The 288,358-nt window shown below is 42.9% G+C and overlaps 2 protein-coding genes and 1 pseudogene across 2 annotated transcripts; 2 read left to right on the top strand and 1 right to left on the bottom strand.

Annotated features, from left to right (window-relative positions):
* Positions 1–27,299: 27,299 nt before the first annotated feature.
* On the bottom strand, positions 27,300–160,420 carry VWC2 (von Willebrand factor C domain containing 2). The gene is made up of 3 exons (XM_061166288.1): positions 159,722–160,420; positions 134,684–134,813; positions 27,300–27,732 (listed from the first exon to the last, which is right to left on the bottom strand). The coding sequence occupies exons 1-3, from the start codon at positions 160,418–160,420 to the stop codon at positions 27,581–27,583; spliced, it is 981 nt and encodes a 326-aa protein (XP_061022271.1). The 3' UTR covers positions 27,300–27,580.
* LOC133072358 (uncharacterized) lies at positions 57,328–60,927 on the top strand (the record flags this gene model as incomplete). The annotated part of the gene is made up of 2 exons (XM_061165508.1): positions 57,328–59,930; positions 60,679–60,927. Coding segments are annotated over 2 exons (2,718 nt in total), but the record flags the coding sequence as incomplete, so codon positions are not given.
* Positions 160,421–271,465: 111,045 nt separating the features above from the next.
* Positions 271,466–282,181, top strand: LOC133072718 (EH domain-containing protein 1-like; annotated as a pseudogene).
* The last annotated feature ends 6,177 nt before the right edge of the window (positions 282,182–288,358 follow it).

The raw sequence follows: 288,358 nt of genomic DNA on the forward strand, positions 1-288,358 counted from the left end.
TTGGGGAACTAGGATCCCACATGCCAAAGAGCAACTAGCCCGCACCCAGCTGGACAGTCTCTGCTACATGCTGCAACTAAGACCCAATGCAGTCAAATAAAGAAATGCACGTCTTTAAAAAATAAATAATTCACCATTTGAACTTTTGTGGAGACAAAGAGGAACTAAGCAGCTCCTTCCTCAACAGCCTCTCTAAGGATGAGAATCCAGCAGCTCTTTCACTCCTTCACTGTTAAAGCGTCTGTGACAGGCACTGCTCCAGCCTCCTGACACTCGCTCACCCTGGATTGCTGTGTTCGAATATGAAAAATTACCACAAATTTAGACATTAATTACAGGGAAAATACATGAGTAAACCACAGAATCAGTAGCCTCTCAGTTTTCTAGGTACTGCTTTATTGTTTGTATCAGCTTTATATTGTCTTTGGAATGTTCCCTGTTTCTCTTCATCTTTCCTGAGACATGAACACATGTGAATGGCAAATGCACACAGGTTGGATCTGGGCACAAGTGTGCAGGTCACCAGACAGTTTACAGAGAGGCATTTACTGACCCTGAGGCCCTGCATGGCATTTTGAAAGGGCCACTTACTATATTAGCTTCTCATTTGTTCTCCCTATGGATACGTGTTACCCTGGAATTCTCACACAAATACAGAGGCAAGGGAAATGACATTTCTCTGGTTGCCTTAGTGGTGTTTCTTTAACAGGCCCTTTGGACTGTAATCGTCTTGTAATTGTTTTCCTATATTTTTGAGAGGTTTTTCAGGAAGCTTCTTTCGACCCTTAAGCAACATGTTTCTGCTGTTTTACTGTTTGGGTAGCTTATTGTTCTTCCAGCACATGCTTTCTGTAACTCGTAAAAGACCTATTAAGTCTCCATCTGTAAAAGCAGTGCAACCTCCTCAAGTTTCCAAATTTCTACATTGTGTAATATGATTAATTGGGATACATATTCTTTCCTTTGTACTCCCTGAATTGGGATTAGTTTCTTCTTCTTGTTTAATGGCTCAAAGGACTTGAATTCCCCATGCATCTTTGTAAGGAGTGATCAGGATCAGCCCCCGCACTGATCAGCTGGGAAGCAGCACAGGGGTGTCACGGTGGTGTGGGCAGTGGAGGGCAGAGAGACGGGGATCCAGGGTGAGTGGAGACAGGGGCAGGGTGATTAGAGCCAGTTACAGGTTTTCACGGCATGGAGGCTGGCCAGGAACAGGGCCACGCAAATGCCGGGGTGGAGCAAGGTCCGATTTAAACGTCCAGGCAGTGGGAACAGTTGGTAGAAACTGAAGCAGAGAATAAACTAGGAGAAGAAAGAGAAGTGTTCATTATTTCTGTTTCTTGGGTCCCATAGTGAAATGCTCTTCGCCCTGTTTGATCACATATCACATTTATTTTAGTTGCCTGTATGTCTATCTTTCACATTCAATGCCAGTCAATACCAGAGTATTCCTAGTTTCCTAGTCTTCTTCATAGCACATAGCTATGAGCTTAGTAAGTTTTCAATTACTTAATAGATTATTAATGTCCCGTCAATATAAATGACTTCCCTGGTGGCTCAGACAGTAAAGCATCTGCCTACAGTGTGGGAGACCTGGGTTCAGTCCCTGGGTCAGGAAGATCCCCTGGAGAAGGAAATAGCAACCCACTCCAGTACTCTTGCCTGGAAAATCCCATGGACAGAGGATCCTGGTAGGCTGCAGTCCATGGGGTCGCAAAGAGTCAAACATGATTGAGCAACTTCACTTCTCATAAATACCAGAGTATTCCTAGTTTCCTAGTCTTCTTCATAGAACATAGGTATGAGCTTAGTAAGTTTTCAGTTACTTAATAGATTATTAATGTCCCATCAATATAAATGCTTTAAAACTAAAATAAAAGTTGCCTCTATCATATTGACAGGTCATGGAATGTTGAGAGTTGTAAGCAGTTGACAATGTGTATGATAAAAACTATAATCCGTAAGATAGATTGTTGACATAAGGCAGTTTCAGTGTTTATTATTTTTGTTAGTATCAAAATAATATCTTGCATTTATATAATGACTTATTTTTATTGAAACTTTTCTTAAATTACATAATCTGATGTTTACATTAACCTGTGAAGTTATGGCAAATATGATTCCATTTTGTATTTTAGTTTTTAGATTTTTTTCTCATTATAGATGTGTAATATGTACTCATTTGGCAATATGTAATATTGGTCCAGTAATTTCACTTAAAGGACACTATCCAAAGGAAGCAGATTAGAGATCAGGTGAAATATTCCATCTAGGGTTACTAATAATAAAAATGGAATTAATATAAATTATCTACAAGAGCAAAATGGTTAAATAAATTGTTTCCATGTGGTAGCATGTTATGTAGTACTATATGAAGTTTAGAAATGGCGACACAAAGGTAGAGAACAAACATGAATACCAGGGGTTGTGGAGAGAGGGTGGGATGCACTGGGAGATGAGACTGAGATACACACACTGTTGATACTTGCGTAAGACAGGTAACTAATGAGGCCAACCGTACAGCGCAGGGAACTCTCCTCGGTGCTCTGTAGTGACCTACGTGGGAAGGAAATCTAGAAAAGAGGGGCTGTATGCGCACGCAGAACCGATTCCCTTTGCTGAAGGGCAGAAACTAACACAGCATTGTAAAACAATTATACTCCAATAATAGTTAAAGTAAAATAATAAAATTTTAGGTCTTAAAACACAAATGAACCAACATATTAAGAGTGACCATCCTTTGTGATAGATTCCTGTGTCAGGTATTTTTGATACCATCTGTTTTCCAGATTTTCTACAATGAAATGAATTACTTTGGAAAATCCTGGAAGCAGTAAACATGCTTTGACAAATGACAAAAGAGTAACCATTTGGGGAAGGCACTGTTGCTCATCTGTTCAGTGTCAACTCGCCCACCCTCTTCCCGGTGGAACACCAAGTTTGTTTACTCCAGAGAACTGTCCTTCTTAGGCAGTCAGCATGTGGCTTTTTTCTGACCTCTGTTTTGTTGAACCTGTGAGGTGGATGCCCTGAGGATGGAGCCCACGCTGAGGGCCCAGAGTGGAGACTCAGGAAGAGCTGGGCCTTGATGGTGATAATGAATCACGGCCCTTGTTTTGTCTGAATCCCAGCCTGTCCTGGACTCCCAGCTCTGTGAGATACAAAAGCTTCTTTAGTTAAAGCAAGTTAGGTTTTCTGCAACCAAAAGCATCCGAATTGGTAGAGTGTTCATTCATTATAGGAAATAGGTAAAACAGAGGAAATTAAAAGTAGGGGGAGAATACCACTTATTGTTTCATACCCCAGATGTCAGCAATGTTAACATGTGGGGAAATTTCCTACATTTGTGTGAATTCTTTATTCATGTTATATGTTTTATTCATGCATATGCAACCAGTATTTACCTTAATATATAATGTTTTCTATATAATTGTATTCACCTCATTAACATAATTTTGGGATTCCCTTGTAGCTCAGTCAGTAAGGAATCTGCCTGCAGTACAGGAGACCTGGCTTCAATTCCTGGGTCGGGAAGATCCCCTGGAGAAGGAAATGGCAACCCACTTCAGTATTCTTGCCTGGAGAATCCTGTGGACAGGGGATCCTGGCAGTCTGCACAGTCTATAGGGTTGCAAAGAGTTGGACACGACTTAGTGACTAAAGCACCAACATAATTTTAATGACTATTACATTTGATACATTTCAGCAAAATTAATATGGTGAAACATTTCTAGTTGTTGGACATTTCTGGTGCTTCCAGATTTTCACTGTTTTATATAGCATTATAGTTAACATCTTCTTTCTTAATACTTAGGTATTTTTAAGTCTTCTCTGTGCTGAGTACCCAGAAGTAGAATATTATAATCCTTAGGACCATTTGCCAGGTTTTTTTCCTCAAGAATTGTACCAATTTATAGTCCCACCAGTGATATATATCAGAGTACATATTTCACCACACCCTCTCTGAATTCATTTTTTAAATGGTTTATTTTGACAGATGGAAATAGTTTCCCATGTTTTTTCTTTCTTGGAGTACTGATGAGGTTGAGCAGCTTCTGATACATGTAATAGATAATATTTGGTAAGCTTGAAAAGTGAAAGTGAAAGTCCCTCAGTTGTGTCTGACTCTTTGTGACCCCATGGACTATACAGTCCATGGAATTCTCCCGGCCAGAATACTGGATTGGGTAGCCTTTCCCTTCTCCAGGGGATCTTCCCAACCCAGGGATCAAACCCATGTGTCCCGCATTGCAGGCAGATTCTTTACCAGCTGAGCCACAAGGGTAAGCTTGGTTAAGCTTGATTCCTAGCAGTTCCAAGGGTGTTTAGTTTCTAAGTGTTACCTACATACAGTACGTATCAGAAAATTGTATTGGCTGGCTTATAGCAAAAGTTTATCAGGGACATGAATCATTTGTGTCAGAATTACCCAGTGGGGACCCCTCCAGTTAGTTACGTCTTGTATAAGCCTCTCTCCTTGGATGTGGGTAGGACCTGTGACTTGATTTTAGACCATAGAAGGTGTCAAAGATGACAGTCACTTGCATAATTATATTACATGAGACTCTGTATTAGTGTCCTGGAGATCCTCCTGCTGGCACAGAAGGAGCTGCTGTGTCAAGAGGGGACCTATAAGAAGACCAACTGGTAAGGACCTGCAGGGGCTTGGAGAGCTGAGGGCAGCCCCTGCTGTCAGCTGGCAAGAAAGCAGTGCTTCAGTCCTTAGACTGCAAGGAATTGGATTCTGCCAGAAACTACATGAGCTTGGAAGAGGACACCCTCCTCTGCAAAGGCACCCAGCCCCACCAACCCCTGCCAACAGCTCTGTCCTGGGCAGAGGACCTCTCTAAACCATACCCCAGACTCCTCACCCTAGAAACAGGGATGAAAACAGGATTGTTTCCAGTCATGAAGCGTACAGTGATGTGTTACCCAACAATAGAGAGTATGTACCCAGTGCCCCCCTTCATGGGTCACAGCCTTGTGATGAAGGGGCTTGTGTAACTCCATGAAGCTATGAGCCATGTATGCAGGGCCACCCAAGATGGACAGGTCGTGGTAACAAGTTCTGACAAAACATGGTCCACTGGAGGAGGAAATGGCAACCCACTTCAGTATTCTTGCCTCAAGAACTCCATGAACAGTATGAAAAGACAAAAAGATACGATATGGAAGATGAGCCCCTTCAGTCTTAAGGTGTCCAAAGTGCTGTTGTGGAAAAACAGAGAACAATTACTAGTATCTCTAGAAAAATGAACCAGGTGGGTCAAAGCAGAAACGATGCTCAGTTGTGGACGTGTTGGGTGGTGGTGGAGAAGGTAAAGTCCAGTGCTATATAGAACAATATTGCATAGGAACCTGGAATTTTAAGTCCATGAATCAAGGCAAATTGGACATGGTCAAGCAGGAGATGGCAAGAGTGAACACTGACATCTTAGGAATCAGTGAACTAAAGTGGATGGGAATGGGTGAATATAATTCAGATGACCACTATATCTACTACTTTGTATATATATGGAGATACAGATATATAGATATTGATATATTAGATATAGATATATATTTATGTAATATATAATGTGGACATTTCACATGCTAGCAAGGTAATGGTCAAAATCCTTCTAGCTAGGCTTCAACAGCATGTGAACTGATAACTGAGTACACGCTGGGTTTAGAAAAGGCAGAGGAACCAGAGATCAAATTTCCACTGTCCATTGGGTCATAGAGAAAGCAAGGGAATTCCAGAAAAACATCTACTAATGCTTCATTGACTACACTGAAGCCTTTGTATGGGTCACAACGCAAACTGTGAAAAATTCTTAAAGAGTTGGGAATACCAGACCACCTTACCTGCCTTCCGAGAAACCTGTGTGCAGGTTAAGAAGCAGTAGTTAGAACTGGACATGGAACAGTTGTTGTGGTTCAGTTGCTTATTCATGTCCGACTCTTTGTGACCTGGTGGACTGCAGCACGCCAGGATTCCCTGTCCTTCACCATCTTCTGGAGCTTGCTCAAACTCATGTCCGTTGAGTTGGTGATGCCATCCAACCATCTTGTACTCTGCTATCCCCTTCTCCTCCTGCCTTCAATCTTTCCATGCATCATGGACTGGTTCAAAATTGGGAAAGGAGTACATCAAGGCTGTATATTGTCACCCTGCTTATTTAACTTATATGCAGAATGCATTATGAGAAATACTAGGCTGGATAAAGCACAAACTGCAGTCAAGGTTGCCGAGAGAAATGTCAGTAACCTCAGATATGCGGATGACACCACCCTAATGACAGAAAGCAAAGAGGAACTAAAGAGCCTCTTGATGAAAGTGAAAGAGGAGAGTGAAAAATCTGGCTTGAAAGTCAGTATTAAAAAAACTTAAGATCATGGCATCAAGTTCCATCACTTCATGGCAAATAGATGGGGAAACAATGCGACAGACTTTATTTTATTGGGCTCCAAAATCACTGCGGATGGTGACTGCAACCATGAAATCAAAAGATACTTGCTCCTGGGAAGAAAAGCTATGACAGCTTAGCGTATTAAAAAATAAAGACATTACTTTGCTGACAAAGGTCCATCTAGTCAAAGCAATGGTTTTTCCAGTAGTCAAATACAGATGTGAGAATTGGACCATAAATAAGGCTGAACACCAAATAACTGATGCTTTTGAATTGTGCTGGAGAGGCTCTTGTGAGTCCCCTGGACAGCTAGGAGATGAAACCAGTCAATACTAAAGGAAATCAACCCTGAATATTCATTGGAAATACTGGTGTTGAAGCTCCAATATTTTGGCCATCTGGTACAAAGAGCCAACCCGTTGTAAAAGACCCTGATACTGGGAAGGATTGAGGGCATGAGGAGAAGGGGGCAACGGAGGATGAGATGGTTAGATAGCATCACTGAGTCAATGGACCTGAGTTTGAGCAAACTCCAGGAAATAGTAAAGGGAAGCATGCCAAGGAAGCCTGGCATGCTTGGGGTCACAGAGAGTCTGACACAACTGGGCAACTGAACAGTGACAGCTGTGGGCAGCAGTCCCTTAGAAGAAGTGGAGGAGCCCTCACAGTCAACAGAAGAGTCTGAAGTGCAGTACTTGGGTGCAGTCTCAGAAACAACAATGATGTTGGTTCCTCTTCAAGGCAAACCATTCAACATCACTTTGATCAAATCTGTGCCCCAGCCACTGATGCTGAAGAAGCTGAAGTTAACCAGTTCTATGAAGACCTACAAGACCCTCTAGAACTAACACCAAAAAAAAAAAAAAAAAAAAGTGTCCTTTTCATCATAAGGGGTTGCGGTGCAAAAGAAGGCTGTCAGGTGACACCTGGAGTAGCAGGCAAGCTTGGCCTTTGAGCACAGGATGCGGCAGGGCAAAGGATAGCAGCTCCATCAGGAGAACACACTGCTCACGGCAAACACCCGCTTCCAGCAGCCCCAGGTGTGACTCTGCATGGACACCACCCGACGGTCAACGCCGAAATCAGAGCGATGACGCTCTTTGCAGTTGAAGATGGAAAAGCTGTGTACAATTGGCAAAAACAAGGCCAGAGCTCACTGAGGCTCAGATCATGAGCTCCTCATTGCACGATTCAGGCTTAAATTGAAGAAAGTAGGGAAAACCATGGGCTTCCCTGGTGGCTCAGCAGTAGATAATTCGCCTGCAATGCAGGAGTCACAGGAGATGCAGATTCAACCACTGGGTCTGGAAGAAGCCCTGGAGGACGGTGTGGCAACCCACTCCAGTATTCTTGCCTGGAGAATCCCTATGAACAGAGGAGCCTGGTGGGCTACAGTTCATAGGGTCACAAAAAGTCGGACATGACCGAAGCAACTTAGCACGCATGCACAGGAAAAGCCACCAGGCCATTCAGGTGTGACCTAAATCAAATCCCTTTTGATTATACAGTGGAAGTGACAGATAGACTCAAGGGATTAGATATGGTAGACGGGGTGCCGAAGAACTATGGATGAAGGTTCATAACATTGTACAGGAGGCAATGACCAAAACCATCCCAAAGAAAAAGAAATGCAAGAGCATAGTGGTTGTCTGAGGAGGCCTTACAAATAGTTGAGGAAAAAAGAGAAGTGAAAGGCAGGGGAGAAAGGGAAAGATATACCTAACTGAATGCAGAGTTATAGAGAACAGCAAGGAGAGAATAGAAGGTCTTCTGAAGTGAACAGTATAAAGACAGAAAAAAATAATACAGTGGGAAACACTAGAGATCTCTTCATGAAAATTGGAGAGATCAGTTTTCAACATTTCATGCAAAGATAGGCATAATACAGACAGAAACACTAAGGACCTATGAGAAGCAGATGAGATTAATAATAGGTGGCAGAAATACACAGAAGAACCATACAAAAATATGTGAATGACTCCAGTAACCACAATGGTGTGATCACTCACCTAGAGCCAGACATCCTGGAATGTGAAGGTAAGTGGGCCTTATAAAGAATTACTACAAACAAAGCTAGCTGGAATTCCAGCCGAGCTAGTTCAAATCCTAAAAGATGCTGCTGCTAAAGTGCTGCACTCAATATTCTAGCTAATTTGGAAAACTCAGCAGAGGCCACGGGACTGGAAAATTTCAGTTTTCATTCCAATTCTAAAGAAAGACAGTGTGGAAGAATGTTCAAACTACAGTTTTTCTCACTTCATGCGCTAGTCAGGTTATGCTCAAAATCCTTCAAGCTAGATTTCAGCAGTATGTGAACAGAGAACTTCCAGGTATACAATCTAGGTTTCAAAAAGGTAAAGGAACTAGAGATCCAATTTCTACGTTTGTTGGATCATGGGAAATGCAAGGAATTTCCAGAAAAACTTCTGCCTCATTGATTATGCTAAAGCTTTTGACTGTGTGAATCACAATAAACTGGAACATTTTTTAAGAATTTCTTTATTCTTTAAGATGTGGGTGTACCATACCACTTACCTGTCTCCTGAGAAATCTGTATTCAGGTCAAGAAACAATAGTTAGAATTGGACATGGAAAAGCTGAGTGGTTCAAAATTGGGGAAGGAGCAAGACAAGGCTATATAGTGTCACCTCTGCTTATTCAACTTATATGCAAATATATCATGCAAAATGCCAGGATGGATGAATCACAGGCTGGAATCAAGATTGCCAGGAGAAATATCAACCACCTCAGATACGCAGATGATACCACCCTAACGGCAGAAAGTGAAGAGGAATTAAAGAGCCTCTTGATGAGGGTGAAATAGAGTGAAAAAGCTGGCTTAAAACTCAACATTAAGAAACTGAGATCATGGGATTTCCTTGATGGTCCAGTGGCTAAAATGTCATGCTCCCAATGCAGGGGGCCTGGGGTTTGATCCCTAGTCAGGAAATGGATCCCACATGCTGCAAGGAAGACCAAAGATCCCGTGTGCAATAACTGAGACCCAACACAGCCAAATAAATAAATTAAAAAAAAATTAAGATCATGGCATAGGTTCCCATCACTTCATGCCAAACAGAAGGGGAAAAAGTGGAATCAGTGGAGACGGATTTTATTTTCTTGGTCTCCAAAATCACCGTGGGTGGTGACTGCAGACGTGAAATTAAAAGATGCTTGCTTCTTGGAAGGAAAGCTATGACAAACCTAGACAGCATTTTAAAAGCAGAGACCTCACTTTGTTGACAAAGAATATAGTCAAAGCTATGGTTTTTCCAGTAGTCATGTACGGATGTGAGAGTTGAACCATAAAGAAGGCTGAGCACCAAAGAATTGATGCTTTGAATTGTGCGGGAGAAGACTCTTGAGAGTCCCTTGGACAGCAAGGAGATCCAACCAGTCCATCCTAAAGGAAATCAGTCCTGAATATTCGTTGGAAGGGCTGATGCTGAAGCTGAAGCTCCAATACTTTGGCCACCTGATGCGAAGAGCCTGACTCATTGGAAAAGACCCTGATGCTGGGAAATATTGAAGGCAAAAGATGAAGAGGGTGGCAGAGGATGAGATGGTTGAATGGCATCACTGACTCAATGGACTTGAGTTTGAGCAACCTTAGGAGAATGTTGAGGATAGATGACCCTGGCTTTCTGCTGCAGGCCCATAGGGTTGCAGAGAGTCATATGTGACTTAGTGACTGAACACCAATGCGCATGGAGTAGACCTTCAGTGTGCAGCCAGAGTGGAGGGTCCACAAGCTGGTTGGGCTGAAAGTACTGTGGTGAGTGTCATCTCCAGAGAGCCTGGGTTCAGGATGTTAGTCAAGCAGCTGAGAAACACTCACAGTTTGCTTATTTGTCTAATTTACTGGACTCTGAACCCAGCGGTGGGTTGCCCTGAACGAAGCTGACAGCCTGGAATTATTTGGCATACTGAGTAAAGCATATGACAGCTAAGGGAGGCTGGAATCTTACGTGGACTTTTTATATATGCTTTCCATACTGACCCCCTTATTACTGGCTCCTGATCAGCCCAGAGGCCACTCCTTTCCAGGGCTTGGTGGAGTTCTTGGTGAAGAGAGTGCCGGCACCCTTGAGGCCTGTGTCCCTGCAGCCCTCTGTACAGGAACGGGAGTTGAGGTGGACGTCATGAATCACTGGAGGGTGATGGCACCCTGGAGAAGGGCTGTGCAGAGGCTGGAGGCAGGTGGTGTCAGGGCTGAAACAGCGATCAGAATGACTAGGTCCACAGGGATCTTGTTGTGTTGCTCATGACGCCCCCAGGACTGAAGGAGTTGGAGGGCAGTTCAATCTGTTGAATTCAAACTTGGGTTGGTTCATCAGCTCCAGGCCTGTTGAGAATCCTGACTTCTTAGCTAATCTCCAGAACTGAATCAGTTCACAGTCTGACAGATACCTTGGGGCAGAGGCAGTCACAGTGGCTCTTCAGAAATGACCACCATGCTGCCCAAGATTTATGCTGCACATTTTCCCAAACTTCCCAGAGAAACCCATGACCATTTGCTAAAATGGGTGCATAATAGAGAGTGAAAAATACTGAATATTTTGGAGGTTACTTGATTCTGGCTCTCAGCTGATGTTACTGCCAGGATCCACCACCACTCTGCTCAGTGTGGGGGCTAGTAAAGGAGTGTGGGATCAGTGGGTTGGATGGGCCCCCTGATCCACTGCGTGGCCTACTTTTCCGAGTTCCAGGATACATAGTTGAAATAGTAGCTGGATGAATTCCTCTTGTTGGTTCCATGAACAGTGGAGTTACAGAGACTGGAAAGGCCTGGTGGAGTCCCTAGAACTGTCCCCACCTATGAAAATAATAAATGAAAAGCAATGTTGCATTTCTGAGGGGTATAGGAGATTAATGCTGTTTTCAAAGATTAGAGGGTGAAGGATAGTGATTCCTTGCACATCATCATACACTTATCTCTCTGGCCTGCATAGAAGATGCTGCACCTTAGAGAATGACCATCCAATTCCATTAGGTGAGGTTCCAGTTGCAACTTCCTTTCCAGTCATTTGTTTACTAGAATAAATTGAAATAGGCTAGTATGTGGTCCACAGCTGCTGATCTGGCGAATGCTTTCTCCTTTGAAATCCACCAGAAGCAGTTTGCTTTCACCTGGCCAGCCAGGAATAACATTTTTACTGTCCTGCTGCAGGACATGCCAAGTTCCAAGTGCAGACAGCTGGCATTCCAGGGTGCACAGGTTGACCCACTACACAAAAGGCACCATGCTGGTTGCAGTGGTAAACAGGAATGATATTCTTCCACCATTTTGTAAGATACACATGTGTCAGAAAGTTGGATATATGCCCCACAGGAATTCAGGAGCCTGCCACCTTGGTGACACTTCGAGGGGACTTGTGATGTGGCATCTGTCGATCTCCCTCCATGGCTGTGGAAAAATTTCTTCATCTGGCTGCTTCCAGTAAGAAAGGGGAAACAAAGCCAAAGAAGGGTGTTCTCTTGGTTTTGGAGTCAGTATTTATTTCTACTAATGTGTTTCTCATGCTCATTTACTAAGTTACCCACAAAGCTGCCAGTTTTGAATGAGACTCAGAGCAATACATGGCTCCGTAGCCATTGCAGGCCCTGCACATGCTGCTCCCCATCCAGGCTGGTGTCCCGCGTGTGACCAGCCACGGGCGTGCTAGGCAGGTGTGCGTGGGAAGGGCTCGGGCAGCTCCCTCAGGCATGTGCTCCAACTCCCCTGGTTCCCACTCCTGCCCCCTCACCACACCTGCACCTGTGACCTCACAGGGATCCTCTGTGACATATTCACTGGGGAGAAAATGTTTTAGCCTGATTTGTAGAAGATTGTACACAATATGTTGGAAGCACCCAGAAGTAGACAGTTCCAAACCATACTCAAAGGTGTTCTCCTAAGAGTAGGGCAGGAAAATCTTCCCAAGAGATGGACTTTAAGCAGTGCCCTTCTGTTTCCACTTGGTCAGAAATGAGAGTTGATTAGACATCTGGATCTGCATAAATTTTGCGGTAAGCAAAAGTATAGTGGGACAGGATTGGAAATTTGGTGACAAGGAGGAAATGTGTGTGACGAGATCTCCTGAAGTAAACACACTGAAGGTGAAGTCAGCTGGGAGAGCCTGACTGTCTGATGACCGAGATGACAGCTCTGTGGTCAGTGGCTACCTCTCTTCCTCGCCAAGAACCGGGTTGCCATGGTGACAAAGATGCAGAGTCTGTCAAGACACAACCTGGCTGCAGTGTCTCCTGAGAGCCTTATCTTCCAACAAGAAGCCCCCATTATGGCAGCTTTTACCAGGGAGATGGCCAGCTGCCTGGGTAGCTGGTGCAGCAGTAGGGCACCAAGACCATCATGGAAGGGGCTGGACTTTGTTCATTCTGGAACAGGGTACAGGTTTGTGTTCCAGTATTTCTGCTAAAACCACTACCTGTGGGTTTGTGATGGTGGTTAGGTCACTAAGTCGTGTCTGACTCTTTGTAAGCCCATGGACTGTAGCCCTCCAGGCTGCTCTATCCATGGGATTCTCCAGACAAGAATACTGGAGTAGGTTGCCATGCCCTTCTCCAGGGGATCTTCCTGACCCGGGGATCAAATCCATGGTTCCTGCATTGCAGGAAGATACTTTACCGCTTACCAAATGCCACTGTTGCTGTGGTTATGTTCCCTGTAACACTGCTGCTGAGTTCATTTTATAGGAGGTAAATCCTGGCAATAGACTTGTGCTCTTACAATGTCCTGGCCATACCCTGTACCCTGTTCCCACGAAACATCCTTACTAACAGGATGGTAGGTTGGTCTGGTAAAGACTCTGCTGGTGCTGCCTGAATGGATCACTATTAGTGGTGGAGCTCAGGTAATGACTTCTTGGGTGTGATCTATGCTCTGAATCAGTGACCAATAGCAACTGGCCACATTCTCCTCGCTGACTTTCACCTACAGAATTATAGTGATTATTTGAAGAAGGGTAAAGTGGAAGGACTGTCCCTCCCTGTATGACAGTAGTATATAGTGTCACTTCTGTACTTAAGATTGTGCGTGTGTTGGGGGGTAGGAGATAGATGCAGCTTCTCACATTTACCCTGCAGATCTCCTGGCCAACCTGGCCTCTGCAGCTATGGACTCTGCTAGTTTAGAGGTATTATATAGTATTTGCCAAGGTAGGAACGCTTCTATTAATATTAAACGGTAACCTGGAACTTCCACCTCATGGTCTTGAATCAACATGTTAAAACAGAGGTGACTCACGTCAGAGGGATTGATTCTAATATTCAGAGGAGATTGGGTTTCCCGAGCACTCTGGACACAGAGAGGAAGGCCAGGGTTCTCCGTGGCATGTCCAGGCACCTTTGTGGCCTGTGGCAGAGTGGACTGGGGACCGCAGTGCCCAGGATAGATGGGGCATGTACCCTGGAAGAGTCCTTGAATAAGCAAGTGGGTAACATGTTCCAACCAGGTGACACGTGGCTTTCATCATTGGTAGCACAAGGACCCCGTGTGGACACATGGACAGAAGAGCCAGGACAGCTAGGTGGAACCACCTGTGCCCCCAGCGGCATGGAGTCCCACTTTCCTGAGCTCTTCTAGCTCATGTCAGCCTACCTCGAACAGAGACCAACACTGGTCCCCGGTACAGCCCTGCTCCTCAAGGACACAGCAGCTTGATAGCAAGTCACTGATTTATCTCCTTTCAGTGGGCCGTTCTTTGAAGAGCTGTTCAGCCATCATGTGTTCAGCCCTGCTTCTCAGGAGCCCTGACCTCTAGGCACAGAACCCTGCACAGAAGAGCAGCCAGCCAGGGGTGGGGCTGCTCCGGGGCCATTCCACAGAGCAGAAGGCGCAGAAGTGGACCCCACCGCCCAGCAGGGGAGCAGGGGTGCCGTCTGCTTCTTCAGGTGGAGGGCAGGTGGGCGGCCAGCACCCTCTAAGGCTGCTGAAACCAAGGATGGGATACACTTTTCTGAGGGTGTGCACCCAGGGTAGGTTAGGTATGGGCAAAAAGTCTCCTGCTGTTGGTCATCCTTTTCCCGTCCTCAGCCTTTCTTGGAGCACTTTTCTCTGTGCCTGTGGTGGGCCCGGATTCTAGGGGAGGCAGTAAGGAAACCAGGGAACTCTTTCCAGTGGTGCTCTTCAAATCCCGCTTAACTTAGGCGGCCTCCTGCTGCTTTGAAACTTCCAGAGTGGTCTTTTGCTTCTTTGTTATGTCCAGGGTTTTTAGTAATAAGAGGAAGACTCTAGGAGGAATGGAACTACTCTGTCTGGCAGAACCAGATGTCTCCTGAAGTATAATTTTATTATCTTAATATTTTGCAAGTCTCAAGTGACTGCCTCTTCCATTTCTGACATTATTTGTGCCTTGTCTTTCTTTTTGTCCATTAAATTTATAATTTTTACTATGACATCTCATTTGTCCTCTGGGATGTTTGGAATACTATTGGCAACATATGGAGACTTTTTACTTAGCTCTTCTTATTGATTTATAGTCTAATTGAACTGTTGTCAAGATTTACAATCTGGATTATGTCAGTTCTTTATGTGTTGAGACTTTTCTTTGTAGCTCAGCGTAAAGTCATTGTTTATAAATTTCCCCATGTACTAGTAAAAACAGTATGTATTATGGGAAGAATTATGTACATGTCCACCAGGTCAGCTTTGTTAATGAAGTTATTCAGGTTGGTAAATGTCTCTTTTATAAAAGAGTATTTTGTCTCCTATTCATTTTACCAGTTATATATAAAAATATTACTGTATAAACTATCATATGTATTTTTATCTAGACCTAATGTTTTTCTTTTACCATCTTATATCCTTATATTTTAAGAATGCAGTTGACATAAAGGTATTTTCAGTTAAATGAAAACTGAAAAAAATCACTAACAGTAGAAATTCACTAAAAGAGATACCAAAAAGTATTGCAGAAGAAATATGATTTGCAATGAAAGATGGAGTAAAAAACAGTAAAATAGCAAATACAGGGATATAGCTAAATGAATAATGAGTATCAGAAAAATAATAGTAAAGACAAGTTTAAAATGCATAGAATTAAAGTACATTAACTAACATTCATAAGGAAGAGGTAAATGGAGTTAAATCATACTATGACTTGGCATTGTCTGTAAAATGATAAAAGCATAAATAAATATTGCACCTTAATAAGGCATGTATGTATTCTGCAGTCTGGAGGGCACTGTTTCTGCATATGAAATCCTAAGGTAGCCGTTATTTTCCTTGAGCACACTGAAGATCCTCAAGTGCCTTCAGAATTCCATGGTTCCTTTTGATACCCAGAGAATTATATCTTCTGTTCACCTTCTTTTGTTGCTTTTGCCAGGAACATTTTTCTAAGTTAACTAATCTTCCAATTCAGGAATGTGACATTCTTAGCTTTAAATTGAAAATTTTTGTTTTTTATTTCTTTTTAAAGACGTCTTCCTCCAAGCTAACATGGAGGAAATTAGTGAAAATTTGCACTTAAGGTATTTACTGATGGTTAGGCCCTATTTCTAGTTATGCAGTTTGGTGAACATTGCATTTAATTTTAGAAGTGACAAAGTGAGAATGCCTTGTCATGACTGTCTGTTCTGTGGGGTAAGTTTCTATTATAGGTACTGCTTCAGTGTAATGTCCATCCTTTATTTAAATGAGTGAAAACCATAGTGTATATTTAAGTCTCAAGGATTATATTGAAATAACTCAACTCTTCTTGTTTAATATACTTTAAAAGCCTGAAATATTTCAAAAGTATCCTTTTAAATGTGACTCTGTGTGGAAATGCAAAACCCAGCTTAATAGTTCACTTAATAAATCTGCTCAACACACATACCCATGAAACAATGCATGCACATTGGACCTAATCATATAAATTCAGCTCCATACATAGTTAAAGTATTATAAAACATATTCCTGGCAGATATTATATATAAATGGGGTACAACTAAGTTATTGTCTGTTTTCAATTTAAATATTTTAGAGGCATAGAATGAGTCCTAAATTAAGACATCGCTGGGCTGTGCTCAGTCGCTTCAGCCGTGTCTGCCTCTTTGTGACCCCATGGACTGTAGCCCGCCAGGCTCCACCTTCCATGGTATTCTCCAGGCAAGAGTACTGGAGTGGGTTGCCATGTCCTTCTCCAGGGGATCTTCCCAACCCAGGGATCGAACCTGCATCTCTTGTGTCTCTTGCATTGCAGATAGATTCTTTACCCACTGAGCCACCTGGGAAATCCAAATTAAGACAATACTTTCACTTAATTAGAATCTTCAAAAAATTTTTATTATAAAATATTGACTCTCTCCACCTTTCCATTTTGGTTCCAGATCCAAATTAATAGTTTCCTTTACGTTTCCCCCATTATGTAGTCTTATCTGTCCTTCCAAGTACAGGCATGTTGTTTATTGTGCTAAAAATGCATATATATGTCACCTCAGTCTACAGGGAACTGTGTAATTCATAACTGTAGTGAGTACAATCCCTACAACAGTCTACTAAAAATGAAAACAGAGAGCTATGGTTTGATATTCACCTGGTACCTTATAAGGCATCACATATTTATAAATGATGCCCTTTACAATTATTTTTATTCATTTTCAAATATTGGTTCTATGGAATCAGTATCTGCAATTATATAAAAAATTAAATCGTAAGTAGTAAATAACACAAATGCACATGTATATATGCACGTTATGCTTATAGTTATGAGCAAATATATATAGACCTTATGAATTACATGGTCAAATTAGAATGGCAGAGTCCACTGTGTGGCATCTTTCTCAGTCTGCGCTGCACACTTTTTACTGCTTCCATCTCACTTTCTTTGATGTCAGACATGAAAGAAATGTCTGCCCAATGATGCATTGCTTCTCTTTTGTTTGTTTTGTTTTAATCTGATCCTGCTTGTATTTATACTTCAGATCTCAGTGAACTCAGAGCATAACTGTTCATCCATTTGTTTAGATGCATGCATGTATGGAAGAAAACTTCCAGCTGGAAAATATAGATAATTCTGAGGAATAAATTGGGGGAAATTATCTCACCCAAAGACTACTTTTTAGAATGTCTTTTTTATTTTTCTTAAGGGAAAATCATGCTTCTCAATATTTTAAAGTTTTCTAACACACTATTAAAAATCTGTGCTAGTCTAAATTTCCACCTTTTGGTTCCAAATCCAAATTAATAATTTCCTTTACATTTCCCTCATTATATAGCCTTATCTGTCCTTTAAAGTATAGGCATGTTGCTTCTTGTACTAAAAAAGCACATTATGTTTATTTCAAAGACATTTAATTTTTTATTTTTTCAATTGAAGTACATTTGATTTACAATGTTGTGTTAATTACCTCTGTGTATCAGTGATTCAGTTATACATATATATATATATATATACCTTCTTTTTTAATATTCATTTCCACTGCAATTTATCATGGGATATTGAATATAGTTCCCTGGAAGACACAGTAGGACCGTGCTGTTTACCATCCTGTCTGTAACAGTTTGCCTCTGCTGAGACTGAATGCCCAGTCCATCCTTCCCTCACTCTCTCCCCCTTGGTCAGAACCACCAGAACCACCAGTCTGTTCTTTATGTAAAGACGTTCAGTTTTTTTGCATACATAGGGGGCACATTTTGATTCTTTAGTGTTTCTGTTTGTAAGATCTGTACCTTTTATGATATTGATTCATTATAATTAATTCAAATGTATAAAAAGATAGGAAATAATATCCTTTATTGCACTGATGCCTATTTTTAAGTGGAAATTCTTCTAGAGAAAAATAGAGGGAGGGTGGCGGCCCCTGGACTGCCTCAGCCCGTCAAGACTGATGCCCAGAGGGACCTTCTCACCCCCTCAACCACCCTCACCACCGCTGCGATTGTTCCCATTGGGGACAGTCTTTGCCTTCGTTTTGAGACGTAACAAGTGCTTTGAAATCACGGGTTGAACTTTATGGAATGTGGGCACATTGGGCTTTTCCCAGATGCACAGTGGTAAAGAATCTGCCTGCTAATGCAGCAGATGCAGGACGTGGGTTTGATCTGTGTGTCGGGGAGATGCCCTGGAGGAGGCAATGGCAACGCTCTCTAGTGGGCAGATTACATGTATAATTGATTTATATTAGTTAAGTTAAGCTACAGTTTATAAGGATTAAATGAAAATAAAATGTGGGCGGAGTGTAACTCACCCAAGAAAACACTTAACACTGTTACTAGTTCCATACAATCTTAACCTCATAATTTGATCCCTACTATATATCAGGAAATTGCAAGGTTTTAAAATTTTAAGTTATAAATGGTGGTACTGATGCAAATTTATGACTTTAATGCAAAAGTTCAAAGTGGCATGTGATGCCAGAGCTGTCTTTACTGACCTAAGGCCTAGACAGTAAAGAATCTGCCTGCTATACAGGAGACCTGGGTTTGATTCCTGGATCAGGAAGATACCCTGGAGAAGGGAGTGGCAACCATTCCAGTATTCTTGCCTGGCAAATCCCATTGACAACAGAGGCTGGCGGGCTGCAGTCCATGGAATCACAAAGAGTCGGTGTCCTAAATAAGAGCTCCCTGGGCCAAAAGGTCAGGTATTTCTTGGTCTTCCAGGCCTAAACCATACTCAACATACAGGATACACTCAAAAAATATCTGTAATATGACTTCAGTGGTTAAGGAAGCTCAGTAGATGCTCCTCTGGGAAATTTGATGAAGGTGGAACCACCCATTCCAGCCCTGACTATGCCCCATGCAGAGAAATGGACCAGATGGATGTAGCCTCAGTCCTAACACTGAAATATAGACAAGTCATCTACCATTCCCTCACTGACACAGCAGAGTTGACAAAAGGAAGAAATCAGATGAAAGAATCTGAAATGTCTGTTGTTCTGCATGTCATAAAACAGGCACACAGTAAACAGCAGTTTGCTTCATTTAGTCTAAGGAAGATGAGTCATAGTATTTGGTCATGTTTTATACATTGCAATGCAAGGACCACACCTAAACAAGACACATAAAACACCACTGACGCTTGAACACTCTTTTAACCAGGGATGCTGATACAGTTTGGTTAGAAGTAAAACCATATGACAGACCTTTAGACTAGCGAGTCATGTTTTGTGAGGAAAAACATTTCAGTCTCACAACTGTCGAGATCACCGTAGCTGAATTAGGGGAATCTGTGGTGTTCAGTTCATTCCCTGTATGTTTGTGGGTTAGAGTAGAAGAGCAGTTTGGAAATTTCCCTCTAATTTCTAGTCTCTGCTATAAAAGCAAATGATAAGACTTCAAGTCTCTGGCTCTGGTATAAAGTAGAGTCTGGTTCCATCATTGAGCGGACTGAAACTTGAGTCAGTTTTTTAATTTCTGAGCCTACATTTACTTTTCTGCAAAAAAAAAAAAAAAAAAAAAAAAGATATGTTAACTACTGCCTGGGGAAACTGCATAATTCTTGTCTTACAATTTGTATTTCTTGATTGCCTAAATGGATTATTTCAGACTATGAAATAAACTACTCTGTTGTATATATAGTATGCTAATAATTTCATAACACATTACTGCATACTTTTCACTGTTTTTAATTGTAGGAAACTACATGCTTATGAAGAGAAAAAAATCCCTCAAATTACACAGAAAAATAGAGTTGTATTCTTTTGATAATATAAATATAATAAAGAAAATAGGAAAACAAATATGCTAAGAAAATATATTGAAGAACAGTTTGCCTGAAATTATTTCCAAGGTTTTTTAAAGTAAGAAAATAATTAAATGTTATATAAATTTGAGAAATGTTTATATTTTCTGAAAATTGAGTTAAAACTTAGGTGTAACTATTTACAATTTTTTTATTCATCAGACTATGTCAGTAATGTGCACAAATGACTGCCAGTATATCCTTTGATTATTTTTGATTCTGTGTCTAAATCATGTGGCAGCAACAGGCTTTATGTACTTATGTGAACCTAACAGGTAGGAATTAAATAAAATGTATTCCTTACACCAAAAAATGCCCATGTGCCAAGCAGTTAGACCACATTTTCATTTACATTTTCTGAATGTTAGTGAAACTTTGGTTGAGTACTCTCAGCTGGCATGCCTGTCCTGTGTCACTTAATGTTCATTGAGATTTATTACTTTTAAAATTAGGCATGTGGACTTAATTGCCACATTTCTATGTTAGGTTAGAATAGCAGGTTCTTTGCAAATTCAGATTGAAGTTTGACACTGGTGCAGGCAGATTCTTTACATACTGAGCCAATGGGGAAGCCTGAAATATAGACAACCATCAATTTTTAACACTTTTCCAACAGGCTATGGAAATCTGTATGCAGATCAGGAAGCAACATTTAGAACTGGACATGGAACAACAGACTGGCTTTAGATAGGGAAAGGAGTACGTCAAGGCTGTATATTGTCACCCTGCTTATTTAACTTACATGCAGAGTACATCATGAGAAATGCTGGACTGAATGAAGCACAAGCTGGAATCAAGATTCCTGGGAGAAAAATCAATAACCTCAGATGTGCAGATGACACCACCCTGATGGCAGAAAGTGAAAAACTAAAGAGCCTCTTGATGAAAGTGAAAGAGGAGGGTGAAAAGGTTGGCTTAAAGCTCAACCTTCAGAAAACTAAGATCATGGCATCTGGTCCCATCACCTCATGGGAAATAGATGGGGAAACAGTGACAGACTTTATTTCTGTGAGCTCCAAAATCACTGCAGATGGTGATTGCAGCCATGAAATTAAAAGATACTTGCTCCTTGTAAGAAAAGTTATGACCAACCTAAATAGCATATTAAAAAGCAGAGACATTATTTTGCCAACAAAGGTCCATCTAGTCAAAGCTATGGTTTTTCCAGTGGTCATGTATGGATGTGAGAGTTGGACTGTAAAGAAAGCTGAGCACTGAAGAATTGATGCTTTTGAACTGTGGTGTTGGAGAAGACTCTTGAGAGTCCCTTGGACTGCAAGGAGATCCAACCAGTCCATCCTAAATGAAATCAATCCTGAATATTCATTGGAAGGACTGATGCTGAAGCTGAAACTGCAATACTTTGGCCACCTGATGCGAAGAACTGACTTATTTGAAAAGACCCTGATGTTGGGAAAAATTAAAGGCAGGAAGAGAAGGGGACGACAGAGGATAAGATGGTTGGATGGCATCACCGACTCAATGGACATGAGTTTGAGTAAACTCCGGGAGTTGGCAATGGATGGGGAGGCCTGGCATGGTGCAGTCCATGGGGTTGCAAAGAGTCGGACATGACTGAGCAACTGAACTGAACTAAACAGAAACTTTTCTGTACTGATAACTCAGTTCATTGATTCATTAATTCATTAGATACCTATCGAGTTGTTTAATCATGTAAAAAATTCAAATGTGCAGGAGCACTCACAACTGTGTAAGAAGGTCTCAGATAAGAGCTTTACATTCCAAAAATAGGAAATAAGCAGTAAATAAATACCAAAACTATAGACATGCTTTATCATCAATGAGTACCAATGTGTCCTCAGTATAAGAAATTAATTATGTTCAGCCTCAGAAAGTTTACACCAAAATATTCTCTGGAGAAGGGAAAGACTACCTTCTCCAGTATTCTTGCCTGGAGAATTTCATGGTCATAAGAACCTGGTGGGTTAAAGTTCATAGGGTTACAAAGAGTTGGACACGACTGAGCGACTTTCACTTCAGTAAACTTCCCTGACTCAGAAATGGCCAATGAATGTCTTATGGCTGCTGAACATAAACTGTGCAACAGTAGGGATTGGGTAATAGCCTGAATCAAAGAGATTTTAAAGAATAGAGCAAAAATAAAATGAACCATAAGGCAAAGTATGATATGATTTTGAAATCATGCTAAAATACACTATTCACAATAGCCAAGACACAGAAGCAAACTAAATGTCCATTGACAGAGGAATGGATAAAGAAGATGTGGTACATATACAATGGAATATTACTCAGCATTATAAAACAAAATAATGCCACTTCCAGCAATATGGATACAACTAGAGATTATTGTGCTAAATGAAGTAAGAGAAAGACAAATATATGGTATCACTTATATGTGGAATCTAAAATGTTACACAGATGAACTTATCTATGAAACAGAAATAGACTCGCAGACATAGAGAACAGACTTGCGGTTGACGAGAGGGGGCGGGGTGGGGGAGGGATGGATAGGGAGTTTGAGGTTAGCAGATGCAGACTGTTACATAGAGAATGGACAGACAATGAAGCCCTACTGTATAGCACAGGGAACTGTGGTCAGTATCCTGTGATAAACCACAGTGGAATATAAAAAAGAATGACCATATGTGTACAGCTGAATCACTTGGCTGTACAGCGGGATTAACATGACATTGTACATCAACAGTAATTTAATTTTAAAAAGTTAATCATGCTAAAATAAGATACCAAATGAACACTATGGTGGGGTATAGAATAACCATATCATTTGGACTAAGGAGGGCTCCTCACAAGTAATGACCCTTAAGTTTCATCCTGAAAAGTGGCTCAACTCTTCCCAGCACTGAAAAGGCAGGGGTGGGAGGCTGAGACATACTCAGAGCACTGTCTGAGGCACCCGCGGCCCTAAGTGCTGTGAGCCAGTGGGTGGGTTGGAGTGTGGACCAGGACCTATTTGTGAAGATGCTAGTCTGCCATGCTGAGGAGTCTGGCAGTTCTGTGTACAATTGGGAGAATTCAGTCAAAATGGAAATCTATGTTTAGGAAAATAAAACAGACTGGGAGGTTGATTTGCAGTGAGGAGCATGCAACAGTGAGGAGTGGCAGCTGGAATGTGAAAGTATGAGCCATAAAAATGCACTTTTTTCTAGAATATGTGTATCGCTTGCTGTAAACCAGATTATGCAGGAAAGCTGACTGCATCAGCCATTAGAGTGCTGGTGGCGGGCATCTGTTAAGAACATTATGTCGCAAATTACACTGGCCAGAGGAGCCACGTGCTGTAATCAATGGTGCCACTAACGGGGAAAGTGGGAGAAGAACCTGCCTGCAACGCAGGAGACACAAGAGGTGCGAACTCCTGGGTCGGGAAGGTCTGGAGAAGGACATGGCAGCCCACTCCAGTATTCTTGCCTGGAGAGTTCCGTGGACAGAGGAGCCTGGTGGGCTACAGTCCGTAGGGTTGCAAAGAGTTGGATGCAACTGAAGTGAATGAGCATAACACTCATGGGGAGTGTTATGGGGACACCTGGGACTGTCCCGTCGCGTCAGTGGGCTGACATTCGGAAATAAAAAGCAGATGATCTCTTGCCTATTCAAGCAAATAGAGTTAGTTGTTAATATTTACCTAATTTGGCTTGTGTCTATGCTTTTGTTTTCACTGTTTCAATAATCTATAGTTAAAATAATTGATGTAGTTTTCAATAATGCTTGTTAGAAACTCTGTACTTTGCATGTTTCAACTAATGGACACATTACAAAATCCATTTCAATGCTTAAAAGCAAAACAAAATAATCAAAAACATCCGAATTCTCTGAAAAATTTTGGACTTTTTTAAAACAATATAGACATACAACACAACACTGGGGGAGTGAAGAGAAGTGTTTATTAAACATTCATGATGCCAAAAATTTTTAAATGTTGAGAATTTGTCCTTTAATAGGTTTTCCTGTACACCAGAGATGAAGGCATGGAAGGTATGAAAAGATTAAAAAGAAAATAATCAAATGCAAATAAGCATATAAACTCCTTGAAGACAAGCACATGCCCACCTCTCCATCTGAACTGCAGGCTTGGCACATCGCTAAGGGTACAGCTAATGTCTGTTGCGTGCAGTAGTGAAATAAGAGCTTTGGTAACTCCCCAGGGCCTTTGTGTAATGTACAAGTACTGATGGATCCATTCAACAAAGAAAGAGCCTATAACCGAAAGGATGACTCTAACTTGAAAATCTAAAATGTCAGGTTAGAAAGTTCCAGAATCACTCTACTGTTACACAAGTACCTTCGTGTTTTCAGATATGTAGTTTGAATAATTTTAAATGAATTAATTTAATACACTGGTAAGCATGAGTTCCTTTTTTTTCACTTGAATCAGTCATCCAACATATTTATTAGGTATTCATAGAGCAGACCTATTTGAATTTTAATAATTGTAGCTCTCCCACCACTTCTGTGGGCTTCCCAGGGGGCACAGGGGTAAAGAACCCACCTGCCGATGCAGGAGACACAAGAGACACGGGTTCCATCCCTGGGTCAGGAAGATCCCCTGGAGGAGTGTGCGGCAGCCCACTCCAGTATCCTTGCCTGGAGAATCCCATGGACAGAGGAGCCTGGAGGGCTACCATCCATGGGGTCACAGAGAGATGGACAGGACTGAAGCGACTTGGCATGCACCACTTCTGCTCTTGAATTTTGAGGCTCCTTCCTCAGTGCTATGTCAAAACCACCATATTTTGGAATCAGTAACTTTAACTCATTCTGTCCCCTCTTCATAATGCAGGTTTTGAGGTCATTACATTTATTGAATAGAGCAGTTTCATTGTTAGAAATCTCAGCAAAGTGTTCTATGGAGAAGAAAGGTGGAAACCAAATCTCCCCCTGATGTGTGGATGTGAAAGTCTAAATCAACACCATGAAATAAAGAACCCAAGAATCACGTTTCCCTTGGACCACAGTGCACGTAGTAACATTCTGTATTGAGTCTGTGCTGTGTTATTAATCCAGGTCCTGCCCTGTGTTTGGTGATATGTCATCCTTATGTGGAAAGAGGAGGGGGGTTAGTTTACTGAGATAACTGCCCCAGGACTCTGACTCTGAGAAGCACTCCTGGGACCAGGGTGGGTCACATGACTTTAGACAGTGTCCCGGGAGGAGATCAGGTTCACTCTCTCTGTGCAACCCAATAGCAGGTTACCTGAAGTTCTCACTGAGCTTACTGCCCCCTGGGGAGGGATGACATCACCAAGGGAAGCAGGGGGACTCTGGGCCCCCTGGGTGGAGTCTCTAGTGGGGAGCAGAGGGGCTTCCCATGTGCTGAGACAACCCTCCTGACCCACTTCCCAGGGGGCTGGGCCATTTGTTGGCAGAATCATACCTTTGTATAACCTTGTCCCATAAAATGTTTCCCTGGGATGATGGAGAGATGGCTGATGTCTAGTGGCCTTTAACACCAAAAATTAAATTTTGGAAAGCTGATCATACCTGAGATTGTCTAGGTGGCACTTCCCCTGAGGATTTTCATGGAAAGCAGTGTGCAGAGCCCATCAGGCCCAAGATAAAAACGAAATATAAGCATTTGTAAATTTCCAGAGGATTCAGTTAGCAGTGGCTTTGCACATGGGTCAATTTTTTAGTGATGACAAAAACATTAAATTTGCTTGACTATTACTCATACTTTAATGACTGAATGATTTCTTTGTATGGAATGAAGCCTCTTTGACTGCCTCTGCTGACCCCTAGCACAGCCCCCACCACAGCGCACAGTCATTTCTTATTACTGTTAGACCAGAGGCCGAAAGTCTGTGAAGGCAGGAGACCATGATTTATTCCTTTTTTGTGGTCACAATTAATTTGTACTTAATGGATGCTTAATTTAAATTTTGGAATAAATGTATGGGACAAAAAGCTTTAAAGATGTCAAAGAGTGACCATAATTCTGCCTTTTCTCCATAAACCTATTAATCTCTGACTACCTTTCTCATCAATGTGCCAAGTGTTGATGTGCTCGATAAGGGCAGAAGTATTCTCTAACACACACTGATCAGATCAGCGGGGACTGGCAGTGGCTTCTTTTAGCCACATGAAGAGAAGTGGAGTCAATTTGGAAGGACATGTAACTCCAGGAACATTGCACGTGACCGTCAGTGCTATTTCAGCATATTCAACAACTGCTTTCTCACTTGGCTCTTGCGGAGTCATGAACACAGGGCTCTCACTGAGGACTGGAAGGTGCCAATCGTGGAGGAGAAAGGATCAGTCCCAAGAGACCCACGAGTCCATGGACAGCTGGGTTGTCTGTACTGCATGTAGATGGAAGGCATAGACTTGTTCCGGGGCTCGGTTTCCCTTACTGCTCCTCCAAGAAACAAGAGTCCCCCTATTTGCTTTCTTCAGCATGAGGCGCCAATAATGCAAACTCTCCAGCCTATTCTGTTCCTCAGTTTATGGCATTATGTAAAGTCATGCTTAGAAGAAAAGTAAGTTACGTGAACGGACGTATTTGTGTGCATCTACCCATGGCCCACGGTGTGAGAGCTTTGAATGAACAGAAAAATGTTGTATTAGTTACCTTTGTACCTGCATCTCCCAAATGACTGAGCATGGAGATAATAAAAGCAGAAAGTTACAAGAAGGAAGTATTACAATTTGTGTGAATTAGACCAGATCCTTCCCCTGATGGCTCAGAGGTAAAGCCTCTGCCTGCAATTTGGGAGACCCGGATTTGATCTCTGGGGCAGGAAGATCCCCTGGAGAAGGTAATGGCAACCCACTCCAGTACTCTTGCCTGGAAAATTCCGTGGCTGCAATCCATGGGGTCACAGAGTCAGACACAACTGAGCGACTTCACTTTCACTTTCTAAGGATCAACACTACATACCTCTCTGTAATGAAACAGAATTTGGACAGGATCCCACCTGAAACCATCACAACATTGTTAATCAGCTATACTGAGTACAGTGTAAAATATACAGTGTAAAATATATACAGTGTAAAATAAAAAGTTAAATAATTTGGATAGGATCTTAGGAAAAACCCATCCTCTTATCTCATGATCCATTCATGGGTGCGCTATTCTCAAGATTCGAAGGAAAATCTGACCACAAATAACCTCGCATGATGGAATCAAGACTGAAAAAGAAACACAGGTACACAGCTCGGACAGTTGACAACACAGCATTTTTAATCTGTATCTATAGAAAACATGTATAGAAGCTCTCTAATAGAGGGATTATAGAAATACATTTCATATATAATAGTGGACTTCAGTGTACTTACTGTGAAAATAGCACATTTATTTAGAGACGGGTTTTTTTTTTTTTCCCTAAGTTCTTGTGGATGTTTTGAAATACGTCCAGTTCTTTCTTTTGCAGTCTTTGTGACCCAGAAAAGCAAAACGACCGACGGTTCCTCACGGTTCCTCGTGGAAACTGTCGCCCGTTCGGCCGGCGTTTCCGAGTGGCACAGCAGGCCCAGGCTGGGCAAGGCGTCTAGCAGACGCGAGGCGTGCAGGCCCTACATCTGGCGACATTCGTGTCGGGTGCACATGGCCTGGCGCTCGATCCTCCAGGTGCCCTCCTCGTAGGTGCAGTGACAGATGGTACACTCGTCCGTCTTCACCTCTCTGCCGGCAGGGATGACCGCCGTCTCCGCAAAGCAGTTCGGGCCTGCAAGGAAGAAAGAGGCTGTACTGGTGTATGACACGTGTGCACAAGTGCACCACAGGTTTAACTCGGGACTTGGCTCTCCCCCTCAGCTTGTATCCACTCTCTTTCAGGACGGACAGTAAAAAAGTTACCGTTTCAGCCTGGGAACTGCTCCCACTTTTTTCCTGAAATGCAAGCCATGTTGTTGAAAAGTTTTATGAGTGACAATCCTGTGATTTTCATCGATAGACTGTTCCGTTCTGGGGCCAAATCTGCAATCGCTTGATTGAATTAATTCCAAGTCATCAAAGAAAAACGTGATTAATTGGGACTTTCAGAGAACCAGGCTTTTTAGGAGAGAGCAGAAACAAGCAAATTGCTCAAAGCAAACTAAACTCAGTGTTACCGCCACACCTCTTAGAGCAGGTTTCAAAGGTCAGCGGATGGAACAGCGGCCTGGAGGACTCCAGAAATCCTGATTGCCCGTCCCACCCCCAGGACTTCTGACTCTCAGGTTTGGGCTGGGGCCATGGAACCCGCTTGGATAACAAGTCCCGGGTGATGCTGTTGCTGGTCTGGGGCCACATTTTGAGAAGCCCCAGCTTTGCCGGGACCGAGGGTCCATTGTCAGTAGCCTTTCTTGAGAACCAAGGACCCTTCAATTCTCAATCCACACCCCGTACCAGCTTCTCTACCAGCAGAGGTGCCACATGCATTTTACTCCATGTAAAATCCAGGACACAAAGAGATGGGTATTGGGGAGATTTCCAGTGTGAATTATTTCCAGTGGAGCAAATGGTTTCTATGTTACGGTTCACACCCCCAGCTCAGAGGGGAACAACTGTGCAGACTCCAGACCTTCTTAAATGAAGACTTGGGCCCTCACTGCAGCCTGAAGAGATGCCCTGACCCTGAATTTCAGGCCAGGCTCTCATGCTCATCCTCCCGTCCTTTGCTTCTAAAGTCTCTGACCATGTGCTCACACCAAAGCACATTCAATGACACTTTTCAAGTCATCAAAAAAACACTGCAAAATTAAAAAAGATAAACTACTCCACTAAACTCCAAGATAAAAACTGGCCTTTTTATAATTCTGGTCAGAATAATTCTAAGCAGAATAACTCATGCTTCAGTGGCTGCGGTCACTGTAGGACTCTGGATCTTTCTTTGTCAATGATTTGCAACCACTGCAGTCTTTATATTCAATTGTCCCAAATTCAGCTGGTGAGAGAGGCCAGAACATCAGGCTGCTCTGCTCCCATGTCCTTTGACTAACCCCATCAGCGGCTCTCAGCCTCCTCCATGTCTGCACCAACAACATGTTTCAGCTCACCTCAGCTCATCTGGAATCAGCCTCTTCTCTGAGGGGCCTGGAGTCCTTTGGTAGAAAGGAATATTGAGGATCCGAGACCTGATTATTGCAAGCGCCTGATATTACTGTGGTGACACAGCTCCCAGCCCCTCTCAGTGGGCCCAGGTGGGAAGGATCTCACACACACACACACACACACACATACAGGTTTTAAATTGTGAGTTTACATTGTTAGAATTCAAAATCCTTTCTTCTTAGATTTTATATACGTATATCTTTTCTCTTACAATGAAACACTTCAAATTTAACATATTTATTTGAGTGATTCCATTAACTCTTTGCTTAATTGTACTTAGATTTTAAATTATCTACCTTCTCTTGCACTGAGACTCTTGTTTATTAAAACCATAAACATGTTGGGACTTCCCTGGCAGTCCAGTGGTTAAGACTCCCCACTTCCACTGCAGGGGACGCCAGTTCAATCCCTGGTCAGGGAACTAAGATCTCACAAGCCGCATGGCCAAAATAATAATAATAATAATAATAATACACATTCATCTATCTCACAGTTACGTAAAAGTTTTAAAATGACACCATAAGTGTTATTCCTAGTAAACAAAAATTTTTTTTTATAGTTCTTACAGCCAATGTATTTTATTCAGAAGTTGCTCAGTCTTCGCTCTGTGTGGTCCCAGGGACAGTGATGTGTGGAGTGAGGTTCATCAGTTTCACTGTATCCTCCCTCCAATCCTCCTTCCTCCTCGGCCACCTGCCGCCCCGGCCACTGCAGTAACCACTTTTACTGGTTCTAATTTATCCCCTAGTGTAACTTGTTTTTTAAAAGAGTAAACAAATCATTCATCTTTCTTTCACAAAAGATAACATTCTCCTAACTACATATTTGGCTTTTTCACTTCTAATTTGTCTCAGGGGGGTCACTGCGTCTGTACACAGAGCTCATGTGAAGCAGCAGCCCCGTGTCCCCCACACACATGGTCAGTGGAGACTTGGAGACTGACCCCCCGCCCCGTCGAGTATAGAAAATGCTTCAATGTGGAGTGTGTTTGTTATCATTTGTTTCAAGCAAGGAAGAGATATGGTAAAGCCAGGCTCACAAGAAACTGCCGATAGCCTCCTAGTAAAATCTGTATTCATGAGGAAAAGCAAAATCCCACATAAATAACCAAGTGTTCAAAAAGGAAGATTAGGGGAATTCCCTGGCAGTCTAGTGGTTAAGAGCCAGCTCTTTCACTGCCGTGGGCCCGAGTTCAATCCCTGGTCAGGGAACTGAGATCCCGTAAGCGAAACGGCGAGGCCAAAAAGCAGTACTTGAAGCACATAATCTGAGAAGTGAGGTGTAGCAGCTCACACTGTCTCACATAGGAAAGTCTTTGCTTGGAAGCTTTCAAAATACTTAGATATAAAGTCATCTCCCTATTGTTGATTGATGAATAGTGAGAAGAAACCCAGATTTTCGGCCGCACTGAGACTCAACTCTGGATAAAATTCAGGGCAAAGGTGCTACAAGCATCTGGACCATCAGAGGTTTATCTCCCAGGCCTGCAATTAAAAAAGAGTAATTATTACATTTTGACCATTGTTTCATGTGGATTATGTCCTATAACCCCTTCCCAGCACCTTGCAGAACCATCCGTGTTGGTATGGGCACCACGAGGGGATGGTTTTGTCCAACACGGCAAGATTGACAGGAGGGGAGAGGGATTTGTGTTCCAACTTGGGGCATTCTGTTCAAAAGTCACTTAACTCTTGTCTCTGTGTGGTTGTATCAGTGACACAGAGTTAGGCTGTGTAAATGTTGACCCCTGAAGAATTTACAAAATAAACTGTATATAATATATATATATATATAATTTATATACATTATTTTATATATATATTTTATGGGCTTCCAAGGTGGCTCAGATAGATTATATAGTTATATAAATATACATTTATATAGAGAGATATACAGATAGATTTATAAATGTATATTTTTCTGTATATATCTCTATACATCTATATAAAATATATATGTTTATATATATATGTATGCATATATGGTGGCGCTTTAGTCACTAGCTCTTGTCCGACTCTTGCAACCCTTGTTCTGTACCTGGCCAGACTCCTCTGTCCATGGGATTTCCCCGGCAGGAACACTGGAGTGGGTTTCCATTTCCTTCTCCAGGGAACTTCCAGACCAGAAGTTGGCATCCAGGTCTCCTGCACTGCAGGTAGATTCTTTACTGACTGAGCTATGAGGGGAGTCCCATATATGTATAGATTGATAGATGTACTCACACATATACCAAAGGAACGGACAGGTACAATGGGTGTGTACACGTCTGTGTCATTTTATCACAGGTGTAGTTCTGTGTGACTGCCACCAGAACCAAGACAGAACTGTTTCATCAACTTAAACTCAGAGTCGGAAACCCAAGTTAGGTTTTCATCAAGCACAAGTTTCGTTTTCCTACCGGGCACTGATTCCCATGGAGGTCTCTGCTCCGCTGAGTTGTGACGTTGCATATCTGTCTCTGTATGTCTGCAATTTTAGGGGGATTCAGTTTGCTTTGTGATCTTACTTTTCTGATGGATCTAAAAAATATCACTGATGTTTCAGTTTGTTGAGCTTCTCATTTGTGTTTAGGAAGAAAAGGTGACTGGAAATCCTATAGATTGATTTTTGAGCCCACTTTGCATTCCTGGAAAAAACAATCCCACGTGGTCATAGCATAAAATTCATTTTGTATATTGTTGCATCTGACTTGCTAATATTTTGTTGAGAAATTGTGTTAGCACATATTTATTAAAGATACTGCTTTGTACTTTTTAAAAATATTGTTTGTGTTGAGTTTTGGTATCAGGATAATACTGACTTCATAGAATGAGATGGGATGTATTTCCTCTTCTTCTATTGATGGAAGGCATGATGGAAGTAATATTAATTCTTTAAATGTTTGGTATTTTTCTCCAGTGAAAACAGTAGGACCTGGCGTTTTGAGGGGAGTTTTAAAATTATGAATTCAATTTCTTTAATAGCTTTACACAGATTTAAAAAATCAGTTGCTCAAAAAAAAAAAAAAAAAAAAAATCAGTTGCTCAATAGTGTTGCTCTTTGCAACCCCATGGACTGTAGCCCGCCAGGCTCCCCTGTCCATGGAATTCTCCAGGCAAGAATACTGGAGTGGGTAGCCATTCCCTTCTCCAGGGGATCTTCCCGACCCAGAGATTGAATCTGGGTCTCCTGTGTTGCAGGCAGGTTCTTTACCGTCTGAGCCACCAGAGAATCACCCTTCATACAGATTATCTGTGTCATATTCAGTACATTGAGGGAGCTCATATTTTCCAAGGAGTTGGTTCATAACTTCTAAATTGTTAATGTGTGCAGAACTGTTGTTAGTGTTCCTTTATTATTCTTTTAATTTCTGTGAGAAACATCTCCTGTTTTATTCCTAATCTTAGTAATGTGCATCTTCTCTAATTTTTTTCCCTATGTCTTGCTAGGTGTTTATCAGTTTTATTGATCTTAGAAAACCAGCTTTTTATTTCATTAATTTTCAAAACTGATGTTCGGTTTTGCTATCTTTTTGTTCTTATCTTTACTGTGTTATTCTTTCTATTACTTTTAGTTAGTCTACTTTTCTTTTTCTAGTTTCTTGAGTTGGTGGCTTATATTATCAATTTGAGAATTTTCCTCTTTTCAAGTGTAAGTTTTACTTCCATAAATTTCCCTTTCAATTCTACTGTAGCTGTGGTCTCATAAGTTTTGATGTGTAGTTGTTGTCTTTTCATTTTCATGGAACACTTACTTTAATATTATAGACTTGTAGCCCGAGAACCACTAAGAGACTTGAGAAAAAATACCACATATGAGAATTTGATGAACTAAAATAGGAGTCACTGAAGAGAACTGTGACATACAAAAGCAGATTCTGGTCACCGCAGTTATTCAGTGTCAAATAAACCTTCATTAGAAAGCAGGGAATAGAGAAAAATAGTTTTTAATCTTGACCAACTAATCTAACTATGATATCTAACTTTCTTATTTATATGGTACTTTAGAAGAAATATGAAGCATGCAGAGTTTTATAAATATGGAAATGAGATACCATTAGTCCAAGTCACATGACTCATAACTAATTACTAATACATTAAATTCTGTTGATCTGGCCTGGCTAGTATTCAAGGACCCTCAGGCTAAAAATGGCTAATGTCAGAATGAACACATCATGTAATGTTTTCTTGCTGAAGAACAGTTGTGCAAGTAGGTAGCTGATGGGCACTGCTGATCTGAACTTTTCTGTGTCCTTCTGACTTCAGAGCAGGGAGGTCATGGTGGGGGGGCAGCTGTTGTTGACATCACCGGGACCCCGTTAATACAGGCACCCCTTCGCTGTGACTGACACACGGTGTCAGGCCCAGCGCAGGACTCGACGTGCCAGTGGAGCGCTGAAAGACAAGAAGGTCTCTCCCCCGTTATGGGCCCAAATCAGATCTCCCGAAAAGGAGTCCGTGTTGAGGCCCCAGCTCTGTCCTGGTTACCAGTGTGAGTAAAAAGGTGTGGCCGCCATATCATTACACAAAGGATGCTGCAGTCATCCAGCCATCACATTACAACCACCCAGACATGAGCCCTGAGGGCACCCAGCATGGAGACAGCAAGCCCACCATCTAGCCCTCATCCAGTGCTAACCCCCCAAGATGGACCCCGAGGAGACTCAGGCTGAGAAAGCCCAGGACACTGGCCCCAGGGAGCTCAGGTGTAGATCAAAGTAATGATTTCAGTGAGCCCAGACCCTGCATCTTCCCACAAACAGAAAAGTGCTGAATCCCTTAACTTGAGATGTCTGGTTTTCCTTAATTAACAGTAATCTTTTGATGTTCTGACCACCTTGTCTCTGTTGCAAAAATTCCTATATATTCTGGTTCCTCTCTTACCTCTTCTGAGCAGTCCCTCAGATTACCCTGAGAGGCTGATTCCTGGGCTTAAGTCTTCAGTTTTGTCCATGAAACAAAACATCATTCTCAACTTCTAGGTTGTTCCCCGCACCCCCCCCCCCCACCCCCAGTAAACACCAGTACAACCCAGCCCAAGATAGGTGCATTCACTGAACTAACAATAAACTAGGCTGAGACTCATGCATTTCAAACGCAGCCTGGAGGGCTGACACCTGTAATTAAGCGCTCCTCCTGGCTGCTCCTGTGTCTCCTGCAGAGCTGCCTGTCACATGCCCCCGCTCCCCATGCACCCCTTGCTGTCCCTGGTGGGGAGCTCCTGGGAGCCAGAGCCACGACCACCTTCGAGTTGCATCCCAGGGTCCAGCATGGCACCTACACAGAGCCAGAGCTCGGGACAGCTACACCTGAGTGACAGCTTTAGAATTAAGTAATGAATTGACGCAAGAAAAATAAAACTCCTGTGGCTATGTTGATGGCTAAGCTGCCAATGGTGTAGATTTTACAAGGAGTGGAGAGTCACGGGAAGACAGGATGTTAATGAAGAAGGGCCCAAATGGGTACCTGGGGGCACCTCCTCCTCCTCAGAGACTGAACACTGAGGAAGAGAAACCTGGGCAGCTGGCCTTGTGTATGTTTCAGGTGACCTTAGATATGTCAACTAAAACAACGGCACAGTCTAAAAGTTGCAATTATGTTTCATCTGGCACCGTTTTGAGGACTGTAGCCCGGGAAGCAGCCTCTGAGTGAACTCCAACGGTCTGTTCTGAAGAGGTAAAGGAGCAGCCAGGAGACATGGGAATTTTTGCTGAAAAAAAATATATAGTTGAACATCAAAAGATTGTGCTAATCACAAAATCCAAACATCACAAGTTAGTGATCTTAGCACTTTTATGTGTATGGGAAGATGCAAGAGTCTGGGCTCATTGAAAGCATCCCTTTGATGTGCATCTTCGCTATCTAGGGCCATCATCCTGGTTTGCTCCATCCTGAATCCACTCAGAGGGTACATGTCAGGGGTGGGGGGGGGGGGGGCAGCTACAGTGGCCGATGCCTTGGTGGCCCCAAATTTGTTGTTTACTGGAATGGCAGGTGACTATTTTTTTGTCCACAGATATGTTAATAGTATTTGGAAAAGGACTATTTCCTGGAGTTGCCATTTCTTCCATTCTTCATGATGCTACTGAGGCTTCTATTTTGAAGGTTAAACTTGATGATGTGCCATCGTATTGAACAAAGCTGGGCCTAACTACCAGAGTAAGATGATGAATCAATTAAACAGCCTGGCCACAGCACCTGTGTTTCCTCAAGTAGGTGAATGTTTGCACCTTGTGTGTGGGATCCGAGGGAAGCAGGAAGAGGCAGAGGATTCTGTCAGAATCTGGGACCTCAGCCAGTAGACTGGTCCTTGAAGGAGGAGCTCCCAGGACCTGGGGACCCAGAGCCATCACAGGAGAGGCAACCAGGAGGCGGCTGCAGGCTGGTGGCCTACATGGAACCTGAGGATGCTCACGGGCATCCTTTTGGGTCCTGCTTGCACCCCAAGAGTGGATAGTGAACCCCAGGAGCTCAAGGCCCCCTTGTCAGCTTTCCACAGTGACCACTAAAACTGTATTGGAAGAAATGGTGTAAATTGGAAATAAATGAAAACAATTAGCATAACCTCTAAATATTCTATCTGAAGTCAGTAAGCCTTAGAAGGCCTTTGGCAATGGCAAATGGGCACCCTGTGGTCATCACTCACATGTAGGATTCTGAACTAGGAGGGCCAGCTGGCATATTAGGTTATACCAGAAACTTTGCAGAGAAAGAGATGTTTTGCAAAAGAAAGTCAGATATGCAATCTGAATTCAAATCTCTTGATTTCTCTAAGTTTCAACTTTCCCATCTGTGTGTTGAGGGAGTCTGAACAAAAGATCTCCAGAATCTAATATTTGTAGTGTGAACATTCTTCACCTTAATTTTTCCACCTTTCAGTTAATACTCAGGCATCTCTTGTAAAAAAAAAAAAACAGAGAGTAAACAAATAAGAAATGGAATATTTCCTGTCATATCAGTAAACAAAGATGTCACAGTCACCAGAATTCCAGCCACCACAGACGGTGGCTGGTGCGCCCTGAGGAAACTCAGGGAGGAAGGGATGCCTGCCCTCTAGCCGCCATCAGACCGCAGCCACTCCCTATGGTGAGCCCTGAGGAAACAGTCTGTGGAAACACAGGACACTGGCCCCAGATAGCTGAGGTGCATACCAAAGGAATGATTTCAGTGAGCCCAGACTCTTGCATCCTCCCACACATAGAAAAATGCTAAATTCCTTTACTTGGGATATCTGATTTTCTTTAATTCACAATAATCTTTTGACGTTCACACTACCTGTCCTTTGCTGCAAAACTTCTATAAAACCTTGCTTCTCCCCTTGCCTCCTCAGAACAGTTCTCTCAGGCTCACTTGAGATGCTATCTCCCAGGCTTAAAGTCCTAAAAATTCTCACTGGATAGAACATAACTCAACTTTTAGGCTGTGTGTACTTTTTCAGTCAACACTATCCTACAGGGCTCCTTATCATCTTCTCCTTACTCATTTGGGAATGGTTAGTGTTGAATGAAAAAAAATGCACAACCTAAAAGTTGAGAATTATCTTGTATTTGGTGGACAACACTGAGGACGTCAGCCTAGGACACAGCCTGTCAGGTGACCGAGGCTCAGAAGAGGCAATGGGTGGTGGGGCAGGATATACAGGGGTTTTTGCAACAAGACCAGGGAGTTGGAACATCAAAAGATTACTGTTAATTAAAGAAAACTGGATATCCCTGGTTAAGGAATTCAGTGCTTTTCTACCAAGGGAAAGATGCAAGAGTCTGGGCTTGCTGAAATCATCCCTTTGATCTGCACCTCAGCTCTCTGGGGCTGGCGTCCTGTGCTCTCTCATCCTGAGTCCCCTCAGGATGCACCAAGGTCGGGGAGCAGCAGTGGCTGGGGGCTTGCCAGCAGGCAGGCAGCCTGTTTGTCTCCATCCCGAGTGCCCTCAGGCCTCACCTTCGGGGAGCTGGAATGTGATGATGGCTTGATGACTGCAGCATCCTTTGCTTGGCAGCGACATTTTTCATTCACACCATGACAGAGTGTATGAAAAACTCTCCCACTGAGATCAACTCTAAGGTTTGGATAAAATATACATGCATTTAAAAAAAATGGTTTGAAGATATCAGACAGCAAAGGACTTGGAGGTCTAGCCATCAGAGAAAAGGCGTGTTCACTGAACTGAACTCCACACTCACAGCCCCAGTGCTCAGGGTGTTTACAGGATCTGGAGCAGAGACGCATGTCTGCTGAAAACAGAGCTCAAGCCTTCTGACTGAGCTGGGAGATGGGAGTTAGCATTGGAGCTGCCAGGACAGCTGGGATCTGAGAGGGAGGCTGTATCTGAGAAGAGGGAATCACAAAAAAGTGAGGAATTTTCTTCCAGGCATTTACAGACTGCAGAGCTGCGATGTGCCAGGCAAGACAAGCAGAACCCAAGCAGAAAGCAGTGGCTGGGTGGCTGGAGCCTGTAGAGACCCACCAGGACTGCAGTGCTCAGGAGGGAGGGTGGAGGAGCCCTGACAAACAGCAGGGGTTTTCAACCAGGACTTCAGACAGGCTGTGCCCTAGGATGGGGCGGGGGAGGTGCCGGGAAAGACATGCCTGAACAAAGCCTCACACCCGTCCACAGCCAGATCACTGCGCCCTCCTGTATTCTGTCGGCCCAGAGGCTTCATGCGGAGCCTGCACAATGTCACTTTCACAGTATCTGTCATTTAATTAAAAATAGCCGGGTAAGCCAAGAAATAATCCCAAGCCAAGAGACACGCAAAATAGGAAATGAGACAGGTGACTATTACACAAGGGTGTTTTGAAGGCGGGGATTTTTGAGATCTGCCATCATTTTTAAGTAATAGATTAACGTGATCCAGAAAACAGAAGAAAAGTTGGAGAATTTCACTGAGAACTGACTATACTGAAAAAGTTGAAACTGCAAGTTCAGTTCAGTTCAGTTCAATCACTCAGTTGTGTCCAACCCTTTGCGACCCTATGAACCACAGCATGCCAGGCCTCCCTGTCCATCACCAACTCTCGGAGTCCACCCAAACCCATGTCCATTGAGTTGGTGATGCCATCCAACCATCTCATCCTCTGTCATCCCCTTCTCCTCCTGCCCCCAATCCCTCCCAGCATCAGGGTCTTTTCCAATGGATCAGCTCTTCGCATCAGGTGGCCAATGTATTGAAGTTTCAGCTTCAACATCAGTCATTCCAATGAACACCCAGGACTGATTTCCTTTAGGATGGACTGGCTGGATCTCCCTGCAGTCCAAGGGACTCTCAAGAGTCTTCTCCAACACCACAGTTCAAAAACATCAATTCTTCTGCTTTCTTTATAGTCTAAATCTCACATCCATACATGACCACTGGAAAAACCATAGCCTTGACTAGATAGACCTTTGTTGGCAAAGTAATGTCTTTGCTTTTTAATATGCTGTCTAGGTGCAATAACTGAATTCAGTAGAGGGTTTGCTAAAAAGATGAGGCAGAGCAGAAAAGTGTATCATTGACCTAGAAGCCTGGGCTCCCGGCAATACCTATGAAGTGAATGTGGTGAGATCAGAAATGTGAGGACAGCCCCCTGGGATGCACCAGCAGCCACAAAAGATACCTGTACTGTGAAGGCCTGGTCTTGCAGTTCCACATGCGGACGGCAGTAGAGTTGGCTGGTCCATGCAGCCCATCCATCCAGGCATGATGAGATTCTGAGCACCCCCAAGGTGGTTCCTGCATTGGGTGGACCCCCACCACCATCACCATATTGGGCTTCTCCAAAGGCCTGGAGGATCTCGATTTTGAATGGTAAGCTGTGCAATCAGTAATAATGTTATGAATTAGAAAAAAAAAATCTACACTCATAATGGTATAAAATGTATTGGAACCAGAGTTTTCCTCACCTTGTTTTACACATAAATTGATATCTGAAAAAGAACTGGATTTCGGAAACCATTGAGCAGCTAAGGAACAGCCACAGAACTAACCATGTGGATCAAGACTAAGTTATTATGAACAAGGAAGGAAAAGGAAACCAAGGGCTGTCTCTGTGTCACATGAGCCAGGATTCAGCCTAAGGAGGGAAAAGCTGAAAGCAGATCTAGTGATGGTCTGGAAGACATTTAGCAGGTGGCTCTCAGATACAAAACTAGAAGGAAAGAAGACCCGGGAAATAGAAGCACCATTTATTTACATGTTCACCACGGCCACCCTGGAGCTACAAACATGTGACTCTGGATGGAGCCGCAGACTTGGACACAGATGTGACCGACCATGTGGGCACAAAACCCAGGCTGTTCCGGTCAGAGAACAGTGCCATTAACATGACAGTTATTTGATAATTCTAGTCAGTTCTATGGAAAGACAGATCTTATGGCACACAGAACAGAACATTACGAGACATTTTTAGGAAACCCAGACATATTCCACTTCATTGAGAGTTTAATAAAAGTTACAGCTGTACAAAGCATTCTCCTATAACTTTAAATTCAGCCCTACAACTATTATATCTTCCTTATATCCCCTAATTTTATCAAATTGTGTGCGTGCATGACTGCGTGTGTGCTCACTTGTGTCAGACTCTTTGCAACCCTGAGGACTGTAGCCCGCCAGGCTCCTCTGTCCATGGGATTCTCCAGGCAAGAATACTGGAGTGGGTTGCTGTACTTTCCTCCACGGGATATTCCCGACCCAGGCATCGAAACCTGGTCTCCTGTATCTTCTGCATTGCAGGCAGATTCTTTACCACTGCTGCTGCTGCTGCTGGCAAGTCCTAATATTATCAAATTAATGTTTTCTATCTTTTTTACTTTGACATGTTACCAGTTATAATTTTATTTTTTGGTCACAAAGATAGTTCTTTTGTTTTATCATTTCTATTTTTAAAAATTTTCTAATTCACTATTTTTCTATTTGTTTTATAAACTACTAACTTCTCTGTTATTTTTAGACTTTCTGTTTTTCCTCTCTGTTGGAACCTTTGCTTGATTTATTTTTATCCTTGTTTAGAAACAGAAATATTTAAGACAGTGAATCCCTTGAGGAATGGTACATATTCACAGCTGACTAGCTCGAGGGTTTGCTGTATAGAATCTCTTCCTTCATTCTGCTCTGTCCTCTCTGTCCCTTTAGTTCAAACTGGCCATGTTCCTGCCGCTATAACCCGTCTCTATTCCTGGCTTTCACTGGGGTGGCTGGTTAAGTCCAAGAGTCACCAGCATCACTTTATCAAATGGTTTCAGCTGCATCCTTAGTCTTCTCTTCAGAACCAGCTTTCTCATTTTTTGAAATACGGATACACCGAGACTGTTACAAATTCCCAAGTTCTAACTCCCTTCTGCTTAACAGTTGTTGGACTCTTTCTTTCCTAATTCCAGAAATTCAAACATTAACTAGTTTATGTCTACATATTGGACTCCTTTCAGTGCTTCTCACTGATGCTCGGTGAGCCATTTCCCTTAACAGACTCAAACATCTCTTCAACAGGAACCTTTTTGGGGTTAATTTGTGTTCATGAGTTCACTGTTCTGATGCCTCCTTTAGGAAGTGAGATTACATGTTCTTCCTGACTTTCCTGTCATCATGTCCCTTTCCATCTTTACACCATTTGCCCATCCACACCTCTGAGCTAGCTCACTTCACCAATCCTATGTGTTCACCACTGCAATTTTTAAACATTAGCAAATAAGATTTCAATTTTCTAATGGGTTTCCTAACCTCCCTGAGTTATTTTAGATCATAGATAGGTCATTCTTTTCATTTATTTTGAAAACTCAAATTACCTCTATTCCATTTTTTTCCCTGTTTTGTTTAGTACATTTATTTTATTTTATTTTAGTACATTTACTTTTGCATGTGAGTTTCTGTTTTTGGATCCACAGGCACCTGGCCACAAGTCCATCAGCCTGAGCTGCTTCTCCATGGCAGGGCCTTGCTTTAATGTCCAGTCACTGATCTGGGAGGACTCTCCCTAGACCAGGTTTCTGCTTGCCGATTCAGGTGACCTCACCTCCATTCTTCCCTCTCTCCTCAAAGTCAGACGGCCCCAGGGCCTCCCTCTTCACTTCCTCAAAGATGATTCTTTCTGTTTTTTTTTTTTTTTTTTTTTTCATTTATTTTTATTAGTTGGAGGCTAATTACTTCACAACATTGCAGTGGCTTTTGTCATACTCCTGTCTGTCTAATCCTGTCTTGGTGTCTGTCCCAGAGGGTCCGGAGCAGCACAGTGAGGAAGACAAAGTCCAGGTAACAAGGTTAGGGGTGGGATGAGCAGAGAGCAGGGGCATAAAACACTTTTAGACATGCTGAGAGGACGGAGTGGGAGTGGACTGCTGCTTCAGGGCAGATGAGGGGCAGGAAAATGCAGACAAAAAAGAGATGTAGATGCAGCTTATAAATCGTCACAATTCCCTTTAAGAAAGTAAAGAATCTGATTCCTTTTAGTAATTTTTTGCTTGTGCTTCTGGAATGAGACTATTCTGATCACACGGCTTTAAGAGACCCACATTAGTCTCTTCAATTCCAGTCTGGGGGCGGGGACACTACAAGCTTTCAGGAATCTGGACACAGGGCTTGGTTCCTAAACCTTTCCTGTCTCTCCTTCCTCATCTACCTCTCCTCCCTCCTTCTCCTTCCTCTCTTCCCCTACAAAACTTGCAGAGTTGAATCCAAACTATTATATTGACACTCTAAATTACGGGGACCTATGGGGAAAAGACTGGAAGAGAACACAAAAATGAAAACAGCGGATGGTTTACAGACATGAAATAGTAGCATGTTATACTCTTTTTTAACTTGTGTTTTATTGCCATCATATACATGCAAATAGTTAGTGCATGAGGGCCAGGAGGATGGGGGTGGGGGAGGGAGCCAGGCTCTGCAGAACAGAGAGAACATTCCAGGGATCTGTCCTCCTATTTCTCTTTGCAAAGTTTGGACAACTTCCCTGTAAGGGAAAATTACTTCCCATTAGTTTTGTTTTCTGTTCAATTAATAAAAGAACAGAACAAATATTGATTGCATCACCAGTTTGTTCTTCAATTTTTTTTGGCATATGTAAATCTAGTCTTAAATATTTATATACATTCATTCTCCATGTTAAATAATTTGTAAAACAGAAAAAAAAAAATCCGCGAGTGGCAGTTAAGCAGGCAGATGGTGCTTCAGTGTTGATCTAGGGGCTGTTTTTTTTTCTCTTGGGCACATAAAATGATGTGAAAATAAATTTATTTTCAAGATAAATTTCAACAAGGAATAGAAAAACTTAATTGGAGATTATACCAAATAATAAACTTTTAATTTTAGCAATTTTAGTATTTGTTCTTCATTTCTAAATATATCTATAAACTCAACTCTGGATATAGATCTCTTTAATAGTACAAAAATAAATTTATAATTATTTCAGTTAAAATTATTATTATGTCAAAATAATTTCAGTCATCATTAAAGAAAGAGAAACTTCCCTTCATAGCTTATTTATGGTTATGCTAATATAAATCTAACTGAATGAAAGACATTTAGGGGAAATTGATACATCCTAGACCAGTATTTGGTGGTATGTTTCATGGACACAAGCAAAGCGTTCTAGATGGAAACAGTAAGAATGTCTCAAGGAGACTGTTGGGGGGCTCCCCTGGTGGTCCAGTGGCTAAGATTCCTGGCTCCCAGTGCAAGGGCCCAGGGTTGAATCCCTGGTTGGGGAACTAGACCCCACATGCTGCAACCCTGTCTAGTGAAACTATATAAATAAATTAAATATTTTAAAAACTAAAAACCAAACTGTTGGGAAGAACAATTTGTCCCCCTACATGTGCTTCGTTGGCATGAGAGTTAATTTAGGCTAATTATTTTGAAGAAATAGAAGACTCAGAGGGTTTATATTTACCTCCTCTTTAGCTGCCTAAAGAATTGCGATAAAGGGGCTGGATCAGAGCATCGCCAGGGAGGCATGAGTCTGCAAAGAACTGGGGTGAGGGGTGGGAGTGGGGTCAACAGGCAGGGCCCAGACATCAGAGTTCGCTGTGTCGCTCTGACCCAGCAGACATTTGCTCATCAGCATTTTCTTTCACCAGGCTTCCCCAGTGGCTCAGTGGTAAAGATTCCACCTATAAGGTAGGAGGAGCACCTGGACACAGATTTGCTCCCTGGGTCGGGAAGATCCCCTGGAGGAGGGCATGGCAACCCACTCCAGTATTCTTGCCTAGAGAGTCCCTTGGACAGAGGAGCCTGGAGGGCTACCATCCATGGGGTCACAAAGAGTCGGACACGACTGAGTGCTCACTGTTTTCTCTCCCTCTTCACGTGAACTGCCTTCTTCCACTGTGAAGTCCTAAATCACTACCCCCGACATTCCCTTTTGTCCTTACTTGAAGATGGTATTTAAGGTGCGGGACTTGACCATTTTAGTGAGTGACTCAGCCTTCCTGGGTCTCTCCCATGTATGCAGGCTATTAGACTTTGTTTATTTTTTTCTGTTAATCTGTCTCATGTCTGTCTAACTCTTAGACCAGCCAGAAGAACTTAAGGACACTTTCTTCCTCTGCAATAAAACTATGGCAGACATTTTGTGGGTCTAGTAACACATATCTTGAGTCTCCTAATTATTTCCAAGACAACCCAAACAACTAAAGCCATGACAGAAGACAAGTAGACATCTTGCCCAAGGGTAGAGGTGGGGTAGAGGTTTGGTCTAATGAGCTTTTATTTTGTAAAGAAATAGTTCACTGTTATTCCAGGTTTCCTCTTACCCCCAAAACAATTTCTCCTCTGGTCTTATGCATTTCTCAAGTTGGCCAAGCTATATTGTCAGGTAAAGTGGAGTTGCTAGGTGGGCAACACTCTAAAGCTGTGAACTAGTAAAACAAAAAGACAAAAAGACTTGGAGACTGGGGCCAAAGCTATTCTCGCATCCTCAAGCTCATGCATCTTCACTTCTTGAACCCATAGCTTGTAAAGCCTGAGGACAACTGCATGCAAGTGAAACAAAACTGGCTCCCTTGGTCCGGAAGAACCAGGGTCAGGAATGAATACTTCCAGCAAGACCAAGGCCCCCAGGCAATTGAAAAGGAACCAAGAAAGGGTGAAACATTTGAATGGATCAATTACCATAGAAAAGATGGATGAAAAGACTGCTATTCAAAAAAGATACCAAGGCCAGGTAAACTAACAGTTGATTTTAAAGTAACCTTTAACCATTCAGTTCAGTTCAGTCGCTCAGTCGTGTCCGACTCTTTGCGACCCCGTGAATCGCAGCATGCCAGGTCTCCCTGTCCATCACAAACTCCCAGGGTTTACTCAAACTCATGCCCTTAGAGTCAGTGATGCCATCGAGCCATCTCATCCTCTGTCGTCCCCTTCTCCTGCTGCCCCCAATCTTTCCCAGCATCAGCGTCTTTTCCAATGAGTCAACTCTTAGCATGAGGTGGCCAAAGTATTGGAGTTTCAGCTTCAGCATCAATCCTGCCAATGAATACCCAGAACTTATCTCCTTCAAGATGGATTGGTTGGATCTCCTTGCAGTCCAAAGGACTCTCAAGAGTCTTCTCCAACACCACAGTTCAAAAGCATCAATTTTTTGGCGCTCAGCTTTCTTCACAGTCCAACTCTCACATCCATACATGACCAATAGAAAAACCATAACCTTGACCAGATGGACCTTTGTTGGCAAAGTAATGTCTCTGCTTTTTAATATGCTGTCTAGGTTGGTCATAACTTTCCTTCCAAGGAGTAAGTGTCTTTTAATTTCATGGCTGCAATCACCATCGGCAGTGATTTTGGAGCCCCCAAAAATAAAGTCTGACACTGTTTCCACTGTCTCCCCATCTATTTCCCATGAGGTGATGGGACCAGATGCCATGATCTTAGTTTTCTGAATGTTAAGCTTTAAGCCAACTTTTTCACTCTCCTCTTTCACTTTCATCAAGAGGCTCTTTAGTTCTTCTTCACTTTCTGCCGTAAGGGTGGTGTCATCTGTATATCTGAGGTTATTGATATTTCTCCCGGCAATCTGGATTCCAACTTGTGCTTCTTCCAGCCCAGAGTTTCTCATGATGTACTCTGCATATAAGTTAAATAAGCAGGGTGACAATATACAGCCTTGACGTACTCCTTTCCCTATTTGGAACCAGTCTGTTGTTCCATGTCCAGTTCTAACTATTGCTTCCTGACCTGCATACAAGTTTCTCAAGAGGCAGGTCAGGTGGTCTTGTATTCCCTTCTCCTTCAGAATTTTCCACAGTTTATTGTGATCCACACAGTTGAAGGCTTTGGCGTAGTCAATAAAGCATAAATAGATGTTTTTCTGGAACTCTTGCTTTTTCGATGATCCAGCGGATATTGGCAATTTGATCTCTGGTTCCTCTGCCTTTTCTAAAACCAGCTTGAACATCTGGGAGTTCACGGTTCACGTATTGCTGAAGCCTGGCTTGGAGAATTTTGAGCATTACCTTACTAGCGTGTGAGATGAGTGCAATTATGTGGTAGTTTCAGCATTCTTTGGGATTGCCTTTCTTAGGGATGGGAATGAAAACTGAGCTTTTCCAGTCCTGTGGCCACTGCTGCGTTTTCCAAATTTGCTGGCATATTGAGTGCAGCACTTTCACAGCATCATCTTTCAGGATGTGAAATAGCTCAACTGGAATTCCATCACAACCACTAGCTTTGTTCATAGTGATGCTTTCTAAGGCCCACTTGACTTCACAGTCCAGGATGTCTGGCTCTAGGTGAGTGATCACACCATTGTTATTATCTGGGTCGTGAAGATCTTTTTTGTACAGTTCTTCTGTGTATTCTTGCCACCTCTTCTTAATATCTTCTGCATCTGTTAGGTCTATACCGTTTCTGTCCTTTATTGAGCCCGTTTTTGCATGAAATGTCCCCTTGGTATCTCTAATTTTTTTGAAGAGATCTCTGGTCTTTCCCATTCTGTTGTTTTCCTCTATTTCTTTGCATTGATCGCTGAGGAAGGCTTTCTTATCTCTCTTGGCTATTCTTTGGAACTCTGCATTCAAATGGGAATATCTTTCCTTTTCTCCTTTACTTTTCACTTCTCTTCGTTTCACAGCTATTTGTAAGGCTTCCTCAGACAACCATTTTGCCTTTTGCATTTATTTTCCATGGGGATAGTCTTGATCCCTGTCTCCTGTATAATGTCATGAACCTCTGTCCATAGTTCATCAGGCTCTCTGTCTATCAGATCTAGTCCCTTAAATCTATTTCTCACTTCCACTGTATAGTCATAAGGGATTTGATTTAGGTCATACCTGAATGGTCTAGTGGTTTTCCCTACTTTCTTCAGTTTAAGTCTGAATTTGGCAATAAGGAGTTCATGATCTGAGCCACAGTCAGCTCCCGGTCTTGTTTTTGCTGACTATATAGAGTTTCTCCATCTTTGGCTGCAAAGAATATAATCAATCTGATTTCTGGTGTTGACCATCTGGTGATGTTCATGTGCAGAGTCTTCTCTTGTGTTGTTGGAAGAGGGTGTTTGCTATGACCAATGCGTTCTCTTGGCAAAACTCTATTAGCCTTTGCCCTGCTTCATTCTGTACTCCAAGGCCAAATTTGCCTGTTACTCCAGGTGTTTCTTGACTTCCTCCTTTTGCATTCCAGTCCCCTATAATGAAAAGGACATCTTTTTTGGGTGTTAGTTCTAAAAGGTCTTGTAGGTCTTCATAGAACTGTTCAACTTCAGCTTCTTCAGCATTACTGGTTGGCTTGGTTTACCGTGATATTGAATGGTTTGCCTTGGAAACAAACAGAGATCATTCTGTCATTTTTGAGATTGCATCCAAGTACTGCATATTTGTTGACCATGATGGCTACTCCATTTCTTCTAAGGGATTCCTGCCCACAGTAATAGATATAATGGTCATCTGAGTTAAATTCACCCATTCCAGTCCGTTTTAGTTCACTGATTCCTAAAATGTCAGCATTCACTCTTGCCATCTCCTGTTTGACCTCTTCCAATTTGCCTTGATTCATGGACCTAACATTCCAGGTTCCTATGCAATATTGCTCTTTACAGCATCAGACCTTGCTTCTATCACCAGTCCCATCCACAACTGGGTATTGTTTTTGCTTTGGCTCCATCCCTTCACTCTTTCTGGAGTTATTTCTCCACTGATCTCCAGTAGCATATTGGGCACCTACCGACCTGGGGAGTTCCTCTTTCAGTGTCCTATCATTTTGTCTCTCATACTGTTCATGGGGTTTCAAGGCAAGAATACTGAAGTGGCTTGCCATTCCCTTCTCCAGTGGACCGCATTCTGTCAGACCTCTCCACCACGACCCGGCCGTCTTGGGTGGCTCCACACGGCATGGCTTGGTTTCATTGAGTTAGACAAGGCTGTGGTCCTGTGATCAGATTGGCTAGTTTTCTGTGATTATGGTCTCAGTGTGTCTGCCCTCTGATGCCCTCTCGCAACACCTGCCGTCTTGCTTGGGTTTCTCTTACTTTGGACGTGGGGTATCTCTTCACGGCTGCTCCAGCAAAGCGCAGCCGCTGCTCCTTACCTTGGACGAGGGGTGTCTTCTCACGGCCGCCCCTCCTGACCTTGAACGTGGAGTAGCTCCTCTAGGCCCTCCTGCGCCCGCGCAGCTGCTGCTCCTTAGCGGTGGGGTAGCTCCTTTCGGGCGGGGCCCCTGACCTCCGCTCCTTAGAGGTGGGATAGCTCCTCTTGGGAGGGGCCCCTGACCTCCGGGGTGGGGTGGCTCTTCTCGGCCGCCGCCCCTGACTTGGGGCGTGGGGAAGCTCCTCTCGGCTGCCAGGCTGCCACCCCTTACCTCGGACGCGGGGAAGCTCCTCTCGGCCACCGCTCCGGCGCTGTCGCAGTCTGGCGCTCTCCATTGCTATCCCTGACCTTGGGCGAGGGGTAACTCCTCACAGCCACGCTTCTCCGCGGTCCGTCGCAGTAGGGCTATTTAAATTATCCTGTCACAGGAAAAATTGAATACCACCTCCCTGTAATATCAGGAAGTCAGGAAAACTTTACTACTGAAGCCTAATAAAGACAATATGATGTACTGAGAAATGCAAGTGTGGATCAAATTAGAAAATGTATTAATATGTTTTACATTAATACCTATAAATTTTATCATGAGATAATTTGATAAAATTTCGCAGATATACTTAGTAAAACATTGCAAAAGCAGAAAAGTTTTTAATTAAAAAAACCAAACAAACTATTTTTACCAAAAATATCTAATTAGAATTATCTTCTTAAATGATGGGGCACTAAAATCATTTCAGTTTAAATCAAGGACTAAAACAAAGCAAAAAACAAGGACTAGAAAAGCATGTCCCCTCTCATAACTGTTTTATTTATACTTGAAGACTGTGTAAAATGAAAAGGGACAAAGAATGACATCACTCAACAAATACTGGGAAACCACTGAGGAGTCTAACATCCTGCTGCTGGTTAAGATGAGACACAGAAAATCAACTAACTCTCCTTTTGAAAAAGGAAGTAAGGAAACAATTCCATTGACAACAGGATCACAGTGAAAGATTCTAAGAAATAATATTAACGAATACAGCAAAAGCTTACTGAAAAAATAACTGTTGGAAGAAATGACAGAAGAACCACAGAGAAGGATCCACTGTACGCCAGGAAGGAGACACTTTACATCACAAGTACCATGGCTCAGGGCCTGCCCACTGCGGCTGCCGCAGAGTTGCTTGCAAAGGCCACCATCTCTGAGTCAGGGCGCTGACGGCTACCCCTGGGTAGTGAAAGTGAAACAGGAGTAGCTGGGCCCTCGTGGGACAGAAGCTCTGCTTGGTCAGCTCGATCGCAGTATAGCAAGCTGGAATGTGCAAACAGAAACCCTCCCTAGGTAAGAAAACATCATCTTTAGTCTCAAATGATTTCTGCAATTTTGCCAAAAGTATGTAGCAAATAATAAAAATGAATAAACACATAAGGAGATCAGTCAACAAGAATAAAACACAAAGAATAGAAACATAATTGCTTCAGATATTGGAATTGCCTGACACAGAATTTTTTTATACTCAAGTTTAAGGTACTATTAAGTAAAAGTGTAAGGTTACTATTATTGTGTTTTATAAAAGACTGCAGTTGAATCTGTATGGAGACAGAAAATCCCATCTACTTTTCTATTTCTAGTCCCAGATCATGTTAGAGTGTTTCTGGAACATAATTGGCTATAGTTAGGTAACTGTACTTCCATCTTTCCATGTCCTGAGATAGAAATTCTGCAAGACCAGAAAGGAATGAATGTAAACTCAATACATTAGTATAGCCCCCCAAACACACAAAATGTCAATCATAAAGGAAACTGATCATCCATATCAGCAATGAATAAAACAGTCACAAAGATAAATGTCCAAGGAAGTCACAATAATTTGAATCTTATAAATAATCCTCCTGGTTCTAAGTTCAGGCTCACTATGCAGACATTTTTGATTAATGTTATACCATTCAGTTGTTTATGCATTATAAAAGTGACACAGAATTTAAATGCAGTTTGCTCATTATACTAAGGAAGGGAAAGAACAAAAATTGAGAATTTTGGCAGAGACTAGAAACTATACAGAAAAAATAAAATGAAAATCCTAGCACTATAAAAAGTAGTATTTGATATTATCGTGGCAGTGGAAAAAATAACACAGTAAGCATATCTGAAGACAGAGTGAATGAACTGGAAGATAGTTCAGAAGGAAATATGCAGAATGAATCACAAATAGACAAAAGATGAAAACCTATGGAGAGTATGTGACAGACACAAAGGAGCTTGAGAGAAGATGAAATTAAACCAGGGGTCCACGGACCCTTTCTTAAAGGGCCACAAAGAGCAAGTGTTCTTTGCATGTGAACCAAACAGTCTCCAGCAAACTCAGCTCTGCTGCTGGTAGCATGAAAGCAGCCAAGCACAACACAGGAATGAGTAAGTACAGCTGTGTTCCAATAAACTTTATTCACAGAAACAGGCAGAGGGTCAAATTCAGGCAGTCAGCCACACTGCTGAGTCCTGATCTAACCGACCAGAAGTTAAAGTACCAGCAGTCAAGGAGAAAAATGTGCATGAGCAATGTTTTAAAAGATTATGGCATAGAGACATGGGCAGACACAGAGAACTGATGTTGGGCACAGTGGGTGGGGGAAGGGTGGGGGGAATTGAGAGAATACTGAAGCATACACATTCAGTTCAGTTCAGTTCAGTCGCTCAGGCGTGTCCGACTCTGTGACCCCATGGACTGCAGCATGCCAGGCCTCCCCGCCCATCACCAACTCCTGGAGTACTCAAATTCATGTCCATTGAGTCAGTGATGCCTCTGTCATCCCCTTCTCCCCCCACCTTCAATCTTTCCCAGCATCAGGGTCTTTTCCAATGAGTCAGCTCTTTGCATCAAGTGCTCCAAGTATTAGAGCTTCAGCTTCAGCATCAGTCCTTCCAATGAATCTTCAGGACTGATCTCCTTTAGGATGGACTGGTTGGATCTCCTTGCCGTCCAAGGGACTCTCAATAGTCTTCTCCAACACCACAATTCAAAAGCATCAATTCTTCCACGCTCAGCTTTGTTTATGGTCCAACTCTCACATCCATATATGACCACTGGAAAAACCATAGCCTTGACTAGACAGACCCTTGTTGGCAAAGTAATGTCTCTGCTTTTGAACATGCTGTCTAGGTTGGTCATAACTTTTCTTCCAAGGAGCAAGCATCTTTTAATTTCATGGCTGCAGTCACCATCTGCAGTGATTTTGGAGCCCAGAAAAATAAACTCTGTCACTGTTTCCACTGTTTCCCCATCCATTTGCCATGAAGTGATGGGACCAGATGCCATGATCTTAGTTTTCTGAATATTGAGTTTTAAGCCAACTTTTCCACTCTCTTCTTTCACTTTCATCAAGAGGCTCTTTAGTTCTTCTTTGCTTTCTGCATAAGGGTGGTGTCATCTGCATATCTGAGGTTATTGATATTTCTCCCGGCAGTCTTGATTCCAGCTTGTGCTTCATCCAGCCCAGTATTTCTCATGATGTACTCTGCATATAAGTTAAATAAGCAGGGTGACAATATACAGCCTTGGCATACTCCTTTCCCTATTTGGAACCAGTCTGTTGTTCCATGTCCAGTTCTAACTGTTGCTTCCTGACCTGCATACAGATTTCTCAAGAGGCAGATCAGGTGGTCTGGTATTCCCATCTCTTTCAGAATTTTCCAGAGTTTGTTGTGGTCCACATAGTCAAAGGCTTTGACATAGTCATAAAGCATAAGTAGATGTTTTTCTGGAATTCTCTTGGTTTTTTGATAATCCAACAGATGTTGGCAATTTCATCTCTTGTTCCTCTGCCTTTTCTAAATCCAGCTTGAACATCTGGAAGTTCATGGTTCACATACTGTTGAAACCTGACTTGGAGAATTTTGAGCATTACTATCTAGCATGTGAAATGAGTGTAATTGTGCTATAGTTTGAGCATTCTTTGGCATTGTCTTTCTTTGGGATTGGAATGAAAACTGACCTTTTCCAGTCCTGTGGCCACTGCTGAGTTTTCCAAATTTGCTGGCATATTGAGTGCAGCCCTTTCACAGCATCATCTTTTAGGATTTGAAATAGCTCAACTGGAACTCCATCACTTCCACTAGCTTTGTTCGTAGTGATGCTTCCTAAGGTCCACTTGACTTCACATTCCAGGATGTCTGGCTCTAGGTTGGTGATCTTACCATCATGATTACCTGAGTTGTGAAGATCATTTTTGTGTAGTTCTGTGTATTCTTGCCACCTCTTCTTGATATCGTCTGCATCTGTTAGGTCTATACCATTTCTGTCCTTTATTGTGCCCATCTTTGCATGAAATTTGCCTTGGTATCTCTAATTTTCTTGAAGAGATCTCTAGACTTTCCCATTATATTGTTTTCCTCTATTTGTTTGCACTGATCACGGAGGAAGGCTTTCTTATCTCTCCTGGCTATTCTCTGGAACTCTGCATTCAAATAGGTATATCTTTCCTTTTATCCTTTGCCTTTTGCTTCTCTTCTATTCACAGCTATTTGTAAGGACTCCTCAGACAGGCATGTTGCCTTTTTACACTTCTTTTCCTTGGGAATGGTCTTGATCACTGCCGCCTGTACAATGTCACAAACCTCTGTCCATAGTTCTTCAGGCACTGTATCAGATCTCATCCTTTGAATCTATTTGCCACTTCTACTGTATAATTGTAAGGGATTTGATTTAGGTCATACCTGAATGGTCTAGTGGTTTTCGCTACTTTCTTCAATTTACATCTCAATTTTCCAATAACAAGTTCATGATCTGAGCCACAGTCAGCTACTGGTCTTATTTTGCTGACTGTATAGAGCTTCTCCATCTTTGGCTGCAAAGAATATAATCAATCTGGTTTTGGTGTTTACCATCTGGTTGATGTCAATGTGTAGAGTCTCTTCTTGTGTTGTTGGAAGAGGGTGTTTGGTATGACCAGAGCGTTCTGTTGGCAAAACTCTATTAGCCTTTGCCCTGCTTCATTCTGTACTCCTAGGCCAAATTTGTCTGTTACTCCAGGTATTTCTGACTTCCTACTATTGCATTCCAGCCCCCTATAATGAAAAGGACATCTTTTTTGGGTATTAGTTCTAATAGGTCTTGTAGATCTTTATAGAGCCGGTCAACTTCAGCCTCTTCAGCGTTACACATCACCATATGTAAAATGGATAGCTAATAGGAGGTTGCTCTGTGGCACAGGGAGCTCACTGATGCTCTGAGACAACCTGAGTGTGTGGGGGGGTCTAGAGGGAGGGAACAGATGTATACTCACGGCTGACTCCCGTTGTTGTATGCAGAAACCAGCACAACATTGTAAAGCAATTATCCTCCAATTAAAAAAAAAGATTACAGCAGAAAACTTCCAAAATTTATGAAAGACATTATGTCACTGATCAAAGAACTCCTATAAAACAAAGAGTATAAGCTTTAAGAAATTAGTAAACAGCTTGGAATAGCATTATAAAAATGCTCAGAAAAAACAAACATGCAAAAAAAAAAAAAAAAATCAAATACAGCAACCAGAGAAAAACAGCAAAGAGCAGCCTGAATGTAAAGCTGAATGTTGGGAATTACATGATCGAAAACAATGAAAAGATATGTTCAGAGTTTTGAGAGAAAATGACAATTAAATTAGAGGACACACTGAGCAAACATTATTTAAAAATTCTTTACATAAATTCCAGGAGACTTTTTGAGGTGTCACATTTGGGTGGGTTTCAAATGAACAAGTGCTGAGGAAATTCATGACTACCAGGACTTACTAGTGGGCAATCTTCAAGCAAGACAATTACTTTCCCAGAAGGAACTCAGATTGGCAGACACTCAGAAGAGCAGCAAAATCATAAATATGTGAGTGGATACAAATGAACATCATCTGAGAAAATGACAGTATTAATGTATTGCTATATATATAACAAAGCTGGAGGCAGGTTACCTGATTTCAAATTATATTACAAAGTTATAGTAATAAAAACATAATGGTATTAGCATTAAAGAATGATATATAGGCCAATGGAACAGATGAAGGAGCCCAGAAATAAACCCACACAAATAAACTCAGCTACTCCTCCCAAGAAGCTCAAGAATATACAATGAAGAAAGGACAATTTCTTCAAAAATGACATTGGAAAAACTGGATTTACACATGCAAATGGATAAAACTGGACCTCTAACTTATACCATACAGAAAAATCAACACAAAATGAATTAAAGACTTAAAAATAAGACTTAAACCCATAAAACTGCTAGAAGAAAACTTAGGTTAAAAACTCCTTTGACAGTGATCTTGGCACTGATTTCTTGGATATGACACCAAAAGCACAGGGGAAAAGAGTAAGAATAAATAAATGAGACTATGTCAAATTGAAAAAAAAAAACAGCAAAGAAATTCTGTACAGTAAAGGCAACAATTAACAAAGTGAGAAAGCAACCTACAGAATGGAAGAAAATAGCTGCAAGATTATATTTTCGATAGGGGTTAATATCCAAAATACATAAGGAATTTATATCACTCAATCACAAAATCAAATAAAAAACCCAATGAAAAAAATTGACAGAGGACCAAACAGACACTTTTCTAAAGAGGGATGCAAATGACTGTGAAAAGATGCTCAACATCAGTAATCATCAGGGAATTGCAAACCAAAACCACAATGAAATATCATGTCACATCTGATAGAATAGCTATTCTTAAAAAAAAAAAAAAATAAGTCTTTGCAAAGATGTGGAAAAAAAGGAACCCTTTTGCTCTGTTGGTGGGGATGTAAGTTAGTACAACTACTGGGAAGACAGTATAGAGGTTCCCTCAATTTTTAAAACAGTAGTACCATATACTCCAGTAATCCCACTTCTGGGCACATATCCAAAGGAAATAAAATCACTATTGTAAAGAGATATCTGAGCGCTCACGTTCATATTCACAATATGCAAGATAAGAATCAACCTAAACAGTCATTGCTGGATAAAGAAAATGTGGTATATATACAATGGATTACTATTTAGCCTTAAAAGGAAATCCTACTGTGAGGCTGCCAGGGTTAATACCATGACAGGCGGCCTGGACCTAAGTTTTAGCTTCCCCCGAAATGGTAAGATTCCCTACCCCCATCAAGTAACCTGGAGCCAGCCAATCAATATGCGCCCAACAAGAACAAAGGGAGAGCTGAAAAGCCCGCGAAAGTCTGTACGGATAGAATTGCTTTGCAAACATGTAACCAATCCGCTTAAGCCAGTTACTAACCGCTTTTGCATATCTCATAAATTTGTGTAACAAGCTTGAGCTCGGCGCTTTCTGACCCTGCACCATTGTGATGTTGGTGGCAGAAGGCCCTGGCTCGAGACAGTAATAAACTTCCCTTTTTTTGCGAGTTGCATTGTCTTGGAAGCCTTCTCTCTCTTCCCGCTCGGGGATTCGGACATCGGGCATAACATTTGGGGGCTCGTCCGGGATCCCTTGACCGGGAGAAGAGAACGCTTACAGAACAAAGGGGAAGGATAAATAATAACACCGGTGCTCAGGAAGCAGGGAGGCAGCCGACTCCGCTGGAAGGCTTTTTATAAACGGGGAGCCAGTCGGCGTAAGGCCTGGGCCAGCGGACGCGCTGGGAGGCAGCCGACTCCGCGGGAAGGCTTTTTATAAAGGGGGAGCCAGCCGGCGTAAGGCCAAGGCCAGCGGACGCGCTGGGAGGCAGCCGACTCCGCGGGAAGGAAAGTTCCTCTCCCGACCCCGAGTCTGATGAACAGCGGACGTCATTCGGTAAGGTGAATCTGCCACCGGGAGGCAAGAAAATTCAGGGGGCCCGAAAACCCAGCGCTGTGTCGTCGGCCGACGTTTGTTTGTCCGTGTGTTTGTCTTTGGCTCTCCGTGTTTTTTATGTGTGCCGGCATTGTCTCTAGTCTCGTTCTCTTCTGGTGCATTGTTCTCTCTCACTTCTGACTTATTCTCTTTCTCTCTCTTCCTTACCGTTAATTCTTTGACCATGGGGCAAGGAGAATCTACCCCACTTTCTCTCATGACTGACCATTTTTCGGATGTCAGGGCCAGGGCCCATGACTTGTCTTTGCTGGTCAAGAAAAGTAAATTAATAACTTTTTGTTCTGCAGAGTGGCCCGCCTTTCAGGTTGGATGGCCTCCGGAAGGCACCTTTCAACCGTCCATCATACAGGCTGTGAAGGAAAAGATTATGGCTCCTGATCCCTGGGGCCATCCGAGTCAGGTCCCCTATGTCATGGTCTGGCAGGATCTAGTGGAAAATCCGCCTAAATGGTTAAAACCTTTTGTTTACAAACTTCCTAGTTCCTCCAGTTCACAGGTCCTGGTGATGGAGACCCCCCCGGAGGAAACCAAAAAGAAAGAGGACCCAAAACCAGTCCTTCAGGAATCTTCTTATCCAAACCTGATAGATCTAGAAATGGAGATAAGGCCTCCGCCATATGTGCCCTCCTTGCAATCCCCTCCGAGGAGAGAAGCTCCCACAGGTGAACCGAGAGGATTAAGAGGGCCAACGGGAACCAACCATGAGGGGGGACCGGCATTGGGGACCCGGGGGAAAACTAAGGGAGATAAGGGTAAGCAAGACCCTGGGGACCTAGAGTTACCTTCATCCACTGTTCAGGCGCTCCCTGTCCGAGTGGGACCAACTAACCCGGACGGAGAGCGAACCTATCAGTACTGGCCCTTTTCCACGAGTGACCTGTACAATTGGAAGACCCAAAACCCTCCTTTCTCAGAGAAGCCCCAAGGCCTCATTGACCTCTTAGATTCCATTTTGTTCACTCATAATCCCACCTGGGATGATTGTCAGCAGCTGTTGCAGGTGCTCTTCACCACGGAAGAACGGGAGCGAATTCTGGCAGAGGCGCGGAAACGGGTACCAGGGGTCGACGGGAGGCCAACTGCCCAGCCTCATCTTGTGGACGAGGGGTTTCCCCTGTTGCGGCCTAACTGGGATTTTGAGCGAGTGGAAGGTAGGGAGCGTCTCCGAGTATACCGCCAGACTCTAATGGCTGGCATGCGGGCTGCAGCAAGAAAGCCGACAAATCTGGCAAAGGTAAATTTAGTAAGGCAAGAGCCCACTGAAAGCCCGGCAGCCTTCCTAGAGAGGCTGATGGAAGCTTTCAGGCAATATACACCTATGGACCCCCAGGCTGAGGAGTCACGCGCTGCAGTTTTGTTAGCGTTTGTGAATCAGGCAGCCCCAGATATTAGGAAGAAATTACAAAAAGTAGAGGGATTGGGAGAACAGACAATACAGGATTTACTGAAAGTAGCTGAAAAGGTATTTAATAATAGGGAGACCCCAGAAGAAAGGGAAGAGCGAATTCGGCGGGAGGAAAGGGAATTAGCGGAGAAGATCAGGAAAGAAGACAGGGAACATAGGGCTAGAGAAAACCGGAAGAACCAGAAGGAGCTAGCCCAGATTCTTTTTGCGGGGATAAAGGCTGGAACAGAATTGAGGGAACCTCGAAACCCCCGGACGAGAGAAAAAGAAAAACCAAAAAGGCAGGCCCTAAAGAAGGATCAGGGCGCCTACTGCAAAGAACAGGGGCACTGGAAAAACGAGTGCCCTAAGAGGGACTCAAAGAGAGGAATGACCCAGAGAGAAAAAATCCCCCCTGGAACTCGAGTTCTATATGCGGGGGAAGACAGTGACTAGGGGAGTCGAGACTCGGCACCCCTCCCCGAGTCTTGGGTAACCATACATGTGGAGGGGAAACCCGTTGGCTTCATGGTAGATACTGGCGCCCAACACTCTGTTTTAAATGAAAAACTGGGACCAATGTCTAAGAAAGCCAGCTTAGTGCAAGGAGCCACGGGGACAAAAAGATATTGTTGGACCACAGAACGGAAAGTAAATCTGGGGACCCACCAGGTGTCCCATTCGTTTTTGGTGATACCAGAATGCCCAGCCCCTCTACTTGGAAGAGACTTGTTGACTAAAGTTAATGCTCAGATCCATTTTGACCCCGGGGGAATGTCAGTCACGGATGGACTTGGACAACCGATACATGTCTTGTCCCTAGCCTTAAGGGATGAATACAGACTTTTTGCGCCTAAGCCCTCAGAGACCATAGCACTAGATGTACAACCGTGGGTCCATAAATACCCATTGGCCTGGGCAGAAACAGCAGGAATGGGACTAGCTAAACAGAGACATCCGGTCGTCATCGAGCTAAAGGCCGAGGCAATTCCTGTGAGGGTGAGACAGTACCCTATGAGCCAAGAAGCTCGGCGGGGGATCACTCCCCACATTCGACGGCTCATGGAGGCCGGAATTCTCAGGCGATGCCAATCCCCTTGGAACACCCCCTTACTGCCGGTGAAGAAGCCAGGGGGGACGGATTACAGACCTGTCCAAGACCTGCGAGAAGTCAACAAACGGGTGAGTGACATACACCCAACTGTCCCTAACCCGTATACTCTCCTGAGCAGTTTACTGCCTGAGTACACTTGGTACACTGTGCTGGACTTGAAGGATGCCTTTTTCAGCCTACCCCTGGCAGTCCAGAGCCAGGAGATATTTGCCTTTGAGTGGACTGAGGGGGAAGGCCAACCGGTAGTACAATTAACTTGGACCCGCCTCCCACAGGGGTTCAAGAACTCCCCTACCTTGTTTAATGAGGCTCTGAGTGAGGACCTCTACGAATATCGGGCTTGCCACCCAGAGGTCATTCTGCTACAATATGTAGATGACCTTATGTTGGCTGGAACCACAGAGGAAGCTTGCAGCCATGCCACTGGGGACCTATTACAAACCCTAGGCATCTTGGGGTATCGCGCTAGCGCAAAGAAGGCACAAATAGCCCGGCAAGAGGTCACCTATTTGGGGTATAAGATCAGACAGGGGCAAAGGTGGCTAACCCAGGCCATGAAAGAAACAATATTGCAGATACCAGAGCCCAAAAACCCTCGCCAGGTGAGAGAGTTCCTGGGGACTGTTGGATATTGCAGACTGTGGATTATGGGGTTTGCTGAGAAGGCCCGGCCCTTATATGAGGGAAGTAAAGAGACCCCAAAGTGGACTTGGACTGAGCCAATGAAACAGGCTTTCCAGACACTCAGACGGGCCCTACTAGAAGCCCCAGCCCTTGCCCTGCCTAACCCAAATAAGTCATTCCAGCTGTTTGTAGATGAAAAGCAAGGAATAGGAAAGGGGGTCTTGACTCAACAATGGGGACCATGGAAGCGGCCGGTAGCATACCTTTCGAAGCGATTAGACCCGGTGGCCGCTGGGTGGCCCCCTTGCCTTCGCATCATTGCAGCTACAGCCCTCCTCGTCCACGACGCTGACGAGTTGACGTATGGACAGCAACTCTCGGTTTACACCCCCCACGCAGTGGAAGGGGTTTTAAAGCAGCCGCCGGGTAAGTGGATCTCCAATGCCCGCTTGACACACTACCAGGCCTTGCTGCTCGATGCCCCACGGGTGCGTTTTCAGACCCCTTGCTCCCTAAATCCGGCCACGCTCCTACCCAACCCAGAGAAGGACAGCCCTCTCCATGATTGCAGTGAGATACTGGCTGAGGCCCTGGCGGCACGAAGAGACTTAACTGATGTACCCCTAAGCAACAGTGAGCTAGTATGGTTCACCGATGGGAGCAGTTATGTAAAAGATGGGCAAAGGAAGGCGGGAGCCGCCATAGTTGATGATTCAGGGCGGACGATATGGGCTGAGACACTACCCCCAAACACTTCTGCACAAAAAGCAGAATTGATTGCCCTAATACAGGCTCTGGAGCAAGCCAAAGGGAAGAGAGTCACCATTTTTACTGACAGCCGATATGCTTTCAGCACTGCCCATATTCAAGGTCCCATATACCAAGAAAGGGGATTTCGGACAGCTGAGGGAAAAGAGGTCAAAAATCTGCCTGAGATTCGCAGGCTCTTGGAAGCTGTCCAACTACCCCGGGCAGTAGCTATAGTACATGTCCCCGGTCACCAGAAGGGAGAAGACCCTAAGGCGCGAGGCAATCGTGCTGCTGATGCGGCCGCTCGAGAAGCGGCTAGCCGGGACTATGCCGCCCCCATATTAGCCGTGGGCCTTCCACCCCCTGGTATGGGGACCTTGCCACCAGTTCCCGAATATTCCCTCCCTGATCTCGCCTGGATCAACAAGGATACCACCCTCCAGAAAGATGACCAAGATGGATGGTACCGAGACCAAAACAACAACCTGATCTTGCCTGCCACCCTGGGTCGTCACCTGTGTGAACACCTGCACACAACTACGCACTTGGGAGAAAAAAAGACCCTAACACTTCTCCAGATGGCCTGCCTGAGGTTCCCTCGACAAAATGCAACTGTACGAGAGATAATTCAAGCCTGCGAAGCGTGCCAGCTGATGAGGGCAGAGAAGAAGCAGCACTCGGGAACGAGGTACCGAGGGGAAAAGCCAGGGCAACATTGGGAGATAGATTTCACCGAGGTAAGGCCAGGCAAGTATGGGTACCGCTATCTGTTGGTACTGGTAGATACCTTCTCAGGGTGGGTAGAAGCTTTCCCCACTAAGGGAGAGACAGCAATAGTGGTTGCTAAAAAGATCTTAGAGGAGATAGTGCCTAGGTATGGGCTGCCAGTGACTATGGGCTCTGATAATGGACCTGCCTTTGTGAGCCAGATTGTACAAGGGCTGGCCCAAGCTCTGGGGACGAAATGGAAGTTACATTGCGAATATAATCCCCAGAGCTCAGGACAGGTTGAGAGAATGAATCGGACCCTAAAAGAAACTTTGACAAAGTTGGCAATAGAGACTGGCGGGGACTGGGTGACCCTCCTCCCCTTTGCACTCTTTCGGGCACGTAACACCCCTTATAAGCTGAATCTTACTCCTTTTGAGATTCTGTATGGAAGACCCCCTCCTGTGTATCCTATTTTCGAAGGAAAATGTCTGCCACCCCCTACTTTGGGACAATTCCAGCAAACTCTGATAGCATTAAGTAAGGTGCATAACCATGTTTGGAAATTGATTCGAGAGATGCATGAGGGCCAAAACAAGAGGGCCCTCCCCTCACATAATATTGGCCCAGGTGATTGGGTTTGGGTAAAACGACACCAATCTAAAGTATTAGAACCTAGATGGAAAGGCCCTTATGTTGTTCTCCTTACCACTCCTACCGCTGTCAAGGTCGACGGGATTGGACCCTGGGTTCACTGCAATCACGTGCGGCAAGCTACATCGGAAGAACAGGAAAAAGCGCGAGCAGAATGGAAGGCGAGTCCTCACCCGTCAAATCCTTTGAAACTGAAACTCGTCCGCTGGGAGGCCTCCTAATTCTCCTGCTGATAGCAGCTCTCATCGACCCAGGAGCGACCAGTCATAACCCCCATCAACCTGCTAAGATCACATGGAAACTCAACGACGGGCAAACTCATGAGCTGCTCAATGAGACCTCAGGAATCCACCCTCCAAACACCTGGTGGCCAGACCTGAACTTCGACCTCTCAAGCCTCTTCGCAAAGCAGGATGGTCTCTATGATAAGTACTATAGAGATGGGATAAAAAACCATAGGTTGGGGTTTTGGGCTTGCCCGGGCTATGTAAAAAATAACTGGAAAACCTGTGGTGGCATAGAAAGCTATTATTGCAGGAGCTGGAGTTGTGTGACCTCTTGTGATGGACCCCAGAGGTGGGATGTCGGAAACAGAGATCTAGTTAGCTTCACCTTCAGGGACCGTAGACACCAGGGGCCTCAGGTACGAGTACGATTTAACCAGGAACGGGCGAAAAAAGAAAACCGCTGGACCTCAGGACTGACTTGGGGTTTTCAACTTCACGTAAATTGGCCCGGCCCCTACCCAGGCGAGCTTTTAATCATTAAACAGGTTATTGAGCCGGTGCAGGTACATAGTTTAGGTCCCAATCTGGTCAAAGCATTACAGGGGCACAAGGCGACCCCCAAGCCAACCCCCTTCAGACCAAGCTTGCCAGGAACATTTAACATCTCTTCTACCCCGAGCCTCAGAGGCAAACTGACAGAAACCCCTGGCCCTCTGGCTGTTACCATTAGCTCAGCAATTCAGGACCCCCTATGGGCCTTAGTGAATGCAGCCTTTACGGTCATAAACCATACCAACCCTAATGCAACCCAGTCCTGTTGGCTTTGTTATAATCTTCACCCCCCCTTCTATGAGGCCATAGGCCTCAATGTCTCTTACCACTTATCTTCAGGCCAGGACCCACCCCCATGCCGATGGGAAGAACGCAAGGTTGGCCTCACAATGAATGAAGTTTGGGGACAGGGACTCTGTTTGGGCACAGTGCCACGTGATAAAACTTCCCTCTGTGCCCGGACTATTAGTAACCTACGCTTATATGGCAAAAATTGGATTGTGCCAGAGGTTGGGGGCTGGTGGATTTGTTCACATACTGGGCTAACCCCATGTTTAAATGTGAAGGTTTTTAACCAGAGTCAAGAATTCTGTGTCCTGGTTGCTGTAATGCCAAAAATCTTATACCACTCTGAAGAGGTTATGTACTCACATTGGGACCGAGAATTGCTAAGACAAAAGAGAGAGCCAATCAGTGCGATCACCATGGCAGCCTTGTTCAGTCTTGGGCTAGCAGGAGCAGGGACAGGAATAGCTTCACTATCTCTGCAAGGCCAAGGGTTTTCTTCCCTACAAGCCGCCATAGATGAAGATATAACTCGCATAGAAGAATCAATCAGCCACTTAGAGAAGTCTCTGACTTCCTTGTCTGAGGTGGTCTTGCAGAATAGGAGAGGATTAGACTTGATTTTTCTCCAACAGGGTGGGGTCTGCGCGGCTCTGGGAGAAGAATGTTGTTTCTATGCAGACCATACAGGAGTGGTAAGAGAATCTATGGCAAAAGTAAGAGACGGGCTGGCGCAACGAAAGAGGGAACGGGAGGCCCAACAGGGATGGTTTGAGTCTTGGTTTCAACGCTCCCCCTGGCTGACCACCTTAGTTTCCACCCTCCTGGGCCCGCTTATAGTGCTATTATTAACACTTACATTTGGCCCTTGTATTTTAAACCGGCTAATGTCATTTATTAGAGAACGTCTAAATACCATTCAGATTATGGTATTGAGGCAGCAATATCAGATGGTAGCCCAGGATGAAGAGAAAGATTCCTCTACAGGAACAAGAAGACAGGGGGGAATGTGAGGCTGCCAGGGTTAATACCATGACAGGCGGCCTGGACCTAAGTTTTAGCTTCCCCCGAAATGGTAAGATTCCCTACCCCCATCAAGTAACCTGGAGCCAGCCAATCAATATGCGCCCAACAAGAACAAAGGGAGAGCTGAAAAGCCCGCGAAAGTCTGTACGGATAGAATTGCTTTGCAAACATGTAACCAATCCGCTTAAGCCAGTTACTAACCGCTTTTGCATATCTCATAAATTTGTGTAACAAGCTTGAGCTCGGCGCTTTCTGACCCTGCACCATTGTGATGTTGGTGGCAGAAGGCCCTGGCTCGAGACAGTAATAAACTTCCCTTTTTTTGCGAGTTGCATTGTCTTGGAAGCCTTCTCTCTCTTCCCGCTCGGGGATTCGGACATCGGGCATAACACTACCATTTTACAACAGCATGGGTATAACTGAATGGGATTATGCTAAATCAAATAAGCCAGACATAGAAAGACAAATACAGCATGATCTCATAATGTGAAATTTCAAAACGTAGAAACTCATTGAAACAAAGAGAAGAACTGTGGTTCCCAGGGGTTGGGTGTGGGGAGATGTTGGTCGAAAAGTACAAACTCTGAGTTATAAGATAAGTAAGTTCTGGAGACCTAGTGGACAGCATGGTGACTACAGTTAATCTTGCATGTTTGTGAAATACCTCAACACAAGGTCACCACGTGAAGTGATAGACAGCTTGAGCTAATGGAGGGTGAAAGCAGTAAAAGACCCCCAACAGAAGAAATAAATCAAGGAAGGAGAAGCAGACTTAAGCCAAATGACACAGGATGCAGGGGGCTGACCCCTGTAATGCAGGAATACACACTCTCCAACAACATTCACAGAACTCAGGGCACACTCCAGGGCAGGGAGAAGCAGACAGGGCAGCCACAGGTGCCCAGCAGGGGTGGTGGGGAATAATGGCATCAGGAGACCACTCCCTGCTTCAAAAAGTATTAATCAAGGCTTCCATACAAGCAGCCTTTGCCTGAAAAGTGACCATGACTCTCCAGGTATAAAAAGACCAGGTAGGAGGTTCTCTGTGTCACAGCTACAGACTAGTATTTGTCCATCCATGAGTCTGGGCTTTGTTCACGGTAGGGTCCTAACGGAGGAAGGCAAAGGGTGGATGGATGAACGAGTGAGTTGGGGAGCATCTCTGAGCATCAGCTGTGTGCCAGGAAAGCACCGTGCTCTTTCTTCCAGTGTGTTCTCGTTGGGTTTTCACACCACAGCGATGGATGCTAGCGGCGACATCTTTCCTCCCGCTTCCCTCTGGCAGCATCTCTCGTTCTGGCAGAGACTGACATTCAGATAGAAAGTTCTGCAGCTCCAGGGTGTTGTGAGGAATAAATGTGGTTAAATGCACTTGATCCCCCCCAAACCTGTCAGAAGGGATTGGGCAAAACCACCATGAAACGAGCACATCAAAAGCATCTCGCTGATAAATTTAGACTTTGTGTTTTAAGTTGACTTGGCAGGTCGTGTCATATTCCTTAGATATGAAGGCTGAGCAAATAAAGGAACTCTGCCACAGTAATTAAGAGAATAGTTTTCTAGCTAATTAAGACATATTTATGCATACCTAATGAAGCTGTGTTGACAGGTAATGATTGAATACAGATACAGGCTGTCAAGAGAAAGGCAGGGGAAGTGGGATCTGAAAATAGGATAAAATGTCAAGGATTATGAAAAGGAAACTCTTCCCCTGACCCTCACCCTGGAGCTGCTCTCCGTTAATGCTCATATACTTTCTTCAAATAGGTATTTAATTGAAGTACTAAATTAAATATGAATTATATAAAAAGCATGGGCTTCCCAGGTGGCTCAGTGGTAAAGAATCTGCCTGCTAATAAAGGAGCTGCAGGAGATGAAGGTTTGATCCCTGGGTCAGGAAGATCCCCTGGAGGAGGGCATGGCAACCCACTCCAGTATTCTTACCTAGAGAATTCCATGGACAGACGATCCTGGAGGGCTGCAGTCCATGGGGTCGCAAAGAGTCAGACATGACTGAGCATGTACATAACGATACATAAAAAGCAGATCTCTGAATACATCTTGAGAACTACCTTATATTTATCTATGAGTTTGTGGTCTTCAAAGGACTTGTACCTATGTTTGATTATTTTTAGAACTCCATGAGGCTGGTGCTACTTTCCCATTTTACAGATGTGAAAACCAAGGCTCAAAGCTGTTAAGCTATTTGCCAATGTGTCAATCACAGGGTGGCAAGGAGAAAAATAAAAATCAGGACTCTTAAATGAAAAGCATATATATTTTCTATTGCACCAACCATAACTGCTCCCCATGTGGCAGAGTCCCCTGTTTTGTCTAACTCTCTCAGACACTGCGTCTTAGTGTCCTTCCATATGGATGTGACTTAGCCACTGACCCTGGACCCACTGGTCCTGGAGTCCGGGTGCTCAAGAGTGACTCCCATTCCTGAAACAGCTTCTGTGCAAGTCATGGCCTATGAAGTGGGTTATTTCCTGAGAATGAACTTACAGAAGTAGAATCCCTGGGTCACCCATTCTGAAAGTTTTCAATACTTTATATATGTGATCAAGTCGCATTTCAGAAATGCTGTGTGATTTCACATTCCTGGTGTAGAAGATGAGGGCTTGAGTGCAATACAGTATCGGGGCCTTCTGCTCCGTCTTAGAGCTACTTGTTAGCTGTGGTAGCAAATGCCAAGGAGACAGTGGTGGAAACCATGGGCATGATTTCCATCCTGGTGCAACTGAGTCTGGGGTCCGGGCGGGGCAGACAGATGCTGTGGACAGTGGTAGAAACAGGACTACTGTCTGGGTGTACTGACTGTGGCCAGCTGTGTTCCAGGCACTAAATACATAGTAAGTGATGCCACCCTCATCCGACCTCATCAGACCACTAATACACCCCCTCACTGTACAGAGGAGAAAAGTGGGTACCAGGGGTGAGCTGGTGACCCTGAGCCTCAGAGCTGAGAAGGAGAGGGGTGTGCTCCCCTGCCCTCTGACCCTCCTTCCGTTAAGGGAGTAGAGTAAGTCCTCTACATAAGAATGAGTTCTGTTCTAAGAGCACATTTGTAAGCCCAATTTGTTCCTAAGTCCAACAAAGTGGGCTGGGGAACCCAACTAACAATCGGCTCTGTAGTACAGTACTGTGATAGGTGTATAATACTTTTCACACAAATAAGACTTTAAAAGAACACAAAAAATAAAGCATGTTTAATCTTACAGTACAGCACCTTGAAAAGCACAGCCTACAGTACAGCCGCTGGCCTACAGGGGCTGGCGTGGAGCGGACCAGAGGAGGTGGGAGATGGCAGAGCCGAAGGGTCCTCAGCGACAGGAGACGGAGGGCCAGCTGCAGTCTCAGGCATGCCTGTGTTGACGGGATGCATATTTGCATCTTTGAAAGTTCACAGCTTGAAGCTTTCTATGCAGGGGACTTACTGTAATCACTCAGATGGAGGCTCCCCCTTGCAGCATGCTCCCCAAGGACACAGCTTTCCTGGACCGTTGCTAGCTCAGCACTGGGGCCCCACATGGTAAGTGTATTGGATCCAAATGCTTGTATTTTTCCACTGTATAAGTCCATTAAAAATTTATTTCCCATAGAAACAATATCATAAACAGTTTCTAGCCTTGTCCCCCAAACTTATTTTACTCATTTGAAATGCTATTAGAATGCTAAAATTATTTTAACTACATCTTTGTGCAATTTTAAAACTCATTTACAGAGAAGTTGGGAATTCCAGGAATCTGGTCCCTCCTACAAAGAGGGGCAGGTGGAGGGCAGGTTGGAAAAGATGGCCTCAGAAGACATAAAAGCCAGGACAGACTCATCACCCCACATCCCTGAGAAGGAAGGTGGCCTGCCTAGGGTTGTCAAGGGGGTGTAGAGTGAATTTCAAATCCCAAGAAAGACAACAGAGTAAGATAAATGCCCTAGGTCCTCTCACCCAGACTTGGCAACTCTAACTGTTTTATATGTTTGTGTGGTGTGTGCCGTTCCTTGATTTTGCAAACTGTGGCTACAACACCTCAGGTGAGAGTCTCTTCTCCCCACTAATACCAGTCCCATTCTTCCTCACCCCCAGAGAAAGCCTGTATCAATCTCTGCTGTGTGTGCTCTGGCTCCATCAACGAAACTCCACACACCACACACACACACACACACACACACACACACACACACACACACTCCAATCATAATAATCCACCAATTTTAATTTGTTTGATTTTTACATTTTAACAAGCATATTATAAAATATGGGCTTTCCGGGAGGCTCAGTGGTAAAGAATCTGCCTGCAATGCAGGAGGCACAGGAGATGCAAGTTCAATCCCTGGCTGTGGAAGATTGCTTGGAGGAGGGCATGGCAACCCACTCCAGTATCCTTGCCGGAAATCCCATGGACAGAGGAGCCTGGCGGGCTACAAAGAGTTGGATATGACTGGAGCCGCTGACCATGGCACAGCATGGCATAGCACGTTATAACATATCATATTAACATATCTTGCTTTTTAACTGTTTTGCTTGGTTATGCCTCTGACATTTCTCCATGTTGACATAAATTCAAATTCTGTAAAGCAGTACATTTCGTGTTTGTCCTGTATGGTAATGTACTGTTTGGTAATGAATGTACCATAATGAGCTCATCCACTCTTGTACTGATGAACACTCTGTAGACTGTTCCCATTTTCTGTATCAAAAACAATGATTCAACAAACATACATGTTCAAGTCTCCTTGTATTAACATGAATCCATGGGGGCTCTCTCTGTGTTCCCAGAATCAGAAATCCACGATCGCTGCACATTGCCTTGCACTGTGTGTGCTCAGCCGCTTCAGGCATGTCCGACTCTGTGACGCTATAGACTGTAGCCTGCCAGGCTCCTCTGTCCACGGGATTCTCCAGGCAAGAATACTGGAGTGGGTTGCTATGCCCTCCTCCAGGGGATCTTCCCAACCCAGGGATCGAACCTGTGTCTCTTATGTCTCCTGCACTAGCAGGCAGGTTCTTTACCACTACCGCCACCTGGGAAGCCCGTTGCCTTGCTATACATACTTAAAATTTAAAAATCTTCTGCGGAGCTTTCCCCAAAGCAGCCCCTCCCTGCATGCTCGCCCCAGCTATGTGCAGCATCATTTCTCTACGGTGAGCCAAGAGCTGTTACTCTAATTTTCCAAAATACTGGATGAGAACTGGCTTTCTTCTGTATGGTTTTGTAGTTTCCCCCCCCAAAACTACAAAGGCTGAATATTGTTCTGCATAATTTTTGTTTCTAATATCTCCTTTCACCTCCTGCTCTTTTCCCAAATATTTCTTCTTATTAATTTATGATTTAATTCATACAAGGTACCAAATCTTTATTCTCATGGTATTTTTGTATTTTATTATAGAAAAATATTACATGCAGATATATAGTTTTTAACTTCGAAAAAAATTTCACCATCCCACATGCTATAGATTCTTACAGGGTCAATGCCTGTTTTTCACAGATGGAATCCTAAACCATCTGGGTCCAGTGTTTTCATCCAGAGTGAGGCTCTGTGAGCACCAGAGATCAACTCGTCGGCCACTACCCCACAGGCCTTTTCTCTCGGGGTTCCAGTAGGAATGCTACCCCTTCTCCAGGCTGGGAGAGGCTGAACCAGGGTGTTTCTACATATACTGGGATATCCCGGCTGTTGAAAATCATGTTTGTCTTTAAAAAAATATTTACTTATTTATTTGGCTGGGCTAGGTCTTAATTGCCGCCTGCAGGGTCTGCAGGGTCTGCAACTCTGTTGCTGGATGTGGGACTGGCTCCCTGACCAGGGATGGAGCCCGGTCCCCCTGCATTGGGAGCATGGAGTCTTAGCCACTGGACCACCAGGGAAACCCTGTAAAACTTTTTCTTTGGGGACGTTCTTGCAAATCCTTCCTGCAAGAGCTATGCTTTTCTGACTGAAGTACGTCTTCCCTACAGTCTCCCGCCACAATCCAAGGGGATCACCTGGGCTTCGTTCTTGTAAATGAAAAAAATGCCTTCACTTCACCCTTATTCTCGAATGCGAGTTTTAATCACTACTGAATTCTAATTTCCAATTCTTTCCTCTCCACGCCTTCAAAAACTTAAAATGCGTGTTGCCTGTTCACAGGCATTGTTGTTGAGGGATGAACTGATGTCACTTGGACCTCTGGTGTTTTATAGGAAGCTGCTTTTTCTCTCTGGGACTTCGCAGAAAACTCTCCCGCAGCAGGATCCCTGGGACACGGCTGGTGAGCCCTTGTTCCCAGGCCACCCAACCAGACACTTGGCGGACACATTAAAGTCAAGACCTGGCACCCATCAGCTTTTCCCAATACACACTAAACTGACATCTGTAAGCTTTTCTGAAAGTGCCTTCCTCGGCTGCCTGTCTGCTGCTCCCCCACCCATCCCCCCTGCGCTGACTTGCTCTGTATGTGTGACTAATCAGCTGGAGTTTTTTACAAAAAGAAAGTGGGTTTTATTTAATTTTATTTATTTTTAATTAAAGTATAGTTGATTTACAATGGTGCATTAGTTTTAGGTGTATAGCAAAGTTAATCAGTTATACATACATTCTTTTTTAGACCCTTTTCCACTATACGTTACCACAAGATATTGAATATAGTTCCCCATGCTATAAAGTAAACCCTTGCTGACTATCTATTTTATATAAAATAGTGTATCTACATGAATTCCAAACTACTCCTTTTTATCCTCCCTACCCTCCTTTCCCCTTTGGTAACCGTATGTTTATTTTTTATGCCTGTAACTGTTTCTGTTTTATAAATAAGTTCATTTGGAAGGAAAAAGGTAAAATTGGCATTATATTCCAATGACATGATGCTACATATAGAAAACCCTAATGACTCCACACAAAAACAACTAGAATTGATAAACAAATTAAATAAGGTAGCAGGATACAAGATTAACATACAGATATCTGTCGCATTTCTCCACACTAGCAATGACACATCAGAAAGAGAAAGTTTAAAAAAAAAATCCCTTTTAAAAGTGCATCAAAAAATAAATAGATACTTAGGATAAGCCTGACCAAGGAGGTGAAATACTTATATACTAAGAACTATAAAACATTGATAAAGGAAACTGAAGGTGATTCAAAGAAATGGAAAGATATCCCATGCTCTTGGATCGGAAGAATTGATATTGTTAAAATGGCCATACTTCCCAAAACAATCAGATTTAATGCAATCCTTATCAAATTACCCATGACATTTTTCACAGAACTAGAACAATAATCCTAAGATTTATATGGATTTTTAGTTTCAATGACCATATATTTCACGTGTAGGATTTTTTTTTTACTTCTTTCTATATCTTAACTACCTTTTTCTGTTTCATAGTTTGCTGTTGTTTAAATGTTTTATCCTTCCATTAGTTTTAATTTTGCTTAGTTTTTAAAATTTTTCCTACATGTTGTCCTCTTACTCTTTCTTTCTCTGCTCTTTCCCCTCTCTCTCTGTCTCTCTCTAATCATGCACACACACACACACAAACTCATGTGTATATGTATGTGTTGAGGGGTGTAATTTCCCATAGCTTGATTATAAAATGTGTTCTGCTTTCTGTGGTCACTACTCTCTTTGAAGAAACCGTTTGCTTGTTTTAAGTTGTCTCCTACACCTCATCCAATCTCTTGCCCCACATCTGCACAAACCCAGGCACCACCCTATGCTTCCATAACACTCCATTATCACATCATATGGTAACAAAATGAATAAAAGCACGTAGAGGTTTTTGTTTTGTTTTCTGCAATGCTTCTCTTAGGAGAAACTACTTTTCTCTCTCTTATTTTTCTACCTAAGAACATATTATGGAACCTCCACCAAGCAGCTCATCTATAACAGAGTAGCCCCTTCTAATTACTCTGTATCAGCTCATGCGTGCACACACCCTATTTCCTTTGGTCTTTCCATTACTGATGAGTGTTCACCATAATTCTTTATTTTTTTCTGATTATACCAATAACATATGAAAAAGAAACATGTCATGTCTGGAGGTTTCACTGTACGGTGGTCTCAGGGGTTAAACTGTTGGGTTGAAAGACACATGAGATTTCACTTCTAGGTAATCACACTCTCCTTTTTACCCAGGAGGCAGTAAAAGTCTCATAAAGATACAAATGATTGGAACTTCTCTGGTAGCCCAGTGGTTAAGAATCCATCTTCCAATGCCGGGGATGTGGGTTTGATCCCAGGTTGGGGTACTAAGATTCCACATGCCATGGGGAAAGCCCATGTGCCAAAACTAAGACCTAACATAGCTAAATAAATAAAAACAATATTTTTCAAAAAGATATAAGTGATAGGTATCAGCATTCATTTTTATTTTCACTTCTCAAATCCTGCTATAAACTGATACTGTATTTCTTGATCACTTTATTTTAAAAATACTTTCTTCAAGTCCATTTTGGAATATCCCACTCTCTTGACATCCTTAGGAACACATCTCCAGCTTGTTGGTTCTGTGGGATATTTTTCATGGCTTTCTATTTTTTTTACTATGTTTTACTATTTTTGATAAAAACTCATATTCTAAAACAGTTGGAGAGTCTAAGAGAGCCCAGCCCATACCCTGGAGCAGTTTCATAGTCACTTTGCCTGGGTGCTAAGGAGTTCACCTGCTATTAATCAGCTTTTTGATAGTGTCTTGAATTAAGGTTGCCCCACCAAAATCATTATGAAAGAAGTGGTGGATCTAACTCTCCCTCTTGAGGGTGACTCTGTTCCGGTCATGACTTACTATGCATACTGTATCTTCAGCTGTCTAGATGGATGCAGGACAGGGGGAAATTTCTGTTACTTACTCATAATACTGCCATGGTTTCCCAGCTCTTACTTTAAAAGGAGAGCCTTCTCTGACCTTCTTGATGCACATTGGCTTCTAGAGCCTCAGCTCACCTGTGCAGGTGTGAAGATTTCAACCTGCAAGATACACCCCATCCTTTATTACTCAAGTAACTGTCAGCACTACTGTCTACTCATCATTTAAAATGTTTAGCTATGTATATGCATTCATGCATGCTAAGTTGCTTCAGTCCTGTCTGACTCTTTGTGACCCTATGGACTGTAGCCTGCCAGGCTCTTCTGTCCATGGGATTCTCCAGGCAAGAATGCTGAAGTGGGTTGCCATGCCTTCCTCCAGGGGATCTTCCCCACCCAGGGATCGAGCTTGTGTCTCTTACATCTCCTGCATTGGCAGGTGAGTTCTTTACCATTAGCACCACCTGGGAAGCCCCAGTTTTCTGTATAGTAGAAGATATAAATGCTGCAGGTTGAAGAATGTTTACACATGTACATGCTTGTGAAGCTACCACCCTGATCATAAACTACGACGTCTTTATGTCCCCAGGAAAGTCCCCCTCGTGCCCCTCACACTGTGGCGTTCTTCTCTCACCACCCACTACTTATCTTGTTCTTGAACTTCAAATAAATAGAATCATAGGCTATGTACTCCTTTTTAAGGCCTCTTTTATTCAGTGTAATATTTTTGAAACCCAACCCTGTCTTGCATGTAAGAAGCAGTTCATTCCTTATGACAGCCGAGTGGTTCTCTGCTGTAGGAATTTGTCATAGCTTGTTAATCCACTCGCCTCTTGATGGGCACCTAGGCTGTTTCTGGTTTGGGGCTGTTCTGACTGGAGCAGACATGTACATTTCTATAAACATCCTTCGGTGGACCCGTACTGTTCTTGGGCACGTGTCTAGGAGGAGAACTGTGTGCATTGGGAGGCTTGGGGTTAAGTCTGCAGCATCACGTTAAGAGAAGAGCAGGTGCTTTTCCACAGCAATCAGCATGGTGTGGTATTGGCACAAAAACAGATGCATGGATCAATGGAACAGGAGAGAAAGCCCAGAAATAAACCCGAACCTGTGGTCAATTAATCTGTGCCAAAGGAGGCAAGAATATACAATGGGGAAAAGACATTCTCTTCAGAAAGTGGTGTTGGGAAAGCTGGCCAGCTGCATGTAAATCAATGAAATTAGAACATTTCCTCATGCCACACACAAAAATAAACTAAAAATTTATTAAAGATTTAAACATAAGACACAATGCCATAAAACTCCTAGAAAAGAACATAGGCAACATATTCTCCGATATAAATTGTAGCAATGTTTTCTTAGGTCAATCTCCCAAGGCAATAAAAATAAAACCAAAAACAAACAAATGGCATCTCATCAATCTTATAAATTTTTGCCTAGCAAAGGAAACCATGAACAGATTGAAAAGACATCAAACCTATAGACTGGGAGAAAATACTTGCAAGTGATGTGACTGACAATGGCTTACTCTCCAAAATATACAAACAGCTCAGACAACAACAAAAAATGACAGACAATTCAATCAAAAAATGGACAGAAGAACTAAATATATATTTCTCCAAAGAAGACGTACAGATGGCCAATAGGCACATGAAAAGATGCTCAACATTGCTAATTAAGAGAGAAATACAAATCAAAACCACAGTGAGGTACCACCTCATACCAGTCAGAACGGTCAGCATAAAAAAATTTACAAAGAATAAATGCTGGAGAGGGTGTGGAGAAAAGGGAAATCTGTTACACTCTTAGTGGGAGTATAAGTTGGTGTACCCACTATGGAGAACAGTACAGAGGTTCCTCAAAAAGCTAAAAATAGAATCGCCATCTGTAGCCGTCCAGCAACCTCATTCTTGGGCGTATTTCCAGACAGAAGCATAATTAAAAAGACACTTGCACCCCAATGTTCACGGCAGCAATAGTCACAACAGCCAAGACATGGAAACAACCTACATGTCCATCTCAGAGGAATAAATAAAGAAGATGTGATTTATATGCAAGATGGAATACTACTTGGCCACCAAAAAGAAGGAAGTAATGCCATCTGTAACAACACAGATGACCCTCAAGACTGTCATACTGAGTTAAGTAAATCCGAAAAAGAAGACAAACATCCTCTGATATCACGTATATGTGGAGTCTGCAGACAGAGGAAACAGACTCACAGACAGAGAGAGGAGACTTGTGGCTGCCATTGGGGGTGGGCAGGGCAGGAGATGGAAGGGCTGGGAGTTTGGGCTTAGCAGATGTAAACTACTGTATACAGGATGGATAAGCAACAAGGTTTTATTGTATAGCACCGGAAGCCCTATTCAATATCCTGTGATAAGTCATAATGGAAAACAATATATAAAAATGTACACATGTGAAAAAAAAAATGTACACATGTGTGTGACTGAGTCACTTTGCTGCCCAGAAGAAATAAACACAACACTGTAAATCAGCTACACGTCAATAAAAAAGATTTTTTTTAAAGAACCAGCTGTTTTACATCCTTGAGATCACTTTCTATTGGCAGGCTTTTTAAAATTTTAACCATTATGGGGAAAAACATATCCTTTTTAAACACTATTTTTATTTTAACTCCTTTGATCAAAAGATAGCAAAATAAGGATTTAAAATTTTGCAAAAGGATCAGTATAAAAATCTAAGCAATTTAAAACTCGGAAATAATCATGACACAGAGGTTGCCACACCTATTTTGCAGTATCTGAAAGTCGCTCAGTTGTGTCTGAGTCTTTGCAACCCCATGGACTATATAGTCTGTGGAATTCTCCAGGCCAGAATACTGAAGTGGGCAGCCTTTCCCTTCTCCAGGGGATCTTTCCAAGCCAGGGAGCGAATCCAAGTCTTCCACATTGCAGGCAGATTCTTAACCAGCTGAGCCAAAAGGGAAGCCCAAGAATACTGGAGTGGGTAGCCTATCCCTTCTCGACCCAGGAATTGAACTGGGGTCTCCTGCATTGCCGGAAGATTCTCACCAAATTTGAAGTATCTGAGACCATTCTGTTTTCCTATCTGGAATCTTCCCACCCTACTGGAGGCTTTGATTTTCAGTCTTCCATCTATCTGAGTCGTCCTTCCCCCATTCTCCACCTAGACAGGTGGACACAGCCTTTCAGATGACTTGACCATACCTCCCTGGAGTCCTGGGTGGCATGAGTCCTCCACCCACTGTGTTATCTGAAAATGCTTAATGTAATTATCACATGGAATTACGGTCAATGTTGCCTCTTCTCCTAAACTTTTGGATGACCTATATTACTTATATTTATAGCCACAACTTACTGCAGCATTTAAGCACCTACTGTTCCATGAATTTCATGGAAAAAATGAATGAAAAAGTAAATGATCCCTCACTTGTAGGGTTTTCAAAAATTCCTTGTCATTCAGAAAGATAAAAAACTGATATTTTTCTAAGTTGTAGTTTATTCATCTGGAAATTACATGCTAGGAAACCCTATATATATTTGATACCAAAAAATCCTTCCATGTAACACGTTTCTTACCTCCCCACATGAGCCTGTTTAAATGATACCTGTGAATGCCTATAAAAACTGGTCATAGGTGTATGGTCATCCATGCATAGGAATGTCTGTAGCCACTTTCTCTACTAGGTGATTCCGATGTTTTATAAAATATAAACATAATCTCTGTGAAATAAGTCAGAAAGAGAAAGACAAATACCATATGATGTAATTTGTATATGGAATCTAAAATATGACACAAATGAACAGAAACAGAATCAGGGACATAGAGAGCAGACTGGTGTTTGCCAAGGTGGGGAGGAGGTGGAGGAGGGATGGGGTGGGACTTGAGCATTGGTAGATGCAAACTATTATGCAGAGAATGGATAAACAGCAAGGTCCTACTGTATAGAACAGGGAGCTATATTCAATATCTTGTGATAAACCATAATGGAAAAGAATATAAAAAAGAATGCATGTATGTATATAACTGAATCACTTTGCTCTACAGCAATAATTAACACACCTAATCAGCTACACTTCAATAAAAAATAAAAGCACACTATGTCCAAGTAGACATGGTGGCCCTAAATCACATGTACATCATCTCACAATCACTAAGTGTCATCCTCAGCTGACTTGTGGTCAAGGAAATAAATCCCCAACGGATATTTTGAAATGTATACAAAATTAATTTGGCAAAAGAGGCTGGTGTCTGCTTTAAAACAAAGCATGCATGTCTCTTACTAATTAAACCGAATCGCTCCTTAAGCTCTAGAGAATTTATGTGCATTACTGCAAAAGATAAGAACACAGTTATTGTAAGGAAAATGGATTATTACCTGAGTCTTTATCCCTTTGATGGAATTTTCCTGACATAAAATCCATGCTGCTGTAGGCAGTGGGCAGCTGAATCTGTCTGGGCAGATCTTCTCGCTCCCTGCTTCTGTACACGGGGCCTTGGGAGCAGCCCCATGCCCTCAAGTTCATGCTTGACTGACAGGTGTACCTTAGGGCCCGTCTCCTGTGTCCTCAGCCCAGAGCCCAGAGGAGCCAGTGCCTTAGGCTTTCCGGCCCTCAGGCATAGCCCAGGACCTGGATGTCTCTGTGAGCTTTTCATTCATTTTTTAAAATTTATTTTATTGAAGTATAGTTGATTTACAACATTGTTAATTTCTGCTGTAACCAAAGGGACTCAGTTATACATATATATTAGTATATTCTTTTTCATATTCTTTCCCATTATGGTTTATCAAAGGATATTGAATAGAGTTCCGCATGCTTTACATCCTTATTTTTAACAGCAAGTAGTAGGCGTCAGTGCGTGGGGCATGTTTCATTTAGTGTGGAGCATCACTTCACTAACATTCTTCTCAAAGTGGGCGTGCAGCCCCACCCCTCCCAGTACTGACATCTGGGCCATTACCATGCTCCCCCACCCCTCCAGTCTGTGCTGAGCGGAAAATTTTGACACGAAATAAATTAATGAGAACATAGCCTGTCTCATTTTCTCACAACTCTCCCTTCCCAGTGATCTCCAGGAGTGAAAAATCTTTGAACATGTATTTTAGTGAGATCTTGGTCAATATCATTTCCCTGTGGAATTGTTCAAGGATATGGACAAATACAGTCTTGATTTCTTTGCAGGAAGTTGCTACAATGAAAAGGCTTTCTTCCCCGCTCTCCTGTATCCAGTGGACCCTGGAGAGACAGCCACGGGATGTTTGCAGGACCCCTGGGTGTTGCCATTTAAATTTCATGAGCCATCTGCTCTCCGCTGTGAGTTATGAGGATAATGATGTCCTCACTTCTGGATGATCCCCGCTCTGGGCTAAGGTCTCAGTTGGGAATCTCTCAGAAAGAGGAGGACACAGACAGCTTCCGGATCTCTCTGTCCTGGGAGGAAAGGGGGCTCTGCCTCCCCACCCCTGCTGACTCTGGGTACGTTCCTGCCTCAGGATGTCCAGACTAAAAGGAAGCAAATGCAGAGCCAATCCAGCAACAGAGGAACCCACAGGCCCTAAAGTGGAGCTGGACACTGCCCAGAACCTCAGCCCCCAAGGTGGCGTTTACAACCATCCTGTGAAGCAGCATCTCATTTTATCCCCTCCTTCTAACAAATGAGGAAACACCAGCATCCCTGACATTGGCAGTGACTCGTAGGAAAAAACCTACCTCTGCCTAAGAGTCCTTGGTCCCCCTGATGGGAGAGAGGTGAGCCAAAGAAGGAACCATTTAGCTTAAGGCAGAATTTAGAGCAAAACTGGAGCAGCTAGTACCTTCTGGATGGAAAAATAGTTTCACATTTCTAATATCACCAACTGGCAGAGAAGTCTCAAAGGAAGAAATGGCCTCGGAGAAAAACATAAAATCAAGGCATGGCCTGAAGGTCATCTTTCATAAGAAAGATTTCAGGTGGTGCCTTGCAGAGCTCCTGCTGGACAATGCGTGCTGAGAGTCACAAGGACCTTGGGTCACAGTTGAGATGCTGCCACAGTAGAGGGATTCTTGTGTGCTGAGACCTATGTGGTCCAGGACAACTGGGAGGAGCTGAGATGCCGCTCTTTACTTGAGTGTTTGAGATGGAGGGGGTGGATCATTGGTGTTGAGGGTGGTTGGCGCTCGGCTGCTGCCATGACTGCCCCCTTGTGGACACTTCTCCGAACTGCACCCTTACATGAAAGTGAAAGTGTTGATCGCTCAGCTGTGTCCCACTCTGTGCGACCCCATGGACTGTAGCCCACCGGGCTCCTCTGTCCACGGGGTTCTCTAGGCAAGAATACTGGAGTGGGTTGCCATTTCCTTCTGCAATGCATGCATGCATGCTAAGTCGCTTCATCGTGACCCTAGGGACAGAAGCCCATCAGGCTCCTCTGTCCACAGGGTTCTCTAGGCAAGAATACTGGAGTGGGTTGCCATTTCCTTCTCCATATATACCCTACTATGTATAAAATGGGCTTCCCTGGTGGCACAGTGATAAAGAATCCGCCTGCAATGCAGGAGACGCAGGTTCGATCCCTGGGTTGAGAAGATCCCCTGGAGAAGAGAATGGCAACCCACTTCGGTATTGCTGCCTGGGAAATCCCATGGAGGAGGAGCCTCGCGAGCTAGGCTAGTCCACGGGGTCACAAAGAGCTGGACATGATTTAGTGACCGAACAACAACAAGTGTATAAAATGGTAACTAGCGAGAACCGACTGTCTGGCACAGGGGGCTCTACTCAGCTCTACTCAATATAAACTCTACTATATGCGTACGCATGGCTGATTCACGTTAGTGGGCAGTAGGACACCAACATGACTTCCTAAAGCAGCTCTACTCCGACAAAGATTAATTAAAAAGAACAGAGAAGGGTGTCAGCGAGAAAGCAGAGGAGACAGCTTTACACACCCAACCCCACAGAGATCAGGTCTGCTGGCCTCCTGGGCGGCTCCCAAAGGTTTTCAGCGGCCAGTGAAGCAGGAAAGAGGCAAGTGCTGGCTGAAGAATAGCCCCCGGGGCTTTCACTCGCGGACCCGGGTTCAGCCCGGTGTGGAAGCCTGCCCTCGCCTCCCCGGGTGGGAACGCAGCCCTTGGTTTCCGGGGCAGCAGAGCTGACTGTATCTGCAGTGTGGTGTGTGTCTGTTTGAAGCTGTCTGGGGCACCCGGAAGGAGCCGCACGGGGTCCCTTCTTCTGCTCACTCCTAACTCACTAGCGCAGAAGAGCAGCAGGCGCCGGAAAAGCACAAGCAGCCTGCAGCCACAGAGGCGGCACGTGACTGCTGACGCGCTTCTGCGGGGTCAAAGGGCGACGGGCACCAGGCCACCGGAGGCGGGAGGACGGCCTGCCAAGAGTCTACGGGGGTGTAGGTCACTGAAAAGGGCCCATGCTTATGGGAGTTCTGGAACACCATGCAGAAGCCCAGAGCAAGACACATGGTCGGAAATTCCTAAAAGGGCTCTAAGCTTTCATTGCAGGCTGATCCCTATGCTTGCAGAAGCCTCACTAAGGACCGAGGTAGGGCCCCAGCACAGACTGAGCCAGTCTGCAGAGACTGTTTTTTTTCCTACCTCTGTTCTGACCCTGATGCTGGGAAAGACTGAAGGCGGGAGGAGAAGGGGACGACAGAGGATGACACGGGGGGATGGCATCACCAACTCAATGGACATGGGTTTGAGTCAACTCCAGGAGATGGTGAAGGACAGGGAGGCCTGGCGTGGTGCAGTCCATGGGGTCGCAAAGGGTCAGACACAACTGAGTGAATGAACTACAACAGCAACAAATTCTCAGATAACAGGAAATCCTGGAGAAGCCACAAGAAAGCTGCTACAGTTAGTGACTGAACTCCGCAAAGTTGCAGGTTACAGGATGGACGCGCAAAAATCATTTGTATTTCTATATACCAGCAAACAATCCAAAAGAAATGCAAGTTATCAATTCTCTTTCAAATAGCATCTAAAAGAAGCAAATATCTAGGAACAAATTCAATGACGAGGTGAAAAACCTGTTGACTGAAAGCTATAAAACATTGCTGAAAGAAATTCAGGAGGATACAAATCAACAGAAAAAATCCCCTGTTCATGGTTTGGAACACAATATTGGTAAGGTGGCAATATTCCTCAAAATAACCCACAGATTCTATACAATCCCTTCAAAATTCCAACAACTTAAAAAAAAAATAGAAATACAGAGCCAAACCTTAAATTGAATTTGTAAGAGGTCTCAGCTAGCCACAATAATCCTAAAAAAAAAAAAGTTTTAGATTGACACTTCCCAATTTCAGAACTTAATACAAAGCTATAGAAGTCAAAACAGTGCAGAGAACAAAAAACAATGAAACAAAATTGAGAGTCCAAAAAGAAACCCAGACATCTATGGCTACTGGTTTTTGAAAAAGTGAAAAGTGTTAGTCTCTTTGCATCCCCAAAGACTGTAGCCCGCCAGGCTCCTCTGTCCATGGAATTCTCCAGACAAGTATACTGGAGTGGGTAGCCATTCCCTTTTCCAGGGGATCTTCCCAACCCAGGGATCAAACCTGAGTCTCTCGCATTGCCGGCAGAATCTTTTTCAGAAATCCACAATTCCCGCATTGTGGCAGATCTGAGCCACCAGGGAAACCCCTGATTTTTGACAAGGATGCCAAGTCTATTCAATAACATGAACAGTCTCTTCAACAAATAGCATTGGGAAAAGCAGGCAACCACATGCAAAAGAATGAAGTTGGAATCCTACCTCACACAATATACAAAAATGAACTGTAAATGGACTTTGACCTAAATATAACAGCAAAACCATAAAACTCATAGAAGAAAGCAAGTATATCTTCACGGCCCCAAATTTGGCAATGGACTCTGAGCTAGACCACAAAAACAAGAGCAACAACAACAACAAACATAAACTGGACTTCATCAGAAGTAAGAACTTTTGTGCATCAAAGGACATTTTATCAAGACAATGCAAAGACAACCCACAGAATGGGAGAAAATATTTGAAAATTGTATATCTGATAATGGTTTAATATTCAGAATATTAATAATTCCTATAATTCAGCTATAAAAGACAAACAACCTAATTTTTTAAAATAGACAAAGGAATGGCTTCACTGTGACTTATTTACTCGTTTATCAATCTCCCATCTCCTTTCTGCCTTCGCAGCCTATCAAACACGCTTCTCTGAATAGAAGCCCCAGGAGAGCAGGGAGCTCGTCTGCCTGGAACTCATCATTGATCAATCTACCCCTGAGTCTAGAATGGGAGGCTTGGAAAAAATATTTGTTGAATGAACTGTATGAATACATAAATAATGTCTCCTTTTGTTCCCCAAAAACAACCACAACAAAAAAAACCCTGCAAGTAAAAAAGAAAAAAAAAATGCAAATCACACTATTTGGGCCAGATAGCTTTATTGATGGGGAAGGGCAGAATGTCTGTTGGTAATCAATTTCACTCTCATAAAAGAAATCAAGACCATGGACAGCAGCTGTCCCAGGCATGGACTGATCTGAGATAACAGGAGGACGATCTAGAAAGTTCTGAGAAGGGTGTTTGTGGGCATGCAAGGGGCGCTAGCCCTGAAAGGCAGCCTTACACACCTGCACAAAGCAGAGGCCGGTTACCCGGCAGGGCCTGGCTCCTCACTGGCTTGAGTCTCTTCTTGCCCCGCCTCTGGCCCTCCCACCAGACCCCCCCCCCCCCCCCCCCCCGCTCCCGCTGCACCCCGCCTGCCTGTGGGGAAGGCGGACCTGTCCGGGAGGCAGGGAGCCTGGAGGCTGAGGACTGAGCTGGCCCTAGGGGATGATTCTGGCTGAGTGACTGCTCACATCTGCTACCACAAGCCCCCCAGAAACGGTTCTGGAGAACTGCCCTGCCCTCCAGCTCAAGCACCAATCCTGTTCTGACTTAAAGGAGCAGGATCTTCCTAAAGCCTACAGTTCCAGCTTTTCCCTCACACCATCCTGACAGGCCCCCCATCGTCACCTCTCCTGGACCCCTATGCCCTTTCATTCCTGGACCAATCACACCGACACCCTCATCCCTTGAAAGGTGAACTCCCATTCAGACACAGTAGCCGGGTTCCTGTCAAGTCAGGGTACCCCACCACTAGCAATGCGGGATCTAATTAACCTAAGCTGTCAGGGATGATAAGAAGGATCCTGATCTTAGGATCTCCTCAGAGAGAAAATGGACTGTCAGGAGACTGTTACCCAACCACTTTAACCAGTGATTGTGAAAAACCCCAACTTCAAAGACAGTAACATGCCGAAAAGAAAGCAGTGCCTTTTGGAACTATGAGAGACACTCTTTATTCTAGTAAGAACCAGATGTGAGCAAGCTTTTCACACCATCATCTCATTGATTTGTTTTCCCAGCTTTGCTGAGGACCACAGTCATTTCTGCTTTAAAATATGAAAGCTGACAACTCCTCATCTCTCCCAAACAGATAGGACATCGTACCTGGTCTTGCATCTCTACAATATTCCCTGTTTCTCTTAAGACAATGAGTAATAATTCCTTCCCTGACCCTGATCCAGGCAGTCACCAAGGCCAGTCATTGGAAAAACAAGCTTTCTGAGCTTCAGCTTCCTCATCTAAACGCGTGCGGATGACAACAGCTGTCTCATTCAGCGTTGTGACAAATGTGACCTAGTTAGAGCATTGGGCACACGCTTGGCTCATGCTAGAGATATAGTAAGCAGCAGGTAGAAAAGTAAACATACTAAATGCCCTTTATGCAAATCCTCTCATTTAGCCTTATCCTGAGGATCGGGTGCTACTGCCATCAGGAAATGTTCACACCTGCTTTATCCCACTGCATCCTTGGAATGGTGGACACAAGACTCAAGAGTCTGGAGCCGCAATCTTCTCCCAACAGGCAGAGCAGGTCGGCCCCGGGCATCCACCCAGGCCAAGACCCCTTCATGCAGATCCCCACGGGCCCTGGGAAGGACAAGGCGGACACCTTCATGGTGGGGCTGGCGATCAGCCACCATCCTGCAGCCGCCTGGGAGACTGCTCGTCAGAGCCTGGGCCCCCACCCAGCAGAGGGGCCCCGGTTTTCTGGGCTTGCTCCCTGCTTCTACGGGGATCCAGGGCACACAGACCAGCCAGTCCTGGTGACTGTCCTCACTCAGAGGCTACCCCCGCACCCCGCTCTGAATTCCTGTGGCTTTTGCTTTGGTCCTTTGTTACCGCGGCTCAGTGTGAGGAGGAATGGGAAGCGTGTTGGGTTGGAGGTGTGTAGTAATGTGGACTTGTCTGGAAGGCGAATGGCCCCCTCTCGCCCACGGCCAGCTTGTTCACTGTGACCGGAGTCATCAGAGGTCCACCCTCTGCAGGGGGTTGACTGCGCGTGCAGTTCAAGGATGCTGCCACCAGACGGCGTCGCTGTCCAGGTCGTCCCCTGACGCTCGGTCTGTTCGGGCTCTGTTGACCGGCTCCCTGGGGCACGGCCTTGGGTGACCCTCCGGGACGGGTCCGGGTCGTGGATGGGTGGCCGTGCCAGGCCCGCTGCATCCCCAAGAGGCTCACACCACACGTAGGAGTATGGTGCTCCACTGCAGGACCCTTTCACTTTCCAGCTTCCTCAGCCAACATGGTCCAAGGCGATGCAGGGCATCCAGCATCCCAAACAGATGCCTGTGGGATTTCTCCCTAGAGGCTGGCCTAGGCTGGCATCCGCTCCGAGAAGAGGGCTGTGGAAAGGTCTGTTCCATCAGCCTGTCTTTATCTCTTGTGTTCTGAGGCTTTGACTTCTGGTTGCTGTCGTTCAGCTGCTAAGTCGTATCCCACTGTTTGTGACCCCATGGACTGCAGTGCACCAGGCTTCCCTGTCCTTCACCCTCTCCCGGAGTTTGCTCAAACTCATGTCCATTGAGTCAGTGATGCCATCCAACCATCTGATCCTGTCGTCCCCTTCTCCTCCTGCCTTCAATCTTTCCCAGCATCAGAGTTTTTGACATCTGACGTGTGTGTGTGTGTGTGTGTGTGTGTGTGTGTGTGTGTGTGTGTGTGTGTATCAGCTTCCCTGGTTACTCAGATACTCAGATGGTAAAGAATCCACCTTCAATTGCAGGAGACGTGAGTTTAGTCCCTGGGTCAAGAAGATCCCTTGGATGGGCATGGCAACCCACTCCAGTAGCCTTGCCTGGAGAATCTCATGGACAGAGGAGCCCGTCCATAGAGTTGCTAAGAGTCAGACACAACTGAAGTGACTGAGCATGCAGGGATGTCCATACATACACAGACACCCGTTTGGAGCCCCAGTCCGCACCGCCTGCTCTGCTGGCCACCACTCAGGACAACCGGCCCCCTGCCCTAATTCTCCCAGGACTGGGCACCAGACAACCAGGGTCGCCCTGTGCCCCAGCTCTGAAATGATTTGGAGTGTCAGTCCTCAGCCTCGCGCCTCCCCAGGGGACCAGACAGGACAGTCAAGCCTCTGGCCCACAGCTCCTGGTCTCTGGGGCCTCTGAGTGGTCCTGGCACCTCCCCTGTGGTGCGCATGCACCTTCCTCCTGGGAATCTATGTTTCGGGCTCTCTTGTGACTACAGTCATCGGCTGATCTGCTGGCCTTACCATTCCAATAATCATGAAACCCCATGCTCCATGGGGTCACAGGTCTGGCACAGGGCTGGCATACACGGAACACCACCCAGGTCTCACTCACTGTGTGAACCTCTAAAACGCTACCACACAGGCAATGTTGTGAAGCCAAGTTCAATAGGATGAACCAGGTCTGACAGTTACACTGTCAAAGCTCACGTCGCTGATACTAATCAGAGATGGAACTTAGAGCCTAATCAGTCATTATGTTAGCAAATACTCTAACTTTTTTTTTTTCTTTCTTAACACTGCATCCCACAGAAGACTCTTATTTCCTGGCGGTGACTTCTACAATTCATCTACTCTTTTAACAAGGCCATCTCTACATCTTCTGTTGTTTTGAAGCACTTTGTGAATAATAAGCCAACATTTTCAAAGACATCCAAGGTTTGTAACACAGACCTTCCGCTCCCTGAAAGCTAGAAACTTAAATTCTGCATGTAGGAAATTCACAGTCTCACACTGAATAATTCACGTATGCAATCTGTCAAACTGCTAATTATTCCTTCAAAGAAAAACAATCAGATATTTGTATCATAATATTTTACCTCATCTAGGCAAAACTGCCAAGGTGTCAGCATGATTAAGAAACCTGCTTTCCTGCCTGTCAGGTGATGCTCGGGGAAATTTACATATGCATCCGTACACGAGAAGGGGAAACGTGCTCCTTCTTATATTATGAAATTGTGGGTTCATTCGACACATGCGGTGGGGGAGGCTAATGTGTCAGGACCTCCGGGCTCCGTGGATACAAGACACAAGTCTGTCTGGTGCTCAGGGCCCAGTGTAGGATGTGAGTGAGGCAGTACTAGTAACAAGCCTGATCAGGAGACAAGGAAAGGGTGCTCTGTCTTAGACTCCCAGGCCTTCTGCATTCTGCAGGACCACATCCAAATTAGGAAGGTGGGGAGTGGCAGGTGCAGAGACAGAGGCAAGGGAGAATCTAGCTGTTTTCCAGATGTCAGAATATTCCCTGGGGAACAGGGGGCAGAGCTTGAGCACGGAAGTGAGAAGCCCCCATGTGTGACTGTCCATCCGAGGCTGCCCAAAGTAGGAAGGGCTTGTAATGGGGCAGGGATGAGGTCACATCTCATCTTAGGTGACGGCTAAGCTGTGGGTCTTGTGGCAGGTGAATGGGAAAAGGAGATAGAAGGTCAGAGTAATAGGGTTTGATGGTGGAGAAGAGAGGAGAGATGCAGAGACAAGGAGGAGGCAGAAAATTCAACAGATGGGACTGACTGGATGAGTGGCAGCTGTGGGTACCAGAGAGAAAAGGGAGAGAGTCCATGAAGATTTCTGGGTTTGGGCCAGAGGAAGAGAGAGTGCTCCCAGGGAAGCCCTGGCTGCGGAGGAGGATGGAGTGAGAGTCCTGTGAGGGCAGTCATGCTGATCGCTCCACCTTTAAAGCAACTCAGAACCCCCAGTGTTCCATCTGGGGAGTCTTGCTTCATTCCTAAGGCCCAGTTCTCTCTGCACCAGGGAAGAAGCCCATTGGGTTGGTGGGCTTTGCTACAGTGGAGTCAGCAGACTCAGACATGCTTCTGAAACCTTCCTGTAAATCCTTCCCTGGGCCATCTCTATAGCACATGATTCAATGAATTGTATGCTCATTAATGAATATGAATGGCTAAAAGAATGTGCCTGGAATGCAGGAGATGCAGGTGTGATCCCTGGGTTGGGAAGATCCCCTGGAGGAGGAAATGGCAACCCGCTCCAGCATTCTTGCCTGGAGAATCCCATGGACAGAGGAGCCTGGCGGGCTGCAGTCCACGGGGTCACAGAGAGTCGGACACGACTGAGGGACTGAACAGCAACAGCAGGACTGAAACCCCTCAGTAAATGGAAGATGTCGGCATTCTTCATTCCAGAGAAGATCAGAGTCCGATAACCTTGGGAAGCCAGGTTAAGGAGTGCAGGCCCATGCACACACCCTGATCCGTATAAGCAACCCTGCCCTTGAACAATTGCTACCAAACTCCTCACCAAATCTCCCTGGGTTGGGACACACAGTTTATGAGGCAGGAGCCTGCTCTGTTCCCCTTTGTTTGGCAAAACAACAAAGCTACTCTTTTCTATTTCACCCAAAACTCTAAGATTTGATTCGGCACCAGTGCCAAAGAAAAGGCTGAGATTTAGGCATCGCTGCTACATGATTATTGGGTTATCTGTTTAAGGAAGGATCCTACAGGCAAGACTCACTGTCATGACATGGAGGTGGCCTTTTCCAACGTTAGTATCCTAACTCTTATTTTGTTCTCACATCAGCTCTAAATTTTTAGGGTTTTCCTTATATTGTTTAAACTACTGTATAGTTTAAATGGTCACACCTAGCAGGCATCCACTTAAAAATGAAAGTTACAGTATATTTGTTTTCTTTCTTATTCTAAGTGAGCTAGAGTGGATGGGTCATATATTTTTGGATATTTTTTGTTTCCTGAATGATCTATTCTCATATAAGCTGTGGTGTTGCAACAGCCACTTTTTTCATTCATGTCTGTACACTAAACTTTAGCATGCATTTATTGAGTATAATGCTAACAACAGCACTTAAAAGGGGTTAAAAGTTTCTCCTCATGAGAGCTGCACATTGTCTGTAAAGCATGTGACATAAAATTCATACTTTATAGCAAGACAAGAAGAATGTACATACAAAAGCTTTTCTCCGCCCTTTGGCCCCTTGTGTCCCCAGCACTGCGCGCTGTGTGTCTGTCTGCACTTACGCATCCACCAAGGTTCCCCACCGGCGGGAACACCTGCTCGGATGTACACAGCAGCATTCTCCAAGTGTCGACAGGACAACTGCTTAGCATAACACTGCTTCTTGACCTTGTAAGGGGTCACGGGACCCACCATGATGATGCTTAGATCTGGATCATGTAAACTGTCAATAATATGTAACTAGATGTTGAGCCCTCTGTCTCTGAAAGCTATATAACCGTGCCTTGACTTCTAGTGGATGGAACAGCTCTCAGAACTTTCTGAGATGCTCTTCCTGGGTTATAATCCTCAAATTTGTCTCAAGTAAAATTTTGCATGTCTTAGATCAACTAATACATTTTCCTTGACAAGTAGAATGTGAAGTTTGTTTGGTGACTGCTCAGAACCGATGAGAAAAAAGGCCCAGCACACAGGCTCTCCCAGCTCAGAAACAGTAACAGGCGAACATGATTTCCTAAGAAAGGGGGCTCTATGAAACGTGTCTCCATAGACTGACAGATCGTCAGACATATGGACAAGAACAGTGAATGGGAAGAGGGATTACAAGAGAAACAGACCTTTCCGAGTCAGTCTGCACCACAGCCTTGTTAGGGAACCATTGACTAAAACTGCCCATCTTGGCCAGGCACAATGATAACAACTAGGCTGAGTGGTCTCACAACAGGAAGTCCCGACACGGGACACAGTGCTGATGGTAAGAACTAACTGGAAGTATTCAGGAGGGGCAGAAGGCAGGAGGAGGGACACTCGCCCATAACGTGCCCTGCCAACCTCCCAGAATCCTTTGCACTGGAAGCCATCTTGGCTGAGAGAGGCACACGCCAGCTACCAGGAAGAACCTTGAGTCAGACTAAATATGGGCCCAGTAAGACGACTGTCCGGAGACAGCCTGGAAACTAACCCCATCACCATAACACCTGAGACCGTTCTCCTGGGCTCCCTTGCTCTCCTACTCTCCACTTGGGCGCCCCTTCCTACTCAAGTCTGTTGTTTCTCATCACGCGTGTCTCCTCAGACAGTCCATTTCTGCGTTAGACAGCGCCCGCACTCGGGTCCTGGAGGGGATCCCCTTTCCTGTGGGCCCATAAGCCCTCTCTCTCACCAGAACGTCTGAGGGAACCAGCCCCACATCCAAACCTGTTCCCAAAGTTGTGACCCGTTCTGCGGGCCCCAGTCACGCTGACTGGGCGCGGGCGCGGGCGTGAGCTTCCGAGGTAAAGACACCTGCAGCTGTGACAAGGGCGGGCTTCACATCCGGAGGTGAACAGTGAGTCCTTCCTTAAACTCACCAGCACGTTTAATTTCTGCTCCCCACTCTGAAACCTTTTACTTTTGCTCGCCTAGAGTTCTGTGCACTCTCAGTTCTGCTTTCTGCTTTTGCCAGATTCTCTTACTTAACAAAAATGATGTGTAAACATCTCAGACTGCCTCCACAAACACTAGTGTCCACCACAAAGCCTCAGCCATGGTTGTGTTCTCGGGCCAGTAGGGAGCTGCCCCTGCTCTTGCACCCTGAGCCTGCCACACAAAGGCCACTCTCTCTGGAACCCCTCCTGGGCCAGACAGACAGCTTTGCTCCTGTGTCTTATGTGTCATCACTGGGACAGAAAAACCAACCCACCCTCCTCCAGGCCCCCAAATCAAAGCAAGTACCTCAACTCTCCTCTTTATAGGGGCTCCAATCAGGAAGAAAGTATTTCTTCTCCTTCTTCTGATGCCCTTTCTGTCTGCCCTTCCCCCCCATCTGGTGCCATCAGCTCCATCCCAGTGACCAGCAGCACTCCTGCTTGGACTGCGTTACCACTGACTCAGGGTTAGAGACAGGACAAGAGAAACCAACCCAGTATGAAAGGGGCTTGACTCACCATGAACTTGAGGGCCCTTGAAGCTGGAAATTCACGACAGTTTTCCAGAATGGCTCCCCAGTGTTCACCGCAGCACTGTTTACAACAGCCAAGCCTTGGAAGCAGCCTCAGTGTTCACCGACAGGGGATGGATAAAGATGTGGTGCATTTATACAGTGGGTTATTACTCAGTCATTAAAAAGAATGGAACGATGCCTTTTTCAGCAACATGCATGGACCTAGAGACTGTCATACAGAGTGAAGTCAGACAGACAGAGAAGGGGAAATATCGTATGACATCCCTTACATGTGCAATCTATAAAGAAATGATACAGATGAACTTGCAGAACAGGAGGAGACTTACAGACTTATAGAACAAACTTATGGCTGCTGGGGAAAAGATGGGGTGAAGGGGTAGTTAGGGAGTTTGGGATGGACATGTACACACTGCTATATTTAAAACGGATACCCAACAAGGACCTACTGTACAGCACATGGAATTCTGCTCAATGTTATCTGGCACCTTGGAAGAGAGTTTGAGGCAGAATGGATACATGTGTATTTATGGCTAAGACCCTTTGCTGTTAATCTGAAACTATCACACTGTTAATGGGCTATGCCTCATAGAAAATAAAAAAGTTTGAAAAAGAAAAAAAAAAACAATGAAACAGTGAATAAGCAGCTTATTGTACATAAACGTCTCAAACAGTCACTGAAGCAAGTTTCTTAGATATTTGGGAAGAAAAAATAATAATTTTGAAAGCAGGCAGGACCCCGTGGTGCCCTCCTGGGTACAAAAGCTCCTTTGTTCCCTTTGCTTGTTGGTTGAAAAAGACTTCAGTCTCTGAGGCCTGCCCTGAGTTCCAAAGAGGAGATTCAAACAGTTGCTAATTAGGGAAGTTAGGGGATGCAGAAACAGAGGAAAAGCAGTCAAGCAAGCAAAGAAATGACAATAGTCCAACATAACAATATCTCTGAGTTCTTCTGCAGGAACCAAGGCCCCTGCCCCAGTGGAGAACGGTGACTTCAGGCTGAGGTCCCGTACCTGGAGCACTGCCCTCTGACCTCACCCCCAACCCATCTGAAGAAAGCCACACACCTTGCAGCCCTCACCTCAATCTGCCTTCAGAAGTTCTTCCCTGAGACTTCTGAGCGTGAGCCACCCATTTTTCTTGCTCAGCCTTGCATAAACCTTTCTTTGCTCCAAACTGACGTTTCCATTTGTTTAGCCTCATCGTGTGTCAGGCACATGAACTTATGTTCCACAATGTTATCAATATACCTTCTCTTCCCAAAATAAATAAAAGCAGAGGAATTCCCCAAGCGATTATTTATTTGGGTGCCTGACATCACCCCTCCCATGCTGGACTGCATCATACAGCCAGGGACCTTGACTAAAGCAGCAGAACAGCCTGGGAAGAAATGGGTGGACACAGAGTCTGGTCCTGACAACATGACATGTAGTCCCCACCAAGCAGAGGCTCCATGAGAGCTGTAACTTTGATGCCACTGGTGTGTGTCCTCTACCTCGGTTAGGACACTGCGCTGGCTACCCCTTCACCACGTTCTCCAAAGCTCTAGAACACGATGAGGATTCTAACGGTTTGCATTTGGCATACAAAGAAATGTGTATTTATCTACATGCTGGCTTAGGAAATATGATAGCTTTCAAGATTGACTCTGTCTCAACCCAAGGACCCTGGCTCTTCTCAGGCAGCCTGTCCTCATGGGGAGAGGAAGGTGGCAGGAAGAAGGGACCAGACTTCAGGGCAGGCCTTGTGGGGCGAATGGTCCCTTACCGTGAGAGAGAAAAACCCTGGTGTCCATCTCCCAAAGAAAAGCATGACGCCCACTCCAGGGGACTCACCACAGCCTTGCCCTTAGGAAGACACAACTTGGAATCACGCATATAGGAAAATCATCAATAAAATCTTAGTTCAGAAGCCACTACACTACATCTGTTTTGAATACTTCTAACATTAGGTTTTTGAAACATGGGATCTCACAATCAGCAATGTGGTTCCAACCCCAGAATTCACCTTGGCGTCCTGTCAGAAGACGCTTCCTTTGTCAAATGACTTCCTCTCTCTCTGTAGGCAGCTCTCCCAGCCTAAAGCAGCAGGGAAGGGGGCAGGGCACAGCCTTTAAAGACTGGCACAGCCATCGAGGACATGACAGAAATTGGTTAGAACCAACTAGGTCCACAATGACAGGAGTTTCGACTCCAGGGGGCCTCGAGCCTGCTGATACGTTTGTTGTGATACATCCACAGAATGCCACACCCGCAGGCCCCGTGGCAGCTCCAGGGCCGACCGTAAAAGGTGGTGCCCAGCTCCTGAAAGTCTCTGCCCGTCTCCAAATCAGCTGGAATAATCCTACCACTCATTAGCCAATGAAATTGCCAGCCCATAAAAATGAATCACTCCATATTTTGGGGCCTCTCGCCTTCGGCAATGGCCCACACTCTGTCCGTGGAGTGGGTTTCTCTGTAAATAAATTCACTTTTTACCTATCACTTTGTGTCTCACTGAATTTTTTCTGCAATGACACATTGAGAGCCTGAGCTTCTTAAGACCTGAGACCAGGTGTGTGATCTCAACGAAAAGACAGTGGGTTCAAGTCCCAGTCTGGGTTGTGTGGCTTGAACCTTACAATGTTTTCAACCATTTTGGGGCTCCGGGCTGCACTGGTCCAACATACCTGGTCCTGGACCTTTCAGGCCTGAACATGGGGACTTCGATCTCAGGAAAGGAAAGCAGACTGAGTTTCCATACCCCAGCCCTGCCTTTACTGAAGGCGCCAGCCTCCCCAGCTCTCCTCTGTGATAAGCCCCAGGCTTCTTTTCACTCCAGTCAACAAGAATGTGAAACACAGTTCAGTGCAGGCAAGACTTCTGGAGGGACTCCAGACATTTTGGAACAAGCGAAGCCTGGATGCCCCTCAGTGCTGAAGGTATTAGACCGTGTGGGACAGAGCCTTGCAAGTGGCAGGGTGCTGCTGAGAGCAAGTGGTCACCACTGCCCAGCGGGATGCCAGCAGCAATGAGGATCTCAGGACACACACAGACTGCATCCATGTTCTGCCTTTGCATCCTGCCTCACTCAGCTCACGGGGCCATGACAAAAGAACACAGGCTGGGAGCTTTAAACAACAGAAGGGTGTTCCTCAGAGTTCCAAGAGGTAAGAGGTCAGGGGCTGGCGACTCCGCTTCTGAGGGCGCCCTGGGCTGCAGGCACCTCCCCCTCCTCGTGTCCGCATGCGGCACAAAGCCGGTGTTGGTGTCCCTTCCTTTTCTGATAAGGACCCTGATTTGATTAGGGTCCTCTGCACGACCTATTTAAGCCTCACCACCCCTCACAGGCCATCTTCAACCACAGTCATATTGGGGGTGAGGGCTTCAACACAGCATTGCAAAGGGAAATTTTTCAGTCCCTAGCAATCCTTAATAGTTGTGTGACATGGCGCACCTTATACACCACTGCTGAGCCTTGTTTTTTGACTTGTGAAATGTACATTATATTTATTTCGTAGACTCACTGTGAGGCTTAAAGGATAGATTAAAAACTCACAGACAATCCTGGAAAATTTTGGGTCTTGAAACATACATTACAGTTATTTTTATGACCATCCTAACTTGACGAGGATGTTGGCTCTGTTGGTTAATCCCTCCTGCAGGACTTTGATCACATCCTGCTGCCCTGTCCTCCAAAAGCAGACAGAAACCACAGGCAATTTCTAGGAGGAAGGCCCTGGAGGGCTCTCCACCTCCACATGAACGGTAAGGGTCCCTGCTCCCCCAGCCTCTGCAAGGATCCCAGCTAGGAACATCTGCTTCTCCACGGATAAGACCTGGAGAGACAGGAGTCTGCTCAAATCCTGTCCTGGCTCACAAGCCTCTGCCAAGAGCCAGACCCCCTGAAAAACCCAAGCAGTTCTCCTAGGAATTGAAACCGAGGTCTCATCTGCCAAAAGACATTCTTTAAAGAAGAGATGATAGGTAAATCTGATTGCAAGTCTTTAACACAAGACCCTTCAGGAGTCCTGGATGAAAATGTCTCACATCCATAGAGCAGCTCACCTCTCCTGGTTCTGTGTTCCTGGCACCAGCCGGAGACACAGCCCCTGACTCTGCCTCCCAGCGCCCATCACCAGGCTTGTCCGCATGGAAGAGTGCTTTTGGGACCCCTGGCTGCAGCCCACCGCTACTGTAAAGTAATACTCGGATTGACCAGACCATCTGAGACTTGCTTATCTGCCTGGAGAGCCAGCTTCTCCTGGATCTGCTTCCACTGAGCTGTTCGGCACCTTCCCATCACAGACACAGAAGGTGGAAAGCAGATTTTCAAACTTTACGGTTGCATTTCCTGTAAGGAGTTCCAAGATGTTTTTTTATTATGTTATATCCCAAGAACTTAATGGTAAAATTTCTATGGGGCCTCAAAAAAAAAAAAAAAAAAAAGAAATTGATATGACCCTCTTCCAGCAATGCATTTTATTTATATTATTAACACCATGGATCATGGAAGGTATTAGATTTCTCCCCCTTGGCTACTAGTGAATGCAAAACAAAATGTGTATTCTGTCTCCAATAAGTGTATATGACCTTCAGAAAGCATTGGGGGGGGGGGGTCCTGACTTTGCTATTGGATTTTTTTTCCCTCCTTTCTTTCAAATTGCATCAGTTTTTAAATCTTAGATTGCTTCATGTTCTGTATCTTCCATGAGCCTTGTCAAGTACTTTTTCAAATGACGTGGAATGAAGCAGATAAAACTCCTTTTTCCTGCAAGCTTCCCGACTTTGACCGAAGAACACACACAAGCCAGTGATTCCCCCACGGCTGGGCCAGGGCAGGTGACCTATTCTGATGGGGTGGTCAGGATCCACACCCTAAACTCCCCACTTCCCCGCCAAGTCTTCAAGGTTCCGAGGCAACAGCTCATGTGAAGGATGACTCTTCAACTCTGAGCCAGTGAGAGGCCCCTTCAGGTCCTTCCTGCACCCTGGGAATATCCATCCTCCCCCTGGTATGGCAAGTCAAGACTGAGGTTATCTGTCATTACTGGCCTCTTTGTATCTAACACTAGATTTTTTTTTTTTTTGTATCTATCTTTCTGATAGAGATAATTTTCAACAATTATTCTAAGATGTCTGAGCTTAATTAAGTGTGATTACATAAGGTGGTATGAGAAACATTTGCATGGCTCATTGAGTTTCACAGAGCTCTAGTTATTTAAATATCCCTCATTGAATATTGCAGTTGCAATTCTTAATTTAAAGTCCTCACATCTCTATGGAATATGTTTAAAATATATTTGAAAAGAACTGGGTCGTTTTTTTAAGGTTCTCCATTCACTTCAATAGCTGTCACATATTTTCATCTATAAAGCCAACTTTTAATGTCACACAAACCAAGTAACTGAGACTTCAAAGACTAAAGTTTCAAGTCACTAGTGACTACATTCTTTAGCAATTAATTGTGCACCCATTCTTATGTCTTCTGAAATTTTGTTCACAGGCAGAACAAAGGTAGTGTGAACTTCTAACCTCACTTCTGAGAAAGTTGATCTACAGATAGTTATATCTATAACTAAACAATGGTTTGTTTTCTTTTTCAGAATACACACATCGATAAAATTATTTTTTGGCACCCAAAATTCTGAAAAATGTTGCCTGACTCCAAGAAAAAAAATTATGCATTCTGTGCATGCCTAAGCATAGATTTTAAATATGGTTGGAAATAAAGCTATAGACAAGACATTACTTTCAGTGTAAAAATATTAATGAATGCCATCAACCTACACATTTCTCTCTTAATTTAATTAAAATTTTTTACCAGTTGAAAAGTCCTCCTTTAGTTACTGGGCTAAAATCGTCTGTCTAAATTAAATTTGATGACTTGATGCTATATTGGATAAATATGGGAACAGAATCCCGGACTTTGGTTAAACCCAGAAAGAATAGGAAATACCTAATAGGTCCCTTTCTCTGGCTTCTATTCACGATTGTCTTCATGTTATCACTGAATGTCCAAGAATGGATAACCAAAGAGTTGTATTTTCTCCTAAAGCAATTTAACTATCTTCTACTGTCTTGTATAACGAACTTCGTCATGACGTTATTTTAGAGGCTTTGTTTTTGTGGAAAAAAAAAAAAAAAAAAAGTAAACAGAAACCCCAAATGAATGGAACTGGGAGGCCAGCAGGGGGAGCTCGCACACCCAGAGCCCACAGCCTGAAGCACAGAAAGACAGACCCCTCCTTTTTTCTGGCAAAGACTCAGCCAATGAGAAGCCAAGGATTCTGTTTACTAAGCCTGCCCACCTTCCTTTATCCTCCATTAAAAGCATCCTCCTCCCCATGAGGGAGCTTGCACTTGGCTCCCCAGGGTTGCAGACTCTGTTTTGCAAGTCTCTGCTGATCCCAAATAAACCCACAGTCTATTTACTTCCGGTTAACAATTTCTTTTGGTTTAAAATACAATGGTCATTATAACAAATTGAAAGAAATATGTAAATAAAAAACCAAAAGGTTTAATAACTTTCAAAGACAAATAGCCAATACCATTAGCTTGTATATGTCCTTTTGGTGAGAATAAACAAATCTCTAGCCTATTTTGTTACACTTTCTGATTAGTTCTGGTTTACAGGAATACTACTGACTTTTTTGTATCAACAATTTAGTGAACTCCTTTATTAGTTGCAATGGCTTATCAATAGATTCTTTGGCTTTTCTACATTTTGTCTTCTGTGAATGAAATATTTTTCTTCCCCTTGAAATTCTTACTCCCTTTATGTTTACTTGTTTCATTATATTTATTAGAATTCTCAATAAGGTTTTGAATTTTTTTAAAATGATGAGAGTGGTTATCCTTTTCTTTTCCTTGAAAATAATACTTATGCACCTTTAAATATATTTGCTTTAGGTTTTCTTCATACTACATCCAGATTGTTAAACTCTGTTCTTGAGATGATTTTTATTCTTTAGCCATGAATGGGGACAGAATTTTGTCATATTTTTCTATTGAATCTTTTGAAGCAGTCACACATTTTCTCACTTAATGTTTGAATGTGACTGATACCTCACTGACTTTCTTATGTTGACTATTTGTAAATCAGGACGTAAACTCTACCAGATCATAATTTGGTTTTTGTTTCATATTAATGGATTTGGTTGGATGGTATTTTATATAGTAATTGTTTTATATTTGTAAATAAGTTTGAGTTACAGATACTGTCTTTTATCAAGGTTTTCTGGGCTCTCAATTCTTTATGAATTGGGAGAATTTCCTATCCCTTATTCAAAGAAACACAAGGTCTGCCTCTTTCTGGGAAATTTGATGAAGCCTTCCTGTGAAACAAATGAGACCTTATTTTTGTGAACAGATTTTTAAAAACTAAATCACCAGTTCTATTCTTTTAAAGTTTACATTTTTATTTAGGGCTTTACATTTTTTCTTCAGTCACTTTTGGAAACTTATGTTTCTTAAAAAATTCTTTTTTTACTTAAGTTTCAATATTTTCACTAAACTAAACTATTTACTGTATTCTTTTTCTAAAAGAAAAAGAACACATTGTATTCTTTTTTTATTAAAAAAGAGACTGTGTTGTAGTCTCTTTTATAATCTTAATTACAGTTGTAATTGAGTCTCAGATCTTTTCTCCTAAATATCACATCTTTTCTCTGTTTTCTGCTGAAGCTTGTGAGTTTATTATTGTTTTGAATTGCAGTCTCACCTTCAGTGGAGTTTTATAATTTTCTGGGATTGATTTCTTTATTTCTGACTTGTGAAAATGCCATCACATGGTCTGAGCTCTCTTCTGCCAGAATGCCACATCTAAGTGCTCATCTGAGATCTGGGAACAGCCAGGTAGCACGCTGGACCAGCAAGGACTGTGCTGAGACTGAGCCATCTGCAGCCCCGGGCCACCTGTACTGCTCAGGCCACCCCAAGCCCCTAAGTCTATGAGTCTTTACTCAGGAAAATGCCGAGTTGCTAAAGCGCCCCTGGCCAGCCCCAGAGCCCAGCCACACAGAGCAGCTCCCCACCTCCCACCTTCTATCACCTTCCATTTCTCCATTTCTCCACATCCCCTTTCTGCTCTCTCTTCTCCCCTTAGAAACCTCCCTCCCCTCCTTCTCAACTGGACTTGAGTTCCTCTACATTGGTGTCTCCCCCACTGCCTTGGTCTGAAGATCAGTCTTGCCGTTTTTAATCGGTGCCTAGTGTTTTGCTCATGGACAATCTTCAACCCTGTTTTTTTCTGCCCCCTCCCCCCCCCCCCCCACAGCAACATTTGCACCCCTGGCCCATGTGTGTGAAGAGGAGCAGAACAGGCCTCTTTGGAATAAAGATTGTTGGGGACTGATTATTTTGACTAGCTGCCAACCCAGGAGAGCCTCAAAAAAGCACAAATTATGCTTTTGTGAAGGAAATGTGTATTTATATGGGAAATCTACATTTTAGGGGTGTTTCCCTCTAGGTATCAGAAAGAGAAGGATAACTAATCAGAAGAAACTCTCTTCCACATGGAAAGCTCTCAACTTAAAGTCTGCAGGACAACCTAACCCTTGTTTTCTGTGCTTTTCCTGGTCATGTCCTCACTGGACCCCTACTCATCACCCTCAACCTCATTTGCCTTTAGTTAATAAATTTCTGCTTTTCTCTTGTTAATCTGTTACTATAGGGGGTCTCAGGCAAGAACTTCAAGAGGTGGTGGAAAAATTTTTCCTTCCCTACACGGGTCACCTGTTGGTGTATCTCCACTCACCACTGAACACAGTCTACATTAGAAAACTTTATCGAAAGGGTGTGTTCTAGGTCTTCTGAGTCACAACATCTGCAGCCAAATTTCCTGTCCACACAGGAGGTCACAAGCCAATCCTTGGGTCTCCACAGTGGCGTCACTCAGCTGGGTCCAACTCTGTGACCCCATGAACTGCAGCCCGCCAGGCTCCTCTGTTCATGGGATTTCCCAGGCAAGAATACTGGCGTGGATTACCATGTCCTACTCCAGGGGATCTTCCCAATCCAAGGATTGCACCAGCGTCTCTCATGCCTCCCGCATTGGCAGGTGGATTCTTTATCACTAGCGCCACCTGGGAAGCCCCCAGCCAGTTTCAGACTGCCAGAGTCACTGTGGCATCAGTTGTCTGATATTCCTCTAGAGTTTTCTTCTTTCTTCACTTGTAGCCTTTGTGGGATTTTACTTACATGTTTCCTTTCAAATGAAATTGTATTTTTCAAAAAGAAACAAAAAAAGTTTATATTTATTCAGCATTTTGAATCTGTAGTAGGAGAGGTTCCACCTGCTGTGTTGCCATAAATGCTTGCATTTTCCATGGATTCTTCAGCATATTTTACAGACACTTAGTGGGACTAACAAATCTGCTGAATAATCAGTTTGCTCATTAACTTGTTCCAGGCATTTCTATTTATATAATTGGACTCTGGAAGCTCTGAATCTTGTTGCCAGCCTGGGCTTCTTAATGTGTGAAGAAAGCTCTCTGCCCAGATTCATCCTCCATATAATTGAACTATTGGATTCCCACAGAGTCCCTCATGGAAATGAATTAGCCTCTGGGGATAATGAATAGAGGACAAAGAACATACAAATGAACCACAAGTCAACCTTGAAGTCTGCCCCAAGGCCTGCATAACCCACAAAATGTTATTCAGTGGATCAGAGCAGTCCCGCTGCAGAATGAGGGAAGAGCTGAAAAGTACAAGTGGACATCATCACTCCCAAATCCTATGCATCAGCCTAGGACCTCTGCTGGTCTCGCCCTACCAAGGTACCAGCCCCCATGTACAGGTCAACCTTATAGACCCTGGCTATGATGATCCAAAGGCCACGTCCACAGACACCTCTCTGGCCTGAACTCCTCCTTTGAGTTCCAGAATAGAAATTCCTACTTGATAAAACCACTTGGATTTCTAATAGGCTTATCAAACTTCACTCATCAAAAAGTGAACTCCTAGTCTGACCTTGCCACCACCTTGCTGTGCCCACATCCTTCTCAGAATCAGCACGACATCAATCCCATTTATTTTGTTGCTCAGGCTGAGGTCCCTTCAGTGAACCTGGACCTCTTCCTGTCTTGAATGCCTAGATTCAATTCATCAGCAAAGATGACTGGTCTGATCTTTCATCTCCAGCCCTCTCTCTGCTCATCCTAATTTCCTGGATTTTGCACATTTCCAACTCAAAATGTACAGGGTCCATAGTTGTGATTCTAGAAAAGTTCTTCTCCCTGGGACATGTGTAGAGTGTGGTCTCCTTGAGGACCACACTTCAACCCCGGGGCCTGATGAAGCCCCTGAGGGAAGCAAAATAACCCCTGGGAACAGTTCATTGTCAAGAAGCAAATAGAATCTGAGAAAGCCTTGCTAATGTTGAATGCCATCTGAAAGTCAAGAAACTCCCCCATTCTTTTGTGTTCTGGTAAACAGTGGACTGTAAAGCATCCCTCTTCCCCAAGGGACAGATGAAACTCACAGAGGACCCCTTGGTTACCCAGGAAAAGGTCATATCTAATTTGATTTGCAAATGGTGAGAAAATGACCCATAAATAAATAGTAAATAAAATGAAAATTTTCATATTAACTGAAAACCCTAAGACTAGACTGGCTACAAAGAATCTGGATGCATAAATGGAATCAAGCATTTATATTTTGTTGTGAGGAAAATGATCAATTAAAAATCATGGTTATGAGATCTTTAGTCAAATTATTAAAACACACACATTCATACAAAAATGGGCTAATAAAGTAAAAAGGAAGCCTTTCCAAAAATACTTTTTCTTTCTCCCAAACTGTCTCTCAGTTCCTGATGGAGTGTGATAATTCATTACCTTTCAGCCTGAGCAGCAGACAGCCCCCTGGAGGAGAGCCTGGCCTCAGGGACAATGTTCTCTGACCTTCTGTCCAATCATCCTCCTTTCACTGCCCCCCATATCCACACCCAGCTCCACCGTGATCACTCCTCTCCTCTCTATCAGAGCAAACCTACTTGGCTCGGCTGCAGACACTTGCAGGGGTGATGGTGTGATATTGCAACGGTCCCTTTTCCCCCTTGCAATAATTCTTCTGAATAAATGTCTTTTTTCCTTCACTTGAAAGCTTACTGGTAGTCTGTTGCCTTGTTGATAGAACAGGATGGTATCATTGTTGCCCTAGTTGGGATTTGCTCTCACTGTCACAAAGGCAGGGCCACCCAGTCTTCACCCACCCCTCCAGTGCTGGAGGTCGTGGCCTCCCCAGTGTCTGTCTCAATGGGGAACAGCCCCCATTACTAGGAGCATCTCTTTACACTGAGACAAAATCTGCCACCTGTTTATTCCATACATGTAGGCCCTCAGAAGCTAAGCAAACAGATCTAGTCCCTTTCCCAGGAAATAAGTACTCAATTATTACATTTCTTCCTCAAAACCTCAGCAGATTCTCTTCTCCAGGTTAAAAAATTAAGCTAAAGATGTACACTATTTGTCACATTGTTCCTAAATCCGGGTGCTGCAGCATGGCATGATTCTCATCAGGACTGCCACTGGAAAAAAATTTAAATTAAGCTATCAACAATCTGATGTGGACAGAACATCCACATCAAAGTAAATTAGAATGGCTCCAAAGAGTGAGAAGAGATGAAAAATCCAAAACCACCCATGACAAACCAGTTTGATGGGATCAGAGGGGCAGAGTGGGCAGCAGGACAAGGACGCTTCACTCAGGACCCAGGAGAAGCTCTCAAAGCCAAAGAACGGCTGTTCCCTGGAAAAAGCAGACAAGCAGATGCTATTGCTCTAGTCACACTAAAGCAGTGAATTCCAGGGTGCTCAGCAATTAATAAACCTTCCATGAGGTGAAAAATACTGAAAAGTGAAAAATAACGAAGGAGTGACGTCAAATAAACAGCAGCCCAGGAAATAGACTATATCAGCAAATAGACGTGCATGCACTTGGTTGCTAGGTCATGTCCGACTCTGTGCGACCACATGGACTGTGGCCCACCAGGCTCCTCTATCCATAGAATTCTCCAAGAATACTGCAGTGGGTTGCCGTTTCCTTTTCCAGCAGATCTTCCTGACCCAGGGATCGAACTCATGTCTACTGCATTGCAGGCAGATTCTTTACCATCTGAGCCACCAGGAAAGCCCCCCAAATAGACACAAATCAAAGCAATAACAAGGTGAGCTTGCACGTTTGAAATTGCTTCCAGGAAACCCCACGTGGGTGAAATCAGAGCATCGGCACAGTACCTAGCACCCTGAGGAGGAGTGACTCTGAAAGAAACTGCTTCTCTCCTGTTCCAGGACTCATCAACTTGGAATATTTTTTCAAACTTTAAAGAAAAAAAATGAAGATCCAACAACTTGCCAGGACAGAAAGAAGAAGGCCTCAGGTTTCTTCCTGGAGACTTTGAAGAAGGGGATGTGATGAGCATAGCGAGAAGAAAGGGAGGCCCCCCTGCAAATACTCGTCCCATGATGCTGACTCCTGCTTTGAAGACAGAAGAAAAATGTCTCAGTCGCTGGAGGACATGAGAAAAATCTGTAAACAGAGTCCTGTAAAAAAAATCACTACACACAGCAATAGAGATCCAAGAGCAGATTAACCAGAGAAAAATAACACTAACTCAAAGGACAATGGATGAGATTCAAAGGAATCGCTATGAAGCTCTGCCTTCAGTTCAGTATAAAATGTCTCAAGAGAGGACCATTCCCACCCCATGAAGAAGTAGTTGGGGAAACTATAAAACCTAAGCTGGTTTTTTTGTGGTTGTCATTTGTCTAATGTGTTAAGCATTAGAGAGCTGCGTCTGCAGAAAGACCCAAGTGAACTCAATCCAGAAAGGGAGAGCCTTGTATGAGACAAAAGATGCCTTTACAGTGGCAGAGTGAGGAGGAGGCAGTCAATGGGGTCACCAACTTGAACGATCATGACATCAAGGACCAGCCTGATACTCAGACCCCAGGAGAATACCTGCCTTGGAGGTGCGTGCCCCCCGAGGCCTGCAGAGCAGAGAAGCTGCGGAAGATAAGGAAGGCAGCATCTCAGCTGGGGAGCAACACCCAGAGACCCAAAAAGTCAGTGACCAGACTGTAAATAGAGAGGGACTCAACATTTCAGAAAGTTGGTTGTTGGAATTTAACACTCAGCAAAACACACACAAGAAACCTCCAGGCAAACTGTGTTCAAATACCAAGCCTTGCGAGAGGGCAAGTCCTGACCCCACCCTGAAAACATCCAGAGCCCTAGACGGCTTGAACCCACCTGGGGGACCACCACCTGCCAGTTGGAACGGCTGCATTTACAAAGATCAAGTGTTAGTGAAGGGCGGGTTGACAGAGGGGAAACGGCATAAACTCTCCGGTAACTTAAATACAAACCTAACCCACAGCCCACTCGATATATACCTGAGTCACGGAGGGCATGCGTATGTTTAGGACAAGACCAGCACGAAGTCCATGGCACTGTGCTTAGCACAGCCCAGACTGGAGGGGCCCAGAGGTCCATCAGATTGTAGGATGTTTATACAATAGGTATTATTCTGCAAGAAAAAGAAGCTGAAAGACAAATAGCACCGTGAATGAAGCTAAAAATGTTAGCCTGAGTAGAAGAAACCAGATACAAAACTTCTCTTCACTAATACGAAGTCTAGAAACACACAGAAATTATCGATAGAGATAGAAACAGGAAAATACGTCCCTCTGGTGAGTGGGGCAGTGTGGGGATTAAAACGTAATGAACATGAAGAAATTTTCTTGAGTGATGGTAAGGTGGATAGACATAATTATCAAAACTAAGACTGGGTGATTAAGACTGCATTGTATTATACCAAAACTGTGTCTCACTAAAAGCTTGATCAGAATAGAGAAGCAGACAAAATTCATTCTGGAAACATATGCGCAGAAGAGCTTGGGCAAAGTGCTGCATTTCATGGTGGAAAACCACAGGACCACGAAGTGAAGAGCTGTCCAAGGGGCCTGTCCCCACACAGAAGTCTCACAGTAGGATGGTGGGGCACCTGGGCCATTATGTGCCAAGACCTTAAGATAGTTCTTTGTACAAAGCAGACTTCCTAAATGTGATTACTCTTAAAACTAGGATGCAGGAACTTCCCTGGTATTCCACTGGTTGAGACTGCATTTCTACTTCAGGAGGCATGGATTCCATCCCTGGTTGGAAACTAAAGTCTTGTATGCTGTGAAGTGCAACTGAAAAAAAATTTTTTTAAATAAAAAGTAAAAATAAGATGTAATGGTAAGAATGGCAGATAATTATGAAAGCAGCTTTTTTGAATGCAGTAAAATACAGCAGATACATTTGGCACAACATGCGTGTTCAGTTGTGTCTGACTTTTTTGAGACCCTAAGGACTGCAGGCTGCCAGGCCCCTCTGTCCATGGGATTTCCCAGGCAAGGACACTGGAGTGGGTTGCCATTTCCTCCTCCAGGGGTTCTTTTCAGCCCAGGGATCAAACTTGTGTCTCCTGCATGGCAGGGGCTTTCCCAGGTGGCACTAGTGGTGAAGAACCTGCCCACCAGTGCAGGAAGGCACACCAATTCACTCCCGTGTTCTTGCCTGGAGAAGCCAACAGACAGAGGAGCCTGGTGCGTACAGGCCATAGGGTCACATGGAGTCGGACACGGCTGAAGTGACTTAGCACCACCTAGTCACACGATAACCTCTTGTCTCTTACAAAGGAAAGAGGGCTACTGTTCCAATGATTAATAAATACAGAAACAAAAAGAGACTACAAAGGCTGGCAACAATGTTGAACACATTTGAAAATGGGTTCAGTGTTAAATTAACACTCAAAGGAGCTGGACTCTTCCACAAAAAGGAAGATACTGCTGCATTCAGATGAATAAAACAAATTAAAGCTGGTCAAAACAACTTCACTGAGAATAAACACAAAATCAAAATAAATATTCTAAAGTTGTAGAATGGGCAAAGCTTCACTCTATTTGCATAAGTATAAAAGCTTCTGAATTGACTATCAAACTCTGAGATTATTAAAAACTACATAAAACCTAAATATAAAAAATTCAAGCCCTACTCAAAATTACAACTGCAAGCTGAGATATCTAATTGGGTTATCAGAGTATGAAACACCAGGCTAAGCAAAGATAATAAAAATATTTGAAAATTTAATAAACATATGAAAACATGTAAAAGTAATAAGGAGGAGATGCCATTGATGTGCAAGTGAATATAAGACAAGGAAAAAATAATTGTGGATAAATAGTTTTTCCTGAGTGACTAAAGATGAACGTTTTACCTAAGAAAATATATCAAATTCACATAATGTTAGGTTTACCATAAATCAAATAATACATACTACTGTCTGTGAAAAACTACACATCTTTATTTATATAATACACCTATTAAGTGTATTTATATTTATTTTTATTTATTATATATATTTATATATTATAAGTATTTATATACTTATAAATATATAAGTATATTTATATAATACACCTATTAAGCCTTCATTAAAGAACTTACATCATCTTTTATGATGTTTTCCAAAATTTTAAGCAAGTACTTTAAACAATCGATTTAGAGACCTAAGAAACCTGTTAAAGACTTTTTAAATGTAACTGCTGAAAACCTCACACCAGATCTGCAGTGTTATAAAAACATTAATAATAAAAATATCACTGGTTTTGACATGTAATATTTCCATTCATTTCTAAACAGTGTACAATTTCAGTATGATTTCTTCTTTAAGCTAAAAATAAGTGAGAGAAGGATTTTTCTGTTTTTCATCTCAGACACAGCCTCCAGCCTGTGGATCTGCGGACTATACCCTTAGAATCACACCTGGGTTATCATGAGTCTTCAAATGAAACTCGTTGAATCACTAACTATAAATTTCACACTTTAAAATCAGTGAATAATTCATTTGTACCTAGTATATGATTTAAGTGTTCTAAGTTGTTTAGCCATTGATTTTCTTTTTTGACTATTAGATTTTTCTTTTTTTGTGTCAGAACATAGAATATAGCTTGTTAAAGAATCTTCATTCTGAAAACTCAAAGTAGAAGATTTCGATAACGGTGGTGGTACAGTTGAAAAATCCTCTTACAGATGAAAACTAGATGAAATACTAACAATTAGGAGGCACTGGAAAACAAAAGCAGGAAAAAGTCTGAGAGACTTTACTCTGAACAAATGCTGAGAACAAAGGGTGAGAGTCAGGACTTTGTATCTTTCTGCTGAGGGTGAGCCCAACACCCACCTTCTACTCCACTTATAGGAAGACCAGTGTCACTGCCTTCAGGAGACAGTCAGGGGCAGCTGGAAATTAGCAGGGAGGTCCCTGCAGTGCGAGGGTCACACAAAGGTGCAAAATCTGAGCTCTGAACCTGCCTCCCTGATGACCAAGAAGGAGGGATCTGCAGGCGAGATCCGAGGAGCTGGCCTGAGGGATGTGTGTGAGAAGGGCGTCCGTCCTGAAGGACAGAGCACCCTGAAACACCCCCCTGCAGCATGTGGCTTTGGCAGGAAGAAGCTGAAGGCTTCCTGGCTGGAAGTGTCTGAGGACGCAGGTGTGATGGGCCAGGGAGTGAGGACATGTGGGGAGAAACCTGGAAGCAGGAAACAGAGACAGGCTGGGCGGAAACACGGGCGGGGACAGCACAGGTGCCCGGCGCCCAGCTGGCACAGGCAGGCCCCGGCCGTGGCGCTGGGGAGCAGGAGTGGAGGCGTGAAGGCCTGGGCAGAGCCCCTGCAGTGGCGGGAGACACACACGTGCGGTGTGAGTCCAGGAAAGCCAGGGCCCGCTGGGGCAGGCCGCGGCAGTCCTCAGACACACAACAGATCTGGAGGCGGGAAGCATCCACCTACACTATCCAGTTTAAAACTTTTTTAATGGAAGTATTTATTTACAAAGTTAATTTCTGCCATCAAGCAAAGTGGTTCACTCACACACATATACAGACTCTTTTAATATCCTTTTCCACTCTGGTTTATCACAAGATCCTGAATATAGTTCCCTGTGCTATACAGGAGAATCTGGTTGCTTATCCATTTTTAAACAAAAGTAAGTAGCCATAAAAGAAACAACCACAAATACATCTACCCGCCTGATGCTGGAGGATAAAGGCTGTAGGAATCGACTCTGACAGGGTCTAAATGTTGGATGTGCAAAGACAATAAAGCAGCTGTTAAAATAAGCAGGAAGAATCTTTTTAAACATGGTCTTAATGAGTCAATGAGGGAACACACAAACTCAAACCTGAAAAATGAGAACTGTAAAAACATTTCTGTAGAATTTCCAGAGCTGAAAGGACAATAACTGAAATGAAAAACTCACTAGATGAACTCAATAGCAGATTGGAGGGAGCAGAAGAAAGAAGCAGTGAACTTGAAGGTGCATCAGTAGAAATTATCTAAGCAAAGAACAGAAAAGAAAAAGGCAAAGGACTAATGAACAGATCCGCAAAGCCCTATGAGACGGTTAAGACGTTTTCATATGTGTACTTTGATCCAAGAAGGACAGAGGAGAGAAAAAGAAGCACAATAAATAACTCAATAAAAATTCTTACAAATTTGTGAACTTAGCAAGGTGGTAAGACAATGATTAATAAACAGAAATAAAATGTATTTATATCTTGAAGTAGCAAGCACATGGAAAATGAAATATAATAGCATTCACATTTAATTTTAGGAAAAATAATGTAAGAAACTGAATGAACAAAAGTAGTGCAAGACTTACACACACACACACAAAAACTATAAAACTCACTGAAAGAAATTAAAGACCTAAATAAATGGAGAGAGATGCTATATTGGTGAATTGGAAGACTCAATCAGGTCACAGTATCTATTCTCCACTATAATCTATAAACTCAATGCAATCTTATCAAAATCCAAATAGGTTTCTTGTAGAAACTAAAAGTTGATTTAAATTTTTTTATGACAATGCAAAGTCCAAAGCAATCTAAAACACAAGATTTATAATAATTCCATAGGAATGCAGAGTCCAACACTAGCAGAAATATCAGTGGAACAGAATAGATGGTCCAAAACTAGGCTGAACTTATATGGTGAATCGATTTTTGACAAAAATGTCAAGGTAATTAAATGGAAATAAGATAATCTTTTCACAAATGATTCTGGGACAACTTGGTATTAATAAGGGGGGAAAATATTACCCCTTACCTCCCACCATCTACACCAAGTATGAACTTCAGATGATGTGTCTGAGACATGAAATAACAAAAATCCTGAAAAGCAAAACAAGAGGAACTTTAGCAATTTGAGTTAGTCAAGTGCGCCATTGATAAGATACAAAAATTATAAACCACAGAAGAAAAACTGATACAGTCAGTCTGTCAGTTCAGTCTCTCAGTCGTGTCAGACTCTTTGAACCACATGGACTGCAGCACGCCAGGCCTCCCTGTCCATCACCAACTCCTGGAGTTTGCTCAAACTCATGTCCATCAAATTGGTGATGCCATCCAACCATCTCATCCTCTGTTGTCCCCTTCTCCTCCTGCCTTCAATCTTTCCCAGCATCAGGGTCTTTTCCAATGAGTCAGTTCTTCGGATCAGGTGGCCAAAGTATTGGAGTTTCAGCTTCAGCATCAGTCCTCTCAAAGGATATTCAGCTCTGATTTCCTTTACAATTGACTGGTTTGAGTCTCTTGCTGTCTAAGGCCTCTCAAGAGTCTTCTCCAACACCACAGTGCAAAAGCATCAAATTTTTGGCTCTCAGCTTTCTTTATAGTCCAACTCTCACATCTGTACATGACTACTGGAAAAACCATAGATTTGACTAGATGGGTCTTTGTTGGCAAAGTAATATCTCTGCTTTTAAATATGCTGCCTCGATTTGTAATAGAGCAGTCACCATCTGCAGTGATTTTGGAGCCCAAAATAATAAAGTCTGTCTCTGTTTTCATTGTCTCCCCATTTATTTGCCAAGAAGTGATGGTACCGGATGCTATGATCTAGTTTTTTGAATGCTGAGTTTTAAGCCAATTTTTTCACATTCCTCTTTCACTTTCATCAGGAGTCTCTTTAGTTCCTCTTCACTTTCTGCCATCAGGGTGGTGTCATCTGCATATCTGAGGTTGTTGATATTTCTCCTGGTAATCTTGATTCCAGCTTGTGCTTCTTCCAACCCAGTGTTTCTCATGATGTACTCTGCATATAAGTTAAATAAGCAGGGTGACAATATAAAGTCTTGACATACTTCTTTCCCCTACTTGGAACTAGTCCATTGTTCCAGGTCCAGTTCTAATTGTTGCTTCTTGACCTTCATATAGATTTCTCAGGAGGCAGGGCAGATGGTCTGGTATTCCCATCTCTTCAAGAATATTCCATAGTTTGTTGTGATCCAGACAGTCAAAGGCTTTGGAGTTATCAATAAAGAAGAAGTAGATGTTTTTCTGAAATTCTCTTGCTTTTTCTATGATGCAATAGCTGCTGGCAATTTGATCTCTGATTCCTCTGCCTTTTCTAAATCCAGCTTGAACATCTGGAAGTTCTTGGTTCATGTACTGTTGAAACCTTGCTTGGAGAATTTTGAGCATTAATTTGCTAGTCTGTGAGATGAGTGCAATGTGTGGTAGTTTGAATATTCTCCGACATTGCCTTTCTTTGGGATTGGGATGAAAATTGACCTTTTCCAGTCCTGTTGCCACTGGTGAGCTTTCTAAATTTGCTGGTGTATTGAGTGCAACACTTTAACAGCATCATCTTTTAGGATTTGAAATTTCTCAGCTGGAATTCCATCACTTCCACTAACTTTGTTTGTAGTGATGCTTCCTAAGGGCCACTTGACTTCACATTCCAGGATGTCTGGCTCTAGGTGAGTGATCACACCACTGTAGTTATCTGGGTCATTAAGATCTTTTTTGTAGTTCTTCTGTGTTTTCTTGCCCCTCTTCTTAATATCCTCTGCTTCTGTTAGGTCCCTACCATTTCTGTCCTTTATTGAGCCCATCGTTGCATGAAATGTTCCCTTGGTATCTCTAATTTTCTTGAAGAGATCTCTTGTCTTTCCCATTCTATTATTTTCCTCAATTTTTTTTTTTTTTGCACTGATCATTGAGGAAGGTTTTCTTATCTCTCCTTGCTATTCTTTGGAACTCTGCATTCAGATGCATATATCTTTCCTTTTCTCCTTTACGTTTCACTTCTCTTCTTTTCTCAGCTATTTAAAGATCTCCTCAGACAGCCAGTTTGTGTTTGACTTTTTCCATTTCTTTTTTCCTGGGGATGGTTTTGATCGCTGCCTCCTGTATCATGTCACAAGCCTCTGTCCATAGAGTGCCTGAAGAACAGGTACTCTGTCTATCAGATCTAATCCCTTGAATCCATTTGTCACTTCCACTGTGTAATTGTAAGAGATGTGATTTAGGTCATAACTGAATGGCCTAGTGGTTTTGCCTACCTCCAATTTAAGTCTGAGTTTTGCAATAAGGAGTTCATGATCTGAGACACAGTCAGCTCCTGGTCTTGTTTTTGCTGACTATATAGAGCTTCTCCATCTTAGGCTCCAAGGAGTATAATCAATCCGATTTCTGTATTGCCATCTGGTGAAGTCCAAGTCTAGAGTCATGTTCGAACTGGGCATTTGCTATAACCAGTGCATTCTCTTGGCAAAACTCTGTTAGCCTTTGTCCTGCTTCATTTTGTTCAAGGCCAAACTTGCCTGTTACTCCAGGTATCTTTTTTTTTTTTTTTTACAGTCAATACTTTTGATTTTTTTTTTTTTTATTATTAGTTGGAGGCTAATTACTTCACAACATTTCAGTGGGTTTTGTCCAGGTATCTTTTGACTTCCTACTTTTGCATTCCCATCCTCTAAGATGAAAAGGACATCTTTTTTGTGTGTTAGTTCTAGAAGGTCTCGTAGGTCGTCATAGAACTGTTAGGTAGTTAGAATAGGGAAAAGGAGTCCAGAATGGTGGTGGCTAACTGACCTAGCAGGGAAAAGCCTGAGAAAATAGAACAAAGGAAGGTCCGAGAACTGGAGTGAGAACCTCAGGTAAAACAAACAGCACTCCTGGCTGGCCCAATTTACATAGGACAGGCCCAGGGAGAGAACAACATATAAAAAGAGGAGCCAAAGCTAGCTGGCTCTCTCTGTCCCGTGCGCTGGGGGCGCTCTTCTCTTCACGTCTTTGGGTCGACATGCCCTCACGCCTCAAAGATGGATTTTCCTGCTCTTATCTAAACAAAATAGAGCTGTAACACTGCGCTGTAACACTGATTTGTCTAAGAGCTGTAACACGGTCCGCTCAAGACCTGAGAGCTATAACACGGTGTGTCCAAGACCCGAGAGCTGTGACCCGCCGAGGGGGCTTTAATGTCTGTCACTCCAAACCTTTGTTGTGATGAGACAAAAACCGAGGAGCATACACTCACCTGACAGAACCATTTGACTTCAGTTTTTTCAGCATTAGTGGTTGGAACATAGACTTGAATTACTGTGATATTGAATGGTTTGCCTTGGAAACGAACAGAGATCATTCTGTCATTTTTGCAATTGCATCCAATGCATTTCAGACTCTTTTGTTGACTGTGAGGGCTACTCCATTTCTTCTAAGGGATTCTTGCCCACAGTAGTAGATATAATGGTCATCTGAATTATATTCACCCATTCTGTCCATTTTAGTTCACTAATCCCTCAAATAGGAAAAGGAGTACATCAAGGCTGTATATTGTCACCCTGCTTATTTAACTTATATGCAGAGTACACCATGAGAAATGCCGGGCTGGAAGAAGCACAAGCTGGAATTAAGATTGCCGGGAGAAATATCAATAACCTCAGATATGCAGATGACACCACCCTTATGGCAGAAAGTGAACAGGAACTAAGAAGCCTCTTGATGAAAGTGAAAGAGGAGAGTGAAAAAGTTGGCTTAAAGCTTAACATTCAGAAAACTAAGATCACGGCATCTGGTCCCATCACTTCATGGGAAATAGCTGGGGAAACAGTGGAAGCAGTGTCAGACCTTATTTTTTGGGGCTCCAAAATCATGGCAGATGGTGATTGCAGCCATGAAATTAAAAGACGCTTACTCCTTGGAAGGAAAGTTATGACCAACTTAGACAGCATATTAAAAAGCAGAGACATTACTTTGCCAACAAAGGTCCATCCAGTCAAGGCTGTGGTTTTTCCAGTGGTCATGTATGGATGTGAGAGTTGGACTGTGAAGAAAGTTGAGCACCAGAGAATTGATGCTTTTGAACTGTGGTGTTGGAGAAGACTCTTGAGAGTCCCTTGGACTGCAAGGAGATGCAACCAGTCCATCCTAAAGGAGATCAGTCCTGGGTGTTCATTGGAAGGACTGATGCTGAAGCTGGAACTCCAATACTTTGGCCACCTCATGTGAAGAGTTGACTCATTGGAAAAGACCCTGATGCTGGGAGGGATTGGGGGCAGGAGGAGAAGGGAACAACAGAGGATGAGATGGCTGGATGGCATCACCGACTCAATGGTCGGTTGAATAGATTCTGGGAGCTGGTGATGGACAGGGAGGCCTGGCGTGCTGCGATTCATGGGGTCACAAAGAGTCGGACACGACTGAGCGACTGAACTGAACTGAACCCCCCAAATGTCAATGTCTGCTCTTGCCACTTCCTGTTTGACCACTTCCAATTCACCTTGATTCATGTAATGTTGTTTTTTTTTTTAACCACATTTGACTTTCCTTCCATCACCAGTCATATCTACAACTGGGCCTTGTTTTTGCTTTGGCTCAGCCTCTTCATTCTTTCTGGAGCTATTTCTCCACTCTTCTCCAGTAGCATATTGGGCACTTATCAATGTGGGGAGTTCATCTTTCACTGTTATCTTTTTTGCCTTTTCATATTGTTCATGGGGTTCTCAAGGCAAGAACACTGAAGTGGTTTGCCATTCCCTTCTCCAGTGCACCATGTTTTTTCACAGCTCTCCACCATATCCATCTGTCTTGGGTGGCCCTACATGGCATGGCTCAGAGTTTCATTGAGTTAGAGAAGGCTGTGATTCATGTGACCAGTTTGGTTAGTTTTCTGTGATTGTGGTTTTCAATCTGTCTGCCCTCTGATGGATAAGGATAAGAGGCTTGTGGAAGCTTCCTGATGGGAGGGACTGGCTGTGGGGGAATCTGGGTCTTGCTCTGATGAGTGGGGACATGTCTCAGTAAATCTTTAACCCCATTTTCTTTTGTTGGGTGGGGCTGTGTTCCCTCCCTGATTCAGTAGATGCCACTAAAATTAAACTGCCACCAAAATTAAGTACCTCTGCTCTTTGAAAGATGCCGTTAAGAAAATGAAAATGTAATCTACTGACTGAGAGAAATATTCACTGTATATCAAAAGATTTGTATTAATCTTTTTAAGTCAATAATAAGGATCAAATAACTCTATAAAAATTGGGCTAAAGGTTTGAAAAGTCTCTCCACAAAATGAGCTGTACAAATGGTAACTGACTACATGAAAAGATGCTCAGTAGTCAAAAGGAAAAAGCAAATTTACCTCTACTAGAACTACCAGAATTTCTAAAAGTAAACACTGCCAGACCAAACGTTGGTAAGTCTGTGGAGGTAATGGTGTAATACGGTGTGCCTCAAGGATTGTGTTGACCCTGTTGTGAAGTTGGGGCTGAAATTTCTCAAGTACCCTCCTTGTGCAGTAACTAAGCTCCCATCCTAACTTTTTCCCTTCTCAGGCTCTGACACTCCTAAGTTAGAATACACATGCTCCACCTGCCCCAACACTTCACACTCAGGAATGGCCTCTTCTTGTGGAGACCATGGAATTATTCAAAATCCCCAACTGCTAGGAAGCCAATTAGCTCCACCTGCAGGCCAGCTCAGTTCAGTTTCTCAGTCGTGTCTGATTCTTTGCGACCCCCACGGACTGCAGCATGCCAGGCCTCCCTGTCCATCACCACCTCCCAGAGCTTACTCAAATTCATGTCCACTGAGTCAGTGATGCCATCCAACCATCTCATCCTCTGTTGTCCCCTTCTCCTCCTACCCTCAATTTTTCCCAGCACCAAGCAGGGTCTTTTCAAATGAGTCAGTTCTTTGCATCAGGCGGCCAAAGTACTGGAGTTTCATCTTCAACATCAGTCCTTCCAATGAATATTCAGGACTGATTTCCTTTAGGATGGACTGGTTGGATCTCCTTGCAGTCCAAGGGACTCTCAAGAGTCTTCTCCAACACCACTATTCGAGAGAGGCAATTCTTTGGTGCTCAGCTTTCTTTATCGTCCAACTCTCACTATACATGACATACATGACTACTGGAAAACCATAGCTTTGTTGGCAAAGTAATGTCTCTGCTTTTTAATATGCTGTCTAGGTTGGTCATAACTTTTCTTCCAAGGAGCAAGCATCTTTTAATTTCATGGCTGCAGTCACCATCTGCAGTGATTTTGGAGCCCAAGAAAATAAAGTCTCTCACTGTTTCCATTGTTTTCCCATCTAGTTGCCATGAAGAGATGGGACCAGATGCCATGATCTTAGTTTTTTGAATGTTGAGTTTTAAGCCAATTTTTTCATTCTTCTCTTTCTTTTTCATCAAAGAGGCTCTCTAGTTCTTCTTTGCTTTCTGCCATAAGGGTGGTGTCATCTGCTTTATCTGAGGTTATTGATATTTCTCCTGGCAATCTTGATTCCAGCTTGTGCTTCATCCAGCCTGGCATTTTGCATGATGTACTCAGCATATAAGTTAAATAAGCAGGGTGACAATATACAACCTTGACGTACTCTCTTCCCGATCTGGAACCAGTCTGTCGTTCCATGTCCAGTTCTAACTGTTGCTTCCTGACCTGCACACAGATTTCTCAGGAGGCAGGTCAGGTGGTTTGGTATTCCCATCCCTTTAAGAATTTTCCACAGTTTGTTGTGATTCACACAGTCAAAGGCTTTGGTGTAATCAATAAAGCAGAAGTAGACGTTTTTCTGGAATTCTCTTGCTTTTTGGATGATCCAGCAGATGTTGGCAATTTGATCTCTGGTTCCTCTGCCTTTTCTAAGTCCAGCTTGAACATCTGGCCATCCAGAACCTGCTGTCCATCTCCATGTATAAGTTTCCCCAGGTTCCTGTCACCCTGCCCCTGTAGACAGCCGCTCTGGAGTGGTAAGTGACAAAGAGTTCTGCCTTTCACCATTCCAGTGTCTTTCTGCTGTGTTCTTCCATTCAGGGACCCCTGAATGGGGTATCATTTAATTATGAAACAGAATGGAACATTCATATTTACTGAAGAGAAAGCAAAATGGAAAAGTCACTTTGGAAAACTGTTGGGCAGTTTCTGACAAAGTTAAACATGTGTACACATTCACACTTAGAAGTTTCAATTCCTAGGAATCAACCCAAGTTATCACATTTCTGCACAAAGGCTTATATGCCAATGTTCGTATCAACATTATTGGTATTTGTCAGAGACGGAAAACAATTCAAAAGTCCATCAAGTGGTAAATGGATAAATTGTGGTATCATAAATGGGATGCAACAAATATGTGGTTTATCCATACAATGGAATATAAAAACAACGTGGTGTATTTGTACAGTGTAATACAGTAAGATGTAGTTTATGCATACAACAGAATGTAATAAAATGTGGTATATCCCGACAAAAGAGTATAATAAAATGTGGTGAGCCCCTATAGTGGAATATAATAAGATGTGGCATATCCATCCAATGAAATATAATAAGATAACCCTAACCCAATATGAAAAAGAATGTGACTGATACATGCAACAATAGTGTAGATGCATCTCAAAACATGATAGATGAAAGAAATCTGACAGAGATCCATCTCTCTGACTGCAGGCACATGAAATTCTACAAAAGGCAACTTAAAAACAGCATCACAACAGAAAGCAGGCCGGCAGTTGCTTGGGAACAGAGTGTATGGGTTGGGGGTTAGGGATGAGAGCTGAGAATGGAACTGCAGAGCCAAAAAGAGGCCTTTTCTTATATGCAACTTAAAAATGCTAAACGAAACAAAAAACAAAAAACCACACATTAAAACTAAAGTAAAAACACTACATAATTTATATATGATGAAGCAAAGCTGACTGAACCATGAAGAGAAATCTATACAAACAAACTTGTTAAAGCCACCCTTATCTTCGTAGTTAATTTATCATCTACTACCCTTAGCCCCAAACTCTGTCTTGTCAACTCTTCAAAAATGTATGGTTTATTTGTCCAAAGGTAGAAGAGCCTCCTCCCTGATCACTTCATCAGATCCTTAACTCTCTGGTGAAGGCTCCCATATATGTGTAAATTTTAACACAGTCTGTGTAATTTTCTCCTTTTAATCTGTCTTTGTCAGTTTTGTTTTCAGACACAGCCATGAACCACAAGAGGATCAAGAAAATTTTTTCCTCCCCTATACTAAGAGTAATTATTTTTGGTATAGTTCAAAAAAATCTATTCAATTTCTTAACTATATAATCTCAATTTGAGAGCTCTTTTTAAGTTGCCTATTATTTTAAATATTTCATCAAATTATCTGGAATTTTTTTTTCCAGTTACATTTTATGTTAAATGGGAGGCATCCTCCTTTTTAATCGCTACTTTCACGGATATGCCAAATATTTTCACAGGTAACATCTTTACAACACTGTATAGGAGCTTTCCTTAATAAATAGGTTTGAAGACAAAAATCATCAAGTAATTCATCTCTGTTTATGATTTTTTTTTTGAGTGCTCACTGAATTCAAATGTTAGAAAAGTCATGGGCTTTCTCAGTACAGAATATCTAGAGATCTAGCAAAACATATAAGCTCAATCAAAGCAGTCTACCCACAAACTGATATAGCCAAACACACACTAAGAAAATTTGAAAATTAAACCTTAAACATACGTGGGGGTCCCACTGTATGCTTGGCCCAGTTGCTCTGGAGACATCTCAGTATGGTCTGGTTCACAGGTTTCGTTGCAACAGTGGTAATTTTTTCAGACTTCAAAAGCAGATTTTTTTCTACCTGTTGAATACTGAATACAGTTCTCCAGTTGATTTTGAAAGAAACATTCAGCCAAAATACAGAGAATTCATCTACAAAAATAAGTCAAAAATTGTTTTCAAGCACTTAGCTTGACTTCACAGTGGTTCTTCCCAGGTTCAAAAATTTCTAAAGAAAAAAATCCAGCTGGCAAAAGAAGCACTACTGCCAAGCTGAGTTTTTATTCATAAAAAGACATGCTTAGAAAATTATTTAATAATTTTGACAATTATAGCTTCTGTAGTTATTTCTAGCATATCAATTTGTTGGGACACAATTATGAATAATATATGCACCACAATTAACTTCAAATCTACCCAGCTGATTCCTTAAGTTAGGTAGGTCATGTTTTTATAATGACGCTCTTTTCTGCAAAATTGAATTCATAGTAGCAGTTAAAAATAATTTTACTTTCAACATCGAACTTCTCAAAATGCACCTAAAATAGAATTAGCAATTGCACTAGATGTTTTGTCTTTGATGAAATTAATTTCCAAAAGCTTGGCTTTGATTCCTGAAACTGAATTATAAAAAAAAAGTCAACTGACTTTGTTTTTGAAAATAGCTGAATTGATCTATCTGAAACACATGAAAAACTGATATAACACTGACATTATTTAATTTTTTTTTTACTGTTTTTCTATTTCTATTGGAGACAACTTACTGACAGCTGTTGTTTTACTTTCTGTACAAATACGTGAAACCCTGCGGTTGAAGAGGAGTAAAGTTAATCCGGATTAAACGACGCTCAATGAGAACTCACAGCTCAGAGAATGATAGCTTTGTCACGCCTTCTACAGTCATGCCTGTTAAATCACTGTCTTTAGACGGTCTTCTCAAAATGACTACCAACTTATGAACTAGAAGCTGATGCTTCTTAAATAGATGGATGTTTTCTAGTTTATTCCTATGTGATCACTGAGTTTACTACAACCCTCCAAAATGACTAGACAAAGTTTGTATGAATTGCAAGTTCATCACCAATAGCTTTGAGAAACAGAAAATCAATACTGAAGATTTTTTAAATGTTCACTTTCTTCCTAATTTCACTCCTTTAAAAAAAATGTGTTTAAGCCTGATGCTAAGAAAATCATTATTTACTGGCTGAGCCACAAGGGAAGACCAAGAATATTGGAGTGGGTAGCCTATCAGTTCTCCAGGGGATCTTCCCGACCCAGGAATCAAACCAGGGTCTCCTGCATTGCAGGCAAATTCTTTACCAGCCGAGTGATCAGGGAAGCCCTATTTGCCAAACAGTGAAGCGTTATTCAGACTTGCATGGCAGGGGTGGAGGAGTCAGGAGAGTAGGGGGCAAGGCTCAGCTGCTCATTCCCGTCCAATCAGCTGCCCAGGGAGCCCCGTCCTGGCAGACTGCTGCTCCTAAGTCGCTTCAGCCGTGTCCGACTTTGCGACCTCATGCACTGTAACCCACTAGGCTCCTCTGCTTGGAGAATCCCTTGGGGTAGAGCTGGCTTTTTTCATCATCTTTTCAGCAATTTCAAAAAATTTTTTTGAAATTTTGGATTTTTGCCCATTTAGTGAGGTATTGTAAATCACTGTAAGTTTAAATGATGGGGAAGAAGAGCCAATTTCAGTTTTTCTTTGCATTCCCAGTATATGAACATGCCATCAGAACACAGAACAAAAATCAGACTCTTGTCTGTTTGATTAGAATTTGTGAAGAAAATATTACTAGTTAAGCATTTCCCCCACAGGTAAAAGACCACTTGGAGGGCACTGGATTTCATTTATTTTTTAAAAATAAATTTACATTCTCTCCAAATTTCCTCTACAGTAAGACCAGACTGGATGAAAATAGCTTTCCTTAAAACAAATATCCTTTTATTCCCACCCCCCACCCCACCCCAGCTTATAAAATCTTAATGAATGAGCCCTTCCTGGAGGCTTTTCATTACTCAGGGGCCAGAGGGAACAGCCTTACATCTTCATTATTTCGATGCTGTATCTTACATAATGAACAGCAGGCGGCCTTGGTGATCATGATTTCCTGGAGCCTGGGGTTTGAAGCAGTTGGTGTGAGATGTTCCTGGCACTCAAGATGGGTCAGTGCCCGGAGAGACAGTGGGGCTGAGGGTCAGGAAGGTATTTACCAGAGCTGAAAAGACAAAATTTCCTTCCAGGGTTCCGGGAGCTTGGTATGGTCACTCTTTCAAAGTCAGGGCAGGGAGACTGGTCTTATTTAGGAGGAAATAAGATCCTGGAAACATATAAAAAATACTCTAATTGACATTTTATTCTCAGCAGCTAAGAATGGACAATAAAACAAGCAATTCCCTGGCCTCAGGGCCATTCACGGCTGCACAGGCAGAAACCAGCCAACCATCCCTCCTGGGGGAGCCAATGTCCGGGGGTCGCAGGGTTTTCTGTGAAGGAAGGTGAGAAGCGTGTGTAATACAGGACACAGACGTGGGCACTGGCCCTGGAAAGCAGGTCTGTTCCAGATTTTCTGACGCATTCCAGGTGGACGGAGCAACTGCAGCAGAGCAGGTGAGTGATCTGGCCGACGCTCTGGGCAGGGTCAGCCCAAGCAGGCAGGGCCTGCGGGAAAGCCGGGGGCTGTGTGCTGGGCCTCTCCAGGGGTGGCGAGGGGCCTTCAAAAATCTAAATATTAGGAGACAACTGAATTTGGGACGTTTAGGGGGAAATGTATGATACTTCTGAAAATATTAATCACTTATTTCCTAAGGCATAGCCCTCCTTTACATTTTATATATATTTTGTTGTCAGTCATGTCCGACTCTTTGTGACCTCATGGACTACAGCACGCAGAGCTTCCCTGTCCTTCACCATCTCCTGGAGCTTGCTCAAACTCATGTTCATTGAGTCAGTGATACCATCCAACCATCTCGTCCTCTGTCGTCCCCTTCTCCACCTGCCTTCAGTCATTCCCAGCATCAGGGTCTTTTCTAATAAGTTGGCTCTTTGCATCAGGTGACCAAAGTACTGGAGCTTCGGTTTCAGCATCAGTCCTTCTAATGTATATTCAGGTTTGATTTCCTTTGGGATTGCCTGGTTGGATCTCCTTATAGTCCAAGGGACTCTCAAGAGTCTTCTCCAACACCACAGCTCAAAAGCATCAATTCTTTGGTGCTCAGCCTTCTTTATGGTCCAATTCTCACATCCATACATGACTACTGGAAAAACCAAAGCTTTGACTATATGATTTCGGTGTTCTCGCTGGAGAAGATGAGCACACATCCGTCTACTCCACCATCTTTAGTATACATTATATATATATATATGGCTTATATATGGCTTCCCAAGTGGTGCTAGTGGTAAAGAACCTGCCTGCCAATGCAGGAGACATAAGAGATACAGGTTGGATCCCTGGGTTGGAAAGATCCCCTGGAGGAGGAAATGGCAACCCATTCCTATATTCTTCCCTGGGAAAATCCCATGGACAGAAGAGGCTGGTCTGCTACAGTCCATGGGGCTGGCCGCCAAGAGTCAGACTCAACTGAGCAAATGAGCAGTACATATATATATATATATAATTTATAAAGGCAACTTCATATATATTCTCCCCCATTTTGTTTATTCCCTTTGGCATAAATGAAAGTGAGGTCCAGGCAAGGCAGCATAGGAGGGTGGGGGAACCCAGAGCCAGCAACCCTTCTGCCAGCTCCAGGCCCCTGGGAAGGCTCCAGTCCCCCTGCCTGGATTTTACATGTCTCTCCACTCACTTTAGGGGAAGGTGATATAGGATCCTCTCTCTGTGGGTATTCAAAGAGTAAGTGTTTTAACTTTTATCTTGTTAATTTATGGAATGACTTACTGATATAAGGAAGATGGAGAAAAAAACAAGCAAACATCTGAATTAACCAAAGAAAGGAATCTTGTTCCTTCCATGTCCCCAAAGTGGATTGTTGAGTAAGGCTTCCTGGGACAGGTTTGCATTAGTGTCAAAGAATAATAGAGTTATTATTATTGTGAGACACTAAACATATAGTGTCAGTATATACATAGTATCAAATAATAATAGAGTTTTAGCACTGAAGGGCTTTTCAAGTCCTCTGGTCCAATTTGGAAAGTATTTATTAATCTCTGAATCGGGCTCCTCAGCCTCTGAACACTGCTGAGGAATAGTTCTAATGGTCAGAAAAGAGTGCTGGGCATTGCATCACTGTCTGCCTTCTTTCACAGTCCAGCCATTTTTAGTCAGTCCCCTCCAGAGGACCTGGATGCAGGTGTACCAGCATCTGGTGCTCTCGAGGGATGAAGTTTGAAGTGTTCTTTGGTACCCACTGTGACCGCACGTCTTCAGGTGACCAAAGCATTGTTCAAACTACCGCATTTTTATCCAGCATTACGAGAATCAGGGCATCACATACGTTAAAATAAGACAGTCTATTCAGAGGCCTGCCTCTCTTATTATCTAAAACACGTGAGTGCTCCTGATTAAAGAACAGGGATGTTTCTCGCCCTACAGTAATGCTTTACTCAGCGATGGCTGATGTGTTTCCCATAGACACTCAGCGAATGTGTGATTAAAGATAAATTCAGTTCACAGTTGTCAGGATTACCAAATTGTAACTGCTCTTAAGTGAAGGCATTTGTCTGAGAAAAGATGAGATGTAATTTTCAGAACCAGTGGGTTATTGGTACCTCCCAGGGTAATGGGCTCTTTTATACCTGGAGTTTATCTTCCTGAAAGACAAATAAGAGCTTTGGGTTTTGCTGTTAGTGTAAGAGCAGAATGTGTCTGCTGATCATCAAAGAGGGTATTTTACATCTCATGGACGCACCCACTGAAGGTGTTTGAGGAGAATATTCATTGGCTTGTTCTCTGCGAGATGGAGACAGATTGGGTGAGCTGTCCATGGGGCCGTTTGTCTCAAACTGTCAGCCACTGACAGCTCATTTCTACCAGAACACATCCCATGGAAGGGTTCTGAAGGCAATTCAAGTTACCTCTGGTAATGGCACTATTGATCAGGCTGTGGATGGGGTGAAAGTACCTGCCCGCCTTGGATGAATGGCTTTACTGTATCTTGTGACAATTGATTTCCCTTTTGCTGAGGACACAGGCTGGAGATACATGAGACAACTATATTAATGACCAAGCGGCTTTTAACAGATAAATGATGGCAAGGGAGTAGGTATGGATAATCTTGCAAAGGACAAATAATCTTGCTTGTGAAATACAGCTGGAAACGTGACCTCTTTCACAGCCAAGGTCCTCACTCCTGGCTGAGGCTGGACAAGCTGCCAGAACATTTGTGGTACAAATTTAGGGGTTCCTTGAAAGAAAAACTGGTGACATGTGGAATTAAGAAACACAATTTTTTAAAAGTATTTTTAAAACTATTTTTTAATTGGAATATAGTTGATTTACAGGGTTGTGCTAGTTTCAGGGATAGAAGAGCCAAGCAATTTAGTTATATGTACATATATACATTTCTATTTTTCTCAGATTCTTTTCCCATATAGGTTATTACAGAGTATTGAGTAGAATTCCCTGTGTTCTACAGGAGGTCCTTGTTAATTACCTATTTTATAAGAAGCACAGGTTTAAATGGAGCCCCTAGGAGGTCAAGGATGGGAGAAAATGGCTCTGAGGCTTGACTGGGCAACAGGCACTTTGCATTTAATCCTCATGACAACTCTGGCGGGTGCCTTGGGATAAGCACCTCATTTGTAGGTGAAGACAATAAGCAAGTCCAATCAGGGGACAGGGCTTCAGCTGGAGACTCACATGTGTCCAGCTCCAAAGCCAGGGTTTTACATGCTGCTTCTCCATGTTTAGTCTAAGCTGACAGTTGCACACGCTGGGCAAAGAGTATCCGTGAGTCATGGTCTTTCTTCCAACAGAACCTTCAACCTTCCCCTCCGAGTACCCTGGGTCTCGCCAGCAGAATAACTGCTTCTGTTCAAATACAAGTGCACCTCTTCCATCCCCAGGCCCTTCTCTGGTGCCTGGCTACCTTGGGATTAAATCTGATCCCCTAATATGGCATAATGATCATTCGAGAGCTAGTCTGTGCCATCCCCTGCCCCTGCCTCTCAGGACCCAGCCGTGCCTCCACTTCCAGGCCTGTGGGACTATCCCAGCCCACAAACAGGGGCATCTTCACCCCTCCATAGCCCCCACCAAGGACTGCAGTCCTCCCTGCCCCCATCACAGCCTCCTCCCCCCAGCGAGATCACTCCGGTCCCTCCTGTGATCTTCTCCATTTGCCATCTTATCTCCTGGCACACAGCAGAGGATCAAACAGTATCAGCTGATTAGATGAATGAAACTCATCTAAACCCACCTCCTTAACTTGACTGTCAAAAAATATCCACAGATGTAGCTACATTTAATATGTTCATTTTCCAGAAAGGATTATAGACAAATGAGGTTACTTGATCATATTATTATTCTGAAGACCTCATTGTATTCCAGAGCAGTCCAATAATTGTTTTTTTAATATGATTTTTTAAATTATTTATTTATTTATTTTACTTAGTTGCAGCACACTGGCTTAGTTGCCCCTCAGCATATGGGATCGCAGTTCCCAGACCAGGGATCGAACCCTAGTCCCCTGCATTGCAAGGCAAATTCTTAGCCACTGGAGCACCAGGGAAGTCCCCCCAAATTGGATTTCATATCAATGACTTTCAACCATCAAGAACCACTCAACCTTCTCTTTAAAGTCATTTTGTTAAGAAGGTGGAAGAGTAGAACACATTGAAAGAGAAAATATCATCAAGCTGTTGTCTAGTTTTTGGGCTTAATATTCAAACCATGGACACTGTTTTCTATAAATTAAATTAATACAAGGCTAGCAATTTTATCACAGAACCAGAGGTTTCACATTGTATACGACCTCCTATAAAACAACATAGTGATATTGTCAGAGTGATAAAAATGTTCCCAGCCTTTGCCCTAATCATCTCACTCCTGGGAGGTTATCCTAAAGAAATAATTCAGAGCAAACAGAGGCCATACACTTGGCAATGTTTTCTGCAGTATTACTCAGTTTTTCCCCTACTTTCCTCACCACTTTCATCATCATTCAAGGAAAGCAGCAGACAATATTTACAGACCACTAGTTTACCCCTCTAGTTGATGAACTCATTAAGGGCAGGAACCTGACTCATCCTTGCATGTGATGTAAAATATATGATAAGTGCCTCCATGTTTTATAAAAGCAATAAATATGCACACACACACACAGACTCCTCTACAAAAGTCTAAAAAAAAAAGAGTCAAATATTCAACAAAAGAGCAGTTTTAATGACCTGTCTCCACCTTTCCCACATAAGAAGACAATGTGATTCAAGCTCTGAGCTGTGAGAAGGATGCACAGGGGAATTAAGCTGCTTCAGGAAGCAGGATGGAGGTTTTCTGCGTGAGGACGTTTGTGCTCACATCTTGGTTCCAGGCCTGGTCCTCTGCAAGTTCACAGAGCATGCTGTAAAGTGTAAGTGGCCGAGCTGCGTGGAGGCTGGTCTGGGACCTGAGTCCTAGCACCATCTGAAATCCAAGGACAGATGCAGCTGGACTCCGGAAACACGCAAATAAAGCCGCAGTTGTGCAGCTTCTGCCTAGAAGTTTCAACATGCACTTCACTCAGAAAAGCACTTCATTGTGATAATCAGGCAACAGCGACTTGGTGGCAGTCTCTTAAAAACTGAGATTATGCCCAATGTTTGCAAACAAAAGTGTCATTTTAAGCTATCCACAAATTTGCAATGAGGAGCTGATGATTCAAAGATCTCCAGAGGAGATGGAAACAAATTAAGCTCCTGAATTCAAGAGATCAAACCCAACCCATCTCTTCTCTTTGTCTAACTTGTCAGAAGTGAAGAGATCTGAGGGCTGTCTGAGCTTGGGACACTGAGGGCTTGGCCCGGCGTGGACCTTAGTAAACCCAGAGCCGATCTTAGTTCACGAAGGATGAGGAACACTGTGGGGCAGGTGAATGCTTCTCTAAAACATAAATATGAGTGCCCATGGGTTTTGTGAGGATTCATGGAATAGCCTCTGAATCATTGCTCCCACAAAACCAAAGTGTAAGTAAACACATGGAATAGAAATATGCTAGCACTTTGGAGTTGAGCTCTTGGGAAATGCTAACAAGGAGGTGAATAAAGTTTTTACATTAAAAATACTTAGAAGGGAGTTAAAAAGTATAAACTTTGAGCTATAAATTTAAAAAGTCATAGGGATGTAACATACAGGATGGTGATTTTACTTAATATTGTGTTGTGTACGTGAAAGTTGCTGAGGTTAGATTTTAAAAGTTCTCATCAAAAGAAAAAAATTTGTAACTGTATGGTGATGGATGTTAACCAGACTTATTGTAAAAATTTTGCAAAATACACAAATATGCAATCATTAAAAAATATTTAAAAATGCCATTTGCAGCAACATGAATGGACCTAGAGATGATCTTACTAAGTAAGTCAGAAAGAGAGAGATAAATATCACATGATATCATTTATATGTGGAATCTAAAATATGACATAAATCAATATATCTACAAAATAAAAACAGGCTCATAGACATAAAGAAGAGACTTGGGGTTGCCAAGGAGTTGCGGGGGAGAGGGAAGGATTGGGAGTTTGGGATTAAGAGATGTAAGCTAGTATATACAGGATGGATAAACAAGATCCTACTGTATAGCACAGGGAACTATATTCAATATCCTATGACAAACCACAATGAAAAAAATATATATGTGTGTGTACACCTGAGTCACTTTGGTGTATAGCAGAACTTAAAACAACACTGTAAATCAACTATACTTCAATAAAATTGAAAAACAAAAGCACACCAAACCAGGGAAAAATATACCACATGCCTCATATCAGCAAGTTACTAAATAACTGTGATCAGATTTAAACTGTCTTGATTTTAGTTTTTTGTTTAATATAAAAAATAAGAACAATAATAGACAATTCTACGCCCCCAGAGACTATAAACTGGAGTGAGAAGAAAGTTTAATTATGTATTATTTTTAGGAAAATTGTTCAGTAGGAACAGTAATTTTCTCTGGGGCATTTCTTTTTGTAGGTAATATTTATTAGGACTTTCTTTTCTGCTTCAGCTACTAGACTTATAGTCAACTCTGCAGCCTATCTCTAACAATGAGCTATTGAAACACAGGGTGTTGGGGAGCAGGGATCTGTACTAAACTATCCAACCATCTCATCTTCTGTCATCCCCTTCTCCTCCTGCCCTCAATCTTTCCCAGCATCAGAGTCTTTTTCAATGAGTTAGCTCTTTACATCAGGTGCCCAAAGTATTGGAGCTTCAGCTCCAACATCAGTCCTTCCAGTGAATATCCAGGGTTGATTTCCTTGAGGATGGACTGGCTCGATCCCTTTCATGGATCACAGCCTTGTCGTGGCAAAGGGGTTTGCACAACTCCATGATGCCTAGAGCCACGTCGTGCAGGGCACCCCAGACAGAAGGGTCATAGTGCCGAGTTCTGACAAACTGTGGTCCACTGGGAGAGGCAATGGCAACTCACTCCAGGATTCTTGCTGTGAGTACCCCACAAACAGTACGAAAAGGTAAAATAAGACTACATGTTACATATTTCTATGAACTCTGAAATCTCTAGAAAAACAACAGAATGCTTCACAATCTCAAAAAGATCTCATTCATGCCTAAAGCTGCACAGCTCCACAGTATGCTTCTTTTCTTAAATTTGGGAGGAAAAATCAAAGAGTAAGAAGATGAGTACCTCAAAGCAACAGTTTTCCAAGGATGGTCCCAGACCAAGGGCACCAGAAGCACCCAGGGAGGCACATATTAAAAATGCAAACTCTTTGGCCGGTTCTTGCGCTTAGTCACTTGGTCATATTCAATTCTTTGCAACCCCAAGAACTGCAGCCCATCAGGCTCCTCTGCCCATGGGATTCTCCAAGAAAAAGTACTGGAGCGGGGTGCCAATCCCTCCTCCAGGGGATCTTCCCAACCCAGGGATTGAACCTGTGTCTCCTGCATTGCAGGTGGATTCTTTACTGCCTGAGCCACCACGGAAGCCCTCTCTGGCCCCAGCCCTGACCAGCTGGATCCAGAACTGTGCAGAGTGGGAGGGATCAGTGAGTCTGTGTTATAACAAGCCTTGCAGGTGATGCTCACCAGGCCTGAATGGGGTGAACACTGCATTCTGGGGTCTGGGATCCCCAAAGAGCACACTATTTGCATGAGATCTGGAGGCAGCCAGCAACCTCCATTCTCAGGGGATCTGCAGCCCCATGTCCTAGGAAGCTGGATCATCAAGAAGAGTCTAGAATGCCACGGGGAAGTGAGGCACTGAAGGAGGGAGAGAGGTGCCTACACTGTAAGTGAAGGGTACAGAACAGGAGGTTTGCACATCTACATCAGGCATGGGGCTCCGAGCCCAGAAAGTCTAGCAAAAGCCACAAACCTTTAGGGGTTTGTACGTCTGCAACTTTTTACAACCTCCAAGCCCTTCAAGGTACATAACAGGATATACTTAGGAGGGTCTTAGCTAAGGCACCAGCACAGGGTTTGAAATGCTTTAAGGAAAGATGAAAGGCTGTGCAGTCAAGGCTGGCCTTAGAAGTCAGCCAAAGAAATTACAAAAACTGCACTGGGCCATCTTTTAAAGAGATCTGTCTATATTTCTAACAGCTTTATTGAGGCATACTTGAAATACTATAAAACTCACTCAGTGCAAGCGTACAATTTAATGATCTTAGCAACCAACCCAATTAATAAACATTCTATCACCTCAGTAAATTCCCACACACTCATCTGTGGTTAATCCTCTGATTCCAGGGGCTTTCTCTCTGTAAAAAATCTGTCTTGTCTACACATTCCAAATAAGTAGAATCATACAATATGTGGTCTTTGCAACTTGTTTCTTTCATTCAGGATGTTTTTGAGGTACAACCATTTTGTAGAATGCATCGTTTGCTGATTTCTTTTTTAAGTTTTTTTTAATGTTGGCCATTTTAAAGTCTTTATTGAATTCATTACAATATTGCCTCTGTTTTATATTTTGGTTTTGGGGCCACAAGGCATGTGGCATCTTCGCTCCCACACCAAGGATCAAACCAGCAGCCCCTGCACGGGAAGGCACAGTCTTCACCACTGGACAGCCAGGGAAGTCCCTGATTTAACAGACCCTGATTGGGAAAGATTGAAGGTGGGAGAAGGGGACGACAGAGGACGAGATGGTTGGATGGCATCACCGACTCAATCAACATGAGTTTGAGTAAACTCCAGGAGTTGGTGATGGACAGAGAGGCCTGGCATGCTGCAGTCCATGGGGTTGCAAAGAGTTGGACATGACTGAGCGACTGAACTGAATATCCCACTGCCTGGAAATAAACATATGCTGTTTATCCATTCATCACTGCTGGACATTTGGATTATTTTCATTTTTTCAGCTATGAAGGATAATCCTGTCATGAATATTTATCTAACACCTTTGCATAAACATATGCTTAGTTTTCTTGGATTGAATTCCAGGATGCAATTGCTAGGACAGATAGTAAGTTTTCTCCTCACTTTTTTTTTTTTCTATTTTGGCCACATCACAAGGCCTATGGGATCTTAGTTCCCTGACCAGGGATTGAACCTGGGCCCTGGCAGTGAAAGTTCTGAGTGCTAACCACTGGACTGTCAAGGAATTCACTTGCTTCACTTTTTAAGAAAATGCTAAACTGTTTTCCAAAGTGTATGGACTATTCCCACCAGCAATGGGTTCCAGATGCGGAGTCTAGTTTCTCCACATCTTCCACATCTTTGCCAATGCCTGGTATTGTCTTTATTATTATTATTATTACTATTAAACCTGCTCTAGTGGGGTACACTGGTAGCTCACTGTGACTTTAATTTTTATTTTCCTAAGGACTAAGGAGGTTGAGAATATTTTTATGTGCTTATTTACATTTGTTTATCTTCTTTGCTGAACTATCTGCTCGAATACTCTGCCCAATTTTTATTGGGTTGTTTATGTTCTCATTGTGTTATATGAATTCTTTATATATACTGGACAAAAGACTTTTATCAGATATATAATTTGCAAACATTTTCTCACAGTCTGTACCTTATATTTTCACTTTTGTAATCATATGTTCTGAAATATGGAAACTTCTCATTTCTATGGCAATTTATCAGTTTTTTCCCCTTTTATGAGTTATAATTTTGGTGTTGAATCTAAGAACTCTTTGCCCAACTAAATAAAGGTCATGACAATGTTTTATTTGTTATTATATAAAAATTACATTTAATTCTGTGATTCATTTGGAGTTAACGCTTGTATGTGGACTGATCTAAGCAAGGATCTAAGTTATTTTTTTTTCTTTTTACACAAGGGTATGTAATAGCCCCAGCCCCATTTGTTGAAAAGACTGTTCTTTCATTTTTTCCCCATTGAAAATGCCTTTGTATGTTGGTGAAAAATAAATATGTAAGGATTTACATTCTGGACTTACTTCTAGACTTTCAATTCTGTTCCATTACTGCATGTCTATCCTTGTACTAACATTACAGTTTTCAATTATTAAGACTTTATAGTATGTTATGAAATTGGAGAGCACAAATTCTTCAGTTTTGTTATTTTCCAAATTGTTATGTCTATTCTTTATGATCCATGGGAATTTTAAGATCAGCTTTTCAATTTTTAACTCAAAAAGCATGCTGGGATTTGTACAGAATTTCATTGAATTTATAGATCAGTTTTGAAGAACTGCAATTTTGATGATATTGAGACTTCTATTCATAAAATTTCTCTCCATTTATTTATATCTCCTTTCTTTCAGTAATAATGTGTAGCTTTCAGTGTACAAATCTTTCACATTTGTAGTTAAATTTATTCCTTAGTATTCGACTCTTTTTGATGCTGTTGCAAGTGGAACTATTTTCTGTTTCATTTTTACTGTCTGTTGCTAGTGGTTCACTGCTTGCTACCCCAAAATAGACTTTTTATACATTAATCTGACGTTATTCTTCATTAGTTCTAATGGGGGTGTGTGTGTGTGTACTTTGGAATTTTTCAAATGTAGACTCATGACATGTCAGAGTAAAGGAAACTTTACCCCTTAATTTGTTTTATCATTTTCTTCTTTTTTTCCCCATCATGTAGAATATCCACTACAGTAATGGATAAAAGTGGCAAAAGTGGATAACCTTGCCTTTTCCCTGACCTTACTGACACAACATCTAGTGTTTCACTATTATGTATGATGTTACCTATGGCTATGGATTATTCTCTGGTGGCTCAGACAGTAGAGAATCTGCCTACAATGCAGGAGACCTGGGTTCGATCCCTGGGTTGGGAAGATCCCCTGGAGAAGGGAATGGCTATCCACTCCAGTATTGCTGCCTGGAGAATCCCATGGACAGGGGAGCCTGGTGGGCTACAGTCTATGGAGTCTCAAAGAGCCAGACACAACTGGGCAGCTAACACTTTCACTTTACTTTGCATAGATTATTCTTAGCTGCACTTTATCAGGATGAGAAATTTCACTTTTGCTATTTTGTTGGGAGCTTGAATCATCAGTGAGTGATGAATATTGTCAAATACTTTTCCTTCATTTTTGAGGTCATTTTTTAAATTCTTCATCTTTTTGATAATACATACATTACCTTGCAATCCTGGAATAAATTTCACTTGGTTATACTGTGTCATCCTTTTTATGGTGCTGAATTCAGATTGTCAATATTTTGTCAAGGAGTTTTCCATCTATAATCACAGAAAAAATTGATCTGTAGTTGTGTTTTCTGTGTGATGTCTTTGCTTTGCTTTAGTACCTGGGCCATAATAATTCTCATTTAAAAAATGCATTTATTTGTTTTTCACCATGCTGCATCTTCATTGCTGCGCAAAGGCCTTCTCTAGTTGCAGTGAGCGGGGGCTGCTCTCGGGCTGCATCGTGGGAGCTTCTCGGGTGGAGCACCGGCCCTGCAGCGCGTAGGATCAGCAGTCGTGGCACATGGGCTCTGTTGCCCCACAGCATGTGGGACCTTCCCAGATCAGGGTGCAAACCCATGTCCCCTGCACTGGCAGGCGGATTCTCAACCACTGGACCACCAGGGTCAACCACCTTGTCGATTTTCCTAGTGATTTTTCTAAGCATTAAAATATGCCTCTTAATTTATCATTATCTACTCCAGATTAATACTAGTTTAATTTCACTAAAATAAGAAATTCAACTTACTTTTCTCTTGGGACTCTGTGTACCAAGAACATACCCTATCACAGAATGTTATGAAAATAGTGGTGAGTAGCAGCATCCTAGTATGCAAAACTCAGTGAGACAACTTGTTTGTATGATTCGTGGAACCAGAAGAAGGACACTGAGGTTCACAGAGTGGGAATTCCTTTAGATTTTTCTCTCTCTACTCTTCGTCCCTTCTTTTCCATCTCTCTGTTTTGATGTGTTAGAATGGTTTATTCACTTGTCAGATATAGGCACTGCATATTTTTTCCAACATGTGGGCTGCTTTGCATTGGTTTAATAGTGTTGTTTGATGAATAGAGGTTCTTAATTTTAATAAAATTCAACTTACCAATTCTTTCCATATGGTAAGTCTTCTAAGTATCTTTTAAAATTCAACTTTGCCGAATCAAAATTATAAAGATGTTCTCTGTTTTCCTCTGAAAGCATTATTTTAGCTTTCATATTTAAATCTGTAATATATTTGGAATTGATTTTTTGGTACTATGTGAGGAAGGAGTCAAGATACCTTTATTGTCAGACTGCTATCCAACTCACCTAGTACCATTTACTGGAAAGGTCACCCTCTCCCCTGTGCCACAGGATCACCTTCATCATGCATCTAGTGATCTTTTATGCCTGAGTCTTTTCTGACTCTATTCTGATCCCATTTGCCAGTTTTTTGATCTTTGAGACAATACCACAGTGTGTTCATCACTTTTATAGTGCAGATTTTACAGCTTCATTATTCTTCTTCTGTATTTCACTGGCCAGCTTTTAACTTCTGTATTTCCATGCAGATTTTAAAACCAACTTGGTAATTTGCACATAAAAGTCATTGTATTTATTTTTTATTGGAATTATGCTGAATACATAGATTTTGTTTATTTAACAGAATAATTTGAGGCTGCCAGCATCTTTACATTACTGAGTTTTCTGATCATTACATTGTCTATCCTTCCATTTACTGAGGATTTCTTTAATTTCTCTCAATAAAGCTTTAAGATTTTTAAGTGTGGCAATCTTGTACAACTTTGTTATATTTACTTCTAATTATTTGATATATATGATGTTATTTGAGAGAGTACTTTTTAATTCATTTCTATTTGTTTGTTGCTGGTATCTAGACATACAGCTGATTTTTACATACCAATTTTATAAAACAAACAGTATAATCAAGTATTAATTCTGATACTCATAGTTTCCTTTATTTTTTATGAACAAAATTGTATCTTAAGCGATGACCAAGTGTTTCCATGAGATAGGTATTGTTTCTTTGGTAAAAATTTTAGAAAAGTATAACACTGAAGCCATGTGGGAATGGTCTTTTCCTTATGAGAAGGATATCTTGCACACACACACACACACACACACACACACATCATTCCACGCTGTCCAACTCACTACATGTGGTTTAATTATGATCTTTTCCTGCTGTCTGAAATACACAAGAGAAAAAGCAAAATCCAACTGTGTCTAATTCTTAGTGCTTTTCACATATTTTCCAAGAGAGTGCTTCTAATAATGTGAAATCTCTGTATTTATCTTAAAAGTTTCGTAAAAACTGTCCTTTTCCTCCAAAAAATAGCCATCCTCATTCTCTGGTGGAAATAAAGCTGCAAATAGCTAACACCAAGCAGCACTGAATACTTCAGGGAGACACACAATCCCTGTAAATCGTGCTTTTGGTGGACATACCCGCTCAGGTATAACACTCCACACTGGAGAGCCAGAGTTAATCCCAACAAGACTCTCACATTTCAACGCCGACGTCCTACATTTGTCAGCCTTCTTCCTCTGAATGCTCAAAGTAAGAAAACGTGCCCACATGCAGGATGCGGTCTTCTGACCCCCGGCTTGAAGGGAATGTGTACCATGAATGCCAGCCTCACGGGAGGAGCAGGAGCACCAGGGAGAACCCAAAATCCTGCAAGTCAGCAGAACACTCACTGTATCGCTGAAAAAATCTGAAAACCAGTTCCACACAAACAACCATTTTATCAAAGAAAATCCTTGGGAGATTGATCTATACAAGTCAACAAAGTGAATATTTTAAGTCATATGTGATTTGTGATCATTTATTTATATTCCAGGCATTCTTGATTTCAAACTTCTGCACCTTTAATGCAAGTGATTTTGGCAGCTTGCAACTGAACTGTTATTATCCTTCTGTTGGGAGAAGGAGTTAGTTAATGCCACAGGTTAAAACATTAGAGTGTGAAAGTGAAGACTGATTTCCCAAGATCAGGAGTTAAAACCTTCATGTTCCACCCAAGCTAAGTCTATCCAAGCATTTAATCTTATATAAAGCATCACTTCTGATGTCCTGTAATCTGTAATCTATCAGATGTGTAACTTTTTGTTATGAAGACACTGATTTTTGAGTGCAATTATAGGGACAGACCACCATAAATTATTCACTGATCTCAACCAGCTATCATAGGACTTTCATTTCTGGGAGAAACTGTTCTCATTCTTCAAGCAAAATTTTCACTAAGAATTCCAAACACTATCTGTCTGCCCTGTCAAGGTCAAAATACCCTATACCTAGAGACAGATGAAAGCTAGATTATGTCTAGTGAATATGTTATAACAAAACTTAAGAGAGAATTTACATGATTAGACACGTTTAAATTTATTTCTGGGTCCATTTCTGAAAATAAAAAGTTGTTGTTTTGATATAATTGATCTAACCTTTGAATACAAATCCTTTTGTATTAATCCTTCTTAATCTAACTTTTAAAAAACATATTCATCCTCCTTCTAAGAGTCTTTAAGATAATACTCACCAAATCCTGCCTTATTTCATCTTATGCTGTCTCTCAAGGTTACAGGCAGAGCATTTAGAAGTTTGATTTCAGAGCAACCATCTCCTCTCCCCTCAAACCATCAGTGCAATATTAAAACATCCCATGAGTCTCTGACCAGACCTTATTTATACAGATCATACTTTTGAACATTGTTTGCTTATCCAAAAAATAAAGTTATATCTTAATAATAAAAAGTGAACCAAACAGAAATAAGTGACTTTAAATCTTCATAAGAGTTCAATATATCCACACAAGAGAAAGAATTAATTCAAATAAATTATAACTCTATACCCTAACTGGGATATATCTTAAGGGCAAAAAGAACTGCAAAAAATCATGAACTTTGCCCAGTAGGTTTCATGCTGATTGTGGTATAAATAGAAGATACCTGCGGGCTTTATGGAAAAGAACAACTAAGCAAATATATTGATAATATTGAGTTATATACAGAAGTGGGGACACACATAGAGATCAAAAGACATAAAGCAAATGAAACAGGAAAATGTGAGCAATGGGTATATATAGTGAAGGGTATATCTCTGTTCCTTGTGCTATTTATCAATATTCTGTAGCTTTGAAATTTTTATAAAGCTTTGGGGGTTGGAAAAATCCTCAAGGATGCAAGCCACGTTTTCCTATCTTTTGTAAACATTGAGATGAGGACTCCCTGACTGTCTAAGGCCAAAACTTTGTTTTTTATCATAACTGACAAGTGAGACACAGTATCTTGGATACTTAGGACGCCAAGTATTTGAGCCACTTGTATTGAAGCTATTCACTAAATACTGTTGACTTGGGGAAAGGCGGAACCAGGCCGCCAAGCACAGGGTACTGCAGCCTGGACCTCAAAGGTCCTGGTCCCAAACCTAGGCAGAAGCCAGCTCCCCCTTCTCCAGGCTCGCTTCTCTTCACAGCCCACTGAGATGCTGCCACCATCCTGCTTCCACAGAAACTTCACTTCCTCTTCTATTGACTTCTTTCAAGAGTCTAAAAATCTCCCGTGTGACATCTGGATGTCTGTGTGTCCCTGGAGGTGTCTGAAGCACCTCGCAGCTATACAGTGTCGATGGGCATGATGGCAGAATCTCAGAATTGCCTCAGACACTAATAACAGCCTGGGCTAACCATCCGCCACTGACAAGGCCCACATCTCCTGGCTTGATGTCCAGCAACTCCACAGCTGATAAGCTGGTAACCTCATAAGTAAGCTCATCTCTTCTTTGACACACTCTGGCCGTGGGGGAGTTGCTTTCATCTTTCTGAGACACCCTGCTCTGGCCTCATCTTGCGTCATGGCCGTGGGACCACACAGAGGCGGCCCAGCCCCCTCCCAGGGCAGGACCCCTCTGTACCTGAAGATGCGCTTGCATGACCAGAGTCAACTCTCTTCAAAGCACTTCATCCACCCACCCACCTGGGTCACAGTTCACCCCACCCTCCTGAAGAACCCACTCTCATCAACACCCTCGTAGGTGGTGCCCAGACAGGCTCAGAGCTCAGGTACAAAGCAGTTTCCATCCTGCAGGCTGAGGAGACACTCTCCCCTGCTAACCATGGCCATCCTGTCATTTCCCTTTGACAAAGCACAGGAGGCATCCAATCTCCCCTGGCCTCTCACACGGAAGAAGAGAGGCTTCTTTCTCTTCCTGCCTAATTTGCTTACGAAAAATATTCATCGATGTCCCACGTTTAATTCACTTAGTAATGAAAAGTAAATGAGCCCAACCGGCATGTTTGATTTGTGGTGGAAAGACAGAAACTGCTTTGCAAGAACAAACAAAGTTAAATTAAAGTAAGCGACTTGCCCCGAGAGTGGAAATTGAATTTTCCTCCAAAGACCTTAATGCCTTTAAAACATGGGACTAATACCGATGAGAGAGCAGGCCTTACTGGAACCCAGCTCCCGTGGGTCCCCCGGGGCCCAGAGGGCCAGGACTCGCGTGCTAGGGCGTGGATGCAAACATCGAAACTCACAAGCATCCCAGCCTGCATCCTGTTCTTTATCCGGTCCTGCATCCCATCGTGCCTCTCTTCCTGCATCCACGGAAGGCGCTCGCGAAGCCGCGCGTCATGCTGGCGCGCAGGGCCAACCGCGCAGGCACCTACCGTTTTTGCAGATGGGGCAGCACTGGTCCGGCTCGTACACGGGGTCCACGCACTCGGTCTGCGGACACGCGGACACCGCACATAGCACTTCCCCGCTGGCCTCGCAGCGGCACCGCTCACACGGCGACACCTGCAACACAGGCCACGGTCAGGGGCAGCGTCTCCATCCTCGGCTGAAACCTCCACACGTCCCCAGCCCGTGAGGACAGGGACTCAGGTTGGGAGGCTCCCCTGGGCGTGAGCACACCGACCCGACGGGGACCCGAGGTTGCTCTCTCCCTCCCAGCTCCACACCGGGGAGCCTCTGTATTTTTATTAACTCACACTGTGAGCTTCTTTACAAGCTTTCTGTTGAAGAAAGATTTTTGTTTCTGGGGGATCGGGATTGGGAATACATGTAAATCCATGGCTGATTCATATCAATGTATGACAAAACCCACTGGAAAAAAAAAAAAAAAAATTACGCAGCACGTTGTACTGGATTCTTGCCCACCCAGGCATCCCGTAGATGCTGCAAAGCCCTGCCCAGGGCCAGCCGGCCTTCAGGGCCCACTCTTAGCATCTCTGCCCAGTGAAGACAGCAGAGCAGGACAGGAAGGGGAGGGGCTAGGGAAGGAGGAACCTAGGGCTTCTCAGAGCTGGGCACCTGGCCAGGGGCTGTCCCAACAAGACCTCATTTAACTCTCAGGGAAGCAATAACCACACCTACTCCAGTGATGGCCCTTGTTTCTGGCAAGGAAACTGAGACTCAGGTGTCAGGCAACTGGCCACAGGTGGGGCAGACCTTTCATCAGGGGCAGGGCTTCGGCTCCAGAGTCCAAGGCCACGCATGGGCCATCGCTTCCATCACCCGGTGTCACCCGTCCTTCACATCCTGGCTCCAACTGGCCTTGCTGAATTTGCCAGCCGTTGGCCCCAATGCTACCTTTTTGGATCTCTCCAATCAAGCACAATAAGGGGCTTCCCAGGTGGCACTAGTGGTAAAGAACCTGCCTGCCCAAGCAGGAGATGTAAGAGACACGGGTTCGATACCTGGGTTGGGAAGATCCCCGGAGGAGGGCATGGCAACCCACTCCAGTATTCTTGCCTGGGAAATCCCATGGACAGAAGAGCCTGGGGGGGCTGCAGTCCATAGGGTCGCACAGAGTTGGACATGACTGAAGTGACTTAGCACGCAATCAAGCATTATGGCCATTCCTGGCAAGGCTGGACACTGCCAACAAATCCCCCTGTAGTAACTCAGACAGGTCGTGGTGGGGATGATATTTATTTTCCTGGAAACCCCCAGTGGAGTGATTTTTCATCTGGGTTGACCCATGACAAAGTGAAACAGGACATGCAGACCCAGCAATCAGGCACTGTGATGTGGGATGCATGCTTTAAAGGACACTGCAGATGGGGGGAGGATTGTCAAACCGAGTTTTCTGGACAGGGAGGCCCTGCTTCACTTTTGCTGGTAATACCTGTGGCTCAACCAGCACCACACAAACGACTCTCATGGCTGCTGCCTTGGACTAAACAGTGCAAATGCCCCAAACTGACATCTCCACTCAATGAACTGACATCTCCACCGAGTGGCCTGGTTCCTACATGAAGCAAAAGCTCTATTTGTACTTAAAGGCATGGTTTTCAGGCACTAGACCAACATGTGGCTGAGAGTCAGGGGTGAGGGGTGTGTGTGTGTGTGTCTTCACACTTAGAAAATAAGAGAAATAAAACACTGAAAAAAACACTTTAGAGTTGCCCAGGACAAAATCTTGACTGGTTTGCATTACAACCGTAGAAGTTAAACTCAATCTGCCAGCAATGTAAAGGCGCATGTTTGAGAAGCAGCGCCGGCAGGAGGAGGTCCCCTCGCTTCCATAACAAGCATGGCTGCGCTGCTCCCCGCCTGTCCTCTGTCTCCTCCCAGATCCTCGCTCAGCCTGTAGCATCCTTGTGTCCAGGGTGGGCTTACTCAGTGAGCAGGATATGAAAAGAATTGCGGAATTTTCAAAAGCAGAGATCCTCAGTTGCAAGGGCTACAGCTCACTACAGCTCAGAGGCTCCAGAGGGGAGGCATAAAGTGCAGAGTGGGTGGGTTAGACAGAGGGGAGGCACTTCCCACCCCAGAAGTGAGGATAGCCCCATTGGGAGGGCTGGAGACTCAGGAAGGAGCAAGAGGGCCGGGACTCACTGCAGTCTGTCCTCAAGAAACGGGCACAAGGAGCTCCCTCGTGGGCCAGCGGCGAAGACTCCATGCTCCCAATGCAGGGGCACAGGTTCAAACCCCGGCTGGTCAGCTAAGATCCTGCGTGCCTCCTGGCATGGCCAAGAAAAGGGCAACAGCCAGGCACCACGCCACACCCTGGCTGTCATGCAGGAAGCAGGAAAAAGCCCCATTTGGGTTTGGGAATTTGAAAGGAGAGAAGGGCCCTCCTGTCCTGCCCCCAGGACAGGGCCAGAAAGGCTTCGTCACAGGTCCTAAGCAGCCCCTCCTGAAAACCAGTCTTCTTCCTGCTCTGGGCCTGAGACAGCACCCTGCCCTACCACGGAGCCATACTCAAATCACACAAGCAGCGTGGGCTGCTATTTTCTTTAAGGACACAACTTGGGGCTTTCCTGGTTGTCCGTGTTGAGTCCTGCCTCAAGGGCACAGGTGCGAAGCCTTTTACTAAGGCCACAGGAGCAGAGCCCAGAACCAAAGTCACCTCTGAAGCTGACTGACCCCCTTTGTAACTGTTGTCAAAAGCCCCCGTGATCTTCACCAATAGACTGCTGCTGCTGCTGCTGCTGCTAAGTCACTTTAGTTGTGTCCGACCCTGTGCGACCCCATAGACAGTAGCCCACCAGGCTCCCCCATCCCTGGGATTCTCCAAGCAAGAACACTGGAGTGGGTTGCCATTCCCTTCTCCAATGCATGAAAGTGAAAAGTGAAAGGGAAGTCACTCAGTCGTGTCCGACTCTTGGTGACCCCAAGGACTGCAGCCTACCAGGCTCCTCCGTCCATGGGATTTTTCAGGCAAGAGTACTGGAGTGGGGTGCCATTGTCTTCTCTGTCACCAACAGACTAGGTGACTCTAAATTAGGCAAACATGCCCAACAGGTGGTGCCAGTAGTAAAAAAACCCACCTGCCAATCCAGGAAACATAAGATATGCGGGTTTGATCCCTGGGTCGGGAAGATCCCCTGGAGGAGGGCATGGCAACCCACTCCAGTATTCTTGCCTGGAGAATCCCCATGACAGAGGAGCCTGGAGGACTACAGTTCATAGGGTTGCAAAAAGTTGCACACACTTGAAGTGACTTAGCATGCACACATACTACCGTACGCTGCCCTAACCAATCACCTAGTGCCAACCTCCCAGCAGGAATTTTCTTTGTTTGGAGGCTATAAAAATCAGCTACTGACCTACGAAAGCTGTTGCCTCTCCCTGGTCTGTCAGGAAGTCTGGCTACTGTGCTCACAGTCACATTATCTCTGCTCTTTGTTCTTAATAAACGCACTCCCTTCTGAAATGCTCTGTGTCTGGAAATTATTTTCCAACCCATGCTTGAACTGCCTCAACAGTCCAGTGGTTAAGACTCTGCACTCTCAGTGCAGAAGGCCCGCGTTCAATCTCTGGTCAGGGAGCTGGATCCCACATACTGCAAGCCACAACAAAGATAGACGATCCCATGCTGACTTGGCACAGCCAAATTAATTCATGAATAAATTAAGTAACTTAAACTAATAAATACGTTTTCTAACAAAAGGTTTGCAACTTGATCAAAGATTGGATTGTGGGTTTTACTATCACTAAATATTTGGAAATCCTGGTTCAACTATGTGGAGGCTTGTTTACTTCTCAAAAATCAGAGTTTAGGCTTACAGTCAAGATCACAAGGGTGTCCCTCCCAGACTTCAGCCCCTGCTCTGCCTTCCCCAACCACATGTGTGGCTGAAAACCCCCTTGCCCAATGGTAGCAGGTGGGGGCAGAGACTCTGGCCTCTATGACCCTGGTTGGGAGGTTCGCCTGCCCAGGGCCTGACTGGATTCCACACGGCTGCTCCGACTCCAGGCACCAGATCTGAGCACTGCCGAGCCAAAGAATCCTCAGCTACCAGCTCAAGCACCAAAAGGCCTGCTGCCATCCCACGTTCTCTGTCCTTCAGTGTGAACTGAAGGTAAGGATGCCTAGTGCATTCTTGAATCTGTGAGCAGCAACGTAAGCTTCTAAGATGCATTTCTGCAGTCTCTCCTGTTAGCAACAGCTACCTACACTGTGTGTAACACATCCAATGACTGCAATATCACCCTCTGCAATCCTCCAGTTACAAATCCAAGTTTTGTAGAGATAGATACAGAGCCTGGACGAACACTGGGTCATTTGAGGAAGAGGAGTCCACTCTCAAGGAACCCACCATGGACTGGAGTAGTCAACTGTTGTGTTGAAGGAGAACACAATTTTTCAGAATGAGAGTAAAGATAAGCTCTAGGTCGTTCATTCATTTATCCCAGTCCTGAGGCCAGATGATGAACCCCCACTGTGCTATTTCCAGAAAGGTGGGAACATGGGTCATGGCTGGGAGAGGGGTGATGGCTAGGAAGGCCAGCGAGGGGCCAGCAATTGACCGGCCTGGGATCCAAGTCTGGATGCCAAGGGCCGCTCTGTCTCACAGGCCTCCTCTGCTTTCAGAGTTACCCCAGTGACCGTGACTTTTGAACAACTTCAAAGTGGATCTCATCTGAAGGGCTTCCCTGGTGGCCCAGATGGTAAAGAATCTGCCTGCAATGCAGGAGACCCCGGTTCTACCCCTGGGTCAGGAAAATCCCCTGGAGAAGGAAGGAAGTGGCAACCCACTCCAGTATCCTTGCCTGGAGAATCCCATGGACGGAGGAGCCTGGCGGGCTATAGTCCATGGGGTTGCAAAGAGTTGGATACTACTGAGCAACTAGCACTTTCACTTTCAACCTGAAGCAAAACCATGAAGAACAGACTTGCCGGAACCTGTTTTCACTGAACCATCTATGAACAGATGAGAGAAAGATATTAACTTGACAGTGGCTAACGTGTTCATAGTTAGAACCTTAGAATGCTCAGTAATGACGGACACGTCCACATCACATGTGCACAGGCAGTAAGACTCTGAATTAAACACTGAGTTTATTTCTAAACAATTAAGTAGGGAAAAGCAATATAATTTATACATGAAATGATTTACACATGAAATGTAAAATGAGGCTTTCATGACGGATACTGCTTACATCAGTCACCTCATACATAAATGATCTATATAAGTAAGCAGTGATTTGGGAAGAACTTCCGTACAGTCATCTATTAGCAGCTGTATTTTATCCCACATATGTCACATCCGTGAATTCAGGTGCAGTTAGATCTCTGTCTGTAAGGAGCTTTGCCTTGCGTCATTCCATAACCATGGTTATAATCATTACAACCATGAGAAGGACCAGGTTCTGAAATACAGCAGGAAACTATTGTGTTCAAAGGCTGAATTTGAATCCCACTCTTGTCTGTGTCCTAAACATCTTTCTACTCTCAAGGCAGCAACTTATTTTGTACAACATGTACTTTTTTACATTTTTTACTTCTTTTACTCAGCATTGTGACCCTGAGATGTATCTGTGCTGTAGCATACCATTCCTTTTTGATCGCATTCCATTGGATAGACATGCTACAGTTTGTGTATCCATTTACTTGCTTATAGACATTTGGGTTGTTTCTGGTTTGGATCTGTTACCTATAAAGCTGCAATGAAAACTCGGGCACACAAAAAAGAAACTAATTTCCAGACACTTTCTGCTGCTCCATCCTGCCTACACAGCACCTTTTCCTCACCATCCAGCAGAATGTCCACCTACTTGGGAATGCCAATATACTTTTCTTAAATCTGGTTTCTACACATCTTTCTGTCCTATGCCACCAGAAAAGGCCAGTGGCCCAGGTAAGAAGTCGAAGATGCCTTGTGTCACCTGAATTCTGCTGTCTGGCTAACAACCAGAATTATATTTCCAATCTGGAACTTTGTCCTGGGGTTGCTGGCGTGGAAGCCATGAAATCCCACTAATTCCATGCTGGCTGCAGATGCCTCTGCCAGAACAGACAAATGAGAGACCATGAAAATCCAAGTAAAAGGTCTCAAGAAATTGTAACATTTTCACAGATAGAATTAATTTATGCATGAAGAGATGTCAGCCCAGACCTTTCTCAACTAAAATCATTCAACCTGAAACAAACCCTTCTCTTTATTTTGTCCATCAGCAGAGAGATCCTCTTTATTTTTCTAACCCTTGTGCTGTTGGATTCTGCAAAGTAAGATTAACATGAAAACAAAGAGAAACACTGAAGTCTGGGGCTTCCCTCTCCCTTCCCCTTTCCTGCTCCCACATTCTCTCCTTTCTTCAAATCTCTGTAAGCCCTCGGGCCCCTTGAATTCCTCCAGGCGCGCTGACCGACAGGACAGTCCTACTCTCAGCCTGCGGTCAGCTGCTAACTAAATTCAGCACAACTCAAGAGCCAGGGCTGAGTCCCTGTCACATCGGGATAGTTACAGCAACTGAGCCGGTGCAAAATGCTGCACAGGTTCAATAAATATTGACTGAGTCAAGGGAAAAATGGTTGGAAAGACACAAGAGCTGAAATTAACTTGCATAGCACAGGAGAAACAGAAAAAAGTGAAATCTGCAGAAAGGGCTGCAGAAAGGGCTGGTCGCCAGCTGGTAAGGAGCTGCTGGAGGATTAGATACCCTCACACAAGGCAAAGGGACGACAGGTCCTTCTATTATGAGGGATCAAGATTTGGATTACATGCTTAATCCACAAACGGAAGGGAAGATACAGACGTTAGAATGATGTAAACACAGAAATGGACGCTTACAGAAAGGATCCGACAGTGCAGAGAGGGATGCATGGAAATGAGGCCCCTAAACCCACAGCCTGACATCAGTAGGCAAATCCTGGAGATTCTGGAGCAATCCAGCCCTGCACGTGGGAAGCAGATGAGCCACCATGCTCTGCCTGTTACATCTCTCCTAACTCTTCTACTCTGCATGCCACGGTTTCCTATAAACAGCTAAATCTTATGTGGAATAGCTGAGGACTCATACTCTGACAAGCTGGAACCAAGACTGCTGGGAGAAATACCAACGATTTCAGATATGCAGATGATACCACTCATTGGTAGAAAGTGAAGAAGAACTAAAGAGCCTCTTGATGACGATGGAACAGAGAGTGAAAGAGCTGGCTTGAAACTCAACATTCCGAAAAGTAAGGTCATGGCATCCAGTCCCATCACTGCATGGCAAATGGAAGGGGAAAAAGTGGAAACAGTGACAGACTATTTTCTTGGGCTCCAAAATCACTGTGGACAGTGACTGCAGCCATGAAATTATAAGATGCTTGCTCTTTGGAATGGAATATATGACAAACCTAGATAGTGTATTCAAAAGCAGAGACATCACTTTGCTGACAAAGGTCCATATAGTCAAAGTTAGGGCTTTTCCAATAGTCATACATGGATGTGAGAGTTGGACCATAAGAAAGGCTGAACACTGAAGAATTGATCCTTTCGAATTGTGGTGCAGGAGAAGACTCTAGAGAGTCTCTTGGACTGCACGGACATCAAACCAGTCAATCCTAAAGGAAATCAACCCTGAATATTCATTGGAAGGACTGATGCTGAAGTTACAATATTTTGGCTACATGATGCTGAAAGCTGACTCATTGGAAAAGACCCTGATGCTGGGAAAGACTGAAGGTAAGAGAAGAAGAGGGAGGCAGAGGATTAGATGGTTAGATAGCATCACTGACTCAGTGGATGTGAATTTGAGCAAACTCTGGGAGACAGTGGAGGACAGAGGAGTCTAGGGTGCTGCAGTCCATGGGACTGCAGACTCAGACACAATTTAGCAACCAAACAACAACATGTTCTTTTACTTACCCAATGGACCAACTTCAAATCCAAATATGGAAGTTACCAGATGTGGACACACGCACCCTGCAGACTGGGGATTATGCAGCCATGTGTCCTGGGACAGAAAGACAGAAATAGGCTGCCCAGGACCTACCACCAGATCCTCCAGCCTCCACTGGCCAATCGCATAGGCTCCGTACCTAACAGAATCCTGTATCCCACAGAGACGTACAAAGGCATGCCTAAGTCATTCACCTCAGTGCCCAGTCTGGCTGGGGAGCTGAGAAACTAACAGAAAAGCAAACAATGGCAGATGCCAACTGAGCTGTACGCATATTACAACTCCTAAAGGCAAAGCTGTCCCTAGGGGCTGGAGGGGGAGGAAAGAGTACAGACTGGAACGTGGGTAAGTCAGCTGCAGAAAAGGCGGCAGGCAGAGAACGGGCACCATCGAGGCAAGGAGGGTGTCTCACCGCTCCTCAGTTCCCTCCCGGGGCCCAGAACCTACCCTAAAGAGATTCAGAAATCTAACCTGGTGAGAACAAACATTTCCTACCATCAGCAGAACTAAAAGACTTGTTCTAAAACTAAAGGACAAGAACTCAGTGTTGGTACATCTGAGTTTTATGTATATATTAGTCATTCAGTCGTGTCCGACTCCTCATGGACTGTAGACCATCAGAGTCCTCTGTCCGTGGGATTTTCCAAGCAAGGATACTGGAGTGGGTTGCCATTGCCTTCTCCAGGGGATCTTCCCAACCCAGGGATATACTATGACTTTGTTTGGTTAATTATTCTGATAATCTCCAATAAGGAACAAGTTGCCATGCAAAGATAAGTACAAATTTTAGCTTCTTTTTCAGGAGCAGTTTTTCAATAGTTTTAAATACTAAAGTAAGTGTTTTCAAGTTGGGATACTATATCACTTTCTCATTTCATTTTTTTTAATCTGCAAAACAACAATCTAAATTAAAGTTTTGAAATCAGAAAATTTCCTTAAGAGAATTCCTCTGTTCACATAATATCTTTACTCTCCCCTCGAATGGACAGTAACTTCTTTAATAACCACTCTTTACTTTTTTGATGTTATATTTTCATAAGATAAAGTTATTTTAAGAAAAAATATAATGTGATAAAAGTAAATGTTATCAAAACTAACAAAAAACAGAGAGAGAGAGAGAGAGAGAGAAACAAGAGGCCCGAGCTAAAACTGCCCTTCCCTGAAAGCAGTCTGGGCTTGGCCCTGGATGACAGCATCCTCCAAAGCCACTGTCACACTTTTGTCACCAGATGGCGAGAGTGTCCTTTCTAGCTGCTAAGTGTCTTCCCAAAAGTGCCCAGAGTCACACTCGTGAGCAGGATGCACTTAAGGGGAATCAAAAAGTCCCTTCTACTTAAACCACAGGTCTCATCAGCTTCTGACGACTGGGACCTGGATTATTTTGGAGCTGGAGGAAAAGGCAGGAGCAATGCTTTTCAACCCTTCTTTTCTATGGAGTGAACACACACCCGCATGGCTGATGAACTGCCAAGAAACCTGCTTAGCAAGTCAGGGCAGCGGCTGGAACTAGCGTCTGGTCAGGGCACTGGGTCACTGAGGTACCATCTCCATGAGTATGTCCTGGGCCACACTTCCTACTCTGACCAGTATCTCCTGACTCCTAGCAAGAAGTCTGAAAGATGCTATGTGGGTCCCAGCTTTGTTTTCAACAATTGCTTTGGACTAAATCCTTCCCCAACCTTACTACAGGTTCCACACCTGAAGCTGTCTTAAATGAGAGCAAGGCCTCACTAAGCCCCTAAGCAGCAGGGGCCTGCCTGGGACACGGGGGCACCAACCAGCAGCCTGCATCTTCCAGGCTCCCAGCGCTCTCTGAGCTCCAGCCCCGTCCGTCGGGGCCAGCTGGGGGGCCCACTCCCTATAAGGCTCTGTGCCTTCCCCCACCAGAAGGACAGCAGCTCTGAGTGAAGTGAATCTGATCCACAGCCAGCTTCCAGCCACCACACTAGCCAATGGTCTCACAGCTACAGCAAGCGGCTGCTTCCTCTGCCTTTAGAGGTTTTTGTTTTGTTTTGTTCTTTTTGTCTTTCCCCTGGCTGTCAGAGAATGGATTCGCACATAAAGGGACTTAATTAAGAACTGTCCCCAGGACTTGTCAGTTTACAGTCTCAGGAAGAACACACCTTCACCCACCACACACACACACACACACACACATACACACACACCTTCACCCGCCAGACACACACACACACCTTCACCCACCCCCCACACACACACATACACCTTCACTCACCACACACACACCTTCACCCACCACACACACACACACACACCTTCACCCACCACATCCACACACACACCTTCACCCACCCACCACACACACATACACACACACCTTCACCCACCACACACACACACACACACCTTCACCCACCACACACACACACACACACCTTCACCCACCACATCCACACACACACCTTCACCCACCCACCACACACACATACACACACACCTTCACCCACCCACCACACACACACACACACACACCTTCACCCACCACACGCACACACACACCGTCACCCACCACACACACACACACACCGTCACCCACCACACGCACACACACACCTTCACCCACCACACACACACACCTTCACCCACCCACCACACACACACACACACCTTCACCCACCACACGCACACACACACCGTCACCCACCACACACACACACACCGTCACCCACCACACACACACACACCTTCACCCACCACACACACACACACACACACACCTTCACCCACCACACACACACACACACCTTCACCCACCACACACACACACACACACACACCTTCACCCACCACACACACACACACACACACCTTCACCCACCACAAATACACACACACCTTCTCCCTCCCACCCTTCACCACACACACACACACCTTCACCCACCACACACACACACACACACACATACACAAACACACAGCAGGTGAACAACAGTCTGACAACCTGACAAGGCCCTGCTTTCTTCTCAGGCACCAAAGACTGACTTTTTCTCCTTTACAGTTTAGCTTGAAGCAGGACCCTCTGTCTAACATTTTTCAAAACTTCTTGTGAATAATTCCTTTGGATAAATACGGATCATGGGGGAACGCACTCACGCGGGGGAAGACATGGACAGTGTTTACATGGTGTATGTTTGCGGCAAGCAGTCAAACAGCTGGGATGAGAATGAAGAAGGCTGCTTCTTCTGGGATGAAGATCTCGACCTGGTGAATGTCCTGGAAGGGTCCCGATCTGACAGATTGCACAGTCAAATAAGATGCAGCAAAAAACCTGCTGGCCTCCTGTTAAGAGCTGAACAATTGAAAATTCACATGGTTAAAGTTCATGTGGCGAAGCTGTCACCCACAGCGTGATGGTCTCTGAGGGAGAGCCTGTGGGAGGTCATAAGGGTAAGATGTGGCCGAGCTCATGAGGGCAAGGCCCTCAGGGTGGGGTGTCCTCCTGTGAGAGGAGGAAGGCCCTCTCTCTACCGTGTGAGGACACGCTGAGAAAGTGGCCGTGTACAAGACAGAGCAAGCAGAATCAGACCCTGCAGGCACCTCAGTCTTGGACTTCAAGTCTCCAGAACCAGGAGAAGCCAATTTCTGTTGTTTCAGGCACCCAGTCTCATGTACTTCACTCTGGCAGCCTGAACTAAGACACCACCTGCGCCCCCATTTCTGCAGTGGAGAGCGGGTGTGTCCACGTGGACCCAGCCGGGCCTCCAGCTCTTGGCTTGCTGCAAACAGAGCTGGCAGAGAGGAGGCGGGGCCAAGAAGGTCTGGCAGGACCCCAGGGCCACAGGCAGCCAGGCTCAGAGCCCCAGCCTGGACCCCGCTCCCAGTAGGGTGGGCCTCTCTCCTCCCACTTGGGATCACGGGTGATGGTGAGATTTGGATGGAGCAGCTTTAATGCTTTACCTATTCACAGATTTCTAAAATTAAGACCTTAATAGATAGGACATGAGGCCAACTGGGCATGATCACCCACTCGGGCCAAATCGGGATCACCCACTCGGGCCAAATGGAGGGAAAAGGACAGGAGAGCAGTTCTGTTAAAGCCAAACTCCTTCTGGGACCTCCCTGGTTGTCCAGTGGTTAGGACTCAATGCTTCCACTGCCAGGGCCCAGGTTCAGTCCCTGCTCGGGAACTAAGAGCCCACAAGTTGAGTGGTACAGCCAAAAAAAATTGAAAAGCCCAACTCCTTTTAAATAACGAGAGGATTTAAACTCTTTTGTTTTGGAATTAGCATAAAGGTTAAAGATAAGTAATCCTTAGGAGAAAGAAGCAATAAAATGAATGGGCTTCCCTGGTGGCTCAGCAGTAAAGAATCTACCGACAACGTTTGAGTCGCAAGAGATGTTGGTTTGATCCCCAGGTCAGGAAGATCTCCTGGAAAAAGAAATGGCAACCCACTCTGGTATCCTTGCCAGGAAAAATCTCATGGACAGAGTAGCCTGGTGGGCTACAGTCCATGGGGTCACAAACAGTTGGATATGACTAAAGCAACTGAGCATGCACAGCCTTCCTTTAATATACAAAAACTAAGTGTCTTCCAAGAGCAGGCTTTTAAAAGGTGGGTGTGAGGAGTGATGAGAGGATTGGTTTCCTTGGGGATACAAGTTCAGAAATGAGGCAGTGAAGTGGTGATAATAGGGGACCTGGCAAATGGAGAAAGTACTTACCACACTGAAACCCATATGTGTATCTCGTCCTAACACACATACACGTACACAGACGTAAACAGAACCATGCTGCTTTCTTTCAGCATTCTTCACTTGAGATGGAAGTGATAGCGCTTAAACGCTAGACAGGGAGAGATGAAGACCTCCAGAGGTGAGCTGGCTCAGTGGAGCCGGAGGGAACAAGGGTAACAATCGCCAATGAGAAATTGGCCACATGGACACATCCGAGGTTGGAGCCTGGCTCCCTGCAGCCTGCTCAGCTGTCAATCACCCAGCAAGTGCTGGACCACGGGCTGTGCCTGGAGCACGGGCATCCTCAGCTCACACCTTTGGCCCCTGCCCTTCCCCTTGAAGCTCAGCCTCTTCCACAGCACCCTGCAGTCACAACAGGCCAGCCCAGCGGTTTCTCCAGTTAATGAGGTCCCTTTCCACGGAGGTTTAGAACACCATGGGGCTCACTCACAAGAAAGGGGCCATCTTTGCTCTCAGACACATCCCTGAGGGCCAACCACTCAATTGTGTCGGTGGCCCCTCACTGTTACCCCCGGGCAAGATGCTCTTACTTCCTAGGCTCCCTGGAGGGCACAGGAAGCCTGAGGGGAACTCTGTTGCCAGCAGGAGGTGACCTGAGCTGAGTGGTTGACATCACAGCACAGTTTATCCCTCAGGCCACTGGCGTCCCCTGCTCCTCACAGGCCCAGGCAAAGGCAGCAGGCTTTCAGAATTCTTTCTCTTCCTGCCTCTCAGGCCCTGACGTTTCTGCAAGTGTGACATGGCTGACCTGCTTGCCAGTGGAGGCAAAGGTGCTCCGGGCAGCCCTGCTCCCCGTAGGAATGGATGGCCAGCATCCTGGCCCCCTGGCTTCCCTGCACTGGGGCCTGGGGGACAGAGATACCCCTACGACAGCGTCCATCGGCTGGGGGCCCTGTGTCCCCTGAACATAACTGTCAGCAATTCAAGAGTGTGACCAGGCTTAAAACTACGGCTCCTGACATCTTAACAGGGATGAATAAATACGAGTCCTGGCTTGTTGAAATGAACTTCATTTGTTTCAAGCCCTTTGAAACAAAACTATGGAGATAGATTTGGGGGACAAAAAACTCACAGAATTTAAAAGTAAAACGCAAGTAACAATTTTTTTTTTTTTAAGATTTTGTGACATGGGCCATTATTAAAGTCTTTTTTGAATTTGTTAAAACATTGCTACTGTTTCATGTTTTGGTTTTGGGGCCACAAGGCATGTGCAATCTTAGCTCCCCAACCAGGAATCAAACAGGTGCTCCCTGAGTTGAAAGGCGAAGTGTTAACCACTGGACCATCAGGGAAGTCCCCAGGGAATTTTTAAAGTTGGACCAGGGAAATGTAAACGACTGTGCCATGTTAACCTCCAACAAAGGCAAAGGCCCAAGACAGAAGGTCCAACCTGTCTGGTAGAGTGTGTGTTACTATCTATTTCTGAGCTGCCTCAGGAGCAGAAGGGCCATATCACTAAGAAGTGGCATCACTAGCTGTGGCTTTATACGTATATATATATATATATATATACACACCTATATACGTATATATATACTTAAATACATTATGTATGTGTGCGAGTGTTAGTCGCTCAGTTGTGTCTGACTCTTTGCCACCTCACGGACTATAGCCTACCAGGCTACTCTGTCCATGGAATTGTCCAGGCAAGAATACTGGAGTGGGTAGCCGTTCCCTTCTCCAGGGGATACTCGCAACCCGAGATCAAACACATGTCTCCTGCATTGCAGGCAGATTCTTTACCATCTGAGCCACCAGTTTTTGTCGTTCAGTTGCTCAGTCGTGTCTGACTCCTTGTGACCCCATGGACTGCAGCACACCAGGCTTCCCTGTCCCTCACTATTTCCCAGAGCTTGCTCAAACTCATATCCATTGAATTGGTGATGCCATCCAACCGTCTCATCCTCTGTTGTCCCCTTTTCCTCCTGCCTTCAATCTTTCCCAGGATCAGGGTATTTTTCAATGAGTTAGCTCTTTGCATCTGTTGGCCAAAGTATTGGAGTTTCAGCTTCAGTATCAGTCCTTCCAATGAATATTCAGGGTTGATTTCCTTTTGATTGACTGGTTTGATCTCCTTGCTGTCCAGAGACTCTCAAGAATCTTTTCCAGTACCACAGTTCAAAAGTATCAATTCTTTGGTGAAACTCATGTAATATTATGTACACTTAATATATAAGTGTGTGTATAAACAGATACACACACATATATCTTTCTTTAGATTTACTGGGACTCCTGAATCAGGAAATAGGGGTCTTTCAGTGAGGAAGTCTCCAGCACTCTCTCTTCCTTTCCCCACATTCTCTGCTACCTCTTTCAAAATTCTAACTGCACATATATTACCTTCTCTCTCAATCCTCCATGTACCCAAGCATGTCTTTCCTACATTCCATCTGTGCACCTGTGTTTCATTCTGGGCCACTTCTTCAAGTCTACCCCCAGGTTCACTAGATTATCTCAGAATCTGCATCTATCATCCTGCCAAACTCTCCCCTTGAAATAGAGGTTCTATCTGATTCCTTCCCCAAACTGATGAGTACTTTGGATATAGTGATATTGTTTACTCATCCATTTTATTCCCACATTTATTTCTCTAGGCATAAAAAATAATTCTCATTTATATCCTGACACCTGAGTCTGATCTGACTGCTTTTTGTCTCAGCTGCTCTTTCTCCTTATGTGTTATTGTTATTTTGACATCGTATTCCTTGGAACTGTATTTGCGGGGAGTCTCTGAGGCCAGAGTGTTTGCCTCTGCCCGATACCTGTGGGCACTGCCAGTCTGGGGCCCCTTTAAATGAAAATATTCCATGTGGATTATCCAGAGCACTCGGGGAAGCATGACCATCCATGTCCACAGGAGGGCACATGCAACAGCTGACCGTGAGCCCCAGCTCTGCCCACACTGAGGCCGTCCAGGGGCTGTGTCTGCACTGCCCTCCTGCAAGACAGACTCTTCTGGGGAGCCTGCTTTTATGAGACATATCCTGATTTGACTCTCTCCACCTGTGGTCCTGGACTTGCCACGTGCCCCATCCTGGCCATAAGTACCAAGCGTCCAGGTCCCAGGCATCAGTGATGGCCCTCAGCCAGCCACAGCTGAAGCCAGCCACCCCTCTGGCTGACTTTCCTCTCTGGATTCCGTTGTCCACCTCCAGAGACTAATTTCTCTGCGAGTGTGTGTGTGTGTCTCTTTTTGCCATTTCTGCTGTGCTTTTAAGAAGATGTGCTTTATTGTATGAAATCCAAGATTTCATGACTTTTGTAAAAACAGTGGGTTTTCAGGCTATGAGTCTTCTATATTCTCAAGCAAAATCACTTCTGCCATGATCAGAAATGCACAGAGCCTTAATTTTCCATTGCTCTGTTTTTCCACGGGCCGAGGGCCTCCCTGAGAACTCGCAAGGCCACGGGCAGATGCCTGACATCATCGCTTTCTGCATCCATTCGAAAGGCACTCTGTGTCCTGGCCGCACCCCAGTGCCCGGCAGAAATAGAAAGAGAAGTGAAATCCAGCTGGCAGGATCTCAGCCTTGGAACAGATAAGCAGCAAGAAGGATTTCCGGCTACGTGGTCAGAACCATGCCATGAAGGATGGCTACAGGGGCTGCAGACTTGAGTGGAAAACTGGATCCTTGATTCAAGCTCACAACTGTTCTATGTGAAACAGGCTTGGTCTTTCCTCCCGAAATCGGCCCCAGGATTCCTCTGCCATTTAAAGGCAAACCATCAACAGCCATGGGGTCTGAATGAGTGGCCTCCACCTACCTAGCCGGCAGACACCCCTTGCCCCATGACCAACCTCTGGACACATCTGTCTCTGCAAGGTCCCTGCTCCGGAAGGACCCGGCAGTTTGTCACCATATCACCGGGATCTAGGCCAGTGCCTGCAAAGATTTATTCAAAAAAGTATTTTTGAAAATAAACGCAAGAATGAATTTTCTGTTGGGATGTATCAGATCTGAGAAGGAACTATGTATGGGAACACACAGCCCCCTAGAGTCACCTCCTAACAATGAGGACCTTCTTCATGGGCCATCCTCCTGGAGACCAAGTGCCTCGCTGGAGGCAGGACCACTCCTGAGACGCTCACCCCCCAGGCCACAGGGGCAGCAGGCTTTTGCGCTGCTGTTTGTACGGAGCTCTGTGGGTTCTCATATCTCTCAGCTCCTTCCTATAGCGTGAGAGACAAGCAGGATCCTCTCTACAGTTTCCTACCAGCTCATAAGGAGGCTCTGTTGCCTGGACTTCCCCGTGGGCACAGTGGTAAAGAATCTGCCTGCCAATGCAGAAGTCATGGGTTCGATCCCTGGGTTCGGAAGATCCCCTGGAGGAGGAAATGGTAACCAAATGCAGTATTCCTGCCTGGAAAATTGCATGGACAGAGGAGCTTGGCGGGCTGCAGTCCATGGGGTTGCAGAGTTGGTCATGACTGAGTGACAGCATGCACGACTAACATCCTTGGGCACAGAACAGGGTTCACAGCGACTTCAAGGACTCTCTCCCTGAAGTTCTAGAAACTGCCTATCCATGCCAACTGAAGGGCAAGGCTGGAGATGGTGGCTCGGGGCCCTGAGCCTCCTCTGATGCAGGCTGGCCTGTTTGATCTTGGAGAAGTTACTGCTTTTATATGGTGACACCTCTTCACTTGTGAACAGAGAGCATCACAAAGCCACATGACTGCAGGACCATGGGGAAGTCAGGACAGGGGGGAGATGGTCTCCTGGGGAGCCAGTGCCCTTCTCAAGGAGCAGCTTGGCCCTGGCAGATGGCTACCATCTGGGATGCCCCCTGTTCTCATGACAAGCTGGCAATTGAAGTATCTGTATGAACCTCTCACTTGTTAAATGTCTGCTCCAGTGACACAAACAGCTGATGTTCTGCGAGCCAAGCAGAGCACCTCCCTGGGCCAGGGATGGTTGTCAGGACATCTGTCTGTCCCCCCTGGCCTGATGACCTTTCAGGTCCTACCCCCCGGTCAAGATCTGGAACCCACTGGAACCTTCCTCCTTGCCCTCAGGGAGCTCCTGGGGCTCAGAGCTCATGCTCTCCTTACAACTCAAGATTTCATACTTTGAAGCCCACAGATGCTCATTTTGTTCCCTATGGCTTTGTCCCCTGTGTTATAAGAGAAACATAACATACATCCACGCAAACACAACCAAATGCATTCAGTGTTTACCAGGCCAGTATAAGCCTTTCCTTCTCCAGGTACCAGACATTCTCCCAGCCACATACAAAACGCCCCTCCCTCCCCTGGGATCAGGAAGATAAGGAGGCAAGGCTGGAAGGAAAGGTCTAACAGACCAGGACTCAAATCCTGACCCGCCCCCTGCAAGCCCCGTTACTGGCTTGATGACTTTCATCAAGTTACTTAAATGTTTTGAAACTTAGTTTTCTCTCCTTAAAAAAAAAAACAAAAAACAAAAAACACCAACTCATCAGCCTATTGTGTAAACCACACCCTCAACATATAAAACATATAAGCCCTGGATAAATGTTGGTTTTCTTCTTCTTGTCATAAAAGACTAAACTTCTGGGTTAGCAGATATTGGTCCTGTCTAAAACGTCTGTAAGACAATTGGGCCACGCCAAAAGGTCCTTAAAATTTGGTCCTGTCCAAAGAATACATGCCAAATGATTTGGGACAGGACCAAACAGCAGTTACTTTTTCCTTTTCTAATGAATATAGTTGATTTACAATTCTGTGTCAGTTTCTGGTATACAGCAAAGTGATTCCATTTTATATATATATAAATATCAATATATATGTATATATAACTTTTTCAGATTCTTTTCCATCATTGGTTATTACAAGATACTGAATATAGTTCCCTGTGCTATAAAGTTCTTGTTAAATAACTATTTTACATATAGTAGTGTGTATTTGTTAATCCAAAACTCGTAAATTATCCCTTCCCCAGCCTTCCCCTTTGGTAACCATAAGCTTATTTTCTATGTCTGTGAGTCTATTTCTCTTTTGTAAATAAGTTCATTTGTATCATTATTCTGGGGATTCTACATATAAATGATATCAATATCATATGATATTTGTATTTCTCTGTCTGACCTTCACTTAGTGTGATAATCTCTAGGTCCATGCATGTTGCTTCAAAGACCTCTTGGCATGGAGCAAATATCTTTTGAAAGTTTTGGACTGGACCAAGTGATCATGCAAATATCAAGGACATTTTGGCATAGACTGAACATCTTATGGACCAGAGTTTTTAGGAAAGTTTTGGATATGAACAACTGTCCTGCGGGAACTTTTATAGCACTTATCTCATATGTGCATACAAAGTACCATGTGGAACAGGTAAAAAAAGCAGTCATTCACATTAAGTTTCTCCCACTGAGTTAGGGACACATCTGAAAGGTCTTAGAGAAACCATATGGGCTCTCCTTGCTTTCCAAATAAAATCGTTACCACTTAAATGGCTTTAGACAGAAAGGCAGAAACTAAGAAGTCCAGAATTCATCAAATCTTACTAGGAACCAAAGCAAACTCAGTGGTAGCAACAGCACACACATGAAACCGACTTTCGGAAAAGAACGTCCACTTTACACAACTCAGTTCACTTTCCTCTGCAAAGGAAAACAATAATGGTATCATTTTGATTTAAGTAGCATCAGTAGAAAGAATATAAATCCTATTTGACTAAAAAACATGGAGAATAGTGTCTTTGTCCTTCTTGGCACTTTCTCATAATTGCATTACAGATCTGTTGAGATGGTGCTTTTGATTCCAAATTTCATGTAGGTTGTTTTTCCATTAATAAACTCCTAGAAAGGAGATTTTGTAAGAAGTCAGATGCTGAGGCCCCAGGAAAGGCATGTAACTCAGCGGTCCCCAATCATCTCACCCATGACTCCCTCATTCACTGATTTCCTGTCCAACTTTCCACAAGCTTTGAAAGACAGCCTAGCAAGGAGCATGTATTAATAATTCATTTTCTCTTTTCTTCAAAGGCTTATACAATTGCCAATCAGAGCTCCTGATCTGCCATAATAACCAGTGTGGACACACAGAACTGACGTCATTCCAACAAAAGCAAAGTGGAAGTTCAGTTCTCCTAAGTGGCATTATCTAGGGGAGTCACACATTCCAAGAGATTCTATGAAACAGGGAAACACGCTTGCAGACCCCAATTCTCTCTTCACAGTCCCCCAGAAATCAGGATTCCCAGGGGAACAGGTTCTGCTGTTGCTCAAAATGGAGTCATTTTTTAACGAAAGAATTTCACTTTAGACTTGCTGTCGGTCTGCATGGAAGTTCTCAGGGGCAAATTTAAAAGCGAGGCCCTCACATGACACAAGCACCCACTGACTTAAGGAGCATGATAATTCCTAAAATGGGCTCAGAACGGAACAGACACCGATCGTGACCTGTGTGGGCAGTTTCATTATGTTTTATTTATGTTAATCCAGCATTTTGTGTACTACCCGTCACTCTGCCTTTTCTATGAATTCATTCTTCCAGTCACTCTCGCTGATGCATCCTTGTCCCACCACACTCTATACCTCCCTGGACCCAAGCCTATGAGGTCAACTCTGATCACTGACACCTGATGTTACAGGCTGGACTGGGTCCCCTCCGAGATTCAGATGTTGAAATCCTAAACCCAAGAGCTCAGAATACGACTGTACTTAGAGACAAGGTCTTGACAGAGGCAGTCAAGGTGAAATAAGGTCATACGAGTGGGCCCTAATCCAGGATGAGTGGTGTCCTTATAGGAAGAGGTGATCAGGACAAGATACACACAGAGGGATGACCACGCAAGGACACGAGAAGACAGCCATCTACACGCCCAGGAGAGAGGCCTCGGGAGAAACAGCCCCACCCATAGCTTGATCTTGGACTCCCAGACTTCAGGGCTGTGTGACAATAAACTTCTACTGTCAAAGCCACCGCGTCTGTGGCATTTTGTTAAGCAAACAGAACAGTGTTCATGTATAAAAAATAAACCAAGAGACAGGCTTCCTTACTCAAAGTTGGAGACTTGTTGGTGTGAGAACAGGATACTAGGTATGATTTGAGAGGCAATGGAAGACATTCTAGTAGAAACTATGTTTTTATCTGGATATACAAATGAAATTGTGAACACCCCTGGATGAGGGTATTACTCTAAGTGTTATTAGCAGCTTAATGGTATTTCATTGAAGAGTGAGGTCTTCAGCCAACATCTGCCCAAGATCAACTAGGCTGTAAGGAAGGAGGGTTTTAAAGGGGTAAAGAGCCTGGAGAGAAGCAAGAGACAGACAAGTACAGAGAAAACAGGGCAGAGAGTGAAAGTGAGGACTCTGTGGGGCCCTCCCTAGTACAAAAACCCTTCTGTGCTTTCTATTTCTCCTTTGCGGGACAAAGATTTCAGCCTCCAAGACCTTCCCTGAGTTCCAAAGGGCAGATTCAAACACCAATAATTAGGGGCATGAGGAATGCAAAAAGGAACAGTAGTGCAGATGGAGGAGGGCCCTGGTTCCTCCTGGGGCATGGACACAGACCTCAGATAATCTTTGAATTCCTTTGCAGGAACTAAGGCACCCGCCCTCCTGGACAATGGTAACTTCAGGCTGAGCACAAAATTCCTGGAGCACCGCCCTGTGACCTCACTATCAACCAATCAGAGGAGGGTTACACACCCAGCAGCCTGCCTCCCAAATTTTGTCAATAAAATCTTGTCCTAAACCCCTCTCCCTCCTTGTTCTCCTTGCATTGTTGTTCAGTCACTCAGTCGAGTCCGACTCTTTGAGATCCCATGGACTGCAGCATGCCGGCCTTCCCTGTCCATCACCAACTCTCGGCGCTTGCTCAAACTCATGTCCATCAAGTCGGTGATGCCATCCAGCCATCTCATCCTCTGTGGCCCCCTTCTCCTCCTGCCTTCAACCTTTCCCAGCATCAGGAGCTTTTCTAATGAGTTAGCTCTTAGCATCAGGTGGCCAAAGTATTGGAGCTTCAGCTTCATCATCAGTCCTTCCAATGAGCACCCAGGACTGATCTCCTTTAGGATGGACTGGTTGGATCTCCTTGAAGTCCAAGGGACTCTTAAGAGTCTTCTCCAACACCACAGTTCAAAAGCATTAGTTCTTTGGCACTCAGCCTTCTTTATGGTCCAACTCTCACATCAATATATGACAACTGGATGCATGGCCCTGCCATAAATACACCTTTATCTGCTCCAAACTCTGAGGTTTCAGTTGGTCTGGCTCCAGTGTCTGCCTGGCACAGTGACTGCAGACAGGCCCCCAGAACAGAGACCCACAGGAGGGCTGGGAGGAGCGATGTTCTGCCCAGGGCTGCCTGCACATCATAGGCACAAGGATCACTTCTGTCAGGCTCCCAGTCTCCACCAGTAATCTCCTCTCTCTCAGAAAGTAGAGTACAGACTGCCAAAGCGCCTGCGTGCCTCAGGGAAAGCAGACCAGAACCAGCCTCCCTTTCACCTCCAATTTTGCCAAGGTCAGCAGTGTTTCATGCATGACCCTTGAGACCACAACCTCCACTGAACTGCATTTTTTTTCAGAGAAGCCCCCAAAGCTTCAGATATAAAATGCTTTCCTTTTCTGTTTTCTCTACTATGCAACCTGCAAGCCCTGACGGATCTCCTGGAAGCCCAGCGGACCCAGACGAGGCACAGGAGCAAACCCCATGGACTCACAGCTGACCCTGCGTGCTTAGTTGCTCAGTTGTGTCTGATTCTTTGCGACCCCATGGACTGTGCAGCCTGCTGGGCTCCTCTCTTCATGGGATTCTCCAGGCAAGAATATTGGGGTGGGTACCCATTCCCTTCGCCACTGGATCTTCCTGACCCAGGGACTGAACTCAGGTCTCCTGCATTGCAGGTGGATTCTTTACCACTGAGCCACCACTGCTGACCCTAAACCCTTCTAAGCTCAACCTCCCAACACCCCTGGCAGAGCCCTGCATCCTTTTGGTCTTGGAAGGAAACGTGCACAAAGCCACCCTAAATCAGGGAAATACCTAGAAATGTTCCTGATACTAACAGAAATGAACAAGCACGATATATACAGTGAAATCCTTATGCAATTGTACATGTCATAGGAGCAGGAATATAGTGGAAATTTTGCAGCAGCTGCTCAACCCTCATGCATGTGTCATCCTAGCAGCTGGTAATGATTGGATGAAAGTTAAGAATGAAGTGTCACTTGAAGATGAAAGATGCACTTAATACTCTAAAAATAGCTTTATTAATATTTTGATTCTTCCCGAGATAATCATCTCTCCAAACTCCCTTTTCTTGCTAAAATCTCCCATCTCCAGAGTGGGAAACACATTCCACTTTCATTTGTTCATTCTCATGCTTAGTCGTGTCTGACTCTTTGCGACCCTATGGACTGGAGCCCTCCAGGCTCCTCTGTCCATGGGATTTCCCAGGCAAGAATTCTGGAGTGGGTTGCCACTTCCCCCTCCAGGGGATCTTTCAGACCCAGGGATCAAACTTGGGTCTCCTGCATTGCAGGCAGATTCTTTACCAGCTGAGCTATCAGGGTAGGCACTAATTTTTGGAAATAGGAATCCAACAGGAGATTCCCCCACCAACCATACGCACAGACAGTCCACGGCATCCAGCTTTTAGCAATGAATAACTCAAACAGATTTGAATTCTTCCTTCTGCCTGTGATGGCTGCTCTGTGATGTGTTTGGGCTTCTGAGATCAAAATGTTAGTAATTCCTCAGCCTACCTCGTGGGATACATAAGAAATGATTATGTTACTACGCACAGTGCAGACAATAAATACTATTAATTAAAAACTCCTTGTCTTAGATCTTATAACACTTTCTTATGAACCTGAAACTCCAGGGAACTGTTTTGACTACAGCACCATTCTGGCCAACACAGAAGGTAGCTCCTATGGGTCCCATCAGCTCCCAGGGCCAGCTTTGCTTCTGCACTTCCAGGCTGCACCCAAAACATCTGGAGGGGCATCTGCCTGGCTCTTCAGTCCTCTAGGAGAATTTGAGGGCAGAGTTCCTGACTTCTGTTGTATGGCCAAGGGCCTGGTTCCTATAAAGTTCTCATCAAAGTTGTCTGGTTCTCCAAAGGGCCGAAGCCAAGCAAGCCATGTTTGCCTGGAGTTAGACCCTGAATGTCAGGTGGTTAGAACTCCAGGGAGCCTTAAGGAATGGCTAGCCTTACTTTACAGATGAGGGGAAAGACAGTCTTTCTACAGCACTCAGGAATTCATTCCTGAAACTCACTACCTGCTGTCACACTCTGGCCACATTCTCAATCTTTAGATCTCAGGCCCTGCTCTGGAGACCCTGGAGGAGATTCCTCCCCATCTGCCTCTTCGCTCAGCTTTGGGGGCTGGAGGTCCCAGGACACCCTCTGCTGCCCAGGAAAACTCTGGCATGCCAAGTCAACTGGCCAAGTCCAGGCAGGCCAGCGGCTGAGCCAACACTGGAGGGCTGGAAAGGCTGCTCAGTGGTGCGGGTGGTCTTCCAGGGCCGCTAGTGAAGAAGCAGGGCTCTGGGGGGAGTTAGCCCCTGGCCAGTACAACCACTGGGCAGTATCTCCATCCAGCACCCCGTGGAGCTAGGCTTTCGGTTTAAATAGAGCCTAGAGTATAAAAGCAGGCTTGAGGCACCGAATCTGCTTCTTACTAGCTGCCTTGCCCTGGACACGTTATTTAAATATTCTGTGTCTCAGTTTCCTCTTCTCCATCAGCTGGAGATAACAGATCATAAACGACTTTATAGCCTGGCTTGAGGTCTAAGTAAGTTAGTATAGGTAGAAATGCAGCCCGGGGGTGTGATATTACTGTAGGCACTCAGGAAACAGCACTGCTAATATTATGGCCAGTACTTACCTAAAATAAAACCATTTTTAAAACCACAACCTGGACTTCTTTTTGCCATGGACCATATTTTGGCATCCAATCAGCAAGCATTTTGTTTTGTTTTAATTTCTAGAACATCTGCCTGATACCCAGCACATAATCCAGGGAAATCGCTTATTTATACGAATAGTCTCCCTTAATGAACTATTAACTGAAGACTACATCCCAAACAGCAAGGTAAATTGCCCTGTGTTTGAAAACAGGGTGAACATTTCAGCAGCAACACGTTTAACTCCGGAGCAGCCAATTCAGGTTAAAAGCGCAGCCAGCACTTTTGCTTGGGCTTTGGTGCCACGGGCTTTACTCTAAGGAAACCCTTTTGGAGCAAACTCATGTCAGCTGGGCACGTGGCTTTCAAAAATTACCTCTGCACTGAACAAGAGAGGGGACACGGGCACAGCGCCGTCCACCTCTGAGAACCACAGGGCGCCTCTTCTCCAAAGTGGGGGCGAGGAGCCAGCTCACCCGCTCCGGGGACGTGCAAAGTCGGCCGGGCGCTGGCCTCTTACCACGAACTCCTCCAGGGTCTGGTAGGTCTTGCCCCGGAACTCGCAGTAGTTCTTCCTCTCCTTGCACTGCGGGCAGCACTGGCTCGTGTCGACGTGTATGCAGCGCGGGTGCAGCCGCGGGCACTCGGGCTGGGCACACAGCGGTCCCTCCTCGGTGCACAGGCACGGGCAGGCCGAGGGCCCCGGGGCAAACTTCTCCCCGATCGCGTACACGAAGCCGCTCTCGTCCACGCAGCCCTTGCCCCGGTAATCCGGGTACGCGTACTCCTCCGGCGGCTCGGGCGTGGGCTCCGACTCCGGACCCGCCACGTCCTGGGCGGCGGCGGCCGGGGGCTCTTCGTGCGGGGTGTCCCCGCGGGGCCGCCCCTGCAGGTCCCCGGCCCCGGCGCCCCCGCCCTGGGCGGCCCAGGCCTGCTTCTGCCTGCTCCACGCCTCCCGGCCGGCCAGCCCGCGGCCGCTCTTGCCCTTCCAGTCCCGGCCGCCGCCGCCGCCCTCGTCCCTCGCCGGGCGCCCCAGCTCGCTCACCCGCCCCGGGCCGTCCCGAGACGCGTGCTCGCGCTTCTCCTGGCCCGGCCGCTCCGGCGCCTGGGCCAGCTTCTCCAGCGGGATCCTCGGGCTGCACAGGGCCACCATCAGGCAGCAGGTGAGCAGGAGGGAGCTGGACAGCGCGCCAACTGCCATCGCAGTGGAGCTGGGCATTCCCTACCGCGTCCCGGCGGGCGGGCGGGCGGGGAGCGCGGCCGAGGGGCGAGTCGCATTCACAGCCCGGGGGCGCGCCGCCGCCAGCCGGGAGCCGCCGTCCCTGCGGAGAGAACAGCAGCACAGCTGAGCCCCGCGGCCCGCGCGCGCCCGGCCCCCGCCCGGCCCCGAGCCGCCCGACCCCGAGGCTCCCTAGCTGGACTCGCCGGACCACGAGGGCAGGGGCTGCATTCCCGGCGCCCGGGCGCCGCCGGGGGTCCTACAGATCCCAGACTGCGGGCCTGGACGCGGAGGCGAGTCCCAGAAAAACACCGCCCCGCAGTGTGCCCCCTGTCGTCGTTATTAGCGGGTGGTGGAGCGCTGGGGCTGCAGCGAGCTGGGCCCGCGCCCCCTGCAAGGCTCGGATGGAGCCACATAACTCCAGCGCCTGGCGCCGCTCTTGAGGTCCCGGCCACACTTCCCCAAAGGTCGCGCAGTGGAGAATTCCGCAGTGGAGTGGACGGTGAAGACTGTGCAGAAAAATAAGAGGGAAACCCTTCCTCGCTTGCCTGAGGGCGTTTGGGGAAGAGAGGAGGGAAGGAAGAGAAGAAACCTGGCCGGGCCCTGCGATTCATCTGAACAACTTTTCAAACGCCGCCAGTGCGGGGCGCAGACGCCCCTTCCCCGCCCTCCAGCTCAGACCCGGCTGGCTGCCGGGGGAAGAAGGTCCCCGACTATCCCCCAGCCCACCCCCAGTTCCCGGCTGCGGGTCGGGGACTCGCAGGCTTCTCTTCCTCCGCCAGCCACCGGGCAGCGGCTCAGCGACTCAGGGCGCAGACCAGATACCCCGTGTGAGCCGCAGCGCTCAGTCTCCTAATTTCTTGGACCCTGGAGGGGGTCGTGGCGGTGGAGCAGGAGGGCCCGGTAGATTGAAGGTGTGCAGTGGAGGAGGCTGGAGATGCAGGGCGGGGGCGAACGCCCCTCAGTCTCCCGGTCTCCGGAAACCTCTCTGGTTCCCAAACTTTCTGCGGCCCAAAGGGGCAGACAGAACCCTAGACTACACGCTGCAGGGTACTGGCCGCCCAGCCTCTCTCCACCTAGCCGTCCAACTCCCCAGATCTGTGCGCCCCGGAGTGGCTTCCTCCGCCTCCCCACCCTCTTCCAGTAAGCAGGGTTCGTCTGTGCCCTCTGCTCATTTCCAGTCCCAGCCGGGTGGACCTCAGCCCGGGCGATCACCCATATTTACAAACTTGGGGCCTGGGGTGAGGGGACTCCTCCTGAGCAGCAGGGAGGCGGAAGGGCGCCCGGGGCGCGGACACCCAACATGCATCTTCATCCCCGAGGGCGGGCGCCCAGCCTACATACATGAGCGCAGGGCGCCGGCCGGACGCGGGGCTCGCGGCGGGCTCAGGGGCAGCAGCGGCGGGCACGGACCCTGGGCGCCGGCGCCCATCCTCCGGCCGGGAGGGCCCGGAGCGGAGCGCACGGCGGAGAGCTCAGCCCCACCTGCGCGCGCTCCGCCCGGCGCGTGCACTCGGCTAGGGCGTCTCCGCGGTCTGGCTCGTGGCGCCGGCGGCCGGGAACCGTGGCCCCAACTCGCGTCAGTTTCTGCGCCGCCTTCCGCCGCTCATCCTCCGATCTGGTCCCAGCGTCTCCGCCACGAATCGCGCCCCGGGGCGCCCCAACTCGTTCTTGCTCTTCTCGGGCAGGCGCGGAGAGCTCCCCGGACCAGGCAGCCGGGAGGCTGGGGTGTCCGCGGCGCGTAGGAGGCAGAAGAGACGCCCGGAGCGCGGCGGGCGGGCGACGGGCCCCGAGGCCGGAGTGGGAGCCCTCGCTCCCGCCTCCCCTGCCGCAGCCGCCTCCCGCCGCGCGCGCTCCCCGCCCTCCTCTGCGGCCGGGGTTTGGGAGGCGTCGCCGTGGCGGCCGGCGCTACCCGGGGTTGGAAGACCTCCCGCCCCGCCGCCGCCCTCGCGGCCGAGACCCACCTGTCAGTCTCCCGCGCAGCCGCCTCCCCACCTCCGCCGCCGGCTGCCATCCTCCAGCCTGTCATTCACCCTCCGCTGGACCTTCCATCTGGGCTTTTTCCTCTCCTTTATTCTTCCCTTTAATTCCTTCCTTCCTAATTGGCCCCCTCTGGCTTTCCTCCCCGCGGACAGCCTGTTCTTGCGACTGTTGAAAAACCAGAACCAAACTGTGTTCAGTTTGGAATTCGAAGGCCGTGTTAGCTTAGCTTAGCAGCTTATGGGGAGTTTTTTTTTCTTTCCCTCCTCTCTTCACATTCAGAAACCCAGACGTATAGGCGTGTAAGGGTCAGAAACCCATAACAATGCGTGCTGCCCATCGCTCTTCTCCTCCACTCCCCACCCCCACCCCGTCCCGCTGGTCCCCTTTCCTGGGTGACAGACTCCTGTCACCGAATTAGAAACGTCTGCCAGGTTAACTTATCTGGAATGCTAAGCTTAAGTCCAGCAGAAGCCTGTGTGGTTCAGACTTGTTTTTACTCTTTGATCGGATAGGAAAAGGAAGGAGAAAAGGAACCTGTTCAAATTAACCCCTAAAATGAAATTGTTTGTAGAGAGGTGTGTTCCCAGGCAGTGGTTCCTACTGTGTCATCTTAAAATCACTGACAATACTCAGCTGTGTAAACACACCTTTATTCTACAAGATCATGCCTTCCTCCTCCACAGGAGATGTGGCTGGATCCCTGGGTGGGGAAGATCCCCTGGAGGAGGGCATGGCAACCCACTCCAGTATTCTTGCCTGGAGAATCCCACGGACAGAGGAGCCTTGTGGGCTACAGTCCACGGGGTCCCAAAGAATTGGATATGCCTGAGCAGCTAAGCACTCACAGCACCCGCCTCCTGACAGTGAACAAAGCATCTGAATGAACTGCAGAAAGGCCCTCCCCCAGCCACGGAAAGGCTGGGCAGATGACGTTTCTCCTGGTTCACCAAGCCAACCTCCTGCCACCATGGCCACCCCCCCCCCCCCCCCTCCCCAGCCCTGCACCAAAAAAGAGAAAACCAGGTGGGTGGAGCATTTCAACATACAGAAAGATTTAAGCCCTTCTGCCTTTGCAGAAGACTGGTCACACTGGCCTGCCTGGCCACCCAATCATTTCACATCATGTTTGTTTTTGTTTTAACACCAAGGACTCTCAGATGGTTACATTGGTGTAACCCCTAGTGAATGTGACTAAGAAGAGTAAAACTTTAATGGTATGTGCGAAAGATTCTACTTCTAGCTAACAAGTTGGTTGGGGGTCCAGTGGAAGGAATCACGAAGCTTCGTCTGATCTCACCCCAGTCACAGAGCACTTGAACCAGAAGCCTTTATGCCTCCGTATGTGGGCACAGTGGAGCGCTGTGGTGAGACATGATGGCCCTCACAGGGGCCTGACAAAATGAGGGGTTAATTATACTGCCCAGTGTCCCAACTCTACCTTATGGCAGGAACTAACTCTCAGGGGTGCTGTTAGAGGGCAGATGAGATGAGGGGAGAAGCAGTTTTAGAAGGATTTCTGTCCTTAGTGGAGAACAATATTCATGCCATCTTGATTAGCTGAGAAATTCAAGGAAATATCCGAGAAATAAAGGGGAATCCGATCCCCTTTCTCTGTCTCTCTGTCTCTCTCTTTCTTCCCTTCTCCTCCCTCCCCCTTCCTCCTTCCCTCTCTCTCCCTTCCTCTCTTTCTTCTATCCTTTCTCAGTTTTTTGTCTTCCTTCCTTCTATCCTTTCTTTTACCTGAGTTCTTCTCAGGTTGCAGAGTAGAAGGGAGCGGCAGAGGGATTTCTGGCGGTGGAGTAAGGTGACGAGGTCTCATCAGGTCCCACTTGGGGCAGCTTTGTGACCTCAGACGATTCACCTGCTGTCTCAGGGTCAACATGTCTCCTCTTTAAAAGAAAGAAGAAGAAAAAAACGAAGAAGAAAAAAAAAGTGTCTCTGGAAGAAGAAAAAAAAAGGCGTCTCTGAGTAGGTAGCAACCCCAAAGAGCTTTGGGACCATGGCATGTTTCTGCCCCCCCTGAACCTGTAGTAACTGACTTTTTTTGTGTTAAACCAACCAACAAAGGTCCTGAGTCTGTGAGTCTGTCCACAGCCCCCGGGCCCATCCTGAGCATCAGGCAAGGCGGACGGGCTCCAGTACAAGTTCAGAGTTGCTGCGTCCTCAGCGTTTGTGTCTCCTGAGGTTTAACTCGTTTACTTTCCTTTTCATCAAGGCTTGTTTCTGTCTCTGTCACAGGCCTTGTAGCAGCAGACTGTGTTTTAGCTCTGGGGTGTCTGCACACACCTTTGAAAAGGTGGCTTATTAAACCAGGGGCTCTTGCTGGCCTTGATTCATCTTGTCGTGCTTTCAGCCCCAGAAGCAGATGAGGAGGGAGGGGTAGGAAGAGCTGGGAGAACCGTGCTTACGACTCACACAATCCTGGGCATGTTCACAGCCGTCTCATTCATTTCCTGCGGGATGCCCGGTGGAAGGGGCACCATTACTGCTCACTGTTTTGCCAGTGGGGAGCCACGCCTCGAGGAAGCTGTGAGCTGGCTAAGGTCCCAACTCACAGGGCAGAGCCGGGTGACCCCGGAACCTCAGACCCTAACTCCAGGGCTCCTGGGCCAGCACCACAGCTGCCTTGGTGGTGCTCTGTGATTTAACTGTCCATGTCACGGGGTACTCCTCAACTTCCCAATCCAGCCGATCCCTCGTGACTTCACATCCCGGGTCCGACTCTCCCAAGGGCACACGGTGGCAGAGGGGATGGGAGGGTCAGAGCGGGCTGTGTGCCCTGTGGTCAGCTCCGGGGACATCCTCGTGGTCACGTGTGTAGACCAGCCCAAACTACCCTACCCTAGGGGCTCAGTCTGTTTCTGCCGAGGAATCAGGGACAGAGTGATACCTGCATAACTGAAGGAAGGTAACTCCTTCGAGGAAAGAATTAGACCAGATGCACTGGAAGGGAGGGGTATAAGGAGATAAAGTGGTAAGTGATATCATGAAGCTTGGGTCTGCTCCCAGCTCCCCTAGAGGGGTGAGACAGGGTCGATGCGGGACTCCAGGGGAAGACGTGGTGTTTGCGGCTTGAGAGTAGAAAAGAGACTATGGGATGAGATTCCATGCCTATGTGCCAGTCACTGCAGTTGAGTCCAACTTTTTCCTAGGCTATGGGCTATAGCCCACCAGGCTCTTCTGTCTGTGGGACTCTCCAGGCAAGAATATTGGAGTGGGTTGCCATGCCCTCCCCCAGGGGATCTTCCCAACCCAGGGATGGAACCCTCATCTCTTATGTCTCCTTCATTGGCAAGTGGGTTCTTTACCCTAGTGCATGTGGGAAGCCCATGGGATGAGGTTAGGATGAACAGATAAACAGCCATGGTACAGAGGATCTGATGGAGACTAGAAAGTGGATGGATGCCTGGGAGCCTAGCATCTTGTGCATTTTCTCCACAAGCAAAGAGCTGATTGGGATGCAGGGAGAGCTTCTCTAGAGGTGGCCGTGGATGGGAGGGTGCTGCCAACACTACCAACCCTACTGGGAGGGGATGCGGAGTCATTTCTGTGGGAAGGAGAGCCTTCTGGAAACTCCTCTTCCAGTAGAGACAGGGCAGAAAATGCAGAGCTTTGAACCTCTCACTACATCCTGCTGGCTCCTGCCTGTCTGGGTCCAACACCTAAGGGTTGCCTTTATTGAGTTCATACCTTTGCTAAATTTGCATTTATCCTGAATTCTGGTCTTGGGCCAGGGAAAAGCCATAAAATCTCTGACTTGCCAAGCTGGAGGGGCTGAAAGCCACTTGCAGCTGAAATCAGGGACAGCTGGATGTTTGTGGTCAGGCAGAAGGCTGAGCACTAACTCAACCTAATGAATGAGAGAAGCCACCTTGGACACTCAGATGCCTTTTAATAGTTGTGCCCCGAGCAAGCCTGGCTGTTAGGGAGCCACCAGTTAAAGTTCTCTGGATCAGGCTACACGGGCAGCAGCTTCATCCCACTCAGCCTCTGATCCTCGGCCAGAGCCTAGAGTTACTGCTCCCGGGCCGGCCCGCTGCCTGATTACCCCACACCTTGGGGCTCATCCCTCCCGCTGTTCTGCCCAAAGTCAGCAGCATCTGCTCAGATAATCAAATGGATGACTTACAGGCATTCTTCTGAAGTCAGTGGCAAAGCATGTTTCTTGAAAGGTGGCCAGGGATCCATTTCAAATACACTGTAAAGACCTGCACCGCATTTACACCCCAGACCCCCCAGACCACAGACACTTGGACCCATATAGAAGTTTCCAAAACAATCCTAATGGAACCAGGGCCCCTCAGAATTGATTGGTCTGAGAAGGGCAAAATGGGGTCATGGATTTCTGCTGGTGCAGGCAGTGCTCTCGGAGGAAGGGCCTGGGTGGAACAGAGGTGAAAAGCCTCGAGCCCCACTCCGTACGGTTTTCCTCCTCCTTTTGGACAGTTCCGAAGGATGCAGCCTGTTAGATGCCGGGGGCCATGCCCATTCTGGGCAGGGTTTTCCTTGCAATTGATGAAGGGAGTCTGGGGTCCACTCTGGAGCACTTCTGAGATGGGGTGTGTTTTCGCATGACTGCATCTTTGGCGCCTGGTCTTCCCAGGAGTTGGGCACCAGACGGGGCCATGGCACAGCCAGAGACCTAGCTCTGTTTATACTCTGCTCCTAGGTCCCCCGGAGTGGGATGAGAGCCCAGCATAGCAGGAAGCAGAAGACCTAAATAGACATTTCTCCAAAGAAGACATGCAGATGGCCAAGAGGCACGTGAAGAGATGTTCAACAATGCCATAACTGTTATAGAAATGTAAATAAAAACTATGAGCCATCATAACACTCCAGTCAGAATGGCCATCATCAAAAAATCCACAGACAATAAGTGCTCGAGAGGGTGTGGAGAAAAAGGAACCTCCTGTGCTGTTTGTGGGAGTCTAAATTGGTGCAGCCACATTGGAGAACAGTATGGAGGTTCCTTAAAAAAAATAGAGGTACTACGTGATCCAGCAATCCCACTCCTGGGCACTTTTCTAGAGAAAAACATGGTCTGAAAGGATGCATGCTTCCCAGTGTTCACTGCAGCACTGTTTAGCCAAGACACGGACACAACCTAAATATCCGTCAACCAAGGAATGGATAAAGAAGGTGTGGTATGTATATACACTGGAATATTACTCAGCCATAAATATTACTCGCAACATGGATGAACCTAGAGATCTTCATACTGAGTGAAGTAGGTCAGGAAGAGAAAGACAGACACCATATGATATCACCTATATGTGAAATCTAAAAAAAATAAGGGGGATACGAAAGAGAGATTCACAGAGAATGCACTTATGGTTACTGGGGTGGGCAGGGAGGGTGGAGGAAGGAATAGTTAGAAAGTTTGGGATGACATGTTCATACTGCTATATTGAAAACAAAGGAAAAGAAAGCAGAGTCCAGAGCAGAGGGTATCCCCGAGGATCAGTCCCACCATTTGGTCAGTGCCACAGATACCTTGTGTCTTTGGTAGAGTCAGGCACCTGTCTTCCTTGGATGACTTCTTCCCTGGACTCCAGGCTGAGTGGCCTCTTGATCCTTCCATGGTATGCCAGTCTCCGGGGGATCTCAGCACTCTCCAGATGTCATGAGCTTCTGGAGTCACGGACAGGAGGGGGATAGACCCCCAAGAGAATCGTTTTGGAAATAGTGGCCCAGAACACTACTAGGGCTCAGACTTGGGCTTCTGACGTGAGCATGTATGTCACAACGATCATAAGGAAGTGCTTACTCACCCCAAACTACTTCCAAATAGACCCCGAACATGGGAACATCCAGACATCTGGGACTTAGGGGTACAAGGATGGTGACTGAGTCATAAATCTGAGATAAAAGCAGAAGGAGATGGTTTAAGCACTAAACCATCTCCTTAAACCAGGAGGAATCAAGGACCCAGGGAGACTGTGAGAAGCCTGTGATGGGCAGGATGTCAGTCAATGTCATCCATCATGTATCTCATGCTAACAGTCCGTGACATCCTGCTGCACAGACAGCTTTCCCTGGAGTCCATTTCTGCTGGTCCTCCTGGGCTAGGGGGTGGTGATTTGGACCTGCAAACCAGAACAAGGCTGACATCATATGATGGCCCCCGCAGGGCCGAGAGCTTTTTATTTTCAAATCTCCATTCCTGAGCATTTGCAGAACAGTGTAGCTTATACTTGTTTAATGAGGCCCTTCACCTTCCACAGCCCAACCCCCTTACCATAAGTCACTTCTGTATCTCTAGCTCCTGTGGCCTCTGCAGTATGTAGCCGGGTTGTGACAAATGTTGGTCAGATGAATTAGGGAAGAATCCAGACAGTGTGAGCTTTGAGGGTTGTGCCTTGCCTGAATCTCTTGCGACTCCCCAACCTCCACACTAGGCTGAGTCTCTCATCGCAGTCCTACAGGTGAACTTGAGGGTTTCCAGACTTGCTTTTGCCCTCACTAGAGAATGTGCAAGTTAGGTTTATCTCCAGCTATTGAGAGAAACTCCTTTCTTCCAGCACCAGCAAAAGGAAGAGTGGAACTTCTCTGTAGTCTTGAGCCGAGAAGAAGCCTTGTCCACTGCTTGGTTGTCACCTCTGTGTCTTTTCCCTCCCACTTTCCTGCAAGATTCAAGAAAGAAATCCTTTAAGGAGTCAACTGAGGGTTGAGGGGTGCAAAACCTGGTCCCCACCACTGGTCAGTAAAGAGTCAGTCAGGTATCCACCAAAGTTCAGTCCTTGGTCCTTGATTCCTCCTGGGGTAAGTGCCAACCCCTGATCATTTCCTTCTACTTTTCACTGACTGGTCAGTAAAGAGTCACTTAGGTGTCCACTGAAGTTGGATAGCCTGCAAGGGTTCCCCACAGTATACTTGTGGAGTTGGTCCTCTGTACATCTGTACTCCATCTTATTTTTTACATCAATATATTCAACTGGGTCCATTATTCCCAACAGCCTCATTCTAGCTTCCTGTAAATTGGCTCACCAGTGGCTGTTTGTTTCATCTGGAGAAGTGAGGAGCACAGATTTGCCTTTCTGTGACCCAAAGTGGGCCATCTCAGTGCACTACTGCTGGTTTGCTTCCAGGTGGAAACCAATTCACCCCCTTCTCCTCCCACCTTCAGTCTTTCCCAGCATCAGGGTATTTTTCCAATGAGTCAGTTCTTTGCATCAGGTGGCCAAAGTATTGGAGTTTCAGCTTCAGCATCAGTCCTTCCAGTGAATTTTTAGGACTGATTTCCTTTAGGATGGGCTAGTTGGATCTCCTTGCTGTTCAAAGGACTCTCAAGAGTCTTCTCCAACACCACAGTTCAAAAGCATCAATTCTTTGTCGCTCAGCACTCTTTATAGCCCAACTCTCACATCCATACATGACTACTGGAAAAACCATAGCTTTGACTAGATGGACCTTTGTTGGCAAAGTAATGTCTCTGCTTTTTTTTTTTTTTTTAAATGTCTCTGCTTTTTAACATGCTGTTCAGTTGGCCATAACTTTTCTTCCAGGGAGCAAGTATCTTTTAATTTCATGGCTGAAGTCACCATCTGCAGTGATTTTGGATCCCCCCAAAAGAGTCACTTTTCCACTGTTTCCCCAACTATTTGCTGTGAAGTGATGTGACCAGATGCCATGATCTTAGCTTTCTGAATGTGAAGTTTTAAGCCAACTTTTTCACTCTCCTCTTTCACTTTCATCAAGAGGCTCTTTAGTTCTCCTTTGCTTTCTGCCATAAGGGTGGTGTCATCTGTATATCTGAGGATATTGATATTTCTCCCGGCAATCTTGATTCCATTTTGTGCTTCATCCAGCCCAGTGTTTCTCATGATGTACTCTGTATGTAAGTTAAATAAGCAGGGTGATAATATACAGCCTTGATGTACTCCTTTTCCTATTTGGAGCCAGTTTGTTGTTCCATGTCCAGTTCTAGCTGTTGCTTCTTGACCTGCATACAGATTTCTCAGGGGGCAGGGCAGTCTGGTATTCCCATCTCTTGAAGAATTTTCCACAGCTTGTTGTGGTCCACCCTGTCAAAGGCTTTGGCGTAGCCAATAAAGCAGAAGCAAATGTTTTTCTGGAACTCTCTTGCTTTTTTGATGATCCAAAAGATTTTGGCAATTTGATCTCTGGTTCCTCTGCCTTTTCTAAATCCAGCTTGAACATCTGGAAGTTCACAGTTCACGTACTGTTGAAGCCTGGCTTGGAGAATTTTGAGGATTACTTTGCTAGCCTGTGAGATGAGTGTGGTAGTTTAAGCATTCTTTGGCATTGCCTTTCTTTGGGATTGGAATGAAAACTGACCTTTTCCAGTCCTGTGGCCACTGCTGAGTTTTCCAAATTTGCTGGCATATTGAGTGCAGCACTTTCACAACATCATCTTTTAGGATTTGAAATAGCTCAACTGGAATCCCATTACCTCCACTAGCTTTGTTCATAGTGATGCTTCCTAAGGTCCATTTCACTTCACATTCCAGGATGTCTGGCTCTAGGTTGGTGATCACACCACGATTATCTGGGTCATTTTGAAGGAGGGCATCATCTTCATTACCTCCACCATTGTTTGGCCTCAGGTCAAATAACAGGGAAGGAACACAGCCCCGCCCATCAACAGAAAATTGGATTAAAGATTTACTGGGCATGGCCCCACCCATCAGAACAAGATCTAATTTCCCCCTCAGTCAGTCTCTCCTGTCAGGAAGTTTCCATAAGCCTCTTATCCTTCTCCATCAGAGGGCAGACTGACTGAAAACCACAGCCACAGAAAACTAAGCAATCTGATCTCATGGACCACAGCCTTGTCTAACTCAATGAAACTATGAGCCATCCCATGTAGGGCCACCCAAGATGGACAGGTCATTGTGGAGAGCTCTGAAAAAACATGGTCCACTGGAGAAGGGAATGGCAAACCACTTCTGTAGTCTTGCCTTGAGAATCCCCTGAACAGTATGAACAGTATGAAAAGGCCACCGCCTATACTTACGTTCAAATCATCTTTCTCCTTTGTGTCTAAAAGTTACTATTATTATTTCATCCATTAGAGGCTTGTTTACTAGTTTATGCTCATACTGATTTTAATAGAGATTGCATGGATATATCAAAGTTTGATATATCCAAAGTCAAAGAGATATATGGATATATCAAAGTTTGCTACCAAATATCCATTCCCTTTCTTCTGATAACAAACATTAACCTGTTTTCCTCTAGAGAAGAACCAAGCCCTATTCCATCCTCAACCACCTGCTTCTCAGGCAGAACTGTCAAATGGGGCAAGGGGCCATGTCTGGCCGGTGTCATGGTCCTCTGACCACAGAGGATGCTTCAGGGATGTTCATGAAGTCCTTCCAAAGCTGTGAGAGTCACATCTACCTCTTCTGCTTGAATCATCTGAGCATTAAAGTTTTTTTCTCTTTCTCATTGACTTGAGTCTTGTGAAAATCCAGCCTGGACCTGCCAGGGTTTTTACCTGAAATGGAGACAATACAGAGGAAAATTGAAGCAAGAAAAGAACACAAATTCAGTCTTGAAAATATTACGTGAGGTCCTCGCAGCCTTAGAGAAGGCTGGTATCTTCCATGGTCAAAGCCAATACACCTTTTTTTTTTGCCCAAGTCTATTTGAATTTGAGTTTCCCATCCCTTGCAAATTAGAAAGACTTGGCAAATATAATGGCTCATTGATGGAATTCAGCAATGTCATAATTCTAATAGCAGCCCCCATATATCTGCAGACACCAAAATCCCACCATAATGGTTAGACTGTCAATGGTTTTAGTCCTTTCCTCAGCATTAGAAAAAGTGCCCTCTCACTTAGAAATGAAGCCACTGCTTTTTCTACACAAGAATTCCTTTCATGCCATCCCAGCAAATCCTCCTCTGTGTGCTCAGAGGCAGAGCTGTGTCTGAATTGCACAAAGACTCACCATTGCCAGCGCTGCTACATTTTTTTCTGGCAGCCCCAGCATCCAATCAAGATTTCTGGGTCTCTTCCAATTATAACACCATTTAGAAATACTGAGCATCTCCCAGCCTTGAATAATGTATTGATCCCTTTAAAAGAAGAAATACTCTCACAGACCTCCAATGTTTGCTTCAGTTCTTTTCATTGTAAAAAATGTATGCAGATAGAAAACACTACAAACTCCTAGGCCTTTCGCTTGTAAGTACTTATTTAAAAAAAGCACCTATAAATTTACTGATAGGATATAAAATAAACTACAAAACCAATGGAACTGAAACGAACCACATTTGTTTGAGGAGACGGAGGAGGACCGCTCCTGAAGATCTGTGGGCAGGGTTGGGGGCCATGTCATCAATTTTGCGGGTTCTGAGCCCAACATGGTGAGAAGGCTCATGCCTGGCAGGGTGTGAATCCTCCAGCATTTTTCTGTATTCAGATTACTTCAGTGAGCATGGCTTCCTATAAAGTCATTGGCCTCTACCTATCACACCTACAACATTCATTTACGAAGGCTCACTGCTATTTCTTTTTTTTTTTAATAGCCACTTTTTAAAATTAAAATATAGTGATTTGCAATGTTGTGTTTGTGAGGCGAGCAGAAGTAACGCAGCTTATATTAGAAGTAGACCTTCCTACTTGGCACCACTGTTTGCCAATTAGGACCAATTAGCTTTCACTTAATACTGACCGCTGTTTGCCAATTAGGAAATTAGGAACGGGGCGGAAACCCCCAGGAAAGTCCCGCGCGCGCGAAAGTATTGACCAATGAAATTGCTTTGCAAACGTGTAACCAATCCGCTTCTCACCCTATAAATTTGTGTAACAGCTTGTGCTCGGGGCTCTCTGACCCGCACCACTGCGTTGGTTGCGGGAGGAGAGTCCTGGCTCGAGTCAGTAATAAACTTCCCTTCCTGCGAGTTGCATTGTCTTGGAAGCCTTCTGTCTTCCCGCTCGGGGATTTGGACATCGGGCATAACAGTGTTAGCCTAAGGTATAGTAAAATTATTCAGTTTTGTATTTCAGATTCTCCTTCATTATAGGTTATTACAAGACATTGTGTATAGTTCCCTGGTATACAGTAGGTCCTTGTTGTTTATGTATTATGTATATATAGTAATGTGTATTTGTTAATCCCAAAGTTCTAATATATGACCCCCCCCATCTCACTAATTTATCTTTCCTCCCTGCTTCCCCTTTGGTAACCAGAAGTTGTTTTCCGTGTCTGTGAGTCTGTTTCTGTTTTGTCGTAAGTTCATTCCTTGCTATTTCTTACTGGGCCTGTGAGCATTAAAATTGTACCAAGTGTGGTGTCAGCATACTGACGATCATCACAGAGCTGTGGGATGTGAAAAATGTCACCGTCCTCCCTGAGGTGATCCTCTGGGGGTCTAGATCACCAGCGTTTCTGAGGAACAATCTACAAACAATAACTCTCACAGATTTTATACGTATTGTGCTACATTTTGACCAACGCGCACACTTGTGTCACCAGACCCCAATCAAGATAGACATGATTACACCTCACAAAGTGCCTTATTAAACCTTCAGTCCGTCCCTTACCGGACGGCCAGCACCAGCCCTCACTTCCCTCCCAGGAAACTTCTTTCATTCTGCTGCTTCAAGGCTTCCTTCGCCTGGACTCATGCCGCCCCTTAGAGCCTTCCATGTTTGGCCTCTTTCAGTAACTCTAACATGTCTGCGATTCCTGCATGTATTATGGGGACCAGGAGGCCGTTTGTTTTCATTGCCGAGTAATGTTCCTTTGCATGGCTCTGCAGTAGCTTGTCTTTATGCTTGCGTGCTAATGGACATTTAGCATGTTGGCTGGCTTTTAGAATAAAAGCTGACATGAACATTTTTATACAAGTCTTTTTGTGGATACATGTTTCCATTTTTCTCCCCAGTAGAATTGCTGTGTCTATAAGTGTGTATATAGCTTTATAAGAAATTACCAAATAGCTTTCACAAATGATTGTAAATATTGTACATTTCTACCAGCAGTAAGAGTGCTCTCACTGTCCCATATGCTTGTCAACATTGACGTGATCCATTTTTAAAGTTTTAGCCACTCTAGTCGTGATCAGTGTGGTTTTCATTTGCTTTTGCAATGTTAGCTGTCACTATTAACTGAACTAAGTTGGACTCTTTTCATCTGCTTTCTTGGCTTTTGGTGGTATATCTTATGTTTTGAGAATTGCTTGAAATCGCCCTTTTTAAGTTGGTTATCTATCTCAATGAATTTCTAGAGTTTATACATTTTCGATAGAATTCCCTACAGAAAAACATAGTGAATGTTTTCTCCCATTTTCATTGTTTTAAAAATTTTTTTAAAGCTTGCATTTCAACAGTTTTTAACAATGACATGAAGATAAACTTTTAAAAGTTTGTACTCTCATTTTTTGAACCAAAGTCTCTTGAAGAACAGTAATTTTTATAAATTCTGGCTTATCAAATTTATTCATTAGTGCTCTTTTTTTGTGTATGTGCTTTGTAAGACATCTTTGTCTACTCTGTGATTGAGGATAGTTTCTTCCATATTTTCTCCCAGATGCTTTACAGTTTTAGTTTTTATGTTCAGGTCAATATCATTTTGTGGTTTATCCAAGGTTGAGGTCAAGGTTTATTGATTTACTTTTCACATAGATATCTATTTTTTCCAGCACTGTTGTTAAGACAACTTTTCTTTCAGAATTATTGATAGAATTGTCAAAATTCTATCAACCATTGTATTTTTGAACCTCTGTTTTGCTGTATTATTAATACAAACATCCTTATAGCAACACCTATCTTGTCCTATTTAAATAACTTCATTCAATTTCAGTTAAGTTGCTCAGTTGTGTCTGACTCTATGTAACCCCATGAACCGCAGTATGCCCGGCCTCCCTATTCATCACCAACTCCCAGAGTCCACCCAAACTCATGTCCATTGAGTTGGTGATGCCATCTAACCATCTCATCCTCTGTTATCGCCTTCTCCTCCTGCCTTCAATCTTTTCCAACATCAGGGTCTTTTCTAATGAGTCAGCTCTTCACATCCGGTGGCCAAAATATTGGAGTTTCAGCTTCAGCATCAGTTCTTCCAATGAACACCCAGGACTGATCTCCTTTAGGATGGACTGGTTGGATCTCCTTGCAGTCCAAGGGACTCTGAAGAGTCTTCTCCAACACCACAGTTCAAAAGCATCAATTCTTCAGCGCTCAGCTTTCTTTATAGTCCAACTCTCACATCCATACATGACTACTGGAAAAACCATAGCCTTGACTAGATGGACCTTTGTTGGCAAAGTAATGTCTCTGCTTTTTAATATGCTGTCTAGGTTGGTCATAACTTTCCTTCCAAGTGTCTTTTAATTTCATGGCTGCAATCACCATCTGCAGTGATTTTGGAGCCCCCAAAAATAAAGTCAGCCACTGTTTCCACTGTTTCCCCATCTATTTGCCATGAAGTGATGGGACCAGATGCTATGATCTTAGTTTTCTGAATGTTGAGCTTTAAGCCAACCTTTTCACCCTCCTCTTTCACTTTCATCAAGAGGCTCTTTAGTTCTTCTTCACTTTCTGCCATCAGGGTGGTGTCATCTGCATGTCTGAGGTTATTAATATTTCTCCCGGCAATCTTGATTCCATCTTGTGCTTCTTCCAGCCCAGTGTTTCTCATGATAACTTCATAGTAAGCCTTGAATTCAATTAATGTCTTTCCAACCTTTAAAATTTTTTTCTTAGCTTTAATAAATCTTTGGAATTTTCATGTGAGTAGTTGAATCAATGTGTCAATTTCTGTAGAAATGCTTGCTGGAGTGGTGCTGAGACTATAGATGCATTTGAGAAAAACTGACATCTTAGTAACATTGAGTAGCCTAATCCATGAACATAGTATATTTCTGAATGTTTAGCTCTATTTTCTCTGTGGAATTTTAATGTAAAAATCCTGCACATACTTTCTTAAATTTATTAGAAAAATATTTTCTGTTTTTAGATGCTATCATAAATGATACTTTAAAATTTTATTTTCCAGTTGTCTATTGCTAGTATATATAGTAATGCAATTGGTTTTTGTATATTGACTTTATATCTTATGACCTAGTTGTCATATTAGAATTATTAATTCTAATAATTATTCTAATATTATTTTTTATTTTCCTAAGAATTTTTAAGCAAAAATTATATGGAATTCAAACAAAGACAGTTTTAATTATTTTTCAATTATTATGTTTTATTTTTTAATGTTTCTTTAGGGACCTCCAACAACATGTGGGAAAAATATTCAGAGCCTTGTCTCCAGTTTTACATGGAAAGCATTCAAATTACATGATTGAATATAATTTTGGCTTTAGGGTTTATTTATGGTTCATCTTTATTAGGTTGAAGAAATTTCTATTTTTTTCTTTGCTGGCTGTTTTTATGATGAACAAGTGTTGGATTTTGTCTGTCTATTTTATGTGTCTGTTAACCTTCATATATGATTTTCTCCTAATGTGAGAATTACATTGCTTGATTTTTGAATGTTGGACAAATATTACATTTCTGGGATAAACCCAACAAGGTTAGGATGCTCAATTCAAATTTATAATGGTTAATGAGGACTTTTATGTACATGTTCAAGAGAAATATTGATTTACATTTTTTCTTCTAAGATCTCTATCATGTTTTGCTCTTAGGTAATGCTGGCTTCACAGAAGAAATTGGGAAGCATTTTCTCAATCTCGCTTTTCTGAAAGCATTTAAGATTCATACAGTTTCTTCCTTTAATGCTTAATAGAACTCACCAGTGAAGCCATCCGTACCTGAGGGTTCCTTACTGTTAGAGGAAGTCATCGAGAGGACGTGACTGCTGGACCAGGGTAACTGGCGGTTCCTCAACTCCACCTTCCTCCTTGTTCTTAGAAGGTATGATCTGCTTGTCTTCCCCAGGATAGAAGCTGCCGGAGGACACAGCTTTGAGATAGTAGAGTGTTGTTGAGACCACTCGGATGATACATGTGACTGAATCCAGGTAAGTCCTCTCTATAAACTTTAAATATTCTGGCAGGCAGGTGCTGAGAGTTACTCATCTTGAGGTGCCCAAGAGAAGCCTCAAATGTAAGGTCCCTGCTTACTGAACCTGCTACCTTCCCATCTGGAGAGTCTGCCTCTTCCTTCGTTTTCTCCCTGCCCTCTGAGTGTGAAGACCAGGTGCAGATCTCACCTGGGAAGGTTCTGAGGTTACAAACCAACACTTGTGAGTAGAATTTCAATGATAAATTCTACTTGCAAAGTAAATATATCACAGCCAAGGTTTCTAGTTTGTGCCTTTTTGGTAAGGTATTTTCAAGAAATTTGGTCATTTTATCTAAGTTGTCAAATTTTGGCATAATGTTATTCATACTATGCCTCTGTCATCCTGTTAATGCTGAAGCCAGGCAATCTTAGTTATCTCTCCAATTTCATTCTTATAGCTTGTGTTTTCTTTCTGTTTCCTTGAAATTTTGATCTTTTCAAAAAACGATGTTGGGATCCATTGATGTGTTCTGTAGCTTATTTTCTGTTTCACTGGCTATGCTGTATTCTGTTTTTTTCCCCTCGTGTTTGAATATTAGAAGCTTAGGTAATTAATTTCATATTCTTCTAGTAAAATATAACCATTTAAAGCTACTAATTTTACTCTGAAGAACACTCTATCTTATATATGTTGATATGTTGTCTTCTTACTGTTAAATTCAAAATATTTAAAATTTTTTCTAGAGATTTTTTTCTTTGATCTAGTTCTTATTTGAAATCTTCCACAATACACCAAATATTTGGAAAATTTCTAGTTAGTTTGTTATTACTGACCTTGGATTTTAATATAATTTGCATGTCAGAGAACATAATACTTAGGATTTCAGTGTTGTGAAATGTACCAAGACTTGTTTCATGGCCCAGTATGTTATCTGCCTTGATCAATAGTCTTAGAGCTCTAGAAAACACTGTGTATTCTGAAGTTATTAGGTGTAGTGTTTTACAAATGTCAATTATGTCAAGTTGGTTGATAATATTATTCATATTTCTATATTCTTAGTGATTTTTTTTTGTTTGTTTATATTGCCTATCATTTACTGAGAGTTAGGTATTAAGACCTTTAACTATGACCATGTATTTGCCTTTAATGTCTTTAGTTCTGTCCATTTTTGCTTTCCATATTTTAAAAATATTATACATTTTCATATACATTTAGGCTTGCTATGATTTCTTGGTTACTTGATCTTTTTACTATCATGAAATGGTTCTCTCCCTGGCTGGCTATATTTCTGTTTGAAATCCTGTTTTGTTTGACATTAATATAGTCAGATCTGTTTTTAAGTTCTTGGGCATGGGTCAACAATGGCCTGCCACTGGTGGCAGCAGTCCTGGGAGGCACAGAGTACTGGCCTAAGTCCTTTTGGAGGAGGTTGCCATTACCCCTACCATAGAGGCTGCCAAAGGCCAAACTACAGGGAGGGAGCACAGCCCCACCAATCAGCAGAAAATCAGATTAAAGATTTACTGAGCAGGGCCCTGCCCACTAGGGCAAGACTCAATTTCAGCCCCCCACCCCCAACCAGTCCCTCCCATCAGGAAGCTTGCACAAGCTGCTTATCCTCATCCATCAGAGCACAGACAGAATGAAAACTACAATCCCAGAAAACTAACCAAACTGATCACATGGACCACAACCTTGCCTAACTCAATGAAACTATGAGCCATGCCATGTAGGGCCACCCAAGATGGAAGGGTCATTGCAGAGAGTTCTGAAAAAACGTGGTCCTCTGGAGAAGGGAATGGCAAACCACTTCAACATTCTTGCCTTGAGAACCCCATGAACAGTATGAAAAGGCAAAAAGATAGGACACTGAAGGATGATCCCCACTGGTTGGTAGATTACAATATGCTACTGGAAAGGAGCCAAGCACTGGCTCCATAAGGAATGCAGAGGCTGAGCCAAAGTGGAAATGACGCCCAGCTGTGGTTGTGTCTAGTGGTGAATGTAAAGTCTGGTGCTTTGAAGAATAATGCATAGGAATCTGGAATGTTAGGTCTATGAATCAAGGTAAATGGGAAGTCAGACTGGGGGGATGGCAAGAGTAAACATCAGCATTTTAGGGATCGGTGAACTAACATGGACTGAAATGTGTGAACTTAATTCAGATAAACATTATATCTACCACTGTGGGTAAGAAGAAATGGAATAGACCTCGTAGTCAACAAAAGACTCTGAAATGTAGTTTTTGAGTGCAGTCTCAAAAACGACAGAATGATCTTGGTTCATTTCCAAGGCAAACCATTCAATATTACAGTAGTCCAAATCTATGCCCCAGCCATTAATGCTGAAGAAGCTGAAGTTGAACAGTTCTATGAAGACCTAAAAGATCTAGAACTAACACCAAAAAAAGTGTCCTTTTCATCATAGGAGACTGAAATGCAAAAGTAGGAAGTCAAGAGATACCTGGAGCAACAGGCAATTTTGGCCTTAGAGTACATAACGAAGCAGGGCAAAGGCTAACAGAGTTTTGCTAAGATAACACACTGGTCATAGTAAACACCAGATGGACATGGACATCACCAGATTGTCAACACTGAAATCAGATTGATTGTTTCCTTTGCAACTGAAGATGGAGAAGCTCTACACAGTCAGCAAAAACAAGACCTGGAGCTGACTGTAGCTCAAATCATGAGCTCCTTATTGCAAAATTCAGACTTAAATTGAAGAAAGTAGGGAAAACCACTAGGCCATTCAGGTATGACCTTAGTTCAATCCCTTATGCTTATACAGTGGAAGTGACAAATAAATTCAAGGGATTAGATCTGATAGAGTGCCTGAAGAACTATGGATGGAGTTCTGTTACACTGTCCAGGAGATGGTAATCAATACCATCCCCTAGGGAAAAAATGCAACAAGGGAGAATGGTCATCTGTGGAGGCCTTATAAAGAGCTGAGAAAAGAAGAGAAGTGAAAGGCAAAGGAGAAAAGGAAAGATACACCCATGTGAATGCAGAGTTCCAAAGAACAGCAAAGAGAGACAAGAAAGTCTTCTTAACTGAACAATGCAAAGAAATAGAGGGAAACAGTAGAATGGGAAAAACTAGACATCTCTTCAAGAAAAGTACAGATACCAAGGGAACATTTCATGCAGTGATGGGAACAATAAAGGACAGAAACAGTATGGACCAAACAGAAGAAGAAGGTATTAATAAGAGGTGGCAAAATACACAGAAGAACTGTACAGAAAAGGTCTCAGTGAACTGTATAACCACAGTGCTGTGGTCACTCACCTAGAGCCAGACATCCTGGAATGTGAAGTCAAGTGGGCCTTAGGAAACATTACTACGAACAAAGCTAGTGGAGGTGATGGAATTCCAGCTGAGTTATTTCAAATCCTAAAAGATGATGCTGTTAAAGTGCTGCGCTCAATATGCCAGCAAATTTGGAAAACTCAGCAATAGCCTCAGGACTGGAAAAGATCAGTTTTCATTCCAATTCCAAAGAATGGCAATGCCAAAGAAAGTTCAAACTATCACACAATTGTGCTCATTTCACATTTTAGCAAGGTAATGCTCAAAACCCTTTAAGCTAGACTTCAGCAGTACATGAACTGAGAACTTCCAGATGTACAAGCTGAATGTAGAAAAGGCAAAGGATCCAGAAATCAAATTGCCAACATCCACTGGATCATAAAAATAGCAAGGGAATTCCAGAGAAACATCTACTTCTTCTTCATTGACTATGCTAAAGTCTTTGGCTGTGTGGATCACAACACACTGTGGAAAATTCCTAAAGAGATGGGAATACAAGATCACCTTACCTACCTCCTGAGAAATATGTATGTAGGTCAAGAAGCAACAGTTAGAACCAGACATGGAAAAATGGACTGGTTTAAAACTGGAAAGGAGTAGGTCAAGGCTGTGTATTGTCACCCTGCCTATTTAAACTATATGCAGAGTACATCATGTGAAATGCCAGGCTGGATGAAACAGAAGCTGGAATCAAGATTGCCGGGAGAAATATCAACAACCTCAGATATGCACATGATGCCACCTTTATGGCAGAGAGTGAAGAGGAACCGAAGAGCCTTATGATGAAAGTGAAAGAGGAGAGTGAAAAAGCTGGCTTTAAACTCAGCATTCACAAAACTAAGATCATGGCATCCGGTCCCATCACTTCACGGCAAATAGACGGGGCATGAATGGAAATAGTGTCAGACTTTATTTTCTTGGGCTCGACTATCACTTCAGATGGTGACCACAGTCCTGAAAATAAAAGATGCTTGCTCCTTGGTAGAAAAACTATGACAGAAACAACACTTTTCTGACAAAGGTTCGTATAGTCGAAGCTATGAGTTTTCCAGGAGTCATGTAGAATGTGAGAGCTGGACCATTAAGAAAGCTGAGTGCTGAAGAACTGATACTTTTAAACTGCGGCGCTGAAGAAGACACTTGAGAGTTCTTTGGACAGCAAGGAGATCAATCAGTCAATCCTAAAGCAAATCAACCCTGAAGCTCCCATACTTGGGCCTCATGGAAAGAACTGACTCATTGGAAAAAACCCTGATGCTGGGAAAGATTGAAGGCAGGAGGAGAATGGGTAGACAGAGGATGAGATGGTTGGATGCCATCACTGACTCAATGGACGTGAGTTTGATCAAACTGCGGGAGATAGTGAAGGACAGGGAAGCCTGGTGCGCTGCCGTCCATGGGGCTGCAAAGAGTCAGACACAACTGAACGACTGAACAACAGCAACCATATGTATGGTGTATCTTCTTCTGTTTTTGCATTCTTTCTATACACTTTACTATTTAACATTCATCTCTTGGGACCAGCATAAAAATGGGATAGACCAACCTTGCCATTCTGAGGCATGAACAACTGTGTCCCTTCTTTATGGCCTTTTAAATGAAAAATTCTGCCTTTTATTTGAAGAAAGTGAAAGTCACTCAGTCATGTCCAACTCTTTGCAACCCCATGGACCATACAGTCCATGGAATTCTCTAGGCCAGAATACTGGAGTGGATAGCCTTTCCCTTAAGTTTATTGCAATCATTCACGTGATCAGCTTTATGTTTGCTATCTGTGTGTCCTTTATTTTCATTGCTCCTTTGTTCCCCCTTTGTTGTTTTCTTGCGGGTTCATTAGGTGTTTTGCATCATTTCATTGTGTCCCTTTTATTGACTATTAGATACATGTTTTTGTATTACATTTGTCACGGTTGCTATAGGGATTCTAATGATTAGCTTTAACTTAAAATTCCAGCTTGATTAATATTGCAGTACTTTATGTGTAAGGTAAGAATTTACAACAATATAATTCTATTTGCACCCTATCCTATTTTTCATGCTACCATTGTTAGACATTTTGCTTCTCCATATGATACAAACCCCAATATAATTAATTAATATATATAAAATATGTGTGTGTGTATATATATATTGCTTTGCACAGTCACAGACTTTTTTAATGAGAAAAGAAACAAAACAATATTTCTATATGCTCACATTCTCATTCTTTCTAGTGCTCCTCTTTTCTTCTAAACATAGAATTTTCCATCTGGTATCCTTTTTTAGTTTCTTTCTAACTTGAAAAACTTCCTTTAGCTTGTCTTATAGTACAGGTCTGCTGGCAATAAAAATCCCTCAGCTTTCATTTATCTGAACATTTTGTCTTTATTTTACAAAATTCTTATCACTAGATATTAAATGCTAAACTGACAGATTTTTATTTTCCCTGGAAATTTTAAAGATGTTGTTTCACTATATTTGATCTTCCATTGTTTTGAATGCAAAGTCTATTATTTCTCAAACACTGTTTACCTGTATCTAATATGGCTTTTTCTTTGGCTTCTTTAAAGTTTTTCTATATGTGCTTTTAAGTCATTTTACTCTGTTGTTGCTAGGTGTCATTTCATTTATACTTCTGTTTAAAGATTCCAGAGCTTTCTATATTTCTGAGTTGCTGTTTTTGATCAAGTTTAAAAAAAAAAATTGGTGAAGATCAGAAAACCAAGTTTGTTCCCTCTTCCTCTCCTCTTCTTTTCTCCTTCTGTGAAATGATGCCTTAGCCCTTAATCTCTGGGACAATCTGTAGTCTTGCCCCTTTAGATTTCTTTTCATCCACGGCACCTCAGTGATTCATTAAAACACTTTCTTATGACTTTTGACTGATATAATAGGTCTGATTTTTTTTAACATCCTTCTAAATACTAACTGAAGTGGAACTTACTCATCTGATTTTAAAAATGATTTGATGAATGAAAATTAACTGAAAACCAATGAAACACATACAATAACCTCAACGTCTATCTGCAAAGCTTTCAGGATCCTCAGGTGTCACATTGGAAAAAATATTATTTTAATCAAGCACATCTCCCTGGGAAGGGAGGTTAATAAGGAACTTTTCCTCGCCTTGGAAGCCTTTGCATAGAATATTGGAAGAGTCAGTGGAGAGCCCTCTTATTTAACCCATAAAACTGAGAGCCAGATCATCCTCAGAGCCAGGGCAAGAGTCTGAGCTAAAGAGTCAGGCTTCTTATTCCTGGATTCTTTCCTCTTGGGATTGCCAGACAAACATGTAAAATACCTTATGAGATATACTGTATCAAAAATATTGTATACTGTTTATCAGAAATTCAAATTTAGCTGAGAATCCTGCATTTTTGTTTGCTAAACCTGACAACCCCATTTCCATTGATTGCATAATGCTGACTTTTTGTGTTAAGAGTTTCTATAAGAAGACATGATAATGACAGCTTTCCCTGTTTTCCAAGTCAAAAGGTAAAAATAAATGCCTATTTTAACATTCTGCTCCTCTCCGTGATCAGAGCTTTGCTGGTAGAGATTTTTGACATTTAGTGAAATCACTTTATGGTCCTGACTTCTGGGGAAAGGATCCACGCAAATGTTTGTGGAACTGAAGTTTCTTTTGTTATACTGTAACCTCTTTGAGGACAAGGACACAGTCTTCTTACTGCTATTTGAAAAGCATTTAATAAAAAATTAAACTTGCTCATTTAAGAACATTTGGAGAATTAAAACAATGCCTAGGAAAGCTATAAACACTGATTAGACCACTCGAGAAAAGCTGCTTCACATCTTGACCCATTCCTTTCACTCTTTATATAGACAGAAGAAGGGTGTGTGTATCATAATTTTAGAATCACTATGTCTCAGACTCCAGCAGTCAGCCTGTGAGCAAAGTTATATGCCTATATACAGAAACAGTTTCCTGTCATAGCCTACAAGGAAACTTTTAAATGCTGACTGCATACCTATTTACACACAGATGCAATTCTTAAGGCTTAAGATTACTCTGCCTTTTGTGTCTTAGTAATTGTTGTTTTTTCTTTCATTTTTCAAAATTTGGAGGTGGTTCGTTTCTGCATATTTTTTATATTTTTATTGAAGTATGGTTGACATAATGTGTTAGTTTCAGGTGTATGGCAAAGTGATTCAGTTTTATACGTATATACTTAAATATATTCCTTTTCAAATTGTTTTTCCATATAGGTTATTGCAACATATTGAATATAGTTCCTTGTGCTACACATAGGTCCTTGTTGGTCATCCATCTGATACACACTAGTGAGTGTCTGTTGATACCAACCTCCTAATTTACCCCGGCCCCCTTTCCTCTTTGGTAACCAGATGTTTGTTTTCCATGTCTGTAAGTCTGTTTCTATTTTTCTAAGTGCTGGCTTTTTATTAAACATTTTTGACATTCTAAAATGTATTAAATATTTATTTTTATTATTATTTTTTTGTCAGAACCCTGAAGCATGATCCCTGACCAGGGATCGAACTCTTGCCTCTGCTATGGAAGTGTGGAGTCTTAACCACTGCGGCGCAAGAGAAGTCCTTGTTTCTGTTTTGTGAAAGTGCAAGTGTTAGTCCCTCAGTTGTGTCTGACTCTTTGTGACCCCAGGGACTGTAGCCACTAGCCTTCTCTGACCATGGGATTCTCCAGGTAAGACTACTGGAGTGGATGGCCATTCCCTTCTTCATGGGATCTTCCCAACCCAGGGACTGAACCCAGGTCTCCTGCATTGCAGGCAGATTCTTTACCACTGTGCCACCAATGAAGCCATGTATTTCTGTTTTGTAGATAAATTCATCTGTATCATTTTTTTTAGATTCCTCATATAAGCTATGTGATGTGATAATTGTCTTTTCTGTTACCCTAGATCCCTTGCTTCTCCAAATAATATAGGCAACCTCGAACCTCCCAGTTAGAATCCCCCTGACCCCTCCTTGTAGAAACCCACCTGTTCCCATTGTAGCAGCTACTTGCTTGCTTGTTTGTGGCTTTGAGTCCGTCCATTAGTTCACTTTCCTATCCCCTTGAACTCGTTCTTGGCTGTGTCCATCCAATGCCAAAGCGGGCTGGAGTCATCTTGAATGGCAGCCACCCATTAAAACTGACCCAAAGGAGGAAGATGTTGGAAATCTAAGAGGCAGGCTCAGGTCATCTCAGCAGTCTAGCTTTTGATTCCCTTTATTAGAGATGAATGTTGTCTACAAATATGTTGCTACAGTGACAAATAGTAACTGCAGGGGCCATATGGTCCTCTGTATGGTTAGTATGTGCATAGAGCATTTCTATTATAGCATGATGCTTCAGATTAATATCTTTATTTGATAGGTGGCCATGGATATGTCTTTGCTTTGAAAAAACCCATCCTGAAAAAGCTAATCTCTCCACAGATCATGGACGTTGGGGAACCATAGCACAGAAACTAAAGGAGGCCCTTGCTTTCAAAAATAGGTGCTTCTGTGGGCTGGAAATAGAACTTAAATGTCAGGAGTCTTGATTACCAGGGAGGCCTGTTTGATATTCCCCCAATTTTTTCTTCAAATATAAATTCTCAAGAAGGCTTCCAAGTCTCACAAATCCACCTGCTTTGGGGAACTGAGCAAAGTCATTTCCATACTTGCTCCCAAACTCACTGAATAAATATTTCTCCACCTGCCAAGTGTCTGGAGCTTGGCCATCTTCCTCTCCTGCTGCAAATCTCCCCCGGCCTTCAAAAAATGTCTTGTCCCCGAATGCCTAGCTCTTTCAGAGGCTCGCAGCAGAGCTCTTGGGGCTGTGGGTGACACACAGATTTCAGCAGTGCCTTTTCTTTCCTAAAACAAAAAGTCCCCATGGAAGGTGAGAAGATCAGGCTCTGGAATGGTCAGTACAAGTCTGCATGCTCCCTGCTCAGGTGCTTGGGGTTCAGCTGCAGACTTTCCCAAGTCCAGCTTTCCTGGATCGATCTGGACTGATGTAAGTCACGGGTTTGAGCAGGGTCCCCCTTCTTCCCTGCGTGGGGCTTCCTGGTTAGCTTAGCTGGTAAATAATCCACCTGTAATACAGGAGACCTCGGTTGATTCCTGGGTTGGGAAGTTCTGCTGGAGAAGGGTTAGGCTACCTACTCTAGTATTCTTGGGTTTCCCTGGTAGGTCAGATGGTAAAGAATCCACCTGCAATGCGGGAGACCTGAGTTTGATCCTGGGTTGGGAAGATCCCCTGGAGGAGGGCATGGCAACCCACTCTAGTATTCTTGCCTGGAGAATCCCCATGGACCGAGGAGTCTAGCAGTCTGCAGTCCATGGGATTGCAGAGTCAGACACGACTGAGTGACTAAGCGCAGCACAGCACAACCCCTGCTTCCCTGGATTCCGTGTACCCTGGAGACTCTGGGCCTCTCTCAGACTGCTGCTTGAAGTGTGGCTGACATAATGGGAATGAGGTTCTGCTAGTATTCTGTGGCTTGTAAGAGGGTCTCTTTTCCAGACAGTGGTGTTGAGAAGAAGCATCAGTTAGTGGCCCAAGCCTGTCAGCTGGACTGGGTCTTCCTGCTGCTTCTTTTTCTTCCTCTTTTCATCTTTATCTTCAGATATCCTCTGGGACTCCTCCATCAACTTGGACCTTCCTTTCATTGAAAAGCTCATTTCAGGTGACTGCCTGCACTTAAATCACTTTCAGGGTAGCTAGCAGTGATGGGATTGAAATAGTCTTTGGAAGCTAATGAACATGACTTTCCATGGGCTTCTATAACTTCTTATCTGGAGATTGGAGGACAAATTTGATGATCTTCGGTATTTACAAAACTCACACAGTGGGGTATGAGGTTATATGATGTGTGCATGCATGCTAAGTCACTTCAGACATGTCTGACTCTTTGCGACCCTATGGACTGGAGCCCATCAAGCTCCTCTGTCCATGGGATTCTCCAGGCAAGAATACTGCAGTGGGTTGCCATGCCTTCCTCTAGGGGATCTTTCTGACCCAGGGATGGAACTCAGGTCTCCGATGTCTCATGCATTGGCAGCTGGGCTCTTTACCACTAACGCCACCTGGGAAGACTTTTCCCACAAAAGGAAGTCATTTGCAAGGGCCCAAGCTACTCCTCCTTTTCTATTCTGTCCAGTAAATCTTAGGCAATTGCGAGTTTTGTTTGTGGAGCTTCTGATGAATTCATTGCCAGCTCTGATCTGGTGACCACCCAGCCCTTCCTTCCCACTCAGCCTGAAGCTGGTGCTGCCCTTGGAGCCCCAGGCTTTGGCCTCTCTCTTCTGCCCTGCCTTCTGCACAGGCTGTTCTCTCATTGGGAACTTTCCTAGTCAGTTTGGGCCTGAGATTCATCACTGTGAAGCACCATAAAATGCCATCTTTTCCAGAAAACCTCCCTCCTGTCTCCCAGTGGGACATAGCTGAAGTGTCTGTACAATCATGCCACTTCTCTACACCCATCTCAGCCACCATAAAGGCCTCCTCTGGCTCAGATGGTAAAGAATCTGCCTGCAATGAAAGAGACCTGGGTTCGCTCCCTCGGTGGGGAAGATCCCCTGGAGAAGGGAACTGCAACCCACTCCAGTATTCTTGCCTGGAGAATTCCATGGACAGAGGAGACTGGTGGGCTACAGTCCATGGGGTCCCAAGAATCAGACACGACTCAGTGACTAACATTTTCACATTTCACCTGTTATGTAGCTTGTTGAATAAATGTTTCTTTGAAGAACTTGTCTCTGTAGCTCTTGCATAGTAAACACTGTGAGATCAGAATCCCCTTCTGTTTCATCTTTATTTCTTTATTTCACAGAGGATCACCATGTATGCAGAAAACTCACTGCAAACAGTTATTAGTAAATTGATTCATTTATTAAAATATGAAGTACTTGCCCACATGGTCTCCCAAGATCTTTTGCCATTTTATATCCTTAAAAGTCCATCTTTACTGATAAAGCTTCTCTCGCCTCGAGCTAGCCATTTTAAAAGAAATTATGGGATCCTCAAAGCAGTAGTTATTTAAAATGATAAAGCTATTTTATTTATTACAAGGAAAGCTTTGTGTTTGAAGAGAGAAAGGGGATTAGTAAAGACAGAGAATTATTATGCACGCACACACACATTCACCCAAACTGACACATCAGTGGTGGTTCTTTCTAGACAAATTCTATGTTACTTTTTCCCCATGTTTGCTTACCTGCACTTTCTCATCTCTAACAATGACTATACTACTCGAGCTTATTGGGGAAAAACAAAAGGAAAGAAAACAGTGAAATGCACAGCTTAAAGTTAAAAAAAACAAAACAAAACAGGAAAGCCATAATTTGGGGGCATTTATCTGTTTCTCAAAGTGTAAGGAGCTGTCATGCAGAGCTTGGTGAGTCTCCCTTCTCATCCTTTGCATTCCTGTCATTCTTCTTCTCCAGTCTGATGATGGGGACATTTTAATGCCCTTTGTTCTATGCCTGTTTCACACAGGAGCAGGATCTGCAGTGTGGCGGGTCCTGCTCACAAGAACCCCCATCACTCTGCTCACATCAGGGAGCTGCTCACGGAGGCTTTCCACCCAACCTGGGTTTTCACCTGCCGCAACCCTGGCAGTAGATCTCCCCTTAAATTTCCCAATGACCTATTACTCTTGAACTGTCACAGTATTTTTTTTTTTTTAATATTTTATTTCATTGTACAGTAGTAAAACTACTTAACAGGAGACACATGATGAATGACACTGATTGACTTTGAAACGTTGAACCAGCATGTATTCTAGAGATAAAACACACTTGGTTGGCATATATGACAGTCTTTACGTGGTGCAGGATTTTATTTGTGAGGATTGACTAAGTATGTGTGCACTCATGTTCCTGTGATATTGTTCTGTGATTTTCTTTGTTTGTTCCATCTTTGCCTAATTTGGGTATCAGAGTAAGGCTTGCATCACAAAACACATTCTCTCTTTTTGTATTCTGGATGAGTCTGTATAGTTTGGGTATCATTTCTTTCTCAAGTGTTTCTTAAAAATTGAACAGTGAAGCCACCTTCTGCAGTTTCGGTGCTAGAAGATGATTAACTGTCAATTTAATTTCTTTCATAGATATAGGACAATTCAGATTATCATATTTTAAGCACAATACCCTCTAGGCCTATCCATGTTGTTACAAATAGCAGGACTTTTTAAAAATGAAAATCTAATACTTCATCATATACATATTTCTTTATCCATTCATCTATTCATGGGCACCTATTTGCTTTTGTATCGTGACTTTTGTAAATAATGCTGTAATGAATGTAGAGGTGTGTATATCTTTTTCATTTAGTGTCTTTTTTTTTTTTTTTTTTCAGAAAATTACCCAGAATGAGAATTGCTGGGTCATATTGGGGTTCTATTTTTAACTTTTTGAGGCACCTCCAAACTGTTTTCCATAGTGGCTGCAGCAATTTACATTCCCACCAGTAGTGAATGTGGGTTTCCTTTTCTCCAAATCCTGGCCAAAATTTGTTGTTTTCGATAATAGCAATTCTGACAGGGGTCGAGTGATATCTCCTTGTAGTTTTGATTTGCATTTCCCTGATGATCAGTGATGTTGAACATATTTTCTTGTGCCTGTTGACCATCTGTATGTCTTCTTCGAAAAAATGGCTATTCAGGCGCCCTGCCCACTTTTTAAATCATTGTTATTTGTCCTAATTTTGCCAGTCTCTCTGTGCTTGTTGCTTTGTATCAGATATATCAGCTACATGTCCTAGTCTTGAAGGGGTGGCCTGGTATGGAAGATGTCCTGTTGGATCCACTGGTTCAGTGCCCACTTGTCACCAGAACTGGTTTTCCCAGGGTTACCCCAGAGGTGGGCTCCTGTTGTGGTTTGCTGTGACTGCTGCAGGCATCCTGGTGGTGGAGGCTGATCCCCCCGGTGGGAACACTTTGGAGGGCCACCCTGGGGTGTGTAGGTTGGGCAGGACAGCTCATCAGAGGAACAACCAACAGGGCACACATGGTGAGCTAGTATGATGGAGAGTGACAGAAATAGGACCCACCAGAGACGGGTCAGCAGGTGGAAGGAGAGTGAGAAAAAAAAAAGGGACCATCCAATGCTTCCATCCTCAAGGAGTTTTCAGGAGGTCCCGCTCTCCCTGGCACCCCCTTTAAAATTAGTCAAAGTATCTCCTGCTCCTGAGGTCCAGGTGCCTTTCATGCTGCTGCCTCTGCTCTGGAACTCAGAAGGAGGGAGTCTGTGTGGGAGCCTTCATGTCTCAGCCTCGCTCAGCCCTCAGGCGCTCCAGGAGGGAGTCTTTCCGGTTTCTAAACTCAGAGGCATGGGGAGGGGTGGTTCATTCATCTGCAGAGTTGCCCCAGCGGAGGATCCTCATGTGGGGCTCTGACTCCTGGTTCCCTGGGGGTGGGGGCCTCCGTGGTGGTGATATTCCCCTGACTCGTAAGTCTGCTCTTGTGGTGCTGGTTCTGGCTGGACCGTGTCTCTGCCCCTCCTTCCCATCCCCATCTGGCCTTTTCTTTATATCCCTAGTTGTAGACAACTTGTGCTGCTGGGCTTCAGGGCATTCTCAGAGGCTGCTGTCTGTGTAGTTGTAGTGTGGACGTGTCCCTGAGCTCAGGGTCTTGCTGGTCTGCAGTCTTGATTAGACCTTACCCGGAAATTCTTCTCTTCTCTTTTATAGTCATCCTATCATGCCATCCATTATTAGGGTCTCTTTACTCTTTGCTGAATGTAATATGTGTAACAGAAATGTATGCCATGTACAGACGCTTCCCAGGTGGCGCTAGTGGTAACCAGCTTATCAATATAGGTAGATCTAAGAGATGCAGGTTTGATCCCTGGGTTGGGAAAATCCCCTGGAGGGCATGGCAACCTACTCCAGTATTCTTGCCTGGAGAATCCCATGGACAGAAGAGCCTGGTGGACTGTGGTCCACGGGGTGGCCCAGCACACATGCCATGTATATGTCAAATATATATGTATATTTTCTGTGCGTAGAGTTATTATTTATAAAAAAATCTATAATTATGTAATTAATTATATATATTATATATACAAGATAGATGTCATATATGTACCATATATATCTCTTAATTATATATAATTACTGACTTCATTTATAGGCTAGTTCTTTTCTTCCTCTGAGGATGTTAATTTTTGTTATGTTTTAGTTTTTCTTCTCCCAGCATGGTCCCTATTGCCTCCAAGTTGTTTTTATTTTTTGTTTGTTTGTTTATTTATAGCTATTATTTCAGGAAGTCTTTCTTTTCTGTGATAGGAGCTTTCTTCAGATGTATGATAATACATGGCTGTTGTCTGATGGTTGAAAGGGCTGAAAAGCTGATCAGAGGCTCTGTTGTGGGTGAGACTTGTTAGTTTTGATCTTAGGTGTAGTGGAGCTGTTGTGGGGTAACCACTGACGCTTCATCTCTAGGTCCTTCCTGTTGGGTTCTCAGAATTCGCCAGAGAAGAGCCTCTCCATCATGGGGTAAGGCCTTCCTCCGTCATCCCCGGGGAGCCTGGTGTGGGGGATTGGGAGGGGACTCTGTTCCCACAGGACCCTCTCAGTCACTGAATTCTCCTTTGGTGGTGAGTAGGTACCTGTATTCTCAGGAGAGCTTCGAGTCCCCAAAGGCATTTTCAGGCTTCTGGCTGCTGCGTGACCGCATAGAGCGGAAGGCATCTCAGGGCGGAATGACTTCTCTTCTTGCTGTCACTCAATCCTCTTTTAAAAAACATTTCCAAAGGTTGCTTTTTATCCTAAATAAAACATCTTTTATAAATTTGAAGGACACGCTCAGAGATGTAGCTCTGTCCCTGGGTCCATTAAAAAAGGGACGGGAGCTCTGGGTGTCCCAGTGAGCACGTGAGGGAGACGCACGGCCTCTGAACACACACAGGGCTTGTGCTTCCACTCTCAAGTGAAGCGAACACACACTTGAACACAGCAAAGCTGCGTGCAAGGTCAGAGACTCACAGAAAGGGAGTTTTAGAAAAATGTATTTTGTTCAAGTACAGTTGATTTACAATGTTGTATTAATTTATACTGTACAGCGAAGTGACTGAGTTGTACACATATACATGGTATTGCAGGCAGCTTCTTTCCTGCTTGAGCTGCTGGGAAAGCCCCCCATGCATTGTTTTTACTGTTCTTTTCCATTATGTTTTATCATAGGATATTGAATATAGTAGGACGTTGTTTGTCCATCCTACAAATACTAGCTTGCATCTGCCCTTCCCATCTCCCGTTCCAGCTCTCTGCCACTACCCCTCCCACTTGGCAACCACAAGTCTCTTCTCTATGTCTGCGAGTTGTTTCTATTTTGAAGTACATTTGTGCTAAATTTTAGATTCCACATATATGCACATGACATTTGTCTTTCTCTGTCTGACGTACTTCACTTGGTATAAGATCTCTAAGTCCATCCATGTTTCTGCAAATGACATTATTTCATTCTTTGTTATGGCTGAGTAGTATTCCATTGTATATATGTATCATATTTTCATTATCCATTCATCTATAAATGGACATTTAGGTTGCTTGCATGTCCTGGCTACTGTAAATGGTGCTGCTATGAACACTGGGGTGCTTGTATCCTTTTGAATTATGATTTTCTCAGGGTATATGACCAGGAGTGAGGTTACTAGATCATATGGTAGTTCTATTTTTAGTTTTTGAGGAATATTCATACTGTTTCCACAGTGGCTGTACCAATTCACCTCTCCACTAACCATGTAAGAGGGTTCTCAGAGGAACGGGTTTTGGACAGAAGTCATTAGGTTCAGGAGTTTGTCTAGATTACTTTCCCTATATATTCTATTTGTTAACTCATTTGTACATTATGTGAATATTTTGGGGCTTTATTTAGTCCATCCATCTTTATGTCCGTAAATGGGATGTTGTTTTAAATTGATGAAAAATACTGAAGTTCTGTATGAAGTGAAGGAGGGAAAAGGCCTAAAATGTGAAAAGAAAAACTTTGTCTGTTATAGAATACTAACCAGTAACCAGTGGTTCACTTTGATTCTATAAATACTGAAATATTTTGAAATCTGAAATAAAATATTCATCTATGTTTAGTGTTAAAAATGTCAGGCATTCATTCGTGTCCGACTATTTGTGACCCCATGAACTGTAGCCTGCCAGGCTCTTCTGTTCATGGGAGGCAAGTATTCCAGGTAAGAATACTGGAGTGCGTAACCATTCCCTTCTTCAGGCGACCTTCCCTACTGAGGGGTCTAACTCAGGTCTCCTGCATTGCAGGCAGATTCTTTACTGTCTGAACCACCAGGAAAGCCCCGTGTTCATTATTAGTAATGGTTATAAATCCTGTAACTCACCTTAATTTTATGTTAGCACCAGTCTTGACCAGAATTTCATAAAACACATAAGCTCATTAGTTTTATACATATTACATTATCTAATACATTTTTGAGAAATATTTCAAAAATGCAGGTTAACTTCATTTTTGCTTCATTTTTATAAATAAGCTAATGAAGTGGACATGTGATTGGAAATTGCTAAAAGCATTCCAAGAAATGTATTCATCCTAGTTTTTCCTAAGAAATACTGAAATTTCCTGAGAAATACTTCAAATATACTTTGAAGTAAGAGTATATCTGGTCTCAGAAAAATTCCTTTAAAAAAGACCTCTAGGGACTTGCCCAGTAACTCAGCAGTGAGGAATCCACCCTCAGTGCAGGACACCAGGCTTGGTCCCCGGGTCAGAAGTTCTCCTGGAGGAGGGCTGGCAACCCACTCCGGTATCCTTGCCTGGAGAATCCCATGGACAGAGGAGCCTGGCGGGCTGCAGTCCACGGGGTCACAGAGAGACGGACAGGACTGAAGGGACTGGGCCTGCACAGGCACCCTGGGCAGTCCCAGATCCTCCTGTCATCTGCAGGAGTGATGAGTAAAGTGCGGACACAGCTGAAGAAGGGCTGGACAAAGCTGACTTTGCTCCCCAGCATAAGAAGTCCTCAAGGAAGCCTGTCAGGCTTCCTGGCTTAGGCAAGCCCCTCGTAATGCTGCTCCATGCCGTGAAGAGTTCTTTGCAGTGAAGGTCCCTGATGCTGTGGGGCCATGCCCCTACCTGGCCTTGGGATGAGGGAGCTCTGAAATCTGTTTGTCTTTCGGGCCAGAGGGGGCCCCACTCTGGTTTGACACTGAGGGGTTCTCTGGTAGGACTGGAGGTCTGCCAGGAGTGACTGACTGTAACTGTTGGGAGGAGGGTCCATGTGAAAGATGGAGAGAGGGCCTGCCTCCCTCCTCTCTATCCAGCCTCATCCCAGCAGCAGCTCTGATCACAGAGACTGGAGTCATCAGTCACTATACACACACTCAGGATGTTGCTCTGTCAACCATTCAGCTTCCAGCTGCCTCCTGCTCTGGATTCTCTTTGCCCAGGTCTCTGAGGTCAGCCCCCACCCCATCCATCTGATTTGAAGCCTTCAGGAATTTCTGTTCTTATCTCCTTACCTGGTATCACTTTTTCTGTTGCTTTGTGTGTTCTTTCAAATGAACCTTTATTTTTAAAGTGTATCTGGAAGGAGCATGTTTCAATACCTGTGTTTAATCTTCCATTTAAATCCAGAAACTGAGTGCACTCTGCTTGAATTCCACCCCCCACCCCCCACTGCTGCACCATCTCCATGGTTAGCAAAGTGTATTCTAAAAATGAAGACAATAGGAGGTGACCTGTCTCATCCTTTATTAAAGCATATATTGTGTGGCTTGCCTGTTGCATCTAATGATAGATCTAATGATAGGAAAGACCCCTAAAAGAAATAAGGATATCATTTTTTTGTCATTGAAAGTTATTTTATTTTTTATAATTGCTTTACAATGTTACATTGGTTTCTGCCATATAACAATGTGAATCGGCCCTAAGTATACATACATCCCTAACCTTTTGAACCTCCGAGCACCACCCCCCACCCCGGCTCCATCCCAGCCCTCCAGGTTGCATAGAGCAGTGGGTTGGGCTCCCTGTGTTATATAGCGACTTCCCACTAGCTGTTTTACATGTGGTGATGCACACGTTTCAATGCCTCTCTCTCCTTTGTCCCACCCTCTCCTTCCCCTGCTGTGTCCACAAGGCTGTTCTCTATGTCTGCATCTCTATTCCCGCCCTGCAGATAGTTCATCAGTACCATTTTTCTATATTCTATATATATGTGTTAGTATGTGATATTTGCTTTTCTCTTTCTGACTTACTTCACTCTGTATAACAGGTTCTAGGTTCACCCACCTCACTAGAACTGACTAAAAATTCATTTCTTTATATGGCTGAGTAATATTCCATTGTATATATGTACCACACCTTCTTTATCTGTTCATCTGTTGATGCACATCTAGGTTGCTTAAGATCTTATTTTTAAAACCAAACACACACACACACACACACACACACAGAGGCCCAACAAAACATATACATGGATAGCAATTAAGAAAGCCCAGATGATCAATGAAATAGAAGCTCTTTAGAATGAATTTTAGTATGCATTCTCAGTCATTTTGATCATATCTGACTCCCTGAGACCCCATGGACTATAGCCCACCAGAATCCTCTGTCCATGGGATTCTCCAGGAAAGAATACTGGAATAGGTTCCATTTCATCCTCCAAGGGATCTTCCTGACCTAGAGATCGAATCCATGTCTCCTGTGGCTGCTACACTGCAGGCAGATTCTTTACCACTGAGCCACAGGGAAGACGTTTAGTATAAATAAGGCCTTAATGCATTAACAAAGAATAATTGCAAATCAACAAAGGAGAGAAGAAAAAATTGGAAATAAGATGTTAATAAGTGAAACAGTTATGTATGTTTAAAAAATAATATTATTAATGTATGTTTTTAGAACAGTTTTAGGTTCATAGCAAAATTGAGGGGGACAGAAAGGTTTCTAGTATACAGTCTCCCCGAACAACAAACACAGCCTGCCCCATGGTCATGATCCACTACCAAGGGAGGGTACATTTGTTGAAATGGATAAACGTACACAGACACATCATTATCACCCAGAATCTATAGTTTGCATTGCTGTTAACTGTTGAAGCTGTATATTCTATGGGTTTGGACAAATGAAAAATCGCATGAACATATCATTATGGTATTGTGTAGTATGTTCCCTGCCCCAGACTCCTCTGTGCTCCACCTGTTCATCCTTCCCTTCCTCCAGCCTTAGGCACTCGCTGATCATTTTATAGTTTCCATGGTTTTACCTTTTCCAGAATGTCATATCGTTGGAATCATTTAGTGTAGCCTTTTCAAATTAACTACTGGCACTTAGTAATGTGCATTTAGGATTCCTTCCTGGCTTTCTGTGGCTTGATTATTCCTTTATCACGGAGTAATAGTCTATTGTCTAAATGGACCACAGTGTATCTATCTACTACCCTACTGAAGGATGTACTGGTTGCTTCCAAGTTTTGGCAATTATGAATGAGGCTATTATAAAAACCCATGTGCAGGTTTTTGTGTGGACCTAAGTTTTTTACTCCTTTGGACAAATACCAAGTAGTATGACTGTGGTATCATAGTAAGATAATGTTTAGTGCTGTGAGAAGCCACCAAACTGTCACAGAGTGGCTGAACCATTTTGCTCTCCCAGCAGCAATGAATGAGAGGTCCTGTCAGTCCACGTTCCTGTCAGCATTTGATGCTTTCAGTGTCCCAGACTATGGTTATTCTAATATAGGTACAGTGGTACCTCACTGCAGTTTTCATGTGCATTTCCCTGGTGACATGATAGGGATCATCTTTTCATATGCATGCTTTCCACCTACATATCTTTGTTGGAATGCCTGTGAAGTCTTGGCCCATTTTTTGATTGAATTGCTTTCTTATTGTTGAAAGTGAAAGTGAAGTCGCTCAGTAGTGGCCAACTCTTTGCGACCCCATGGACTGTAGCCTACCAGGCTCCTCAGTCCATGGAATTTTCCAGGCAAGAGTTCTGGAGTGGGTTGCCATTTCCTTCTCCAGGGGATCTTCCCAACCCAGGGATCGAACCCAGGTCTCCTGCATTGCAAGCAGATGCTTTACCGTCTAAGCCACCGAGTTTCATGCATTCTTTGTATATTTGGATAATAGTCTTTTATCAGATGTGTCTATTGCAAGTATTTTCTCCCAGTCTGTGTTTTATCTTCTCATTCTCTTGATATTGTCTTTCATAGAGCAAAAGTGTGAAAGTTTAATGAAATCCAGCTTGTCAATTATTATTAGCTTCATATCTAAGTCATTATTGTACCCTAGGTCATGTAAGTTTTCTCCTGTGTTATTTTCTAGTTTTTGTTTTGTTTGTTTTATATTTCTGTCTATGATCAATTTTGAGTTACTTTTTGTGAAGGATATAAGGTCTGTGTCTAAATTTGTTTCTTTTGCATATGGATGTAGCTTGTTTCAACACCATTTATTGAAGAAACAGTCTTTGCTCCATAGGCTTGTGTGGCCTATGTTCATTCCTCAGAAACCAGTTGACTGTATTTCTGTAGGTCTGTTTCTGGATTCTTTATTCTGTTCCACTGATCTATTTATGCCCATTCATCTTCTATTTTGCCAAAATCATACTGTTCTGATGCCTGTAGCTTTATATTAAGTCTTAAAATCAGGTAGAGTCAGTTCTCCAATTTTGACTTTCTCCTTCAATATTGTGTTCGATCTCTGTGTCTTTTGACTCTCTATAGAAATGTTAGAATTATTTTTTCAAGATCTACAAAATAACTTGCTAGGATTTTTATTGAGACTGCCTTGAATCTATAGATCAAATTGGGAAGAACCAGCACCTCAATGATGGTTACTGGGAAGTTGACAGTCTTCCCATCAGTGAACATGGCAATTGTTATATTTTTAATATAAAATAATTATATATTAGAACAAGTAAATGAGCAATTAACTGATGTTTGTGATGAGACTTTTCTTTCAGAGAAAAATCAATAGATAAAGTCAAGAAAAATGTGTAACTGATTATAAACATTTTACATTTTCTGTAGTCCCAGGTATTCTCATTGTAACATTATTTATTATTTTTTCTACTTTTCTATAAGCTCAAATATTCTACATGGCATGAATTATATATTAATACAAATTGCCACAACAGTTTGCAAACAACTTAGAGACTTTAATTGCCTGAACTTCTAAATCACAAAATGAATGTAAGCTAGGGTTTCCCAGTTTGAAACCTTAAGTTTCTTATTAATTCATACACCTTCTATATGAATGTCCTGGTTTTTCCACTAAATATTATCTGACAAGCACCGTTTTATAGACAGACTGACATGAACTGTAAATTGTTTTCCTTCCAAAGTGAAGATGAGCAATGTCTACACAACTGCCACTTTAGCAGCTCTATAAAATGTCCCTTCTCTCTTAATTGTTTTCCTGTCAAGAAAAAGAAAAAAGGAAGACATCAAACACAGATCATCCTTGAATACCTTAAGTGCTTACGGAGACTAAAAGTTTTATACTCATCTTGAACAGTGAGACTGCAATGTTTATTAGTAATTCACATTTATTCTAGTAATTACAATTGGTAGTAGGAATAAAGAGAAGAAAGACTGTCCTGGGATGGTTTATATATGGAGGTGGGTTGAAACGACAAAAGGGGTCTCTAGTGCCGTGAATACTGAATAGTGTGATTTGTGTGGTGTCAGGGGTATGGTCTCAGAGGATGGTGTTGGGGTGGAAGCGGGTTAGGGTGAGATTAGGGTTTACTCCACTGCAGCAGGTGAAAACACAAGGACCCCACGGTCTGCTGGCAGGCTGCACCCCTTTGCAAGCGGAGTGATTTGCTTCCACTTGCCTCAACTGGGAGAACCATTCAGGATCATAACTCAGCCAAACTACAAGTGTTTACAGGACGCCACAAAGAGTGTACGTGGATGTCTATGGTCTACATTGTTGACTAGATTTGCTTTGAACTAGGGCCAAGCTGCAGCTAGTTCAGTCTGAGAGGCGATCATAGTTGCTTTGTAATCATCATTTACATTCTGACTGATCTCCAAGTCCATTATAATTGATCGATATCTGTTCTACAGCAGTGTTAAATGTTTGGAACTTTGTTAGGTTTATGCTGCATGCATGCTAAGTCACTCAGTCATGTCCAACTCTGTGTGACCCTATGGACTGTACACTGTCAGGCTTCTTTGTCCATGGGATTCTCCAGGCAAGAACACTGGGCTGGGTTGTCACACCTTTCCCCAGGGCATCTTCTGGACCCAGGGATCAAACCCGTGTCTCATATGTCTCCTGCATTGGCAGGTGGATTCTTTACCACTAGCAACACCTGGGGAGCCCAGGTTTATACTGCAGGGAATTTGAATATCTACAGATGAGCTTTGAGGTGAGTTTGCCATTGGAAATTGCAGAAAGTTGCTCACTACTTTGTATAATAAGGTAAAAGGAAGCTAAGGAGGGGAGACAGAAGGGAAGAGAGGTGGGAAGCCAGTGACACGGTCTGAGCTTGGGATACATATGGGATGAAATGTCCACCCCCTCGAGTGGGCAGATGGCTAAATGACAATTTAAGTTAACTTTATTTCACTTAAATTCTTTTTTTTTTTTTTTTAGTATTATCCAGTAGGTTCAGAGGAAATCTAAATGCTGTAACGTACACAACAGTACAAATACCTAGGTCTTCATCACCTGCCTTAAGGGCAGGACCAGAAGCGATTCCCTTGGACCTCTTACTTTCATCTTCTACCTTCCCTCCAGTGAGAAAACCACCATCCTGGATGCTGGGTAGCTCATTATTTTATTTATGGTTTTATCTCAGTCATCTAAATTTCACTTACTGTAGCCTGTTTGACACTTTACATACATGTACTATTCAGTATTTTTTTATCCAATATCTTTCTCATGAGAAATATATTTTGCCATAGTGACAAAACATAACCATGGTTCTTGAATTTTAGTCCTACACTTCCTGATGACCAGGAGGGATGGGATGTGGGGAGGAGGGTAGGCTGGGGAGGGAGGAGATATATGTATAATTATGGCTAATTTTTGTTGCAGTATGGCAAAAACCAACACAATACTGTAAAAAAATTTTTTTTAATTAAATTTAAAAAACGGAAAGAAATACGACATTCCTCATCCTGATTCTCCTGTTCTTAGGCATTTTTTTCCATTTGTTTTTCTTAACAGTGTTGTCTTTCTGGTGCACACCTGCGAGAGATTCTCTGAGGTGTGTGATTTGGAAGGAATGTGCTGGACTGTGTGATGTACACGTCTGTGACTTTACTCAAGTTCATCAAATTGTTTTTGGAATTGATTGTAGCAGTTACACAGCAGCCAGAAGTGGGTGTCAGCGCTTGTTGCTCTGTGCCTCTCCCCAACATTGCAGGCTATAAAACAGTCAATAATGGTTTGATTGATACTTGTTTCAAATGAAGATGAGTATATATTTGTGTATTTACTTGTCATTCATGTTTTCTCTTCCCAGAAATAGCTGTTTAAGTAGTTTGCTTGTTTTCTCTTAGATTGATTTTCAGATTGCTACTGAATTGTAAATGTTCTTGACATGTTTTTTATATTGTCCTTTGTTGACTATATATATGGCAATATCCTTACCAAATTCTTGGTTTCACTTTTCATTTTTTTTTCTTGTAAATTAATTTATTTGTTTTAATTGGAGGCTAATTACAGTATTATAGTGGTTTTGCCATACATTGACATGAATCAGCCATGGGTGTACATGTGTCTCCCATCCTGATCCCCCCTCCCACCTCCCTCCCCATCCCATCCCTCTGGGTCATCCCAGTGCACCAGCCCTGAGCGCCCTGTCTCATGCATCCAACCTGGACTGGTGATCTGTTTCACACTTGATAATATACATGTTTCAATGCTATTCTGTCAGATCATCCCACCCTCGCCTTCTCCCACAGAGTCCAAAAGACTGTTCTATACATCTGTGTCTCTTTTGCTGTCTCACATATACGGTCATCATCACAATCTTTCTAAATTCCATATATATGTGTTACTATACTGTATTGGTGTTTTTCTTTCTGACTTACTTCACTCCATATAATACGCTCCAGTTTCACCCACCTCATTAGAACTGATTCAAATGCATTCTCTTTTAATGGCTGGGTGATATTCCATCGTGTATTTGTACTACAGCTTTCTTATCCATTCATCTTCTGATGGACATCTAGGTTGCTTCCATGTCCTGGCTATTTTAACAGTGCTGCAATGAACACTGGGGACACACATCTCTTTCAATTCTGGTTTCCTCGGTGTGTATGCCCAGCAGTGGGATTGCTGGGTCGTATGGCAGTTATATTTCCAGTTTTTTAAAGAATCTCCACACTGTTGTCCACAGTGGCTGTACTAGTCTGCATTCCCACCAACAGTGTAAGAGGGTTCCCTTTTCTCCACATCCTCTCCAGCATTTATTGTTTGTAGACATATTCATATAAACCATTCTGACCGGCGTGAAATGGTTACCTCATCGTGGTTTTGATTTGCATTTCTCTGATAATGAGTGATGTTGAGCATCTTTTCATGTGTTTGTTAGCCATCTGTGTGTCTTCTTTGGAGAAATGTTTATGTTTGTTTATTTGTTTAGCAGAAGCTGTTAATTTTAATGTGGTTATTATAGGAACAAATCTTTTTTCTAGCTCTTTAAAATCATTATAGATTCATAGGAAGTTGTAAGTATAGTATGAGTAGGTTCCATGGACCTTTCACATAGTTCTTCTGATGGTTGCATTTTACATTATTATAGTGAAATATCAAAAGCAGGAACTAACACTGGTGCAATGTGTGTGTGTGGTTGTCTGCCATTCTGTCTCATGAGTACGTTTAACACCATGATCAAGATACAGAACTGATCCATGACCACATGGATATTCCTCCTGCTCCCCTGTTAGTGTCACACAATACCCACTTTTCTGCCACTAACCCTAACCTTGACAATGTAACCACAAAGGCCCAAATGGGCCCTCTTCTGTTTCTAATGATGCTGAGTTGTTTTTTAGATATTTCAGAGACAACACAACAAAAGCCCAGTCACATAGCTCGTGAAGCATGAACAAATAATAATATTACTAATACTGGGATGGTCATTTTTGGAATCACTGTTTGGGGTATATATGCTTGTATTTCTGCTTGGATACATACCTAAGCTCGGAATTTCTATATCACATAATATATGTATATTTAATTATAGAAGATTTTTATCTTTTAAAAAATATTTTTCTACCATGTTGATGCTATGTGGCTATGATAGCATTTGTAGGTTAACTGTATATCTAGCATTCTTGCTATACTCATGAATTTTTTCATAAGCAAACATATTATCTGTATGCTATTTTATTTTTATTGTCTCCAATCTTGGTAGTTTTTAGTTTATTTTCTTGTCTTATTGCATTGAGTAACAATACTAGTTTGCAGTATAAAGTTAATGATTAGTGTCCTTGCACTTTTTCTTCACTTATAATGCAAGTATTTATGGCTGAACTTTCTTTTAAAACTCATTGGGTATGTATTAGTGTTAACTATCATTCAAAATAAATACTTTCAAATTGTGTTTCTTCTCTGACTCTGAGTGTTTAAAACAGTTTTTAAAATTTTTGAACGTATGGACTTCTTATTTGTGTCTGTTATTGGTTTCTACATAATTGTATTTTCATGAGAAAAAAAAATTGTCTCTGAGTCAAAGCCTTGAAATGTATTGAGGTGGCTGAAAAGGAATGAAACAAATCTATGGTTTGATTTGTTCATTAGGTCAAGGTGGTTATTATAACTCAAATCTTCTATAGTCTTACATATTTCCTATGTGCACTCAACCTATCAACCACAAATAGGGTAGGTTTGCTAAAATGTTCTATGAAGATTGTCCTTATTTTTTGTGTGAGTCTTATTTGAAGGTCAGCCTACTTCTTAGCCTATAATTTTAGTATAAATATTTTCAAATATACAACAAGATTGAAAGCATTTCACAGTGCAGTCCTATAACACTGCCACCTAAATATTACAGTTAACATTGCACTATGCTTGGTTTTTCACACGTATGTTCCTTTCTTTCTCCACTTTTCAATCTATCTTATTCTTTTGACACATTTCAAAGTAAACTTCAGTACACTTTCGCTTCTGCTGCTAAATTGCTTCAGTCGTCTGACTCTGTGCGACCCTATGGACTGTAGCCCACCAGCTCCCCTCTCCATGGGATGCTCCAGGCAAGAATACTGGAGTGGGCTGCCATGCCCTCCTCCAGGGGATCTTCCTGACCCAGGGATTGAACCCCAGTCTCTTCTGTGTCCTGGATTGGCAGGCGGGTTCTTCACCACTAGCGCCATCTGGGAAGCCCAATATTTCAGCGTGCATCATATATAACATTGAGAAGAGTTCCACATTTACTTGCTTTGAAAGAATTGAGATAAAATTTACTTGCATAAGTGTATCTTTGATAAGTTCCCATGACTGTGTACACCTGTGCCAATAAAACCTTTATCAGTATGTAGGGCATGGTCTTTGCCCTGATGTCTGCTCCTGACAAATCCTTGCTTAACCCAGGCAAATATTCCTCTGGTTTTTTTTCTACCCCAGATTTGTTTTACCTGTTTTTGACATTTATATATGTAATAATACAACATCTTTTATAAGGCTTTTTTTCACATAGTATTGTGATTTCGAGATTTATCCATGTTGTTTTGTTTCTTCCTTTTTCTATATCTGGAAAAACAGATTCTATTTTTCCTATATCTGTACCACTGTTGTTTTATTGATTTTTCTATGGATGCACACCTGGGTTGTTTCTAGTTTGGGGACATATGTATATACAAATTCACATCTGTGTATTTTATTATTCTTGATGAATTGTACCTTTTAATTAGAATGCTGAACCTTTGTCTCTAGAAGTGTTCTTTACCAAAAGACTATTTTCCAATTACTAATATAACAGCACCATTTTACCTTTGGTTATTATACCTGGCAATCATTCTCCACAGCTAAATGTTGATCTCTCTGAATTTTGATCCCTCTTTGCATGAGCATCTGTCATTTATTAAGAATCTCTGATTCTTTTATGTTTATTTTAATTTTTATAGTTTTGAACTTGTTTTTCATCTTTTTATTGTGCTGTTTGTCTTTTAGACTGGATCTCTATCTTTTTTTGGATTGATTATATAATAATAACCGATCTTTTTATAATCTTCATGAACAAGATAGAACTTCTGAGTGCTTTAACTTAGATTATTTTTCAACTTTTATAATATTTTTGTTCAGTATATTGGTTTTATCCTATTTTGTTTCATCTATAAATTGAACAGTAATATTAATTTTAGGCCTAAATAGTAAACTATGTTACTAAGTATTAAATTGGTTACTTATCCTATTTGCTTGCTTCTTTGACTTTTCAGCTTGGATTATTAATCTCTACTGAAAATATAGTCTCTAGAAGTTACTAAATTATTTACTAGTGGAAAAAGACTCTCACTTCTTTTTCAGTAAAATATCATTATTTCTGTAATTGATTTTATGTTTCACTGATTCTGGTGCAGAATCTGAAGAGTTCTCAGTCATTATCTGAACTAATATTGCCTTCTTGTTTAATCCTTTTAAAATCTCTTCCCTGAATTTTTATTAATAATCTTCTATGTGTGTTAACCTCTTCTTTATGTTTTAAAAATATTTTATGGTTTTCTTTTCTCTATGTTGTACTCTGAATAATTTTTCATAATCCATTCTCATGTTTCTTTATAATCCAACTCTCACATCCATACATGACTACTGGAAAAATCATAGCTTTGACTAGACAGACCTTTTAATGTAGAATTTCTAGGCAATTTCTAGGCAACTTGTAGAACTTCTAGGCAATTGACTGGTTAATCATTTCAGTGGAAACAGTAGTTCAGAACTAGAGATTACCTTACCAGTGTAAGATCTCAGAGAAATTGTTGCATATATTGTGAAGTTTTAACTTCCATAGGCTGTGGATTATATACAATAAAACTGTCTTTTTCAGATATGGGGGCACTGTTAGATTTCTGACCAGAAGCAAATCCTTTCTTAACATATATATTAATTTTTTCTCTTATATTTGAAAGCTGAACACCAAAGAACTAATGCTTTTGAACTGCGGTGTTTGAGAAGACTCTTAGAGTCCCTTGGACTGCAAGGAGATCAAACCAGTCCATGCAAAAGGAAATGAGTCCAGAATATTCACTGGAAGGACTGATGCTGAAGTTGAAACTCCAGTGCTTTGGCCACCTAATGCAAAGAATTGTTTCATTGGAAAAGCCCCTGATGCTGGGAAAGATTGAAGGTGGGAGGAGAAAGGGACGACAGAGGATGAGATGGTTGGAGGCATCACCAACTCAATGGACATGAGTTTGAGTAAGCTCCGGGAGTTGGTGACAGTCAGGGAAGCCTGGCGTGCTGCAGTCCATGGGGTCACAAAGAGTTGGACATGACTAAGCGACTGAACTGAACTCATGTTTGCTAATTTTTATTTTTATCTGTATCTAGTATTCTCTTTAATTTATCCAATGAAGCTACAATATTAGTATTTTTTTCCTAACTTTTGAGAAATTCATGTATCTTTCCCAAATTTGCTTGGTCTCTTGCTCATGGCTTATATTTCAAAGTGCCATTTTTATTTTGGAGACATATGTCAAACAGTTTATATTCTGTCTCCATTCTGATAACCATATTGTCTATTTTTTTCTTGTTTCGTTGCTTTTATCCAAAACGCCTCACTTCCTTGATTGTTCTATGGGTTTTTTTCTCTTAATGCCTTATATTTGGAACCATGCTTGCGGAAATTTATCTGTGAGTTGAAATGATATTCCTTCAGGGATTTGTTTCTGTCAGTCACCTCTAATACCATCAACCCAAGGCTATATTGTGTTAAATGTTTCATCTGAGGTTTTTCAGACAACTCTGGTACCATAGATTGTGTCTACAAGCTCTGGTTAGGTTTGGTGAGGCAGATTAAAAAAAAAAAATTCTCACTTATGCTTTTGGTTCAGTTCAGTCGCTCAGTTGTGTCTGACTCTTTGCAACCCCATGGACCACAGCACGCCAGGTCTCCTTGCCCATTGCCAACTCCCGGAGCTTGCTCAAACTCATGTCCATTGAGTCAATGATGCCATCCAACCATCTCATCCTCTGTTGTTCCCTTCTCCTCCCGCCTTCAATCTTTCCCAGCATCAGGGCCTTTTCAAATGAGTTAGTTCTTCACATCAGGTGGCCAAAGTATTGAAGTTTCAGCTTCAGCATCAGTCCTTCCAATGAATATTCAGGACTGATTTCCTTTAGGATGTACTGGTTGTATCTCCTTGTAGTCCAAGGGACTCTCAAGAGTCTTCTCCAACACCACAGTTCAAAAGCATCAATTCTTTTGTGCTCAGCTTTCTCTATAGTCCAACTCTCACATTCGTACATGCCTACTGGAAAAACCATAGCTTTGACTAGGTGGACCTTTGGTGGCAAAGTAATGTCTCTGCTTTTTAATATGCTGTCTAGGTTGGTCATAACTTTTCTTCCAAAGATCAAGTGTCTTTTAATTTCATGGCTGCAATCACTATCTGCAGTGATATTGGAGCCCAAGAAAATAAAGTCTTTCACTATTTCCACTGTTTCCCCATCTCTTTGCCATGAAGTGGTGAGACCAGATGCCATGATCTTAGTTTTTTGAATGTTGAGCTTTAAGCCAGCTTTTTCATCTTTCTCTTTCACTTTTATCAAGAGGCTCTTTAGTTCTTCTTCATTTTCTGCCATAAAGGTGGTATCATCTGCATATCTGAGGTTATTGATATTTCTCGCGGCAATCTTAATTCCAGCTTGTGCTTCCTCCAGCCCAGCATTTCTCATGGTGTACCCTGAATAGAAGTTAAATAAGCAGGGTGACAATATACAGCCTTGACGCACTCCTTTCCCTATTTGGAACCAGTCTGTTGTTTCATGTCCAGTTCTAATTGTTGCTTCTTGACCTCCATACAGATTTCTCAAGAGGCAAGTCAGGTGGTCTGATATTCCCATCTCTTTAAGAATTTTCCAGAGTGTTGTGATCCACACAGTCAAAGGCTTTGGCATAGTCAATAAAGCAGAAATAGATGTTTTTCTGGAACTCGCTTGCTTTTTCCATGATCCAATGGATGTTGGCAATTTGATCTCTGGTTCCTCTGCCTTTTCTAAATCCAGCTTGAGCATCTGGAAGTTCACTGTTCACGTACTGTTGAAGCCTGGCTTGGAGAATTTTAAACATTACTTTACTAGCGTGTGAGATGAATGCAATTGTGTGGTAGTTTGAGCATTCTTTGGCATTGCCTTTCTTTGGGATTGGAATGAAAACTGACCTTTTCCAGTCCTGTGGCCACTGCTGAGTTTTCCAAATTTGCTGGCATACTGAGTGCAGCACTTTCATTGCATCAACTTTCAGGGTTTGAAATAGTTCAACTGGAATTCCATCACCTCCAATAGCTTTGTTCGTAATGATGTTTTCTAAAGCCCATTGACTTTGCATTCCAGGATGTCTGGCTCTGACTTGGTGATCACACCATTGTGATTATCTGGGTTGTGAAGATCTTTTTTGTATAGCTCTTCTGTGTATTCTTGCCACCTGTTCTTAATATCTTCTGCTTCTGTTAGGTCCTTACCATTTCTGTCCCTTATTGTGCCCATCTTTGCATGAAATGTTCCCTTGGTATCTCTAATTAAGCCTATGCTTTAGCTGTAAATAACTATGTTTCCTGTTGTTCCCTTCGGGTTTTCAGTATTGTTGTTTTTATCCACACTTGAAGGTGTGATGTTCATATCTCACCCCTAAACACAGATCACCATTTAGACTCCCAATGCTAGGTCTGCTCAAGTTTTCTATACCTGTTTCTTACAGAAGTACTTTTAAGAATAATACTATGAATTTCTTTGTGTTGCTAAAATATAAACTTTTCTACCCTTCCTAAGAAGTTTTCAGTAAAGTTGGTTCTGTAGCTATGTTAATTTGTTTTGTGCCTATGATTCTTTTTATCAGTATAAGACAGATGGAGAGGACTCTTGTAGAATTTCTAGGCAATTGAATGGTTAATCATTTCAGTAGAAACAGTGGTTCAGAACCAGAGATTTTCTTACCAGTGTAAGATCTCAGAGAAATTGTTGCATATATTGTGAAGTTTTCATTGCTATAGGCTGTGGGTTATATACCATGAAACTGTTTTTTTTTTTTTTTTTTTTTCAAGATATGGGGACACCATCAGATTTCTGACCAGAAGCAAATCATTTCTTAATATAGATCTTAATTTTCTCTCTTTTATTTGAACTTGTTTCGTAATAAAAAATCTACAGCAAATTTTAGACGCTACAGTTTCTGCTTTCTTCTCCTCTATTGGAGTCAACTGCAATACTTTGAAGACAGTTGTTCTTTAGGCCCTTATTTTCATTATCTAATGGCTATTGCATTTTATGATGACAGTCCGCACATAGAAAACACAAGCAATGATTGTTGGATTGATTGAAATGGATTTGAATCATATATGTTATCTTTTGGTTTACTGTGAACTTAAACTCTTTACACAATTCAGCATAATCATACTTCAAAGTCATTTTTTGAACATGAGCATATAAAACGGACAATTTTTATGCTAAATAATAATTAAAGAAAACAACTACTTTTAAGAATGAAAAAGTAAGTTAAACAGTTCATGTTTTCAGATCTGCAAATAGTAATGTTTAGATCTGCAAATAGTAAATGGTTACATAAATGTTTGATTTTATTTAACTCAGATACTAATTTGGCCTTGTTGCCAAGCCTGCTTTTAATTGCTTTAGAATTACCAAATGCCTGCCATCGAAGAGAAAATACAAGTAATCAGACCCTCTGTGAGCACAGCAGGTGCAGGAAACAGAAAGTAGAGGATGGTGCCCATCCACAAATTCCTCTCCTAGAAAGAGATTTCAGAGTTCAGTTTGGGATTGTGCAAACAGCATATGGATTTGCTTCGACTCTGAGGATCTAGTCCAAGAGCTGATTTGCTTAATTGAGATCCTGCATCTATTGTCTTAAAATACCCATCTAGAGAAAGTGCTAATTCTACAGGCAAGTAATATAATGCATGTGAAAATGATTTTAAAACCAGTAAGTCATGATACAAATGTGAGTTATTATTATAACTATGATCTATAATGTTTTATTTGGCTCCTGAGCCTCTATCTGCAGATGTTTTTTCTTAATATTCAAACTTAAAACTCAACTACTGAAATGGAGTGCTTTAACCTTGTTATAGTTTCTGAGAAATGGACACACCCACAATTTTTTTGGTTCAAGTTTTCATGGTAGTAAAATGATGATGGGTAGCAATGATAGTTTTTTAATTTAAGTATAAATAACATATATTAGTTTCCAGTGTACAGTGTAATGATTGAATATTTGTATATATTATGAAATGATCACCGTATGTCTAGTTAACATCTATCATCACACATACCTAGTTGTAAAATTGCCTTTGGTTCAAATTTCATGCTAATAGAATGGTCACAGATAGCAATAATAATTGTTTTTAATTGCAGAAAATCTCTGTCATTACTTTCAGCTCTCTCCTAAAAGCCAGGCTATGGGTAATATTGAAAATTAGCCCTTCCTTTGATTGTTTTTGTGCTCCAAGGTACAAACTGGTTTCTCCCCTCAGTTTCTACTTGAATAGGAGATTATGGGAAAACAGTAAGACACATGGAGAAATGTTTGTGTATCAAAGGTTTGTGAGTAAACAGATTTGTGGCTTAACATAAATTTCTGTGTGACAAGACTTTATAACAGTAAAACATTAAAAACAACTTTTCATCCAGTTTATATGGATTAAATAAAAGCTGACATATCCATATGGTAGAATATTATATGAGGTTTCCCAGGCAGCACTAGTGGTAAAGAACCCACCTGTCAATTCAGGAGATGTAAGAGATACAGGTTTGATCCCTTTGTCGGGAAGATCCCCTGGAGGAGGGCATGGCAACCCACTCCAGAATATTTATGAGGAATTTATGAAATTATGTGTATATATGCATGATGTAATTTTCCGTGAAAAAGCAGTAGTTAGGGTTTAAATTTTGTGTAAAAGGTGACAGAAATACTGGATGGAATACATTCAATGATGCTTCTATTTTGCCTATAATATTGTGCAAGTTGTGGGATCTTCATTCCCTAACCAGGTACTGGACTCTGGATCGTGGCAGTGAAAGCTCAGAGTCCTAATCACTGGACTGCCAGGGGATTCCCTATTTTGCCCAAATTTTGAACAATAAGCACATTTGTTGTTCTTGTTGTCAGGACAAAGAAATAAAATATTACTTAAAAATGTAAAGCCTCTTCACTAAGACACTCATTGGCCATCTACAACCAAACCCAGCCAGCAACCTGAATTTATAAGTGAAATTGATTGAAACACAGCTTCGCCCACTTGCTTATGTGTTGTCTGATCCTCTGTGTTCAACAACTGCAGAGGTGAATAGTTGAACAGAATCCATGTGGCCTGCAAAGCCTGAAGTATTTGTTATTGGGACCTTTACTGGGAAAAGTTGGCTGATGGCAATTGTAGGCTCCTATCCTGCTATTAGTCTCTTCCTGGCAATTCTTTTTTGAGAAAAGTTATTTCCTTTTTATTGACGTATGTGCGTGCATGTACACTCAGTTGCTTCAGTCATTTCCGAGTCTTTGTGACTCTATGGACTGTAGCCCTCCAGGCTCCTCTGTCCATGGGATTGTCCAGGCAAGAATGCTGGAGTGGGTTGCCGTGCCCTCCTCTAGGGGATCTTCCTGACCCATGGATCGAACCCATGTCTCCTGCTTTGCAGGCAGATTCTTTACTGCTGAGCCACTGGGGAAGCTCTTATTGAAGTATACATTTTTTGCTTGTTCTTTTATTTTTAAAATAGAGATATAGATATTTTAAAATAGAGATATAGTTGATTGACAATGTTGTGTTTGTTTCAGGTGTACGGCAAAGTGATTCAGTTATATAAATATATATATATTTATATTACTTATATATTCTTTCTCAGATTTTTTTTCCCCTTGTAGGTTATTATGAAATGTTGAGTGTAGTTCCCTGTGCTATACAGTAGGTCCTTGTTGATGATCAGTTTTATAGTGTGTATATTAATCCCCAATTCCTAATTTCCCCCTCCTCGGCTTTGCTCCCTGGTAACTGGAAGTCTGTGTTCTATGTCGGTGAGTCTACTTCTCTGCCTAACTTACTTTCTCTAGGCCCATCCATGTTCTGCAAACGGCATCGTTTTTGATGACTGAGCAGTATTCCAAGTGTGACTCTACTACAGTTCTGATCCTGCGTCTGAGCAGTGCTCAGCTAGCTCTGCTCCCCCAATCCCTTCCTTACCCACAGCAGAACGTCTCCCTGGAACTCCTCACTGTCCATTTCTTGGAGCTCAAATCTCATGGTGCACCGTCAGCTCCATCTGGGAGGTTCTTGGGGCATGGGCACCAGCAGGGCCCTGCTTGGAGCCAGCACCCCCTGAGATGCCCCTTTAGCCACGTCCTGGTGGATGTTGTGCCCAGAAGCCCCACCACTGCTCTGCTCTTTTGGAGGCTGAGGCTGACCCAGGACCTCCCCCTGGTGTCCATCTCCAGAGAGGCAGCCCCCGCGCTGACTGCCCTGTGTCCTGACTGGCTATGTGAGCCTCTTCAGTTCTCTCCAAATCCTTCCTCACACTTTCTGGAGCCCAGTGGATCTGAGACAACCCCACGTAAGAGCCTTTGGCTGCCTGTCTCGGTCCCTAATAAGGTCTCAGCGCTACAGGCTAAACCCTGTCCAGGCAGCAGGCCAGCAGAAGACAGGCCCGGTCAGACACTTGGCTCTCCCAGCTCACTGGCAACAGGAAAGAAAATTGATTTTCCTATTCACGAGGAATGCAATAGGCATTGACCGTCCTTCAAGTGAAACAAGCTAACAAACAAACAAATACACGTGTCTGGACATATAGGCTAGTTCATGTCTGGTGTATATAGGCCTGTGCATGCATCCTTTGCCTTTTTGTACTTTACTGCACAGTATTGTTGCCATGCAACACGAGGAGCTTACTAATGAAAACCGGATGGAATCAGAGGCCTAGAGAAAGGACAAGGAGAGACAAGAGGGTGAAGAAGGAACTGAAGAACTGAAGAGGTTAATGATGCAGGAAATGGCAAGCGGATTTTCTTTAAGGAGGCACTGTTAGTTTTGGGGGCTTCCCTGGTGGCTGAGGTGAGGTACAGGACCCGAATGTAGAACAAACAGTACCTGAATGTTGCAGCAGCCGTTCAGAATGCAATTCAGTACAGTTGTGTCGTCTATGATAAGCAAGGAAGAATTATGACCCAAACATCACTGGATCATGTTTTCAAGAGGGTAGATAGGATTGAATTCACCAAGGAAGTAAAACCTGTGCCAATAACAGCAGTTGTGAGTGAGGTCGCAGCTTGCCCTTCATCTCCTAATGCTGAGCATCCTTCAGCTGCACCATCTCCCACCTCCTTTCTCCTCAGTCAATAGCTCTCCTTGCCTGTTCACTTGAGGTCAGTCCCTGTATGTCAGCTGTTGTATGTACTACTGTACTATTCAAGGTACTGTACTGTAAGATTAAACATGTTTTATTTGTTTGCTTGTTTTTTATGTATTATTTGTGTGAAAGCATTATAAACCTATTAGAGTACAGTACTATATAGCCAATTGTGAGTTGTGTGAGTTGGCCACCTTGGCTAAGTTTGTTGGACTTATGAACAAATTGGACTAAATGAACATGCTCTCAGAATGCAACTCGTTCATATTTGTAGGGGACCTACTATGTATTGTGATTTTCTGGGATTATGATTTTTCAGGTTATGATTTTTTTCTGGAATTTTCCGAGTTGCTAGTAGTAAGTCAAATTTTTGAATGTTGATGTCATGAAGTTAAGTCTAGCAGGTCTGCTGATGTGAAGATTCACGTCTTACACACATGGGCTCTGAGTCATAGCCGCCCTCTAAGGAGCCCCTCTCTCATAACTTCCTGACCAACAGACTGCCCAACTCGCATCTCTGGGGCAAAGATCTCCAGGTTTTCTGTGTAACCCTGGCTCAGTCCTGTCCATCTGGGAACCTTGACTTTTCTCCTTTGAGTTATGCAAACTTGTATTTTGTTTGAGTAGTTCTCTTTTCCTTTGAGTAGAACTTGGGTCTGTTGTGGCCATGAGTCCCCATAATTCAGTCTTTCCTACATCACATTTTAATAATCTCCTTCCAGTTGAATATTTTGGATATAAACCCACTAATTAGTGTCTGGTGAGGTTGCCATTCTTTTTTACACTTGAGTTTGGAAGATCATGTTTGCCCCTTAGTCTCATAAGCCTGGGAAGAGGTGATTGCTTTGGTCTTCACTTTCCTTTGTGGGCATCAGTTCTCAAGGGTTAATGTTTTAAAAGCTCCTCCCACCAGCACACAATTCAATTAGAATTTTGTTCATGTCTTCGAGGTTCTATATGACATTGCTGTTTAGTCTCTCAGTCATGTCCAACTCTTTGCAATCCCATGGACTGCAGTACACTAGGCTTCCCTGCCCTTCACCATCTCTGGGGGTTTGCTCAAACTCAAGTTGGTTGAGTCAGTGATGCCCATCCAATCATCTCATCCTCTGTTGTCCCCTTTTCCTCCTGCCTTTGATCTTTCCTACCATCAGAGTCTTTTTCAGTTATACTTATTTCTGAACAGATAAAATGAAGCTGAGCAAACACTTTGAAGTTTGTCAATATTATCAGAAGGAAGCTCAGACAAAAGTAAAAAATGTTCAGAGATGCCCCATGTCACCCTAGTAGACATCCTAAAAAATGGCCATGCTCAAAGAAGTTCTCTGTGCAGTTGTAATGCTGAGCCTCAAGGCACTTTGTCGTGGCTGGTTCTTTCACACGGGCTGTTAGGGATCAGGCATGCTTCCTTTACAAGAACAGGAGACTTTTCAAGTATCCAAACCACACCCAGCCTGATTACAGATCTCCCTTGGGAAGGAGAATACAAATACTGCTGAATATGTATTTTATTTCCTACAATTCACTCACCGACACTCCTAGTCCATTAATCACCTTTATGTGATTTTATTTTTGCAAGAAGGGATGTGGTGGCTGCATCCATCATTTGAAGTCATCCTCATAACCTTCATCAATCTGAATGTGGACGTGATGTCAAAGACAACTAACATGTAGTGTATAGGCATCATTTACCTGGAGCTGGGGAATAGGATTCCCGGATGCTTGCTGCTCCTGCAGTGGATAAAAATGGAATAGATGCCCTTCTCTAGCCTTGAGTTTAACTTGTGTTTTTGTCACATCAGTCACTACTGTTTAGGCCTTTTTCTAACCACACCCTGATGGGCATTGTGCTCTTTAAGAATGAACTCAGCTGTGCACTCACTTCTACTGCAGTGAGTCCTAACCAAGGGTCCTTTAGAGATTAAGGCTAAGAGATGCTTGAGTGGTTCCCTCAGCCTCAGAAGGCAAAGATGCTGGATCATAACCCCCCGCAAAGACCTGGGAATTCCACGAGGTAAGGCCCCTTCCTCAGGATGAGGAGGTTTCCAACGAACTTCAGTACCTCTTACTTTACCATTTTAAGCTTTTCGTAAGAGAAATATTGTCAGTGAGACTATTGACTTTTTAAGGAAGGTGGTGTGGCTGCCCCCCCGCGAGGAAGGCTGGCTGAAATGATGTATTGTGTACAAGATATGATGTCATACTGAGTCCAGGGGTTGGACTTGGAGTTCTGCCCACTGATCTCTCAATATTGTCAGAATTGTAGAACCGACTGAGCTTGAAGGATGTTGACTAGTGTTACCTAAACACCTGAGGAAAAGAACTGTACACAGCAGATATTCAGGTTCTTGGTGGTGGTTTAGTTGCCAAGTCATGTCTGACTCCTGCAACCCCATGGACTGTAGCCCTCCAGACTCCTCTGTTCATGGGATTTTCAAGGTAAGAATACTGGAGTGGGTTGCCATTTCCTTCTCCAGGGCATCTTCCTGACCCGGGATTGAACCTACGTCTCCTGCAATGCAGGCAGATTCTTTACTGACTGAGCTACCAGGGAATTCCTCATCTCCAGTTCCCAGGGGATTTACTTTCCCTTGGGGTGCACTGTCAGTTCCTTCACCATGGAGAGAGTGGGCAGTCTGCAGGGACTGTGTCACTGGGGAGTCACTTCTGGAACTTAGAGCTGACTGAGCTGCTTTATTGCCTGAGGTTGAATCGATCACTGATAGCCAATGATTTAATCTATTGTCTGTATGTAATGATGGGCTTCCCAAGTGGTGCTAGTGGTAAAGAACCTGGCTGCCAGTTCAGGAGACATAAGTGACATGGGTTCGACCCCTGGGTCAGGAAGATCCCCTGGAGGAGGAAATGGCAACCCACTCCAGTATTCTTGCTGGAGAATCCCGCAGACAGAGAAGCCTAGTGGGCTACAGTCTATAGGGTTGCAAAAAGTCAGACATGATTGAAGTGACTCAGCATGCACATATGTAATGCTCCTGCTGCCGCGTCGCTTCAGCCATGTCTGACTCTGTGCGACCCCATAGACGGCAGCCCACCAGGCTCCACCGTCCCTGGGATTCTCCAGGCAAGAACACTAGAGTGGGTTGCCATTTCCTTCTCCAAGGCATGAAAGTGAAAAGTGAAAGTGAAGTCGCTCAGTCGTGTCCAACTCTGAAGCCTCTATAAAAACCCAACAAGGACAGGGTTGTTCAGAGAGCTTCTGGGTTGAGGAACCAGAACATGCTCACTTGGCACAATGTGGGACTTCAAACTCCATGAAGACAGAGGCTCTTTGGGATTCATCCTCTGTATCTCTTCACCTCTCTCTTCTCTATCCTTCAGTGCCCTGTGCAGTAAATGGGTCATCTAGTAAGTACATCCGTTTCCTGAATTCTACAAGCTTCTCTGGAACATTAATCAAACCTCAGGAGGAGTTGTGGGAAGCTGTTGTATAGCCAGGCAGAAGTACAGAAAACTGCCTGATCTTGTGATGGCTGTCTGTCTGAAGTGGAGGGAGGTTTTACGGGACTGGCTTCCCTGGTGGTTCAGCTGGTAAAGAACCCGCTTGCCAATGCAGAAGACACAAAAGACTTGGGTTCCATCTCTGGTTTGGGAAGATCCCTGGAGAAAGAAATGGAAACCAGTATTCTTGCTTGAAAAATTCCATGGACAGAGGAGCTGGTGGGCTACAGTCCATGGGTCACAAAGAGTCAGACACGACTGAGCACACATACCCATGCCCCATATCTAGGGCGTCTCTGTTGTCTCGGGGCAGACAGTGTCAGAACTGAGTTGAATTGTGGGACCCTCCCCCCCCCCCCCCCACAAAGCTGGAGTCTGGGCATTGCTTGGTGGTTTGGAGGAATACCCCTTGCACCCTCCCAAGCAATGGAATTGGGTACTGGACCCTAAATAGTGCACTATGCAGATGCCCTCAGGGAGGGGCCCATGCATGCTTGATTTCGAATGCCACTCTCACCTTATTGAGTAAGAGACCTTGTCATTTGTTCGCACCGGGCCCCGTAGATTTTGTGGCCAGATGCACACGGGAACACACAGAATTGCTTGCTGTGAAACACAAAGAAGGCTTTGCCCTTGAGGATTGCCTGCCAAAGGCTCTGGATGTGGAGTGGGACTTTCTCTCAAACATATAGATGGAGGGAGGGCAGTCTGGAGCATCACCAAGGGGAGGAGCTGTCCTTGTGATGGGAGGTACTGGACAGCATCATCACAAAGGTGTGAGGTATGATTATAAATGAGATGGCCCAGAACAAAGTCAGAAGCTGGAAAAAGTGGCATTCCTTGTTGAGAAGTCAGTGGTTTGCTCCTAGACCATGATGAGTGTAGGATATTGGAGCCCTGATGTTGGCGGTGCCTGAAAGCCTTAAACGGCACATCCAGGCACTCACATTTTGTGGTGGACTATTTTTCCTTACTGGATAGTGCAGAAGACCTGGTTTCCTTTTCTATATAGTAATGTTACTGGCTCATCTCAGGAACTGAAAACTTTTTTTCATTTTGTAGCCCAGTCATCCTAGATACCCTGAAAGAATGTCAACAATATTTAATTTTTTAAAAAATTAATCTTTTGCAACTGACCCATGGATAGCAGGTAAAAGTCAGCACTGCTACCTCTCGAGAGATGGTTCATGTCATATTGATCCATTGGCTCTTTGAAAAAGGTTTATATCCAGAAGATAATAAGGCTTATAAACTCTCAATGGGGAACAAAATATAAATTAGTCTTTGTTTCTAATTTACAATGAAAATAATTGCCAACATTTATGTGAAGCATGCCTGGGCTCCAAAATCACTGCAGATGGTGACTGCAGCATGAAATTAAAAGATGCTTGCTCTTTGGAAGAAAACCTATTACAAACCTAGAGAGCATATTATAAAGCAGAGACATCACTTTGTTGACAAATGTCTGTCTAGTCAAAGCTCTGGCTTTTCCAGTAGTCATGTGTGGATGTGATAATTGGAACATAAAGAAGGCTGAGCACTGAAGAAGTGATACTTTTGAACTATAGTGCTGGAGAATGCCAGGGTCCAGCCCCGGTGGAGTCCAGGGGTTCCCTTCGGATGAGCGGCCTGCGCGAAGAAAAGAAAGCAAGTCTTGGTTGAGTGCAGGATCAAGACTACTTTATTCTTTTACATCAGTGCTTATATACCGTAAAACCAATAATCCTTCAAAGAGGTTTAAGAAAGGGGGAATGATAAGATTGTACCAGGTGCATAATCATGGGTTACATCATAAATAACTTTCCAGAACAGTCAATACCTACACATAACTTTTAAACAATTCAATGGCAGCAGCTAGTCAACTGTGAAAAGCCATCTACAAACCTTATCTTGGGAAGCTCAGCCCAGGCGGACTTAGCTCTGGTGTATAATCCTAAGGGTCAGAGATCTCATGAATTCCCTCCTGATCACACCCTAAGGAATCTTCTCAATCTCATAATGGACTCTATCTACTTTTGCTTATGGGATAGATAGGCCTGTTTATTGGGACCCATGTGCCCCCAGGGCCTGTGTTGCTGTGATGCAAAGATTTCAAGGAGGGATTTTAGGTAAGAGTCAGACTAGTTTTTAGGGAACATAGAAGAACGCCAAGCATCAGAAGATGAAAGGACGAAGGCCTGGGAATGGATGGTGGGGCGGTCCCAAGAAACCCCCGGAGGTCCGGATGCCTTTGTGTGTGGAGTGGTCCCAGAGGTCTGGACACCTTTGCGTGCCAGCACCTTGAGCCCAGACCTTGTCACAGGTGGGGTTTCTCTCGCCGGCTCCCGACAGGAGAAGACTCTTGAGAGAGATGGCAAGAACAAACCAGTCAATCCTAAAGGAAATTAGTCCTGAATATTCATTGTGAAGGACTGATGCTGAAGCTGAAGCTCCAATACTTTGGCCACCTGATGCAAAGGGTCGACTCATTGGAAAAGATCCTGATGCTGGGAAAGATTGAGGGCAGGAGAAGGGGACGACAGAGGATGAGATGGTTGGATAGAATCACTGACTCAATGGACATGAGTTTGAACAAACTCTGGGAGATAGTGAAAAATAGTGTGCTGGTGTGCTGCACATGGGGTCACAAAAAAGAGTCATACATGACTTAGCAACTGAATAACAACAAATGTTGTAAGTACCATGCTAACCATAGATACCTCTGCTTATTCTTATAAAAATACCACAAGGTAGGACCTACCAGTACACTCATTACACTGTTGAAAAACTGGAGCTTAGAACATAGAGAGCAGACTTGTGGTTGCCCTGGAGAGGAGAGGTGGGGAAGGAAGTTTTGGGAGTTGGGCTAGCAGATGCAAGCTGTTATATATAGGATGGGTAAACAACAAGTTCTTATTGTATAGCACAGGGGACGGTAGTCAGTATCCTGTGATAAACCATAATGGGAAAGAATGTTAAAAAAGAACATACATACGTATGTGTGTGTGTGTATATATATATATGACTGAATCACTTTGCTCTACAGCAGAAATGAACACAACATTGTAAATTAGTTATATAAAATAAATTTAAAACAAAACTGGGGCTTAGAGATTGAATAATTTTTGAAGGTTATATAGATAGTAAATGTTGGAGCTCAGCAATCTGACTTCAGAGAAGTCCCCTAACTTCTGTATTCAATGAGCAACATAAACATAATTCTGACTCCTCTAATGTACTTATTTATACTGAACTAGCCTAAGAAGGCTGATACCATCGCGTTAATTGCTTGGCTGACATCAGCTCCTTTGTTTAAGCCCTGACCCAACTCAAGGGGAACTCAGACCCTCCTCCTCCTCTCTGTGTCACGTTGATCTAGAAAGCACGCCACTAGTACAGTACTTAGAATGCTAGGTTTGATCACTGGCTGGCTGACCCCACCCTCCCTACCAGTCCTGGGTCCCTCCAAAGAAACGATGCTATGTGCCTGAAATCAGCATTTAGAACAGTATTCAACATGTAAGATCTCCTCTCTCTCTCTCTCTCTCTCTCTCTCTCTCTCTCTCTAGTCGCTAACTCATGTCTGACTCTTGCAATCCCATGGACTGTAGCCCACCAGGCTCTTCTGTCCATGGGATTCTCCAGGCAAGGATGCTGGAGTGGGTTGCCATTTCCTTCTCCAGGGGATTTTCTCGACCTAGGAATCAAACCCGGTCCCCTGCATTGCAGGCAGATTCTTTACCAACTGATCTATGAGGGAAGCCCCACCCATATCAAATGAAGGGGTGGGTGAAGGGCTGTGGATAATTCCAGACTGGAGTTTGGGAGATTTGAGGGGATCACAATGTCACACTGCCCTTTTGAAGGTTGACCTATGCCCACCTCATCTTCCATGTTCTCTCTGCATCTTCAGTCATGATGAGCAACCTTCTCTTAAAAGTCTCCCCTTTCCAAATGGCTGGCTATTTTTGCTTTTATGAACAAGGCTAAAGGGAGATCCTTCTTCTTTGTTTTTCTGTTCTTGACAACTTTTCCAGAAATTGAGGATTCCACAGGGAGGTTTTAAGGAATATGGTGGCTCAGAAGGTAAAATGTCTTCCTGCAATGCAGGAGACCAGGGTTCGATCCCTGAGTCGGGAAGATCCCCTGGAGAAGAGAATCTCCAGTATTCTTGCTAGAAAACCTCATGGACAGAGGAGCCTTGTGTGACACAGTTCATAGGGTCACAAACAATCAGACACAACTGAGCAACTAACACTTCACTTTCACAAAGACTTTCCAGCCAGCAGAGCCATCCCATTCTACTCAAGACATTTTAATTTCTGTCTTCAAGGAAGCCCTGTGATTTGGAAAGTTGAGTAGAGATTCTTTGTTGATTCTGGGCCAACCTAAAAGTTTGGTAATTCTTCTGTGTTCCTGTCCTACTATAAAGGAAAGCTTTAGGTTTTTTGCATTTTTCCTCCCAACGCCTGCCAAGTTAACACTTTTTTGACTTCAGGATAGTTGGGAGCCAAGAAAAGGCACTTCTTTTATTTAAGGAGTATAACATTTTATTTCTTTCCCCAAAGTATTTTTTTTTTAAACAACTTTTGCTTTTCTCATTTCCCTCCAGTCAAGTTACTGGTAGGAGATTATGCCACAGAAACTGCTACCTTATTTGCTTTTCTTTCTGACTCACAGGGTAATGTCCTTAGTCAGTAATGAAAAAGGCCAAGCTCCATCAAATTTACCTTCTGATTGCACATGATCATTAGTCATGTGCGAGGCTTATCAGGTAGTTTTGGGAGGTGAAGCAAAGCAAACTGATCCTGCCATGAAATAAAATAAAAGCTTGACTGGCTCTGGTTAAATCCCAGCTCTGAAATTCCCTAGATACAAAATCTTGCATAAGATCCTTTTTCTCTCTGGATCATACATCTTTTTTTCTATAAAAATAGAGTTGCTCTGGAGGTGTGTCATTATTTAATTTAAAAACAATTCTCTATAAAGCTTCCATAATAGTGTCTGGCAAATAGTAGCTGTGCAACTCATGTGAATGTCCTTTCAGATTTTCTGTTTAAAAAAATTTTGGCCACCCCCATAACATGTGTGACCATAGTTCCCTGAACAAGGATCAAACTTGCATCCCCTGCATTGGAAGGCAGTGTCTTAACCATGCACTCCATGGGAAGTCCATGTCTTTTCTAGTTTTCTATGTTAGAAGTTGGATATCAAACATCTGTGGAGTAAGCAGGTTGCAGGTATCCGGATTGATCAGCTGTACTGCCTCTGCTTGGAAACTCTGGTGGTAACTCATGACCCTCTGACCCTCCATGGAGTCTCTTCTAAGTCCTAATTGTAGAGAGATCTCTCTAAGAATGAGTTGAAGAGACATATTGGGATTGGGCAGGGGTTTCATGCAATTTCAGACTTTGCTTAACTGTCTGTTGTAGCATTTCCTTTCCCACCCCCAGGTAAGAGGCCAGGTGACTGCAGACTCTGGGATAAGCGCCCAAGGAGCCCACCTTCTGGCTCTCATCCTTTCCTGTCCTTCTCCACTTTCGTGTGGGCAGGGTCTGTCTCCAACAGGAGGTGGCAGAGGTGATGTCACTTCCATGATTACATTTGGCAAGACCATAATGTGTGTCTTTCAGGAAGATTCTAAGGGACTCACTGAGGGGCCTGCTCATACTCATTCCACAGCACAGAGTGATCCTTACCATCTCTGCTCAGTGTTGGAGGAATGTGTTTGAGCATCTCTCAAACATAGGACGCTGTGTTCACAAAACTGCCCCTGAACCAACTGTGCCTCCCTGCTGCCTGCCCTGAGCTCTGGGTTGAAGATCCCTCTTCCCGTATTATTTTTGTCCCTGTTCTCCTGCTTTGGTTGGAGAAGGAAATGACAACCCACTCCAGTATTCTTGCCTGGGAAACCCCATGGACAGAGAAGCCGAGCAGGCTACAGTCCATGGGGTCGCAAAAGAGTCAGACAAGACTGAGCGCCTAAACCCCCACCAGCAGCAGCTTTGGCATCCCAGCTCACTGATGCTCTTGGAGCTGCCCTGGCTTTACCTGACTACTTCAGGTGTGCTTCCTGACTTGTAGTTGAGCACTTTTTCGACAGAGGGACAGATTTTCAAGGAGAAAAATAAACAAACAAACAAACAGTTCCTTCTCTTTTACCCAAACTAGTGCAGGGAATTTCATCCTCGTTAATTTTCATCACGTTGGCTTTGCCACTGCTATTAGAATCATTTGAGATGCTGACATTCAATAAATTTGCTAATTACCCTGGGTTTTGTCCACTCCAAAGAAACAATGAGTGCACTCTCCAAATATTCAACTATGTCTACGATACATTTGTAGGACAAATCTGGACAAAGCATAGAGTCTTTTTCTCCAATGTAATGTTTAAAAACCCAGATATTTCCTTCCTATTGGGTAAAGCAGACATAACCAGAAGAGTTGCTCACACATTGTTGGGAGATCTTGAGAAGAACTTAACACTCTTGTGTTTAAGGGGTTAAATCCAAATACATTGTCTCCTTTCCTTTATGGTTCACAGTGATTAAGTGTTTTATGCTTTTGCTGTTGTTGTTGTTTGTGTTTGGAAGGGATGGACCTGACCTTCAAATGTGTGTGACAGAGACTTTGTCAAATGTGGGCCACATCATTACTATGGACTTGCTTTTCACACTGTAAGAACGCAAAGTCCAGAGTTTTCTGAACTGGTGATGCTACATAAGAAATGCTTATCAAAAGAGAGTGAAAGAGAGAAGTCCATGTGTGAGTTTCTCTCTGCTCCTCCCGCCAGAGAGGCTGTGCTCCACACAATATGCTCAGTGGATCCTTCATCCATCTCAGGATCTCTGAGCATCCCCTAAAGTTACAGATATTCATTTCACTGGACCAGACATATGTCTCCACAGCCCTAGATGGAGAGTCCCATGTTCTTTATTGCAGGCCAACAGGAGGTAATAACTTTTAGTCTTCAAAGTGAAGATCTAGATTCAAACTAAGAAAAGGAAAATACCGTAGCTTGTTTTTGCAAACCTATTGCTTGCCTGATGGATACTTAAACAACAAAACAATTTTCCTCCTGATTGTTGTTACTCTGAAAGTATTGGCAGTGGCTCATCCTCATCTAGAGAAGTCTTTGAAGTGTTGTAACTGTGTGTCCACTTTTAACTGAGTGGTACCACTGTCGGCATCATCATTGTCCCCTTTGCTGGAGGCCCTGTGCCAGGCTTGATGCTGGCTATGCATCTTTTGTAACACCCATAATTTCCTTAAAATATAGGTTTGAATATTTTTCTTTTGAAAACAAGGAAACTGAGGCTCAGAAAAATTAAGTGCTCAGGTATGTGACTTCAAAGTCCAAAAACGTGAAGATGATGTTCGTTTCAAGCATGCATGCTCACACATTTGGGTGAAAGAGTCATGTTCAAGTGGTGGGTAAAGCTGGTAGTGGGTTGTAAAAATAATTGTGTCAATTTAAAGACACACTGACAGAACCATGCACATTTATTGAATGGAAATGTACATACTGAATAAAAATTAGTCAGTTGGTAACTTAACTGTCTATTGAATAAAAGTATAAAACTACCTTTAAAGGTATTAAGTATGTTGCTTAATTTCAAACCGGTTTGAAATCTCATCCCAGTTCCTTTTTGACTTCTTTGTCTTTGAACAAGCAGCTATAAAAACTCCAGGAAAAATGCTTCCAGTCACATATTTACAAGAATCAGATGGGACAAATGTGCATTATCAGATCACAGAAGCCATCTGAGTGCATCAGGCACGTGTATTCCATCCATCATCCTCAGCCGGAGCAGAATCTCTCTTTCTAGTACCACACATTTTTTAGGAAAGGGAAAAAGTTATTCCTTTAACCAAGCATCTCCAAAACTGATTTCTTCTTCTAAAGTTCTTTTTTCTCCCTAAAACAAATCTGTTTCAAACTGGTGAGTAAAAGCTGGAGTGCTTCCCCAGAAGCTTCTCATGAAGTCAAATTTCTTTAAATGCTGGGACGTGATGCGTGTGTTTCTCAGACCTCACTGTCTTTACATCCCATGATTTTTCACTCTGATATTCTTCCCGCAAAGACAAAGTCCACTTCCCTCCCCTTCCGCTGTGGACTGTGCCTTGTGGCTGGTTCTGACCATTAGGTCACAGCTGACCTCAACAGGGGCTCCGGCTGTCAGCTCCACAGCTGGGAGGGCTCTCGGAGAATCTTCCAGGAGCTGGGAGAGAACACAGTCTGGTTCTGCATGGAGGATGAAAGACACAGGGACCAGAGTTACCCCAGCTGATGCACTAACACGTGAGTAAGAAATAAAGGCTTACATGCATATGTCTGTGAGATGCTGAGCTTGTCTGCTACCCAGTGAGAGCTGGCCATTGTAAACCTTTCAGTACTTCCTCGGACCTGCTCCCTCCTAATTCTTTTGCTTCATCTCCCTGCTTTTCCCTGGAAATCTTTCCCCAGGGGCTTCATAGGCTGGCATCTCCTTGAGCATATAGTGTTGGTTTACATCATTTCCCTACTGGCCTGCATGCCTGGAATGATTTTCTTCAGACTTCTGTCTGCCCACTCTTCCAAGAGAAGATGATAACCACAAGCATTAGCAGAATGGTTTGGGGAGTCAAATGGCCCTGCATGGTAGAGATGGACCAGGCCACTTAAGCTTGAATGCATGTACCTGCTCTAACCTCAGTTTTCCCATCTGGAAAACGTGGACCACAACATCTCATAAGGCCTTTACAAATAGTACAAAGGAATAAATCATTTGTCATGCAAATTTAACCTGCTCAGCGAGATTTGCTCATGGTATTTATGGTTAGCTAATGTACTTAACTCATTTGCTTTTATTTTGTGCTTACTTTCCTCTGTGGTTATTTGTCTAACTTTCATTTTGAGAGTCCTCACTTTGGGTAAAAATGGGGAAGGAAATGGCAACCCCCTCCAGTATTCTTGCTTGGAAAGCTCCATGGACAGAGGAACCTGGCAGGCTACAGTCCATGGACTCAGACAGCGTCAGAGCATGCATGCACGCATGCACGCATTCATACATGCACACATGAACTTTGAATAAAAGGCTGTAGATGTTCCCTGGATCCACAAGAAAGCTCATTCCCCATCTTTCTCAGGGTCTCCAGGCAGATGGTGTAGAAGCACAACAGAGAAAATACATTTTGAGGGGCATGATGCAGATCATCAAGTTTCTGTCATAGTATGTCCTTAGTGGTTGGAAAGAGGTTGAGAGATGGTTAAGGATTCTAGAAACATCTTTGCCTACTCATGTTTATACTTTTTTGGTTAAACCTTTAAATTGAATGCATTCTATACTCAATTCCCGCTCAATGACTCAGTTTTCTTTTAGATGTTTCTTTTCACCCAGCTCAAGTTGACAGTAAACAGGCAAATTTTCACTTATGATTTGCACTGCTAGCTATTACAGAATAACAGCATTTGTTGTTCTGTTCTAGCCATGAGGAATGAGGATAGACACATACAAAGGTTGCTTCTTTTATACGGCTTGCTTTGTGGAATTTCTTAAAAATTATTATTTCCTGCAAATTTATAACCTCGTAATTCCTATTCAATATTTGAAAATATTTTAAAACATTTTAAAACTGCAAATTGAGTAAATTCTAAATAGCTGTATAAATATAGGGTAATTTTATTACAATTGAAAAATCTATGTATAGGTCATTTTATTTTGGGAATTGTTTATGCCCATCTCTCTGTGTTCTGTCTCCCCATTCCCCATAAATGAAACTCACTCCACTGAATCGGAATTGAGGAAACCATAAGCTTTCTGCAGGGTGGGGCGGGAGGAGACAGTTCTCATCCGTGCTGGTTGGCACATGGTAGGGTCACATCTTTCCTGTCTTCCTGAATTATTGCTTCTTACTCTCTCCATCTATACACATAAACTTCCTGGGGCAAACTCCATTATCTCTGTTCCATTTCAGACCCTCCCTCCTCGTTCTGACTGAGCGTTCTGTTTACTTCTTAGAACCAGGAACATTGATCATTCTAGCGTGTTTTCTTCCCTTGGAACACTATGGACATGATTATTCATATGTAGGAGTAAACAAATTCAGCTTGTTTTCTTCTGGGAACCAATAAACCTAGAAGCTATTAATTTAGACCAGAGAAGAGGAGTTTAAAAAGCATTTCCCTTTTTAGTGATGCTTTCCTTGTAATTTTATTGTGTTACATTTGGGAAATAATGTGAGAGTCCTCTTGTGGCTAATTTAACACCTGTTCTAGAATGGAAAGGTGTTTTATTTTGTAGTCATTTGTGTATTAATTATGTCGCTTTCCTAAAGAAGAAAAAAATAGATTATTTTGCAACAATTAACAAAAACAAAATTCAATATGAGTTCTAGGTAGTACTGCACTATACAAACATTTTCAGAAATATTAGAGTCAGTAGATGGTGAATCATCATTCCCACACAGTGTGTTTCTTCCGGACAATTTTCACAATGTCCTTTGGTGCATTTTTTTTGGTATAAATTATGAGAAGCTTGCAACTTTGCTTTCCATAAGGTTCAATAGCTTTGAAGCAAAAAGTTTAGGATTTGAATGACTAAAGGACAAAGCATCATGTGTATAGGAGAAAAGAGTTACTGTTTTGAAGCCAAAGAAATGTGAATTTGGACAACTTATTAATAAATTATGCAGAATTGAAAAATATCCTCTCTGCATCTTAGTTTCTTCAACCCTAAAATGGAAATAATATTAAAGACAGGACTAACCTATTGTGGGGTTAAACGTACAGTCTCCAAAATATATTGGGTCCTTTCCTTTGAAGATGATATTTGGTTAAGAACACGCGGGGCTCGCCGCTCCATCACTGTAAGAGGGAATGACTATGAGTTTCGGATCCAGCCTTCATCAGCTACGTCACCCTGAGAAGGTTACCTGCCCCCAACGCGGCAGCCTCACACTCTTCCACCACAGAGGGAGCAACCTTTAAACCAATTTTGTGAGGTTATTTGAATAGGAGAACATGTCAGAGGGTATGATTATCAATTGAAAATCGCATTTTTTTCCTTTCTTTTCTTTTTTTGTGGAGTCAGTGAGATATAATTTACATACCACAAACCTCACTACTTAGAGTGTGCTTTGCACACTTTTTATTACACTTATTCAGAAATCAGCCACAATCTAATTTTAGAAAATTGTCATTAACCCTCAAAGAAAGTTTGATCTACTTGTGGGGAGGCAGGGAGGAGCAATATAGGGGTGGGGAAAGGGGAGGTACAAACTCTTTGATGTGAAATGGCTCAAAGATGTATTTTACAATAGAAGAAATCTAGCCAATATTTTGTAATAACTGTAAATGAAAAGTAACCTTTAAAATTGTATAAAAATAAGTTTTTGAAAAGTACAAGGCTTTCCAGAGTCACATTATAGTAATAAATTTAAAATTAGCTTATAAATGTGAATAGGATAGAAAATGAACCTACTTTTTAGTGAGAATATTCCATTTCTGGCACACATCTATTGAAATATAATATTAGTTTTGATATTAAGTTCTGATTAAAAATCCAAAAATTGAAAATATGGATTTGATATAATCTTTGTCAAAGGTAAAAAATGCAGCTTTGGTTAGTGCAGGTCTAGGTTGTTTTTAAAGGTACTCTAATGGGAGAAGTATCAATAGCCTCAGACATGCAGATGACACCACCCTTATGGCAGAAAGTGAACAGGAACTAAAGAGCCTCTTGATGAAAGTGAAAGATGAGAGTGAAAAAGTTGGCTTAAGCTCAATTTCAGAAAACTAAGATCATGGCATCTGGTCCCATCACTTCATGGGAAATAGATTGGGAGACAGTGGAAACAATGTTGGACTTTATGTTTTTGGGGGGCTCCAAAATCACTGCAGATGGTGACTGCAGCCATGAAATTAAAAGACGCTTACTCTTTGGAAGGAAAGTTATGACAAACCTAGATAGCATATTAAAAAGCAGAGACATTACTTTGCCAACAAAGGTCCGTCCAGTCAAGGCTATGGTTTTTCCAGTGGTCATGTATGGATCTGAGAGTTGGACTGTGAAGAAAGCTGAGTGCTGAAGAATTGATGCTTTTGAACTGTGGTATTGGAAAAGACTTTTGAGAGTCCCTTGGACTGCAAGGAGATCCAACCAGTCCATCTCTAAAGGAGATTAGTCCTGGGTGTTCATTGGATGGACTGATGCTGAAGCTGAAACTCCAGTACTTTGGCCACCTCATGCGAAGAGTTGACTTATTGGAAAAGACCCTGATGCTGGGAGGGATTGGGGGCAGGGGGAGAAGGGGACAACAGAGGATGAGATGGCTGGATGGCATTACCGACTCGATGGGCATGGGTTTGGGTAAACTCCGGGCGTTTGTGATGGACAGGGAGGCCTGGCACGCTGTGATTCATGGGGTTGCAAAGAATCGGACATGACTGAGCGACTGAACTGAACTGAACTGAACTGACTGGCAATTGAAACTATGAACCTCATGTTATAACTTATTTAAATGAAATAAAAGATGCAATAAAAATGCCTTTGACCATCAATCACTCCTCATTTCTACCCATGATTGCCCCCATCTCATTGACCCAAAGCTTTAGGCAGCACTAATCAGCCTTTATCTCTAAATTTCATCCATCACAGATGTTTCCTATGATGCAATCATAAATATGTACCTTGTTTGAGACCAGCTTCTTTCACTCGGCGTAATATTTTTGAGGCTTATTCATGCTGTTACAGGTATCTTGCTTCTCCATCAGCAAGTAGCAAAGTTTTAATTTCTCTGTATCTTTGCCAACATTTACTATTCCTTTGTGTTTTTTATTTCAGCCATTCCAGTGGGTGTGAGGTGATCTCATTGTGCTTTTGAGTTGAATTTCCCCTAATGACTAATGATGTTGAGCATCTTTTCATGTGCTTTATGGCCATGTGTATATCTTGACTGGAGAAGTTTCTATTCAAATCTTTGCCCACTTTAAAGAGTTATTTATATATTCTGGGTACATGTTATTGGATATATTATTTGTAAAGATTTTTTTCTTTGTATGCATGAATGATACTGGAGGGATAAAAGCAAGGCAGCTTCTATTTCTGCTGAATAATAGGTGTCCTCGACTATTACAGGAAAATCTACAAATAAGCACCTATTTTCTGCCCTGCTGTCCCCCACCAGCACAGATCCCCACACCTACCTGTCTCAGGCGGATGGTGGTTTGGTAAGACAGCAAGAAAGTGGCTCAGAAGTCCAGCAAACCTTTATTTTTTCTGTGTTGTTTGCAAATCACCTCTCTTTTCTGAGCCTCAGCTTCTGTTTCTGTCAACAGGGACAATAACACTGTTCCACATGAACAAAAAGATTAGAAGACATGGTCTGTGTTAAAGCACAAGACCAACACGGAGTGGGTATAAATACACGGTTGCCTGTCCCCTGTTATGTGGATTGAGGGGTGTGGATAGAGAGGAAACAGATTTGCTGCTAGACAGCTTCCAGCCCCTCTGACTGCTCAATCTTGGGTGCCCACCCACAGAGCCTCAGGCAGTGCTGGACAGAGAGGTGCCCCCATGCTCCTCCATAGGGTGGGGCTTATTCAGTGCAGTCAGCATGCTTGTTTGTAAGTTTGAACAGAAATCAAACAAAAACCCACACAAGGGTTACTGGGGAAAGCATGTGTCCCGGCTGGGAAGGGGGCGAGGCTGGAACCGGAGACGTCAGGGAGGCTCTGGCTGGGGCGCCAGCGCCGCCGTGACGATCATCATCCACGTGCATTCTGGCTAAGCCCGGTCCCTGCACAACCTGGGCAGGGCCATAGTGCTGGAGCTCAGAGGGCGGCCCTGCCCCACTCACCCTCGCTGCTCCAGGAGTGGCCTCCCCAGAGCGAGGAGCCTGCCTTCCCCAGGAGCGAACACCCAGAGTCCCCCTAAACAGGAGGAAGCCACGGTTTATACTTGTTTACCCATTAGCTGACTTAGTTATCAAATGGAAATTGCTTTGTAGATAGGTGAAACCGAGTGTACTGGGTATTAGTCCAGCATGCCCACCTGGACTAATACCCAGCACAGAATTTTAGGTTTAGCCGGGGTCTGTTGTGTGACAGGTGGGCAGGTGAAGACATGAGGAAAGGATTATGATCCTGTATAGTATCATGGCAGAAGTGAGTATCCATAATGTCAAGGCCATTGATGTCTGTAGGCTTGTAAATTTAGTAGCATAAACCTAACATTTTTATACCTTCTAATTGTCTTGGTTACACTCTTGGAACTCATGGTAAAGGCAAATTTTAGTGACTGAGGGAAGAGATCCTTTTGTAGACCTGAAATCTGTCCTTGGCACAGAATCTGGCATTCTAGGTGATGGTGTACTAAAGACCTAGCCTTACATGCTCCCTAGGTGACATTGTTTCCTCTCTGTCATCTGCTATCCTGATCATCTCTCTCTTTTTTTTTTTTCCCTGATCATCTCTTACCCGCACTGGCTTTCCCCGGGCCTTTTGTGTCCACATTCTATATAGTGCCTGGAGTGGCGTGCATATCCCATTGACCCTTTCCTCATTTCTTCCTGGTTAATTCCCACTTAATGACCAGAACCCTGTTCAAATGTCACCTCCTCCTGAAGCCCCTCCTGACTGCTCTTACCAGCATGTTGACTGTAGCTCTTCATTCACCTGCCTGCGTGCCCTTCTTGATCATGGGTGTTTCAAAGGTTGAAACTTACTCATTATTAATTCTTATCTCTCACAGTCACACCAGTTCACCCAACAGAGTTTGCAATGCCTAATCCATAGTCAGTTCAGGGATGTTGTATCTAATAATTAATTACTCCCAAGGGAAGCATTCCTAATTGCTGGGCACCTCGCCTCCTCCCAGGGCCAGTTGTTGAGATTTCCACCCACCCTCTCTGAAGGTTTGAGGCTGTCCCATGCTCCCATCTGCTCTTTTTGAGATTTTAGACTCCACAAGCAACAGATGATTTTGGCAACTCAAGGACAGTCTCCCACCAAAGAGTCCTGTCATTCTTCCTTTATGCTTTCTTGTAAACATTTGTACTCACTGACATGATTTCTACTTAGTGTTTATTTCTCTTTTTACCAAATGAGGTAGTTACTGCCTCATTTGCATACAAGATGCAGGACTTGAGAAGTGTCCACAAATCACGATAATTAACACTTCTGCACACTCAGTTTCACCTATCTACAAAGCAATTTAAATTTATTAACTAAGTCAGCTAATGGGTAAACAAGTATAAACCGTGGGTACCATTCTCAAGAGCGGGAATTGAGATGCAGAGGCTCTAAGTGATTTGTCTGAACTGTTCAGCAAATGCAGGGCAGAGAGTCTGCACCAGGCTGGCTGGCTCTCAGCCCCTCATCAGACTGCTGGCACAGGCCAGGCTGCAGGGCGGGGAAGGAGGATGATCAGCTATGCAAATCAGGCCATTACATCCTACAGACGCATCGCCTGCGCCACGTCTGGTGGCTGGGCACAGCTCAGGGAAAGCCGGGTCCTCAAGGGCTGTTTAACCAGCTCAGCGGGACACTGCTGTCTTGGTGAGATCCACAGCATCTCCTCTGCTACTGGGTTGTGTAAAGAACCTCTGAGTCCTCACATTTAGGATTGTCAGAATTGACTTTTGTAAATGAAAGGCTTTGTCCCTTTGAGAAAAGCCAGTTAATCATTTAATAGATACTTAAAAACAAAATATTGGTTAAGCTATTCCATGGTGGGTATTTGGGAGAAAAGGTTTAAAAAAAAGTCAGTCTCTCTTTTTTTTTAAAATTTATTTTTATTAGTTGGAGCCAATCACTTTACAATATTGTAGTGGTTTTTGCCATACATTCTTTATGAGAATGCTGTTGAGTTCCAGATGCCTTTGTATGTGTGGGATACTTTCATTTTCCCAGGGAAACTCTGGGAAGTGTGATTATTTGTGATAGATTGAGAAACTTGCCGAAAATCAAAGGTAGAAGTGAACAGCATCTGGCGATTTAGACTCAGGTTCATGTGGTTTTGAATCACATGCATTTTTAGTGAATCAACAGAAAACAGTACAGATCAAAAGTGATACATTTTTGGAAAAGAATCTGAAATAGAATATATTTATGCATATAGGTACATGATATGTATGTGTATATACATGGAATCATCTTGATGTGCACCTGAAGCTAACACAGCATTGCGAATTAAATAAATAGTTCAATAAAAATTGTTATTTAAAAAAGCTGAAAAAAAAGATACACCTCTGCAAAGTGAAAACACCTAAGCTTCCAGCATGAATAAAAATCATGCATCAACAGTCAGAGTGTTTTCAGGCAGTTGTACAAGATATTCAGTGTTCTGGAGCCCATATCCATTTTAAAAATTTGATTTTTGTTGGAGTAGAGTTGTGTTACAATATGTTGTATTATTTTCTGCTGTAGAGCAAAGTGAGCCTGCCATGCATGCACATATATTCCTCTTTCTTGAGTTTCTTTCCCATTTAGGTCCCCACAGAGTGCTGAGTAGAGTTCCCTGTGCTATACCACAGATTCTCATTAGTTTTCCGTTTTATACATAGCATCAGTAGTGTATCTGTCAATTCCAATCTCCTAATTCATCCCATCCCCTATTTTCCCCCTTGGGGTCCATATCTTTTTTCCACATCTGTGTCTCTATTTCTGCTTTGCAAATAAGTTCATCTGCATCATATTTCCAGATTCCACAAATAAGTGAATTGTTATTTAAAAAAAATATTTTTAATTGGAGGATAATTGCTTTACAATATTGTGTTGGGTATGATGCACCCCCAAGCAATTAACTACTTTTAAGTGGGGGGAGACAGCCTGGTGAATGCAGATGCATCCTTCCACCTGATCTCTTAGTAACCCTGCTTGTGCTCTAGTCTCCTTATCGCAAACAGCTAGATAAGATGATCTTCACCTTGACTTGCAGCCATAAAGAGGCTGTAATCTTGTCTTGTTTTGAGATAGTGACTGGTGAGTGTGGCAAGGACCATGAGTGCCGCCAGGGTGGTCAGAACACAGATTTGGGCCATTCCTACCTGTTCATGGATCCTTCTCTGCAACTTGTTGGCCCTCTGTTTTGGGACCAGTTATTTAGACACTTTGTTTTATGTTACTTCATCTGTAAAAATAGAGACAATGATAGTAATTTCTATACAGTATTTTCTGTGGATTAAAAGGGTGAATATATGGGAAACATGGAGAGCAATGCCAGGCACATGTTATCATGTCCTCCAGGTCCCCCGTGGGCAGGGCTGTGACCTCCTGGTTCTCAGCTGTCTTTCCAGGGCAGGGCGTGTGGTTGGTACTTGCCGTATGCTGAATGGTGGGCCCAAGGTGTGGTGGAAGGAATGTTACAGAGACCTGACTTCATCTCAGGGCTCTGTCATTACTTCTATCATGACCTTGTCATCTCCTGTGTTTATTCTTTTGAGCATAGTTCATAGAAGGACTTGTCTTTTTCTGCATCTTTCCTTAACCTGGGAATAATCCTAACTGGGCTTCCCAGGTGATAAAGAACCTGCCTGCCAATACATCAAACATAAAAGACATGGATTCAATCCTTGGGTCAGAAAGATCCCTTGGAAGAGGGCGTGGAGACCCACCCCAGTGTTCTTGCCTGGAGAATCCCATGGACATAGGATCCTGGTGGGCTACAATCCATAGCGCCGCACAGAGTTGGACATGACTGAAGTGACCTATCATGCACAACCCTAGACTGCTGTTCTTCCTCAAAGCACAGGCTGGACTTCTTGGTAAGTAGAGTTCTGAGCAGAATTAGAATGGGACCTACTTTTTAGGCTTCTGAGGACGTGTTCCTGGTCCCCCCTGGCATTTCCTGCATCACCCTGTGGAATGGGAAGACAAAGGGGGTGGGGACGATAGTTCTGGGAAGCAATAAATGCAGAGATGTTAGGAAGGAATTGCACTGACTAGACAGGACAGAGGAGTGTTTTGTAGACCTGAGCATCCCTTTGTAATATTTACTTTTGGTGTGGATGTTACATCTGTGGTCCCAAAAAGGGATGTAAGGGTGTTGGCCTGAAAGAGAAAGTTAGGAGGTGCTTTTCAGCATTCCTGGCAGCAGCTGCTCCATCTTGATGAGACCTGGAGTGAACCTGATGGGTGTTCTGGGAATAATGATAAAATATAAAGTCCAGAAAGCAATCACATTGAAACAAAATAATGGTTACCTAGGAATAACTCTAAGAAGGCAAATGTTACCCTCGGTGAGAGTATCAGAGCATTTCATCTCTCACCGTGGAGAACAGACCATCCTCTTAGATCTTTGCTTTGCAGATTAATTTTTTGTTATTAAGAAGATAAATAGTACACAATCAACACTTCAATCTGGATGATGCTGAAAGCAGACGATTAATTTAAAATGAAAGGACCACACTCAAATGAACTTACCCTGCAAGGAGAGGCTAATGTATCATGAAGAAAAAATCAGATTAAAATGGGCAAGCTTTGTAATAAAACTAAAGCACCAGGCATCTGGGAATTCAGCCAGGGAGATGCTTGTGGTTCCAGGTTTTCAAGAGAAAAAAAATACAATTTTAGAGTGTCCTATAACAGGTGTTCTGTAAGGTAGGGTTCTATTGGCTGATGATAATGCCATTTTTTGAAGAAAGAGACATATTTATATTTATCTGAGAAGTGTATTGTGTTGTATTTATGTGGAGCTTGTCTGTTAAGTTTTCTGCAGGACTGAATATTGACGGGATGGATACTTAATAGAACTGAGTAGCACAGTCTAAAAATTTGAGAGATGATAAATAAGTCTATATTAACGACAGAACCAATATTATGGGTGCCATCTTGAATATATTAAGTATTGGATTGTTTTTCATTTCTCTTTCACTAAATATAACATATATTACTCATTTAAAGCAGTCACTTGAAAGGCTGTACATATTCATTATAATATGACAAGCTTTCTTTGGAGTCTGTAATTTAAAAACTAATATGTATTCTCCTTCCCATCGTTAAAATTAATCCATAATGCCACACATGGACACTCCTAATATTTTCATGATTTTTTAAAATTTTCACCACCATTGCTTTGTAAAGTTTATTTCATGTAAATATAATCATACCACAAACAGACTTTTACTTCAAAACATCAATTTGATATGAGTTAGTACTTTTCATGATTATTCAGTAACTGAGTGCATAATAAACCATCTTTTAATTAATGATTCCTCTGCTGTTGGACTTTCCCCCTAATTTTCTCTCCCATAAATCAGTGTCTCCTCACCAGTGTTCAAGTTTATTTTTGTAGATGAGTTTTCCTTGGAACCAGCCAGGAGACTTTCATACTCATGTGTAGTTTATAAAGAGTCTTTATAATTTTAGCAAATCTTTTCCATATTACCAGGCAGTCAACTAGATGTCCTTCTCCCACAGATGCATCACTACACTCCCACAGATGCATCTCTGGCCATAGCCTCTCCCACTGAACCTTCTAGAGTCGGCTGCTAGGATCGGGTTGGATTTAGAACAACATAACATAGAAGCAAAAGTGTCAGGGCTGGGAAACTTCAGATAATGTGGAGTCTTGGTGGTGGTGAGGGAATGTGGGAGTTTTATTTGCCTTCTTTGAATCTATGCTACCCTTCTTGTACGTGGCAGTCATGTGTCCTTAGCTGGGTAGACTCTACCTCTGACTCAGGAGGGTCAATCATGGTAATACAGTGATTGGTTGGAAAGTGGGCTTATGGCTTGAGATGCTCCCCATATAGTGAAGCTGAAGACATTTTATAATCAGTATGGAAGAGACAGTGCTTCCCCAGATGGGCAGGATGGCCCTCTGGTAATACTAACAGCCATGTCTTGGGGGCAAAGGCAACACATTTAAGAATCTAAACCTCACGTCCTCACAGAGAAATAGCTGTTGCACCAATAGTACCAAAAAGACTAGGTATGAAACCTATGAACCTCCAAACTTTCTAATCGCGGAGCTGCTAAAACTCCTTCCTGACTTAGGACATGTGAGGGGGCTTTTTGTTCCTTCCCCCGACAAGATGGTAATGAAACAGGGTGCTGGTTTAGCCTGGAATGAGGAGATGGAGAGGTCATTTGAAGATAAATCCTGGTAAGGACGGGCAGCCACCAAGACAGAAAAGGGCCATGAGCAGAGTCACATTAAGGCGGACAGGACCCACGTGTGGCAGGGAGGTGGGAGGACGAAGAGCATCCTGTGAAACTGAAGCTTACTAAACCATCCCTCGTAAGAAACTGAGGCTTAAAATTTTCAAATCGGGTAGAGCATTGATTAAGTAATGCAGCCAGGAATTGAGCCCCGATCTGGTTGATGCCCTGCTTTTTTGCTTTTTCTACTCCATTTTCAGCTCATCGCCTTTCACAGGAAGCCCACAAGCCTGACTATAAGGGATGGTGTAGAAGATATCTCTGCAATAGGTGGGTTTACAAAGAAAAATTCTTTCAAGACTGCCTCTTCCACTGATGGCACTGGCGGGTTTGCAACCAGAAACACGCGCACGCTGAACTTGACCCGTTCAGAGGTCTGATTCAGCCGGACACGCAGGGCTTTGTACCCTGAGGAGCTGACACGTCCATTTGCACAGACCCGGCTTGTCCTTTGAGTTGTGATAATATAAACAGCCGCCCAGGGGTGAACACAGTAGACAGTGTTACATCTAATGCAGTGCAAAGCTGGCAAATACTTTATGCGGAGAATACTCATGATTTTATGTTCTTTCATGAACACACTGGAAACTCTAGGATGAACTCTATAGCACTGACATCAGTGGGGTAGAAGATTTTGAATGCGGGTTTAATTCTGGAAATAGATGACCACTTGTCATCTGTCTCCCCAGAATTTTGGTAGCAGGTGTTCTATAAAGTGCTCAGTGAGCCAGGAAGCAAGGGAATTCGTAGGAGGAAAACTTCCCTTGCTCTGCCGACTTCTACCTGTCTCAGCCTTCACTCTAGGGGCTGAAACTCAGATGTGGTTCTTTGGAGGAAAAAGCCCTGATGACACTTCTCTGTTCTATTATTATTCTTGACATACAATCATTAAGTTGGATTGATTCGTTAGGGAGAATTGAAATGTTTTTGCTGCTGTAAACTTCAACCCCTCCTTAAGCAATCAGTTACACAGGAGTCAGGGGGCCACAAAGACATATGGATGGAGACTCTGAATAGCACAAGGGTTTAGCTACATAAGCTTGAAATATTTGTGTGGATGATTAACAGACGAGAAAGGGAAGCGTGAGCAATTCAGCTTTTATGATGTGCCAGTCACAGTGCAATAGTATTTATAGGCATTACTTCATTGTGTCCCCACAATAATCTCACAAAGAAAGTCATTTAACCACCATTTTCCAGATGCAGAAAATGAGCTTCTAGAAGGACCAAGCATACAGCTAACGAGCGGCTGCACGCAATTGAAACCCCGACCTCTGAATCCAAAGCCACTGCTCGTGTCTCCTACATCAGGAAGACCCAGGACTTAAGTCTAGTTCATGAGATTTCAAAGCTTGTACTCGTCTATTAACAAATATAAATTTAAAAAAATGCAATAGAAGAGAGTAATGGATTAATGCGGTAGAGTTTGGGAAAGCAGAGTTTATGTTCACATTAAAATAATTATGCTATTAAACAGATAACCCTTTAAAAATTGATTCCTGATTTAGACTAGACTAGATTTTAAAAAAAGACCATACTATTGAGTACAAAACATACTTATCAATCCATTATAAAACATTCAGAATGAAGGTGGGAATTTGGGCATGTGAGTACAAATGCTTGAGTGTTTTAATTTTTCATTTGTAAAGTAGGAACAATTTATCTTTTAAACAGATTTAACATCAAGAACCTACTACATTCCTGTCCCATTGTATGTTTTCAGAAATACTGAGCATTTTAATATCTGAGCTGCAATGTGGCTTAATTTAAGCAAGACATCAGTCTAAAGCAAAAGTTGGAGATAGTTTCTACTAAATAAACTTGCACAACTGTCAAAAACCAATTACAAAACTACTATTTTATTTTAGTAACACATTTTAATTCTTGTTCTTTTTCAATAAGCAGTAAGTCTTCAGACTTCAGATTAGAAAATTCAGCTAAGGAAAACAATAAAATAAAAATCATTATTAGCCAGAACCTTTAGAAATAAAATGATTTTACTATTAACCTGAATGTAATCATACTTATTCTCGAACCCTACATCTTATCAGCAGCTATACAAAGAGGAGTGAGGGGAGAAACCCAGGCTGCTTCCCCTCACCAGGCATGCTCTCAGTGGGAGGTGAGGTGGTCTCCTGATGACCCCAGAGCGACGTATGCCTGAGGGATGCTGTTCCCTCCCATCACTACTGAGGAGCTGTGCTTGGCTCCAGGCGGAAGTGGGAGCATCCTTCTTCCTCCACTTGATGTTGGTGCTGGGCGAGGTGCCTGCGGACGCCTGGAGCATGCACACTGCTTCCCATCAGAGGCAGCCACTCTGCCTCTCTGCGCAGGGTCCTTAGCTCCATAAAGTTCAGCCACGGTGCAAGCTGTGCAGATTTATAATTCATTTTTTATAATTATAATATATAATTATATTATATATTTTATATAATTATATATATTAATTATATAATTATATATATTAATATGTGTTAATTATATATCATATAATTCATTCCTTCTCCCTGCTGCATAGATCCTAAACAAATTGATAAATGGTCTCGGAGGCAGGTGAGAATTAAAATGTCAGAGTGACTAGTCCTGCTGTGTTGTTGAAGATGGCAAGGTTTGGAGGTACAGACGAAAGTTTCCCGAGTTCCTTGCAATGCCAGCTGTAGCCCTGCTGGGCACCCTCCACTGGACCGGTCCGCTCGCTGCTTGTTCACTGCAGAGAAAGGGAGTGTGGGGCTGGGCAGCTCGTGCCTGGAGGGAGCTTCCGAGGCAGAGCCAGGTGCCCCATCACAGAGGAACACGATTAGAGGGGCAGGTGGAGGGCACGCACATGCGAATTTAGCACAGTGTTGCTTAGAGAGAAAAACACTGTAGTGCCACTCAAGGAGAATGGACTAGAAAAGCCCACAGGACGCATTCAGAACCCTTGTCTCCTAGATGTTGCCAGAACTCCCATATCGCACCTGGCAGCTCTCGGCACTTAGCTGCGGCTGGAACTGCCTGAACAGTGCTGGACACAAATGGTGCCTTGGCCCTGCCTCCAGGCAGTCCGAATGAATTTACCTGGACGTGGATGACATTTCAGCATTTTCAAAATTCTCCCCCAGGTAATTTTAATAAGAAGCCAAGGTTGAGAAATCCAACAGGACCCTCAAAATGATTCCAATTCTATTTGATGTATTTAAATTCTACTTAATTAGACCAAACCATCTGGACCAAAGGCACAAGGCCCTGGATAGATACACAGAAAGGAAATGACCTGCTCTGAGGCTGATGGTGATGGTCAAGTTCAACATTGAACAGGTCACCAGGAATGTCATTCTGTCCCATGGAAAAGCCCATCCACAGTATGAATTTGAATCAGAAAATGGTTGTCAATGAGAGTAAAACACACCCATGAGGGGAGTAGTCGTAGAAGGATAATTGCTGACTGTGACATTTACTAAACAGTATCAAACACATGTTATAAATGTGACTCAAGTGCTGAAGAAAAGGGAAGGGAACCACTTCCCAGGGTTGGATGTATTTAGTAGCAGATATTTCATTTGCTTAACAGCAGAGGGAAGCCTCCCTCACAGGGCTTTTGATCAGGAAAGAATCAGGTAGAGTTTGAATGTGTCAATAAACAGAGCTGAAGACCAGCAGTGTCATCTAAGTGTGGTTCAAATGAGGATGAACTCACAGTTGCATCATGTGGACTCAGAAAAGGATGGGGTTAAAAAAAGAAAATTCAAGAAGAATTCAGGCCTGGCAATAACTGAAACTGTTTTAAGAGCTTCATAAACTATGTGGTACCAATAATTTCATATAGAAATTGTATTGCATCTGTAGATTGCTTTGAGTAGTATGGGCATTTTAATGTCCATTCTTCTAATCAAAGAGAGTGAGAGTTTAAACTTTGCATCCTTCCAGGGGGGAAAGGCTATTTTATTCAATTTTTCTCAGTATGTGCCAGTGTTCTGGGCTTCCCAGGTGGTGCTAGTGGTAAAGAACTCACCCGCCGATGCAGGAGCTGCAGGAGACAAGGGTCCGATCCCTGGGTCGGAAAGATCCCCTGGAGGAGGGCACTATTCTTTGCTGGAGAATCCCAGGGACAGAGGAGCCTGGCGGGCTACAGTCCAAGGGCTGCAAAGAGTCAAGGATGACAGAAGGGGCGAGCACATGTGCCAATGTTCTAGGAAGCTCTTGAGTTTACTGGGAAGTAGTGAAATAGCTTCCCTGGCAGCTCAGACAGTAAAGTCTGCCTGCAATGCAGGAGACCTGTTCGATCCCTGGCTTGGGAAGATTTCCTGGAGAAGGGAACGGCTACCCTCTCCGGTATTCTTGCCAGGAGAATCCCATGAACAGAGGAGACAATCCATGGGGTCATAGAGTCGCACACGACTGAGCTACATGCAGCAGCTCTGTTTTGCATTTTGCCCTATTCAACATACCAGGGTTTTGAATCAGATTTTTCATTTTTTTTTAAGGGAAAAAAATGTTTAGTGCTTTAGGAAAGCAGCCAAGAAGACTCCATCTTAATGCTAAATGTACATTGTTATCATTCCAAAGAGTGAACCCAAACATTCTAAACAAATTCTTTACTTGTCACCGTCTATTAAATTACCAGGAACTTTCACTCCCAGGGCTATTGCTCTAGATGGAGAAGCAGACTGGCTGGAGCCCACCCTGGTTGCCTGGCTCCAAAGGCAAAGCAAGTTATAGAGAGAGACTCTAGATACAGTTCTTTTTGGATAAGCATGCTTCTGGCTGCACATCAGTGTGTTTTTTAAGCTAATTGTCTTTTATTAAAGTCCTGTTGTTTAGTCACAAGTCATGTCCGACTCTTGTGACTCCATGGACTGTAGCCTGCCAGGCTCCTCTGTCCATGGGATTTTCCAGGCAAGCATATTGAAATTGGTTCCCATTTCCTTCCCCATATTAAAGTATTGCTGATTTACAATGTTGTGTTAGTTTTTGGTGTACAGAAAAGTGATTCTGTTTTACATATATGTATTTTTTCAGATTCTTTTCCATTACACAAGGTTATTACAAGATATTGAATATAGTTCCCTGTGTTATACACTAAGATCTTATTGTTTATATTTTAATTTAATTTTTATTGGAGTACATTTGCTTTACAATGTTCTGTTGGTTCCTACTGTAGAGCAAGGTGAATAAACTGAACATATACATGTGTCCCATACCTTTTGGATTCCTTCCCATTTCGGTCATCACAGCGCGTTGAGGAGATTTCTCTCTGCTGTACATCAGGTTCTCGTTAGTTACCTATTTTATACATAGTCTCAGTAGTGTACACATGACAGTCCCAATCTTCCAATCCATCTCAAACCCCGCCCCCCATCCCCCCTTTTGGTGTCCATGTTTGTTCTCTACCTCTATGAATCTATTTCTATTTTACAAATAAGATCATCTATACCATTTTTCTAGATTCTACACATTGAATCTGCATTCAAATGTTGTTTAGTACTCTAAACATTTGGGCAATAAAATAAAAGAAAGAAACATTAACATACATTACATAAGCCTCTTCGTTCCTGTGTATGGATAAAAACAGAATGCATACACTCAGCTCTCCACTCCCATAGGAAGACATGTGAGTTAAGTGAATGTGTTTATACACTCAATCAGAGACAGATGATTGCAGCTATGTTTGAATAAAGAGTAAAGTGATCCAATTTCTTCTTGTTCTACATCAATTTTTCTAAATTCATAGGTAGTCTGCACTTAGGCAGAGAAAACACGACTGGAAATTCCTAGGCAAATGCTGATGGGTTTAATAGCGTGGAGCATGGGAATGAGACTGTGGGTAGGGGAGACAGAAAGCACGTCTGAAGAAGCACGCCCCTGCTTGTGACTGGCTCACACGTGCATGTGTACACACCTGGATTCCCTGGTTTGACAAAGGGAGACATTTCTTGTGAAAGTCGGATCATGAGCCCTAGGTGGACAGGCATCGGACTTCCGATGCATCTCTTCCATGACTGGGATTTAGTAGCCCATCTAACTTAATATCTCATTCGCTCTCTCACCAAACCCTGAGGTTGGGAAACCTGCCTTATGTCTGGGATCTGAGCTCCAGCAGAGCTACTATTCCAGGTGGGGCCGCTGCCTTTACCCTCCTACTATGCCCACTGTTTGTGCTAGTCTGTTTTTTATTTTAAATACTGTTTATGCCTAAACAATAACTGTTTTATCCCCTAGAGAGGTTATCCAGTTGCCTAAAGAAGAATCATTCTCATCCCACGTCTGTGAATCTGGATTAATTAATCTAAAGTGGTCTCAAGGATATGATTAACATTTTTGGTGTGTAAGCAGGTTTGGAAGCATAGCTTTCTGATTTTCACAGCAGGATTGACAATTTTGGAGGTTGTGATATTTTATTTTAATTTTATTCTACATAATATGTTCCACTGAGGATTCTTTGAAGCCTAATGAGCCGGCACAAACAAGTCATTTCCCATAGGTCAGGGCTGCAAATGGTCCAGCATGGCTCCTCCTCCTAACCTTTAATTTGAATTTCTGCTGTTATCCTAGTAATTCAAATATTTTGTGGCGTTTTTCTTCTATTTTTTAATGATGGAAAATTGCTTTACAACGTTGTGTTAGTTTCTGCTGCACGACAATGAAAATCAGTCAAGAGGAAAATCCTCTTCCTCCGGAGCCCCCCTTCCCTCCTCCCACACCGCTGCTCTAGATCATCAGAGCCCCAGGCTGGGGTCCCTGTGTTGTATGGCAGCTCCCCACCATTTCACATGATCCACACACATGTCAGTGCTACTTTCTCAGCTCATCCTACCCTCACCAGCCCCTGCTGTGTCCACAAGTCCATTCTCTACTGGGTGTGCCTGTTTCAGTAAATGTCTTCATGTTGTCTTATGTTAAAAAATTGTTGCTGTTTAGTCACTAAGTCATGTCTGACTCTTTTGTGACCCCATGGACTGTAGACCACCAGGCTCCTCTGTCCATGGGATTTCCCAGGCAAGAGTACTGGAGTGGGTTGCCATTTCCTTCTCCAGGGGATCTTCCCAACCCAGGGATTGAACCTTGGTTTTCTGCTTTGCAGGTGGATTCTTTACCTCTGGGCCACTGGGGAAGTCCTTATGGAATAATTGTTTCACAAAGAATTGGTTTCGTGAAACCAGGGTAAGCAAAAAAGGAAATCTGCAAAGATCATTGGCAAACTAGCAGATCCCAGCATCAAAAAGGTGGGCTTGGGCTCAGGGGGTCTGACAGCTCAGACCACGTAACTGTCACTCCACCCCCCTTGGAGCCCACACTTTCCCACCTGCCCTTCCTCTTTCATACCAATCCCTCACCCACTCTCCCCTTTCTATCACACTGTATTCTTTCTCTCAGTTTTTTCTTGTCTTCATAAACTTGGCTTCCTCAGCCTTAGATTTAGGGAGCCTCAGTTTAAATAGTTATTGGACATACTTTAGTTTTAATATCCTGATTCCAAATGGCTGGAGGAAGAAATGGACTTTGCCAGCTTGCACTCAAGGTCTATCACTGTTGTGGTCATCGGCACCTTTAGGGGAGTGTGCCCACTTGTAACCATGGGCTGATATCTAAATGGAGACATGAGCAGAACCATGGTGACAGATCGTGCCTGTGGAAGAGACACTGAAGGCAAACTCTACATAAAACCTTTCAGAGTCAAGTTTCAAACAGCATTTGTTTGTAATAAAAAGGAAAGATGGTAAAAGAAGACTTAAAGTGTAAACCTTTGAGTAGGAAAGTAAAAATTACTGAGGAAAAATAAGAAACAAGGTATAACAATGGAAAAATAAGACTAACATCTTTGTAACATGAGAGACACTTCACCAAGAAGGTATTTTTTTATCCCCAAAATATTATATAGAAACACTGTGGCTATCTACCTATCTATCAATCATCTATCTATCTTGAGAATCAGAGAGCTAAAAACAGACCCCTCCCACCCACACAGATGCAGAATTCCAGAGGGTTGAAAGAACCTGAGAAAAGGAGAGAATTTTCTTCATCACCAACTACCTCAAGAGACTGAAACAGAACAGGTGAAAGTAAGAAATGGGAAATGTGGTTTGACAAGTTCTTTTATGAATCTTGGACCTACTGTTACATTTTAGGAATATATAACTAGCATTAGTGAAATGTATCTCTGAGGCACACTATTCCAAGTGGTACCTATTCACTATTTGGCTGGGCGCACACTCTTGTCATGTCCACACCCAGTCATGTGTGTGCACTCTGTTGTGTCTGACTCTTTGTGACCCCATAGCTCCTCTGTCCGTGGAATTTTCCAGGCAAGAATACTGGTGTGGGTTGCCATTTCCTTCTCCAGAGCATCTTCCTGAATCAGGGATCAAACTTGTGTCACTTGCAACTCCTGCATTGGTAGGCAAGTTCTTTAACCACTGAGCCACCAGGGAAGCCCATAATTTGGCTGTATTCAGTCTTAGTTGCAGCTTGCTGGCTTCTCTGGTTGTGAAGTGTGGGTTTCTCTCTGGTTGTGGTAGATGGAATCTTAGTTCCCTGATCATCAGTCTAACCCACATCCCCCGCATTGGAAGGCAGATTCTTCACTACTGAACCACCAAGGCAGTCCCACAAGTGATTTATATGACGCAAATTCTTAAGTTAAAACTATAAATGTAAAAAACATTCTAACTGTTCTCTAACTGATATGCAAACCTGGATTTACACAAATATCTAAGTTCTCTCTTCTAAGACTCATATAATCATAAAAGATTTTTGCCCTCATGTATATGTTTTGCTTCAAAGTGAAATGTTATATTTTAAAGTACATGGCTTAGTGTCAAGTTCATAACTGAAATTTATTTTCTGATAAATATTTTAATTGTGAAGAATTCATGTACCTTTTATTTCAGTTTTAGAAAAGAAAGCCAATAAGTTTCAATAACTTACTCAAGAGGAGTTTTATCTTGAACATGGCAACAAAGTCTGCATTTTTCTTCTTCTGGAAATTATTTAAAAGTAAAATAAAAAGAAGCAATTTTTTTTTTAAACTCAGGTTTTAGTAAAATAGAAAATAGATATAATTAATAGGTTCCAAAAACATTCAGGAGACTAACCAGGAGTGGAGAACAAAAATACTAGGCTGGAATGAATAAAGGAAGAGACCAGTAGTGTCAGGTAGAAGAAATACATACTAAGAAACACTACTGTTGAAAGAGAAAATCATAGACCCGAGTGTAAAAATCTACCAGTTGAAACACTGTGGATGAGCTTCAGTCAAAGGAGCAGAGAAGGTGGCAGGAAGAGCTATGGGTACATGAAAAGCCTCTCTGTCCTCCTCAGCCAGTATGAACCAAATTCCAGGAAAGTTGAGTTATTACATGATGAGGGATGAAAGAAATATAGTATTTGTATAAGGGAAGTGTAAGAAAAAAATGAAGAAAAGAGCAGCAAAGATTACTAGTAGATAAACAACATCACGTTGCTGACAAAGTGTGTATAGTTAAAGCTATGGTTTTTCCAATAATCATGTACAGTTGTGAGAGTCAGGCCATAAAGAAGACTGAGAGCCAAAGAACTGAGGCTTTAGAACTGTGGTGTGGAGAAGACTCTTGAGAGTCCCTTGGACTGCAAGGAGATCAAACCAGTCAATCCCAGAGGAAATCAACCCTGAATATTCATTGGAAGGACTGATCCTGAAGCTGAAGCTCCAATACTTCATCCACCCAATGCAGAGAGCCAACTCATTGGAAAAGACTCTGATGCTGGGAAAGATTGAAGGCAGGGCAGGAGGAAAAGGGGACGACAGAGGATGAGATGGTTGGATGGCACCAGTGACTCAACGAAGATGAGTTTGAGTCCCCTGGAGGAGGACACGGCAACACACTCCAGTATTCCTGCTTGGAGAATCCACATGGATAGAGGAGCCTGGAGGGCTACAGTCCACAGGGTCGCAAAGGATCAGACATGACTGGGAGATAGGGAAAGCTGGCTTGCTGTAACCCATGGGGTCGCAAATGGGTATATCTTTCCTTTTCTCCTTTGCTTCTAGCTTCTCTTCTTTTCTCAGCTATCTGTAAGGCCTCCTCAGACAACCATTTTGCCTTTTTGCATCTCTTTCTCTTGGGAATGATCTTGACCACTGCCTCTTGTGCAATGTCACAAACCTCTGTCTATAGTTCTTCAGGCACTCTGTCCATCAGATCTAACCCATTGAATCTATTTGTCACTTTTACTGTTATAATCGTAAGGGATTTGCTTTAGGTCATATCTGAATGGTCTGGTGGTTTTCCCTACTTTCTTCAATTTAAGTCTGAATTTGGCAATAAGGAGTTCATGAGCTGAGCCACAGTCTGCTCCCAATCTTGTTTTCTGCTGACTGTATAGAGCTTCTCCTTCTTTGGCTGCAAAGAATATAATCAATCTGATTTTGGTATTGACCATCTGGTGATGTCCATTTGTAGAATCTTCTCTTGTGTTGTTGGAAGAGGGTGTTTGCTATGACCAGTGCACTCTTTTGGCAAAACTCTGTTAGCCTTTGCCCTGCTTCATTCCATACTCCAAGACCAAATTTGCCTGTTACTCCAGGTACCTCTTGACTTCCTACTTTTGCATTCCAGTCCTCTATAATGAAAAGGACATCTTTTTTGGGTGTTTGTTAGTTCTAGAAGGTCTTGTAGGTCTTCGTAGAACCGTTCAATTTCAGCTTCATCAGCATTACTGGTCGGGGCATAGACTTGGATTACTGTGATATTGAATAGTTTGCCTTGGAAATGAACAGAGATCATTCTGTCATTTTTGAGATAGCATCTGAGTACTGCATTTTGAACTCTTTTGTTGACTATGATGGCTACTCTATTTCTTCTAAGGGATTCTTGCCCACAGTAATAGATATAATGGTTATTTGAGTTAAATTCACCCATTCCAGTCCATTTTAGTTCACTGACAGCTAAAATGTCAGTGTTCACTCTTGCCATCTCCTGTTTGACCACTTCCAATTTACCTTGATTCATGGACCTAACATTCCAGATTCCTATGCAATGTTGTTATTTACAACATTGGACTTTAGCTCCATCACCAGTCACGTCCAAAACTGGGTGTTGTTTTTGCTTTGGCTCCATCTCTTTATTCTTTCTGGAGTTATTTCTCCACTGTTACCTGGTAGCATATTAGGTGCCTACCGACCTGGGGACCTCATCTTTCAGTTGTCTATCTTTTTGCCTTTTCATACTGTTCATGGGGTTCTCAAGGCAAGAACACTGAAGTGGTTTGCCATTCCTTCTCCCGTGGACCACGTTTTGTCAGACCTCTACCATGACACGTTTGCCTTGGGTGGCCCTACTCATGGCACAACTCATAATTTCTTTGAGTCAGACAAGGCTGTGAATTAAGAAGAGGTGGTAAGAATACACAGAACTATGCAAAAAAGATCATCAAGGCCCAGATAACCATGATGGTGTGATCACTCACCTAGAGCCAGACATCCTGGAATGTGAAGTCAAGTGGGCCTTAGGAAGCAGCACTATGAACAAAGCTAGTGAAGGTGGCGGAATTGCAGTTGAGCTATTTCAAATCATAAAAGATGATGCTGTGAAAGTGCTTCACTCAATATTCCAGCAAATTTGGAAAATTCAGCAGTGGCCACAGGACTGGAAAAATTCAATTTTCATTCCAATCTCAAAGAAAGGCAATGCCAAAGAATGTTCAAACTACTGCACAATTGCGTTTATCTCACATGCTAGCAAAGAAATGCTCAAAACTCTGCAAGCCAGGCTTCAACAGTATATGAACTGTGAACTTCCAGATGTTCAAGCTGAATTTAGAAAAGGTAGAGGAACCAGAGATCAAATTGCCAACATCTGTTGGATCATACAAAAAAGAAAGAGAGTTCCAGAAAAACATCTATTTATGCTTTATTGACTATGCCAAAGCCTTGACTGTGTGGATCACAACAAACTGTGGAAAATTCTGAAAGAGATGGGAATACCAGACCACCTGACCTGCCTCTTGAGAAATCTGTATGAAGGTCAGGAAGCAACAGTTAGAAATGGATATGGAACAACAGGCTGTTTCCAAGTAGGAAAAGGAGTACATCAAGGCTGTATATTGTCAGCCTGCTTATTTAACTTATATGCAGAGTACATCATAAGAAACGCTGGGCTGAATGAAGCAGAAGCTGGAGTCAAGATTACCAGGAGAAATATCAATAACCTCAGACATGCAGATGACACCACCCTTATGGCAGAAAGTGAAGAGGAACTAAAGAGCCTCTTGATGAAATTGAAAGAGGAGAGTGAAAATGTTGGCTTAAAACTCAACATTTAGAAAACTAAGATCATTGCATATGGTCCAATCACTTCATGGCAAATAGATGGGGAAACAGTGGAAAGAGTGACAGACTTTATGTTTTGGGGGGGCTCCAAAATCACTGCAATTGGTGACTGCAGCCATGAAATTAAAAGAAGGAAATTAGATTTCCTTCCTTCTTGAAAGGAAAGCTAAGATCAACCTAGACAGCATATTAAAAAGCAGAGACATTACTTTTTCAACAAAGATCTACATAGTCAAAGCTATGCTTTTTCCTGTAGTCATGTATGGATGTGAGAGTTGGACTATATAGAAAGCTGAGTGCTGAAGATTTGATGCTTTTGAACAGTGGTGTTGGAGAAGATTTTTGAGAGTCACTTGGATTGCAAGGAGATCCAACTAGTCCATCCTAAAGGAAATCAGTCCTGAATATTCATTGGAAGAGCTGATGCTGAAGCTGAAACTCTAATACTTGGGCCACCTGATGTGAAGAACTGACTGGCTAGAAAAGACCCTAATCCTGGGAAAGATTGAAGGTGGGAGGAGAAGGTAACAACAGAGGATGAAATGATTGAATGGCATCACTAACTCAATGGACATGAGTTTGAGTAAGCTCTGGGAGTTGCTGATGGACAGGGAAGCCTGAAGTGCTGCAGTCCATGGGGTTGCAAAGAATCAGACGTGACTGAGCCACTGAACTGAACTGATCTGAACTGATGGGGTTGCAAAATGTTGGACATGACTTTGCGACTGAACAACAATGAACATTCATTGGAGAAATATTGCCCTGGAGAAGATAAAAATTGTAATTAAAACACTGGCTTAAGTTAAAAACAATACACCAAAACGTAGTGAATAGTTGCCTGTGAGGAAAGACCACAAAACAAGAATAATTCAAAACAATCAAGGACAATACACGACAAAGGAGGAAATGAGGAATGAGCTGAGAGAAATATAATTGTTATAGAAATAAATGCAAGTAAAAGGCAGAGGGATACTGTGGGAAGCATAGTAGAGGACAGAGAGGGGATAAAATGAAAAAAATAGGCAAAATAAATGAAAAATAAAAATTTGGTAAAAGTGAAAAAGAGAGAATTCAAACCGTGAAACACAAGGAAAGGTAATCCAACACATGCAAAATTGGTATTTGCATAGAACAAAGCAGTAAGATGGAAAAATATTTAAAGATATACTTGAAGAAATAAAATTAAGATTCCAGTTTATATCTAGAAAGATTATACTCTATGCTGAGCAAGACTTTTCCTAAAATGGTTAACTGTGAGGCACAAAATGATAAAGCTATTGGAGCCCAGACACAAGTGCCAGGCACAACTTATTTTACTGTGTTTTACTTTATTGTACCTTAAGGATATTGCTTCTTTTTTTTTTTCTTTTGGTCACAAGTTGCCAGTTTGTTGCATCCTGGTTCCAGTAAATCTCTGAGCACCATTTTCCAACAGCAGTTGCTGACTTCATGTCTCTGTGTTACATTTTGTTAATTCTTGCATTATTTCAAGCTTTTTCATTACTATTACATTTGTTATGGTGATCTATAGTCTCTGATGTTACTACTACAACTCACTGATGGCTCAGATAATGCTTAGCATTTTTTAGCAAAAAGTTTTTTTCCTTTGAGCATTTTTAAGATTTATTAACTTCAGAACTATAAATACTATAAGCTTACAAAGTAATTTGAATGTTTATTTATATTTTTATATACCTACTTACTGTTGTAAATTTTATTTATTTAGTATTTTTAACTGAAGTATAGTTTCTGTACAATTTTATATAAGTATACAGCATAGTAATTCATAATTTTTAAAGGTTATACTCCATTTATAGATATTATAAAATATTGGCTATATTCTCTGTTGTGTTATATATCTTTGTAGCTTATTTTATAACTAATAATTTATACTGCTTACTTACTCCCCTACTTCCCTTCTCCCCTTCCTTCTCCACAGTGGCAAAAATAGTTTATTCTCAACATCTATGAGTCTGCTTTTTTTTGCTAAATTAGCTAGTTTGCTGTATTTTTTAGATTCCACATACAAGTGATACCATACAGTGTTTGTCTTTTTCTGTGTGACTTATACTTATTTCATTTAGCACAATGTCCTCCAAGTCCACCTATGTTCCTGCAAATGGCAAAATATTGTTCTTTTTAATGGCTAGATGTATTACATTCTGTGTGTGTGTGTGTGTGTGTGTGTGTGTGTGTGTACGTACACGCGAGCATGTGTATCCTTCACCCATTCATCTGCTGATGAACACTTAGGTTTAGATTGCTTCCATATCTTGGTGGTTGTAAATAGTGCTGCTCTGAATATTTCTAATTAATGTCTTTTTTTTTTCCTTTTAATATACACCCAGGAATGGAATTGCTGAGTCATATACTTACTCTATTTTTAGTTTTTTGAGAAACTTCCATACTGTCTTCCACAGTGACTGCACCACTTCGCATTTGCACCAACACTATAGGTTTTTCTCCACACCCTCTCCAGCATTTGTTGTTTGTAGATTCTTTTTTGATTGTCATTCTGACAGGTGTGAGAGGACATCTCACTGTGGTTTTGATTTGTATTTCCCTGGTGACTAGTGTTGTTGATCATCTTTTCATGTGCCTGTTGGCCATCAAAAAAATGTCTACTCATTTCTTCTGCCCATTTTTAAACTGGGTTATCTGTTTTTCTGATGTTGAGTTGTATGCGCTGTTTGTATAGGTTGACTATTAACCCCTTATCAGGCAGGTCACATCATTTGCAAACATTTTTGTCCATGCCTTAGGCTGTCTTTTCATTGTGTTGATGGCTTCCTTTGTAGTGCAAAAGCTTTTAAGTTTAATTAGGTCCCATTTGTTTATTTTTCCTTTTATTTCCTTTGCATTAAGAGACAGATCCCAAAAAATATTTCTATGATTTATATCAAAGAGTTTACTGTCTGTTTTCCTCTAGGAGTTTTATGTTATTTGATCTTACACAAAACGCTTAAGGTGATATCAAAAAAGAAACAATAACAAAAACACTATATACAGGAACAGATTAATGCAGGTAGATTAGTTCTAACAGATATGAAACACTTTTGTAGAACCTTTGTAATTAAAATAGCTTGGTACTTTTCTTCTAATATCATGTAGACTAATGTTAATATATTTTTAAAAACCTCTAAACTTACAGATATTCAGTATAAACGAAATACTTCCCTGGTGGCTCAGTCGGTAAAGAGTCTGCCTGCAATGCAGGAGACCTGGGTTCGATCCCTGGGTCAGGAAGATCCCCTGGAGAAGGAATTGGCACTCAGCTCTAGTATTCCTGCCTGGAAAATTCCACAGACAGAGGAGCCTGGTGGGCTTCTGTAGTCCATGGGGTCTCAAGATTTGGACATGACTGGGTGACTAAACCCACCTACCTTGTACCTTTCTTCTATTAACATCATGTAGACTAATAGAACTACATTTGAAAAAAACCCTATGCTCACAGATATTTAGTATAAACTAAAGTTGGTGTCTCAAATCAGTGAGGGAAAATATGGACTATGCAATAAATATTATTGAGAAAATGAGGCTAGCCATCTGGAAAGAAGTTAATTTGGATCTCTACCTCCCAGTGAACAGCTGGAACAACTCTATGTGGGTCAAAGATTTAAATGTAATTAATGAAAATTGGAATTTATTTATAACCTAACCATGGTGAAGAACTTTCTAACTATAACTTACAATCCAAAAGCCATAAAAAAAAATCAGTCTGATGAGTTCACTACTTTAGAGACAGTAATCAAACCACAAAACATATACTTGATCAAAAACAAACAAACAAACTGAGCATAGTCACAATTTTAATGATTAGATTTTCTTGTTAAATAAAAAGATGCAGTAGGCTTTGTGATTGAGTTTCCTCAACTCTATCAAATTTGGCAAAAATTTGTCAATATCCTCTACTAGTAAGGCTGTGGAATCAAGTAATCACATATATTGGAAATGTGGAAATGTAATTGTTCTATAGGAGAGAAATTTATCAGTATTGATCAAAATTATCAATGCATACCCTTTGGTCTATCAATTCTACTTTCAAGGATATGTCCCATGAATATATTCACATGGTAAAAATGGCATATATACTATATAATTTGTTGTAACATTATTTATGATAGCAAAATGTTCTAAATTTTCATTAATACAGGATGGTAAGATGAATACAGGTCCTTTTTTTGTCTATAAACTGCCACTATGAAACAATTAAAAAAATAAAGGAACCCACTCTGTTGTATAATAAAAATATCTCTGGTGTCTATCATATATTAAATAAACCAAGATTCAGCCCACTTTGGGTCATATGCTACCACCTGTTTTAAGAAGTTGGAAGATGAGACAGCATTATAGTTTTTGCTTATGTGATCCTGAGAGTTTGTCTAGAAGGATATACAAGAAAATAATAATAGTTGTTACCTGGTTGGAGGTGAGATGGATGTTAATTGGGCAGAGGGAGAGCACAAGTGTTAGGGTTGTTCTTTTATTTTGTTATATCTAGAAAGGTTATACCATATGCCAAGCAAGAATTAGTCACTTTCTTCTTTTACTTCTTATTTTGAATCATATGAATGTATTATCTTTTCAACAACGTAGTAACTACTGTGAATATAAGAGTTATAATACTTTCATATATGTGTATGGGCGTAATAATGCTGAATGAACTTGAGTGAGATTCATTGACACCTTTGTAATACATTCTAGATTTTTTGGCTTTTTTTGGTACAGACATTTCCAGTTATTCATTCTAAATGTTTATGTAAAGGAAACTATTACTTTTTCCCACAAACATTTTGACAATTTTTGCCTGAAGTGTCAATTATTCCTGGGATGTACATTTTTTCCTTTGCACATTAACTTCTGATTTACTGATGATGTTTGAGAGTTTGACATCAATGGGTTTAATAGTTCTAATGGCAATGGGAATTGCTCTTTTTAGTCATATGACAAGAAATGTATTGCAACTGCATATTATTTGTACTATTTATAAGTGGAATAGAATGTGTGGTGAACACAGTTGTGGGTTGACTATAGATGTATGAAATTTGAGAGACAAATTTAAATCCATTGCTGGGTTGGCATTATTTGGAGTGATCCCTAACCTAATAGAAAGTCTTTTTATGGCTGAACTGAGGTTTTGTAGCAGCCTCTGGAGTAATGAGATAGGAAATGGACAAATATACAGTCACTTAGCTGGCCAACTGCTGGTCCAGGGAAGACACAGGTATGGCGAATCAGTCACCATTTCATCAACCTGTGTGGAATTACCACTTTCAGTTCAGTTCAGTTCAGTTGCTCAGTCGTGTCTGACTCTTTGTGACCCCATGAACTGCAGCACGCCAGGCCTCCCTGTCCATCACCAACTCCCGGAGTCCACCCAAACCCATGTCCATTGAGTCGGTGACGCCATCCACTTTAGTCTAGGAAATATTTTCTAATTTCCCTGTGCTTATTTTTTGATCAACTGGTTATTTAAGATGTGTTATTTAGTATATACATTTGAGAATGCCCCAAATTTCCTGTTACAGAACATACTTTGTATGATTTCGGTCCTTTCAAATTCACTGAGGCTTACTTTGTAGACACTGAGTGAAATTTGTAATTTATTACTGCTAAGTATATGTGTCAAGAAATAATGACAACAAAGAATCTAGCATTTCAAAGATATTTCTAAAATAAGCAGCTATATACAACTGAATCTTATCACATTGTAAATAATTTAAAGACCAGACTGAAAATACAGAGTCTTGAAATACGGCACAAAATGAAAATCACATCATCTAAATTTAGGAGCATCTGAGAACATGGATGTAAGCTAGTTTCCATCTTTGTTGGATGGATGTCTTCACAGGTTGTTCATTTCCCTGCTGGGTAATATGATAAAAACACCATAGCTTCACATGTTCTTTTGCTTTATTCTTACCCATGAGTCTTTTCTGCATGAAATAGCCCAGATCGGCTACTTTTGATTGACGTATTCTCTTATCACAGATGATTGCGGTTGTCTTTCCTCAGGTGTTAGGGATTTTCACGACAGAGGACTCTACATGGAAAGATGAATTCTGCAGTGTTTGTAGCAGAGACGTGATGTATCACAAATCCCACTTCCGTTTCTTCCTGGACTGACTTCTGGACCTCTAAGTTTTGTTCTCAGAGTCCCTTGGAAAACTTGTTGATGACTGTAAAAATGCTTTTATTGGTGTGTATTCTGTGTATTTATATTTGCTATATAGGAAATTAAACTGAGAACTTTGAAAATCTTAATTTATGTAAAAAATAATAAATCTAGCCCATGTTAACATAAATATTTATCATGAAATATAACCATATTTTCTATAACAGAAATAGAAAAATGGCGTTTTGTATGTATCTACAAAGCAGAGACAGACTCACAGACATAGAGAACAAACTTGTAGTTGCCAAGGGGGAAGGAGGTAGGGAGTGATGGATGGGAGTTTAGGATTAGCAGGTGCAAACTATTATATACAGGATGGATAAACAACAAGGCCCTACCATATAGCACAAGGAACTGTATTCAATATCCTATGATAAACCATAATGGAAAAGAATATATATATATTCTCATATATATATATATATATTTTTTTTTTTTTAAATCACTTCACTGTACAGCAGAAATTAACAGAACATTATAAATCAATTATCCTTCAATAAAAAAGGAAACAATAATATAGATATAAATCCAGAAAAATAGAAAAATGGTATTGTTTGTTTGCAAATCTCTTTTATGTCTAGATTAACAGGACAATGCTGTATTCACCCACCTGTTTCTAAATTCAATCTGTTGCAATATATTGTTTTGGTTGAAGTAAATACAAAGGAAATATGACCTCAAACAGACCTGCATGTAGCTTGAAAATGGACTAGCATTTTAAAAGTATTCTCATTGTAGATATTAATTGTAGTTACAGACGTCCTCTTTGATTTTCTACCAAAATTGGGCATGGAGTAATTTCTTTCTTTCTTTTTTCTTTTCTTTTTTTTTTCAGCTGGAGCATGGGGAGCCATTCACATTGCTTGCTGGGTCTCAGTTCCCTGACCAGGGATTGAACCTGGGCAATGGCATTGAAAGCTCAGAATCCTAACCACTAGACCACCAAGGAATTCCTGAGACATACTGTCTTTTTCTTAAAGGTTAGTTGCCAAGAACTTTACATACACTGCTGCATTTATCTAGCTTGTTCTTTGGATGTATCTATTTTTTTAATGTATTGAATAAGTGTCATTCACTTGGAAAATATGAGTTCACTGGCCTGTGCAAATCTGCCTTCAACTGTTAGAAATGTAAAAGTGTGAGACACTTACACTCCGACTAACTATGAGTCAATTCTAGAAACTGGGCAGCCAGGAAAGAAAGCAAAATCTAGAATGAAAAGTCTGATGTGGCCCTACAGGGTGAAAACAAGTGGAAACTTCTAAATTGCTGGAGCCATAGAATGTGAAGAAGAGAGGACTGTGGAGATCCTTCCCCCAAAGAAACATGGAGATAATCAGGGAACTCTTCACCCATCAAGACCTGGGAAAGCTCTGGATCTAGGAAAGCAGTTTGCCCAAGGCTCTGAGGGAGAGTGGGCAGAGGTTGCCCTGTCCCCCACCTCCCAGTACGCAGAGCATAGGTGTGTTATGATCACACGGCCACCTTGGTTGACAGGTCAGCAGCCCACAAACAACCCATCTGCACTTGAGGGTGAATATCCTGTATCACCCAGAAGCTTTGGAATTTCAACTGATTTTGGAATTTAGGTAAGAAGTGAAGTACATTCCTTGGGGTAGGAGCGAGTGTCCCTTTGTTTGAGAGGAAGAAGGAAATGAATGGGCATAAGAAGAGAGAACTAGGACAGGGACTGCCAGGGTTTCCTCATCATTTCTTTTCCTCTGAATACAGAGCTGGGCTTGATTTCTGAGCACTCCTTGGGGTTGAGTGTGGCTAAATTGGTGACCACATGGCAGTGTTGTCATGCAAACAGAGACACTGATGCTGGCTTAACTAAGCGAAAATGACACTGTGGTGTTAAATAACAGATTTATCTAGTGTTACCATTGTTGTAATACTAATCTTATTTAGCCAGTGTTGCTAACATAATGGATTGCACTTTCAAAGTTTATCCCTGGGTTGGGAAGATCCCCTGGAGAAGGAAATGGCAATCCACTCCAATATTCTTGCCTGGAGAATCCCATGGATGGAGGAGCCTGGTGGGCTACAGTCCATGGGGCTGCAAAGAGTCGGACACCACTGAGCGACTTCACTTTAATATGTCATATATGAAATAATTTCTGTGAGCCATTCAGTGACTGAGTTGAGTAGTTCAATGAAAAATACCATGTGGAGGTGGTATTTTATATCCATTTAATAATTAATGTATAGTCAAACATCTGAAAAAATTCAATTGATGTTTAGGGTTGTTAGGAAAATCATCCATTTGAAAATGTTTCAAAAATAAAGTTATAGTAGATCCTGAAGTCTGGCAGGTTGATTCCTCCATTTCCATTCTTCTTTCTCAAGATTTCTTTGGCTATTCGAGGTTTTTTGTATTTCCATACAAATTGTGAAATTATTTGTTCTAGTTCTGTGAAAAATACCGTTGGTAACTTGATAGGTAGTGCATTGAATCTATAGATTGCTTTGGGTAGTATAGTCATTTTGACAATATTGATTCTTCCAATCCATGAACACGGTATATTTCTCCATCTATTTGTGTCCTGTTTGATTCCTTTCATCAGAGTTTTATAGTTTTCTATATATAGGTCTTTCGTTTCTTTAGGTAGATATTCTCCTAAGTATTTTATTCTTTTTGTTGCAATGGTGAATGGTATTGTTTCCTTAATTTCTCTTTCTGTTTTCTCATTGTTAGTGTATAGGAATGCAAGGGATTTCTGTGTGTTAATTTTATATCCTGCAACATTACTGTATTAATTGATTAGCTCTAGTAATTTTCTGGTAGAATCTTTAGGGTTTTCTATATAGAGGATCATGTCATCTGCAAACAGTGAGAGTTTTACTTCTTTTCCTATCTGGATTCCTTTTATTTCTTTTTCTGCTCTAACTGCTGTGGCCAAGACTTCCAAAACTATGTTGAATAGTAGTGATGAGAGTGGGCACCCTTGTCTTGTTCCTGATTTTAGGGGAAATGCTTTCAATTTTTCACCATTGAGGATAATGTTTGCTGTGGGTTTGTCATATATAGCTTTTATTATGTTGAGGTATGTTTTCTTCTATTCCTGCTTTCTGGAGAGTTTTTTTTTTTTTTTTTTAAATCATAAATAGATGTTGAATTTTATCAAAGGCTTTCTCTGCATCTATTGAGATAATCATATGGTTTTTATCTTTCAATTTGTTAATGTGGTGTATTACATTGATTGATTTGTGGATATTAAAGAATCCTTGCATTCCTGGGATAAAGCCCACTTGGTCATGATGTATGATCAGGCTCTACTACAAAGGCACAGTCATCAAGACAATATGGTACTGGCACAAAAACAGAAATATAGATCAATGGAACAAAATAGAAAGCCCAAATATAAATCCGTGTACCTATGGACACCTTATTTTTGACAAAGGAGGCAAGGATATACAATGGAAAAAAGACAACCTCTTTAACAAGTGGTGCTGGGAAAACTGGTCAACCACTTGTAAAACAATGAAACTAGAACATTTTCTAACACCATACACAAAAATAAACTCAAAATGGATTAAAGATCTAAATGTAAGACCAGAAACTATAAAACTCCTAGAGGAGAACATAGGCAAAACACTCTCTGACATAAATCACAGCAGGATCCTCTATGACCCACCTCCCAGAATATTGGAAATAAAAGCAAAAATAAACAAATGGGACCTAATGAAACTTAAAAGCTTTTGCACAACAAAGGAAACTATAAGCAAGGTGAAAAGACAGCCCTCAGATTGGGAGAAAATAATAGCAAACGAAGCAACAGACAAAGGATTAATCTCAAAAATATACAAGCAACTCTTGTAGCTCAATTCCAGAAAAATAAATGACCCAATCAAAAAATGGGCCAAAGAACTAAACAGACATTTCTCCAAAGAAGACATACAGATGGCTAACAAACACATGAAAAGATGCTCAACATCACTCATTATCAGAGAAGTGCAAATCAAAACCACAATGTGGTACCACTACACGCCAGTCAGGATGGCTGCTATCCAAAGGTCTGCAAGCAATAGATGCTGGAGAGGGAGTGGAGAAAAGGGAACCCTCTTACACTGTTGGTGGGAATGCAAACTAGTACAGCCACTATGGAGAACAGTGTGGAGATTGCTTTAAAAAACTGGAAATAGAACTGCCATATGACCCAGCAATCCCACTCCTGGGCATACACACCAAGGAAATCAAATCTGAAAGAGACCCGTGTACCCCAATGTTCATTGCAGCACTGTTTACAATAGCCAGGACATGGAAGCAACCTAGATGTCCATCAGCAGATGAATGGATAAGGAAGCTGTGGTACATATACACCATGGAATATTACTCAGCCATTAAAAAGAATTCATTTGAATCAGTTCTAATGAGATGGATGAAACTGGAGCCCATTATACAGAGTGAAGTAAGCCAGAAAGACAAAGACCAATACAGTATACTAATGCATATATATGGAATTTAAAAATATGGTAATGATAACCCTATGTGCAAAACAGAAAAAGAGACACAGATGCATAGAACAGAATTTTGGACTCTGTGGGAGAAGGCGAGGGTGGGATATTCTGAGAGAATAGCATTGAAACAAGTATACTATCAAGGGTGAAACAGATCACTAGCCCAGGTTGGATGTATGAGACAAGTGCTTGGGGCTGGTGCACTGGGATGACCCAGAGGGATGGGATGGGGAGGGAGGTGGGAGGGGGGATTGGGAAGAGGAACACTTGTAACTCCATGGCTGATTCATGTCAATGTATGACAAAAACCACTACAATATTGTAAAGTAATTAGCCTCCAACTAATAAAAATAAATGAAAAAAATAGAATAAAGTTATAGAGTGATTTTTATCTGCTCTCAATTTGATTGGAAGAATATTTATATATTAAAAATAGGCAGAAACAAAGATTATATTGAAAGGACGGCTTTAGTTAACTAAAGAAATTGGATTTGGTGGCAATTAAAGAGTAGAACTAAGCTTGGAGGAAAGTTAATCAGTGATAATTAAGATAAAATTAAGAAACACTGTGGATCAAAGCAAGTTTAGAAAATACAATGAAATAGAGAATAGCTTAATGTCGCTTCATCTAAGAAAGAAAGGAACTCCTGATGAAAACAGAGAAAACAAATGATAGTATATTATGAAAAGTAAACTAGAAAAAAACATTTATTTATCCATAAATAGATCAATAAGCAAACCTTTAAAGTTATCTATGAGAAGGGATCGACATTTTTAACAAATGCAAAAAAAAATGTATAATTAAAAAGCATGATGATTCAACAATAGAATGGATAAAGGAACTGTGATATGTCCATGGAATGGAAAATCATAAAGTGATAAATAAGGAATGACTCGTTTTCCAAGTGTAACTGAGGGAAAGAAGCCACACAGAAAGAAATAAGTACTTTATAATTTTATTTACATGAAGACATTATATTCAGGATCACAGGATTTTTTGATTTTTTAATTTTTATATGTGAATACATTTTACCATTTCTAGTACTAATGCCCTCAGTCAATGGCCTGTGCTAATATTATTTGCTTATTACCAATATATCATCACGGGTTTGATTTTTTTTTCTCTGTCTGAATCTCAAAAGAGATGTGGCATAATGAAAGCTCTGGATCTGTCAGGACGATTTAAGTTCTAGACCTCCCTGTGCTACACTAGCAACATACAATCTTGGGGAAAATCACATTGTTTCTTTGGAGATCAATTTCCTCATTTGATTGGTTTATGGAATAGAACCAAGGGCATCAATATATAATTGCAACTATATAATTTGACTTAACAATGACGGTGACACCATTTTCTTTCCTAATTAGAAAGACAATAACCTCATCCTTCGCTACCTGAGTATAACTACTTTAAAATTTGTACTCTCCTGAGTACATTGTGATATAACCAATACTCTATTGATAACAAGCATATGTAAGCATCAAGCAGACAATTCCAATAGCACACATCTGTAAATAGAAACCAGAGTTAACTCTATGCCGGCTGGTCCTTTCCATAGTAAAATGTACATATTACTGAAGCAAATAGGAACTGTAACAGCTGCAAATTCAGGACTTACCAATTTGGCAGTTCTGTGAAGACTGTGCAAATTATTAGCACTTGTACTGTGCTTGGAAGCCATTTTGCAAAAGAAAAAAAAAAAATAGGAAGCAATTTTATCCTAACAAGGATTTTAAAACAAGTGTATTGTCTTGGAGGGCACACAGTGTGGAGATTCACATCAAACTAATACTTTGGACAAATATCTTGGGAAAATTGGGTGTCCACTTGACTTTTGTACCTGCGACCAGGCTTTGACCTTGAAGAGGCAAAATAAAATTTTCTCTTCAAACAAAATTGGGTGTGCAAGTGTGTGGATTGGATAAGCAAAAACTCAAAAAGAGAGAATTCCTATAGCGATGGATGAATGATTCTTGTATGCAATTTTAAAACTATGGATGTTACAAAGAAAAAAAATGCAAATCAAATTCCACCTCTTTAAGAGATAAAGTTATGATATACGTTTATAAAATTGAAATCATTTAGCATATTAATTCTCCATCCTTATTTTTCACTTAACATTCTATCATATGAATTATCTACATCATTTACTTGCTTTTAAAAGTAAAGTTAATTATATTTTGTGACTGCAATTTATGGGTAAACTATACTGTATTTAACCATTATTTTATATTGGAGATTCTCCTTGTTTGTTCTTATTTACAAAAGTGTATTCACTATACAAATATCTGTGTGTATTTCTGATAACAAACTAAACATTTTTTTTCCCCTAGAAGCAAATGAAACTACTGGGCCACAGGATGTCTTAATTTTAAGGCCTTAAAGCATATTTTGGAATTAATTTCCAGAAAATATTTTATCAATTTTGTGTTCACAGCAGATGTGAATTTTTAACTTTGTTCAGGATTAAATTAGTATGGATTCATACAAATGGTTGACTGTAAGGTTCTTTGATACTCTGGCCTTGACACTGGCTGGAGGGAGTTCTTTCTTGTGGTCCCTTACGTACAAATGAGTTTCATTCTGAGAGTACATTAAGTTCAATTTGCTTGTAAGTCCAACAAGGTTAGTCTAAGTACCCAAATAACACAATCAACCGTAGACTGCTATACTGTAATAGGTTTACAATACTTTTCACACAAATAATACATAAAAAAGAAACACAAAAAATGAAATATTTTTAAACTTACAGAACAGTGTCTTGAAAAGTACAACCGGCATACATTGCCTGGCATGAACATTCACATCTTTGAAAGTCTGAAACTTGAAGATTTTCTGTAGGGGACTTGAGACTTCCCAGGTGCCTCAGTGGGTAAAGAATTTGCCTTCAGTTTGCCTACAGGAGATGCAGGAAACACAGGTTTGATCCCTGGGTTGGGAAGATCCCCTGGAGGAGGGCATGGCACCTTACTGTAGTATTCTTACCTGGAGAATCCCATGGACAGAGGAGCTTCTTGGGGCAAAGTCCATAGGGTTGCAGGGGTCAGACACAACCAAAGTGACAGAGCATGCATGCCATGCACATAGAGGGCTTACTGTATTCCTATTCCCCTTGACGACACTCCCCTAGGATCAGGCACTCATGGGTATGTCTGAGGATAAACAGGGTTTACTGGTCAGAGCAGCTTTGAGAACAGGGATTCACTGGAAGTAATGGAAACTCTGTTTCTTGGGAGAGCTGATAATTAGAATCTATTTGTCTCCGTGGTAAAATATTTATTTCTCCAGAGATATTTCAAAGAAAGTAAAGGATATCTTTTTCTGGTAAGTTCATGATGTGTGCTCCTCATGGTAGAGGCATATGCCGTGTAATGCTTAAAATATCAAGAATGTAATTTCATAACAATAAGAAAGAAATCCTTTACTTCCACTTGCAGTCTTTCCTCTGGGTTAGTTGTATGACCTGGTTTCTGTTTTATTTCTGTAATGATTTTTGTCTTCTCTAATTGAAAGAAGGAATGAATACATCAGCTGAATGCTTATAAGAATTTTACTGGTGAGAATGTAACTACCAGATTTAGTTCCAGGACGGTTAAGAAGTTCTCTTAACTGTCCTAGGTTTTCTTCTTTAGAGCTATTTGAAGAGTTGAGCATTATCTAATTCATATTCCATTTTTTCCCAACCATATTTGGTGCTGAGTTGATGAAGGTAGCAGTTTATAAATCTATAAAGTGGTTTCAAGGCTTGGGATTCAAAGACCGATGCAATCTAAACAAATAAAGTAGAAACATAATCATAAGGTTGATAGCTTAAATTTTACAAAAATATAATTAAATATAGCAAATTAACATATGCTATCACTTTATATCATAGAAATCACTTTAGCATTCCCAAATAGGAAGAGTTTATCTCTTACTCCTCATGTACTTTCTATTTACCTCACAGCCATCACTTTGAAGCAAATTTTCTTCATATTCTTGGAGATGATTGTCTTTATATCTGACAAGTATTTATTTGTTTATTGTTTGACTGACTTTTTTGTTCCTTAGTTTTAAAAAATGTTTACTTTTTTAGTGGTAGCAGCCAGTTGAAAGCCTCTTTATTCTTTAACTCCCGTTTTGTTTTCTTTAAATTCAGAAGTAACTTAATAATTTGCTACTTCAAACACCCCATCCACCTCCTCCTCTAAATATCTTCCAATGACATGTGCTGAATCTTGCCAAGGAGATGCTTACAGTGTGTATCTCCAGGCCATGGCTTTGTTCCTTTTACCGAAAAATGAAAACTCAATTCCACTATGCATCCTAAGGGTTCATTCCAATTTTCAAAAACAGGAAGGAAAGTCTTTAAGATAGCTAGCTAAGCTGAATTTAAAAAAAATTCATGCAAACACAGCTTGTTTGGGACAGGATTCCACTCCCATCGCCCATGAATCCTTGTAATAAATCCTCCCTCTCAACTTCACATTATGATTTGATTAAATAACATTTATTCTAACTGAAAAAAAGCAATATCATGATAAAATGGCCCTTGTTCTCATTGTCCTGAGGACCATCCATGCATCACTTTAGGCTGACTTTTGGGGACTGGTGAGAGGAATAGGTACTTTTCAAGCTGTTGTTGTTCAGTTACTAAGTCATGTCTGACTCTTTCCACTCCTGTGGACTGCAGCATGCCAGGCATCCCTGTCCTTCACTATCTCCTGGAGCTTGCTCAAACTCATATCCATTGATTTGATGTTGTCATCCAACCATCTCATCTTCTATCAGACCCCATCTCCTCCTGCTCTCAATCTTTCCCAACATCAGGGTCTTTTCCAATGAGTTGGCTCTTCGAATCAGGTGGCCCAAGTATTGGAGCTTCAGCCCAATACTTCAGCTTCAGCATCAGTCCTTCCATTGAATATTCAGGGTTGATTTCCTTTAGGATTGACCGGTTTGATCTCCTTGTAGTCCAAGGGATTCTCAAGAGTCTTCTCCAGCACCACAGTTTGAAAGCATCAATTATTTGGCACTCAGCCTTCTCTCTGGTCCAACTGTCACATCTGTAATGACTACTAGAAAAATCATATAAAATAAACAGTATATAAGAACTTATAATACAAAATCAAGGTCTGTTGCTCTCTTCCTCTCAAATGCTTTCTTTCAATGAAAGAGTCATAATTTTGAACCCATTTAAAAATTTTTTTGGGAAATTGATTCTTTTTCTGATAAATAATTACTTGTTAATTTTTGATTGATTGCTTGAGTGACTTTGCACGTATATGGTGATTTAGTAAAGGCACACCTTCCTACCCAGTGAGTAGGTTGGTGCCAGAGTACAGAGCTTCATAATGGGAGGTGGGCTGGAATTCAGTCCCTCTGGGTGATCCTCTGTACAGTTCACAACCACAGCTACTGCAGCTTCAGAGAGTAATAGACAAGAAAAGGGCCTTCCTCTCATCAGCCTCCTGGTCCTTGCCTTAGCTTATTTCTGACTGTCCCTCCCAGGTATGGGTCTGCTAAGCCTTGGTGATATTTGTCCACCCAAATTCTTTGTAAGTCTTCCCATCAGGGATAGGAGACCCCAGTCATTTGAGAGCATTTCAACATAATGCTCCCCTTATTTTTCATCTGGAGACTTCCAAGCCCATGCTGACAGCTCAAAGAAAAACTAACACATGGAGAGAAGTAATTTCAAAAGCCTCCTGTCTTATGACTTCCCAAATTTGCTGGTATATTGAGTGCAGCACGTTCAGAGCATCATCTTTTAGGGCTTGAAATAGCTCAGCTGGAATTCCATCACCTCCACTAGCTTTGTTCATAGTGATGCTTCCTAGGGCCCCCTTGACTCCACATTCTAGGATGTCTTCCTCTAGGTGAGTGATCACACCATTGTGGTTGTCTGGGTCATGAAGATCTTTTTGTGTAGTTCTTCTGTGTATTCTTGCCACCTCTTCTTAATATCTTCTGCTGTTAGGTCCATACTATTTCTGTCCTTTAATGTGCCCTTCTTTGCATGAAATATTCCCTTGGTATCTCTGATTTTCTTGATGAGATCTCTAGTCTTTCCCATTCTTTTGTTTGCCTCCTTTTCTTTGCATTGATCCCTGAGGAAGGCTTTCTCATCTCTCCTTGCTATTCTTTGGAACGCTGCATTCAAAGGGGGATATCTTTCCTTTTCTCCATTGTCTTTGGCTTCTCTTCTTTTCACAGCTACTTGTAAGGCCTCCTCAGACAACCATTTTGCCTCTTTGCATTTCTTTCTCTGCCTCCTGTACAATGTCATGAACTTCTGTCCATAGTTCTTCAGGCACTCTATCAGATATAATACCTATAGTCTATTTGTCACTTTCACTGTATAATCGTAAGGGATTTGATTAAGGTCATACCTGAATGGTCTGGTGGTTTTCCCTACTTTCTTCAATTTAAGTCTGAATTTGGCAATAAGGAGTTCATGAGCTGAGCCACAGTCAGCTCTCGGTCTTGTTTTTGCTGACTGTACAGAGCTTCTCCTTCTTTGGCAGCAAAGAATATAATCAATCTGATTTTGGTATTGACCATCTGGTGAAGTCTATGTGTAGAGTCTTCTCTTGTGTTGTTGGAAGAGGGTGTTTGCTATGACCAGTGCATTCTATTGGCAAAACTCTATTAGCTTTTGCCCTGCTTCATTCTGTACTCCTAGGCCAAATTTGCCTGTGACTCCAGGTATCTCTTGACTTCCTACTTTTGTATTCCAGTCCCCTTTAATGAAAAGGACATCCTTTTTGGGTGTTAGTTCTAGAAGGCCTCATAGGTCTTCATAGAACCATTCAACTTCAGCTACATCAGCATTACTGGTTGGGCATAGACTTGGATTACTGTGATATTGAATGGTTTGCCTTGGAAATGAACAGAGATCATTCTGTCATTTTTGAGATTGCATCTGAGTAATGCATTTTGGACTATTTTGTTGACTATGATGGCTACTCCATTTCTTCTAAGGTTCTAGCTAAGGTTCTTTTAAGATTCTAGCATATTGTGTACCTACCAACCTGGGGAGTTTGTCTTTCAGTGTTCTATCTTTTTCCCTTTTCATACTGTTCATGGGGTTCTCAAGGTAAGAATACTGAAGTGGTTTGCCACTTCCTTCTCCAGTGGACCACATTTTGTCAGAACTCTCCATCATGACCCGTCTGTCTTGGATGGCCCTACATGGCATGACTCATAGTTTCATTGAGTTAAACAAAGCTGTGGTCCTGTGATCAGTTTGATTAGTTCTCTGTGATTGCGATTTTCATTCTGTCTGCCCTCTGATGAATAAGGATACAAGGCTTATGGAGGGTATAGCACAAGCCCTCTTAGAGGAGGCCACTATTAACCCCACCATAGAGCCTCCATAACTTACACAGGACTGGGGAAACAGACTCTTGGAGAGCACAAACAAAACCTTGTATGCACCAGGACCCAGGAGGAAGGAGCAGTGTCCCCACAAGAGGCTGACCCAGACTTGCCCAATTTGCTCTTGAGAGTCCCTTGGACTGCAAGCAGACCCAAACAGTCAATCCTTTAGGAAATCAGTCTTGAATATTCATTGGAAGGACTGATTATTGAAACTGAAACTCCAACACTTTGGGCCACCTGATATGAAGAACTTACTCATTTGAAAGACCCTGATGCTGAGAAAGATTGAAGGTGGGAGGAGAAGGGGATGACAGAAGATGAGATGGTTGGATGGCATCACCAACTGTATGGACATGAGCTTGAGTTGGTGATGGATAGGGAAGCCTGGCATGCTGCAGTCCATGGGGTTGCAAAGAGCCACTGAACTGATAGGACTTCAAGAAACTCCTTTGTATTGAATTGAACTCTGCCTTATGCCAGCTTAGCCATCTGAGTCATAGATTTTGTGAGGCTTATGGTTCTGAGTATTAGAATTAAACTCTTTTTTGTTGTTGCTCAGGCTTAATTTATGACTCATGACAGGGTGAGTGTCATGCACTGCTTGAGTGTCTATTAGCCAGAGATCCTCAGGCTTAAAAATAAGCCATCATTATAAAGTATGGAACTTTCTCTGTTCTGGGCCCAAACCTAACTAAGCAGAGTTATATGATTAATAAGCAAGAAGTGAAACACCAAAACTGCCTTGTGTTTGGATATTAGTGGATCCTGAAAAAAACCTTTACATGCATCTGATTAGTTTGAAAAGTAAGAGGCCTACCATCCACAATTCTGTAAGTTTCAGAAAGTGAGGAAACACAATGTTCCATGTAAATTTCCAGAGTCTTTGCTGAGGTGGACTCAAAGTATTTATTACATTTTCCAACCTTACAGCAATCTCATGGAAGCCACAAGTAATAGTGGCCAATTTACCATGCACTGACTTCACCATTGCATATGTATTGGTTCACTGAAGAAATTCAATTTAGCAAGGACACTGGAAAATTGGGATCTGAAGCCCCCTTTTCTTATCTTTCAGGCTCTTCATGATACTTCTCACCTCTGCATCTCCCTATTCTCCAAAGCTGGAAAGTAAAAATCTGAAGCCCCTCTTCTGTAAGTTTCTGGGGTTGTGTTTGTGTCTCTAGTAACTGTTCTCCTGCCCCCTTTCCTCTGCGCGTGCTCAGGATGACCTGCCCAGACTTGACCTCTGGGACATTTCAGCTCATCCGACCTGAAGCAGCAGTCTGGCTGACTCAGCTTTGTCTGTGGCTTGGCCTTTCTGGGTCAGTCACTATCAGAAATCTGGGAGGCCATGACAACACAGACTGGGTCATGAGTACAGACGTTACCAGACACCATCCCATGGTGATTTCAGGCTTTGGGAATGGGTGCCAGGGCCCCCAAACTGCATCATGACCTACTGAGGAGTGGGAACCCTGAAACGGAGGTGGGCCTGGCCAGGTGTCTAGTTTCGCTCAAGACTTTGTCAGTTTCAGCTCTGATAGAACTGAGGAAACCCGTCATTCCCAGGCAAACATGAACTTCTCATCACCCTCAGTTACTGTGTAGGTTTTCCATCATGGAGGTCTATCACCTTCATCGTGAATGTCTCTAAGGAGTAGGGCACTGGGGCAGAGGAGGTGCTCAATAAAGATTTCCTGTTTAAGGAATGAATGGATTAATTGCAAAAGGATGAACATTGGTCAGGAAAAAAACAAACACAAACAAGATTCAAGCTGCTGATTATAGTGGGAGTTTCCCTGAAGCCCCTGAAATAACTGGAGCTGAAGCTTTAACCTAAAAGCTTGCATCCCAGTGCTAATGACTAGATGGCGGTACCCAATTCCCTGGGAAGACAGAAGTGACAGTGAGTAAGTTGCCCACTTTTGTATCTGTTGCATTTTAAGTAGGCAGCAGAGACCAGAGCAGGATGCTCCGAGGACACAGTTAAACCTGCTTCTAGCTCTGAGCTGGCTCTATTACTCACTTCTTGCCTTGCTATTGATTTCATTTATTTCACTCCCAGATTTGTGGCAGTATAATTTTCACAGACAGTTTACTACTCAGCAGTGGTCCTTATAACTGTAAAAATCTCTCTTTCATCGTTGGTCTTCCCAGTGTCCCAGCCTGGCAGTGGATCTGGCGATGGAGTAGCAGGGGAGGGAGTTGAGAGGGAGATGCATGGGCCCATCTGTACAGCAGTTGCTTCATTTTCACCATTTGCCAGATGAACAAACATCCACTTGGCTCTCTTCTGTGCAAGGCACTGTCTTTGGCTGTGGCTCCCTCCCTGAAAAACCCAAGTTTTGGGGTCCTGGTTGGGAGGTTGAGCCCCTAGACCAGCTGTGGGAGAAGCTTGATGCCTTGAGGAAGGATCCTGGAGACAATTCGCAGCAGGAAACTGTCCAGTGAAGTTGGGCATCCAAGAGGGCTTGGCAGAGAATCTTGGTACCAGGAGATAGGAGAGAAACTGGGGAGGTGTTGTTTGTGTAAGTGAGCAGTTTCAGGATGGAGAGCTGAAAGCAGAACCCGGAGAAACTTCTGGATCTGAAAGATATAATCTAGATAGAGCAGCCTTTTTATTCCTGGACAGGGAAGGCCACTTTAGACCAGTGAAGATCAGCAATCATGGGATCCAAGCTTGCGTCCTGCCTCAGACCCTTCAGCATGTTATTTAAAGTCACTGAGTCTAGTTTCCTTGTCTATAAAATAAGGCTGAGACTCAAGGTCTCCTGGCAGTTTTGGGTAGTTAAAAGAAATAATTTATGCATACTGTAAAGTGCAGACTTGGTGATGGTTGTTTGTTACTGCTCATTCAAGAATCTCTTCTGATGATGCTGTAGTTGGGTGCATAGTGAAATATGGGCCTGCAGGGCCTTGTAACATCTGCTTGTGCTGGTAGGAACTCTTCCTGCAGACCAGTACCCTGCTGGTGGGTAAGAAATACACAACAAAAGCTAAAACCTGTTAAGTTTGACAGCCAGAAGTACAGTTAAAGTGACATTCAGTTTCAAAGGAGGGAGAGAACTTTTCTGGCTTAGGAAGTCTTCACAGAACAGTGGGGTCCATTGAAAGGTAATAAAGGGACCAGTGGTTTCCCAGTTGGTTGGCATGTGTGGCACTTTCAGATATTAAAGATGTCTGTCTCTGCCTGACAACTACTGATCCTGGGGGCCAGTATGTCATCACGTGCTATAAAGTAGGGGTGGGGCAGTGCTCAGATGCCTTGCTCCAACACAGTTGGGAACCCAAGGAGAAGAGGGCAGAGGAACCCAGACAGAGGGCTCCAGTGGGAATTCGTAGGGCTTCCATGGCCAAGGACTAGCACTTTGGTTTGGATACACACAGCCAGAAGTTATAGAGAAGGTAGCGTAGTTAGGGTCACACTGTTACTCGGAAAAGACTGTGAGCGATGGACCATTCACAGACTTTGAGCAGGAAGATAAGACACTAATTAGATCTCAACTTCAGAAAGTCTCACCTGAAGATGGGGAGCCTGTGTCTAGAGGCTACAGAAACATTCCAGGTGAGGCATGCGGAAGGCATTGGTTAGTGGGCTCACTGTGGGATTCAAGGCAGGGTAAAAGCACCTTTCTGCAGAGGCAGTTTGAGGCTCTTACTTGGTCATTTCTGTGTGCTCAGTTCTCTAGGCCGGGGACTGAGATGTATACATCAATTGGCCTGCATGTGCTGACTTAAGACACTGACACGTCTGATCTTGTAGTTCGGAAGGCTAGGAGTCTGAAATAGCTCCTGCCTGGTTAACATCTAGGTGTTGTGGGCTGCTTTCTTTCTGGGAAGCATCTGTAATCTGGCTTCTTCTCCTTGAGAGGATGACTGCATCCTCAAGCTAGTGATGGTGGGGTCAGTCCTTCTCATCCAGCACCACTTTGGCACTGACTCGGATTCCATCTCTCCCCTTCCCATTTCAGGGATCCTTGAGATTACATTGGTCCTGCCAGGAAAATAATGGGTCATATCTTCATTCTAAAGTCAGCTGATAGGCAATATTAATTCCATCTGTAACCTTACTTCCTCCTTGCATGTAATGTCATGATGTTCACAGGTTCCTGGGCCTTTCCTAGTGGCTCAGATGGTAAACAATTTGTGTGTGATACAGGAGACCCAGGTTTGATCCCTGGGTCAGGAAGATCCCCTGGAGAAGGGAATGACAACCCACTCCAGTATTCTTGCCTGGAAAATCCCTTGAACAGAGGTGCCTGGTGGACTACAGTCCATGGGGTTGCAAAGAGTCAGACATGACTGAGTGACTGATACACTTCAGGCATTAGGACCTGGTCATCTTTGTCAGGGGGACATGATTCTGCCTCCTCAGTACTGGACTGGATGGAGCTGGATGGAGCAACAAATTGACCACATGTTTGCATTTCTGTGTATATATGCATCTGCACACGTACATAGTTTCAGGTTAAGGAAGGTTACAACTGACAGTAGCAAAGAACATGCTGTGATGGAGAGAAAAATTGCAAATGCAGAAAGAAGTCTCTTGGAACAGGTGACATCTACTCCCAGTTCTGGTGATGGAGGCAGGACCTTCTGCCTCAAGTCAACACAGGAGCTCAGCTTGGTGACCAACCCTTTCTGGGTAAGATCTTTAGGAAAGCAACTTAGACTCTTTGCTCCTCCAGTTTTTCATCGCTAGGGAAAGATAATAATGCTTTATCTTTAATGACTGTTTTAAAGATTGAATGATGTAACAATTTTTATAAAACATCTAGTGTCACTGCTGATTCCCCAAGCCTAGAACTTCTGCGTAGAGAAATTCCTCAATATATTCTTGTTGAATGAAAGAATTAGTAAAGATTTTTTTCCTGGTGCAGCAGGGCTATTATTTTGGGAATTCTTTTTAAATGGATTGTCATATTCTGCCTTTTTTTTTGGCCCTAGAGACTTTATGCCCATTAAAACAATGTTTCAGAGAGAAAGAAGACACATCTGTTCATCAATATACTTCCTGACCCAGGGATCGAACCTGAATCTCCTGCATTGGCAGGCAGATTCTTTACCATTGAGCCACGAGGAAGGCCTATAAAGAAACAGTACACAGACATTAAGTTATTTTCCAATACACTCAAAGTTTAATAGATATTTTTATGTTTTACTGTTAATGGTGAAACTCAGAATTTGATGTTTCCGATATGCAAAGGAACTACTCTGAGCAGGAGGTTCATGGGTGAAGTTTATTTTCTTCTTTGTGCTTCTCTGCTTTTACTAAATTCACCTATTTAGTGTTGGCACAGGCTCTGGGATGAAGAAAACACTATGCAAGTTAAGTGTACATGAATATCAGCCAACATCCCCCTACTAAAGAAACATTATTGTAAATGAAAGTTATTGCTTTAAAGAATGTGGCCATAGGAGCTGCAATGACCAGAGAATGGGAAAATAACTGGAAGGACCTAGCAAACCGTGGCTGCATAATACAAACCTTGCTCTTGTCACCTGAAAAGTCCTGTGAGCTGCGGCCCTGGCCTGGCAGGATGGAGGAAACTGACAATAAGGTGGATGTCAGGGTAATAGGGAAAGATGGACTCACCAGAGGTCGTGATGCTTCCACTTCAAACACAGCAGAGGTGCTCTCTGTATAGCTGGTACAGAGGATAATGAAAATGGAAATACTTAGGAACATTACCTTGTCTTGCTGCCCTCTCTTTTATCGTGTGGGCCATGGGCACTTGGGGACACAGAAATAGATGTAGACACAGATATAGATGTACAGGAGATGCTGATGTAGATACAGAGCTGGGGGTGGAGATGGGGAAGGAGATGTAGACTTCGATGTTGATATGGATGTAGGGGTGGAAACAGACACATCTGTAGGTGTGGATACAGATGCAGATGTGCTGTAAGTAGGTACAGAGATTGATTCCTCATGATCTGCTTGTACATGCCTGTCCAGCCCACTCTCCCTCCTCATTGTCTATGTCTGTATATTTTTTTCTGATTTGTACATACATTTACACTGCTTCATGCTGCCTTGCCTTTTCTCACACTGTTTCCTTCACCTGGAGAGCTCTTCTCTCCCTCTCCAGGCAACTTCAAGAGATAGCCCAGAGGGAGACTTCAGAAAACCTTTCATATACTCTTACTGCAGATGGGTTGGTGTTCTGTACCTTCTCCTAATCACTGCATTTTGCTTTGTCTTGATATTTATCACACAGTGGGGATGAGTGCCTTTCTGCTTAGGATTAGAATTGGTGGGAGGCGGGTGAGCGTAATAAAACGGTTTTCAAATCGGGTCCAGATTTCTCCAGGAGATTGCTAGCTGACACCTGATCACAGGCAGAAGCGTTTAGTGTCCACATGTGGGTTTGTGCTCATAACTGCGTTGGTGCCAAGGAATGTTTCTTTCACTGTCACTGGCTAATGGGAAAGTACTAGGGTGAATTAACTTATAAGAGATGTGCTTTCATCTAGAGCAGGCCAGATGGCACCGCGGCACACTCACTAATGAAGTTTCACAGTCATTCCAATACAGGGCAGTGAGGGGAGATGTGAATCATTGCAGACACAAGGGCAGTAGACACAGCGATGCAATTCAAGACAGCATTCTCTGCCGCATCCAAGTGCGACTCAACTTAAATTTTACTGGTTTTGTGTTTGGTATGTTATTTGTAGGTGTTTTCCATATCACATTTGCATGAGAGCTAAAGGCATTTGTACTTGGCCTTAATATCTTGTGAGAAGGCTGTGTGAGCCCTTCCCCTCCCCATAAAAGAAGTTTGAGAAACACAACCCAAATGCCTCCTTTTCTAACTGCTGTACAGGTGACCTTGGGAAAATTTCTTAAACTTTTTAAACCTTAGTGTTCTTCTTGGAAAACAGGGGTAATATTGGTTCCTACTTTATATAGTTTTAAAAATAAAATTAAATGAGATAGCTGGTGATAATTAAATGATAAAAAATTAAATGACAAAACTAAAAAATGTTTAGTACTGTGAGTTATATGGTTATAAACTAAAAGCATATTATTATTAATATTACTAGGCAAAGTGAAAGCAAGTGAGTGATATGTATTAGGCAACCCTGTCCCTGAAGAAATTCGTATGCTTAGAATATATCTACAGTATAAAACTGTTCATTAAAATAAATTATTTTTCCCTGGAGTTTTGCAAAACCAGGCTTCTTGCAGAAAGGTTTAGTGCTTCAGTCCTGAAAGAATCAGAATATGTGTTGATGGCTCTGTCTTTCAACTATCAGCCTTTTAATGGAGCTACCAGCCCCGCCTGGAATAGGTGGCCCATGACTCCTGGAACTCCCAATGGATTCCAGAATAGCCTTTGCTGTCAGGCACACCAGGGTGCTTCTGCTTTAGAAAGTGATTCTTTTGTTTTATTTTTTATGGCTTTGTATTTTTTATTTAATTTTCAAAATTTCATATTGAAATATAGTTGATTTACAATGCTGTGTTAATTTCAGGTGTACAACCAGATGAGCGAGTTATATTATATATATATATGTATATACTGGAGTGCCTATATATATTTATATAAATATATAGCTGTTTAATATATAAATATATGAGTTATTTATATAGCTCAGCTGGTATAATATATATATATAATACATATTATATATATATATATAATATAAATATTGAGCTATTTATATAGCTCAGCTGGTAAAGAATCTGCTTTCAAATCAGGAGATCCTGGTTTGATTCCTGGGTCAGGAAGATCCCCTGGAGAAGGGATAGGCTACCCATTCCAGTATTCTTGGGCTTCACTGGTGGCTCAGCTGGTAAAGAATATGCCTGCAATGCTGGAGACCTGGGTTCAATCCCTGGGTTGGAAAGATCCCCTGGAGAAGGGAAAGGCTACTCACTCCAGTATTCTGGCCTCGAGAATTCCACGGACAGTATAGTTCATGGGGTCGCAAAGATTCGGACATGACTGAGTGACTTTCACTTTCGTGTCCTAGGTGGTGCTACTGATAAAGAATATACCTGCCTGCCAACGAAGGAAACATAAGAGATGCAGGTTCGATCTCTGTGTCAGAAAGATCCCCTGGAGTGGGAAATGGCAACCCACTCCAGTATTCTTGCCTGGAGAATTCCATGGACAGAGAAGCCTGGTGGGTTACAGTCCATTGGGTTGTAGAATCAGACACGACTGAAGTGACTGAGCACACATGCATATATATATATGTGTGTATATATATACATATATATATGTATATATGCGTGTATATATACATACATATATATATTCTTTTTCAGATTCTTTTCCCTTATCGGTTATTGCAAAACATTTAATACAGTTTTCTGTGCTATACAGTAGGTCCTTGTGGTTTATTTTATGTATGTGTATATTATTTTAGTATGCAAATATGTTAATCCAAACTCCTAATTTGTACCTCCCCCAGTTTCACCTTTGGTAACCATAAATTTGTTTCCTCTCTATGTGAGTCTATTTCTGTTTTGTAGATTAGTACATTTGTATTATTTTTTAATAAAGATTCCACACATAAGTGATATCATATGATGTTTGTCTTTGTATGACATTTCACTTAGCATGACAATCTTTCCATCCATGTTGCTGCAAATGGCTTAGAAATTTAGAGATGCACCCAGTGCATCTCTAAATCCTGAGCTGACTTATTATACCCATCCCCACCCTCCTTCTTTTTGTTGACTCAGGGGTTTTTGATGGTAGGGACACTTGTATTACCCCCCAGTGTCCATCCCCTGGGACTGCAGGCTCCTACATACAGAGGGCCCTCCTCCAGGGACGTTTTTCCAACTTCATCCTGGTTTAGTGGACAGATCCAGGAGAGGAACATGTTCCCACAGGACTCTTTGTTATGTTCTCATGCTTGGATTCCCTCCACCCTGTCCTCTTGTTGCCTGAACGACACCTGGATGGTTCAGACTTGGAGATACTGCTAGATCTACCAACTGCATGTTTCTAAAGACCATCATTAGACTCCAATCAGACATCTAAAATATATCCTCATTCCGAAAGGCGTGTCTTGGGCCGGGCTCTAATTACCCGTCTCTTCAGCTGCCTGAAGTTGCCTTTAGTGTGACAATGACTTGCCCTAAAGTCGTAAAAGAGTAAGCTTCCTTGCAGATGAGGACAGCGTGGGGACTCATACAGGGTTAGGGGCCTGGAAGAGGTTGCATTCTTTAAGCAGGAGATGCAAAGACAGGTCTCCGTGACAGGCTCACTACCAGCATGGATGATTGACAGAAAGGAGGTACAGACTTGAACAGATACCTTAAAAAATGAAGTGTGTATGTAGTAAACCCATGCACAGGTGTATAACAGCATGATCAAAGAGAGAGATGAAAGCAAAGACCTGGTGAGGTTGTGTTGCACACTCATTCTATAGGCACAGAAGAGTGAATTCTGGAGATGTGCAACCACAGGGCTCTTATCTACTCTGCTGGATGGAATCTTGGTGCAATGTCTCTGGGAAACAGGTAGGCTTGAACTTCTAAAGTAAAATATTTTCATGGCTTGTGACCTTTGCAATTTTACCTGTTGAAACATACCTGAGAGGAACATTCACAGAAGAAAGCCAAGCATGTTCATGGCATCCTGGCCCATGATGGCAAAACTTGGATCACTCTGGGGGACCTTAGCTGGAGAATGGACTGGTCAGCTCTGTCTATTCCCAAGTGGAAAAACTTCTGCCATTCTAACAAACAAATGCCAGAAACATGTGAAACTAAGGAGGAATCCCACAACATCAGATTAACTGAAAAATTCCCCCAAATTATATATGGCTTGATAACAGATATACAAAATTTGAAATAATATAAGTTAATATTATTTGTGCATACATATGCATGCATACTCAAGCTTTGAGTTATGTCTGACTCTTTGTGACTCTACAGACTATAGCCTGCCAGACTTCTCTATCTGTGGGTCCAGGCAAGAACACTAGTGTGGGTTGCCATTTCTTACCCCAGGGGATCTTTCTGACCCAGGGATTGAACCCACATCTCTTGCATTTCCTGCATTGCAGGTGGATTATTTACCACTGTGTACACTTTACCAGTGTGCACACTGGAACTCCCAAAGGCACACTGGTAAATATATATATAAATATATATGTACATATATATTATATATAATATGTATTACATTTATATAATATTATATACAATATTATATTATTTATATATTAACTATTATATTTATATATGCTTATATATTTTATATATTTATATATCTATATAATATAGTATATTATATTATTACATATTATATATAATATATATGTATAATGTACATAACATATATAAATATATAAATACATATATATATAATATATTATATATATTACATAGATAATATATACATATATTATGAATATTATATTTATTTATATATTTATATTCATCTATTTTATATTTATATTTTATATATTTATATATCTATTCATATATATTTATATAATCTGTATATTTATATATTTATATAATCTGTATATTTTTATATTTGTATTATATTTATATTGATCTATAATGCATTCTATATTATATATATGATATATGATATACTATATATACTATATTTATATATCTATATTTACATATATACATTTACATATTATATGTATATTATGTTTTTATATAATATATAATTAAAATATATAATATAATTATAAAATTAATTTATAATATATAATATAAATTATAAACATAATTATAATTGTAATTATAAGTATGATTGTAATATATATAATTGTAATTATAAAATATATAATTATATATATTTATATATTATTATATATATGAAATATATTTATATGATATAAATAGATATAAGATGTATAATATATTTATATATTAAAATATATATTAAATATAAAATATTTATATTATATAATTATATATTTCACATATATATAAGATAAATATAAAATATATAAAAATATATATAAATATATTTTATAAATATATTTTCTATATAAATATATATGATATATATAACATAACATATATATAAGTATAATATGTGTATTTACCACTGTGCCATCAGGAAGTCCAGTGTACACATAAATATAAGTATATAAACATTTATATATATAATATATATTAATATAATTTATATTATATATAATGTATGGATATATTTTTATATTTATATGTATATTTACCACTGTGCCATTGGGAAGTCCAGTGTATGCATAAATATAAGTATATAAATATTTATACATATAGAATATATATAATAATTATATGTATTATATAAGAATATAATATATTATAATCTTATATAATATACATAATTATATAGTAATATATAATATATAATATAATTACATATTATATATTATGTATATCATATAATAATACATAACATAAATATTTTATATTATATATTATATAATTATAATATATATTATATTTATATATATTCATATTTATATGTATATTTACCACTGTGCCATTGGGAAGTCCAGTGTCCACATAAATATAAGTATATAATATTTTTATATGTATATAATATATATGTAATATATATTATATAGTCTATAATATTCATACTATATATTAGTTATATATAAATATATATAAACAAATATATATATATATATACACACATACACAGATGTTCCTCAACTTACAAGTGCATATCTGATAAATCCATCATAAATCACAAATATTATAAGTTGAAAATACCTTTAATATGCCTAACCTGCCAAACGTCTAAGCTTAGCCTAACCTGGTCTTGGACAAAATAAACATCACTGATACTCCAGGGATCCTGTCTGGAGAGAAGCAGAGCATCAGCAGATGTTACGACTTTGCGGCCATCCTAGAGTGGTTTGCCGAGTGGGTGGACCCTGTTTTCCTGCTCTTTCATCTCCACAAGTTTGACATCTCCAAGAGTTCTCTGAAGTCATCAAGGCCCTAAAGAATCACGAGGACAAGACCTGCGTGGTGCTGAACGAGGCTGACCAGATCAAGATCTCATGAGCTGTTGGATTCATGGGGGCCTCATGTGGTCTCTGGGGAAGATCATCAACACCCCCCTAGTTGGTCAGGGTGTTCCTTGGCTCCTTCTGGTCCCACCCGCTTCTCATCCCAGACAACCACAAACTCTTCAAGGCCGAGGAACAGGACCTCTTCAAAGACATCCAGTATCTGCCTCCAAACGCTGCTGTCAGGAAACTCAGTGACTTGATCAAGAGGCCATGGCTCGCTGCGGTCCATGCCTACCTCATCAGCTCCCTCAAGAAGGAGATGCCCAATGTCTTTGGTAAGGAGAGCAAGAAGAAACAGCTGATGAACAACTTGAGCAAGATTTGCCAGAAGATTGAATAAAAGCATCAGATTTCTCCCCTGCCCATGACGTCGTAGCCTCCACAAGATGCAGCAACTCCTGCAGACCCAGAGCTTCAGCAAGTTCTAGGCCCTGAAGCCCAAGCTTCTGGACACAGTGGAGGACATGATGGCCAATGACATCCCCTGGCTGATGGCGATGGTGCACCAGGAGGAGTCCTGGGTGCCAGCCCAGGCTGTGAAGGGCAGAACCTTCCCCAGCACCATGAACAGGCCCTTTGGGATCAGCTATGGCGACGGGGCCTGCTAGGGCATCGACTATGTCGAATGGGTGGTGAGCAAGGACAAGTCCACCTACGACGAGATCTTCCACACGCTGTACCCAGTCAGTGCTAAGAAGGAGATGGTGAGGTCCCAGCTGCCCCACACGGTGCTGGGGAAGATCTGGAAGCCAGCCAACGTGGACCAGGATGGCCCACTGCGTGGGGAGGAGTTTACCCTGGACAACCACCTCATCAAAGCCAAGCTGGTGGGCCGCGAGCTGTCCCTGCACCTGATCCTGCCCCTAAGTGGAGGTACCAGTGAGCACCCTGCTGGCTGCGTCTGCCACCTCAGTGCCCTTCCAGGCAGAGATTGGGAAGGGGAGTCTGCAGTTCCCAAGACCAGGAGGATTGAGTGCTGTTTCCTCAGCTTGCAAACCACCATCTCTCTGTTAAGGCTACTCCTGGTGAGGCGGGGGGGATACTTGTATGCGAATGATGGAATTTTGTGCATGAGAACTAAAGATATTTTTAATATACAATGTTAAAAAATATGCTCAGAATACTTAAAGTAGCCTGCAGTTAGGCAAAACCATCTAACACAAGCCTACTTTTACAATGAAGTGTTTGTTGAACACTGTACTGGAAGAAGAAATAGCATGGTGATCTGGGTCCAGTGTGGTTTTGAGTGTGTGGTTTGTTGACTTTGTGATTGTGGAGCTGATGGGCGCTGTGGCTGTAGCCCCTGCCAGCAGTAGGGGAGAGGATCATAGCACCACATAGAGCCAGCCCAGGAAAAGATCACAATTCAAAATTTGAAGCATGGTTTGTGTTGAATACATATTGCTTTTACACATCACAAAGTCAGAAGAATTTAAGTCAAACCACTGTAAGTCAGGGGCCATCTGTATATATATCCATACAAGGATTCATTTGTAGAAATATATAAGAATGGTATACAAGATATAAAAAGGAAGATGCCAAAGGGAAAGACAGAAATGGAGTAAGAAGGATGGTTCCTTTGGGTAGAAAGATAAAGGGAAGTGGGAGTAGCTGTGATAAGATGTTATAGGTCCCCTTGAATAGAAGACTGTTGTGTGACGATTGTATAAATCTTACGGATGTTGAATTGGTTCATAGTGCCTTTCAGGTTTACTATATCCTCTACTTTTCTGTATAGACATTCTATTAATTTTTGAGATTTTGACATTGAACTTCAACTAAAATCTTAATTTATATACTAAAAAATAATTGTAATATATACTGGATGGCACTAGTGGTAAAGAACCTGCCTGCCAGTGCAAGAGATGTAAGAAATATGAGTTTGATCCCTGGGTCAGGAAGATCCCCTGGAGCAGGAAATGGCAACCCACTCAAGTGTTCTTGCCTAGAGAATCCCATGGGCAGAGGAGTCTGGTGGACTATGGTCCATAGGGCTGCAGAGAGTCAGACACGACTGAAGTGACTTCACACACACACTCATAGTGAAACTGTATGTAACTTTGTTCTGTACTTTCTAAGTCTCCTGTAAATGTATTATCATACTTTGATAATTTAAAAAATAAAAATTAAAGAGGTAAAAAAAAGATGCCATTGGTTTCCATCAAGATGTCAACGTCCTGACCTTTGGGGTAGTTGATACACTGGTGCTTCATGCACAAAATTACTAACTAGGTGGCCGGTGTCATTGAACTAAGGATTATGTTTAATCCTTTCATGGGCTTTTGTGCCATAAAGAAAAACCAACAATAAACTAAAAATAAAAAAAAAAAGAACAGTGAACAAACAAAAGCCAAAGTCAATTCTTGTTGCTGAGAAGATGATATTGGATGATATATGTAAACTGTGTTCATACTGTGAGGTGTCCCAAGTTTCAGCTCCTGGAGTCGGAATCTTGTTTCTGAAGACGTCTGGAGGTTAACAGAGTTCTGAGGGGCAGGCCAAGCACAGTCAAGGGGGCCAAGGACCAGTAGGGGCATCTGGCTTCCAGTAGGAGGGCATGGGCTTGGGGACAGGACTGTTTCAAGGGACTGAAGGAAGTGGGTCTGCAGGGGGCAGCCCAGGACCCAGCAGTGGATCTAGGCAGTGGTTAAGGAGTGCCTAGGGCAAGAGCACTGGTCACGCTACACGTGAACTCATGAGAAACAAGGGAAGGTTGGAGGTCCACTCATGCTGGTGAGGGGAAGTGGGGGACAGATGGGGTGTGAGAGGGTGTGAGCAGGGAACAGGAGCCTGACTGGAGGTGGACGCACTGCCTGAGTCTGACGCCTGTTCTGTGAGTTACATATGAGACCTGCACTGAATTAACCTACCTCTGTGTTCTGCCATTTGCTTCCTGCAAGATAACATATAAACATATATAACATAAAGTAGCATAAGTATATAATATATAATTGGACTTCCCTGGTGGCTCAGATTAGTAAAGAATCCACCTGCAATGTGGGATATTTGGGTTTGATCCCTGGTTTGGGAAGATTCCCTGGAGGAGGGCATGGCAACCCACTCTAGTATTCTTGCCTGGAGAATCCCATGGACAGAGAAGCCTGGCGGGCTGCACAGCACACAATATATGATTATCCACAGGGAGTCAGACCTTCCTTCTCACTCCCTCAGTCCCTGGTTCCATAGAGCTGCGGGACCGTTTTGTGTGGGGTTCTCTCAGCACTGAGATGACCTGTGTCTATGCCGATCTCCCAGACTTCTCCATGTAGAAATGGGAACAGGGAAAGTCAGCCCTTTGTGGGGTTGGTCTCTTAAACCATTGCCGTGACTGGAGGCTTCGTTACTAGTTCCGTCTGCTTTGTTTGGCTTTATTTGGCTGCGCTGACACTGGGCGGCCCAGTTGCCTCTGCAGGAGTCTGACTCCTGACCTGTGTGGGTCAAACACAGATGCACAGGGGCTGGTCCCCGGCAGACTCTCCAGGATGCGGCATGGAGGTCATGGATCATGCTCTGTGTCTCTTATCTATGGGTGACTCATGGACTGTTGAGCTGCAGTCATGTTTGAACTTCCTGCAATTACTCACACTTAATATACTGTGATCCTTAATATGCCGTGAATATAGCTGAAATGAAAATTGTGTTATTGAAGGGACGAGTATTTTTAAAATTAAGTCAGATTAAATCATGCATTTGTACAAGCCAGGACTGTACACAAGGACTGCCTTTCACCATAATTTGTTGTGTTTTATTATCCAGCACATGGAAGATAATCAGTGCAGTCCAGCCCCCCACCCCCCAGGTCCAGGGCACTCCCTGCCCTTTCCACAGTGAGTCTTCACGTTGGCTGCCTGCCAGGGGGGCAGTATGGCTGTCCTTGATGCAGGGCAGAGCACCAGACATCTCACAGTCATCTCTGCTCCTAGTATCTCTCCACTCTCATGTCCAGGCATCAGTTTCAACTAGTTTAATCCAGCTCCAGACTTTTGACTCTCAGATCCGGATCTCCACAAGTGTGACACGGTCCTAGCATCCCCCGACCAAACACCCGGGTGAATGGACACCTTGGTGAATAGTTGTTCTCTCAACTCACCACTGTCTCCTTTCATCCTCCTTCTCCCTACTGAAGTTTCAAGCGTGGTTCTATTGATTAAGTGAACTGAGTGATTGACCAGTTTACTCATGCTTTCATTTCCAAATATTTATTAAGGACACAATATGTGTCTTCCATGTGCTAAAACAGATTGTGGGAAGTCTCTTTGTCTTCCCCTGAATGTTGTGAGCTGGGAGCTACAGGCAGAGACCCCAGCACTGCAGACCCCCTGACCCACATCTTCCTCCAGGGCCCCCACATCCTTCCGTTCCTCTGGGAGGTCCATTTAGGATTCGTAAGACATATTGTGTTTATGGTGAGCAGAACTGATCAAAAACCTTGACTTTGAAGGAGGTATTTTAAAATTGCTACTGAAATCATCACTGCTGTTTCACTCTGAAAAGCACTTGAGGCATTTTCCTTCTGTTTCTCTTGATCCTTCTGGGCCCCTGTGTTCCCTGTGGATCAATCTCTGAGGCTAGGGAGGTACAAATCATTTGCTCCAATTAAGACAGAGTGTGGGCTGTGGAGGGGTCCCAAGAGCTTTTTAAAGGGCTCCTTTTGGGAGCTGCTTGGTGCAGGCTGTCCAGCATCTGGGGGCATCTGTCTCCACAGGAGGCCCAGGAGGATCCACCCTCTGGGAGTGGGTGGATCCCATGGTGGTGTTGTAGGATCGGGGAAATGAGCCTGCAAATCCTCTGATTGTGACCACCACACAAGTCACTTCAGAAGCCAAATCGAGTCAGTATGTGTCTCCTAGGAGTTTCCTGAAGGTGGACAATGAGGACTGCCTGGGAACCTACCCAGGACCCTGAGCTGGGATGTGGCCAGTGAGCAGAGGACCCTGGAGCCCACTGTTTGGGAAAGAGACAGATTCCTAGTGCCTTGGAATATTCTCCCTATACATTCAAGTTGTTCAACAAAGAAGAAAACGCAGTGTTGGGAGAAGAGGGAGAGGGCACAGGCTCTTTGAAATGTCAGATATGTCTTTGATATTTCAGAACAGAAGGAAAACAAAGAAAACATTCATCTTAGTGTCTACATTTTATAGGTGAGAAAATTGTGGGCCGAAAGATGATGTGTGTCTAAGAACCAGCACAGGGCCTGAAATGGCTTCAGATGAAGTTTTTCACAGACATTTTTCATCACAGATGTTTATTTGCTGATGGTGTCCTATAGAGGCGAATTATCTTGGAGGCAAAATTAAAATCTGGTACCTGAAACCACACATGGGGAGCCCCGTGCTGCATACACAGGCTTCTTTTCTGCCAGTAGATGTGCTCTGATCTTACAGAAAAGATCAGATGGGATTGATTACACGTCATTTCATAAACTTACCAGAGAATTTCCTCCAAAATCTCCCATTTGGAAAAACTCTCAGGAAAAGTCTCAGGGCTCAAACATGCAACTGAATCCTGGTTCTATGTTTACTGGTTGACCACTAAGACAAATGCCTTCACTCTCGAGCTCTTGATTTTCCTTTTCTCTCTTTAGAAAATGAACATAAAACAGCTAATTTTATGATTTTTTGGATGAAAATTAATTTTTAAAAAGCATTTTTAAAAGGGAATTCAGTATTGAAAGGGTAGTCTTTCCAACAAATGATGCCAAAACACAAAACAGCAAATCTAAAGACCTTACATTTCTCACAAAAGTTAACTCAACATAGACTATAGACCTAATGTAAATTGCAAGACTATAAAACTCTCAGAAAATAACAGGAAAAATCCAGGACACATTAGATTTGGTCATAACTTCCTACAGACTTCCCTTATGGCTCAGCTGGTAAAGAATCCCACAGGCTTCCCTTATGGCTCAGCTGGTAAAGAATCCGCCTGCAATGCAGGAGACCTGGGTTTGATCTTTGGGTTGGGAAGATCCCCTGGAGAAGGGAACAGCTACCCACTCCAGTATTCTGGTCTGGAGAATTCCATGGACTGTACAGTCCATGAGGTTGCAAAGAGTCAGACATGACTGAATGACTTTCACTTTCCTACAGACAACAACAAAAGCATAATCCATGAAATAAAAAACTGACAAGTTGGATTTCATCAATATTAAAATGTCTGTTCTGTGAAAGACACTGTTAAAAGAATGAAAATACAAGCCACAGGATGGGAGAAAATATTTGAAAAAACAAGTCTCTGATAGAGGTTTGGTGCCCAAAATATATTTTAAAAAAATTTCTTAAAACTCAAAAATTGGAAAATGACAATAGCAAAAAATTTAAAAAAGGGGAAAAGTTTGAACAGACTTCTCACAAGGAGGATATGCAAATGGAAAATGTACATATGGAGAGCTATTCCACATCATTTGTCATCAGGGAAATTCAAAGTAGAACAACAGGGAGATCCCTCTACACACCTGTCAGAATGACCAATATTCAGTACACTGACATCACCAAATGCTAGTGAGGAGGTGGAGCCACAGAAACTCTCACCATTGCTGGGGGGACTGCAAAATGGTGCAGTCACTTGAAGATGGCTTTGCAACTGCTCACAAAACTAAGCGTCCTTTTACCATTTTATCCAACAATCACTCTCCATGTTATTCACCCAAAGGAACTGAAAACTATGTGTACACAAAAACCCACACACAGATGTTTGCAGCAGTTTTATTCCTAGTTGCCAAAACTTGGAAGCAACCACAATTTCCTTCAGTGGGTGATGGATAAATAAACTGTGGTACATCCAGACAATGATAAAAAATATATGATTTATCAAGCCACAGAATTACAGAATGAGGAAACTTAAATACATATGACTAAATGAAGGAAGTCAATCTGAAAATGCTACACACTGTTTGATTCCAATAATATGACATCCAAAAAAGGCAAAACTATGGGGGCAATAAAAATATTAGTGGTTGCCAGGGGTTGGGGACACCTGGCCGACAGAGGATGAGATGGTTGGATGGCATCACTGACTTGATGGACATGAGTTTGAGTAAGTGATGGACAGGGAAGTCTGGCATGCTGCAGTCCATGGGGTTGCAAAGATTCAGACACGACTGAATGACTGAACTGACTGAGGGGTTGGGGGAGGGATAAACAGGCAGATCACGGAGGAGTACAACTATTCTGTACAGTACTATAATGGTGGATACATGTTATTATCTGTTTGTAAAAACCGTAATGTAAGTGAACCGTACATTATGTACATTATGAAACAGTGAACCGTAATGTAAACTGTGGGATTTAGCTAATGTTAATGTACATATTGACTCATCACTCCTAGCAAATATGCCACAGGATGGAAGATGTTGCTGGAGGAAATTGTATGTGTGGGGTGAGTGTAAGGTACCTGCAAGCTCTTTGGACTTTCTATATTTTCCCCTAAATTTTTCTGCAAACCTAAACTTGTCCTAAAAATAAAGTTTATTAGTTAAGACCCTGAAGAAAAAAAATGTGTGTAAAGCACTCACATGTTGACAATATCCAGTAATTTGGCTCCTTCAGGTGAATCAAATGTCTCCCTCACTGACCTCTGATGCTCTCACTTGGCATGGATGAGTTCTCCATACCCTGCTTGGAGAACTCATCCATGTGAGTTCTGTCTGCTTGGCCAGTTCTGCCTCAGGACCCCTTGGAGAGAAATATGCTGAGAGTGACAGGAGATGTCAGTCACTTGTAGGAAGTCCTGAAACGTGTAGGCACAGCACAGTTGCGTGTGAATCACCTTGTCACCGTTTACTGATTTGCCTTTCTGAATCCCCTGGAGCGCACACAGCCTGTCTACACAGGGAACTTCACTGTTTAGTGTTTCAGTATGAAAAGTGGCTTTGAGCCCTGGCTTACAGGGTGCTATCATTCTGACTCGTATCACTGGTTTCTGTCCAATAAAAATGGTGCAGATAAAGGTGACAAATTCTGCTTTCATCTGAAATGCTCTATTTTGTCACCCAGCAGAAGGAAAGATAAGGACATTTTAAAAGCAACGAAGAGGATTTAGCTTCAACCCATTCAACCCATAGATCAACTGCTCCCACCTCCAGAAACAGGGAAAAAAGACCTAAGAAAAATAAATGGTATTAAGTCACCTTCAGCAGTGCTATGGAACAGAAAATGGTCCCATCTGTGGGCTATACATTTTGCAAGTTTCTATTATTTTTTATTCTGTTGGGGAGTTGGCATGAGATCTGGTTTTCAGATTAGGCTCCCATTCACCAGAGCTTCAGCGTGCCAAGATATAGGGGTAATTGGACAGATGAGGACACTCTCAAGGCTCAGCTCAAAGCAGTCTGGGCTGTAGAGAATGACTTCCATGCTCGCTTTCTTTTTTAACACATGCACACCTACATCAGAACAGCAGAGGAGGCTGGAGGTCAGATACACAGCAGGAGGGGGAGTCACAAAGCCCTTCAAGAAAGTTGTGTGCCTATGAGGCATTCCCCATAGCCAGGTCTCAAGACTCTGTGCTTATTTATTTACTCTGTGTCATCATTTACCTGGGCAATGGGAGTATCCACTGTGGACATGATTGTCAAAGAGACTGAACTAGACAAGTTGCTCCCATCTCTTCCTTTCACAGGGGTCTTTGTGCCCAAAAGGTTGAATGAACCACAGGCCAGTGCTTTAATACCTCACTGCCTGGTGGGACATATTGATGGAAAAACAGCTCAGAGCTGAGCTCACAGAATAAGCTAACAAGGCTGCCTGCTAACCCGCCCTGGAAAAGTGAAGGCTGGACCAGTTTCTCTGAGAGTAGCCAGAAACACCCTCAAAATCAGGGCACCGAGAATGCTCTTCATGTCTAACAGAGACACAGATGTTGAGAACAAACTTCATTTCAGTTCAGTTCAGTTGCTCAGTCGTGTCTGACTCTTTGTGACCCCATAGACTACAGCATGCTAGGTTTCCCTGTCCATCACCTACTCCCCAAGCTTACTTAAACTCATGTCCACTGAGTCAGTGATGCCATCCAACCACCTCATCCTCTGTCATCCCCTTTTCCTCCCACCTTCAATCTTTCCCAGCATCAAGGTCTTTTTTAAGTGAGTCAGTTCTTTGCATGAGGTGGCCAACGTATTGGAGTTTCAACTTCAGCATCAGCTCTTCCAATGAATATTCAGGACTGACTTCCTTTAGGATGGACTGGTTTGATCTCCTTGAAGTCCAAGGGACTCTCAAGAGTCTTCTCCAACACCACAGTTCAAAAGCATCAATTCTTCTCTCAACTTTCTTTATAATCCAATTCTAAAAAGCAGAGACATTACTTTGCCAACAAAGGTCCATCTAGTGAAGGCTATGGTTTTTCCAGCAGTCATGTATGGATGTGAGCATTAGACCATAAAGAACGAGAACAAACTTATGGA

Source organism: Dama dama, chromosome 18, assembly GCF_033118175.1.
Source record: "Dama dama isolate Ldn47 chromosome 18, ASM3311817v1, whole genome shotgun sequence".
NCBI lineage: Eukaryota > Metazoa > Chordata > Mammalia > Artiodactyla > Cervidae > Dama > Dama dama.

What these genes read in the sequence shown, in the direction of transcription:
- VWC2 (XM_061166288.1), bottom strand. Translation starts at nt 160,420, where the DNA reads ATGCCCAGCTCCACTGCGATGGCAGTTGGCGCGCTGTCCAGCTCCCTC. An exon ending in AGACCCTGGAGGAGTTCGTG is followed by an intron (nt 134,814 to 159,721) that starts GTAAGAGGCCAG and finishes CCTGTGTTGCAG; the next exon opens with GTGTCGCCGTGTGAGCGGTG. An exon ending in CTGCCCCATCTGCAAAAACG is followed by an intron (nt 27,733 to 134,683) that starts GTAGGTGCCTGC and finishes TCTTCCTTGCAG; the next exon opens with GCCCGAACTGCTTTGCGGAG.